Genomic DNA, 288,358 nt, shown 5'->3' on the forward strand with positions numbered 1-288,358 from the left:
AAGAGGGGGGTGGGAATTCCTTTGTGCATATGGAGCCCAATCATGTGAGATTCTGAGCACCCTCAACTCCTGCTGATGTCAATGGAAGTTGAGAATGCTCCGCACCTTTCAGGATTGAGCCTATTGTGTACAAAGCCCTTTGAGATGAAAAGTGCTATATAATCAATTAATACAAATGCCATCACTTTGACATGTGGTTTGACTGATGTCCAGGCTATGAGCCCTGTGCGTTTGTTAACCATTTATATTTAATGTAATAGCATTTTTAAAACTATTGTAAAGTTCAGCATGTTTCACCTCTTTCATTTAGGCTCTTTTATGCACAGAAAACAGTCTCTAGTTAATTTAAAATCAGCTGCATATCACTGACTGAGGAGCTGGAAACCAGCAAGAGGAGAGAATCTGTCAGTTCACATCAGAATCCCAGTGTATACGAACGGGCATAGCCATTGATCTCCACTCAAGAGAAAGGTTCTAGGGAAATATTAGCTCTTCATCTCCCAGATGAACAGAAACTTAGGTTTGATTTCCTGCCTTTTATTCTCTTTAGAAATTTTTCTATCACTTTTGGAGACCTCCTGTTCCCAGCTTCCCCAAGCAATGAAGTAGTTTCTGTGCACAGGGCAGCTGTGCTGTCAAGATCACTTCTGAATTCAAATCCTGTATTGGGTCATTCACAGCACACCTCATGAATACAGCCAGCACTGGAGAATGGGAGGAAGAGGGGCATTTGTAATAGAGGGGGAAATGCCATAGCGAGATGTGGAGTAATTTTTTCCTATACAACTGACCTTAAGTGGAAGCATGGTTTAAATCGCTTCTCACCCCTACAGGGATCAGATTTCTGGGTCACAATGGACTCGCTTGTTAGCTAGCTGGTCTAACTGCTGCGAAATGGTCATTAACTTCTAAACCATGGTTGATTTAGATATGTATACATATTTATATTCTAAAACAAGGACACCTCAAGAAACTGGCCTATGAAGTTTTATCAGTTCATATATTCCATGAAGATTAAATTAGTCATGAAATATTATTTTATTTTAATTGGTTATTGCAGAAAGGTGCCGGACTGGCAACCCTGGAGGCTAGGCTGAAGTCTGTTCAAGCTAAGGTGACTCTGGGATACCAAGAAAGATATGTTCTTTAATCTTAGATTGCCTTTACTGCAGTGAATATCAGAAGACCAACACAGTCATGCTCTACCAAAAGGTAGGAATATAGCACACACAAAGACACGTTGCAAATGACCATAAAACAACAGAAATGTTAAATCCCAGATGAATCTCATTCACCTGGCTCCTCCAGCTTATAAATGGAATGACTTCCTCCCTGTATTATAGAATTATCTGCGGGAAGATGGGACAAGTGAAATGAACTGATTGAAAAAATGACCATATGGAAAACTTCTGTAATAGCAATGCAGCAAAAATTGAGCAATTGTTGAACTGCAGGAGTCACTTGTTCAAATAAATGGGATCTGGCCAGGCTCTGACCTTTAATCCTTCTCTTCCCCTTCCTAGCTTGTTGTGTCTGCTCTCCCCTATTGTCTATGTCTGTCCTCCCATCCCTTCTCTGCTCTGTCCACTGCCTTTCCTTTTACTCTCTCACTCCATCCCACAGGGCCTGTGCTCTTCTTTGGTCACTCTGGCTGAAATTTTCAATGCAGCCAGCGTTTCACTCTCTCTTTTCCTATCCACTTTCCCCACCCCCTTCTCTCCCTTTCTCATAGGGCTTGGGGAGATGCCATCCCTTGCCACCTTGCTCCTCCTATCTCTTTTCCACACACACCTCTTCCTCTCCTTCCTAAGGTGTTTGAGAGATCCCAGCCTCCTCCCCCCTGGCAGTGAGTACCTCTCTATCCCCTTTAAAAATAAATGGATAGACACTATTTAAAAGTGAATTGATTTCTCAGGTTTGTATACTCCATTATTTATCAAACCCAAGACACTGGTGGGAAAGGATCAGACATTCATATTTACCGAGTCATGTGCATTTCTATGTGACTAAGATTGTTATATACTTTCCTTGAGTTCAAATTAAAATAGAGTCTTTTCTGCCCCTCTGCCCATCCACCCCTTCTCTCATTCTGATCTTATACACATATTAACTGAGAACAACAGAGCTTGAAGTGAACATGAAATCAAGCATAAACTACTGCTCCATCTCCCAAGTCTTATTAGAGGGCGATAACAGGTGCCGTTGCAATAGCAGTCTGAGTCTGGGTTATGGTTAAATGGTAACTCTGAAGGAGGCAGAAGTCTCCACAAACCACTGGCTTCACAGTGAGCTATTTCAATGTGGTGCAATGCAGAACACATCTGTACCCTTTCCTCCTGTTGTGTACTGACAGGTGTCTAGAGAAGCGCAGAGAATGATGCGTCCTGGCCTCACTGAATCTCTGGGGCGTCTAGGTAATGAAAAATGTTGGGAATGGGGAATATGGCCAATCATCCCTAGAATGTTTTCCTCTCTCTTACATTTCACTTTTATCTTTATAGTTCCTGGAAGGAAAATACATTAGAAAGTGGAAAGATGATGAACTGAGCAGACAAATGCATGTACAGATCAAATATATTTACAGCTGCCACTGGTTTGTCGTTAAGCATTGATTGATTCGCAGTGGTATTAAGAAGGCCCAGGCTCACATGTTGTCATGGTGTAGCCAGCATTATTTAGCTTTCACCCCACGGGACTTGCTTCTAGAAATTGGTTTGAGCCATCTTTGCTAATGGCAATTCCTTCCAAACTGTAGCAGCCACAACAAAGTGCAGACACTGTTTGCCTGTCACTTTATGGTATAGGGGAAGAGTCAGGATTTGCTCTGGGTGGAAGAGAGATGAAGGCATGCAAATATACAGGATGAGATCTACAGGAGTTTGATGAGAGAGATCTAATATCTCGGGGAAAATTCTGTCTTTTGGTTACCCTGTCCTCCCAAACAACCCCCTACCCCCTATTCTATCCACTTGTTGTATCCTATCTGACTGACACCTAGACTGTGAGCTCTCGGGGAGGGGCAGGGGGGAACTACTTTCTTTATTCCATGTCTGTACAGCATCTAGCACAATGGGGCCCTGATCCCTGGCTGCAGTTCTTGGATGTTACTATCATAAATAATAATGACAGGGCAGCGCCTCTCAACTGGGTGAGGTGGACAGGGGTCTTTATTTCTTTCTGGGGAGCAATAAAATGTGGGAAGACCACTCCATGCATGGTTCCCTCATTCTTCCTTTACTCTGCAGACACACCCACTGGAATTCCAGGAGGAGGCTCCCAGGGAGGAAATCTCAATGAGGATGGTGCTACAGAGATATTCCCTGATTGGACATGGGGCAAATCCTCAGAGATCTGTACCCAGCCCAAGGGGATCTGCAGAAGGCCAGAGCAGTGTTGCCAACTCTCATGATATCTACTGTTTTTTCTAAGGCTCCAGCTCCTGGAGTCATGTGAACTCAAATTTCATTTTTTAAAAGGTAAATTTCTGGCCCTCCTGGTTGCAGAGAAGAGCTTGAATAGTGACTCCTAGAGGCTCAGAAACCAGGAGGCATATATAAGAACCCCAATGTTGTTATTTAAAAAAACTCAGTATTTTAAAGCCAATTTCATCAGTTTTGGGGGCCTGACTCATGATTTTTGAACACTTGGGGTTGGCTGTTCTACTGGAGCCAACCAGATTGGGCCCTGCACCTTTGAACTGGTTCTAGTCTGAGCCCCACTGAAGACACAACACTGGAGACAGCCCCTCACCACAGCTGCAGCTAGGAGCACCAGGATGGGTATGAGCGGGAGTGAAGTAGAGGCGAGGGCTCAATGGGGGTCCTGGGATGGAATGTCTTTTCTGACCAAGTGCCCCAGGACCAGAGGGGACTGGCATCATACGGCCACATGGCCTGGTGAGGCTTCTCCCCATCCTCCCCAAGCACATTCCCCCTTGGGACTGGAGGATCTTGGGGGACAATACCATGGATCTCAGGGAGGAAGGGGAGAGACAGGGCCCTGTTGCTAAATAGATATTTCATCTCTGTAGGGCACCTTGATCTGTGAGTCTCTCATGATTAACCTGGTGCTTTAGGACTGGCTGTGGATTGCATCTGCTGGAGTATTCTAAGAGGGGGAAGTTGCTTTTCTAGTGTTCTGCTTGTCTTATAACCCTCTGGGAGAGCTATGTTCCTTCAATATTGGCCCCAAGAGTAAATCATATTAAAACATCAATTGAATAGAAAACGAAAGCACTCTGGCAGTATGAGTACTGGGGGAATAGATTGAGATAGGGAGCATTGAAACCTTGTCTAAGTGTATGTTACTGGCCCATTCAAATGTATCACAACGCAACAATGGGCCCTATTGCTTGCAGGTGGAGAAAGTCATATTATTTGGAGCCAAAATGCCAGCAAAACCTTTCACGTTCCCATTGTCTTCAGGAGAGTATTTGCTGATGATCTGAAAGGAAAACAAAACTGTCACCATATTTAGAGCTGTGTAAACCCAATAGATAAATATATACATTTGCCAGTTTGTAATGAGACAAACTAAAGAGACAGAGCAGTCCATTTGGTATAAAGATATTCAGTTATTTCAGCTAAAATTACTTAGGGACAGCAGCACATAAATGAGATACCAACATTTGATTTTAATGACTTTCCACCTTGCTGCAGGCTAAAATTCAGTTAAAATTCAGATTTGCTATGTTAAAGTGCAATTCTCCCCTCCCCATCCCGCAGGAGCTGCATAATAAAGAGAAAATGGCATCCACAACACCTGCCTAGAATTCTGAAAGTCAACAACAACCTCAAAGTGTGGGAGTTGCAGTTGTGCAACAGGAGTAATTTATCTTTTCAGGCCTCCTTGCCAATAATATGGGACATCAACGCAACATTTTTGCAGAGTCAGAAATTTGTGTTTTTAAACCCTAGGCTTCTTGATGAAAAAACATTGGAAATTTCCCAATTATTTTTCTCCCTCCTAAAAGGACAATTGATTATTTTAAACGTGAGCTGTGAACCACCAAGTGCGGTGGGTCGAAACAGGCTCAGCAATCCTTTGCATTCATAGAACACAGAGGGGTGTGAAAACGACAACAAAAATGGATAATGATAGATACATGTTTGACAAGCTGCAGCCAAGTCTAACAATTCTGTTGCCAGCAGGATCATCATGTCATGTAAAAATCAACACCCAAAACCACAGCTTGCTTACCCCTATAGATTTTACTAGTTTAATTTATGAAGTCACGAGTTACAGCAATTGCATCTGAATTTAGTAATACACAGTACTACCAACCCCAAACATCCAAAAATCATGAGTCAGACCTGCCACCCCCAAATCATGAGATTGGCTCGAATATCATGAGATTAAAAAAACATGGGACTTTTTATTTGCCTTCTGGTTTTTGAGTCTTTAGGTTTCACATTTTCAAACTTTTGTCTGCAACCCTGAGGGCTAGTAACTGATCTTTTCTTTTTAATGAAAGCAGAGATTTTCACAATCATATGATTCCAGGAGTTGGGGCTTTAAGAAAAACACCAAGTATTATGACACTTGTGATAAAATGTCAACAACAGCTGGCAACACTGCATAGCAAACATGGCAAAGAAAAATAAGGTACAATATGCAAGTGATTCCTTAAAATGGTAGCTTTGGTACTACAACTAAGGTGTCTGCCACAGAAATTCAGTGTGTTTGAATGCACTCTGTATAGGTTCAATTCAAATTTGAATACAAACTGCTATAGAAATGACTTGAAAAAATAAGATGAGTCACCCTAACATCAGATCAATAATAACAAGACAAAAATGTAGAGTGCGGTTTGTGCTGGGCAAGCCACAGTTATTAACATGGTGAATTTTTCTTTGCTTTTCTTATAAACAGGTTTATGCTGAGAAGAATAAACGCCGGAGTTCAGATGTCACCATGCATAAGTCTGTGCTGAAAACCCCTCCCCTAGGATTTCCTCCCACCCGTCTGAGCTTTCAGCGCACTTATTACAATGAGAGGGTACCTTCCATCCAGCCTTGTGTGGGCCTATGGGGGAAATGGAGCTAAGAGTTAGGTCAAAGAGGATCCTTCACACTGCTGAGAGCCCCTCTCCTGGGACTAGCTTTCCCGAAGTGGGCAAGAAGGGGACGGGTTCAGGTCCTCTCTGCAGGCTAGAGCAGGTCTAAGGGTCACTCTGACTTGTACCCTGTTGCAAAAGCTACAGAATGGCTGGGGCCTAAGACTGTCCTGGCCACATCTTCCTCCTCTGCCACTGGGCTGCTGTGGAGGTGGCAGAGAGAACACAGCTGCGGGAGGGCTGCATGTGGAGTCTGCAGAGCAGTGCTGCACTGGGCCCAATGTCTTAGTTCCTGCTAGGGCAGTGCATGTGAATGGTTAATTTAAGTCCATGGTAGGACACTGGGCACGGGTCTGGAGAAGGATCTAAGCAGAAGGTGAGCCATGAAGGCCAAGCTCTATGGGTAGAACTGAGTCTCTTTCACTGATAAAGTTCTCCATTTGGTGTTAGCAGAAAGCTGCTCTGTCATGTGACAATCATTTGGAAACACAGAGTAATGTGGGTCTGTAGCTACCTTCAAGGCAATAGGGCTGGGCAAAAAACAGGATGGAATTTCCCTCCAAATGAATTCCTATTTTTTCCCATTGAAATTCAAAAAATGTTACCTACAGCGTCTCTTTTTCTTTCTCTGTCCTACTACTGAGATTAGATTTGTTTCTAAGGTTATATCTACACTATGAGCTAGGGGAGTGATTCCCCTGCTTGTGTACATGTATTTGTGCTATTTCTCATTGAGCTAGTGCTAATATAAATAGCAGTATTGCCATGGTAGCATGGCTAACGGCCGCACAGCTGAGCCACACCAAGTACATTCCCACTACACAACATTGCCTCTGCTAATTCTTATAATTGTGAAGTCTGCTCAGTTCTTTTGAAAAACTAATACAGCTGCAGCACAGCTAGTTGGGCTTTCTCGGCCCCCGTTTCTATTAGTTCTCAAAGGGATTTTAGAAACATTTGTTCCATATTTGAAAACTGCTGTTGTCCAGACAAACTGAAGAACAATCTAATAGGCTCTGGCATACTACCCATTTTACCGCTAATTGCAAATGTCAGGTATTTCTGCATTTCATGTGCCGTAACAACAGGATTTCACTGTGCCACACATCTCATTATTTAAAAACAATATTTTAAAAAGACACCAGGGCACTGCAGCTGCAATCAGTTCTAAGTAATGAGCTTCTAAAGTGATTGACCTGTTCCACCTCAGTGTTTAATGTGTTGTGTATCACTTATAATTACTGTGCTAACAGCGATGGCCAATGCTTTACAACCCTCACCCTGTGCTAATTCATTTTCTCTCTTTCATAGGAGTGTCACAGAGAGCTGGGATTTTCAGCCAAAACTCATAGTATTGTGAATCTTAAAATTCAAGTGTAAATTCATATCTAGAAATGAGACAAGCAAGGATTTTTAGAGGCAAGCTTATACACGGCCATTCCTTGTACCTTCAGACATAGCTAACAAAGTGGTATTCCCAAGAATAACATCTTAATAGTTTTACACATACTGATGCGCATTGGGCACTGCTGTAGTGAAATCCTCAGGGATACAATGCCACCAGCCTTGTCCCCTAAAACTAACATATAGACAAACTGCAAGGCTCACCAGTTTGGGGGCTCCCTGGTAGGTAGGGTATTCAGTGATGGTGTATAGACTTGTCACGTAAGAGTATCTCCCATTTGGAAATTGATCTCCATTACCATATATCCATGTACAGGGCCAGATTGTGATGCCTTTACCTACGTTGAGCAGCATTTTTCCTGACTTCAGTGGAAATGCTTGTGGGGAAAGGTGCTATTCAACATGAGTACAGATTGCACAGCCTAGCCCACAGAAATTTTATATTCAGACATGTTATAATGCAAATCGACATGTCTTATTGGTTTGTGTTACTGTCTTTGTTACAATATATGAACATCTGATGCATTGCTTCAATGACCAGCCATCCCTAACTAAAATATTCCTGGGCTGGTGGGAGCGGGGAGAAAGTAGCATTTTCCTTGCATTGGCTGGTACAACAAGGATGATTTTTTATCATGTTACAGTTTTAAAAATTAGGTGACAGAAGAAAACAAGCACGTAGGATGTCGTGAGAGAGACCATTCAACAAGACACTTGTTTAGAGGGGTGTGTCTTTTTGGTGACTCTTTTATGGTTGCTTCAGTTCACACCATGCTGAGTCTAAGGATTTTAATTATCTTACAAGTGATCACTCTCATTACAGTGTGTATGGTAACACCCATTGTTTCATGTTCTCTGTGTATATAAATCTCCCCACTGTATTTTCCACTGAATGCATCCGATGAAGTGAGCTGTAGCTTATGAAAGCTTATGCTCAAATAAATTTGTTAGTCTCTAAGGTGCCAAAAGTACTCCTTTTCTTTTTTGCAAATACAGACTAACATGGCTGCTACTCTGAAAATTATCTTACTGTAACTTCAGGGAATTTTTGACTGGCTTCCTCATTTTAAAAAAAATCCTTCTTTTAAAAGTTTAGGGGTTTGGTTTTTTTGGTATATCTAATTCTGTCCCTACGGATATTCAATTCAATTCAATTGTTTGTAATTACTGTTACTCAGTGGCTCAAGTATAGTTATTTCTTGAACAAATTCCTGTGTGTTAGGACTATCTCTAGAATATTCCCTCTCCTTTGTGGCTTGGAACAGGGAATCAACATCGAAGGGGTGTATTTCTAATGGGGTCCTGCAGGGATCGGTTCTTGGCCCTATAATATTTAACATTTTTATTAGCAACCTGGAAAAAACATAAAATCATCACTGTTAAAGTTTACAGGGGACACAAAAACTGGAGGAGTGGTACACAGTGAAGAGGACAGGTGACTGATACATAGCAATCTGGTTCACTTGCTAAGCTGGGTGCAAGCAAACAATATGCATTTTAATATTGCTAAATGTAAATGTATACATCTAGGAGCAGAGAATGTAGGCTATGCTTACAGGATGGGGTACTCTATCCTGGGAAGCAGTGATTCTGAACAAGATTTGGGGAGTGTGGGGGGGATCATCAGCTGAACAGGAGATCTCAGTATGGGATCAGCTAATTCTCTGTAACAGGTGCGAATCTGTGAGCTTAATATGTGCTATATTGCTCTTAGGACGATCATGATGAGGTACTGCTTAGTGTCCTGCAGGATGTGCAGATCTTCATACTTTCTGCTAAAGCTTTGCCCTTAGAGCACGCATAATAAATATTCTCATTTTGTCCCCATGATCAGCTGTAAGATTAATTCAATCTAAGGATGCATAAACAGGGGAATCTTGCATAGAAGGAGAGAGATTATTTTACCTCTGTATTTGGCATTAGGGCAATCACTAATGGAATCTATTTAGTTTAACAAAAAGGTTAATGGGCAACTTGATTGCAGTCTGTAAGTACCTATGTGGGGAACAAAAATTTGATAGTGGACTCTTCAATCTAGCAGACAAAGTAATAACAAGATCTAATGGCTGGTAATTGAAGGTAGACAAATTCAGACTGAAAATAAGGTTTAATTTTTTAAGTGAGAATAATTAACCATTGGAATGGCTTAACAAGGGTCTTGATGGATTCTCAATCACTGACAATTTTTAAATCATGATTGGATGTATTTCTAAAAGATTTGCTTTAGGAATTATTTTGGGGGGGGAAGTTCTGTGGCCTGTAGTATACAGGAGGTCAGACTAGATGATCACAGTGGTTCTTTCTGGCCTTGGAATCTATAATGTATTTATAGTCTTATAACTTGGAATTTGTATCCATACAGATTCTACTGTAATGCGCAACTCATTATATTCTACTGATGCAATGTATATATTGCAGTAGCTCAGTGATGACTAAAGCAGGTTTTAGGATAGCTTGTTTATTTATCTCTCAACAAGAAATGACTTACCAAGTAAACACTATACTGATGCTACTGCAATCTAGCCTGACTGTACTCACTGTCTCATTCTCTGTAATGGGTTCCTGCCTCTGACTGTGAGAGAGTCTGTGAGTTTAATATGTGCTATATTGTTCTTAGGATGATCATGATGAAGCACTGCTTAGTATCCTGCAGGAAGTGTGGAACTTCATACCTCCTGCTAAAGCTTTGCCCAGAGCACACATAATGAATATTCTCTTATTGTCCCCATGATCAGGTTTATGAGCGGTATGGGGCATATTAAGGTTCTTCATTATTGGATCAGCCAGAACTGATGGATGGGAAACTCCTAAAGCATTGATATTTACTATATTTGGTTCACTTGGAGCCATCGATCTGTTCTTGTTTGGAGCTGGATTTGGTAACGTATTTCCTGGCAGTAATCAATTATTTTATATTCAGTATGATACTTAATTGTGAGTAAACCAAAAGACAGATTGCTTGGATATAAGAACTATTGATTGCCAGCAGAAGGCACACTTATCAGCTAACTTTCTGAAGAACAGGAATATGAAGCTACTCTTCCGTATTGCTCTGATGACACTGGGAAAATGACAAATAGCTCTTCTACTCAAGCATGAATGGATGGTATTGAAGCAAACTTGCCACATCTTGAGTCAAATTCTACTTGCCTCATTCACATGAGCAGGGACATAGAAATCAATGGGAATACTTGAATAAGGCAAGCAGGGTCTGGTTCTTTATCAGTGCTTTATGATTTTAAAAGTCATAGGTAGCAATATTTTTATCCTGCTTAGATACTATGGTGATAGATGATTTACTAATACTGATAAATAATCTGTTTCCAGTACTCTTAGTGCACAAGGGAAAACAAGAGACCATGCATCACCTCCTTCTGTATGGAAAGAAATGTCCACAAAGAGCTACCAGTGATGCCCAAACTATTCCTGTTACGCCTCCCCACTTACCAGTACTGGAATCTGTCTGTGCCCCCCCTCCATTATGGCACAGTTGGCTCAGCAGAAGAATTTGGGCCGAAGGTGAAGCTGGGGTTGGAACTGGGGATGGAGGAGGAGCTCAGGCTAGAGGTGGAACTGGCCTGGGGGTGGAGAGAGAAGGAGGGCAGAGCTGGGCTGGGGCCAGAGAGAGCTTTGGATGGGGTGGGAGCGGTGTAAGGGCCGGAATGGCGCTGCTACTGGGATCAGAGCTGGACTGGGGGTGGAGTGGAGTGTGGCTGGGAGCAGAGTTGGGAGGTGCTCCCTCCCTGCTCCCCGTGGGGACTGGCTCTGGCTCCCCTCCCCCGAACATTTCTCCATGACACTCTAGGGGGCATGCCCCATAATTTGGGGACCACTGAGCTAGATTGTGGCTTTGCTAAAAGCCCTGAGTAAAGGGCAGTGCAGAACCAGATTTTTGCCTCACTGAGCATTCCTAGTGTCCCCTTACACCAAGGGGAAATTATCTGCACCAGCCCTGTACCTGGCACAGATTCCTCCCTTTCCACTCTAGCTCAGCTGTATTGGTGGGTGCATTGGGGGAGAGGCTCTGCCCTCTTCTTGCCCATCTCTACTCACCTGCACAGAAAGGGCAACAGCAGCCCTATGGAAGGTTCTCCCCCACCCTACACTGCTACTGGCATTATGGATATGCCAAGGAGGTAAGGGATGCACCTTGTGCCCCTGCTCCCCTGAGCAAGTGTCTAGGCAGCATCATGCCTATGCCTATAATACCAGTTTTGTGCTTCAACAGGAAAAAGCCTTTTCAGGCATTTGAGCAACAGGATTAAAAAAAAATTAAATTATATTCCACATTCTCAAAGCTGACCAACAGTGATATGTGAAGGAGGAATATCATTTGTCACAGGGGAACAAAGGCATATAAGCGTGCAAGGCAGCATTGTCTAGCCAGTTGAACACAGAGTTTAGTGAGATGAAAATAGTTTTCTACCAGTGAAAGTAATTTTTTACAGAAGGCATTATAACCAGTCAACTAGAACAATAAGGTCTTCCTCTGAAGATAGCAATTAACTTATTATTTTAGCTGACTATTTGAACTTGTGCTCTGTGATCGAGAATGTGATCAGTTAATGAATCACACAACAGCCAAAACTTTCATTGCCATCAAACCAAAGCTCCGTTCATTCTGAATCTTGCTGTATGGACATTTTAGTAAAAGAGCCATTGATGGGACTGATGTTAAAAGAGCTATTGTAGTAGGATGCATATTTGAAACTGAGTACAGCAGTTAGCTGTTTGCATTGACATTTGTTGGAAGCATTGCCATGCTGTTTGCCATTTGAATAACAAAAACAATTTTTTTGATAATTTTTTGCCTAAGCGGAAAAAGACAGAGAAGGAGAAAAACATAGGGAAAGGGAGGATGAAGCAGCAAAGTTGACTTATAGTATCACATACAAAAATAAGATTTCCCATCTTCTTAAAATGTTCTTTTGGGAAAGTCTAAGTCTGGATACAAATTGATGCTCTATTAGTTAGTAACATTGCTAATACAGTGTATGGATGGATGCAATAAAGCAGGCTATAACTGAAATTTGTTGTAGGCGGGTAGTGGGGGTGGAGGAAGTGTTTCTAGGATCAGAAATACTTAAAATTAGTAACCTTTTATCAGAAAATATTTTTTTCGGTTTTTACCTGTTGACAAATAAGCAGCTGATTTCTTCCTTTAGAATGGTCTTCCTTTAGTTCAGTTGTTACTATGCCACGAATGTGTCCATCTATTCAACACAGAAGAGGGAGCATTAAGGTCCTGATCTTGTAGGCACTTATTTATATGCTTAACTTTAAACATCTGAGTACTCCCACTGACTGTAGCCATGTCAGTGCTTGTAAGATCAGCAATTTAAATTGTAGTATTCTTAATGAACCCTAAACATAATTATAGGTATCTGAGCTTTAATAAAGCATAGCTTCTCATTTAACAAAGCTTCTCGTTGCGCTTTGTAACAAGTAATATTGTAGTTTGACTTAAATCTGTTAAATTAAACCAGGTTCAGTTTACATCATGTATTGCTTAGGGCCTGGGGTGGTAGCTATGCTTTAATTTTGTTTTCTTGACTAAGTACTTAAATAGGAAATACTGTTATATTGAGAACATCATTGAATGGACCTGGTTCTCTCTCCAGCCCTTTGCATGGTCAATAATACCAGTGCATAGCATGTAATCCATTACCATTCTGATTAGGTCATGTTTTGTGCTCTGTATTCACTTAGCACTGCAGTAAAGGACTACAAAAGCTACAGAGCCACAGAGAATCATGTCCATATGGTAAACAGAGTCTCCTTTGCTGAAAATACACTGATGAGTCTAAAGGTGAAAAAGCAGGTAGAGGGAATGAGCAGTCTTTTGCATCCCTGAGATTGGAATTAAGACATGTAACAAAATGTCTAATTTTGTAGCCATTATGACAGCTGAATTGGTGGGGAAAATGTTAGCATTAAACTAGGTAAGGGACATACAGACTACCTCAGCTGTTATCTTTTCAGATTAATAATCAGGTATACCGGCAATTAAAAGGGGTAGCTCAGAAAGCAGGAGTATATTAGGGTGTGAATATAGTACTAGTGTGGATTCCAGCACATGCTGAAAATATCACATCTTATAATTTACTGGTTTGTGTATTGCAGAAGAACCTTATTGAGGATCCTGGCGTCATTATAATAGGCATTGTATAAACACATGCTTTCTTGTAAAGCATCACAGGTATGCATGGCACTTTACAGGACAGTAAAATACAAATGCTTGCACAGACTAGCTTGCACTATAAAGCCTGCCACATGGCCACAAAGAACTTGCTGCAGGATCAAGACTTACAGTTAGAAGTAACATGAGAGATAGAAGATAAGACAGTGAGAGGCCTGAGGAGGGTTGCCACAGGTTGAGGTTGTGGTACTCCTTGTAGAATGTGCATCGTAGCGGGCCCTTTTGTGTCACGGAGCGATTTCATTTCCCAACTCTTGGTACCTCACGTGGCTCGGCCCTGCTGCCCCTGGATGTTACTTGGGCACTACGTGCTGCAACAAGCAGATCTGCTGATGCAGACGGTAGGGCAGATGAAAATCCAGGGTGCAGTTAGGCCACATGCATGACCCTACATCCCTCTTCCTCCTTATACAGCCCTCATGTGAGGAAGCAAGTGACTCCCAGACAGGATGAGTCCGTATCACTGTCCCGTTACGAGGTGAACTCTGAGGCCCAGAGTGATCAAGGGCGATTACCTCAACATGGTGACACCAGCATGGGTTTCCCTAGTCTACCAAGGCCTATGTGAGTCATCCCATGGAGTCTGTGACTGAGCTGGGGACCAGCAGTACCAACGCTCTGGGGAGCGGATGCCCCCCCATAGCCCCAAGTCTTGGGAGTCCCACCATGAGGAGACAGAGATGTTGGTACCAGCATGACTGGGGAGGAGGGAGTCGCAAGTGTGACCCCTCTGCCCGGCCAACCCCAGCACTGCACCCATTGTCTCACCATGCATGAGTGCCTAAGGGCCAGCCGGAGGATACATGGCTTTTGGATATTTAGGGTTGGCCAAACAGGTGGGGAATTGCACCTGCCCGCCCCCTCCAGAGCCCCAGGGGCCCCGGCTCAGGCTCGCCCCCCCCACCCCCCGAGCTCCAGCCCAGGGGCCCCGCCTCAGGCTCGCCCCCCCCACCCCCCGAGCTCCAGCCCAGGGGCCCCGCCTCAGGCTCGCCCCCCCCCACCCCCCGAGCTCCAGCCCAGGGGCCCCGCCTCAGGCTCGCCCCCCCCCACCCCCCGAGCTCCAGCCCAGGGGCCCCGCCTCAGGCTCGCCCCCCCGAGCTCCAGCCCAGGGGCCCCGCCTCAGGCTCGCCCCCCCGAGCTCCAGCCCAGGGGCCCCGCCTCAGGCTCGCCCCCCCGAGCTCCAGCCCAGGGGCCCCGCCTCAGGCTCGCCCCCCCGAGCTCCAGCCCAGGGGCCCCGCCTCAGGCTCGCCCCCCCGAGCTCCAGCCCAGGGGCCCCGCCTCAGGCTCGCCCCCCCGAGCTCCAGCCCAGGGGCCCCGCCTCAGGCTCGCCCCCCCGAGCTCCAGCCCAGGGGCCCCGCCTCAGGCTCGCCCCCCCGAGCTCCAGCCCAGGGGCCCCGCCTCAGGCTCGCCCCCCCGAGCTCCAGCCCAGGGGCCCCGCCTCAGGCTCGCCCCCCCGAGCTCCAGCCCAGGGGCCCCGCCTCAGGCTCGCCCCCCCGAGCTCCAGCCCAGGGGCCCCGCCTCAGGCTCGCCCCCCCGAGCTCCAGCCCAGGGGCCCCGCCTCAGGCTCGCCCCCCCCGAGCTCCAGCCCAGGGGCCCCGCCTCAGGCTCGCCCCCCCGAGCTCCAGCCCAGGGGCCCCGCCTCAGGCTCGCCCCCCCGAGCTCCAGCCCAGGGGCCCCGCCTCAGGCTCGCCCCCCCGAGCTCCAGCCCAGGGGCCCCGCCTCAGGCTCGCCCCCCCCCCACCCCCCCGAGCTCCAGCCCAGGGGCCCCGCCTCAGGCTCGCCCCCCCCCCACCCCCCGAGCTCCAGCCCAGGGGCCCCGCCTCAGGCTCGCCCCCCCCCACCCCCCGAGCTCCAGCCCAGGGGCCCCGCCTCAGGCTCGCCCCCCCCCCCACCCCCCGAGCTCCAGCCCAGGGGCCCCGCCTCAGGCTCGCCCCCCCCCCACCCCCCGAGCTCCAGCCCAGGGGCCCCGCCTCAGGCTCGCCCCCCCCCCACCCCCCGAGCTCCAGCCCAGGGGCCCCGCCTCAGGCTCGCCCCCCCCCCACCCCCCGAGCTCCAGCCCAGGGGCCCCGCCTCAGGCTCGCCCCCCCCCCACCCCCCGAGCTCCAGCCCAGGGGCCCCGCCTCAGGCTCGCCCCCCCCCCACCCCCCGAGCTCCAGCCCAGGGGCCCCGCCTCAGGCTCGCCCCCCCCCACCCCCCGAGCTCCAGCCCAGGGGCCCCGCCTCAGGCTCGCCCCCCCCCACCCCCCGAGCTCCAGCCCAGGGGCCCCGCCTCAGGCTCGCCCCCCCCCCGAGCTCCAGCCCAGGCTCGCTCCATCCTAGTATCTCTCGCCCCCCCCCTTGCCCGTAACTGAAGCCCGGCGCCACGCGCAGGCGCAATAGCGCGCGCGGCCGCCATCTTGGCGGCGCGCCGTCGGCGGGGGGCGGGGCGAGCGGGTCCGGGCGGGGGGAGCCTCCCAGTCCGGACTCGGGACTTTTGAAAAGCTCCGGAGCCGCGGCGGGGGGGGGGCTGCGGGCTCCGGGGCTGAGCTGCTACCGCCGCCTGCGACCGGGACCGAGCCCGAGCCCACCGGCGCCTGCAGCTCTCCGGCGGCGCGGCTCCGGGGCGTCGGCGTCCAGCGGGTTGGTGCCGGGGGGAGCGGGCGCCCCTCGCCGGGCTTGGGGGCGCTGCGTGCCCCGCCCGCGGTGAGCGGGAGCGGGGGGGGGGGCAGGGCCGCTGCGCGCGCGCGGGGGTGTGGAGACGAGGGGCTGCCTGAGGGGGGAAATGGGGGGGGGTCGCTGCGCGCGCGGGGAGATAGTGGGGGGGTCATTGTGTGTGTGGGGGGGTGCAGAGGGGAGGGGGGACTGGCGGGGTTCAGTTTGAGCGCGCGGGGGGGTGGGGAGAAGAGGGGGTGCCTGAGGGGGGAAATGGGGGGGGTCGCTGCGCGCGCGGGGAGATAGTGGGGGGGTCATTGTGTGTGGGGGGGGTGCAGAGGGGAGGGGGGACTGGCGGGGTTCAGTTTGAGCGCGCGGGGGGGTGGGGAGAAGAGGGGCTGCCTGAGGGGGGAAATGGGGGGGGTCGCTGCGCGCGCGGGGAGATAGTGGGGGGGTCATTGTGTGTGTGTGGGGGGGGACTAACGGGGTTCAGTTTGAGCGCGCGGGGGGGTGGAGGGGGTGAATGGGGGGTCGTCACCGGGAGGGGGTGACTGTGGGCGAGGGGGGTCACTGTGTCTCTCCCTTCTCCCTCGGCTCAGGGAGCTGGGTCCCTCTCCCCACTTGGAAGAAGTGCCATGCTGCTCCCCCCCCCCATCCCACCCCACCAGACACTTCAGGGGCCCAGGCCCCCCCGTGGCCCCCCCGCTGCTCTCCGGTCCCGGGTGCTGGGCGCGGGGAGCCTGCCCGGGAGGGACCCGCTGCCGGGGGCGTGGAGGGCAAGAGGTGCCCGCGGCAGGGCTGGGCTTGGCTGCTCTCCCTCGCCGCTCCGCAGTTAGGCCCCGCTCTCTTCCTCCCCGGGCGCTCTTCAGGGCTGTCGATGGCTTTATGAAAATGTGCAGTGCTGACTTGTGGAACCCTCCGAGCTCTTCGCACAGGTCCTTTGCACAACTTCAGAGGCGCACACCTGCGTGTAGTTTACCTTGTTTGCATGGTAAAGGAGAGGGATTTTTTTTTAGAGTAAGCGTGCTGAGTGCTAGCAAGATATTGATACCGGCTTTCTGAGCTGCTGCAGTCCGCCTCGGAAGTATTCGCAAAAAGAAAAGGAGGACTTTTGTGGCACCTTAGAGACTAACCAATTTATTTGAGCATGAGCTTTTGTGAGCTACAGCTCGCTTCTTCGGATGCATGCAGTGAGCTGTAGCTCACCAGAGCTTATGCTCAAATAAATTGGTTAGTCTCTAAGGTGCCACAAGTACTCCTTTTCTTTTTGCGAATACAGACTAACAGGGCTGTTACTCTGAAAACTATCAGAACTATTGTGCTTCAAGTAATCTAGAGGTGTGATTTATGTCTAAATATTGTACAGACTGTTACAGAGAAGTCTCAGTAATTCTCACTTTGTTAGTCTATACATTTAGTAATCCTCATCAGAAACCTTGAGGAACTCTCCCCATTTCTCAACAGAGATTTCATAACAAAGTCAGTTCTGTAATCCTGTTTAATATTACTAAAATGTACTACAGAATATTTTAACACATTAAGTTTGGGTGATAATTAAGACTAATTCACACATTTCAAAATAACTGTCTTTACAAAAAAAAAGTTCTTTTATTCTCTAATATGCAAAATTCAGCAATCTGCAGTGGATCTCTAGCACAAATTAGCACGCTGCTGTGCATTCAAAGCAAGAACACTTACAGGGACGCTGTCAGATTGAACCCACTTTCCAATAATAAGCCCACTGGTTTTTCCTGGAGTTCCAGCCAGTTTTGCTTTTACATTTCCTTATTTAAAAAAGTTTCCCCTACAGTTCTGTAATCAAAGGGGGAAAATAGTAGTGAGTAAGGCCCCAATCATGCAGAAAGATCCATGAATTTGAAACCCTGTACCCTCAAAAAGTGGGTGCAAAGAGCAGCCACTGGAGATCTCCTCTGTAGGAATGAGTGACTACATTGTAGCAACAATGATATTGGTTATACAGGGAGTGCTGTTGCATGTACAAAGTAAAAGTAATTTTCCCATAATCTCTTTAAATAGTAGTAACCAGAGATGTTGCTTGTTACAATAGCAGGTGAAAAAAAAAAAGGTACAAAAGTGATTTAAGTTGGTGGTATCCCATTTGCAAAATCTAAGATTCTCTGCTGTATCTTTCTGAGCGCTTGTACAGCCATCTAAGTCACCTAAGTCAGTATAACATATTTTGCTCAGGGGTGTGAATAAGCCACCGACCTAAGTGCTGGTGTGGACAGCGCTGTCTGCTGGAGAGTCTTCTCCAGATGCGCTATGCCACCACTGTAGTGCTTCTAGTGTAGACTAGCCCTAATGTAACACAAAACCCCTAGGAGGTATTAGGCAGTGGAGGTCAAACCCAGGACCTCTGGTTTTAAAAGCATGAGCCTCTGCTAGCTGAGCTAAAAGTCCCTGTTATGTTACATCAAAGGTTGTATAGATTTGAACCTCTGTGTGGGACAGCCATATTGTTCACGTGTTCTATAAACGAACTGAGAAACTAGAAGTTTTTGTTTTAAGAACTAGCTATGTAAAAGAGGTGATGTCATTAAGTTTTAAGTATCAATGTGTGTCAGTAGTAATATTACATAATTTTTTCACGGCACTTCAATAGCTTAGGGGAATTGACTCAGTTGGGCTCCCTCAGTCTAGGATCCACTGAATAGGTGTCCACTTAATCTCTCATCACCATGTCTGACATCCTCATGAGTCTCAGCAGAGGCACCAAGGATTGAACAGATGTGGTCAATGAGCCCCTTCTACCTCACGATGGCATCTCATCTTGAGAATTTTTAAAAATGATCTCACTGTGCTGTACTGGCGGAAGACTGGTTGCAGATGTTTTTATCATTGAATGTTTTTATTCTAGTATTTGTGACAAAGGATTACTACATCTGAAAGATGGAGTATGGATAAATCTCAGAAGATTTGAGTGTCTCTGCTAAGTATGCTTCTTCTGTCTCTTCATGGGCTATATCTTCACTGAGAAAAGGTGTTTACACTAGCTCTGTCAAACAATTAAATAAATTAATTGTCCTACTATTCACATTGTTAAATATTAGAATACCATTTTGTTAAATATTTTTGGACGTTTTCTACGTCTTCAAATATATTGATTTCAATTACAACACAATACAAATTGTACAGTGCTCACTTCATTTTTTATTACAAATATTTGCACTGTACAAAACAAAAGAAATAGTATTTCAATTCACCTCATACAGGTACTGTAGTACAATCTCTTTATAATGAAAGTTGAACTTACAAATGTAGAATTATGTACAAAAAATAACTGCATTCAAAAATAAAACAATGTAGAACTTTAGAACCTACAAGTCCACTCAGTCCTACTTCTTGTTCAGCCAGTCCCTCAGACAACAAGTTTGTTTACAATTAGCAGGAGATAATGCTGCCCATGTCTTGTTTACAGTGTCACCTGAGTCAGATGCCACCAGCAGAAGGTTTTCTTTTTTGGTTGTTCAGGTTCTGTAGTAATATATTGGAGTGTTGCTCTTTTAAGATATCTGAAAGCATGCTCCACACCCCATCCCTCTCAGATTTTGGAAGGCACTTCAGATTCTTAAACCTTGGGTCGAGTGCTGTATCTATCCTTAAAATCTCACATTTGTACCTTCTTTGCGTTTTGTCAAGTCTGCTGTGAAAGTGTCCTTAAAACGAACATGTGCTGGATCATCCGACACTGCTATAACATGAAATATATGGCAGAATGTGGGTAAAACAGAACTGGAGACATACAATTCTTCCCAAGGAGTTCAGTCACAAATTTAATTAATGCATTAATTTTTAACGAGAGCATCATCAGCATGGAAGCATTTCCTCTGGAATGGTGGCTGAAGCATGAAGGGGCCTATGAATGTTTAGCGTATCTGGCATGTAAATACCTTGCAACGCCGGCTACAAAAGTGCCATGCAAATGCCTGTTCTCACTTTCAGCTGACATTGTAAATAAGCAAAAAGAAAAGGAGTACTTGTGGCACCTTAGAGACTAACCAATTTATTTGAGCATAAGCTTTCGTGAGCTACAGCTCACTTCATCGGATGCGTAACCACTTTTAAACCTGTCATTGTAAATAAGAAGTAGTCAGCAGTATCTCCCGTAAATGTAAACAAACTTGTTTGTCTTAGCGATTGGCTGAACAAGAAGTAGGACTGAGTGGACTTGTAGGCTCTAAAGTTTTGCATTTTTTTTGCGTGCAGTCATGTAGCAAAAAAAACATTTATGTTTGTAAGTTACACTTTCATGATAGAGATTGCACTACAGTACTTGGTATGAGGTGAATTGAAAAATACAATCTTTTGTTATTTTTACAGTGCAAATATTTATAATAAAAATATAAAGTGAGCACTGTACACTTTGTATTATATGTTGTAATAGAAATCAATATATTTGAAAATTGTAGAAAAACATACAAAAATATTTAATAAACTTCAGTTGGTAATCTATTGTTTAACAGTGTGATTAATCACAATTAATTTTTTTGTTAATCGTGTGAGTTAACTGCGATTAGAGCTGTCAATTAGTTTACACATCAAGATAGCTATTTTGATAGAACATCTTAGTGGAGAGAAGGCACAACAGCTTTTACGTATATATAGTTATTCAAGGTGCATGTCAACTGGGATATGTAGATTTGACCATGACTAGCTACAGATAGGTTTAAAAACAACCTGTGCCTTGTCTCATCTAGGACATTGCATTGAGGTACATTGATGTAAAACCACACCTATTTCTTGCAGTGAAGACATAGCTTAAAATACCTTCCTGAAGTTGGACTTGTAGCTGAATTCAGATTTCATGTATCCTGAGGCTATTTACTCCAGTGTGTGAGACTTGATATTGGCAGTGACAAAAGGGCTCTACTGACTTTCAAAGAGCTTTACATAGATGGGCTTATTGGGGAACCATAGAGAGGAAGTAACTGCCCTGTTACTAAGTGGGAGTGTGTTTGGGGTGGTGGGAAGGTCACATTTGAATTTCAGTGGGAAAAGTTTGCAAGATGGACCAAAATTTAGATCTGTGCTATGGTCCAAATTGATTTTCCTATATCTGATGAAAACAAGGTGGAATGGCATCTCAGATAAGGCTTTCCATGCCCATTTCAAGGTGTTGAAATGTCCTACCCTATGGTTATTTATTTGTATTATCTTAGTTCCTAGGAGCCCTAGTCATGGACCAAGGCCCCACTGCGTTAGGCATTCTATGAACAGAACAGAGGCAGTTCTACCCCAAAGAACTTACAATCGAAGTAGAAGACCCGAGACAATAGATGAATACAGATTGGGGAAGTACAAGGAAACCATGAGATAATATTAATCAGCATGATAGGTTGTGATCTAAGCACATCTGCAGCCTCCCTGCCCATTTAGAGAAGCTTACGCCTTTTAAAAAAGCAGATCATGTGCATGAGGTCTCTGGAGGGAGTATAGCAATTGAGTTATGTTCTTAGAGCTTAAGCTTTTTTGCTATAAGCTCAGCTGTAGTTTAGTTTAAACTCAGTTGTAGGAAACAGCACATTTTATTTCCTTTCTCGGAAACAGCAGTGCTTTGTTGTAGATACTAATGACACAGTACAGTCATATGATTTCTTGTGGCTTTTGTTTTAAGTTCTTCTTTGTGAATTATGCAGCAATTATTGGTGTATGCTCTGGTTGTGAAAATCTTTGATGAAAAGTTGAGACTTGTAGGGGAGACTGGATTGGAATTGCATGAGCTGAAATTGTTCAGTTTTGGGCTTTATGGGGAAAGTTGGAACTTTAAAGATACCTAGTCTTTTTTTGGGAAAAGGGGTGAAGAGTCAAAATTAACAGAGTATTTTGTTCTTTCCGTATTCTTGGTGTGAAAAATGAACTGACACTAAAACCAATTTTACCAGCGTACACGATTTAAAGATTGCATCCCAAGGCTAGGACTTGATGATCTGACAGAACAATGAAAAGTTAAAGTTTGGTGAATGCTTCTCCATTTGACCAGCTGCAAATTGGCTTTACAAGAATTGGGGAAAAGTGGATGGGATTTTCTGAATGGTGGGAGGTGGAGGGGAAAGAGTAATATGTAACTTTCACAGACCAGCAAGCCAAGCTGCTATGACTTCAAGCAGGGGTTCTCAAACTTCATTGCACCACGACCCCTTTCTGACGACAAAAATTACTACACAACCCCAAGAGTGGGGACCAAAGCTTGAGCCTGCCTGAGCTCCATTGCCCTCAGTGGAGGGGCCAAAGCCCAAGCCCCACCACCCTGGGGTGGGGGGAGGGGCGGGGGCAGAGCCCAAGGGCTTCAGCCCCAGGCAGGGGGCTTGTAACCTGAGCCCCGCTGCCCTGGGCTGAAGCTCTTGGTCTTCAGCTTCAGCCCTGCTTGGTGGGGCTCAGGCTTCTCAACCAGTTCCTCGTTGTTTGTCAAAATCAAATCTAGAAAAGCCTCTCCCCTAGTAGCTTTCTCCACCTTCTGAAATAAAATATTGTCTCCAATACATTCCAAGAACTTACTGGATAATCTGTGCTCTGCTGTGTTGTTTTCCCAACAGATGTCTGAGTAGCTGAAGTCCCTCGTCACCACCAAGTCCTGTGCTTTGGATGATTTTGTTAGTTTTTTTTTTTTAAAAAAAAACCTCATCCACCTCTTCTTCCTGCTTAGGTGGCCTGCAGTTAGGGTGACCAGAGGTCAAGTGTGAAAAATCGGGATGGGGGTGGGGGGTAATAAGTGCCTATATAAGAAAAAGCCCCCACAATTGGGACTGTCCCTATAAAATTGGGACATCTGGTCACTCTATCTGTAGTAGACCCTACCATGACATCACCCTTGTTTTTTACCCCTTTTATGCTTACCTAGAGACTTTCAACAAGTCTGTCTCCTATTTCCATCTAAACCTCAGTCCAAGTGTATACACTTTTTAATATATAAGGCAACCAACTCCTCGCTTTTTTCCGTGCCTGTCCTTCCTGAGCAAGCTGTACCCTTCTGTACCAAATATTCCAGTCATGTGTATTATCCTACCAAGTCTCTGATACCAATTATGTCATAATTGTGTTTATTTACTAGCATTTTGAGTTCTTCCTGCTTATTCCCCATACTTCTTGCATCAATATACAGACATCTAAGATACTGATTTGATTTCCCCGCCTCCCAGTTCTGTCTTGTCTTTCCTTTATCCCTGCTATAACAGCCAGTGCTCCCCCCAATTCCAACCCTTTTCCCAGGTCTCCATGCCTTTGACTTACTTGCGGACTTTGGTCACCTGCCCCCTTCAAACCTAGTTTAAAGCCCTCCTTACTAGGTTAGCCAGTCTGTATCCAAATATGCTCTTCCCCTTCCTTGATAGGTGCCTCACAGCATTCACCTCCAGGATGCATCTGTTTTTGCCTGGGCCCCTATCCTTGACCATGTCTTGTACCTATTCAGAAAAATGGGAGAGGAGAAGAATGTTTTAAGTAGCAGCAACTGAAGCAAGAACTAGGGAAAATCAGAGCTCACCATGTGTGAATTCAGTGATTTTAACTTTGTATCCGTTTTAGTTCACGAAGACTTTGTATCTGCAGCCTAGCTACCATGGAAAGGTGTGCATTAGAAATGCCTGGAATGAGTGGGACAGTCTTGTCCCACCCTTGCAGCGAGTAAACTGACTTTCCCTCAGGGCTAAGAAGGAGGTTCCACTTTTCCACTCAGAGTGGAGATCAGGCTTAAATAACTGCAGGAGTCCGTAGTTAACTCTGATGGAAACGCTGTACCCTGGAAGTCTTTAAATAACATCTACAGTGAATAATAGCTTACGAGTCTGTGGTGGTATTTTTTTCCTTTCTTCCCTGAGTTTTGTTCTGTGTCAAAATTAACCTGGACTTCTGGGACTGATGAAGCGGAGCTCTGTATCACAGAGGTAGTCCTGGTTGCTGGCATAAGTGCAGCGAGACGGGTGTGAAGTTATGGCCACATACATTTATTTTAGAAAGAGAGTAATGAAGGCACAATGAAATAGTTGATGCTGCATTCTTAACTACTCAGTTTGTTGGCCAGTTACATTAATACAGGTGTACTGTTATCTTTTTACTTAACACTGAGGGATGATGTTGAAAGTTAATAATTCCCAACATGCTTGTTAAGTTAGTGTATGTTAGGAATACTCAAAATGTCTAATGCATTGCACAAGGATTAATTTGTTGGCTGCTAAAGCTATTTTTGTAATCCTCCACAGTTCTCATAAGAAATTTACATGAAGGAGCTAGTGGGCATTTTTAGATGAGGAAATGAAAAATATGCTTATACAGGTGTTTAATTCAGGTAGCATGAGCATGGTGTTCTTATCTTTTTCTGGAATTTATTGACATTTTATACATGACAATTTCTTCCTGGTTTATTGAGTCCGTAGAACTAGCACTTTTGAAGGCATACTGTACTCTTGACAGACTTATGGAACTAAGTGGCAAACTTTCATAAACGGGCTTTGACTATTCTGTTTATGTTGCTGTTGGTGCTGCGATATTCTCAACTTTTGGGCCTTACCGTATGTGTAAAGTATGTAAGAAAATATCTCACCGTGAAATAGAAATTTTTTTCTACAATAGGTATGCACACTGCGTTCCTTGTACATAGTTTTCCTATATATACGGATGTGGAAGTAGGATTCTTCTACTATAGTCATAAACCTCCAATCGCTTAATTTATATTTAAATTAACACTTCCATTTTAGTTTCACCGGCACTGGAAGCAGATATCTCAAGGAATGATTTTTCTTTTTATGATGTATGGGATACTGCATGTGCACCTAGTGATGGACTGAATCTGGGGAAAAAATAAGAATGGAATTTCGGGTTGTTGACACTAAGTGCCAACATTCATGGGGATAGAAGCTAGAATACTTTTTTTTTTTTTTTTTTGTATTCCAGGAAATATTCAGTTGGAAAAAGATAGGTATTGGAAATTTGCATTAGTACACAGATGTTGGAATGATTTGAAAAACGCTTTCTGCCGTGTTACAAAACTGATACATGGTGTTTAAATAACTTCTCCTTCAGGGGTTAAATGCTATTCCTAAAAGGCTTGCCCCATCTACAGCAATTGAGAGAATTGAGTTTGTGTGCAACCTTCAAAAATGTCTTAGTGATTTAGGAGCACAAATCCCACTGAAAGTCAATGGGACTTAGTACTCCTAAATCACTTAACTACTTTTGAAAATTGCACCTTTTCATCTGTAGTTTGTTGCAAAATCTGCTTACTACTCTGAAGTTGTACTGTTAATTGGGAAACGTTGCTTATAGATTGGTTTCTCATGGATTCTTAAATACTTGAGATGAGTTGAAACTTGATGCGGTTAAAGGGGCCTGATTTTCTTCAGAAAGTGCTGAGAACCTGCTTTCTGAAAATCAGATCCTTTAAAGTGTCTTAAATTGGCTAGCCAAAAGTGGAAGCACCCCAATTGCTAATCATGGTCAGTGTGTGGAAATTGTCATGAAAGATCGTTACTTTAGAAGCTATATTAGTGATAGTATCCGTGTGAAAAATGCTAATTCACGGACCAAATGTCTCTCTGGTTAGTAGTGGTGGTGGTCCGCTGTTGGAGTAACAGGGCGGAAAAATAGTTCTTGTACTGTTTCTGTAACTTGTGCCCACATACATATGTGGTGGGGGTGTTAAAGATGTCTCAGTCTCTCTCGTGTATGTATATACAGGTGCGTGCGCGTGCACACACGCAGATTTAGTGTGATTCCCTGAAAAGCATCTCTTAGAAATGAAGTAGTTTAGTAAAATTTAGATTTGCTTTCATAAGGTACAGTAAAAGTAGGCAACCTTTAATCCATTTAACAAAGAGCCTTCAGTTTCTACCACAAGGGAATGTGGAATAATACTTCATAAAGTAACTTAATCTCTAGCCAACTATTTTAAGAAGTTTGCTCTTGTAAGGAGTAGGCCAGGTGAAATGTTTACTTAAGCAGCCTTGTTCCTTTATTCAAGAAAGGTAACTCTACTACTATTTCCAGAAGCACAACCTAGTGTTACTTAACCACTTCAGTTATCCATTTCAGTGCTGGCTAATATACTTGAGATGTTGGACAAACCAACTTTTACCTCTTCTTTATGCTTTTGTAGTGTAGGATTGCAACAGAATGTTGATGAATGTTCCAGGGACATCTTCAGTCTTCTCTTCAGTGAGTTTTAATTTTCATTATTATGGTAAGTACAGCACTGAAAAAGCTCTGACTGGTGGATTTTGATAGGGTATTGATCCAAAAAATGTGTAGTAATCTTCGGTAACTTTCATGTCAGAAAAACTTGGGCTGTGCTATTTCTGTGTTTAGGCAACAAGCATCTAGGTTATCTTGTGGTGTCTCATGGGTCCAGTTCTTACACTGAAATATTTTTGAATAGTATTGAGATAAATCTAATTTTCACCTGTTTACAAATGTATGGGGAATGTAACTCTAGATTCATGGCAAAATATAAATTGGTACACTATAAATAGAAGGTAGCAATGAAATGGCTGATTGTGGTTTCTCTGTGCTTTAGAAAACTGGATCTGTGGTCCTTGAGCCTAGATTTATCAAAGCTAGGGACTTGTTCAGTTGTGCTGCCTTGAGGAAAGTATTCATGCAGTTTAAATGAGGAGCTAAACTCTGGAATCTGGAGTACATACACCTTACTGCTCTTTGTAATCCTCCACTCAAGTGAGCATATCCCACATGATCAATTTTTCTTCAGGTGGACTTGCATTGATAGGCTCTGGCCATTGCCATTATTTAAGCTTGCATATATAGTGAGACTTGTTTTTGATTACTACTGGGTTCCCTTTCTTGACCGTTACAATAACTGTTGGACTACTGTTAACCAAATAACCTTTCAGAGAACAAAAAGAAAAGGAGTACTTGTGGCACCTTAGAGACTAACCAATTTATTAGAGAACAGTCATTAATTTCAAGTCCTGTCCTTTTTTCTTGTGTAGCAGTGAACAAAACCACATTTTTAGGGCATAATTCTCAGCTGTTCCTTGTCCTGAGACTTGGGGTATATCAACACTTAAGATAGTACAGCAGTGCAGCTGTAATGCTCAGTGTAGACACTACCTATGTCAATGGGTGGGGTTCTCCTGTTGGTGTAGGTAATCTACCTCCCTAAGAGGTGGTAGCTAGTTTGATGGAAGAAGTCTTCTGTTGACCTAGAGTTGTCTGCACTGAGGGTTTGGTCGGTATAGCTACTTCTAACAGGGGTGTGGATTTTTCACAAAATCTAACCTGCATATTCAGCATTGATTATTCATTTGCATTTTTCTGATTAAATTCTTCCTCCCAGCTGATTTGGCTCATAATTGTTTTCAGCTTTGTGAAATTGGCTCTTTTTCATATATGTATATATCAACTGTCTGGACTGTATTCTGTTTGCACATTATAAATATGATCAAGTCACGATCACTTGTGTGTAAGCGACCATTAATTTTTAGTTTTGTGATGAGTTCCTTTCTATCTGTGGAAACAAGGTCCAATATAGAATTCCCCTATGTTGGCTGCAGTACTTCTTGAGTTACAAAATTGTTGTCTATAATGTAGAAATTCTATGGCTGTTTTAGTATTAGTAGCATGAGACCTCCAGCATATGTCACTCAATTTTAAGTCACATGTAATCACGCAGCTTTTTCTGCCTAAACGTCATAGATGTGTAAGGAACCAGTCCTACTGTTTCCTAGTGTGATTTATTTGGTGTCTGCTACAGACAATCAACAGCATCTTTTATTTTATCTGTTAAGATATTGATCCATAAGCATTCAAGATGATTTTCTTCCGAGTTTTCAGTTACTTGGAAACAGGTAATGCCAGAGGGCCACACTCCCTTACCTGTTTTGCCCATTCAGTCCTTCCCAAATAGGTTGTAACCATTGATTTTTAGTAGAGCCGCAAACATGGTCTGCAGATATCTGCAGATTTTTAGCATTCCAGTCATAGGAATCTCCATTTGTACCTTGATCCAAAGCTAAGCCAACCTCTGTTTCTCTCCATAATGCCTTGTCAGGCAGCTACTTTTGGGAAGCCTTAGATGTTCAGGTTTAGGAGGGTTCACTATCTCGTTCAGCCACGGATTACAAAACTCAGTCGAGGGTTTTTGCCCTGCCAGATATATTTGGAAACAGCTCTGTGTAGGCCCATAAATGCTACTGGAACAACTAGGGGAATGCATTAGGATGAATAAAGCTGTCAAGCAAAAAACTCCATTCAAATTAGATTAACCTTTCTTGTCCATTATGCAGACAGGACTTCACATCCAGGTTTGTTTTAGGGTTTTAATTGGGAGAGCGGCATTCTGTTGAGTATCTTGCTTTTGGAAAGTGAATTAATGGTTTTGTTTTAGTGGTCAAGATCGATAGAATGTGATCTGTGGCAAGCAACATTTTGCGTGTTCGTTTTTTTTTTTTAAATTTATTTATTTATTTAGTGGACGTCTCCTCTTTGACCTAGGAAACCCTGAAGTTCAGTTAAACTGATAGTATGTCCTGAGGTGCAGAAGCAGAGCACAATTTTGTTCGACTAGCAGCGGCAACAGAAGCGACAGCAGGCAAGTAAGAGGTGGTTAAAGGGTTTCTTTTATATGGTGCCATTTTTGGTAATGCCAGGTTCTAGGTGTTGCTTAGAACACAGTGAATTAGTAAGTAATGCTTTCACTTTATTCATCTGCATGACTTTTAATAAATGTGTATGATTTGACCGTTTCATTTAGCTAAGATTCTGGGTTAGCATTTATCGTGACTTCTCCTCCTGAACAGAAGGGTGCCCCTTAAAGTTTTTCTAGGTGTGTTTTTTAAATTGCTATATGCCAGGGGTGGCCAACCTGTGGCTCCTGGAGCCAAATTCGGCTCTTCCTATACAAGGAGCCGCATGTTAACTTCGGCACTGACTCTGGGGCTGGAGCTCCAGGCGCCAACTTTCCAATGTGCTGGGGGGTGCTCACTGCTCAACCCCTGGCCCTGCACAGACCCTGCACCCACTCCACCCCTTTCCGCCCCCTTCCCTGAGCCTGCAGTGCCCTTGCTCCTCTGCCATCCCCACAGAGCCTCCTGCACACCACGGAACAACTGATCGGGAGGGACAGGGAGGCGCTGATTGGCAGGGCTGCTGGTGGGTGGGAGGTGCTGGGAGCAGGGTGGGGAGCTGATGGGGGGGGTGTGCTGCTGACCTATTACTGTGGTTCTTTGATAATGTACACTAGTAAATTCTGGCTCCTTCTCAGGCTCAGGTTGGTCACCCTGGTATAGGCCCTTATTTGCATGGTGGTATTGATATAGAGAGCTTTATTTGCTGCTGAGGGATTTGCAGAAATTCCTAAATTTATTTATTTATTTTATTTATTTTTTTGTAGGACTGACTTATGAGCTTTGTGGTGTATTTAAAACATTATGCCATTTTATAAACTTTTTATGTGAAATTATTTTCCACTTCCTGCACAGGAATAATACAACTCATTTAACACCTATAAATGCAAACAAGAGAACAACCTGTTCAAAAAGTGTTTTAGGACTATAAAGCTCAGTGTACCATCTTTCATAAAAGTAACCAATATAAAATCCATACAGTAGCTAATATTTGTTGCAATTTCTTTCTTCGTAACACAAAATAGGAAGTTCAGAACTAAAAATAAGAGTAGTTCAACGGTATTACATACTTTGCAGCATGAGTTAGTTCTGTGTTAGTTGCAAATGAAAATAGTGTGCTTTACTAAGTAAAATTGCAGCAGTGTGCCCTTTAGCAAAATCTGTAAATTTTAAATTGAGTTATGATTGAACACTAGAATCAATCTCTAATTATTGTAAAGGTATTTTAAGATTAAACCTTTGAGAATGAAGAATGGGGGGATGGCACTGTAAATATGTGGTAAATGATTGTGGTACATTTAAAAAATATGCCTCATAAAAATTGAGGCCACCTTTTAATGTGCGTATTTTAACACACACTGGTAATTTATGCTGGTTCTCTCCTTCACTCCTAAAATAGAGTCACAGCTTCCATTTTAGTAAACTATTCATGGGATAGATAGGCAGGGTCAGGCACAGCTAGGTTAAACCATGAGATTAATTTGAGAAATCTAGGGCCTGTAGTTTTTCTGCTCACTTGATTAGTTTTCATAATTCATTCTCATTCCCACAGCAGGAGCAGTAGTCCTAGGTGTTGGAAGTAGAGGTGCTAGGGCTGCGGCAGCACTCTCTGGCTTGAAGTGGTTTCTATCATGTACAGGGTTTACAGTTTGGTTCAGTGGCTCTCAGCACCGCCTCCTATACAAATTGTTCCAGCACCCCAGCAATAGTAATGTAATATTTGCCTACAGAAAAACATTTTTTGGTTTCTCTTTCATTCTTTTATCCCTTAGTGTCAGTGGGAACAGTTGGTGGAACGAGGAAGGAGAGAATCAGTTGAGTATGAATGATTTGGACAGATCTTGCCCTGCTTTGCTAAAATCTTTGGGATCTGGGAATCTACATTCTATTTCTTGATGTCAGTCTTACTTTCTGCTCCACTTTTTTTTGTGTTCAACTGCAGGTGCATGAACAGCACAGGAGATAATTTTGCTTTTGAGGGATGATGTGGAGAGACACTTTGTGAGTAATTCTGTGTGTTTAAAAACAAAACTTTACTGTGTAGGAACAGAAATGAAATTGAATGTGAATTTATTTTCCTTATTCCATGTTACATTAAATATGCTTCAAGTCCTCATTAAGCTCAGAAAAAACATGAATTTGGGGTGCATCCCTTGAAAAACAAACAATTTAAGGTGAAGTTTGGATGGTGTCTTAAAATTGTAGAACTGAAAAATAGATTCTCTCTACTGTTTCATACACAGCCATTGATGGCAGCAACCTTTCTATGGTGACTGATGAACTTTAGTGTTAACCATGCAACATAATTTGCTTTATAGATATGAATAATATATAACCTGTGAAGCTTGTTCTGTGGATGATCTTTGGCAGGATTAACAGGATGCTTTTAAGAGTCCCTTCAAATAATCTTCAGTGGCAGTGCTCCACGGTAGAAGGGTTGAATTAGCCACCAAAGGATGAGCTTTCTTCACTTTTGCTAATAGGTCCATGTGAATTTACGAATTAAATCTCCCTAATTCTTGTTGAGGACTGACTTGTACAATGCAAAGCTGGTAGAGTAAAGTTCTATATTACCATTCATTCTGAAAACCAGCTTTTCACCCACCCCCTGAAATGCAGTAGCAGTATGACAGGACACAGACACTACACCACAGTTCAGCACAGGAAGTGAAGCAAAACTGCCAATCTTTTCACCTCTTAGGCAAAAGGAACTAGCCATAAATGTAGCTCCAGTGCTTTGCTCACTTTTCTAAAACATTTATTTTTGTGAAAATTTGATTAATCTTTAATTACCTCATGTGTTCAAAGCCTTGGTCTGGTGCCTTATTTGACACAGTAACTCTCTCAGGATGTTACTTCCTAATGCCACATTGGAATACTGAGTCATCAAGCAACTCTTTCCTTCGAACCAACAATTTCTGCTCGAGACCCTTAGTAGTAATATTACTGTAGCCTAGCGTAATAACTTAAACCTGTATTGTCACGTTACGCTCGGGCTTTGTAGTAGAAGTACTATAAATTTGCTTAATTTTACTTTCAAATAGTATAAACCTAGTGTGTTCCTTAAGGTGGCTTCTGAATATTCCCACTTGGGATGTGAGTTAATCTTTCTTTCTCTCTCCCCCCAACCCCCACTGTGGTGTGGGAAAATGCTGTTGAGTTCTGGGAACGTTCTAGAAAAGCAGTGCCTGTTGAGACTGCTTGAGTGCCCCTTCATGGCACTAAGCATCTAGAGCTGAAGTAATGAGGCCTTGTTAACCCCTGTCACCTCAGTTCCTTCCTTTTTCATGGACTAAGTGCAGTCACAGGAGCCTGGACTTCACACTCAGAATATTACTTTTATCAAAAATTCTTTTGTTATAATTATTCTAAACTTGTATAGCGATTACTGACCCAGTTTTTAATTCGTTTGGATCCCATTTCATGTGATTTTTGAATTCCCATACTGGTTCTGCCTTTTCTAGAATCCAGACTTAAGATTAAAAATAGACTTAAGCAGTGTATTTTGTGCCAAAGTGTTATGGGTCAAGATGCATGAGGGTAAAATAAATGTGGGGCAACTGTGGGTTGGGCTGATTAGACCTGGGAGGTGGGAGCCAGCATATTGGAGCTGTTTTTCCCAATTCTGCTACTGACTTACCAGGTAACCTTGAGTTTAATCTCCGTTGTAGTATCTTTGTAAAATAGTGGTGCTGCTTATGTGGTTTTACAAAGTGCTTGATCTGTGAAAGTGAATGTTATCTGAGTGTTAGTATTACCATTATTTTATTTTGAGAAAATAAAGTTTTTGGTAATATCTAAATTGCAGAAAGCTGGAGACCTCAAAATATTTAGCAGGCATAAGCTTCAAAGACTTACTGAATGTCTGAAGAAATAAAAATGGGTTTATAAATGAATATGTTCACTTTGCAACGTGTACTTGCTACAGTTTGGAATCAATTTTTTAAAAAAATATATAGTTTAAAAATAAAAATCTCGTGGTGATAAATGTCCCATTCAGCAGTCTTATTCAGTTCTTAAATTCACAGCCTTTTTTAATGCTAGATCAAGAGTGAACTAGATGGATGGCGTTGCACAACTTTAGGTTCAAAGAAGACATTTGACATTAAAAAATGCATTAAATTGCATTCTGTTCTTATGGCTCTGGCTCACTCATTGAGCTTGACATCTGAATTAGGGTTCCTCATTCTCCTCCTTAATATCTGCCCATGTCTAATTAGGAGACTCATTTGTGCAATACTATTTGAAGCTTTACTTCAGCTGTGGCTAACAGTAATCAGTAGATAAGGGAGTTTGACAAGTTGGACAGTAAAACTCATAAACTTGTGTTTCTCACAACAGAAGTTGGTCCAATAAAAGATATTATCTCATACTCCTTGTCTCTCCAATATCTCTCTAATTATGCTATGCATAATATAAGCTATTCAATTTGATGACTGGAATAATCGGGTCCTTTGGCTGTTCCTAATATTAGTAACTACCTAAAGAAGAAAAAGTGGGTTTTTTACCCATGAAAGCTTATGCCCAAATAAATCCTAGTCTTTAAAGTGCCCCTGGACTCCTTGTTGCTTTTACCTAAAGATGTATTCTCTTAAAGTAAATTACAGCACCTGGCTCATCAATATTGGTTTGTCTGGCACTCTGGGGAATAAGATAACCCAACTCTGTTACCTTGAATTAGCAGAGATGATTTTTTTTTTCTTTTCTTTTAGCCTTTTACCATTTCTGTGGTTTTGCTGCAGTGTATTTTTTCTAAAAGGGACTATTCAGTTAATCATGTCTTTGTCAGTGGGATCCATTTTAGTGTGGTCTTTGCCTAATATACCTTTATAATTACTTCATCAGATGAAACTACATTCATAAGCATATAGCTGTTGACTTAGATTCATAGATATTAAGGTCAGAAGGGACCATCATGATCATCTAGTCCGACCTCCTGCACAATGCAGGCCACAGAATCTCACCCACCCACTCCTGTGATAAACCTCTCACTGATGTCTGAGCTATTGAAGTCCTCAAATCATTGCTTAAAGACTTCAGGGTGCAGAGAATCCTCCAGCAAGTGACCTGTGGATTCTCTTGCTATAGCTCCTTGACTGATCTAAGCCTATGGTGGGTGAAAAGCAAAGACTCTCTGTAGAGCATTTAAGATGTATGTGTATGTAAGTACCTCATATTCTGTAGCATATTTCCTGTTAAATTTTTTAAAAACATTGTTTCAAATTTATTAGCAGCAGGGCCAACAAAAAAAATCTGCGGGAAAATATTGAGTTTAAGATTTTCATACATCTTGCCACATAAACTTGCTCTACTTTACGAATCAAAAATGTGTAATATTGCTGACCAAAGAATTCATTAATAAGTCATAAGGATCATACTTAATTTTATAAATACACATATGCTCTCGGGAGATTACATCAGATAAAGACAGACAACTAAATATTGACAAATTTTATAAGTACTTGCATACAGATACAAAAAGTTTACATACTAAGGTGGGTGAACTTGAGTGCCTGGTGTTAAATGAGAATATTGATATAATAGGCACCACAGAAACTTGGTGGAATGATGATAATCGGTGAATATGGTAATACCAGGGTACAAAATGTATAGTAGTGACAGAGTAGGTTACACTGATCGGGAAGTGCCACTATATGTGACAGTGTAGAGTCAAATACAGTAAAAATCTTAACTGGATAAAGCAGTACCATAGAGAGACTATGGACAGCAATTCCAATAATAAGAGTATAGGAGTAGGACTGTACTACTGACCACCTGACCAGGATGGTGGTAGTGATTGTGAAATGCTTGGAGCATAGAGAAGATACAAAAACAGAAAACCCAGTAACAGGGGATTACAACTATCTCCATTTTGACTGGGTACATGTCACGTCAGGCTGGGATGCAGACATAAATTTTCTAGGCACCATTAATGACCGCTTCTTAGAAAAGCTAGTCCTGGAACCCACAAGGGAGAGGCACTTCTTAATTTAGGGGGGGAAATGCTGAAGAAACCCCCCAAAGTAGCATTTAAATTAAAAAAGGGAACTAGACAATGAGGAAGCTAGTTCAACAGAAAATAAAATAAACAGTCACAGGAGTGAAATGCCTGCAAGCTGCATGGAAACTTTTAAAAAAAACATCATTAGAGGCTCAAACAATATGTATACTCCCCTTCCCCCAACCAAAAATATGCCACCATGACTAACCTGAATAGAAGAAGCTATTAGAGTCAAAAGGCATCCTTTTAAAAATTGGAAGACAAATCCTTTTGAGGAAAATAGAAAGGAATATAAATTCTGGCCAGTCAGGTATAATTAGGAAGGCCAAAAAGAATTGAAGAGCAACTAGCAAAAGAGACAAAAAAGTAACAGCCAATTTTAAGAACCTCAGAAGCAGAAAGTCTGCCAAAGAATCAGGGCGGCCACTGGAAGATTAAGGTGCTAAAGGAGCACTCAGAGAAGACAAGGCTGTTACGGAGAAGGTAAATGTATTTTTTTGCATCAGCCTTCACTGCAGAGGATGAGGGAGATTCCTGAGCCATTCTTTTTAGGTGACGAATTTGAGGAACTCTCCGAGATTGAGATGTGAATAGAGGAGGCTTTGTAACAAATTGATAAATTACACAGTAGTAAGTCCCCAGGACCAGATGGTATTTACTCAAGAGTTCTGGAGGAACTCATATGAAATTGCAGAACTACTTACTGTGGTATGTAACCTATTCCTTAAATCAGCCTCTCTGGTAGATAATTGGCAGCCCCTGTAATGCTGAGTTAAAAAAAAAAAAAAAAAAAGCACACCTGAAGAGATGATCCTGGCAATTACATGGCCATTAGTCTAACTTCAGTATTAGGTAAATTAGTTAAAACTATAGTGTAAAAAAAAAAAAAAAAGCCAGAATGATCAGACACAGAGATGAACATGATCTGTTGGGGAAGAGTCAACAAGGCTTTTGTAAAGGGAAAGAATGCTTCACCAATATCGGAATTCTTTGAGGGAGTCAACAAACGTGAGCCAAGGTGATCCAGTGGATATTAGTGTACTTGGACTTTCAGAAAGCCTTTGACAGGCTTTTATCCCAAAAGGCTTTTTAGCAGTCCTAGGATAAGGGGGTAGGTCCTCCTATGGATCAGTAATTGGTTAAAAGACAGGAAACAAAGGGTGGGAATAAATGGTCTGTTTTCAGAATGGAGAGAGGTAAATAGTGAGGCCACCAAGGATGTGTATTGGGACTAGTGCTGTTCAATGTATTCTTAAATGATCTGGAAAAAGGGGTAAACAGTGAAGTGGCAAAGTTTGCAGATATACAAAATTACTTAAGGGAGCTAAATCCAAAGCTTACTGTGAAGAGCTACAAAAGAATCTCTCAAAACTGGGTGACTGGGCACCAAAATGGCAGATGAAATTCAGTTTTGATAAATGCAAAGTAATGCACATTGGAAAACATAATCCCAAATATACATATAAAATGATGGGGTCTAAATTAGCAGTTACCACTCAAGAATGAGATCTTGGAGTCCTTGGGGATAGTTATCTAAAAACATCCAGTCAATGTGCAGCAGCAGTCAAAAAGGTGAACAGAATGTTGGAAATCACTAAGAAAGGGACAGCTAATAAGACACAAAATATCGTATTGCCTCTATATAAATCCATGGTACACCCACATCTTGAATACTGTATGCAGATGTGGTTGCCCAATCTCAAAAAATATATATTGGAATTAGAAAAGGTTCAGAAAAGGGCAAGAAAAATTATTTGGGGTATGGAAAGGCTGCCATGTGAGGAGAGATTAATAAGACTGGGACTTTTCAGCTTGGAAAAGAGACGACTAAGGGGGGATATGATAGAGGTCTATAAAATCATGACTGGTGTGGAGAAAAGAAGTGTTGTTTACTCCTTCTCATAATACAAGAACTAGGGGTCACCAAATGAAATTAATAGGCAGCAGGTTTAAAATGAACAATAGGAAGTATTTCTTCACACAATGCACAGTCAACCTGTGGAACTCCTTGCCCAAGGATGTTGTGAAGGCCAAGACTATACCAGGGTTCAAAAAAGAACTAGATAAATTCATGGAGAATAGGTCTGTCAGTAGGAGGCTATTAGCCAAGATGGGAAGGGATGGTGTCCCTAGCCTCTGTTTGCCAGAATTTGGGAATGGGCGACGGGATGGATCCTTGGTGATTACCTGTTCTGTTCATTCCCGCTGGGGCACCTGGCATTGGCCACTGTCAGAGGACAAGATACTGGGCTAGATGTACCTTTGGTCTGACCCAGTATGACTGTCCTTATGTTCAAAGAGTTACAAAGGGATCTCATAAAACTGGGTGATGGCAACAAAATGGTAGATGAAATTCAATTTTGTTAAATGTGAAGTAATGCACATTGGAAAACATAATCCCAACTACATGCAAAATGATGGGATCTAAATTAGTTGTAACCAACCAGAAAGAGATCTTGGAGTTGTTGTGGATATTTTTCTAAAACCATCCACTTAATGGGCAGTGGCAGTCAATAAAGCTAACAATGTTAAGAACCATTGGGAAAGGGACCAGTAATAAGACAAACTATCATGGCCCTATATAAATCCATAGTATGCTCCCACCTTGAAAGTGGGTGCATTTCTGGTCCCCCCCGTGTCAAAAAAGATATATGGGAAATGGAAAAAGTACAGAGAAGGCCAACAATTACTAAGGGTGTGGAACGGGTTCCATGTGAAGAGTGTTTAAAAAGACTCTTCAACTTAGAAGAGAGACAACTACGGGGGATGTGATAGATCTATAAAAACATGAATGATGGGGAGAAAGTGAATGGGGAAGTGTTGTTTACTCCTCATAACATAAGAACTAGAGGTCACTCAATTACATTACTAGGCAGCAGATTTAAAACAAACTGAAGGAATTACTACTTCACACAATGCACAGTCAACCTGTTGAACTTGTTGCCAGGGGACGCTGTGAAGGCCAAACATATCTAATTCTTTTTTTGAACTGATTTAAGCTCATGGAGAGTAGGTTGATCAATGGCTATTAGCTAAGATGGTCAGGGACCCAACACCGTTCTTGGAGTCCCTAAATTGCCAGTTGCCAGAAGCTGGGACTGGATGGATCACTTGATAACTGACCTGTTCCATTCATTCCCTCCAAAGCATCTGGCTCTGGTCACTGTCAGACAGGCTGCGGGGCTAGATGGACCATTGGTCTGACTCAGAATGGCTGTTCTTATGTTCTTACACCACCACACCCAATTGAAAAGTTCATCATACAGTAAAGACTCTGCCTTTTATTACTGCATGGTCCAAGAAGTAGGAGTCCAGGGTTTGTCCCTGCCAGGCAACATATGCAGTAGCTTATAGCAGTAGATATTTCAGTACCATTTCCCCCTATTATAGAAGGGTAGGTGCCAGATTACAAATTTGAAAATTGCCGGGGAGGAAAGGGAGAGGTAAAATGGGATAGGGATGGTCTAGATCAGTGGCTGTGAAACTTTTTACCTGCAAAGGACCCCTTTGGCACCTGATTAAATTTCTCAAACCCCTTTCATTTAATATTTATAAACTTTAATGTTTTTCTTCTATTAGTTAGGTTACTTTATTATTTAAAAAAAAATATAGTTAAAATAAGACTCTCGAACCAAAAGAAAAATGTAGTGCAAAATCATGTTCTGCAAGCGGTAAGTTACAGATTACCATTCTGGTGTGCCCTACTGCAGTACTCCAAACCCCCGCATAACCTTATGAAAACATCCGCTCAGCATGGAGCAGTTGTCGTCAAAGCTAACAGTGTTAGGAATCGTTAGGAAAGGGACAGATAATAGAGTAAATATCACAATGCCACTGTATAGGGTGCAGCCACACCTTGAATATGTGTGCAGTTCTGGTCAGCCCCTCCCCCCAAAAATATATAAGAAATGGAAAAGGTACAGAGAAGGGCAACAAAATTAAGGGAATGAAACGACTTCTGTATGAGGAGAGATTAAAAGGGCTGGGTGTTTTCATCTTAGAAAATAGATGACTAATGGGGGCTGTGATAGAGGTCTTATAAAATCATGAATAGGGAAGTGTTATTTATCCCTTCACATGACACAACAACCAGGGGTCTCAAAGAAATGAATAGGCAGCAGGTATTAAATAAACATGAGGAAGTGCTGCTTCATATAATGCACAGTGAACCTGTGGAACTCATTGCCAGGGGATGTTGTCAAGGCCAAAAATATAATGGGATTAAAAAAAGAACTAGATAAGTTCATGAAGGATAAGTCCATCAATGGGTATTAACCAAGATGGTCAGGGATGCAACCCTGTTCTATGGGTGTACCTAGCCTCTGACTCCCAGAAGCTGGGACTGGATGACAAGGGATGGATAATTGTCCTGTTCGTTCCCTCTGAAACATTTGGCGCTGTCCACTGTTGGAAGACAGGATACCGGGCTAGACGGACCATTGGTCTGACCCAGTATGTCTATTCTTATGTTCATGGTGGACCCCTGGGAGTCTAGGTACCTCACTTTGGGAACCACTAGTTTAGGTATACTTAATCTTGTTCCAGCAGAGGGTGGAAGGACTAGATACCCTCTCAAGTCTCTTCCAGATCCACATTTGTATGATTTTATGACAGCTCAAAGTTTTGTGGCCCAAACAAGGATGACAGAAAAATTGGTGGGCAAAGAAGCTAGGAAAGGGTAAGTTTGTCAGGGATTAATATGGGGTTATGGGTAAATATAAATTCAACTCTAAATCTTGAGAAGCAAGGCCCATATATGTCTTCCAGCGTGTTTCTAGAGGGCCTAGTGCAGCAGTCCCCGCTTTTGATTTGGGCTTCTTGGCAATACTGCTCATAAGGGAAAGCATTACTTAATAAAACCCTTCCTCCGCCCACCCCTTACATCTGCATAAAGTGAATCCGTCTGGTTTGCCTTGGTTTAAAAGGTTAGTAGAATAATGGTCCCAAAAATACTGTCAAGATAATCTCTCCATTTAAAGGGGGATGTTTCATGACTGCTAGTTTTCTGCACTGCCAGTTGAAAACGCTAGTATATTCGGAAAGCAATCTATGTAGTAAAACTGAGTTTAAACTTCACTTCGTACATAAGTACCTGATTTCTTTGCAAGCAATGAGGTATTTTAAAAAAAAGTTGATAAAATCAGGTTCCGAGTATTTCCCACTGGCCCTGATTATATGCCTGAAGCTTATTGATTTATCTGAGTGAAATAGCGCAGTCTGAAACAAAATTCTACTTTTTGTATGGAGTCTGTCTACAGCTCAGTACTTAGTTGTTGTGTGAATAAGCAGGCAGTTTTCATTTTAAATGTCTATTTTGCATAAATCTTTGTTTAAAATTTGTCCAGAGGAGCAGAATTATTTGGTTTGTCTGATGTTTCTTGTTGCCAGACTGTGGCTGTTGTAGAGTTCAAGTTATGCAGTCTGATTCTCAGACACGGTTTGACTTGAAAGCCAAGATCCTTTAGGGTACAGACGCCTACGTACTTAGACAATGAAATAATCCAATTTTTAGCTCGGCAGCCCAGGAGCATGTTGTGTTAGACCAAATGCAAATACTGCATAGCAGCTGGATTTGTCAAGAGCAATATCAAGCTTTTAGTGTTCCATGGCAGCACAAAGTGTGCATTGTTTTTTATTTATTAAACAGTTTTTGAGGCTTATTTTGTTATATGTAAGATGTCTTATTTTGTTTAAATATAAGACTGCTACGTCTACCATGAAATAAAGATTTTTGGGTTACAGAATGTTCATGATACTGTACTGGATGATTTCAAGGCATACAATGAGGAGAGGGGCAGGCAACGGGGGTTACAAAGGTCTGTTATTCACATTGCTATCTTTTGTTTTCAGTGCCAACTTTTGTCCTTGGTATTAATAATTCAACTTTGAACTAAATGAATCGGATGCTTAAATTTGCTTTAACAAAAATGTCTCGCTGTAAAAGCTAGCTTTTAGTGTAATGGCTTATGTAAAACTTTATTTAAAATTATACGTACCATCTAAAAAAAAAGTTTTAGATAACATAGTTCAGTTCAGTGGACTACTCTAGTAGAGTAAAACAAAATTTTAGGTGTTTATTTCCTGAAATATCACTTGTGATCAACAGAATATCTGTTAAGCGTTATATGTTAAGAGGAAATGTGAATTGACTGTACATACGTTGAATGCACTTTAGTGTGGACTGTGAGGTCTGTTGATGATTTTTAGTGAACACCAGACGCTTCCTTAAATTGTAGACCCTGGCTTATCACAGCACAGATGGAAGCGCTCTTCAGTGTTTTGAATCTTGAGGAGAGAAATCCTGAGAAAACGGTTTCAAAAAATCATATCTCTTAATTTCACACACTCCTCTTACTGAAGGAGAAAGTGGTAGTGAAAAACCTCCAAAGATTATAGTAAAATTGGTAAATATAGTAAAACTTGGTAAAATTGTTCTGAAAATGCTTGCTTCTCGTGTCTCCATATTAGTCCTCGATAAGTGACCTGACACAGTAAGTATCATAATACGATGTAGGATTTACATTTGACTTCAGAACAGAATACCCTCTGTAAGAGAAAAGGGTCTAAATCTTTATATACTACTATCATGCTGTCAGAGTGCTCAGCCATCAACTTACAGCTCTTGTCATGTTTTCAATTATTTGTACAGGGTTTTGGAAATATAAAGTGCTGCATTAATAGTTACCAATTGCCCGCGTTTGTGATTCTTGCCTGTGATATGTTAACATGGCTTTCCTGGTTCTGATATAAGAATGAGAAGCTAAAAACAATCTTTTTTGTAAAAGTACTTTGGCTTTACTCTATTTCTGATTTTTAAATCACTGTTACTAATTAAATGACCATTGTAATTGAAGAAGAAAGAGACTTTGAGTTCATCTACTTTTTTAAAGGCAGACTATATAGCAGCTTGAAAAATCTACTAGCTCTGGCAAGTGGGACTCTTGAATCTTCAAACTCTGCAGAATCAAACCTTTCATTAAAAAATAAAAAAATCTAGCCCTTAAATATGAAAAGTGGACGCCAATGCAGCTCAGTATTCTTCAACCTGCAGGGAGCCCCATTGTTCAGTTATTACAGTAGTGTTTGGAGATTTCAGCTGCTGTTTGATCTCACTCTCATGGGCATTGTACAAACAAAATGAAAAGACGGTTTCTGCCTCCAGGAGTTTACAAACCAAGTATAAGATAAGAGAGAACAGGTGGAGGTGGGGGAGGAGGCCATTATAACTATAATAAGCAGCGATAACAGCACACCAGCTGCCAATCCGTTAAGTGTCTTGTAAGCAGGCACCACAGCCTAGGTGACTTATGGTGGGATGTGAAGAAGAATAATGTAATGCATTTATGGAGTTTTAAAGGGAGCTCCTCCCATATATAAGGGGTTGTATGGGTGAAAGCATGACAATGCTTGTTGGACAGTTTGACTAATGGAAAATAAAGGCTGACATCACTGGTGTGGCAGAAGAGGGCGTAGATGACTCCATACCATGTAAGAAATAGGGCAGAGCTAAGCCCTAAGAGACTAAATACAGACTACAAATAGTTCATTCTTCATGTGGTGGAAGAGGAGGCGCCAGTGGAGGGATACACAGAATGAGGCTTATAGTGCATGAGATGACAATCCAGGAAGATGTTTGCACCAGTGTTTAAATGAATTTAAGGGCAGAGCGGCAATGTGACATTTGTCCAGACCAGAAAGGAGTTTTCAGTAGTCAACTGAAATAGATCAAATTTAGCTGTGTGGAAGTCAAAGAAACATGGCTTTTAGGGTTGCCAACTTTCTAATTTCTGAAAACTGGAACCTTGTGCCGCCACTTCCCCCAACACTCCACCGCTGCTTTGCCATCCCCCTCCAAGGCCCTGTCCCTGCTTGCTCCTCTCCCCTCAAGGCCCTGCACTCTGCCCTCTCCTTCCTGGTCACTGCTCTCCCCTATTCTCCTTCCTCATTGCTCAAGAGAGTATGTGACTTAAAAAATGCAAGTTATTTATGATCCAACATGGCTTATGTGAAAGTCGCAATTATTTTTCAGTGACACATGAAGAATTTTGGCATTCGCCAAAACTCAAGAATATCTTAGAGTTGAGAATTAGATACAGGGTTGATATAAGTTTATTTATCTGATTTATCTCATGGTAGCTAAGACACTGATCTTTGAGACTAACTCCTAACAGGTAAGGATGATGGAGAAAATATTCACAGTTCCTTTTGAATACTTTATGGTAAAAAAAGGCTTTGGTGTATTGTTGGCCTCCATTTGAACAGAAGTAGCAGTCTCCTGCGTGCCAGTTGAAATTTTTCTTACAGCCCGAAGGGTATGCCTGCATAGAAGTCCTGGTGTGTAGACCTATCCAAATTAGCTGTATCTAACTAGCTGGGTACCACAATGTGGACTTCAACTCGGGCTGTACAAGTGTGCCTGGACCCCTGGATAATTACATAAGGTAGATGTCTACAGTGCATATTATTGGCAGTGTATAGGGTACATGTAGCTATGTGTTACAGTGAAAAGCAAGTTATGCCCACACTGCGGGGTATAACTACACACATGAATGAAAGGCTTCAGCAGTGAGTAGCTGCTGGAGCCTTTCTTCTGCTAGAGCCTTTCCCTGCATTGGGGAAGGACTGTGGCAGCAGGACGCTACACTGCTAAAAATAGCTGTGTGGACAGAGGAGACATTGCTTGTGCTTGTAGAGAGATGTGTAGGGCACATAACCACAGGGTTCAGGCATGTCTTTACTTGCCTAAACAGTGCCTCACTGTGATGGGTTGGATCACAGAAACCCTCTTGAGAACTGCCAACTGATGTTCCGAGACTACTTCTGCCCCTGCTTTTGCGCCCCGGCAACTTGGGACTTCAGTGCCCTGCCTGGTTTGAGCCAGACCCGCTAGCCTGCTGCAAACCCAGACCCAGGTCTGAACCACATCCCCTTACAGCTGTAGGCTTAATTGAAAGCAGCTTAAGAAGTGTTTCTGTCTTTAACACTCAGATGCCCAACTCCCAATGGGGTCCAAACCCCAAATAAATCCTGTTTATTTTGTGTAAAGCTTATACAGGGTAAACTCATAAACTGTTGGCCCTCTATAACACTGATAGAGAGGTATGCACAGGGTTAATTAATAAGTAAAAAGTGATTTTATTAAGTACAGAAAGTAGGTTTTAAGTGGTTCCAAGTAATAGCAGACAGAACAAAGTGAATTACCAAGTAAAATAAAATAAAACATGCAAGTCTATGCCTAATACAGTAAGAAAACTGAATACAAATAAAACCTCATCCTCAGAGGAGTTCCAGTAAGCTTCCTTTTACAGACTGCTCTCCTTCTATTCTGGGTTCAGCAATCACTCACACCCCCTGTAGTTACTGTCCTTTGTTCCAGTTTCTTTCAGGTATCCTTGGGAGTGGAGAGGCTATCTCTTGAGCCAGCTGAAGACAAAATGGAGGGGTCTCCCATGGCCTTAAATAGACTTTCTCTTGTGGGTGGAGACCCCTCTCTTCCCCTGTGTAGAATTCCAGCTACAAGATGGAGTTTGAGTCACATGGGCAAGTCACATGACTCAGAACTTACAGGTAGCAGCCATGGTTCACATGCTATCTTGAACAGCCACATGTAGACTTCTTATGTGGGTTGGAGCCTTACAAGATCCATTGTCCATTAAGTGCTTCTTGATTGGGCACTTAATTTGCACATTCCTTTCTCAAGAAGCTGATGAAATGCTTTATTAAGGCTACTTAAAAATCAAGCAAGTAAACAGCCAATATTCATAACTTCGAATACAAAAAGGGTACATGCATACAAATAGGATGAATAGATTCAGTAGATCATAACCTTTACAGAGATGTGTTACATGGCATATGTAGCCTCAAACATATTCCAGTTATGTCATATACATTCATTAGCATATTTCCATTAGGCTTTATGGAGTGCACTGTCACGCTCACCATATACACTGCTATTTGTACCTGTGCTAGGCGGACATGGTTTGTATGTAGTCTGCGTGCTGCCGTAAGAGGCTTGCAGTATAGACGTGTAGGCAGCTGGGTTGTGCTGAAGCCCTGGCTTACAACTAGGTGGGATGTGTGTACACGAGCCACAGTCGCATCACGAGGTGCAGGCATACCCTAAGAGTTGGGGAGGGGGAGAAATTAATGCTCTTGTAGTACTAATCACAGAATTGTCCCATCAAGAATTCAGAATAAAGCCTGAACTAATCCCTCCCTCCCCTGCCACCTGGGATTCTCTCATCTCTGCAGCATTTAAGTGTTATCACAAGTTATCTCACTTTAATAAATTGAGCTAACTGGTATTTAAACCTTTCCAAAAATTGAGTTTTTTGCCTCTTGCCAGTAGGGAATTTCACCCAGTTAGCCTTGCACATTAGTAAACATTGATTATTAGTTTAAAGACACAGATTTTTGCCCTATTTATTAGGTCACTTAAATTTTGAGGCATCATTTATTCAATCTAGAGAGTATAAACCATGTTTAATGTTTCACTTACAACATTTTCAACAGAATGCAAAGTGTTTCACAAGCATACATTGAAATATAAGTTTCTCTGAAGTATATAAGCATCTGGATTAAAATTTACAACTTGGGTGTTAGTAAAAGTCAACCATTTATTTAGTTACCTAATTTTCAGAAGTTCTGAGTGTCCAGAATTGCCACTGAAGTTGCAGGGAGGTGACTTTGGGCGCTGACAACCTCTGAACGTTTTTGGTGTTTTACACAATTGCACTCAAGTTTAAAACAAATTTGGCCTATAAACATTTAATATCGGAAAACTGAGGGTACGTTCCTGAAGGCCACACAGTGACTCAATGATAGAGGCAGTTGTAGACCAACTGAGTTGACTTTTAGTCTCCTGCTGTAACCAGTACTATTATTCCTCTGTGGTAAATTGTATTAGGGCTTACTTAGAAAGAAGTTGGTTGTTGGAAAAGTGGCAAAACTAGGTATCTCCATCAATTTTTGGAGGCTTTTTAGCCAGCTGAATTACTTACCTAATGGTATCACATGCATGATTAAATGTAAATTCTGCTGGTTGTTGCAAGAGAGCTAGATACATTTGGGAGGAGAGTGAAGAAAGGCTTTCATTCTGCTGTTTTTACTCATAGCTTGTAGGTTTAAAATGTTATGAATTGAATACTAAAAATCACATTTACATACTAAAATTTTTATTTCCTCTACCCTTAAACCATACAATATCCTGGACTACATGAATTTGTCTAAAAAAAAAAAAAATCCAGTCAACTTTTAATTAGCTGCCAGTTTACTGGCAAATACTTTTTTTTCTAATTTCTGGTCTTCTGCCGTACAGTTGTGCATGCAGTATTTCAAGTTAGTATGGGGAGGTGGTAGATGCTGATTGCATCATACTTCTTATTGCACTGGGAGTAAAGTAACTGGGGGGGAAAATGTGTGGGTTTTTAACAAGTGTATTCAATCTCGGGTATTTTTTAAAAGGTGCAGAGATAAAGGATTTGGCTAAAATCCATACTCTGACACTTTGTTTGGAAATAGACCTCTGCTAACAACCAGATTAAAAATCAGTATTCCTTTTGATATTAAATCTTTAGAAAATTATCTAAACTTTGAGAAATTCTCAATCTTTGATGAAGTGAGCTGTAGCTCACGAAAGCTTATGCTCAAATAAATTTGTTCGTCTCTAAGGTGCCACAAGTATTCCTTTTCTTTCAGTCGTCTACAGTTTATTTGCTTGTCTTGCAAAAAAACAAATCACACAGGTGTCTGATTTATTTGTTAACTTTATATGCTGCTAATTGATTCTGCAAACACCATGTGAGTAGTCCTGGTGAGTTCAGTGGTACTCCTCACATTGTTACTCACATGCATGAGAATCTGTAAGGTCATGGAGTAAGATTAAATTTAGCTCTTCCATTATAAACTTGCATTTCCAAAGTTTAGTTAGTTTTTTGTTTTGAAATAAGCAGTGCAAGATATTAGCTGAAGAGTGATATTTCTTGGCTTGGATAAAAATGTTTGTCCTTTATTGATAAAGTTACCAACTTGTATTCTAAAAAAAGGTATTTAAAATCTACAAGGGGTTGGGTCTTCATTTGTATTCTTGCATTGAAACTTGATGCGGTGAGCTGTATCCCACCCAGGATATTGTACATAATGTGCACGAGAAAGGCACAAATTGTATTGTAAATACAAATAAAGTTAGCACTTGATGATCTGATGTTAAAGTTGCCCAGTAACTTTTTTAGGAACACATTAATATTTAAAGGAGTACTTGTGGCACCTTAGAGACTAACAAATTTATTTGAGCATAAGCTTTCGTGAGCTACAGCTCACTTCATCGGATGCATTCAGTGAATGCATCTGAAAGCTTATGCTCAAATAAATTTGTTAGTCTCTAAGGTGCCACAAGTACTCCTTTTCTTTTTGCGAATACAGACTAACATGGCTGCTACTCTAAAACCTGTCATTAATATTTAAGTATTATGTTCTAGAGATCAGTGTAATTTTAAATACCAAACATATATTTTTGTACATAAAATTCTATACTTTTTTTGTATCCCACAGATCAAGGAAGCTCTAATAATTGAAAAAGTTAGGTAAATATTTAAATGGTACAAAAATAATTGTGGATCTGATTACCAAAACCCTGACTTCAAAGTTACAGCTGACTCACAGCTTAAACTGAAAACATTTTTAAAGTTCCATAACAGTAATAAAGGAGTGACATGGCTCTTTTTTTCTGTTTTGCACAATTTTAATGAAAGCCCTTTCTGCAGCTCAAAGATTCTGTTAGGAGAGAATTCTTAAATGGATATTTAAAAACAATTTCATATAACGTGACTTTGTGCCCCAATTGCAATTTGTACAATGTGGTTTCAATTTTTGTCTTGTTTTTTAAATATTAAGATGAGGCAGTATATCCTTAATGACTTCCAAAAACATTTTTGCTACTTCATAGTTGACAGGGTGGAATGTGACCAAACAGGTTAACTGGTTTCTTAGCAGTCCTTTCTTGTTGCACACACAGGATCTAAATGCAGTACCTTGTAAAAAGTTGTTTGACTTCAGGTTTGCCAGAATGACAGTTATGCAGGCAGAATAGGTGAGGATTTGTGCTAAACTTGCTTAAATATCTTCTATACATTCAAATTTTGTGAATGAGATGAGGAGAACACAGTTCTAAGAAATGTGTCATGGGGGGATGACTATCTCTACTCTGGATTGGCAATTTATTTTTATAGTGTTTAGATATTTATACTTGAGACATTTTAGTTCATGAATAGTAATTTTATAGTTGTTTTGAGATATAGATAAATGGCTTTTTCAACAAGGTACTGAAAATAGTTTGTCAAAGACTGACAATTTCAAAAATATGTTCAAAAATAAAAAGGGAGGGGCAGTATGATGGCAATCAGCAATAAATTAATTATATAATGGACCTATTGTTCAGTCTGTCATTCTATTGTGCTTTTTCTTTCCATTTAAAACAAAAGCCACCTTTTCAAAATAAAACAATAGGTAGGCTTCATGAATTTTCAACAGTGACTGCATTTTTAATTCCCTCATGTTAAATACACTTTAGGGTAGCTGCTCTTTTTTAAAATTGCATGTTATATTTTATCTCATTTGGTCAACAGGGCAGTTACTAACCTTGACGGCATGGATCATTCTGTGCTCAGAGGGGAGATGTCAGCAGTGCTTCATGACAGGTATGTTTTTTATAAGTAGCTAAAATCAGGCAGTGCCTTCAGTGCATATTGTCAGGGTGGCTGCAATTTTTCTTAACCTTGAAAATCTATTCCTTTTTTCTTTCTGGAAAACTTCGAAGAAATCTGAAAAAAAAACCCCAAAACAGAACAACCCCCCCCCACAAAAATCAAATGTTTTGAGAAATAAAACATGCAACACATACTATGCTGCTCACTTCATTAGCTTATTTGTTCTTCAGAAATAGAGCACGTGATTTTTCCAAAATGAAACGCTTGCAGGTCTATAAGTAAAATGCAAGGAAACAGTTTGCCATCCCTCCCCAGTCTATCTAGTTAAGTGTACTGGTCTTTGTGTTCCTGACAAAGAGCAAGAGCAGATCCAAATCAGAATATGCTAAAGACACTTGATTGCTGGGCTGGCTGAAGAGGAATTCTGGTGTTTTTAAACAAAATTCGGGAAGTTAACTGTTACCCAACCTTTCTAGAGAAACCGATTCAGGGTAGGACTTCTGTTTATATACTAGGTTTCAGAGTAGCAGCCGTGTTAGTCTGTATTTGCAAAAAGAAAAGGAGTACTAGTGGCACCTTAGAGACTAACCAATTTATTTGAGCATAAGTTTTCGTGAGCTACAGCTCACTTCATTGGATGCATTCAGTGGAAAATACAGGGAGGAGATGTATATACACACAGAACACGAAAAAATGGGTACACACTGTAAGGAGAGTGATCACTTAAGATGAGCTACCAGCAGGAGAGCGGGGTGCGGAGGGGAAGGAGGAAACCTTTTGTAGTGATAATCAAGGTGGGCCATTTCTAGCAGTTGACAGGAATGTCCGAGAAGCAGTGGGGGGTGGGGGAAATAGTTTTACTTTGTGTAACGACACATCCACTCCCAGTCTCTATTCAAGCCTAAGTTAATTGTATCCAGTTTGCAAATTAATTCCAATTCAGCAGTCTCTCCTTGGATTCTGTTTTTGAAGTTTTTTTATTCTAATATTGCGACCTTCAGGTCTGAAATCGAGTGACCAGAGAGATTGAAGTGTTCTCCGACTGGTTTATGAATGTTACCATAGAATCATAGAATATCAGGGTTGGAAGGGACCCCAGAAGGTCATCTAGTCCAACCCCCTGCTCGAAGCAGGACCAATTCCCAGTTAAATCATCCCAGCCAGGGCTTTGTCAAGCCTGACCTTAAAAACCTCTAAGGAAGGAGATTCTACCACCTCCCTAGGTAACGCATTCCAGTGTTTCACCACCCTCTTAGTGAAAAAGTTTTTCCTAATATCCAATCTAAACCTCCCCCACTGCAACTTGAGACCATTACTCCTCGTTCTGTCATCTGCTACCATTGAGAACAGTCTAGAGCCATCCTCTTTGGAACCCCCTTTCAGGTAGTTGAAAGCAGCTATCAAATCCCCCCTCATTCTTCTCTTCTGCAGGCTAAACAATCCCAGCTCCCTCAGCCTCTCCTCATAACTCATGTGTTCCAGTCCCCTAATCATTTTTGTTGCCCTTCGCTGGACTCTCTCCAATTTATCCACATCCTTCTTGAAGTGTGGGGCCCAAAACTGGACACAGTACTCCAGATGAGGCCTCACCAGTGTCAAATAGAGGGGAACGATCACGTCCCTCGATGTGCAGGCAATGCCCCTACTTATAGATCCCAAAATGCCATTGGCCTTCTTGGCAACAAGGGCACATTGTTGACTCATATCCAGCTTCTCGTCCACTGTAACCCCTAGGTCCTTTTCTGCAGAACTGCTGCCTAGCCATTCGGTCCCTAGTCTACCACTCCTCCCCGTTTAGTATCATCTGCAAATTTTCTGAGAGTGCAATCCACACCATCCTCCAGATCATTTATGAAGATATTGAACAAAACCGGCCCCAGGACCGACCCTTGGGGCACTCCACTTGATACCGGCTGCCAACTAGACATGGAGCCATTGATCACTACCCGTTGAGCCCGACAATCTAGCCAGCTTTCTACCCACCTTATAGTGCATTCATCCAGCCCATACTTCCTTAACTTACTGACAAGAATACTGTGGGAGACCGTGTCAAAAGCTTTGCTAAAGTCAAGAAACAATACATCCACTGCTTTCCCTTCATCCACAGAACCAGTAATCTCATCATAAAAGGCGATTAGATTAGTCAGGCATGACCTTCCCTTGGTGAATCCATGCTGGCTGTTCCTGATCACTTTCCTCTCATGCAAGTGCTTCAGGATTGATTCTTTGAGGACCTGCTCCATGATTTTTCCAGGGACTGAGGTGAGGCTGACTGGCCTGTAGTTCCCAGGATCCTCCTTCTTCCCTTTTTTAAAGATTGGCACTACATTAGCCTTTTTCCAGTCATCCGGGACTTCCCCGGTTCGCCACGAGTTTTCAAAGATAATGGCCAATGGCTCTGCAATCACAGCCGCCAATTCCTTCAGCACTCTGGGATGCAACTCGTCCGGCCCCATTGGATTGGATGCAATTCATTGGATGCATTGGATTGAATGCATCCAATGAAGTGAGCTGTAGCTCACGAAAGCTTATGCTCAAATAAATTGGTTAGTCTCTAAGGTGCCACTAGTACTCCTTTTCTTTTTGCTTTATATACTAGAAGATGATAAACTCCAGATTGTTTTAGTAGCTGCATTTCAGCCTTTTCTTTCTGTTTTGAACTCTATCATAAACTCTGTTTGGGATCAGTCATGTTTTATATAATTGGAATGGTTCTAGAGTCCCTTATATAAAATCATAGAAATGTAGGCCTGGGAAGGGACTTCGAGAGGTCATCAAGACCATCCTCCTGCACTGAAGCAGAACGAAGTAAACCTTAAAGCATTCCTTAAAAGTGTTTATCCAACCTGTTCTTAATATCTCCAATGATGGGGATTCCACAGCCTCCTTTGGAAGCCTGTTCCAGAACAACTATCCTTGTGATAAGAGTTTTCTCTAATATTTAACCTACATCTCCCTTGGTGCAGATTAAGCACATTACTCCACCTAAGTTCAGTAGACATGGAGAACAACTTTATCATCCTCGTTATAACAGCTCTTAACATATTAAAAGACTTATCAGATTCTACCGCAGTCGTCTTTTCTCAAGACTAAACATACCAAGGTTTTTTTTTTAAAAACCTGATCTACAAGGAAAGGTTTTCTAAACCTTTCATCATTTTTGTTGCTCTCCTCTGGACTCTCTCCAGTTTGTCCACATCTTTCTTAAAGCATGGCACCTGGAATTGGACATAGTGCTCCTGCTTAAGGCCTCACTAGTGCCGAGTAGAGCGGGACAGCTACCTCCTGTGTCTTACATTTGACATTCCTGTTAATACATCACAGAATATTAGCCTTTTTCACAACTGCATCAAATTATTGACTCATATTCAACTTGTGATCCACTATAAACCCCAGATCCTTTTCAGCAGTATTACTGCCTACCAGTTATTCCCCATTTTGTAGTTGTCAGTTTTCCTTCCTAAGTGAAGTACTTCGCACTTGTCTTTATAGAATTTTATCTTGTTGATTTCAGACCAATTCTCAAATTTGCCAAGATAATTTTGAATACTAATCCTGTCCTCCAAAATGCTTGCAACACCTCCCCCAGCATGGTGTCATTCACAGAGTCTTATAAGCATACTCTCTGCTCCATTATCCAAGTCATTAGAAAAAATATTGAATAGTAATGAACCAAGGACAGACATACACCCTCTGAGTTTGACAGCCAGCCATTGATAATTACTCTTTGAGTATGGTCTTTTTACCAGTTGTGTGCCCACCTTATAGTAATTTCATATAGACCACATTTGCCTAATTTGCAGGACTGTGTCAAAGCCCTTACTAAAACCTTACTAAGAGATCTCGCTCCTACTGTTTCCCCCTATCCATTAGGCCAGTAACCCTGTTGGCTATTCCTTATAACCCTGTTATCCTCCATGTGCTTACAAATTGATTGTTTAATAATTTGCTCCAGTATCTTTCCACTTTTGGCTGACTGGTCTGTAATTTTCCAGATTCTCTTTGTTCCCCTTTTTAAAGATAGGTACAATGTTTGCCATTCTCCAGTCCTCTGAAACGTCATTCATCCTCCATGAGTTCTTCAAGATAATTACTAACGGTTTTGATATTGCTTCAGCTAGTTCCTTAAAATGTATGCTGTGTTTTGATCAGTTCTCCACATTGATTAGAAATGTCAATATACTTATTGCAAGTTGGATGCAGTGTAGAGAGAAATCTTCCACTGAGTGTTATTAAGAAGCTAGGACGTGAGTATACCTTTAATTAATCTTACCATGAAGCTGCTGGTAGCTGAAGAAGAAATTTCAAATTTAAGTGTTACTAATTCATCAGCACATTATAAATAGAGTGCAAAATACTCATACGTCAGTGTTCAATTATCAGGTTATGAAACATATACCTGTAAGAAAGGACATGAATAGACTGTTCAGAATGTAATAGTGGCTTCATCCCATTCCAGTATTACTTGGAAATAATCAAATAGATGTTTGTAAGTGACACTTTGTCTGCTTTGTTCTGTCGCTTAATCCTGACTTTTGGACTCTGGAGAAACCACAGTAAGTCAGGAAGTGCAAGCCTGTGCACTAGAGCAGTGCTACTCAAAGTGGTGGTCTGTGGACCGAGCCATCGGCTGCCGGTCTGTGCGCACGTTGGAAAAAAAAAATTGCCGGTCCCCCACATCAGATAGCTTGAGAAGCGCTGCGCTAGAGGGATACTTAACTGAAGAGTGGATGTACCAACCATACAACTGCAACTTTAGACTTGTTGTTAATTTTTTTTCATAACTCATTCTACTTTTTCTAAAAACAACTCATTATGGTGTTTTCAAATATTGACTATTTAGAATTGCATTATCCTTCCTATATTAATGCTTCATTTACCTCACATACTGAACTGTAATTAATCTATGCTTTCAATTTCCTACAGAGATACCTGTGAGGAGTTTTTTTAGTTGTTTCTAAATGTTCCAGTCTTCTTTGTATATCAGCATAACAATATTTCCTTTCAGTTTTCCTAGACTTGAAGTAATTGAGACAACTTGCCAGTCAGAGAGAATTTAGTATGCTTACAGGAATTATAGGTGCACTCTGTTTATATACAAACAAAATTCTCTGTCTTAGAAATATCAGCATGGAGGGATTATTCTAATAGACTGCAACTGTCACCCTTCAAAAAGTGGGATAAGCAGTATTTAAACTAGTTGTGGTTCTGGGAGCCACTACAGGGATCCTCCTATCATTTGTCTTCCATTGGAGGGGAAAAGGATGAGATCTGTTAGATATACTTGGAAAGCTTTACTTTGAAACATCCATTAAAAGGCAATGTATCATATACATGTATGTGGTATTCTAAATGATTTCTAAATGTGGTCTTCCAAGATTTGTAGCTTATAACAGGTACAATCCATTATCAGAAATGCTTAAAATTATTTATATGAGGTACACAACTAGAACAAGGGCATTTATTACATAATAGCCAGGTGAACTGTACCTTCGCGTGTGTGTGTGTGTGTATGTATGTATGTATATGTATAATGTGTGTATGTGTATATATATATAGAGCTGTGTTTTTTTCCTGATATTGGTGTTTCACAACCTGTCTGGAAAGAAAACTTCTATCACAATAACTATTGTGCCTCTTTCCACAGACTTCTTAATAGCAATATGTACAGCTCATTTGTTCAAACTGAAGTCAACTCAAAAAGTAAAGCAAAAAAAAGTCAATATAGTGATCTGATTTTCAATTTGTCGTCTTTTATATTCCAAATTAGGGGGCAAAACTTCTTTAACTAAATTGAAAGAATCAACTCCTTCAGCCAAAAACCTGTCAAAGAGGTGATGTCTTTGTTACAGGTTCCCCCCGGGCTGATGCCTGGAATTGGGGTACCACTGAGCCCTCTGACTCACCAGCCTGGGCTCCCTTTCACACTGTGCTGCTGTGACAAGCTGCAGACACGCTCCCGGTCTTACAGGGCCAACCTTACACTCACTGGGGCCCAGGAAAGAAAGCCGAAGCCCCACTGCATAGGATTGAAGCCCAGGTACCTGCATCCTGCCACCTGGGGCTGAAGCCTGACCAATGTAGCTTCGTGGTGGCCTGTGGCATGGGGCCACAGGCAATTGCCCTACTAATTTATAAAAAGTAGGTGACTGATAAAGGAAGCCAAAGGAATCAACGAAATATCAATGGCCAATAGAGTTAAAGATAAGGCATTTTTAAATAGGAACAAGAAAAATGCCAGATCAGGTATAGGCTCATTGTAAAGAGTGATGTAGGAAAAACAATGTTCAATAAGTGTGTGTTCTGTTGGAACAAAGGAGATTATATCCATCCCATATGAAGTGGATGTAATAAAAAGGTTACCATCTGTAACAAGGGAGGAAGTGGGGCAGCATCTGCTAAAATTAAACCTTTTTAAATGAACAGGCCTGGATAACGAACACCCAAGAGTCCTAAAGAAACTAGGTTAGGAGCCCTCTGATCACTAGTGTTAGTTTGTAACAAATCTTGAGGGAATTCAGAAGGATTGGCAGTCTGCCAGCAGAGTTCCAATAATTAAAAAAAGGTAAAAAATGATGCAGAAGCTACAGACCTGTTAGCTTGAAGTTGGTTGTAGGCAAAGCAATCGAGTGGTTAATCCAGGACTGAACAGAGAATTAGAGGCTAAAATAGATAGGTAATATGAGTCAGTGCAAGTTCATGGAAGGTAGATTTTGTGAAACAAACCTGTTAGTCTTTCTGGACAGAATTACAGATCTGGTAGACAACTACGTTGATTTTAATATACTTAGCACAGAGTCAAATACCTTGGAGAAACCTATGTGGCATTTTGATTAGCTAACTTGCATTATAAGGAATTAATAGGGCACAGATTGGATGGATTAAAAACTGTCTCACTGATCTCAAAATATAGTTGTTAATGGGGAGATAGCAATGACTAGGGCTGCTTTGAGCAGTGTCCTCAGTTCTTGGTCTAACACTATTTAAAATTTTTATCTCTGATCTAGGTGGTGAAATGAACTCTGTGCTGGTGAAGTTTGCAGATGACAAAAGATCGGTGGGGTAGTAAATAATGAGGAGGGCAGTAACCTGAAGTACTTGGTTAGATCTCAATCCAACAAAATGTTTTTTTTAAATATAGCCAAACCCAAGAGAGTATATCTGGGAACCAAGAACGCAGTTTAGATCTACAGAATTGGGAAACTGTCTTGGAAAACAGTGACTCAGAAGGATTTCGGGCCATTGTAGATGGCCCATGAACTGTCTGTACAATTCTGTGGCAAAAAAGGCTGATGTGACCCTTGGATGTATAAAAAGGGGAATATCAAATAGCAGAAATAGGGGAGTGATCTTGGCTCTGTACACAGCACTGGTAAGACTGCTACTAAAATTCTGCATCCACTTCTAGTCTCCATGCTTCAAGAAGGATGTGAAAATACCGGGGGGAGTTCAAAGGAGGGCAACAAAAATGATCCCCAGGGCTGGAAAACAAACCTTTATTATGTGAGACTTAAGAAGATCAATTTATTCATAGGCTTGGAAGGATTAGATTTTTATAGTACAACTTGATAAATGTCATTTTCACCATACACAGACAAAAATATTTTCCTGGATGATTTACAGATGGGCAAGGTAAGAAATGCTGCTTGAGAACATAAGAGTTTGATTTAAGGTTACTTACTTTGTCAACACCACATGTCAAAATATACAATTTGTGTTTTGTTGGGTTGTAAAACTTTTTTGAATCTCAACAGGTACTGTCATAAAACAATTGTCTGACCCTCTTCTGTAATTTTCTGCAACTGAAAATTTAAATAGATAAAATTGAAAAATGCTTAAACATAAACATCAATATTATTTGTCAAAATTATACAAAAAATTGAAATTTTGCCAAGCCTACTTATTCAGTTTATTGAAGATTGAGAGGTAATTTAACTATTGTGTCTAGATACTTACACATGGAAAAGAGATCTGATAGGGATGTACTCTTGGTGTTGGAGGGGTTCCAACCTTACTGACAAAGGCACGAGAAGACCCAATGGCTGGAAGTGATATAAATTTAGGTTTGAAATAAGATGCAACTTTCCTGCAGTCAGTGTGGTTAAACATTGGAACAGCTTAACCAGGAGTCACTGGGCTCACTGTTGCTTGGAGCGTTAAGAAGAGATTAGATAGCTTTCTGAAATATATGATTTAATTCACTTCCTGGGAAAAATTCTATGGCCTGTGTGTGCAAGGGGTCCTCCCCAGTTGACTGAAAGTATTCTGGGCTTTTTGCCTTCCACTGAAGCTTCAAAGATTGGCTATAGCTGGAGATGGGACACCAGACGCGGTGGACTAGTGCTCTCTGGTGTATAGAGAATCTTTTCTAGATGCCTACTTGGTGTGTCTTGCTCACATTCTCAGAGTCTAGGAATGGGATACCAGATTTGGAGTTGGGAAGGAATTTTGCCCCAGGTCAAATTGGCAGAGATCTTACGGGCTTTTCCCCTTCCTCTGTAGCATGTGTGGTTTGCCTGCTGGGATCATTTCCTTGCCATTGTACAGGCCTTGGGCATTGATGGCACTGTTTTCTGCTATAGCTTGGTTTTGGACTGAAATGTTTTGGTCTGATAAAGTTTTTAGGCTTAATATAGGGGAATCTGGGTGGAATTTAATGGCCTGATATACAAGTATCAGAGGGGTAGCCGTGTTAGTCTGAATCCACAGAAACAAGGAGGAGTCCGGTGGCATCTTAATGATTAACAGATTTATTTGGGCATAAGCTTTCATGGGTAAAAAACTCAGTTTTTCAGATGCATGATATACAGGAGGTCATCCTAGATGATATCATGGTCCCTTCTGGCCTTAAACTCTATGAAACTCTGTTTTTTCAGTGAAGATTAGTGCACATCCTAATTTCTCAAACAATAATTTTGGCCATTTGGAAAGATCCTTCTATTTTGAGGGACTGTATTGTTTTGGTCAGTGTTGCTCATATTTACATATTAGACCCACATTTTCTGTTTCAAAAACAGAAATATGACTGCATGTAATTGAACCTGGAAATTGCTCTAACTGGTTTGGTCCAGTAATGGTATTGTAATCTAATCACATGCAGTTTGTCCTTAGTTTTTCCTTTTGTTCTCCTATCCCGACTATTTTGTCAAACACACATGAATTTGCCTTACCTGTAATTGTTTATATGTGAACTCATATCCATGTATTTACCAGCTAAAATCACTTAATGTTGCAGATAAAAATGTACATTTCAGTTATGTAGACTATGTCTCTTCTGCTTGTTCTGGTATCTGCTGAACATACTGCAGCTTTAATCAATATAGTAGTGATCATTTTTAATTTATATTTTAGTCTTTTTATTTATTTATTTATTTATTGCAAAATAAAATCAGTTACCTTTGTTCAAAATGTCAATGCTTTTTGACTGAAAAAACTTCTTGAGATCTGAAATTTAAGTTGAACTTTTTTCACAGAAAACATATACATCTTTAAGTTTGTTTTATCCACATAAATCCCTCAACCCTTATCTCCTAACACTCAATTTGTTCAATAACTAATTTCTCTTAAACCTTATTTTTGAGTACAGGCCGGATTAGTTCTTGTAGAATATAAGCTCAGAAAAATACAGCGCACTCACAATCTTTGTGCCTGCCTTTAAGATGCTTCCTATTATGCCAAAAAAGAATAGTTTTAATGTGCAGCTTAGTCCGCAGTGCATTTAGGCGTTCTCCACATTTTATGAGCTGCAGTTAGAACGCTGCTTTAGCCAGCAGTTGATTTTTCTAAATGAGCACTTCTGAAATACATGCTATTTCTCTTTGACACAGTGTAAAAAGGAAAGGAGGACTTGTGGCACCTTAGAGACTAACAAATTTATTTGAGCATAAGCTTTCGTGAGCTACATGGTATCCTTACTATTCTCAGACAGATTACAGGAAGATTTATCTGTTGATAAATAAGCATTTGTACTCAGGTTTATTATGCCCCCAAAATAGTCTTTTGGTGCTAGCTTTTAATCATGACTTACAGTTCGACATGAAGTTGAGAATGGAACAGTTAAATTGATGCTGATCCATTTGGAATACCCTCTTCTGTAAATGGATCTGTTGCATTTTTTTCCCATTCCTGGCTAGAATCCAATGAACTACTTTTCAAACGCAAGATAACGTTCTGTGTGGTGTTGTTTAAACTACAGACTTTCTCTAAAAGCTAATGAGGGATTTCAATTTAAGTTGCTCCTTTAATAATAATAATAATAATAATAAATAATTTAATAATAATAAAAAAGTACTTGCACCATATGGAATACATTGAGGAATATTTTTCTTCCTGTATGCCTGTATTGTTCTAAGAATATTGAATCCTTTGTTTTTAGACACTTAGGAGATGTCTAGGATTCAGTTTGTAGTTCACTTGAATGCATAGTGCGGCACACTTTAGGATTAGAAGACAACTGTTCAGAGTGGCAGAGACTACAGAATCTAAAATATATGAATCCGTGCTGAAAATGTAGGACAGCGTGTTTCTAAAGTAAGAAATTCTCCTTCGTTGTGCAAATGGACTATTAGGCTTTGCCAATATGGTGTCTATCAGATTAACTCTGACTTGTAGTGAGCTACAGTGCAAACCATAGAGGAAAGGTTTTACATATTTTTGTATTGGTAATTAGTGTAGGTATCTTTCCGGAAGTGTGCTACCCTGGACAGCCTGAACTGTGGCTGTTACAAATAATAATGCTCCGCATTTAGAAACTTAATTTCTTCTTGACTGTAATGTTGCCACCAAAGCATATCTTCAGGTGTTATTTATACTATTCTAATTGTTTTAGTTCCAATCTTTTATGTATTTTTGTCCCTGGCCTGGTGAGACTGCTCCTCAATGGGTATACTGTCAATTTCACTCCATCTTCATATCTAATTTTAAAAGAAAAATTTTAGCTTCCATCTCCATCCCTTTGGACCACTGTTTCCACGTTTCCAAGGCCTACTATTTCATTGTCCTGCTTCAGGATGCCTATTGCAACCTGAGGTCTGTTAGCAGGGGGCCTGGAAAAGAAGTGCATATGAGACGAGTGTATTAAACCTCATATGTTCTCCTTGCCTCTCCTGTATTAACTTTCATCTCAAAGATAGCCTCCTAGAGGTAATATAAAAACAGATTGACAGGTGCCTCAGCACCCCTTTTGGACAAAGATGGCAGAATAGCAACCCTGTTTTAAACCTTATCAATGTCCTCCTTAAATTTGCCAATAAGGACAGAGATGTGGATGGAGTGAAATAGACAACAAGGGAAATGAAGTGGAGAGGAGTTGGGCTGGCTTTATAAAGCTCCACTTCTCTGGCTGTCCTGTCATACTGTGGCTCCTGGCTTGGTTCCTCTTCACCCTCATAGCTTCAGTACATTCATGCCTTGGTTTCCTTCATCTGATAGGACCAGTATAACTGGTCAGCAATAAGACCCAGTCCTGTTGCAGGGCATTAATAAGAACTCGGCCCAGCTAGTAGATTTGGGTAACTTCCTCTGACTTCACTTGGCTTTGCCTTGGTACAGTAGCACAGTCGTTACAGTGTACTGAAAATTCTCTTCAGTGCAACTGTGTTAGGGGCGAGTTCCGAAGTGTGGACTAGTGAGGTTCTCCTGTTCGGTTACTTGCATATGCCATCACCTATATTGGTTTAACTTGAAGCTAGACTAGACCTCCATCTGTTGTGGATGGCTTAGGGGTAATGATATTCATGCTGGATGGAAAAAGCAAAAACCTCATCCTTTCTATCAGTCTAGGAGAACTGTCAGGTTAGATAGAATATGATGGGATGGAGAACTTTGTGAGGGGGAGTTTATTGAACCACTTTGATTTAGTGCTGTTAAAAGAACCAAACATGTAGCTGTGAACATTAAAAAAACAAACAAAAACACCACAAAAACCTAACAAGAAAACCCCCACAATCCTCCCCCCAAAAAACTGGAGAGTAATACTCAGATTTAAAATTACAAATGCACTTTGAAACCTATTCCTGTCCATAGAAGTTCAAGCTGTTTGGGTTCTGTGTTCCTCCTACATTAGATTATATATCGGGGTGGCCAAACCATGCGGCTCTTTTACCGTTAAAGTGTTGCTTGCGGAGTCCCTCCTCATTCTCCACCTACCAGACTGGGGGTAAGAAGAGATTGGGACCTCTGCCTTGCAGCTGGGTGGTGAGGTAGGGGCTTCTGCTCCGTGGAGAGGGAAGTCTCAGGGCTTCTACCTGTGGGGCGCACCCGCCGGGGTTCGGGGCTTCAGCAGGAGCAGGGCTGAAACCCCGAGCCCCGTCAGGTGCCTCCCATGGGACTGAAGCCCAGAGACCGACCTCCCCCCCCTTCCCACAGGGCTGAAGCCCTGAGCCCTGGCAGGCATGCTCTGGCTCTCGATTGTCTGAAGATTGTCGTATGCGGCTTGGAGGGTTTGGCCATCCCTGTTCTATATCATTGTAACCTAAAAGACTATTTGATAAGTTTTTGTGCAGCTTTGTGATGGTGGTGTAGTCTGATATAGAAGAAACAAACTAGAGTAGCTACATTCCAGTTTTTGGAGCTTCTGTTTACTTGATGTTAAAGTATCTGATCTGGTGGTTGTGGTCCTTGAACAATGCATTAATTACTTATGATAGCTAAACAATTATTTTAGCAGTTTGTTTCAGCTCACGTTTAAGTGAGGCTTTGAAGAATTCTTTTTCCTCAGTGAATTAGATTTTTCTGCTTGAATCAGTTACTGCCACTATTCATATATGCAAAAAAGCTCATTCTAGGATCCAGCTTTTTGCCAGCAGTTGTTTTCTATGCCGAATGGTCTTGATAATCTAACTGAATTAGAATATAAACACCTCTCTCTCTCTCTCTCTCTCTCTGAGCTTTGCCTCCACTCATTATATTCTTTGTATTCCCTCTTGTGCCATGATTCGCTAAACAAACCCACATATATTGATTGTAGAAATGCTGATGTAATGTTAGCTCTTTCTCTAATAATGCTTACGTTTAAACCAGTATAGTCCAGTAACCTATCTTATTTATCTAGTTTAGGAATTCATTTTTTCCCCCCACTCATCTTGCAGTCAGATTCCTGAGACCATACCTACGTCTGATTAAATAAGGATTATAATCTTGGCTAGAAAATAGCTTTAATTTCTACTTCCTTTTGTGTGCTCTCATCTCCACATTCAGTTCCCTAGTGCTCTGTATAGGATTCTATACCTCCTTCTTAATAACTAGTACAAGACATACATTTATCTCAGACTGGTGACTGAATGTTGATGACTAAGTAGTTTCAGAGCCTCTTGCCCTGGGATACAAAGTTGGCTGTTGCTTTATTCTCAAGAGTGGTTCTTCACTGAAAAGTGACTGTAAAGCTGCCATTATTGTTGTATTACATATTTCTCAATTTTTGTATCTGTGATCAGATTACAAGTAAGATTTTTTTTTAAATAAACTGATAGCCCTTCTGATTCAAGCTGACAGTTCCGCTGGACTCTCTTTTTGCCTTGTATCAGTAATAAAAGTTTTGCAGGTCTAATTCTGTCCTCAGTTACACCAGTCCGACTGCACAGGTTCCGGTGGGAGCAGCACAGGTACATCTGTAACAACAAATCTGATGCATAGTGGCAAAGAGCACACTTATGAAGCTTGTGGATGATACCAAGCTGGGAGGGGTTGCAAGTGCTTTGGAGGACAGGATTAAAATTCAGAATGATTTGGACAAACTGGAGAAATGGTCTGAAGTAAACAGGATGAAATTTAAATAAGGACAAATACGAATTACTTCATTTAGGAAGGAACAGTCAGTTGCACACATACAATATGGGAAATGACTGCCTAGGAGGGAGTACTGCGGAGGGATCTGGGGGTCAGAGAGGACCACAAGCTAAATGAGAGTCAACAGTGTAGCGCTGTTGTAAAAAACTGAACATCACTCTGGGCTATGTTAGCAGGAGTGTTGTAAGCAAGACCCAAGAAGTAATTCTTCCACTCTACTCTGTGCTGATTAGGCCTCCTTGTATCATTTGCAAATTTTGCCACCTCACTGTTTACCCTTTTTTCCAGATCATTTATGAATATATTGAATAGGACTGGGCCCAGTACAGATCCCTGGGGGATACCCCTATTTACCTCTCTCCAGTCTGAAATCTGACCATTTATTCCGACCCTTTGTTTTCTATCTTTTAACCAGTTACCAATCCATAAGGACCTTCCCTCTTATCCCATGACAGCTTACTTTGCTTAAGATTAGCCTTCGGTGAGCGACCTTGTCAAAGGCTTTCTGAAAATCTAAGTACACTATATCCACTGGATCCCCTTTGTCCACATGTTTGTTGACCCCCTCAAAGAATTTTAGTATATTGGTGAGGCATGATTTCCCTTTACAAAAAACATATTGACTCTTCCCCAACAAATTATGTTAATCTGTTTGACCATTTTGTTCTTATAGTTTAAAACCAGTTTGCCCGGTACAGAAGCCAGGCTTACAGGCCTGTGATTGCTGGGATCACCTCTGGAGACCTTTTTAAAAATTGGCATCATATTAGCTGTCCTCCAGTCATTTTGGTACAGAAGCTGATTTAAATGATAGGTAACAGACTACAGTTAGTAGTTCTGCAATTTCACATTTGAGTTCCTTGAGAACTCTTGGGTGAAAAGCATCTGGTTCTGATGACTTCTTATTGTTTAGTTTATCAGTTTAACTTCCGCTTTTTAAAGGATGCTTTTTTTGCCTCTCACTGCTTCTCAGGCACACACCATCAAACGTGGACTGATGTGACCAGCCAACTTTAAACTAAAGGCACCCTCTTCTGCATGTTTGTCCTGTTCAGACTGTCTCTCTACTTACTGTGTTTCTTTTTGTACTGGTTTCCCTCCGTTCCTGTCTGCCTTCTTTCCCTGTTTGTTTACATAGACTCTGTTTCTCTCTCTCAGGCTCCCCTCTGCCCCTCAACTGTGTCCCCCCCCACACCCCCCTTTCTCCTCCAGCTGTCAGTCCCCCTCCTTCTGAGGGCAGGGCCATCTCCTCTCACGTTCTCAGAGGGAGGGGCTACCTTCTCTCCATAGAAGAATGACAGCACATTTACTCTGAACACACCCTAAATCATTTATCCCCATACAGGGTAAAATCCCTTTACCATATTTAGATTAGGCAGAAAAGAGTAAATACAGGAGATTTCTTAATGCATTCTAGAAGAACTTCTCAGGTTTGTTTCTTTGCTTACCATTGATGTATATTCACCATAGTTTTGTATTAAATCTATATCTAAAGTTTTAGAGGCCGTGGGCGTGGAGGGTTATATTACCAGTGCTTGCAGTGTCTCAGGGCAAACATTCTTTTATTCTACATCATGAAGGAGTAGGGACTGACCATTTGTTTTCAATGTACAGTACCAAACATATGTTAACAAATGCTGCTTAACAAATGTGTGTGTAACTGGCAATGGCCCTCACAGAGAAGTGTGACGGCTATATCCTGTAGCTTGGAATAGAGTATGTCTGGCTCAGCTGTAAGATTTCATGGATGTCTTCACCACCAACCAGATCCTAGATATAACACCAAATAGCACTTCTGCCATCCTTTCATGCTTACTGTGAATGCCATGTGAAGATGGGCTGGAAGGCTTCAAAGGCTTCAGCCTTCAAGCGATCGCAGAACCTAGACTCATGGAAGTGCTGCATATATCTGAATTTAAGCTTGTCTCTACTGAGTCATTCATTGCCTGAAATTTAGCAGGGCAGTCCCTAATGAATAGCAGATCCTTTGCTAAACTGCAGAAAATCAATTATCAAATCTGAAAACACATAGCTGTACATGCACAATGCAGTGACTTTACAATGGCAACAGATGATTTGTGTCACAAAGCTTGATTATTGTAACACTTTCTAAACAGGATTTACAACAGAACATAGAATCATAGAATATCAGGGTTGGAAGGGACCTCAGGAGGTCATCTAGTCCAACCCCCTGCTCAAAAGCAGGACCCATCCCCAATTAAATCATCCCAGCCAGGGCTTTGTCAAGCCTGACCTTCAAAACTTCTAAGGAAGGAGATTCCACCACCTCCCTAGGTAACGCATTCCAGTGTTTCACCACCCTCCTAGTGAAAAAGTTTTTCCTAATATCCAACTTAAACCTCCCCCACTGCAACTTGAGACCAACATTTCTGCTGACTATAGCTTATTCTGTATGCGACAATGTTTGCTCCCTGATCATGAGTGACAATGGTCATATGATGCCTACCTGTACCTGGCATGGAGCAGGAAAATATATAAACTTGTTCAGATCTACAAAAGAAAAAACTAATTTGGTTACATTAATCTCTTATTTTAAAATCTGATCTGACTTTGTATTGTAGTTTCCCCATTGACATAGGGACTTGTTAAAATGAGTGTTAGGTATGCTGAGACAGGGTGAGAGAGGTAATTTTTATGGGACTAACTTCTTATGCTGGTTAGTTCACATTGTCACCAGAGGGCGGCATAACTGATTTTTGTAAAGACTTTTAAAGAGTGAACAAGAGTTACAGGACAGAAAATACAGTGGATACTAACTAGCATTCAAATATTTGGCATAGCTAAGCATATTCAAATATTTAAAGTTTAGAACTGAAGGAAGTCGTACCAGTTTAGCCTTTATATTTAAGGGACAGATTATAAAGATACATGCCTTCTGCTCAATTCTGAAATGTGATTACTCCATAATAGGACACAGCTTTATTTTTATAACTTATTTGCATTTCTGTTGGAATCTTAAGATGGAAGGAAGGGCATTATTGTCACAAGAACAGGGAATCGGGAGACCTAGATTCTCTCCTGGCTTCTTCTACGTCTTCCCCTCTTACTTTGAGCAAGTCATTTAAACACTTACTATTTTCCAGTCTATAAAATGAAACCAAAATACTTGCCTACAGGCTGTTCTAGTGCCTCTGCTGCTGTCTACGGCTTCCCCAGGAGCTTGTGAAAACCAACCATTTTGTCAGTTTTCAGTGGTGTTCCTGGGAATATGGGAGTGGTGAAATTGATGAAAATTAGGTTAGCTCCACTTTGCTGCAGTTTGGGAACATTACAAGCAATGTAGAGGTTATCACTGGAGCAGCTCACTGAGGAGGGTGAAGCAGAATAGAAGGATAGATTAGTGGATTACCTTCCCATTATTGTCTTCATAGCAAGGAAGAGACTTTTGGGTGGGAGAACAAAATGCTCCTACTTTCTAGCAACCACAGGGACCTGAGGGTTGTGTATGTGCGCGCATGCAGGGATGCCCTCAGGTTTTTCAGATATCAACACACAGACAGAGTTGGAGTGAAGGAGCAATCTGAGATTATATTTGGATTTTCATTCACTTACATCTCACTTTCACACATGTATAATGTTCTTCTTCTCCCTGTCTCCAGACAACTCAGACTACTACTTCAGTTTTGGTAGTAACATTATCTGCTCCTCATCACTATCAGGTGGAGGGGGGTGGTGCCTTTGAACTGGGGCTCCCTGAATGGTATTGTTGGAGGACGGGGTTTGCTTTATTAAACCTGTGTTGATTACCGGGCTTTTCTGGGGACTCGGCAGGATTCCTCTCAGCCTATCTTTGTCAGACATTAAGAGCTGGTTATCCATTCATAAATTGATGACCACGACTGTAGATCTGGTCTGGATTCCTAATAATTTATGCCTAAAATTGGCCCTCAATAGTGTAATGAACATCCTTGTAGACCTCTTAATCCTTCTCAACTGCAAAATCTGTTGGGTACTTAGCAGAAACTATGGATTGGCTACTGCCCTGTTTTGAAGCAGTCTGCCTGTTAGATATCTACAGTGTAACTGTAGCGGTGTCGGTCCCAGAATATTAGCGAGACAAGGTGGGTGAGGTAATACCTTTTATTGGACTAACTTCTGTTGATGAGAGAGACGGGCTCAAGAGCTTGTAAAAGATATTCTCTCATCCACATTGTTTCTCTGTTAAATATTTGTCAATCATAGAATGGACTGCCATAATCCAGGCAGATGCGGCTTCTTCAATCATCTGTAGAAAGTCGCAGAAAGTGCTGTGTGGTGTTATGTTACCATTAGTATCCTAAATGATATAGCCCAGGATGTTATCACATTGGCTGCAGCCACTCTGGCTTGTCTAATTAGACGAGATCAAGATTAGGTTGTGGTTAGTTAATGCATATTTTCCCCAGGATGACCTTGACTAGCTAAATTGAGGTCTTGGGTCTGGTCTGCAGTTAAAACATAGGTTGATATAGCTACAGCACTCAGGGTGAAAAATCCACACCCTTGAGCAATGTAGCTATTCCAAGCTAAGACCTGGTGCAGATTCTTCTGTTGACCTGGCTGCTCTAATTCATATCTAATTTTTGTTTAAGATTGGCCAAAAGCAAATAAGATTTAAGAGGAAAATTTATCATCAATTATAATTTGAGTTCCATTTTAAAAAATAAGGTAAACATAGAAAAGATCCAGAAAAAGAGAATGAAAACTAACAGGTGCAGTACACTATCCCATTTCTAACTGATCAACACTCACCTCTGTCTCCCTCTTAATTATTAAGCTGTTTAATATTTTGGGAATCATTCTGGTATACTGAGTGAATGTGTTTCGGCAAGCTTTAGTTAATACAATTGTTTGGCCAATAGACTATAAAAGCTACAGAGAAGTTGTAACTTTCATAAAATCCTTTGTAGTTCATAGCTAGATCTAATAAAACGAACTGTGCTTTGGACCAATTAGTTGCAGCACTGTCAGTCTGGCTGCCATGCATGTGTATTGAGTGCTCGGAGTTCTTTGGAAACTGTTAAATATATGCATGCTGTTGCTTTGGAAAATGAGCATAGTACTCTGAACATTTAATGCTAATTGAAAGCAAGAGCATTTCTTATTGAGCTGAGGTTCACCAACATATTTGCTAGACTGAGATTAAAAGAGGGTGATTCAAAGAAAGTGATTTATGAAGAAATTATTTTACCTATTGCTCTTCTGTAAGAAGCATTGTGACTAAGTAAAACTGAATTTTGTTTGTACCAGTGATATAAATAGATAAAAATAGCCAGACTGGGTCAAACCAATGGTCCATCTAACCCAGTATCCTGTCTTTTGACAGTGGCTAATGCCAGATGCTTCTGAGGGAATGAATAGAACAGGCAGTCATTGAGTGATCCATCCCCTGTCGCCCATTTCCAGCTTCTGACCCCAAAGTATGGGGTTGCATCCTTGACTGTTGTGGCTAATAGCCACTGATGGATCTATCTTCCATGAACTTACCTAATTCCTTTTTGTGCCCCATTATAGTTTTGCCCTTTACAACATCCCCTGAGTTACACAGGTTGGCTGTGTGTTGTGTGAAGAAGTACTTCCTTTTGTTTATTTAAACCTGCTGCCTATTAATTTCTTTGGGTGACTCCTGGTTTTTGTGTTACTTGAAGGAGTAAATAATGCTTCCTTAATCACTTTGTCCACACCATACGTGTTTTTATAGACGTCGATCATATCCCCCTTTAGTCATCTCTTTTCTAAACTGAAAAGTTCCAGTCTTTTTAATGTGTTCCATTCATGTGCCATTTCCTTAATCATTTTTGTTGGCCTTCTCTGTACCTTTTCTGTTGCCAGGATTGCCTCTGGAGCCTTTTTTTTTTTTTTTTTTTTAATAAAAAGCTGGTGTTGCATTAGCTATCCTCCACTGATCTGGTACAGAGGCTGATTTAAATCTTAAATTACATACCAGTTAGTAGTTCTGCAATTTCATATATGCGTTCCTTCAGAACACTTGGGTGAATATCATCTGGTCCTGGGGACTTACTACTGTGTAACTTATTAATTTGTTCTAAAGCTGCTTCTATTGACACCTCAGTCTGGGACAGTTTTTCAGATTTGTCATCTAAAAAGAATGGCTCAGGTGTGAGAATTTCCCTCACATCCTCTGCATCGGTCTTCACTGCAAAGAATTCATTTAGCTTTTCCACAGTGGCCTTGTCTTCCTTGAGTGCTTTTTTTAACACCTTGATTGTTCAATGGCCCCACTGGTTGTTTGTCAGGCTTCCTGCTTCTGATGGACTTCAAAATTTTTTTTACTGTTAGTTTTTGTGTCTCTTTCTAGCTGTTCAAGTTCTTTTTTGGCCTTCATAATTATACTTTTACACTTGACTTGTCAGAGTTTATGCTCCTTTCAGTTTTCTGCAGTAGGATTTAACGTCCAATTTTTAAAGGATGCCTTTTTGTATCTAAGTGCTTTTTACTTTGTTGTTTAGCTATAGTGGCACTTTTTTAGTCCTCTTATTATGTTTTTAATTTGGGATATACATTTAATTTTAGCCTCTCATCATGTTTTTAAAAAGTTTCCATGTAGCTTGCAGGCATTTCACTTTTGGGACTGTACTTTTTAATATCCATTTAACTAGCTTTCTCATTTTTGTGTAGTTCCCATTTCTGAAGTTAAATGCTTCTGGTGGGCTCTTTGGTATCCCCCCCCCCCCCGGAAGGATGTTACAATTAATTATATTATGCTGTTCATCTAGATTGACCAGATCTTATGCTTCACTTAAGACTAAATCAAAAATTGCTTCTCCCCTTGCGAGTTCCAGGACTGGCTGCTCCAAAAAAGTCATTAATGGTGTCTAGAAACTTTACCTTTGTATCCCATTCTCAGGTGACACATAACAAATCAATATAGGGATAGTTGAAATTCCCCCATTATTACTGACTTTTCTATTTTTATAGGGTCTCTAATCTTTTGGCGCATTTCACAATCACCATCCCGGTCAGATGATTGGTAGTCTATCCCTACTGCTATATTCTTATTATTCAAGCATGGAATTGCTATCCATAGAGATTCTATGGTACAGTTTAATTCATTTAAGATTTTTACTATATTTGACTTTGTGTTCTTTCAGATATAGTGCCACTTTCCCACCAGCATGACCTACTCTATCATGCCTATATATTTTGTACCCTATTACTGTGGCCCATTGATTATCATTGTTCCACCAAGTTTCTGAGATGCCTATTATATCCGTATCCTCATTTAATACCAGGCACTCAAGTTCAATCATCTTAGTATTTAGACTTCTAGCATTTGCATACAAGCACTTATGGTATTTATCACTTTTTAGCTGTCATTATGTGATGTAATTGAATAGGACACTTTTTCATTTGACTGTTTCTATTCAATTCCTACCTTTGCTTCTATCCTCTTCTCCTAACTAGAATATAGAAAATCCCTGTTCATAGATTCTTCCCTAAGGGATCATAGAATATCAGGGTTGGAAGGGACCTCAGGAGGTCATCTAGTCCAACCCCCTGCTCAAAGCAGGACCACTCCCCAACTAAATCATCTCTGTCTGAATCGTGTGCTCTCTGTCTCTGTTGGATTTCCCCCAAGTTTAGTTTAAAAACTCCTCTACAGCCTTTTTAATTTTACAAGCCAACCATCTAGTTCTGTTTTGGTTTAGGTGGAGCCCGTCCTTCCTCTATAAGCTCCTTCTTTCCCAAAAGGTTCCCCAGTTCGTAATAAACCTAAAACTGTACCATCGTCTCATCCATTCATTGAGAAGCTGCAATTCTGCCTGTCTAACTGGCCCTGGATGTGGAACTGGAAGCATTTTAGAGAGTGCTGCCATGGAGGTCCTGGACTTCAATCTCTTACCTAGTAACCTAAATTGGGCCTCCAGAACCTTTCTCCTCCACGTACCACAACCACCGGCTCCTCATTTTAGAGAGAAGTGTGTTAAGTTTTTGAAGTTTAAGTTAAAGCTTGCTATAAACTTTCCTTAAAATCTCGGTCATAATTGTGGAAAGATTTTTCTTTTAACCTGATTAAAATTAGATGTGAAAATGGAGAGTCCAAAATCAGATTGTCCTGCTTTTGAACGTTATGTCAAAACAAAACTCAAGTAATAGCAAGAGATTTAAGAAAATAAGGCAGACTTTGACGGTTCAGTAAAATGCTCTCTCAACTGGAAATACTTGTTGGGGGAACATTTACAAAAATAACTTCTCTAATCATTATGCATAGTTATTAAATATCACTGTATTAATACATTTAGAATGCTTGTTCAAATAATTCTTCCAAATGCTGACTGTCTTCTAGAATAACAAACATGCAGTGCTATTTTTTTCACCATTTCTGGTGTCTGGTTACATGACTTGAAAAAATTATTTCGCTTGTTTCTAAAGGTTATATCTCTGACTGTCTTGTATTAAAGGATTTTTACAATCAAGGTGTTGCCGCCTGCAGTGTATTCAGAAATTCCTGGAGCTATCAAAGTGTAAAATGGCCTTATTAACATGCCATTACAATTGAAAGATGTTTTTATTTTGTTTTGTTTTTTGAAAAACACATGTAATCCACATAATACTTACACTGGTAATGCTTCAGCTTATTAGTTAACTTGCAAAAAGAAAAGGAGTACTTGTGGCACCTTAGAGACTAACCAATTTATTTGAGCATAAGCTTTCGTGAGCTACAGCTCACTTCACAGTATGCATCCGATGAATGCTGTAGCTCACGAAAGCTCATGCTCAAATAAATTTAAGAAGTGAGCTGTAGCTCACGAAAGCTCATGCTCAAATAAATTTAACACTTTGGATGGGCTAGCACCAGCAGGAGAGTGAATTTGTGTGGGGGGGTGGAGGGTGAGAGAACCTGGATTTGTGCTGGAAATGGCCCACCTGTTGATCACTTTAGATAAGCTATTACCAGCAGGACAGTGGGGTGGGAGGAGGTATTGTTTCATGATTTCTGTGTGTATATAAAGTCTGCTGCAGTTTCCACGGTAAACATCTGATGAAGTGAGCTGTAGCTCACGAAAGCTCATGCTCAAATAAATTGGTTAGTCTCTAAGGTGCCACAAGTACTCCTTTTCTTTTTGCGAATACAGACTAACACGGCTGTTCCTCTGAAACCTGTCAAATAAATATTCTTTTCCAGTGTGGGGTGTGTTTGTGTTGGGGTGAAGGAGAATGACTTTTTATTCTTTGAAGTAAAATTTCCTTGTCAGATAAAGGGGATCCACTGTATATAAGTGGCTGCAAAGTTGCTTTCTCTAACATGGTGCATTCTAGGCAGGCAAGGTGGGTGAGATAATACCTTCTATTGGATCAACTTCTGTTGGTGAGGGAGACACGGTCCAATGAAAAATATTACCTTACCCACATTGTCTCTCTAATCCTGGGACCAACACGGCCACGACAACAGTGCATAGTGCATCCTAAACTGTTACTGCAGCAAATTCTTCAGCAAGTTTGTAGTTTATGTGGGAAAACTGTTGAAAATGTGGGTGAAATCTGCAGTATTTCATGTTTAAACATGTGATGCATACCCTGAATGGAAGTCTGACTGATACTTCACTTTTAATATTTAAGGATTTGTTTTTTCCTTTTTTTTTTTACCAGTAGCTCTGCTTACATTGCTATAGAGACCGAAGCTTGTCCCATAATAGAATTTTGACAGCACTAAGAGTAGACTACAAATCACTTTTGTATTACTCTCCCCGCTTTCAGCCTACTCTTCTCCACTCTCGATTGTTCTTCATGTTTTTGTTTTTATTTAGGGCAGCCAAGCATATCTGAAAATATTAGTCATCTGTCACAGTAACTTTTGTAGACTTACACTCTTCAGGAAGTGAACAGAAATATGTCATAGTGATCTCTGGACACATTACTGCTTTAATATATTGGCACCTACATTCGGTGTCTTTGAGGGATTATTTATTTATTTTGTAAAAGGTTTTTTTCTGGATAACTTGTGATCTTTTCAGTTCAAAATACAATCAAAATAGCCTTGCTTAATTCTCAGTAATGAACTAAGGCTCCTTTTGCTTTTTATTTCTTCTCTCATTCAGTTTTTAAAACAAAAACACCCTGTTAAATGAAAGATTCTTAGTTCCTAAGGCAGAGCAGAGGCATGTTGATTCACTGACATTTTAAGAGAAGAACTGCCTAGTTCACATACCCACTCTTTCTATAATATTTTAAATGTGTTTTTGCATGTTATTAGCATCATTGCAGTGAAAATACACACATTTCCATTGGCTTCAACAGGACTCGAGTTCATGCTTTAATACCCAGGCAAAACAGTGGGAGTTAATTTGCCTTACTTAGAATTGAACATTATTAACTCTTTCAGCTGTATAGCCTAAAAAAAATGTTTATCAGCTGACCGTAATATAATAAAATATTGTCAAGGTAGTGGGCCAGTTCTTCAAAAAACAAAGATACGTACAGGTAGATGGATTGTAGGAAGGAAGAGGGAGAGGCCTGTGGGAAAGTCTGTGTGTGGGGTGGGGAGATGATGGGTAAGGAAAATGGTATGCTAACTTTTTGTTAAGCTTTTAGGGATCCTGACTAAAAGTGTTATGTAACATTGGTTGGTCTCTTTCAGTGTCTAGGCTTGTGTCTTGAGACCTCAATTTAAAATGCTGGTTGTGAAGTGAAGATCACATTTGAGTTTCATGTCTTTGATGGAAATGCCTTTTGAGCTTTAGTTCTACTTCTTTTTTTTGTTGATTAAAATAGCTTTTCATGATAGTTCATGTCAGTTCAGCATTTTAATAGCTCTAAAACACACAATCCCAATTTTTGTAAAATTTGAAATTGGATTTCTAAATTTAGTTTAAAGCAAAGTGTGTTTTTTTTTCTTCCCATCCTTTTGACTCTGATGGTCTAACGGGTTTAAAATGAAAAATGGGGTTTGAAGTGCACAGTTTTCTTTAGAACAGAGAAAGTGGGTGGAAAAAACAGAAAAACAAGTACAGTAAAAGCTGTTTTATCTGGCACTTCACCAACCTGAAAGCTCTATAAACCGGCATTTCTGATCTTCATTGAAATTCCAGTTTATAGTCTGGTTGGCACAGGGCTGGTTGGGGAGCGGGAAGGGGTGTGGAGTGTGGGCTCTAGGAGGGAGTTTAGGTGTGGGAGGGAGCTTGGGGCAGGGGTTGGGGCGCAGGGTGCTGGATCCAGGGGCTACTCGCCTCAGGCGGCTCCCCACAAGTGGCAACCTGTCCCGGCTGCTCCTAGGTGGAGGCGCGGCAGGCAGCTCTGTGCACGACCCCTACCCTGCCCCGAGCACTGCCTCCGCAGCTCCCATTGGCTGGGAACCGCGGCCAATGGGAGCTGCAAGGGCGGCGCCTGCAGGCAGAGGCAGTGCACAAAGCTGCCTAGAAGCAGCCGGCACAGGTCGCCTCTTCCGGGAAGTTGCCTGAGGTGAGCGCCCACTGGGTCCGGCACCTCCTTCTGCACCCCAGCACACTGCCCCGAGGCTCCCCCCACCCAACTCCCTCCCAGAGCCCATGATCCACATGCCCCAACCCCCAGCCTGCACTCCTCCCCTCGCCCGCACCCACACTCCCTCCCTCTTAATTAACCGGCATTTTTCACTTACCAGCACCCCCATTCCCTCAACATGACTGGATAAAACAGCTTTTATGTAATTCTGGAGTTAGCTTCTCACATGTAATTCTAGCACTGACTGATATTTCCTTGTTCTCATTTGGTTTTTGCTGCAGTACCTGGGACTTTTTATTAGAGATGCATTCTCCTTCTCTCCCCACTTCCCCTTCCCCCCCTTTGAGGAGTAGCTCAATGCTATAGGTCTTTATTTTCATGATTTAAAATATTTAATCTTTGATTGTTATCCAAGTCTCTAGATTATTATAATAGTAGGCATACATCACACAACCAGCATAAAATTAGACACTGATAGTGCCCTGTAGTCAATTGAGGCCCAGGACTAGAATTGCAGGGCTTTTGCAGGTCATGTTGAAAGTGGTTAGGAGAGTTGTTGGGAAGTTCTCAAACTGCATACCTACACTATGCCTATTTCTAGCTAATGCATTGGTAGACTCTTACTGTCTCAAACACGAGATAAGGCACACACGAGCAGGGCGTTAGCACACTTGTTTGAATAGAACAGCAACACCAACTGTGTGGTGAACATTAAGAGAAGATGAGTTCAAATAGAGGATGGAATTGATATGTTTTTAAAAATGCTAATGGCAGTGTATTATAAAACTATTACTAATCGGCACTATTATAATCATATTACCTTTTCATGTACAATAATGGATTAGTCTAAAATACTTCCAAATTAAAGAAACAAAACCCCCCAGTGTAGTTAATCAGGTTCTTAGGTGGTTCTGTTCATTGGCTTACCTTAGGGGTCAGAGCTGATCAGTGACTAATGAATTCTTGCTCTTTGGCAATAGGTTGGTTTCATCACAGAGACTGTAATTTCAAATATTAGTTCAGATACAAGGGACTGGCTGAATTGCTTATGTGTACATTTACACTGGCTGAGCCAGAGTGTGACACAGATGACCTCTTGAGGCCGTTGTTTTTTTAAAATTAGTCTGTTTATTGGCTTTTAGTATGTTCTGTTAATCCATAAACAGAAACTCTTTAGTCCCCTTGCTTTTAGATTTCGCAGGAACAGCCAAACCTTTCTATATTCAGACAGGAAATCCATAATATACATTAAGCGTAAGGTGGGGCTTAAGAAAATTGTATTGTTGTGCTTTAAGCCTGTATACGTTAATTTACATTATTCTTGCTATACAGTTTGTTTTTTTAAAAGTCCCTAGTTTCTTCCATGTGGTTGTGTTAGCAAATATCCAATGACTTTTTTTTTAATTTAAAAGAATGCTAAAACATGGATTCAGGTAGGGCAAGATCTAATCTGTCTAGTTGTATGTATGCAAATCAGTCTTTTCTGTGCATTGCTGGTAAGTGTGTCTGTGTGCATACAAATACATAACTATAGTCTTTAAAAAAAAGTCTTATTTTGACAGACTCCCATCAGCTAAAAATGGATGCTTGCAGTTAGCAAGATTTTAGTTTTTTCCGTAGGATTAAAGAACGTAAATCTCATTCTTCCATATTCAGCAAGTACATCTGGATAACTTTTTTGCCAGTTTCAAACTGTTGCCAGTGTAATTTTTTTCAAAGTACTAAGAGATTAGCCCCTTAATTGCTTGCGGAGTAAGTGCAAACTGTTTTTGAGTAGAATAATGAAATGAACTCCCAAAACCACTTTAGTTTGTCCTGTGTTTATGTTACTGTAACTTTAAACTGCCCAGTGCCATTTTGGGGAAAACTTGTGAAGACATGCAATGCTAAGTTTTAGTTTAGAACAGATTCTTAGAGTAGTTATAAATTTGAAAATAAAGATTTGTAATGGATGTGTTAACAGCCCCCTTATAGTAGTGCTTCCAGACACTGCTAGAATGCGTGTGAAGTGGTGGTGTTGTGTTTTGTGTTTTTAAAGAAATTTACAGAAAAGCCTGTCAGGAATACTAGTGGTAAATGTAAACACTAGCACTGTTTCTGTCTTTTCCCAGTATATCTGAAGAGGCTATTACTGTGCTGGGACAGAATAAAGCCATGCTGGTAACCAGAATAACTAGCTTGGCTTAATAGCATGATGCCACATGTAAAAGAGACTACTTTGAAGTCTGTACTGTCAGTATTCTAAACATATTGGTTTAGCCTACCCTGCCAATATACTAACATTGGTTTAAATAAGGTGTTATGTGGTAGTATCTTTAAAAACAAATATTAAACAATGATTTCAGTGAAATAAGATTTTTTGCTTTTGTGCTTTTTCTAGGTACATAAACTTCTTATGCAAAATAATTTTCATACAGTGCCTAAATGTCTGTTTTTAGCAGCTCACCTTTTAAGCATCCCTGTCAGTCATCAGCCCCTGGAGGGCACCAAACAGACCACAGAGCTGCAGAGTGGTCCCTGATGGACACCTGCATGACCGGCTGCTTCGTCAGTATTTCAGGCAATTTGTGAGCTGTTGGGGGGGGAGGAAGCAAAGGGAGGGGGGCAATGAATTAGACTGTTGATAGCGTCCCTACAAAGACTGCTATTAACAGCATGCTATTCTGTGCTTCTCTACTGCAGAAGACAGAGTGATATTCATGTTCCCACAGCATGTTGTAAAATGCATGAGATTTTGCTCATCCTTCTTGGAAATAAGAATAGAAAAATGAGAGCAACCTGAACCAGAAGCTGTTAGAAGAGCGTGCAGAAATCTGCAGCAATTTATACTTATTCTTACATTTTTGCCTCCCTAACTATGGATTAGAAGGACTGGCATTTTTGCATTGGGCTTTTTCTATAATGGCATTTTTGTATTGTCTGGCCAGAGCTTGCACAAGAGGAAAACAGGCTGCTGAATTTAGTCACTGATCTCTATTAGCCGTGGCCTAAGGCTATGCTGAGGTTCATATCCCATTTGTATTGTTGCAGCTCAAAAGAAGAATGTTCAGAGGATGACAAGTGTATTCTGAGTAGGTAGGTTGTTTCCTTTTCATATGAAACCCATTTTTTTTCCTGCTACCATTGGTCAGAAATCAGGTTAATAGGAACAGAATGAAGCACAGTGCTGCAAGCACAGTACTGCAGTGTCCCTGTTAAGGTAGAACAATAGCATTACAATAGCTTTAAAAAAATCTTCGCTGGTTTAATTAAATAAAGCTGCATTGTGCTGGTTTGCACAGTGCAGTCTTTTCTTTCTTTTTTTTTTTTTTAAAACATATACTGCAGTCAACGCTTCCCTAACGAGGTGGCACTATTGTTGAGTTAGAGCGATAGAATCATCATACTGCTTTAGGGGACAGCAGGATTTAAAAGGAGATGCCTCACAGCCCTATTTTACAGATTGGAAGCATCGGTTTAAGGGCATTGGCAGAATCGCTTGCTTGTTCTTAGCAGCAGCCACTGCTGTGTCAGTAGTGTGTGGAATGGAAGTCCTAGTTGGTAGTCTGTTATGGAAACGCTGTTTACTGTTGTTGTAGTACCGTGGTGACAACATGCCATTGAAATGGAAAACGAGCTCTCCTGCTATCTGGAAATTCCCAGTTCCTGTGCTTAAAACATCCAGGTCATCGCCACTTTCTCCAGCATACATGTAAGTGAGAGAAATGAGGATAAATAAGGTGGGATTTCTTTCATGAGACTACCATTTGGCAAAATACCCTGTTATATATTTAATGACATTGGCACTCAGAATTTTACCTTATTTTTTCTTTCTATATATACCGTCTCAAATGTTACCTTCTTATTGTTTTCATGGTAGGTGTTGTCAAGTCTTCCCTTTGTTGAAATGCAGAGAAATTGTGCAGATTTAATCATATTTACAAATATTTTTAACTTTTCATTTGAAAAGTTCAAGTTATCATAGATTTGTAATACAGATCTCGGATCAATAAGTCTAAGCATCTAGGCAGGCTTTTATTTGTGGCATGTATTCTAAAGATAAATAGCTCTCTGATTGTTAGACATTGAATATAGAATCACCTGCTATATTGTGCGCTTTTGTGTGTGTTTAGTTTTGGGATGGTACATCTTGACTTAAGTCTTGCTTTTATCCTTTACAGTCATACTCTTTAAGAATTCAACATCTCACACTTTTAAAAAAATACTTGAAATAAAAGCATGAGGGTTAAAACATTTTTTTATTGTGTGTGATACTTACATGTAAAATGTGTATGCATTTGTTTATGCAGTTTGTTCACTGACAGTAAGTTCTAGATACATGTGCATGCATTTTAATAGATACATAAAATGTATATGCCTGAGTTTCTTGGCAACTCTTAGTAAAGCTTATACTTCAGCTTCTGATTATGGTTGTAAATTTTGTATTGGTGTATACAGGTGGCTTGTTTTGCTTTAGCAATCTGAAATAAAGCTTAATCTTGATTAAGTACACAGTTTTTCCTCTTTAAGTGCTGTTATGGCATTTTTCTTTAAATCAGGAAGATTATTAAAAACAAACAGCTTAAGTACATTTGATATTGCACACAACATATGCTATGAAGAAAATTAATGGAATAAAAAGTTACTTTTAGTAGTATTCCTTAGTATAATAGCTACATTATTAATGCTTTGTGACTTATACTTGTGTAAAATAGGAGATGTCATTACTCAACCTTGTATTACCTAGGTTTTGCTTTCTCTCTTATGAGGACACAGTGTGACATGTAGATGTTTACGGGTTCCATAAATATTTTTCTGTTGAGGGGTCAGTAATTTGTCAGTAAGATTAAAGCAAGATAAGGCACCTCATATGCATAGTCCCTATTTTTGTTGTGAAAAAGCTAATGTTTAAGAAGCTAAAATTCTCAGATCCAATCTACAATATATATGCCCTTCATTTAAATTTAGTTTTCGTAAATGCAATTCAGATCATTTTCTTAGCTAAGCAAGTTCTTAGCTACCAGAAAGTATCAAGGTATTTCTACTAAATGGGAGATATGAACTTATGTAGTAAAATATAAGACAAGGTCAAATATAAAAACAGTAGTATGTCACAGAAGAGTTTGAGGCCTTTGAACCTATTGGGGGAAAAAATGACTAGATATTGTCTGATAAACATTTTTGTGGATTTTAAAAATCACAAGATTTAATGAAGTCAAGATTTAAAAAAAGCTCCATTCCATTCTTGTCTGTCTACAGACATCCCGAGAGATGTAATTTATTTTATGCATCTTCTCTAAATTGTTACCTTTGTTTTCTGTGTGCTCCAGCATCTTTGTTTTGGATGTGGTGTTGACTTATATTGATGTATTCAATGTATGTGGAGCAGTTCAGTGATCACATATTAACTATCTTCTGTTAGGTACGTCTGCAGCATGTGAAATCGTTGAACAGCTGCTTTAATTAAAAAAAAATTAGTGCTACAGTCGGCACTGATTAGTGTCTAAGCAGACATATTTCTTCAGTGATACACACAATCCTGGCATTAGCTGGAATATTATATCTTAAATATCATACTGAAATTATACATGCATTATACATATTAAATGAGAAGAATTACAAAATGGATCCAGTTTTATTAGGCAAAATATATTAAATGCTAAAAATAGCCTTCTGAGCTAGTTTTAAGAGCAAAATAGATGATAGACACTCACTACTTCATTGTTAAGTATGTAATATAGTATATGTTGGTTTTGATCTCCATACATGCATTTTTTTCTTCTACATGAAGTACTTGTGTGTATGTGTTTAATAAAACAAACCACAAATGACCTAAGAACTGACTATTTTTATTGTGTTGCTACAATTTCTTAATACTTTGGAGAATCTGGAATATTTGCACCAGTATCTAGTATTAGAAAATGAATGACAGGAATTAAGGTTAATTCTGACATCTAAATAGTGAATAATAGTAGTTTATACTAACTTCATACATATATTGGCTATACTAGTAAGGTTTTTTTTTTTTTTAATTTCTCTACTTGGTAAAATGCTGTTCCTCATATTTCAGTTGTTCTAATCAGTTAACCTTGACTTTAAATATTGAATCCTGTTTGCTGTTCTAACCACTAGATAGTCATTCAGAAACAAGAGTAGGCGTCAGGATACCTAGGTTTTATTCTTGGCCCATCTACTTACTTGTGGTGTTATGAGAGACACACTGCCTCAGTTTCCATATATGTAAAATGGGTTTACTACACCTTACCCATCTTGTAGCTGAATATTGAGTCTAATGTGTGGGCATTCTGAGCTTCTTTGATGAAAGTTGCCATGTTAAGTGCAAAGTATCATTGTTAAATATTTCTTGCTTCCCAGAATGGACCTGGAAGCTCTTCCGTAAACTGATTCAGTTTACAGAAGATGTTCTTACATAAAGTTTGCTACTAATTGAAAGGCTACAGAAGTATTGTGTAGAGATCAATTTAAAAGAGAGCCCTCTGCTGGAAGAGATCTGTATACATTTGCAAAAAGAAAAGGAGTACTTGTGGCACCTTAGAGACTAACCAATTTATTTGAGCATAAGCTTTTGTGAGCTACGTTCTTGTTAAACCCTGGATTTGTGCTGGAAATGGCCCACCTTGATTATCATACACAATGTAAGGAGAGTTATCATTTTAGATAAGCTATTACCAGCAGGAGAGTGGGGTGGGAGGAGGTATTTTTTCACGCTTTGTGTGTATATAAGATCTTCTAAACTTTCCACAGTATGCATCCGATGAAGTGAGCTGTAGCTCACAAAAGCTTATGCTCAAATAAATTGGTTAGTCTCTAAGGTGCCACAAGTACTCCTTTTCTTTTTGCGAATACAGACTAACACAGCTGTTACTCTGCAACCTGTATACATTTGGTGTGTGAAACAACTTATTTGTTTCACCTGAGCTGATATCATTGTAGACTGTAGAACTCTGGGCTTTTCAGGGAGACTGGTGTTCTAAACTGGCCCTCAGACTGTTTCAGAGGTGAGATTACACTTCCTTGGTAGTGGGAAGGCGAGAGAGCACCATTTTTTCAAACCTCCTACCTGCTGATTAGTGGTAACTGTGACCTTAAAGGAAGCTTCTTGCCCTACTAGTTAAAGCAAAATTGAGTGCAATGATTTACGTAAAAACTTCCAGATCATACTGGAACAGGAAGAGGTAACTGTTTAAAACGGTAGAGAGCAGGGCAAAATTCCCTTGGGTGAAGAGATGAGTGAAACCTATGAACTTTGTTTGAATTGGTCCAAAATAATTTCAGCTTTTTACCTGGTCTGGTGAGAGATCATTTGGCATATCCTAGTTGTGGTTGGGTAAGATGAAAACTGTGGTGTTGGCCCATGAGACATATTTTTTAAGTATCATGCAGCTTTTCTTCATAAATACACAAATTATAAATATATAGGGAATCTGTGTGTGCGCATTTTCAAAAACTATCTTTCACTGCCATCCCTTTAATCTTCCTGTGTTAGCACCAAAGCTGATATTTTAGATTTTTTGTTCTAAAATTTGAGGGTTAGAGCTATTGAAACAAGTAAGTAATCTCACTGGCAAGAATGTACATTCATATTTCAATGATTAGTTGCTGACTGCTGTTGGCAGCACTCATCAGTTAATGTTAGTGTGGCAATGTGTGCCGTTTACCAGTAGGAGTATCCTAGAAAAAGGACAGGCAAAGTTAGACCATTATATGCCTTGCAAAAAGTGCATTTGTTGTAGATATGCATTGAGAAGCACAATAAAAATATTTAAATGAAAGTGGATAAAGGACATCTAAAAATTAATACTTCAGTATGGAAACACCATCCTGGAGGAAGGGTAGGAACAATTCATTTCCAGTTTGGTCATACAAGACACTGCTTTTGGGGTAGTAAGAGGAGATGCACTGTGTCAGTGTTTGCTAACTAAATGGTTTGGTTTGCTGAATGTTTCTTGGGTTCTGCATCATTTATCTGAAGTGGAGAAAAATTCTTCTCTCAGGTCTGTACAGTAGAAACTTGACTTTTATATTCTGCTCTCCCAACATGTGCAGGTCTCCTATTTACATTTATGGATATCTACGCATGTACAATACAAGAGCAAAGTCCTACAATGCCTATCTGAAAGAATGTATTTTTGCATTAAATAAACGCTTTTAGCAGATTTTTTTTTTTTTTTTTTTTTAATGAGAACACCTATATCTTGATTTCTTACTGGAAGAATTTCTCTGAAAATGAACACACTGCTAACTGAATAAATAAGTCTTCAGTATGGCTTTTTTTGAAAAAATTACTAAGATGCAAAATACCCAATTTCTAAATGTTGTGCCGTCTAATTTTTTATGTTGTACAATTATTTGGTTTTATAATTAAAGGAATAAATTTTTAATGACATTGATAGCAGAGTGGCTAATGTTAAGAGAAATAAGCTACTTTAAGTGATTCTACAAATACTTTGTCATCAAATGGTGTATAAAATAGTAGTTATTGTGAGTCACCCTTTTTGTTTGATGGGGTCAAAAAATTGCTGTGTAGTAATGAAAATAATTTACCATGTAGAAAAGTAGAACCAGTGCTAATACCCAAGAGCACTTCAGTGTTAGTTTTCAGCTGGTGATGTGGCATATGTTTTTCTGTTTTCTCCTATTAGGTCTCCTATTGCCCTTTTGTGGACACTGAGGTTAACTGATACTACAAAATATGTGTATATCTTTAGAAGTTATGAGTGGAAATACACTTGTCCTGCTTGCCATTTTGCATGGGTCTGGCATTTCCTTGAAATCAATAAAAGCAGTAATATTCTGTTATGTGGAGTGACTATTTCTTTGCCTCAGCCTTGGAGATCCCACCCAAACAGGTCTGCAGTATTGTCTGTGAAGGAAACGGCACATGCTGTGTTGGACATTCCCTCTTTTGTTGCTACTGCTGAGTCCATGGAAGCTGTTTTTGTGCTGGTTTTGGTCACAGTGTAGAGTGGTCAGATGCTGAAGAACACAAGAGGGAGTGCATGCAGTGTTATGCAGGGACCATCTTGCTCCTCGGTGGCCTCCATCCTCACAAACATTTCTGTTTGAAGCTACAGAAAATCAGATCCTCTTAGTATCCCCCTCCTTTCTCATTTTCTCCATTTCAGCCTAAATCACATGTTGTGCATGACTTCTTGACTACAGATTTTTATACTAGGGCTTTGTTGGTGAGGCCCCACTGGGGATCTAAGCAGACTCAACTTTTCCCCCAGTATGTTAAAGAAACAAATAACCCCTCCCACAATTCTGAATGGCTAGACTCATATTATTTTTAATGGGTTAGTCCCTGAAACTTGTTCCTCTGTTTCTAGGGTAATCTGCCCTGACCCTGACCCTGCTGGCAACAAGGCACCAAACCTGAATCATTCAAATTACTGTCTGAGCATATCATTATTCCTAAACTATCTCTGATTGGTGGGTAGCCTTGAGTATCCCACTGGTAGCCTAGAGATGGTTCCCCAGCTTCCCAAGGCAGCTTGCTTCATTGCTCAACAGTTTCTATTTTGAATCTACTTAAAATATGGCCAAAATGTTGTTAAAATGAGGATAACAATTTTTTTAAAACTACATACGTGTCTTCCCCCAGTGATTCTTCTGTCTTCTAGGGCCAGGTAAATCACTCTTCTCTGAAGAGCTGGCTGTCTCCATTCCTATGTGCCAGCTGTCTTCTCTGTGTGTAGACATTCTCTCTAGCTCCCTCGTCACCTTCTTCCACCATCTGACCTGGCTTGCCGCTGTCAGTTGCTCTCCTACTACCATTTGTGGCAGCAGAGGGGTGTCTGTGTTCAGCTCTGTATAGAGATGCTTGCTGCAAGATGGCTGGGGCAGAGAGGAAGAATGATCTCAAGTTTAATCAATGTTCTTCTTTCTGTACCTGAAACCAGGTTAAGAGAACAGAGTAGTGATCAGTCTACACTATCAGCATTCGATGCTATAATTATTTCTAGGATTTAGGACAGGTAGCGTTTCCTCGCTGGGACAATGGGTTTCATTCTTTCAGTGAGAGAGGGCAGCAAATGCCTGATTAAGCAGATTTTTTTTTAGTCTCTTCAGTATGTCATTTTATATAGATCCATATAAGGTTAGTTTCATAACATTTAGAGTAAAATGCCACCACTGTAACTTAAACCTACTTCTGCTTGTTTTGTCCTCTTTGGGTGAAATAATTGATACAATTCTTCTTTATAGAGACAGCTTTGTCATAAATTTAAAATTATCTTTTTTACTATACTGAATATAGCTATTTTTCTTGAGATTTTCTTGTATAATATAGGCATCAGTTTTTTTTTACCTTTATTGCTTTCCCATGGAAGTGCCAAGAAGAGTGGAATAATTACCTGGTATGTTTTACACAGCGTATGACTATTACTGTAGTTCAATACAGTGTTACCATTGGTATCCCATATTTGGCTTATTCAGTTTAGCATCCACTGTATAAACTAGAGAGCCTTCTCTGTGGTACTAATGCTTAACTACTATTTCTTCTTTGTATATCTCTTCACTTCCTTTCTTTGTAAGCCATTTAAAAAAAAATCTAATTCTGTTTTGTTAAATTATAAAGATTACACTGCACTTATTTTTCCACAATTAGTTGTGGGTTTTCTTAGCATACGAACAATTCAATTATTTGAGTCACTTATGAAAACTTCAGTAAAATTGGATGTCTTCCCTTTTCCTCCCATAAGTATCCTGGGGGTCAGAAAAGAGAAGAGGAACCATGGAAGTGAGCATGCAGCTGAGTTTTTCATGGTGTGAAAAGCAAAGTCTGCATGCACCTACAGTTGGGGCATTTAAAGTTCATTCCAGTTCTACAGTTATTACCCACTTAAAGGGTTCTGTGACATATTTGCTATCTTTAGTGTCTCTATCTCTGTATTAACTGGACAAAACTCAGTGAATTCATAGTTTTATGGAAGTGGTAGCAGTGTTTGGAACAATTCTCTGGTTCTCATTATCTCTAAAAACAAAAAGGCATTATTTTAGTCTAATTGCTGTACCAGTGGTGGATAGCCGGCAGAGGCGAAGTTGGGCCACTTGGGAAGAAAGACTTCTTCCCTGCTTTCTATGGTAGGTTTTGAGAGGTAACCAGAGTTGGCAGCCCGACTGCCAGTGCTGCCTTCATTTCCTTCATCACTCTGTGGCTTGTGGTTGGCCACCCTTCTATGGCAGTTTAGGGATTTTGGAACTCCAGCCCTCTGTTATCTTTCATGTCAGCCTTTTCTATAGCCTTAGGAGAGAGAGAGAGACCCTTTCCCCACAGTAGAATTAGCAGAAAGTGGTACTCCGCTTTTATGCTGCCTGATTACCTCTTTGCTTTTGCTCTGACATCAAAGAGCAATACTCCTTGCCTCTGTTAGGAGGTAGAGTCTGGGAATAGAAAAATTGGTCTCAGTTTAAATTACTTAATTTAACTCACAACTGGATTTTATTTTTGTCCTTTTCCATTTGTGTGGGTTTTTATGTGAACTACACTCAAGGATGCAGTAGTAGCACGCCCAGACAAGTACAGCATTTCTACATTGCTCTTTTGTGACCCTAACACATTCCACAAGCAATTTCTAGTTTAAAAATAAAAATGGGGATCTTCAAAAGTGGTTAAGCACCCAAATCCTATTAAAAAATCAATGGGATTTCTGCACCTAACGCTTCGATAGCTTTGAAAACTCCAGCCAAAGAAGTTAAGCTATAGAGTTCATCTTTTTGTGACTTTGGGATAACTAAAAACTATTCAGAATGCTGCTGATCACTGAGACCCAGCTTAAGAGAACAGCAAGGCTATAATGAGGGAGGAGGTAGAAATTGGACTTCAGTAACTTGGTGAATAAAGGGTCCAGATTATTTCTCCACAAAACTTGCAACTTCTGTTGAAGTCAATGGAACTTGTGTGTGCAGCTGTCAGGATTATTAAGCCCTTATATTTGATAATAGAAGTTAATGTTTCCTTTTAATTTTTCAGCCAGAACTGTGTGTCTGACAAATACAAATGAATAGCTTGTGATTGGACACCTCATCAGAAAAGCATTCCAAGTAGAAATGTATGGTTTAGTTATTTAAAGTGTCAGAGGTCACCTCACTGATCTTTCCTAGTGTGATGCTTTCATGCATCTTGACTCTGGATATTTCATAGCAAAAGAGGACACAGAGCAGAGTACCCTATTATATTGTGAGTCAGCACCTGTGTGCTCTAAGAGAGAAGATGAAAGTTTCAAGTGCTTGTTTGCTAAATATTGCAGTTTAAAGATGAGTTAGACTTGCTGTCAGTGCTCTTCCATGCCATAAAATTAGTTCCCCCCCTCCCCATCTCAGATGAAATCACTCATACATTTGTAGCAGCAAAACTTTTGTTCCTTGTACTAGTGGATAAGAAATTTTCATTATAAATAGGCATTGGCAAATCACACAGCTGACTACTTTACCCTGTAGTTTAAATGCTACAGGAGTTGTTGTTACAAAACTGTAGCTGAGTAATATTAATTAAAGGACAAGACTTCACTATTTAGGAGGAGGACAAGAAGAACAATAACTAATGCATTTAATCTAGTAATTCTTTGCCCAATTAAAGTGTTTCGTTAAATTACACAGATTTACAATGCAGAAGTGTGTATTTAAAAAAAAAAAGTGAAGAACCATGCATTATGTAACTAGATTCATCTGTGTTGCTTATTATAATGTTAAATTCCCTAACAGAATGATAAAATATTCACTTTACAGTGCTGCCCTATCACTGTTCAGCTTACTCAGCTCTTACATGGCCATTTAATTTATTAGAGAATTCCTAAATTCGCTAGTCAAGAAATTAGAACATCTATTCTTAATGAGAAGACATTAAGCGTACTTAATATTTAAAAATAATTTTTGGCAGGCTAAGGACAAGCATTACTGTATTTTCTAATAATACATGAAAGTTTCATTATATTTAAATCAGCCTTTTCGTTAAGTTAATAGTTTAATTAGCTAAACGTATGCTTGGCCACAAACATATATACCAGAGTTTTGGTTAGATCATAGAATAGTAAAAATCTGTCGTGAGATAGGATAATCTTAATATGAAATGGAAATTTAGCTCCTTGCTTGCTGATAAATACCATGGTGCTGGCACATGACAAAGAGTAATTTCAGAAGATGCCACTTACCAGTGACCGGAACACTTGCAGTCATGGTTCATTGGAGAATAATTTGACAAAGAAAATAAGGTTATAATCCTTTAAAAAACAAGCTGCTGAGCTACACAAAGTTATCAATATACTATCTGGACTATGTTGCTTTGGTAGATTTTTAATGTATTCTGTCATGTCATATTTTTAAAAATAACCCATGAAAATATGTACTCTAGTGTGAAGAAAATTATGCTAGAGAAAATTTAGGCCAATTCGGTATTTTGTGTCAAAAGAAGCATACATTATAAAACATTTTAAAACAACTTGGATTTATTTACCTAAATTCATAGATTCACAAAATTATTCATTCTTGTAGCTGTCTTGCTGATATGGGTTTAGAATAAATCCAATTTCATAATGAGAGCAATGCAAAACAAAATAATTGTTTTATTGTTATTTTGACAATAAGTGATAAATATTATAGCCAACAAGACAAAACTCTCAGTACTTCCTACTAAATTTTTAATGGTATACTGTGCGTTGCACGTGCTCACTCAACAGGCCAAGATCTAAAGGGAAGGCAGAGTTTCAGTTCCAAATATTCTACATACTGTTTTTAAAAACTGTTAAAGGAACATTAAAGTTGCAAAGTCAAACACTCAGGTTAAGAAATTCCAGAATTAAGTTTGCTCATGTAACCTTAATTTTGCCCCCTTGTGCATATGCATTATGGTATAGTATTTAATTACATCATCACATACAGTCTTCTCCACCAGAGCCCTACCTCATTCAGGGCATAGGATGGACGATACACTAGGAATAATGAATCAGGATTGGGTAACAAATGAGGCAGTTATCTCTAATACCCCTGATAGTCAGACAGTCTCCAGTCTTCCTGCTTTCAGTTCTGGTGTCCAGCGCCATAGTGGCCATAGGGTCTGCAATTCCAGGAAAGCCTTGCTCAGCCTTGGGATGATCCAGGCTTGGTTGCTCTCCAAAGGTGGTGCATGCACAGTCTGATTGGCAGGTAAGTAGGGCCCTACCAAATTCACAGTCCATTTTGGTCAATTTCATGGTCATAAGATATTAAAAATAGTAAATTTCATTATTTCATCTGTTTAAATATGAAGTTTTACAGTGTTGTAACTGTGGGGGTCCTGACCTAAAAAGGAGTTGTGGGAGGGTCGCAAGGTAATTGTAGAGGGGTTGCGGTACTGCTATCCTTACTTCTGCGCTGCTGCGGGCGCTGGCACTGCCTTCAGAGCTGGGCCGCTGGAGAGCGGCGGCTGCTGGCTGGGAGCCCAGCTCTGAAGGCAGCATCCTGCCAGCAGCAGCGCAGAAGCGCGGGTGGCCCGGTGTGGTGTTGCCACCCTCACTTCTGCGCTGCTGCCTGCAGAGCTGGGCCCTCGGTCAGCAGCCGCCGCTCTCCGGCCGTCCCGCTCTAAAGGCAGCCATGCAGAAATAAGAGTGCAAATACCACAACACTCCTAAAATAACCTTATGACCCCCCTGAAACTCTTTTTGGGTCAGGACATACAATTTGAGAAATGCTGGTCTCACCCGTGAAAACTGTATGATGTAGTATAGGGTAAAAGCACACAAAAGACCGGATTTCACGGCGGGAGACCAGATTTCACAGTCTGTGACATGTTTTTCATGGCCATTAATTTGGTAGGACCCTACACATAAAAGAGCTGTGTGGAATGGACTTTGCTCACTAGAGATGAAATCTTTAGAGCTTTTAGCTTTCAAATTCTAACAAGTCTCTGAGCATGTGCAAACAGATCTTCAGAGGCTTTATAATTTGAACAAATTTGGGCATATGTTCACAGGGATGGCAAGACACAGCCCTAACACTAATCAGCTGTTAAACAACATGCTCTACTCTGGGGCGGGGGAACACATACATTCATCATTGACCATGCACACTTCCATATATATATATATATATATATATACACACATACACACACACACAGTTAGGAATACAGTAGCAAAGAATATCTTTGCTATTTAGGGTGTAGGGTCTGTTGATGATTTTAAGGAAACTGGAGATAGGAAGCTAATTTGCATTTTGATTCTTAAATCTGATGCTCTGATCAGTCAATACACAGGATTAACTAGTTTAGCAGGATGTGCAGCAGGCAATACATAGCTGAGTTGTTTTTTTTCAGACCAGATATTTGGTTGTCATGGATGCCAGACAATGAGATATTTTTAGTCTGATATATTCTGTGTTACCAAAGGAAGGTATGTTGAAACTTCCTGAAGCAATTTAATAAGAATTGTTAGCATTTAGTAAGCATTTCATGAACAATCTGTGTTTGCCTTTGTGTACTCCATGCCTGTAACTAAAACTTCTGCTGTATTTAGCCCTATCAGGTTTGTTCATGAAATGAGGTAAAAATACTGTTGATACACATATATTACCTTGGATATTGAAGTTAGCTGGTTTAGTGCAAGGTTATCCTATATTGTACAAAGTTATTGTACAAAACTTGCAAATCAAAACAATTTGCTTCCTGTTCCAGTCTTAAGTAACTGGTGTATGGAGAAAAGGGTAACATAGTTGTATCAGTTAGACTGTTGTATACTAGTAAAGACAGAGAAAATGCAAGCAGGAAAGAAACATGATGCAAGGATCGGATGATGAGAAATATGAGTAAAAGGCTATATAGTACAGAACAGAGAACTCAGGGAAGGGTGATGGGATACACGATGTATCTACAAACATTTTCTAGGAAACAATATAAACAAAGATTATGTTCAGTCTCAGATGATTGAGATAAGAGCAAGGCCCTGAATATTTTGGGAGGGGGGGGAGCTTAAAATACACATTAGGAGAGTTCTCTACTAGTAAGAGCTGTTGGATAATGGAATTGATAAAGGACAATAGCAAAGATACCTTCACTGCAAATATTCCAGAACAGGTTATGTACAGTGTTAGTGTAAATAATGTAGCTAGCAGTCATGTAAAGCAGTTGGGTCACCCCACTAACTGTTGAGTATTAGGAAGAAATTTCCCTAGTGGGCTGGATAATTTATAGTTGTCCGCTAAATAGCTTTCTGCACCTTTTGCCGAAGCCATGGTACTAACCTCTGAGAGGGATTACTGAAATATGTAGACCATTGGTCTGATCTGGTATGGCAGTTCCTGTGTTCATTTCATGTTTAACTCAGCATTCATTTGACCATAAAGCTATTATAGAAAGCTGGGCTCAGTGTTTCCCCAGACTAACTATTTTTGATTAAAGTAGGGTTAACATTCATGTTTATGTCAACTTGTTGTGAATTCTCATTGTCCATTATAGTCGCTGCTGTAGCTCTTCCTTTGTCAGCCTTTTAAAATTCTGATTAAAAATGCTTGTGCTGCACTTTTTACTTAATGCCTTATTGATCAGAACAATAGAACTAATTAGAAAATGAATTAACTTTCTTCTTTGCAAGTCTGCCTAATTGTGATATACTGTACTTATTATAAAGCACCAATCAATATATTTACATTCATTATTACCCAATTAATTATAGTGCTTGTCAAACCACATTAATAAATGTAAGTAAAATGACTTTGGTAACAGTGCCTATTCTACTTATTTTGTACTACTTTTGTATTCATTAGGAATTAGATATTTGGTTACCTTTTATTCAGTACTGAAAGTCCATTCACCTGCAAAAAACCCCCCAATTAACTAGTACACCCATCCTTTTTTAAAAATGATAAGTTGATAGATGTGCCTGGTCTGTTAAATATGTGTAATGAGAGATTTCACTCCATTTAATAAAATCACTAGAAATGAGATGTCATAAGTGTAAAGGCGTTCGCTCTGTAATATAACCACCTGTTAAATAGAGGGCACTGGCTGTGTTCTGTAATCTCTTTTTAAACAACAGTCAGCTGTTGTAATGATTTTGTTTCTGATCTGTACATGGCAAAGATTTGTAACCCTGTTAATACTTCGTAAAAAAAAACAAAAACAAAAAAAAATTAATCAGATAGAAGATTGAATTAGTCATGTGTTCCCAGAAATGAATAGTAAAGAATCACTTTTATGAAAGTTTGGTTTACAGGCCTAAAAGTGCAAGTTAAATTAAATTTTGAATAAATCTGAATTCTGTTTGCAGGCTTAGGTATTTTTTAAATTAGTCACAAGTATTTCAGGCCTTATATCTGTCTGTTTGCCATTATCTTGCATATTGATAGGGTAACTGAAAATATATAGGGAATACTGCATTTTCCCTTTGTCTTGCAGAGATGAGTTTTTAATGCTATGATAGCATACATGTAGTTTACACAATGTCAGTAACAAAATCAGAACTCTATCATTTTGGGAGGCTCTATCATTTTGTAGTGGCTATGTCAAAAGATTGGGAGTCAGGAGACCAGAACCATACTTCTAGCTCCTACCGCTGACTTGCTATGTGACCTTGGGCAAGTTGCTTAAACTCCTTCTGAACATCACTTTCATTGCCTGAATAATGGAGAGAAAACTTACCCTTTCTAAAGCATTTTGAGATCATGAAAGATGCTGAGTGCCCACTATCTTTTTTTTTCCTTTCTTTTTCTTTTTCTTGTATTGATGGTGATCTTAAATAGAAGTTGAGAGTCCTACTTCTTAAACTTGACTGTCTGGGAGATAGGGCAATCTTGTTATTTTTAATGTGAACATACAAATTGTTGAATGGGTTACAGGTTTGGTACAATGAACTTGACTTGCTTGGCAAGCAGTAAAATCATATCTTATGCTTGCTTGCTTTTGTTTCCTTTAAACTAGATCTAGATATTCAAGAGCTTACTCAGTTACTGCTAGTAGGTCACTAAATTTTATAGTGTAAATGCCAAGGGTACTGTAGCGCTTGCTGAACTATAGTGTAAAGGGTAATACCTATAAATCCATTCTGCACCATACATTTTTAAATGTGCAAATATAGCCAGTTGCAATTAAATGGTTCTAGTTTACAAACGTTGCCATGAGGTGTTATCTTCTAAATACATAAATAGTTCTAATTTTATTGTAAAATGAGAAAACTCTGTACAAACTTACTGTTATTTGTTACATCTGTGTCAGTGACCAGTAAGAACCCATACTTTCCCCCAACTGTTCAGAGATCCATAAGCAGTAACACTCCAGACGAGAATCTTTGCCCCTCTTGGTTGAAGTTACTGGGACAAGATTTGCTTTTCTAATGTCCCAGTGGTACAGCTCCACGAGCAGTGATCGAAGTACTCCTAGAGACATCCACTGGCATTTTAACTACCCTCTTATCAAACCTGCTCAAGAGATCTGGGTGTCCTGGTGCTTAAAATGGTGATGCTCACCAGTAGTCTGACTACAATTGTACTTCCATTATTCTTTCTACCCGATCTAGTGTAGACAAGGCCTTCAGCTTCAGTTCAAATCTTTAAGGCTCATGCTAAGTATATATGAATAGTGTATGGAATTGTCATATATTATGGCTGAAACCTTAAAAGCCCACTGAAAATTTTGGCAAGTAAGTGGGTTTGCCTGTTTTCTAGTTGTTGCATATTAACTATGTGGCAAGTTTTCCTTGGAGTTGAAGAAAGCCTTTTGAAAATTTCTGCTTCGTTGGTTATCTGAGCTGATACTTTTATTAAGTATTCTTTCAGAGAAGTAACCTGTCGATGTAATTTTAAAAGGATCTTTGTAATTCTTTCTCTTGCAACAATACAATTCTTTCCTCCACATCAACACATTTGTTTCAAAAGAAGGACACGTGACATGTAAACGTAAGGAGCAAATATCCCTCAAAATCACATGAGACAATATACTTGATATGAGTACATTCAGATTTTAAAAAAAGAGAGAGCCAGAGCAAACTGACCAAAAACATTCAGGTCATGCACTAGAAACTGCTTTATCTAACCTCTTGTTGAATGTTGTTTTGGCTGTTGTTTTCCAAAGACAAAAGTATGGAGAGTAACTTTCTGATTACAAAATACAGTGTAAAATATTGATTTGTATGTTAAAGAAGAGTTCCAGTGAGATTTAAAACAAACTATTTTAATTGTAAACAAACAGTACCATAGTGCATGCTAAAATATATTCACATTTATTACAGCTTATTCAAATTTGTGTATTAGGTTTTTACATGTGAATTTAAATCTCTGAAGCATACCCTTGTTCCTTTACTGTGTGTTACTGTTATGTCTGTGTACATAAAATCTTACTGTTTCAAACCCATGTGTATTGAGAATTTTTGTTATAGCTGGCATTTAAAAAAAAACAACATGGGTTTGAACATACAAAATATATTAACCCTATCAGAAAAATTCTTAAGTTTCAGAAACTGCTTTTACTAGAAAACTTCAAATGTGTATATTGAGAAAAAATTATTTGTTAAAAGGCAATTCACATTTTAAACTGGGCTTCCTCAATAAAAGAGCAGTGTGAAAAGTTGGAGATCAACGTTGAATTATCTTTTCGCAATTATCTTTAAAGTGATTTCTGAAACTAGTTTGGAGGCCAATGTTTATACCTGCATGTTACAATGTGGATGAGATTTTTTTATTTCTATGTGAGATGTGCAGTAGTTGTATCAACTTGGTTATGTGTTATGAATGCTTTACTCAAATACAGTTTCTCTTATAGATAATTTCAATTCCATATTTGGGTTTATAACATTTGCTAATGCCTTCTATTGAACCATGCCGATATGCATATTGATAACTTACAACATTCAGTAAATCATAAAATACTGTAACTGGTTAATATTGATCATTTTCTGAAGACCTAACACAGATTAAAATCTAATTATTTGTAAAATCTCTATTATTAATTTAATGTTAGCGTACCAAAGCCTAGTATACATGTCTTTTTATTATTTAAATAGACATAAAATAAGTAACATTTACATAAGTATAAGCTCTAGGCATCCCATAAAGTTTAAATGCATTTTACATCACAGGATGAAAGTAGTGAGCCAGCAACATTGTAGCAATTGAAAACATTAGCATTTTGTAAAGTTGCTCTACCATTAGATTTGGGTAATAATTATTTGGAATTAAAAACCCATGTGCAAAGATATCTTTTGTGTTAGCAAACTGTGGCACCTTTTCAGTATTCTTTTCATACTGGAGCAAGACTGCAGTAACCAATACAAATTAAATTATTAAACGTTAAGAACACATTTTGCACTAATAACCTTCAAATGTCACGTGCCAGTCTGAGGTAGTAAGACACTTAATTGTGAAATTAAAAAATGAGAAAATGAAGGCATCTTAAATTGTAAACACAATACAAATATGTTTTAGGGAAGTATCTGTTTTTTTTTAAAAATAAATTTAAAGAAAATGGAATTGACTGACTTTTTTTTTAAGACCACTTATATCAAAACCCTTGCTGGTCTTCTTAATCAAAAATCTAAAATGAAATGATGAATTTTTAAAGTCATGAAATGTTACATGCATAACCTGCATGAACACATAGATGAGCAATAAGGACCCCGTACAACTCCCACTGTTATCAATAAAACAAGCTCACGTTGATGTTGGCTTGGAGCTTAAATCACTATGGGTTGAATGTTTATCAGCAATTAATTTAAACTGTGTGCTTAAGCTTGCTTTTTTTGTTTTTGTTTTCCCCATTTTCTTAGATCTCTAGTGGAAGAGGAAGATCCTCACATGAAAGTATCTCTTGGTAGCAGCGATATGGGCGTGTCTGCCCATCTACAGTCTTCAAAGACAGGGACCACACGATTTTTCACCAGCAACACTCATAGTTCTGTGGTATTACAGGTAATCTAATACAACATATTGTAATATTTATACCAGTCTTTCCTGAAGATTTTCAAGGCTTTGAACTGTATCTGCACCTAAGAAAGTTCTCAAACTTGGAAAAGTGCCTTAGAGACCTTTTATTAAACATTTGTTTGTGTCATGTCAACAATGCCTTTGTTGAATAGGCAGCATGGTTTTGTGTTCTTTATTTTCTCTTTGAGAGCTTATGTTATCTATGAAAATCAGATTTTTTTTTTCAAGTTAAATGTTCAGGTCACATCAACAATTTGAAAAACATGACCTTTCCCTGTAATTATAGACGTGTTCACTATTAACTTCAAATAGGTAAATAAGGCTTGCTAAAGTGAGGGACCGCTGTCTCAGAGAAACTCACCTCTTTAATATAGTCAAGCAACTTTTTCAGGTGAATTTCCTCTTCTCGCCTTTTCTGTGTGAACGCTGTGTTAAAGATGTCATGAGTCTTAACTATTCCTCTTTGTGCCCCTAAAACATGTATCCGTTGGCAATTTCATAATCTGATCTATCCACATACTGTGCTGGAGTCTGAATACTTCCCACAAACAATCTTAGCAGCCATCTGCAGTTTCTACATGGTTTGCGAGCCATAATATGTGACTTACATATGAAATCATTATTAAGAAGCTTGCACTTTCTGCACGTAGAAAAACTGTTACGTTATCCTCTGAAGCTCATAAATATGCCAGCTTTCACTTATTTTTTAATAAACATGCCACCTGTCTTTTACAGACCAACCATGAAATAGCCTTCAGTTTATCTTATCTGTCCCTGTTCAGCTAGGGAAAGATTACCTTTGTTTAATTCATAGCTATCTAATCAAGCAAGTTTCATGTTTTTACAGTGATAGTATACACTATACAAAAAAAAAAGAAAAAAGAGGACGACTTGTGGCACCTTAGAGACTAACAAATTTGTTACACAAACCCCGTCGATAACCTCCTCACCATATATTAGCAGTATGCTTGCCCCTTTGAGTTACTTCTTCCAAACTCAAGAATCAAAATTCAAGTTACATGAAAGTGGGTATACAAACTGAAGAGGAAGAAAATGTTGGAGGGTGGCTCTACTCTGAAAAGTGACTGTAAAAATGACACTTCCATCCCCTATGTTTATTCAGGATCATATCCGTAGACTTCAGTGACAAGAATAAAATTTTAGCACTTCTTACTTCCATGAGCTCTTAAGAGCTAAGGGGAGTTAGACTGTGTTTCATCCTGTACATGCCAGATTTGGTTAGTGTATCTTAACCTATTAATCTGGGCAATCACTTTGAAGGAAATAAGTAAATGTGTAAATGAAGGTGCATAGGGGAGACCGAATATGAAGTACAGAACCTTTATCATTAGTGATGATGCACAAAATGGAGAGAACTCACCTGCGGGGCCTAGCAGGCAGGGGAAAACATATTTTTACTTATAAATTGGGCACATGTGAAATGGAAAGAAATGACAAACTTGGAATTCCATAGTGCTGTTTTTGAAGCATAATTTTTCAAAGCAGAACTGCACTTTAAACATTCACCCATGTGGTTTTCTCATCCTATTGTACTCAGGTGTTAGTCTTATTTTTGATCTGAAACCCTCCACTTGCCCAGCAAAACAGCATCATTGAGCTTTAGCATTCACTTCCAATTTTATTATTTGTCTTTTCCATTTTAATTAAAGTGAACTAAAGTGTGGCCTCACCTTGTCAGTTTCCTATACTTTCTATCTAAAGCAAACAGACTTTGAAAGGTAAGATTATTTTATTGCAAATATTTGTTTGCTTATGTAAACCAATTGGCACATTTACCCTTAAATTTGCTAATTGCTTTATAGAACTATATAAGTACTTGTAATAAGATAACCTCACATCGCTGTTCCAAGACTTTATTTAAAAAATCCCCGAGATTAATAAATCCAAAGAAGAAGAGAGTAGATTAGATATATACTTTATTGGTTTCAAAGGCCTGTTGATAACTATAGCTCAATATGTATAACTTGAAAAATGTTCTTATTACCAGCAGATTTCTGTTTATACCCCTGCAGCACAGAGACATAGCTACAGATAAGAGAATCACACCCCAGTTGTTCCAGCCATTGGAATGGGGGGCCTTGAATACTAGAACCAGCTGGGGTCAGTGAGACTGGGAGTTCCAAGTTTCTGCATGAGAGAGCTAGCAGTGACGGGGTGTGGGGGTGTGTGTGTGTGTGAGTGAATGAGTCAGATGCGATCATTGAGAGAACTGAGGTATTCTAAACCTGACTAAAGAAGGGGTAAAATGTGCTCTGAGTTGCCACTAGCCCCATCTGGGAGATGGTCCTTCCCCTCTGCCCTACCCCACAAAGGTTGATGAAAGACCCATTCCATCCAAAACCCTATTTTTTCCCTTGTTGTTACTATAGCTGTGACATTGCTCACCAGAGAAACTAGGAAGCCTGTAGCTCTCACTTTTTAGGATCTGAGTACGGTGTTTTCATATAGTTCTCTAACAACATTTTGAAACATTTCTTTGTTGTTCAGAATATTAAAAGTTTGTGATATATACCAAACCTGTGCAGATAACTAATTTTTAAGCAGAGGAACATTTTTTAATTTGATCAATTTTTCTCTACAGTCACTATCAGTCCGAAGTAAAGTTTATAGATCTACTAAAAGGTGCAAATGGATTAAACAAAATGTATCTGTTGAGCAACTTCTGGTATATTCTCTGTTGCATCTATTTCTATGAGGGGAAATTGTCTGGTGGGAGCTCTGTATTCTGCTGGTGATAATTTTCTAAAAATGGTCTTCTGGCCCACGCTGAACTAAATTCTCTTTTTCTGTTGGAGCAACCAAACTAAGGCACTGTGGGACGGTGTCACATGGTGTTGCTCTCCTCTGGCAGATAAAAATGTAAGCATCTCGTAGAAGCTTACAAAGCTTTAAAATGTTATAAACTTCAGAAAGTAGTTCCTCTATGTTCTAGTTTCTGCTTGAATTGTGTAGGCATCACTAGAATTCTTCCATATCCTATGGATTCAAGCCTACAACCCATACAATCCCTTGCTTTCTCCAACTAGAACTTTACGCAGAAGTGCTGTGTGTTTCCTTGTATAGGATGAGGATTCCCTAAAGAATTATGACTTATTTTAGGACTTGCTGCCAACATAGCTTAAGTGGATCACAATGGGTTTTCAGACAAAAACAAGCCAGAGCCTTTTCTCTTATTTTAATTTTGGGTTGAAAGCACTAGTAGTGTCTCAGTTTCTAACTCCTGGGCCTCTACTTGGTATTCTTTCATCTTCAAATCTTAGGACAGGTCAAACTTCTCTAATTTTTTCCTACCTCTTACCTTGCTGGGAACTATCACTGAGTCTCTTTTTCTGTATGATTGGAAATGGCCTTTCTCTGGAGCCTTTACAAAGCTGGAGTTAACCTTATGGAAAGATTTACCTCAAGGCCGAACCCAGGTTACTGCATGGGTAAATTGATTACCATCCCACAGGAGAGTATATACTCAAGCTACAAGGATCCCCATGTATATACAGTAGATTCTGTTCTTAAAGGGGCTTTCACAGAAGCAAAAAAATTGGTGGCAGGTTGCTGTTTGTTCAGTTCATAGTTTATTAGAAAGTGACTCCAATCATTAGTACTGCAGCAGAGATATTTTTGCTTCATCTTTCAGTAGAATAGCTAGTCTAGCAACAAATAGCACTGTTTGGAGACCTGGCAACTAGACATATTGAACGCAGCTCATTGCCTTCAGATTCCAATTGTAAAAGAATAATTTTTCTCCAAAGTCTTAATACCTATTCTTGCAATATAAATTGGAGAACTAGTAGGGTGCCTCCTTTTTTGCAAGGACTAGTTTCAGAAGGCCTGGTAAAAATGCGCCAGTTGAGGGTCATTGGATTACTGAAATGCTTCGTTTTGGTACTTGGCTAAAAATTAATAGATGGATTAGTTTATATAATTGTATTAGATCATTGTCAAAATGTTGTTATATCATTGTCAAAAAATTAAACTCCAGTTGGGTGCAAAATATTTTGTGCTGCCCTTAGATCACAGTCTGGTTTGCTTGGATATGATGGGAAGGACAGCAGAGAAGGTGGGAAGACTCTCATATTTCCATGCAGCCCAAAGGCTCAACATAGAGAAATTCACTGCTCTCTTAGGGTCTGTCTACACTACAATTAAAACTCTGTGGCTGGCCGATGCCTGCTGGCACGGGCTGCAGGGCTGTTTAATTGCAGTGTAGACGTCCGGGCTTGGGCTGGAGCCCAAGCTTTAGGGCTGTGCAAGGTGGGATGGTCCCAGAGCTCGGGCTGCAGCCTCAGCCAGAATGTCTACACTGCAATTAAACAGCCCCACAACCAGAGTCCCACGAGCGGAGTCATTTGGCACAGATCAACTGTGGGTGTCTTACAGCAGTGGTCATCAGGTTTGCAGGACACTGACTAGCCACTTTGGTTATGATTGTAGCTGTAAATTTTGGTTCAAAGCAGGAGGTTGTCTTCATATCTTGGGTTATCGTATTGCTGAACTGGGTTCAGAATAGGGCTCTGTCAGTATGTTGAATGTTAGAAGAATGTTATGAAGGATTACACTGAATTTAACTATGCCCATATTTATGCCTTTCCTCTGGTTCTTTTCTGTTTTCCCATTGTGTTCTTTCTTTAGGACAAATCTGAGTTTTCATCTCTGTATTTATGTTCACCACAGCTTTAAAGTCCAGGCTTCTTTTTTAATAAAAATAATAAACAAATTCTGGAATTTGGAGCTGAGACTCTCAAGTGTTATCTGTAAGGCTATTTGCCTCCTTTCCTTCCCCTCACCCCCATCAACCTTATCAATATTGTTGGGTTAGGCGACATATATGACTAAACAAAATTGATCTAAGTCCTTCCCACGTTCTTGTAATGCATGAAAGGGGCCATTATTTCTATTGATCTTTAAGTATTCCCGAAGTAGGTTTTCCCCCTATATGCAAACCTTTCTTTTAAGGTGCCATTGTTATCTGAGACCCAGGTAGTTGTAGTTTGCCCCTCAGACTTGTCTGGAGAAGGAAACAACATGAGAAATACTAATACAACATGAGCCTTCTGGGTGGTTTTACAAAGTTAAAATTGGTAATAAAATTGACAAAAGTTGTAGTTAAGTGACACACTTCCTGTAAGTCCCAATATCATTCAACCTTCCAGGTTGCAGAGTACGTTGAAGGAGTAGTATGGAACATAAATGTATCCTGCACATGTTATATTTTTCTGAGAAGTGATGCTGATCCAAATGGGCAAATGTCAGTTCCTACCTGAAACCATTTACATCTGGAGAATAAGTGGACAAAAACCATGCCCTTTCTGAACAAATCTATCTTTGTTTTATGATTAAGAACACTTACTCAGTCATACTGTACTGTGCACTCCGTAGTCACTCATGGAGACTAATTGAATTGTTCTGTTTGATTTAAGTTTTTGAATGATTTGATTATACTTTAAAGTCTGAGCACATGATGGTTATAGTATGGAAGACCACTAGTCAGACTTCAGTTTCCAGCACTTGTCAAGGAGCGTAGACAATCTTAAAGTAAATAAATAACTTCCCTTAAAGAAATCCAAACAAACTTTTACTTTCCGCTTCAAGATGACTGAATAGTTCAGGTTGTGATCTTGTTTTAGGGTTTTGACCAGCTGCGAGTAGAAGGTTTACTTTGCGATGTGACGCTAGTACCAGGCGATGGTGATGAAGTATTTCCCGTTCACCGAGCTATGATGGCATCAGCTAGTGATTACTTCAAGGCTATGTTCACAGGTAGTGCTTTTGTTTCTGTAATAGATTTGGACTCTGAGCTGTTTTAAACATGTCTTTGGTGTCAGATATTCTAATATGTGTAACATAATACTAGGTCAAACACTTCCTTCCACATAATATTACTATCATAATCATAAAAAAATAAAAATCTTTTCATTTAATTGAAATTAAAGTTCAAATGAATTAAATCAGCTTTTTAATTGTGTAAGAATACGTATATTATTAGAGTGAACTCTTTCAAATGTAATTGAAGAACCCATTTTAATGTATCTAATTTCTTTCTTAGGTGGAATGAAGGAACAAGATTTAATGTGCATAAAGCTTCATGGTGTGAACAAAATAGGTCTAAAGAAGATTATTGATTTCATTTACACTGCAAAACTTTCTCTTAATATGGACAACCTTCAGGACACTCTAGAAGCGGCCAGTTTTTTGCAGATTTTACCTGTTTTGGACTTCTGTAAAGTGTTTCTGATCTCTGGGGTAAGGTATTTTGATTGGACATTAGTTTCAAGTTCTGACTCTTCTTTTTTTTTTTTTTTTTTTTTTTTAAAGCACATTGATTGTGTAATATCCATAGGCGAGGATTTAAGCATGACACTGGATAACTTGGGTTCACATACAGTAAGTTCCTCTAGCTTCAAAGGAACCATAAAATTGAATCTTATTTACTGTACCTAACGCTAATCACACTAAGCTTGTGATTTAAATATCCTGGCACATTAAAAATTGTAAGAACTTGTTGCAATTTCTAATTTTACTGCATGAACTGGAAAATTATATTCCAGTAAACCATAGTCATACTTCATTAGTTGGTTACTGGATTTCTCTCACTGATGCTCATTTTTTATAACATACCATAAGAAAGTAACTTTGTGAATTTATAGTAACGTAGTCATTATTGTACAGTGAATTATTTGTCATATTATCTTTATACGCACGTGTTTTGTATATAACATTTTCTTATGTTGGATATGAAGCACATAATTACAGTGGTTGTCACTGAAATCTTTACGGTGTTATCTTTGAGTTGATGAGGTTACAATAATGTTCTTTAAACAAAGTGCATTGTAGCCGATTACAGGGAATATGTAGGGGATGCTACAGTAATGTTAGTTACGTGAGAAGGTAATTATAAGGATTTTAGTGGTGACCATTGTATATTTCTACAATACACTAAAAGAAAAAACTTTTACCTTGAATATATACTTAAGTGTTTAATCACAGTGACCTCAATAATAGGTTTTGTAAGGGGCAGAACTAGGTGAGTTAATAGTCTCTGTTCTCTCCCCATTAACTAAAGCTTACCTAAAAGAGGAGAGTTTGAATTAGAGGATCATTTGTATAGTTTTTTTAGTATAAAATGTAGATCATATATCTGTATATGCTCTGTAGATGTAGTGCTTAGCAAAGTTATCCCACTGCTCTTATTTGGTTGAACAGTTTTTTAAAATAAAATCACAGCATCGCAAGATGGGGGAGATGTGTGCAAGTATACACAATCATAGATCTGGAGAGACTCAACTTCTGAATCTCTGGAGCTTTTCCCATCACTTAGCTGTGACCTGAAAGAGAGCATAAAAGGGTTTGTCTGCAGTAGGAGTATGGGTGGTGCTTTTACAATCATTGAAAAACTCACGCATTTTACAGCACTACTTAGCACCCAGTGTATGTAGACAAACAATAGCATTTAAAACCCAAGGAGTGGGAAGGATACTAGCATTGACCATGACACGTGACCACAGTTTTAAACACTTTTCTTCTGTGTAGCAATATGTCTACAGGTGGAAAAATGAGGTGTCCTGGAAAATCCATTGGCCATGTCGTCACTAGGAGAAAGTTTGTTTTTAAGCTCACTTGTTAGCTCACACATTAATGTGTGTAAAAACTCCAATGTGGATAAGACAAGTTGTACCTTTTACACACAGCTGGTCAAGGTAGATCCTGTGTTCCCTACTAGGGATTTACCTCAACTAAGGTGTTAAAACTGTAACTTGTCTATGCTAGGATTTTACCGTGTTACCTAACGTGTTAAGAGCAAATTTCTTTTCCTTGTAAATACAAGACTATTGAAAACAAAGGGACTGAAGCTGACATTTCTTTGCGATTAAAGTGATCTCAGCAGACAATCGGCAAGTTCCTCAGGCTGACAACCTTCTGGTTTATAAGAAAGGAGGCTGCAGGAAAAATGTTCTCTGTGAGGGATTCTCACCTCTGGAGCTTACTTCCCCATCCTTACTCAACAGTGTACGGACTTTTTATTTAAATTATTTGTTAAATAATTCTGTCAGAACTCTGAGGACATCGCTTATACAGGAGTTGAGTGAGGGAGTTGGGTTGATAGATTGGGAGTCTTTTTTTTGTACGGTGGACAAGATTTTCTGAGTATATTATTTTGCGTTTTACTACATTTAGATAGGTAATACCTACAAAGCCAAAGGCTGACTTCCACAGGTTCCTTCAGAGTGCTTCTCAATAGTTGCCAACTTCTGAAACGTTAGCTCTTCACAAGACTCTGACAGAAATAGGGTCTAGGGAAATCTAGCTAGAATATTTGATCATATAATTAGATAGTAATAAATTCAGTAAAATAAGCAAGCAATTTAAATGAACATCCTTTTTTTGTGCAGCTGTAGGGTATGGTAGTGCAAATTTTTACTGCATATTAGACAAAGTGGTAATATAGATAAATTCATCAGAATTAGATTTAATTCTCTCTTATAAGGCTTGTGATGGTGTCAGTGTTGCAAATATGATTTTCTCAAGTGACTGGTCACCAAAGGAAAGTGGATGTTTTTGGAGATCAGCAGTCAGTGGATTTGTGAACAAGAGTCCATTATTATTGTTTTACGAAAGGGTTAAGTATGTGCACTTGAGTTTTAACCATATATTTGAGAGTTGTCTGATTAATTTGATTTTTTTCATATTTAAGGAAAGCCCCGAGCAGAACTACCAATATAGGGTTCCGCAAAAGTGTATTGAAATAGTAGAGGCCTCTCATCTATGATGTCTGTTAGTGAGGACTGGGGAAAACATTTTGTTACTCAGGAATCTTGAAAATCTAATGCTCATTTGGAATCCAATCCCCACCTGTTTCATAGATGTTCGTTGCCTATCTTCAGGATTTATAAGCATATACTCTGTATCATGCATCAGATACTGCTTTCAGCTACTTGCTAAGTATTCAATCTTGCTGAAAGACACTAGTATCTCAATCTATCCTTTTGCTTGTGACAACAGACATATTTTTGACACACATTTGCTAGTGGAATTTGTACACGAGAAACTGATTAACTCTGACTTTAGAGTATGTGTTTTCTTCTATATGAATATGAGAACATACATGTTCTGTTAAGGCCCCATCTACCTGGAGCTTGTAAATGTGTTTGAAGCCATTTTCAAGAACTGTTATAGCATAAGTCTTTGTCAGGATTGAATGTGGTACCAATCATGCTACTGATTGCAATATAGCCTATGGTAGTTCATGGTTGTTCCTTAGTGTGGACTGGAAATCAGTTAGTATATGAACCTGGATCTCTGAAGCTGTGGAGGAGATCCGGTGGGGAGAAGGGGTGGGGGTTCGGGTCAGTCCTCCTTTCTGTCCTTTCCCTCTCTCCCAGGGAAGCCAGCCTTGGTAGAGGACTCTCATTTCTGCCTTCAGGCAAGAAGGGAGGACTCACCCATCCCTTCAAATGAAGGAGACATTGCAAAAGCGGGGAGATTTCTTTCACCCTTCCCCTCACCCTGGCTTTGACCGCCTCTTTCTGTCGTAAGGACAGTGACAGCCTGGTGGCCTTTTCCCTTTTCTTCCCGTCCTCCCCTGCTTTGTCTTTAGGAATGGCTGGCTGGCCTGCTCTATCTGTTCAAAAAAAGATTGAACTGTTTTGGCCAAATAAATTGGGGCAACTGATAATTCCTGCAAATACAGTTAAATAAGAAGAATACTGTTCTGTGAAAGGGAGATTTGATGTCTCCTCTGGGAGGACAGGCTACTGCATAATCTACTCTTACTAGGAACCTTTTCTTGCAAAAACTTCCCTTTCTCAGCTTCTTTCCATTGCTTTTGGAATGATTTCTTCTTGAACCATTTACAGCGTTTTTTGATCTCCGTGTGAATTGCCTGTTTGCATTTCTAGAAAGTTATTCTAAAAGTAGTAAGATAGGAGCGTGTTATGTAGGATGTTGAGCACCTTATACTCTTATCTCTGAATTACTAAGATCGGAGGCTGGAGAAATAAAAATCAGATAAAAAGTTGTTTCTTGAGTTGAGGGGTGTAACTATGTATTACACAGAGTCTTACTATGACTTAAGCAAGCAAAAAACTCAGTGTTGTGAGTAATGAAGTATTTATTCTGCAAAGAAAATACTAAAGAAAAGCAGGCAATTAAACAATCTTAGTTCACTTACAATCTTGGCATGTCTTCTAATTTACCAACTTGCTTAAAGAATTTGAGCTAGGCAGATTAATGAAACATCTTAAGTTAAATCCACATAAATTGGTTGAGGTAAATAGATTCTCCTCTCCAAGAATATGCTGTCCAACTCATCATGCTTGAACAAAGAAGCAGTTAATAAACCTTAAGTTGCAATAAGATTTCAATATACAGTTAAATCAATGTCAGAAATAAAGTTAGCCTAATTCTTGGCAATGCTTATGCAGAGTTTCTCTCTAACAGAAACTTGAGTTTTAGTGGTGGCATGTTCTTCCAGTGCAAAGCCAATGAGCTTTTGTACTCATCTGGTCCTTGCTTTGTGTGTGTTTCACTGTGTTCTGTACACTCTCCTTTTGAATACTGCATTGGGCTGTTCATCATACTTTTAGGGAAACAGCTGTTTGTTTATTCTAAATAGGATCAATTTAAAGGAATTTTTTATCCACTTTCTCACAGATTTCATTGAAGGTGGAGATCGCATCTCATAGGTTTGATTAGATGCTGGTATCAGTGTTTCAAGTTTTTCTGTGGGTTCCTCCTGTTTTTGGATGGGCTCAATACTGTGCTAAAGCATTTGTAGTAAAAGTTTAACACTATTGTCTTTTATGGTGTGCTATTCTGGCTGAGAGGGGTCTGAAAAACTTTTGAAGTTTTGCTTTTATTCGCTCCATTTTCAGAAATATTTTTATTCCAAAAATGTCTTGGGGTAGTTTCATAAATTCTAAGGCCAGAAGGGGACCATAGTGATCATCTAGTCTGACCTCCTGTATAGCACAGGGCATAGGATTGCCCCCAAATAATTCCTACAGCATATAGTATCCACCACAACCCTTGATAAATAGTTCCAATGATTAATTACCCTCACTGTAAAAAATATACACCTTATTTTCAGTCTGAATTTTTCTCTCTTTAACTTACAGCCATTGGATCATGTTATGCCTTTCTCTGCTAGATTGAAGAGCTCCTTATCAAATATTTGTTTTTCATGCAGGAGCTTACAGATTGTAATCAAGTGACACCTTAACCGTAGACTCATAAACTTTAAGGCCAGAAGGGACCATCATGATCATCTGGTCTGACCTCCTGCACATCACAGGCCACAGAACCTTACCCACTCATTCCTGTAATAGGCACATAACCTCTGGCTGAGTTATGGAAGTCCTCAAATCTTGTTTTGAAGACTTCAAGTTACAGAGAATCCACCACTTACTCTATTTCAAGCCAGCAAATGACCCAGGCCCCATGCTGCAGAGGAAAGTGAGAACTCCTCAGGGTCCCTGCCAATCTGACCCAGGGAGAAATTCCTGCCTGACCCCAAATAGGCTGATGAGTTAGACCCTGCTCATATGGGCAAGACGCACCAAAAAGACCTGGGAAACAATTCTGTGTAGTAACTCAGAGCCCTCCCCATTTAGTATCTCATCTCTGGCCATTGGGAATATTTGCTAATAGCAGGCATGGATTGGTCATATGTCATTGTAGGCAATCCCATCATAGAATCATAGAATATCAGGGTTGGAAGGGACCTCAGGAGGTCATCTAGTCCAACCCCCTGCTCAAAAGCAGGACCCATCCCCAATTAAATCATCCCAGCCAGGGCTTTGTCAAGCCTGACCTTAAAAACTTCTAAGGAAGGAGATTCCACCACCTCCCTAGGCAATGCATTCCAGTGTTTCACCACCCTCCTAGTGAAAAAGTTTTTCCTAATATCCAACCTAAACCTCCCCCACTGCAACTTGAGACCATTACTCCTTGTCCTGTCCTCTTCCACCACTGAGAATAGTCTAGAACCATTCTCTCTGGAACCACCTCTCAGGTAGTTGAAAGCAGCTATCAAATCCCCCCTCATTCTTCTCTTCCGCAGACTAAACAATCCCAGTTCCCTCAGCCTCTCCTCATAAGTCATGTGTTCCAGACCCCTAATCATTTTTGTTGCCCTTCGCTGGACTCTCTCCAATTTATCCACATCCTTCTTGTAGTGTGGGGCCCAAAACTGGACACAGTACTCCAGATGAGGCCTCACTAATGTCGAATAGAGGGGGACGATCACGTCCCTCGATCTGCTCGCTATGCCCCTACTTATACATCCCAAAATGCCATTGGCCTTCTTGGCAACAAGGGCACACTGCTGACTCATATCCAGCTTTTCATCCACTGTCACCCCTAGGTCCTTTTCCGCAGAACTGCTGCCTAGCCATTCAGTCCCTAGTCTGTAGCTGTGCATTGGGTTCTTCCGTTGTAAGTGCAGGACCCTGCACTTATCTTTATTGAACCTCATCAGATTTCTTTTGGCCCAATCCTCCAATTTGTCTAGGTCCCTCTGTATCCTATCCCTTCCCTCCAGCGTATCTACCACTCCTCCCAGTTTAGTATCATCCGCAAGTTTGCTGAGAGTGCAATCCACACCATCCTCCAGATCATTTATGAAGATATTGAACAAAACTGGCCACAGGACCGACCCCTGACACCGGCTGCCAACTAGACATGGAGCCATTGATCACTACCCGTTGAGCCCGACAATCTAGCCAACTTTCTACCCACCTTATAGTGCATTCATCCAGCCCGTACTTCTTTAACTTGCTGACAAGAATACTTCCATCATACCATCCCCTCCATAAACATATCAAGTTGAGTCTTAAAACAAGTTAGGTTTTTTACTCCCCGTGGAAGGCTGTTCCAGAACTTCACTTCCTCCTGTGGTTAGAAACCTTTATGTAATTTCAAATCTAAACTTATTAATGGCCAGTTTATAGCCATTTGTTCTTGTTCCAACGTTGGCCCTTAATTTAAATAACTCCTCTTCTTCCATGGTGTTTATCCCTCTGATGTATTTATAGAGAGCAATCATATTTCCCCTCAGCCTTCATTGTGTTAGGGTAAACATACCAAGCTTCCCAGGTTAGAGTCCCCCATTGAGTAAATGTGTGGCCTGCTTTCTTTGTAAATGTTTACATTTAGCTATATTAAAATGAATATTGTTTGCTTTCACACAACTTACTTAGCAATCCAGAATGCTTTGTATTAGTGACATATCTTCATTATTTACTACTCCCCCAATTTATTTGTCATATGCAAACTTTATCAGTGATAATTTTATGTTGTCCTTCAAGTGGGTTCTCCCTTTGTATATTACACTGAGCGTATGCATGTGCTCCATGCACCTGGAGCCGGAGAATCCTGGAAGAAGCATCCATTGCTCCACGCATGTGCCCTCACTCTCCTCATGCCTCCAACCAAGGCAGTAAAGAGTGGGGCATTCCAATCACTCTCCAGTTCCTTCTTACTGCCTCATGGCTGGGGTCAGAACCTTCAGTGTCCAAACTTTGTGAGGATTTGCAGGGAGGGGATAAGGAGATTCTCTAGCTTGTGGTTTTCTGTCATGTTAGATTGCGATTCCTACAGAGGACAGCTCATTTACTTACCAGCTCAGTGGTCGTGGGTCACCAGTGTGGTTAGATGTTCAGCTCTGTGTCTGTGTGTTTGTTTCTGGGTGCTGCCTCAGCTCTGTGCCCACAGCAGACCTCGAGCGAACTGCCCAACGACCACAAGATCTGTTAAGGTATGAACACCTGGCCAGGTTTATTGTTAACAAAATATTGTTTATAGCACCTGGTAAACTCTACAAGGATATTAAGACATGTATGCCCCTGACACTGGATGCAGCTCAGTGAGTGGCCAGACTTTCCACTGCTTCCTAGGTTGGCCAAAAATACTCCCTCTGAGATACATCTTTATACCCCAATACAAACATGTTGTTACTGCCCCTTTGACATAGTTAGTTACTGCCCTCTGATGTGCCACAAGTTCTCCTTTTCATTTTGTACATGTTAGTTCAATTAAAACATTTCTATTATGTACTGTCATCCTGACCTTATCTTTTAGGAGGGGTCAATGTGTTCCTGTTATCCTTGGGGAATGTTTTTGTACCATCCTTAATATTGGGATGTTCTGGTACCACTTGATACTGGGATGAATTTGTGTGAGCACTCTGTGACTAGCACTACTTAGGAATGTGTATTTTTGCAGCATTAGCCCTGTTCTGGCCAAATTCTGTATGCAGGTCCTGCCTCATACCAGGCCTTTAATACAAAGGCTTATGTCTCAGGCTCTCTTTCTGCTACAGAGCCCGAGGATGTTGCTGTCAGGGTGATGCTCTACTTCTTCCACGATCAAACCATCTGAATGTATTCCTTCTTTTCCTTACCAGTCCTACCTTGGGTCTTCTGGAAGATTCATTAGAACAGGGCACAAGTTGTCCTCACCGCCCCCATTGGCCCAGACAGTTTTGGTTCCTGAGTAGTCTTCTCATGTTGCCTCAGTCACTGATGACCAGTCAGCCTTTTTCCGATCTCCTGACCCAGGAAAAGGGCAAAATCAAACATTCCAATCACTCCATCTCAGACGGTGGTTTTAGGATGGGTGTTGACTCTAGAATGTTCATACTCTGAAGATGTACAAAACATCCTTACTTACAGTAGAAAGGATTCCACTAGAAAATGCTGCATAGCCAAGAGGAGGCATTTATCTAGGAACAATAAAAATGTATATCCCCTAAGATGTGGATATTCCATTTATTCTGGACTATCTTCTTTCCTTCAGAACAGCAGGTCTTTTTATCAATTCTTTATGGGTCCACTTGGCAGAAGTCAGTGTATACAACCCACCTTCGCAGGGTTACTCAATTTTCACTTACCTACTGGCCAACAGATTCTGGGAAGGTCTAATCAGAACCTTTCCTGCTCTGAGAGAACCTACTTCTCAATGGGATCTGAACCTTGTTCTTTCAGTGCTCACTAAGCCTCCCTTCGAGCGACTGACTTCATGTTACATGTTTCTCCTATCCATGAAGGTTGCATTCCTGGTAGCCATCACCTCATCCAGGAGGCTGGGTGAGTTTGGAGCTCTGATGGTGGATCTGCCTTACACTATATTCCATAGAGACAAGGTCTCATTATGCTTATATCCTAAATTCACCCTCCCAGTAGTTTGAGTTTCATCTGAACTAGTCAATTCACTTACCTGTGTTCTTTCTAAAGCCACGTGCATCTACAGATTAGAGCAGGCTTCATTTCTCGACGTGCAGTGCGCATTAGCCGTATATCTGCAAAGAACAAAAGCATTCAAAAAATCTCCCAGACTGATCATAGCGGAAAGAGTTTGAGGTCAAGCTGTGTCCTTTCAAAGAATGTCCATGTTGTGGATTTTTGTAATGACTTTCAAATGATGGAGGTCTCAGGAAGCTACTTAAGAGCATACCTTCCCATGACAACTAGAAGGCTTGGTGAGGAAGGCCAAAGCTATACAAAGCATGACAAGCATGTTGGGTGGTTTGGTGGGAGTGAGGGATCCAGTTATTGTGCAATTGCTTAAGAAGCTTCACACTAAAAATCCTGGGTTCCTGAGGCTGGTAGCTCAGCGAGAAGTGCCCCTCTAACTTGCCTTCTGGATCTACCCAGCCATAAGTTCTGTGCGGGTGAAGGTGAATCAGTCCAATTCCTGAGCTGGCCTGAACCCCTATTTTGTGAAAAAGGCATTTAAGTTCTGAACTTCTCTATGTGGGAAACCAGGCAAAAAACTGGGAGGAAAAGAGATTTCAAGATTTTGCTCCCAAGTTCAGCAGTGAGGAATTAAGGTTTTCTGTGCAAGTTGCGGCTGCAGAGTCATTATCGTATGATCTCCTCAGAACCCTCAAACTTGTGTTCTGTTGCTCCTTTTCCAATTTCCTATAGTCAGCTAAGTTTTCCATTGGGTTTTGGGGATTGCCATCATCAGTTACTTATTTCTTTGACTCTCTTGTTTTACTTGCAATAATTTTCTCTGGAGCTCTCTACCATCCATTCACTTTCCAAGCCATGAAACTTAGAAAAGAAGAGAGTCCTGTTACTTTAGCGGGGAAAAAGGTGTTTTTTACCACTTTTCTCAATAATACGTTTCAGCTCTCTAGGTCAGGGGTTCTCAACTTTATCTCTGAGGCCCCCCCCAACATACTATAAAAACTCCATGGCCCACCTCTGACACAGCTGTTTTTCTGCATGTAAAACCTAGGGCCGTGATTAAGGGGTGGCAAGCAGGGCAAGTGCCTGGGCCCCATGCCATCAGGGACCCCACAAAGCTCAGTTGCTCAGGCTTCGGCTTCAGTTCCAGGGCCTGCAGCCCCATGCGGTGGCTTCAGCTTTCTGCCTTGGGCCCCAGGAAATCTAATGCTGGCCCTGCTTGGTGGTCCCCCTGAAACCTGCTTGTGGCCCCCCAGGGGACCCCAGACCCGTGGTTGAGAACCACTGCTCTAGCTGGTTGCTCCCTTGATGTGCACCTTCTTAACTAAAAGTTTTAGCTTTTGGGGGTTAGTTTGATGAGCAAATTAACTTGAACTGTTTTGCTATGTAGGCAAAAACATCCAAAGTGTAAAGAATGCTCACTTGGAATGAACTCTCCCTCAGCTCCTTCTGGTAGAGTTATTAGTGTTTGTCCAATTATAGCCCCTCTCTGTCTGTGTATAAAATGTCTTTGCTGTCCAAATATTTCATAATCTTTTTTGTAAGAGAAATCTTACCTTTTGCCTTAGGCTGTTCCTTTAAGTCATTAAGCTTTGCCATTCATTTCATTGGGAGCACTGTTGGGGCCAGTAATAGTGGTTGAGATATTCCAGTGCCTGTTAATGAGCCCTTTTATTCTTGGGTTCCATACAATAGAAGCAGCTTCTGTGTCTACCATTGCTGTTATAAGCCATAAAAGTTAAAAGGAACTTAAATTATCATGTAAATGAAATTCTATAAAGTACGTTGCTCTGTATCTAAGCAGTATTTTGGAGAAGATAGTATCTGCGTACTGTATCTTGTCCAATTTTTCAATATTTCAGTGTGAGTAATTATTAGACACCCTGCTGTTTGTCAGGGTTTTTTCCAGATGAAAACAAAGTATATTTTATATATTGTAAAAAAAGGAATACTGTAAATCAAGCTAGGATTAGTCTATACAATATAATGTAGCCTGGTAGCTGTCAATGCTCGGGGAAAAAAAAATTCTATAAAAAATTACTAATTGGGCTAGTGGAAAGGTAGCTTTCAAGAAAATATTTAACATTTTAATCAAAATTGAAGTTAAAGGAAATTTATTTATTAATCAAGACAAGCACAGAACAGGGCACAACCCCATTAATGCACCTTGGGAATAACTGATCATAATGCTTAAAAGGATTATGCACAATAAAGTTGTAATAGATCAGATTTAGACCAAGTAATCAATTAAACCATTAAAACTATTTAAATTTAAAGAGTAAATATTTTGCAGAATAGATTTGAGATGGTCTGTTTTGAGACCTGCAGATAGTGTTTAGCAGAGTAGCATACAAACAGTAGCAACATACAGAATGGATGATGGAGGAGTCAAACAGGAATTGTAAAGTTCACAACTAAAGGTTACAAGTGCATTATGGATATTAATTAGATCAAACACAAAAACAAGATTTAAATGTTCTAGTTTAAAAACAAATTTATCTTAAAAATCTACATGTTAAAACTTTCTAACAGGTATGCACTCTACTCTGTCTGCATGTTCCAGTGCAACATAAACTTCCAGGATACCTACCTGTACCTCTTTTGCCCTGCATTTGATTTAAAGCAGGGATCTCAAACTCAAATCACCACGAGGGCCACATGAGGGCTAGTACATTGGCCCGAGGGCCACATCACTGAAACCTTTTCAGACAATGATACAAAAGTATAGTCAAAAATGAAAAAAAAAGAATATAGTATGCTATTAAAAGTCAATGTATTCACTTTTTTAAAAACCATAATGCAAAGAGGGATTTTAATAAAATATAAACACTCAGTAGTGCACCTCACTCAAACGACAAAACACGCATGTACTTTTAGAATTATGTCCGTTAAAGCTCCCCCTCTGTCCCCGTCCCTGCCCCCATTCCAACCCCTACCCCAACTCCACCACCTTCCTGCCCCTATTCCAACCCCTTCAACAAATCCCCAGCCCTGCCTCTTCTTCGCCTCCTCCCCTGAGCATGCTGCATCCCCACTCCGATGAAGTGGGCTGTAGCTCACGAAAGCTTATGCTCAAATAAATTGGTTAGTCTCTAAGGTGCCACAAGTACTCCTTTTCTTTTTATATATCAAGGTACATGCTAAAACACAGCTATCCAATGAGAGAACTTGCATGCAAATAGAAAGATGCAGGATTATTTCCAAAGGAGGGCAGGACAGACAGAAAATGGTGTTATGACAGACTGCAGTGCCATTGAGTTGTGGGACACCATGAATTGGCTGCTTTATTAGTATGGTTCTCCCATTTGTTTTTGTTTCATTTTTATTATATAACTTGAAACTTCTCCCAATTACACTAGTGTTAAATTAATGTAGTGTGTTGTGGCAAGGTAGCCAATTTTAGTTTGGTGGGTCCTGCGCTTTTCTTGGTGGGGAGCCAAGATGCTACCTTTTGCTCCTCGCTCTGAGTCCCAGCCCCTCTCAACCCCTGTGGGTTTCTTACCTTCATCCCCCTTAGGTGGGGTTACCCTCAGCCCTTAGATGCTAGGGGGAAGGGAGTCTCCCTGTTCTGCTGGGCAGGGTCCCCCTTATTCCAATTCTCAGGTCTTCCAAATCTCTCAACACACCTCCAAGCTCCAGTCTGTTCTTCTTCCTCCTTCTCCTCTGTCTGCCTGATGCAGGGGGTTTTATTAGGTTCCTAACAGGGCCTTAATTGACTGCAGGTGCTCCAGTTAACCTGCAGCCACCTTCCCTAGTTTACAGGGAACCACACCTTAATAGCCTTGAGCTTATATATCTAGCACTCTCCCACTACTCCCTGGCCCTCCTGTATCACAGTGTATAGTTCCCCTCAATTTGCCACTAATTTAAGTAATTATGAAGCCTATGAGGAAAACGTATAGAAATTGGCTTGATACTGACAAACTTTAAAGGAAAAATAAAATAAAAATGTTTGTCAAGTTTCATAGAATACTCTGTAGGTGATTATTAGTTTATATCAAAAGCTAGATAATGAATTAACAGTTTTGTACTTCTTTCCTAACAACTATAAAGCAAGTTTAATTCAAGTATATAATGTATCAGCATTTTACTGTATAAATCTTGTTAGCCTGCCACCCAGTTAATGTTCTAGTTTAAAAAACAAACAAACCAGAAAACAGTTATAGGGCTTGGTTTTACAGAATATTAACAATGGAATATGGAACCTTTTACCTCTCACTTGTTAGAGGGCATTGCAGGCCATCTGTGAATGAAGATTATCATTTGGTAGCTCTCCAGTGGCCTATGTAAAATGAGTTCTTAGGCCCGGTTTCTGGTGAGGAAAAAACGTCATCACCACTACAGTTTGCTGATTTGTAAATTGGTCAAATGTTGAAGGGGCAGTGCCACACTCAAGAATGACATGCACATGATATTGATAAGATCGTATGTGATGAACCTAAACAAATGGGCCACTTATGTTTCTGACTTCAAACCTTCTGCTATTTCCCTGGACAAAATCTCTGAAAAAACCCAAGTATCCTGGGGTTCTAATGGGCCTTGCAGTACTGCTAATCCCAAGCATTCAACAATCATGAGTCAGGCTCCAAAATATCAAACATGTATGGATTCTTTTTCTGTGTTTTCTGGTCTCTGAGTCTTTAGGCTACGCTCAGGTGATGTTGTCCAGCTTTTTCCCCTGACCATAAAGGTAAAAACTTATTTTAAAAAATACCGACATTCTCATGACTCTGAGCTGGGGCTTTAAGAAAAAAACAAATATAGTGAGATTCCCCTCACCGGGTCCTGGAGCCTGGGCTCCAGCCTGAGCCCAGAAATTTTCACAGCAATGAAACCGCTCCGCAGCCTGTCAGCTGGCATAGTCCAGCCGTAGTCTAATTGCTGTGTAGGTGTATACTAAGTCTTTCAGTACACCACATACTCATTATTGAAACTAAGCTTTAAAATTAACAGTTTTTTATACATTATAATTAGGCTTGGCAGAATTCAATTTTTAGTTTTTGATAATTTTGACAGATATCAGTTTATTTTGAAGAATTTTTTTTTTAGATTTTTATCTTTTTAAATATTCACAGTTGTACAAAATTATGAGGAGTCCTGCAGTGGAGGTCAGACAATTATTTAATGACAGCCGACAGCAGAGATTCAAAAAGCTGAAGCTTTATAACTGTTAAAACACACATTGTCTACATCACGCTTCAAAATATACACAATAAATATCCTTAAATCAAACCCTAATAATTTTTCAAGCAGCATTTTCTTACTTTGCCTCTTTGTAAATTTTGATTGACAAAAATATTTCCCTATACAGTTTTTGTGTGTACGGTAAAATCAACATTTATCAATATGTACCCATAAAAACTGAATCCTTCAGAGCCTGGTTATGGTGCACAAGTAATCTTTTATAAAGAACATACCTAAGGAATTAAAAATTCAGAGTAAAGGCTGACTGAATGAAATGTGTAGCATTGGAGAAACAGGCTGTGTTTCTTTCAAACACTTTCTGGTTTTGTTACTATTAACTTTGATCAGGAGATTTTGAACTGTAGACATTTCTGTGCTTTGGGGCATGTTAACCTGTCTAATCACTAAATTCTTAACTATTATTTTCCTGCTATTGCTTTGTATAGGGTTACCATCGTGTGCAAATGAATGTTTCTTAGGGAACATCTTGCATAGTAAAAATATATGTACTGTGGGTACTGTTTATGGAGGGTGGCTTAGGTGTGGAGGAGAGTAGTCACAAAATAGTACGTCTTATTTTGTGGTAAACAAAAATTAATGAGGGGGGGTGATGGAGTAATTGAATGAGCATGGGCATGTGTTAGGAATTTGAGGCCAAACCCCAGTTCACATGATGATTCACTCTGACAGAGCTATGCATCCCTACTCTTACCACACTTTCCCCATTCCAAACATATAAGGATGTTTGCAGAGCACTTTGAAGATAAAGTGCCTTTATAATTGCTATGTATCATCATTTTATTATATTAGATCTGACGTATAATTAATATATGCCATCTGTTCTCCAGTAGTCTTATTTCTTTCTTCAAAACAACAAATACCTTACTGGATCAATTCTCGCAATCATGAATATACACATCTGACTGAATATTTATTTGCTCATATGCATAAATCACCTTGAGCATTGCAAAATGATGCAAATATTGCTGGCTCCACCGTATTCCTTAAATTGTGTATTATCCTAATATGGCTAAATGAACATCAAATTAGGAAAAAGTGTTTTGATTCCTCTTTCTACTCCCTTAATAGGTTTCTTTGGAAAATTGTGTCGAGGTTGGGCGGATTGCCAATACGTACAATCTTACAGAAGTGGATAAATACGTTAATAATTTCATCCTGAAGAACTTCCCCGCATTATTAAGTACTGGTGAGTTTGTGAAACTCCCCTTTGAACGTCTTGCCTTTGTGCTTTCAAGCAATAGCCTTAAGCACTGCACTGAGCTCGAACTCTTCAAGGCTGCTTGTCGCTGGCTACGGTATGAGGAGCCTCGAATGGAATATGCTGCAAAACTAATGAAGAACATCAGATTTCCACTGATGACACCACAGGATCTTATTAATTATGTACAAACAGTGGATTTCATGAGAACTGACAATACATGTGTGAATTTGCTTTTGGAAGCCAGCAATTACCAAATGATGCCGTACATGCAACCAGTCATGCAGTCAGAGAGAACTGCCATTCGATCAGACAATACTCACTTAGTAACATTGGGGGGAGTGTTAAGGCAGCAACTGGTTGTCAGCAAAGAATTACGGATGTATGATGAAAAGGCACATGAATGGAAATCATTAGCTCCCATGGATGCACCAAGATACCAGCATGGCATTGCTGTGATTGGAAACTTTCTATATGTAGTTGGTGGACAGAGCAATTACGACACAAAAGGAAAAACTGCGGTTGACACGGTCTTCAGATTTGATCCTCGCTATAATAAATGGATGCAAGTTGCATCTTTAAATGAAAAGCGTACCTTCTTCCACCTAAGTGCCCTCAAAGGACATTTGTATGCAGTTGGTGGTCGAAATGCAGCGGGTGAACTAGGTAAGTGTATTTTATCTTGAATGTATGAATTTTTGTCTTTCTTTTCAGGTCTTAAAATTATGCTGTTCTGTGGAAAAGGGAGAGAAAAACAAGTATCCTAATTTGAAAACAAATTAAGTTATTTCTTTCCAGCAGCATCTATAGAGATGCTAATTTGGACACGGTCAGTGAATTTCAGGTACACTTTTGTGAAGGAAGTTCAAAATAAATTTAACTTGTAGAATAAAGTGACATGTTGCTGACTGATTTAGATATGTAATATCCAGTGTTTTCATCTTTAGCATCAAACTATTTAAAAAAAATGCTCACTGCCATTTATTTAAATGTTTGTGTAAGCTTTTACTGAGTTTTGCAAAGTTTCTTTAGAAGGAGCTTTAAATATTTGACTGAAGAAATGTTTGCTTGCAAATAGATTAACCTTTTCTAGTTCTGCCTCTATATAAGTTGCTTTTCAAACACATCATGATTTAGTAACCTCATATATCATGTAAGCCAAAATAATTTAACACATTTTTATTTGGATAAGAATATCTCTTATACTTGAAGGAAATCTGTGCAGTTGCTCTCAAAAGATGTGACTTTTTCTTGCAGTAATTGCAATAGTGATTTTGGAATATCAGTGTTTTAAACATCTTTGTTGCTTAAAGACAAGCCAATAGCTTATCTGTGAGACTAAAAATGTTCTGACACACTCCACTTGTTTGTGACTAAAAATTACTTGTTCTTTTCCATAATCTCTGCACCTCATGGTTAAGTGTCTCACTTCCTATTAATCCTCCTTTCTTCACTCCCTCTTTGCCAAAAATTGTAATTCATTTTACTTGGAGAAAAAAAGGTCTAAATAAAAATTAGAAGGAATAAAAAATGATCAGGCAGTAGCTAGTTACTTTTAATTTAGCATAAACCATCAGAAATGTAAGATTAATCTTTCTCTCCAAAAGCTGGTGGTGTTCAGAGTTGATACATAGATTTGACTATATGTACCCATTTGTAAATTTTGTCTCTGTGCATTAGAAATACAATAATGAGATACAGTATTATACTTCACATTTCTGATTGCATAATAGAATTTCACTTAGTGTGATTTAAGTAAGTGTACACATACAGATGCTTTATTTAAGCTTGCAGTCTCTCTGTCTCATCCCCATTCACAGCAGGTACTTGGCAGCAGACCTGGCTTTGTGGTGAAATCTCCTGTTACAAAAACTTCATTACTTTTATGGATATACTGCAGTGTATTTTATAAATGTACTGTGAAGTATTGTCTTAATTTAAACTAATCAGAAATGTGATGTAGCATCTGATTCTCTCTCCCCTTCCCCCATTTTACTCATCTACAAATCTGCAAAATTCAGATAATCTGCAATGGATTTCCTAGTCATATAATAAACGTCCTGTTTGGGAAGCATGGAGTGCTAAAGTTGTAGACTTGTAATTCTTTCAGCAAAGTTTGAATAGCAGAATTGATTTTTGTGATTTTTTTGGTGTTATAATATGTTAAAAACTGTGTGTTTAACATAACTTGGTTATTTCTTGCAACCATTTCATGATTTATATCTAAATGCATTTCTAGCTAAAATGATCATGATTGGTAACTTTTCACTTCATCTGCCTGGTGGTGCAACATGCAGTAAAAGTTTAGTGTCTTGTGAGTGTACCTATTGTATAATTAATGAATATCTACCATCATTCACTTGTGTGAACTAGTGTCAGAGCACCTGGGCTTCAGTGGAGGACCCATGTTAATGGTTCACCCTAGGAGGATAATCCATTCTGCCTGTTACTTGGCATGGGTGGCACCTTAGTCTCTCCTTTTCTCTGCTTGTGGCGCACAACAGTTAAGTCTCCTGAGAACTGATATGCTTTGGTCTAACTGAAGTGATTGAGCCCAATATAGGGATATCTGGGTGAAACTTAATGGTCTGTGATATACAAGTCAGACTTGATGGTCTCTTCTGGCCTTAAACTCTAATTTTCAGTTCCAGCAGACACTTAAGGAGCTTTAATCAGACTTGCATACATAGATGTTCCTGCAGTACAATATTTTGCTGTCTGCCACCACAGATTAAATAGCTTGTAGATGTCCTTTTCCTTTGGTTTTGTACGATTTGAAAGTTGGTAACCCTAATGCAAACACCTTGCCCCATCCCTTGTCCAAGGCCCCGCCTCCTGTTCACTCCATTCTCCCTCCCTCTATCATTCGCTCACCCCCACCCTCACTCACTTTCACAGGGCTGGGGCAGGAGGTTGAGGTGTGGGAAGGGGTGAGGGCTCTGGCTGTGGGTGCGGACTCTGGTGTGGGGCCGGGGATGAGGGGTTTGGGGTGCAGGAGGGGGCTCCGGGTTGGGGCCAAGGGGTTCAGAGTGTGGGAAAGGGTTCAGGGTTTGGGTGTGGGGGGGTGGGGGGTTACAGGCACTGGCTGGTGGGGTGGGGTGCGGCCGGGGACGAGGGGTTTTGGGTGCAGGAGGGGTCTCAGGGCTGGGGGAGAGGGTTGGGGAGGGGCGGGAAGGTTGTGGGCTCTGGGAGGGAGTTAGGATGCAGGAGGGAGTTCCAACCTGGGGCAGGTGGTTGGAGTGCAGGAGGGGGTTCAGGCTGCGGCTCTGTCTATCCATCGCTTACCTCAAGTTGCTCCCAGAAGCGGACGGCATGTCCAGCTCCTAGGCAGAGGGGCCAGGGACCTCTGCACTCTGCCCACACCCTTAGTGCTGCCCTCACAGTTTCATTGACCACGGTTCCCAGCCAATGGGAGCTGCAGAGTCGGCGCTCAGGGCGGGGGCCACCTAGGAGGCGGACATGATGGCCGCATTGGGAGCCGCACAGAGCTTGGGCAGGCAGAGAGCGTGCCTTTACCCCCACCCCCACCTCCCGTACCATCAACTGGACTTTTAGCAGCCTGGTCAGCGAACCTTGGCGGTGTTGACCAGAGCCACCACGATCCCTTTCAACTGGGAGTTCTGGTCGAAAACCGGACACCTGGCAACCCTAATTTGTATCATCTCCACAGCTCTCTTTGATTTAATTGTGGGTTGTGGGAACTGATGCATTTACAGGTAAGACTTGCGTGCTCGTGGAGAACCCACTTGGAGGCTGATCATCTCCTCATGCATTATGCTAGAAGCCAAAAGTTTTTACCTCTTCCCTGAGCATGTAGGATTTATCCATTGGAACCATTTTGTGTTGGTGATTCCAGCTGACCTCGAGGAGAAATGTTCTTCATTTTTTTTTAAAGTACTTTTTACATGCCCAGGGCCATATCAAGATCTCGCATGTAAAGTGGTTATCTCTACCTAGAGTCTGCTGTATAAATAGCAAAGTCATAAAATCCCAGTCTCATACTTTCCCTGACTCCAATACAGTGGTTTGAGTTGATCTAAGACATTGATTAGATTGATATACATGAGACTGCTCATGTCAGTGTCCATACACAAAGTTGCAGCAATTTAACTAAATCAGTATCAAATCACATCTTCTGTTAAACTGCATGGAGACCAGACTTTGAAGTTATAGAGAGCACTGAACCGATCTCAAGCGATAACATTCTGACCTAAATTTCCTTTGCAGTCTCAGTTTAAGACCGGAAATGAAGAATATTCTGTTTAAACTTTTGTGTAGAAGTACTGTTAAACTGCTGCAGTGATTTACATGTACAGCTGGCAAAGCGATTTTGATCCTTTTGCATGAAAAGCTCTATATAAATGTTAGGTATTCTGGTTGCCTAGGAGTTTGATTTGGGGACTGAAATATTCTGTTTTTCTTCCCATGAATTGCTGTCCAACTCATGTTTCACTTTAATTTTTCCTTCCATAAAAACTGGCAGTCTAAAGATCTGAAATCCAGTTTAGCTCTCTCTTCACCCCAATAAAAAAAAATCCTAACTTTTCATAAATAAGCAGGTTAAATGTGCATTGGAAAACTATTATGGAATTTGCCCTCCTGGATTCAAACTGATTTCAACTTCTTAGTTATTATATGTGATATGAATTTCTGAAAACTTGAATTAAACTTTCCAAGGAGATCAGCTTTAAATATTGGCTCTCTAGATGTTAAACTCTCTCTAGTCAATTCTGTGGTACTGACTAATTTACCGTCCCTTTCAGGCACAGCAGGGTCTAAGGGTCAAAGTTATTAGAATATCTATCCTTTTCAAAAAGTCTCCTTTAATCAATAATAAAAGGGATACATCTATGGGGTCTTTCAGACATGGTACCCAAAACATTTCTCAAATATTTTAAGCTTATTAGAACTGTGTAGTATTACTTTTCACCATAGAAATGTCTGTTTTTCACTAGTAGTAAGATGATGATAATAGTAATTTAACAATGCATACTAGTACCCATTTGAAACCTTCAAAGGGAAGTTACCAGAATTGGAATTTGGCAAAGACCTCAAATACCTAAAATTGTAATGGGTTTCTTTAAGGCCTCATTTTCAAAACAGCAGAAGTGCAGGGCTATGGACAGCTCTACATCTGATTTGAGCATATAATTACCCCAATTGTGCATGGAAATTAGATATGGCTGGTTAAGTGGGGATGTTAATGGATAGAGAAGGGAAGCCAGAATCAAGGGAGAACACTCCAGGAAGTGTATCTGTCGGAACAAACAGAGGAGGTGACCGAGAAAAGGAAGACTCCAAAGGAAAGAAGGTGTGGAAGACAAATTGGGAGGTGTCTTACAGAAAAACCTGAGAGATCAGAGGGTATATAATCTCCAATCATGATAAATGCTGGTAGATTGATAATAGGCTCCCTTTCTTGAAGATAAATAGGGGTAGCCATATCTTGTTGGGAGAAAGAGTGGCTGTATTGTGAGAATCATGTGGCCTGGCTGGGGTGGTGGTACAGGTTTAGATAAGCATCCTGAAGTTTCGATGGTTAATCTCAACATATCCAAAACTCCAGAGATTCTGGGTTCTCCAATAACTAGTTTTATATGCCACCTTGTGAGTGGGATCTAGTGTACTTTCATATGTATTTTTAAGTATACTAATACAAAACATCACCTTGTATTGATATCAAGTCATAATACAATACACAGGGCGCAGAGAATATTGGATTTTCATGAGAGAACATAAAAGAGCAGCATGGAAATTTCAGTTGTGAGGCCTAGTTAATTGAAGAGATACGCAAACAAAACAATTCTCTGGAATGGGAATGGAACACCAGCTATGTGACAGCTGAGAGAGCAGTGGTTTTCAGATTTGTTTATTCAGAGAATTGTCCTTGTAAAATTTATAAATGGTGGTAACAACTGTAAAAACCCTCAGTAGTATCCCAGCTGGGTCACTCTGCGACAGTAACTCGAATCCCAAAGAGAATGCTGTATGAGAGATCCTTTCAGACTGCTAGTAGGAGTATGGTAGTAGGTATGCATCCGATGAAGTGAGCTGTAGCTCACGAAAACTTATGCTCAAATAAATTGGTTAGTCTCTAAGGTGCCACAAGTCCTCCTTTTCTTTTTTCTAGTAGGAGTAGTAACAGTATTTATAAGGGAACCATCACTATGCTATATTTGTGAAAAAGATGCAGCACTTTATAAGAACAGGTCCTACACTCTCCTCTCTGACAGGATGATCAAATGAAAATCCTACAAGTGGGAACAAAGTAGAGTTCAGTTTCCCAGTGCTGGAATACCCATGTACGGGGACAGTAGGCCTCTAAGAGGTATGTCTACAGTGTATCTGGGGGGTGAGCCTCCCAGCCCAGGTCCGCAGACTTGTGCTAGTAGATCAAGTGCTAAAAATGGCCATGTGGGTGTTCTCACTTGGGATGGAGCTTGGAATCTCAGGGTAGGTCTACACTACCCGCTGGATCAGCGGGTAGCAATCGATATATCGGGTCGATTTATCACTTCTAGTCTACACGCGATAAATCGATCCCTGAGCGCTCTCCTGTCGACTCTGGAACTCCAGCACTGCGAGAGGCGCAAGCAGAGTCGACGGGGGAGCTGCGGCAGTCGGCTCACCGCTGTGAAGACGCCACAGTAAATTAATCTAGGTACGTCAACTTCAGCTATGCTATTCTCATAGCTGAAGTTGCGTACCTTACATCGACTCCCTACCCACTAGTGTAGCCCAGGGCTTAGGCTCACCCCAGCCCCCTAGACCTGAGAGTAAGAGCTGTAGCCTGAGCTGCAATGTGTACACTCCCAGATGCTCTGTATACATGCTCTGGGTGCTCCTATAATACAAGTAAACAATGGTAATACATCTCAAGACTCATTAGAGGTTATTGGGACAAAATTGATAAATGTCTGCGTGCTCCACAAACAATAACACAGGTGGCCGTGTGAAAATACAAGCAGAGTTGCATAATTTGGGACTGCTCCAGGTGTGCCTTTCGAAGTATCATGAAAAATAGCTAACTTCTTTTAGTTGTGAGTGTAGCATCCACAAGATTTTCAGTCAGAATTATGATCTTCAGGTTGGTAGTGATCATCTAAAAAAATGAACACTGCAGCTACATAGCTGATGTTCAAAAAGTAAGGATTCTGGAACTGACAATAGTCCGTTCTCAAACGGGCAATTGTTTTATAACTTTGTATGAGCCATAATATTGTACACTAGCTTCTGCATGCTGTATCTGCTGTCCCCTGTCCTAACTTGTCTGTGTCCTCATCTGTAGATCCTCCCTCCAGTTGGTGTGGGATGAACAGCTGTCTGGTGTTTTGGAAATAGTGATGTTGAATTTTTGGTTGCTGCTAAGTCCTCTGTGGCTTTTTTGGGGGGGCTACTTAGTCCATAGTGTGCTTAGTATTTTACTAGAACTGGCTTTGTTTTTTGAAGATTTTTTTTCCCCAGATTCCTAAGAAGTGCCAGAAAAAAACTTTACATATTGTCCATATGTTCACATTGCTGGGCTAATGAAATTGGTGGTGTTGATCCACTACTAGGAAGTAAACAGTCAAACTACCAGGGTGGATTGATTTTAAATCGTTGATTTTAATTACAGTTTTGCATTTGTACTTAGTTATTTTCCTAAAGAAAGATAATTCTCATTGGTTGGTAGCCATTAAAACATGAAGACACGCTATATCTATACACTTTTATTTGAGCCTTTATGTAGCTTAACTCTCATTTAGTCAGATCCTTAATTTTTACATTTTTATTTTGCTAGAAAACCGTGAATAATGCATTTCTTATTTACTAGATGATTAATTTTTTACTTGTGCAATGTGTCAAATCTATTTGGATGGAAATTCGAACAATTTAAAAATGCAAAAAAGCAGCATTTTAAAGTTATTTATTTTTTAATTAGTTAAATAAAACTACCTTAAATGTCCTGGATACATAAGAAAAAAGTTGATCAAAAATTATCAAAACATGTTTTGCATTTAAAACTTATTTATGAAGTAAAGGAACTATTATCTACAGTTAGTGAGTGAATCAACATGATTGTTTCTTGTCATCATGTCCTTCCAGATTTTAGAACTAGTAGAAATCATAGATTGGAAGAAGAAAACAAGCTGTTTTGCTTTTTTCAACTTTAACTTTGAATGAACTAATAATTGAACTGAAATAATTAAATCAACTGAAATGGAAATAGAAAAGGAGTACTTGTGGCACCTTAGAGACTAACCAATTTATTTAGTCTCTAAAGTGCCACAAGTCCTCCTTTTCTTTTTGCGAATACAGACTAACACGGCTGTTACTCTGAAACCTGAAATGGAAATATTCTCCCTGAACCTGCAGACAAGGTTACTGCTCTCAAAAGTGGATTTAGCATATCAGGAAACACTGGATCCATGTGCTTAGCCAGTGGCTTCCACCAGTCCAGTACTTTGATTTTCTTTAAAACTCTGGTTGTAAAAATATACTGTTTTAATTTTTTTTAATGTAAATTAAATTATTTTAATAGGTTTGAGTAAGTTTAGGCCTTAATATATGTTGTCATAACTTCAAATTTAAATTTAAGTAAATCTGTTTTTAAAAATAATCCTGCATTTAATGTAAATAAAATCTGATTTAAATTAAAAAAAAAATTAAAAAAATGATTTTTATCCTCCCTGCAAGATAACTGTTCCTCCATTTGGAGAACAGGCAAAATTGGAACGGAAGGATGTTTATCTAGCAATTGGTAGGGGGTAGAGTTATCTACGTCCGAGCCAAGAAGTTTCAGTATTTCAGTTCCAGACTTGGAACTCCGTAGCAGAAAGTAAATGTAGACATTGAGAACCAAAAATGTTTTGGTTCCAGATATGAACAATTTTTTCACTGACCTCTTTTTAGTGTCATGCATATAAATTTTGTATTGCTGCATCCATTGATAATTGGTAAGTTTTGTTTTTCAAAGACTTGGCTTAACCTACATATTATTTAACCAACCCAAAAGTCACTTAATAATTCTATTGTTTATCACAACTTTAATAAGTTGTGATATGCTAGAGCATAATTGATAATATTTACCTTATTTACCTTAATTTTGTTCCATACTTTTGGTCCATTTAACAGACACAACTGGCAGCATCTACTCAAGAGATTGGTATTAAAACAGCAGATGCATTTCAGGGTCAAGACTATTGGTATTTCCTCAATTTCATAAACACTAAATTAGCTCACAAATTATACCTGTAAATCAAGTGTGCAGCTTGTTGTGAAAGAAATGGGATGGGTTTGGTCTTTTTTATGTCCTGCAGCAATGACTTCTTGTGCTGTGGCCTTGTCTGACCTCACAAAGTATACAGAGCTGACTTGGACAGTACTTGGATGAGAAATGTCCAAGGAAAATCCAGGATGCAACTGGAAACAGGGACTTGTGTGAGTAATTTAGTAGCTGGCACTTTCCTTCTGAGTTCCTGCTGAATCAGTTCAACACACTGTTCAGGGTATTGTCATTGGAAGTATCATTAGTCCTGAGGTAGTGATGAATTTTTGTTTAGGGAGTTACACTCTGTACTGAGCTTACTGGTGGGTAGGTGTATGTGTGTGTGTGTGAGAGATGCCCCTTTTTGCTAGATTCCCCTTGCTAAAGTGCACTTTGGAAGTACTCTCAAATTCAGAATTACTGCCACAGCTATATTTTGTCCTTAGAGATTGTCCCTAAGGATTTTTTCAGACAATTGAAAATATCCTGTGTGCTTGTTTTAAAAATAATAACCAAAAAAATTAAATAGTCCTTTTATAATCCTTGTATCATGGTAATGACGTACCGAGTCACACAATAGATTCCTGCCAGCACTGCAACTGTCATATCTTTAGAATGTCAAGATTCTCAGCCTTTCAATTTTATGTATTTGTGTGTCATGCTGATGGTTTGAGATGACAGACTTTAAAATTAACCCTGGCCCATCACACCAGTTTGGGAGTTTCAGTACTTGTCTAAGACTGAATAAAAGCAAGTCCTATGGTAATATTTAATCTCTGAAAACGGAAGACGTTTATAGTCAGTGTGTATGAAATGTGATTCAGTTCTCTGAAAACAGAGTTTGCTAACCTGACTTGATTATTTAAAATTAAGAGGTTTAATTTGCTTTCAAGACAACAGCAGCTTTAACGTTATGGGTTGCTACACCATGCATTGTAGTCAAACTATTATTGCTCCCTCTTAAGTCTCTGGCCACATCTCCTCTTAAGCTACTATTCTGAATACCTCATTCATATCCTTTTCCCAGGACCATGTCTGTGCCTTTCATAAGGCCCCTAAATCTGGAACTCCCTTTCTGACCCCATCCTGTTTCCAAGTACCTCCTCTAACCTCTCCACCAAGGAAACTTAAACTGTGATTTCTTTTTAAATTATTGACTGTTCTCAGTTGCCTGCATTATTTTCACGAGCAACCAAATGTTTGTATTTTCACCCTTGTTCTCTTACAGTTTGACTATTCCCTTAGTCCCCCACAAGGCAGATTGATTTATATCAGTGATTTAATTCAGCAGCAGGAAATCTTGATATCAGTAATCAATTTTAATCTTGTTTTTCATTTGTACTTCTTATTTGTCTAAAGAGAGGTTGATTCTCATTGTTTTTAATTTGGTACTACTTTTTGTTAACCAGGAGGATAAACTATAGCAGTTGTATAACTTGGCATATACTTATTCAGATCCTTAATTTTTGCTCTGTTAGAAAATAGTGAATGATGCATTTCTTATTTCCTAGATGATTAAGTATTTACTTGTGATTTGTGTCAAACTGCATTTGGATGGAAATTAAAATTCAATTAAAATGCACAAAAAGAATAAAGTAGTTTATTAGTTTTAAATAAAATTATCTTAAATATCGTGGATACATAAGGAGAAAAGTGAGTTTATGAAAACATGTTTTGCCTTTAAAACTGATTTATTAAACAAGGAAAGTATTAATAATTAGTGAATTGATGTGATTTGTTTCTGGTCACCATGTCATTAAATATTTTAGATCTAGTAGATCTCATCCTCTCTCACCTCATTTTTATTCATAGATAGTAACAGGAAAATAAGCTTTCATGCTTTTTCAGTTGGTTTCCCAACTCTGAACAAATAATTTAACTGAACTAGTTGAATAAACTGAGATGAGTGAAATATTTTCTCTGCAACTGCGGAAGCTATCAAAAGCTGATTTGTCGCTTCAACAGTCTCTGGTTCCAGGTGTTTGACCATTGACTTCCACCAGTTCAGTGGTTTGAAGTTTCTTTAAAACTTCAGCAGCAAGCATGTACTCCTTGAATATTATTTTTATTTAAATTATCTTACTATATTTTATTAAGTTTAGGCCTTAACACAGGTCATCATTTTAATTACATTTTATTTTTAAAAATAAACCTATTTAAATTTTTAAAAACATCTTAAATCATTGTTTATCTACCTCAGTCCTGCAAACAAAATTGCATGAACAGAGTCCTGTTCCCACACAGAGCTGCCTTTAAGCCAGTACGGCCCTACATAGTTTTCTTTGCAGGCTTGGATCCTGGAAGCAATTTGGGTTAGACCTGTATTCTTTTTTGTGAAGTGTCATGCACTTCTGTGGTGCTGTATAAGTAGTAAATAGCAGTCACTACAAAAGGTGGTATCACATTCCCAAATCAAGAATTCATATGCCAGGTGTCCTTTCAGGCAATCTTTGAGTGAGTGGCATAATGGGATTCTAATGCAGTAGATAGAGCACAAGCTGGGTCTGTATCCATATGTGCCTGGGTGGGACACTTTTAAAGAAATGTGACTAACACAGGTCCTTCTGATTCCCTAATGTTTTCATCCACTTAAACATGTTTAAAGTTTGCTCCATATCAGTTTCACCAGGCACTGGAAAGGTTGTATGAGAAGGAGGATTAGAAAAGCAGAATTACCTAATTTTATTTTCACTTTTTTTGAGCACACCATAGTGTGTGCAGAGCAAGATAAATGAAAGCTGTGGCAGGCTAAGCAGCAACTGTATTGAATGCAAACCAGGGGAAACAATTGGGCAAGAGTTTATTCTTCTGCACCTGTGGGACAAAAAACGTATAGGCTATTCAAGGATATCTTTAACTACACGGAGTAACTGAACATATCTCTGAAACTTTCTTATATTAATAACCTATTTTTCATGGATGTATTGTCTATTTATGAATGTATTAATTTCACTACTACTGCACTCAAAATCAAATTACCATGCTAAATTCAAGCACTCTTTTGTTTGTTTGTTAACAGCCACAGTGGAATGTTACAATCCAAGAATGAATGAATGGAGCTATGTTGCAAAAATGAATGAGCCCCACTATGGTCATGCTGGAACTGTGTATGGGGGATTAATGTATATTTCAGGTAAATCGTTCTTTTAAGTTTATGAACAAAACCCACCACACATGAGGCATATTGGCTACATACTTTTTCTTACTCCAGTGGGTGAAGGAAGAGTAAAAGAATTATTCTTACTTTAGATATAAAACATCTGCATGTTTCAAACAGTGATTCATAGCTTCATACAAAGTTAGTCAAATAACACACACTTACTAAATCTCTAAAAGAACCATTTTAGATAAAAATACCGCTGTTGGTAGATACTTATTTTAAACCTGTCTAATTTGCAATGCTCACTAGTACATCTTAACCTTCGGTGCTGCATTTTTATGAACACAAACACTCATAGTTGTCAAACAGAATTTGTCATTTTGCCCTTAGATAAGTAGTTACCTCACTAAGGATTGGAAAGGTTACATAACACTACAAATACTGAGATAAAAGTATCTACTTATGTAAGACAAAGTTGGAAGGATTTTAAGGTTAACCACAGTATGTGAGTGGTTTCAGAGTAGCAGTCATGTTAGTCTGTATCCGCAAAAAGAACAGGAGTACTTGTGGCACCTTAGAGACTAACAAATTTATTAGAGCATAAGCTTTCGTGAGGTTCAGCTCACTTCATCGGATGCACAGAATGGAACATATGGTAAGATAGATAGATTGTGTATATACACAATCTATATTACTATATGTTCCATTCTATGCATCCAATGAAGTGAGTTGTAGCTCACGAAAGCTTATGCTCTAATAAATTTGTTAGTCTCTAAGGTGCCACAAGTACTCCTGTTCTTTTTTGCAGTATGTGAGTGGTGTCTTTACTTTTCACTGCTTCTGTGTTGCTGTAACTTTTGATTGGTCCTGTGCCTCTGAAAGGCGATAATGTAATGCATGCTGTTCAAATCAGGATCCATAGTTATCCTGAGAAAGAAAGTTCTCTGATCTCCCATATAATTATTCTGCTTTGAGGGGAATTCCATGCCAAGTCAATAAATGGTCCCACCTGATGTACTCTGATTTCACATGCTTTCCCTGGGTAGTGGCATTTAGTAGGCTCCATGCCCACATTTTTGCCTCATGCTTGTTCTAAATAACACTTGGCTCAGAATTTCCACTGACCTCAGACAAGGACACTTCCTTTTTATAGCGATAGTGCAGCTGAAATGAGTGCATTGCACCCAGTGTATATTTTACAACCACTCTAAGAATTCTGTTTGCCCTCCTTTAAGAACTCAAATGCAAATATTCTATGACATTGGTTTATTAGATACAGTTTGAAGCCAGGCATGATAGGGTGGTTTTAGTAGATGGATTTCTCATCAGAAGGGATCTGTATTTTTTTACATGTTACATTTTAGATAAAATCAGGGATTTGTCATGTTGCAAAAGTTGTTTTAAAGTTAGATTCCTCCCTTTCTAATTTATTTTCTATCTACGTATCTTTAAATTATTAGTGAGCTTACAGTCCCTGCTGCAGCTTCTCACCTTGCTCTTTGTATTCCCCACAGGTTTTCTCTGTCTGTCCATATAGACACCCTTACGGGTGCTATTACCTTAGTGATGAAAACAATGTCAATACCTAGACAGTCTCTCAGTAGAATGTTCTCTTGTTCAGGTTTTTATCATCTGACAGACTGCCAAGCACTCATAGTGGTGGCTGCCATTAGGTGGCTTAAGCAGCTCATTAATCCTCTTTTTGTTTCTTTGCTTGCTTCCTTTCCAAAGAGCTCTTAAGGGCTTTTTTAAATGGCTTTTACAGAAGTCAAGGATTCTGCAAATCCTGTGATAATCAAAGCATTACAGTTTTTAGGTCAAATCACTTAGACTTATGCCTGTCTTCTGAAAAAGTCTTGTTTTATAGCGATCTCCTACAGTTAAACAGGTAGTTGTATAATTGTCAGAAACAATGCCATCTTGAACACATCTGTGATGGCTGAAATTAGTGTAGCTGCTTTCTCTAACCTCACCTGAAATCTGCATGCTGTAGGGAGCAACTTGATCTTGGGGTCAGAGTACACTGCTGGGAGACTTGGGCTCTCGTGTCTGCTCTGCCATTTTCTTAATATGGCCTTGGGAAAGCGTGAGAACTGAAGGCCAGTTAGGAGGAGCTGGTCAGGCTTGTAGGTTGACCAACTAGTCGGCACGCAGGCCTCAAAGGTTCTGGGCATATGTTGCTTGTTGAAAGAAATTTGACTTTTTATAAATTTTATTAAAACAAAAATTAAAAAAACCAGATCACCAAAGCTCAACCTACTATTAATATTAAACTTAACTAACAGTAAAGTACTACAACTGTCAAATAAAGGGCAAATCGAACATGTTAGACTCAATATTAAATCATCAAATTAATACGAAAAATAATCAGTCTTTTTACAGATTTTAAGAAGGTGCCTGTCCGTATTGTTATAATTCCCATCTAAGGAATTTTGACCAGAGGGAGTCAAATCTATAATTGCTTAATACTAAAGCCAAATTATTATCTAATGTCTGGACAACCTCAAAGCCAATTATAGAGCTTACTCCTTGGATTTCAGTGTGATGGCTAACCCTTCCTCCCCAGAGATGGTATAATACAGACTGTAACAGGAAGTTCTTGATAAACCATTGTTTAACAACTCTTATTTTCCTGAAAATGTCAGTGACAATCTCAATTCTTTCAGTTCTATTAAACATAGGACACACAACATACCCTAATGAGTGTCTCTGAGACATTTAGAGCTGATTATACCTGGGGAAATTTTCTTTCAGGCTCCGTCCCTGTCTGGCCTTCATGAGTGCAGCCCCGGTTTCACTTCCATGCCCTAAACATAAAAAGGTTAAAAACAAGACAAAAACCCAAAAAGAAAAAATTCTATTTAGAATAGCAAGGGCTATACAGACTCTTCAGCTCTCTGTCTCCTAGAGTTTGGAACTGCAGTCAAGGAGTCAGATGGTGGTGATCTGCTGGCACAGCACTTGTTGCTTGTGGGATTCCTTCAGGTACAGGTGAAGACTAGAGAAGGCTGTAATGGCTTTGTAGTTGATGTGACTTCCTCTCTTCAAGATTATCAATATTGGGGATTTTGGCAGGTCAGTCTTCTCTCAGATGACTTAGTGACCCAAAACGGCAAGGCTTCTTGGCCTTACCCTTGATTCTGAGTCTGTGACCTTAATTCTGAGTCTGTGACCTTAGCTACTCAGCCTTAACTACCTACATGGAGCCATGTAGCTTGGTCCAATCAGGAGCAAATTTGGTCAGGGAAAGCGTCAATATGGAAAAGTCCTACTTAAATCAGCCATTTAAGAACTAGTCAGTGTTTTGCATACCTGAGAAACTGAGTCTGTGATCTCCTCCCCCCACCCTCCAAGTATAAAAAATATCTCGTACATTAAATCTCTTTTTAGGAAGCTGGCATGATCTTATGTGGGTGAAAGGTCTTAAGGTGACATTAAATCCCCAGTTTACAGTAAGTTCAATATGAAATTCTATAAAAATAGCTTATTGGAAAAAATCCTAGTAATAAAACCAGTCCCTCCAAAATCATTCATCAGCAAAATTAAAAATAAATTCAAATTTATTATCAGTTTCATCATCTTTAATTTCTTCTTCCCTCATTCTTTTTGACCTTCCATTCCAGCACTAGGCTATTGGTCAAAGAGCTTACTTTCTGAACTCTTCGTTTTTACATAGAAAAATTACTTTATAGCTTATCAAGAAGAAGCCCATTTGAAATATAAACCCCTATTTTTTATATAAGGGTCTATATTCCCATATAAGCTGTCCCTCATTTAACTCCCTGTTGCTTATTTTCTTTATGGTGCATTTGTTGTTGGAGCCATTGATGGAGATTATCACTAAATAGAGGGAGGAAAAATCTTGCTATCAAGGCATGTTCCTGTAACTCTACAGACATTGATAGCCCTCTCTAATGCCGGTGGTTAAAGAAAAGGTACTATGTTAAAGAGCAGCTATGTCTAAGGAAGCATGAGGTTACGCACTCAGGGTCACTGGCCAACTACTAAAGTTTACAAACTTATGTGACTGTCCCATTTTATGCTTTCGTTTGTAGGAAGCGATCTGAGAAGTAGGTAAGTGGCCTCTGAAATTTGCGCTGTTTGAAGGGATGTCAAAGTTTGCTGTTCAGCATCAGCTGAAGTGGCAGTAGTGACGCGACTTGAAAGTGAGTAAGTGCTGCTTGGAAATGGGTCAAATGGAACAAAAATCCTTCCCCAGGCAGCACTGTTCATTTCACTCAAAGCCACCACTTCTGGTTCCTCAGCTGATGTCAGAGTCCCTCTGATATGCTCTTGACAGAGATGCTCTTCAGAAGTAGCTTACTCACACTTGGACAATTGCCTGTCACTAGAGAGCCGGTAAAAGGGATGCTAAATAGTAGTCTGATTTCATAGTAGCAGCCGTGTTAGTTGGTATCTGCAATAAGAAAAGGAGTTCTTGTGGCACCTTAGAGACTAACAAATTTATTAGAGCATAAGTTTTTGTGGGCTACAGCTCACTTCATCGGATGCATAAAATGGAACATATAATCTCTCTCTCTCTCTCTTACACTCTCTCTCTCTCACTCTCTCTCACACACTCTCTCTCTCTCTCTCTCACACACACACACTTGGAAGTTGCCATACAGACTGTGAGAGGCTAATTAGTTAAGATGAGCTATTATCAGCAGGAGAAAAACATTTGAAGAGGATTAAGAGGAAACTTTTTTTTTTCTCCTGCTGATAATAGCTCATCTTAACTAATTAGCCTCTCAGTTTGTATGGCAACTTCCAACTTATCTGTATGTGTATATATATATATCTTACTATATGTTCCATTCTATGCATCCGATGAGGTGGGCTGTAGCCCACGAAAGCTTATGGTCTAATAAATTTATTAGTCTCTAAGGTGCCACAAGTGTTCTTTTTAAACAGTAGTCTGTCAGATTGGGACCATGAGCAGGGACAGTGTGCTCACTTTTCTCAGAACTGTTGCTGGTTCTTTAATTTCAGGCTCTTGAGTTAAATGAAAGTGGGGAAAAGTTTGCCAAATCAGAAAGTTTCAAATGGGAAAGGAGTGCAACTATTTTCTCTTTTTTTAAAAGAGTCATATAAACAATGGAGAATTAGTCAGAGAGCAGAGTTGCCTCTCTCAAATCCACAACTAGAGGGGAACCTTTGCACAAGTATATCTCACCAGTTCAGTTCAGAGGGCGGGCTCAGCTGCTTTCTCAGGAACAGTACTCTCCCCTCTTCAGGACTCAGCAGAATCCTCTTCACATAGTCCAAGTTCTGTGTTGGCAAAGAGGTAGAAACTGGGTAATCTGTAATGAGGAATGGACAGGATGTAGATGGAGCCAAGGGAGATGCACCATCTATGGCTACATGGAGCTTACTCAGAAAAGAGAATACAGCCTGGGACTATGTTATCTTGTTGATTGAGCCATTCCCCAGAATTCCCAGGGGGGGCCACACTCCGAGTTTCCCTACTAATGCAGGTGCCATGGTGTGGAGATGCGTGTGCTCAACACAAACGGTTCTGGTCTCCCGTATCTATATCCTTGAGCAGTGGTTCTCAACCAGGAGTACGTGTACCCCTGGGGGTTCGCAGAGGTCTTCCAGGGGGTACATCAAGTCATCTAGATATTTTTACAACAGGTTACGTAAAAAGCACTAGCTAAGTCAGTACAAACTAAAATTTCATCCAGACAATGACTTGTTTATACTGCTGTATCTAGGATACACTGAAATGTAAGTACAGTATTTATATTCCAATTGATTTATTTTATAAATATATGGTAAAAATGAGAAAGTAAGCAATTTTTCAGTAACTGTGCTGTGACACTTCTGTATTTTTATGTCTGATTTTATAAGCATGTAGTTTGTAAGTGAAGTGAAACTTGGGGTATGCAAGACAAATCAGCCCCCTGAAAGAGGCACAGTAGTGTGGAAAGGTAGAGAGCCACTGTCCTTGGGGATCTTCTAGAATTTGTTGAAATACTGTTACATTTTTGCTATGACTTGTTTATTCCAGGGTCAATATTACTTTGATTTTCTTTCTTTCTATAGGCGGAATTACCCATGATACTTTCCAAAAAGAACTTATGTGCTTTGACCCCGACACAGACAAATGGACTCAGAAAGCTCCAATGACAACAGTTAGAGGTCTGCACTGCATGTGTACTGTTGGAGACAAGCTTTATGTTATTGGCGGAAATCACTTTAGAGGAACAAGTGATTACGATGATGTTCTAAGCTGTGAATATTATTCACCCACCCTAGACCAGTGGACTCCAATTGCTGCTATGTTACGTGGGCAAAGTGATGTTGGGGTTGCTGTCTTTGAAAATAAAATCTACGTTGTTGGAGGGTACTCTTGGAATAATCGTTGTATGGTGGAAATAGTCCAGAAATATGACCCGGAAAAGGATGAGTGGCATAAGGTCTTTGACCTCCCAGAATCACTTGGTGGCATTCGAGCCTGCACTCTTACAGTTTTCCCACCAGAAGACAACACAGGGTCACCTTCTAGAGAGTCACCTCTGTCGGCACCTTAAAAAAATCCTTTGACTTACGGTGTTGTGGTAATACCTTTGCACTGCATCATGGAGTGTCTCATTTTTCTTCAGTAGTATCTGTTAGGCTTAGCCTACAGCAATTGGTACAGTTACTGAGGGAGAAAAAAAAAAGACTTTGACATTACTTGTGCTGTTTGTTTGGCCTAGAATGTTTATCGAGTGGTTAGCAAAGATTATGGAAAAATGTACTCAACAGAGCCAAATCTTTAAAAGTGAGAAACAAGATATTGTCTATAAAATATATGAATTAGGTACGTTTTTAATGTTGTGTATTGGGTGTGAGGTACCTTACAACTTACATTAGGAAGCCCAATAAATCAAATTGGAAGGGGTCATAGTGAACGTGTAATTATGTTCACTAACCTTCATATTTGAAAGTCTTTCTTCCTTTCATCTTTGATTGCAGATTTTAAAGGGAGGCGGCCTGCACCCATGTGAACTATGACAAAAGGTTGCCAGCAGGCCTGAGCTACCTCCCTCTTTTCACAGAGTATTTTTGACACATCTCTTTACCTGCCCAACTGGGTGGGTGCTTTAAGAGCATATGGAGTTTCTTAGGCAGACAGGAGAAATCAAATAATAATTTAAAAAATATTAATATTATGCAACAGGTGGACCCTGTGTAGGCTGGGGTTTTTTTAATAGCATATATTGAGGGGGTTTTCCCTGACTCAATTAAGTGACACTTCAAACAGAAGACTTAAAATGTTTGGGCTTTTTAATTTTTGGTCTCTTTCCCCTCCCCCACACACCCAGTAATCAGCTTCCGTTTGTAAGGGAGCATAAGCTATTAATAAATTGGAATTCAGTACAGTTGTATGACCTGTTGTATGCCTGTATTGAGTTATGTAGATAAGGGCTAGGAATGTTAATTCAAGCCACTAAATTTGTCCAAATTGTTCCTTCAGATCAAATTTAATCTAATTTTTCTCCTTCGCTGTTGAGATAACTTACATATTACATGTCCTTTGTATAGTCTCAGTTAATAAGGTTATTTAGCACAAAGTGCAGCTTCAGCAGGAGAGCTGCTTTTTGCTCAGTGAACTCAGACTACCATGTTTTACCTTCTTTTGTTCAATAAAACTTTTAACTGCAATTATTCAGCCTAAGATACCTCATTAATGTTGCTTTGATTTTCTTCTTCTGCTCACTGTTACCAGGGATACACATTGCATATATATGTGTGGGTAGATTAACTTGCTAGGAAACCAATGCACAAGTGGTCTCAAATGGGTACTTTGACCTACTTTCAAGGCACTATTTTGGCCATACTTGTCTATTGTAATTTTAAGGACTGAAAATGTGGAAATGTCTGAACAGTTGTGCATAGAGTGAGCTAATATGTAAATGTTAAGCAGTACAAATGTACTACACAGTAATCTTTATCGGTTCCAACACAGTAATTTGCTTCTGAATATGTTTTTTTTTTTAAGTTCTGGTTTTAAATCAAATTAAATTTAAAATGCAGGGCAAATAATAACAAATGTTAGTCAGTTTTGATTATCTGAACGCAAAATCCTCATTATTTTTGGCTTTCCATCATAAAAAGCACAAAAATTTGTACTAATTGCTCGCAATCATGGTGGCTTTTGCAGACATCTGGAGATGGGTGTTTACATTATTTGTTATTTTATTATGGTATCTATTACCAGTTACAATATAAATCTTAGTAGCATGCTCTCAGCATAAGTATTCTTTTCCATGTTTTTCCACTATAACAATATTGGGTTTGAACCCCAAATCTTCTAACTGCTGGTGTTTGTTTTTCTCTGATGGAATTTAATTGGTCAAGTGTCCTTCACTCATTTTTCAAATGTACTTTTATCACAGGTTTCATATTTTAACATTATTTTGCTTAAAAGCAAAGTGGTTCTTCCTCAAAACATTTTCTAACTCTGGGCTACTTATGTTGAGTTACCACAAGTTATCCTGTATGGAAATGAAAGATGGAATGTTCTTGGGAAATATTTGACCTATTCAAGATCAAATGAGTATTCTAGGTAAAATATTTTGTTCCACTCATAGGAAACAGAAGATGAGCAAATATTGCTGTCACTAATGCAGGTATTTAACATACACTTTACCTATTTTTAGCTTAAATGCCACCTCTAGTGAACTATTGTGAACATAAAACCCAGAGGCCTGTATCATACTTACTTTATTTTTCAACTAGAAAAGAAATCCTCCTCCTAGAAAGAGAAACAGCAACTCATTTTGGATGATTCAAGTATGGTTTTGGTTTCTGAATCCTTAGGGTCCACTTCTTGAAAGTGGATCTTAGCCCTGATGGTCTGCACTCTGAAGATGCTGATGGTGGAAAGACCCTTTGGAGATACCTTTCTGAAGATTAGAAGAGGAAGTCTAGCAGCTTCCCTGTCGGAGAGCAGGTAACTGGAACATAGCAACTCTTTCAGCTTTAGGGATTCTTTTTAATGACAAACTGTTAGCTATAATCCTTAAATGCAACGTGCTTGTGTTGAATTTCTGCACCAACACTGGATGTATATGGGATAATGGATTAGATTTGTCCTTAAATAAAATGCTTCTCCTTTTGAATTTTTTTCCTGTTATTTTTATGGCTAAAGAATTCTACCACACAATGAAATTATTTCAGATCAGTTCACCAGGACTTAAGAGTAAATCTCAAAGACTCAATAGAGATGGCAAATTGTTTTTCTTTTGTGGTGCGCTGTTGAATAGCTTGACACTGACTGCATCTCTTTTCATGATAGCCTGAGAGAACCTCAGTCTGTGAATCTAGAAGGAATTATGGAAAGCTGCTTCCAGGAGAAGGATATTCACCCTCCACTTTTAACAAGATTGCTTTTGTGGCAAGATTGTGAGCTATCATGGCATTAAATGCTCGCAGTACACAGGTGATGGCCCAAGTCCTTTACATCAATTGTTGATAGTAACATCATCTAGTTGTCGCAGTACCAAAGAGGGAATGGTAATTGAATGCAAAGTTGATGCTTACCCTGAGTTGGATGCAAGGGATGTTAAGGGGACAGCTGGAAGAGCCATGGTAATCTCGAATACCCAAAGGCCAGAGGTGTCCGTCTTCCAACCGTTAAGGCAGTTTGTAATCTCAGGGTTGATCTGGACTCCTGTCTTGGTTCCCAAACAGCATTCCTAGCAGCTGCTGCTTTTGTCCATTTACAGCTGGTCGGGAGACTGTTGCAAGCCTCTCAGAAGCCACATGTTTGAGTTCCAGGCTTGACTGCTTCAATGCAGTATACATTGTCCCAAAGCCATTCCGGATTTCATTTGTTGCTTTGGATAAATTGTGGTGTTGCTGTACTGTCTTTACAGTTTAAAGTTCTTTTTGAAGATGTTTGCTCACTAGTTGTCTTATTGTAGCCCCTCCTTCCCATCTTATTCTAAATAGTCATCCCCTATTCCACTGATGTCTTCTTTGTTCTAGCCTAACGACTGGTTTCATGTGAGAAATGTCCTTTGCTTGGAGAGATTAATCTGTATCCAAACTACTGTCGACCTTGTTTCTGAGTTAAGACTGAACTCACGTATGTTTATAGTTCTCTTAACACTTCTGTTCTCTCGTTTCTGGAAGGTGCACCAAAATTTGTAAAAATGTAATGACTTGCCTAATTTAGGAAGGACTGAAGGGCAAAATGCACCATTACTGATAAATAACAACTCACTGTTTTCCTAGGAATAAACTTGGAAAGTTAATTAATCTGATCATAGCACAACTTTCAGACACTTGGAAGTTAGCTATGTAAGACAAGTCGTCTTGATTCAACATTGCTGAGAGTGTTTCTGGAAAAGTAGATATATGCTTATCTTACTGCAGGAAAAATACGGAGGCCTGGGCTACACTAGTGGGGGGTTCAAACTAAGATACGCAACTTAGTATCTTAGTTCGACTTACCTGGCCGTCTTCACGGCAGCGAGTCGACCGCAGCGGCTCCCCTGTCGACTCCGCTTATTCCTCCTGCCGAGGTGGAGTCAGGCGTTGATTCAGGGATCGATTTATCGTGTCTATCCCTGATAGATCGAAGACGTACCCTGAGTCTTGTACTCCACTGGCTTGCACCTTGCATAGTCAATCATGCCTATGCAAAGTGAATGTAGTATGCTACCCACTTTGCAGAGGTGTAGCATCCATGCTAGAATCAGACCCGCTGTGTATAGGGCTTTACATTTTCAGAGCACTTTACAGCTGTTCTTTTCTTTTTACTTAAGCACTGTGTAGTTAATCATAGTTTCCACTTAGCCGCAAGAGAATGAAAGTTCTTAAAGTCTACCTGTGGTCAGAAAGTCTATGTAAAAATACAACATTTTTATACTTAAGAGAAAATCTGTGGCGTGAACAGTTATATCCGCTTTGCTTGATGACAAAAATAAGTTTTTGTTTCCTCTTACTCATGTCAGTACTGCAGAACCAGATGGAAAAGTGAGCCTGGTCTGGGAATCAGACCTTTTCTGCTTGGCTGCCACTGACTCATCATGTGACTTTTGGCATTTACCTGGTACATCTTTACCCCTGCTGCAAGTTAGGGATCATGTCAGCCTACTCACTGGGGTCTGGTGAGGCCTAATGGTTGTAAGCTGCCTTGAGTCCTCCAGAGAAGGACACAAAGCAGGTGATTATTTATTGGGGTGATATTTTTGGTTTATTTCATCCATCAACAGGGTGAAGTGAACTTAGTACCTTATTTTGCAGTCCCCATCCTCAGTCTCTTCCCTTTGTCTTCCACTATACTCACTATTTCTGGTGTACCATGGAAAATACCACAGTAGCCTCAAGTTTCCATCTTCAACAAAATCTTTTGCCTAGTTTCTTCTGTTTGTAAAGATGCTCCCTGTTAGATATTAGGAAAGAATTAAGGCAACCAGTGGCACAAGTGCCCTTCTGAAGTGTTTAGATAACTAGGCTGTTTGCATGTTTTCAGGGGATGCAAGTTCATATAGCCTGGGAAAGGTGCTGCTGTAGAGGTTTATCGGTACTTCATCTGGGGGCATGCCTCTCAGCCCTGGAAGACAGACACAGGCTAGCTCTACTTGAGCTAGCATGCTAACAATAACAGTGTGAACTTTTGCAACACTGGGTGGTGACACAGGCTAGCCACCCAAGTATGGACTCTGGTGGGCTTATACTTTTGGATCCTAGCCCAGGCTGCAACATCAACACTGCTGTTTTAGCACGCTAGCTCAAACAGAGCTAGGACATGTCTTTGTACCCGAGCTGAGAGACTCGCTGTCAAACTGCAGTGCAGGTCTGAATGGAATTTGCCCGTTTATTAGAAGTAGGGCTGATCTTGGCTGCTATGGTTCTTGACCATGGGGGGCATATTGAACCTGTTGCTGCCTTTTTGTTTTTTGGATTTCAGCCATGAATTGGGTAATGCCTTTTTTCCATCTGTGGTTGGACTGGAAACTACAACTGGTCCTTCCTGATCCAGAGGTTGCCAGAGCATTCATGTATCTACAAACTCCAAAGACCGGTTTCTGCAGTGTATTCTAGTGATGGTTTCTTTGGTTAAGCACTCTGAAGCACTGAATTTAAACTGTGAAGCCAAGATTGTCTTTGGAAAAGAGTCCTTGCTGAATGTGTATTGTTGATAAAAGGAACGCTTAAGACACTCCAGAAGCATTCCTCTTCAGTTAACAGATGATGATGATGACCATCACGGCCAAGATATTCACAAGCATTAGTGATTTTGGATGCCCAACTTGAGACACCTTAGAGGTGCCTGACATCTCAGAGGGAGGTGTTCCCTTGGGCTTTGTAAACATCAGTCCCTCTTTGAGCTGTCTCAGGTGGGCCACCAAAATCATTAATTACTTCTGAAAAATCTTGGCCAATGAGTGTAGAGTGGGAAAGATGCCTCTTTAAGATGTGGTTATTTAAAATATCCTGTGGGCATGCCATAACCGAGCAGGTTTGATACCGAGTTTGAAGTAATGTTTAGCTAAGTTTAATGCTATGCTGTTTATTACATCAGTTCACATTTTAAAACTGATAACTCATAACTTTTTCTATCTTCAAAATCCCAGTGTGAAAGTTTACTACATATAGAGGCTTACATACATGATCTTATCTATCTAGATCTCTACTAATAGGACTATATTACTGTAGTGATGTATTTTTCCCCATGGCATGGGGAAAGGGAAGTAGTAGTATCCCCATTTGACAGATAGGAAATTCAGACTAGGTGACTTGCCCAAGGTCACCCAGGAAGTCTGTGGCAGAGCAGAGAATTGAACCCAGGTCTCCCAAGTCCCAGCTTGCATTCTTCCTACTTCCTGCTTTACAGTAGAACCTCAGAGTTACGAACATCTCGGGAATGGAGGTTGTTCGTAAATCTGAAAAACAATTACGGTTGTTCTTTCAAAAGTTTACAACTGTACATTGACTTAATATAGCTTTGAAACTTTACTATGCAGAAGAAAAATGCTGCTTTCCCATTTTTTAGTAGTGTCAGTTTAACGCAGTGCTGTATCTGCGTGTGTGTGCGTGCGTGCACGTACTGGTGCCTCCTTATCGTGTACTTCTGGTTCCAAATGAGGTGGGTGGTTGACTGGTCAGTTCATAATTCTGGTGCTCGTAACTCAGAGGTTCTCCTGTATATAGGACTGATAGGTTGTAGTCTGGTTAATAAATCAATGAAATAACTGAGTAACTGCAATGCAAGTCTAGTCAACTTACGTTTTCCATGTGTTATATAATACTAATCCCTCTTAATGGTTTTATTTTTAATTATCCCTCTAGTACACAAATGACACAAGAATCTAGAGCCCAAGACTTCTCTCAGTGTCTGTAACTCTCAAGGCGGTGGGGGGAACAATCTTTGTGGTGTTCTCCATGTGGTATGACATAGTACTGGAAACTGGAGTCCAAGTGGAAATCCAAGTTTTTTTGCATTACACGCACCTGTGGAAGTTTGCCTCTCAAATGTATACTGGCTTTGAAACCTTATCAAACCAGTGTGAGAAAGAAAGATGAGCACACACACACACACTATTTCTTGACCTGTATTTACAGCTGTGTTTCCAGTGGTGCTCAGTGCAGCTGCAGGAAGCTCATGTAACTCTCACTGCCCTCTCATCCTTCACAGTTCTTGCAGGATGGGCTGTGTTTACTGGCAGGGGCCGTTTCCTCTGGGCTCCTGTGAATTTCTACTGAATGAGGTTACACATCTCCTTGTTTCCAGTAATTATTCAAATACTGCATTTCATTTAGTTGTGGTTTTAAAGTGAAATATTTATCTTGTATTCTGCCATTTTAATTTCTATACCTAAGATGCATTTTTTTCTTTCTCGTCTTAGCAACTAGTTACTGTGGCAATGGGCACTATATAAATATCTAAGATTTGTATTTCTGATACAGTACTTTGCTCAGGTTTGGAGTCTGTTGTAGAAGGCGGCACCTTTCCAATTAGCTGTGGAATGTCAGAGGAGGCTGTGTCCCCCTGCTCCCAAATCATCTTGTAGGGAAGGGGCAAATGTTCTAAATCTCTTCAGAAGGCAGCACTTCTCACCTGGTTGCTGCCTCCTGGAATAGCATTGCTTCCTTCTCACAGCTATGCCTGCATGAAAACTTGGAGGAGGAAGCGTTGGTGTTTGGTTTTCCTGCCATTTTGGTTAATCAATCTTGTGTCAAAACATCAGAGGAAAACAAGCTTTTGCACTCTAATCCAGACGTGTGCCGCCTTACCAGATGTAGAGCTGCAGAAATGTTTCATTTATTAAAGCCTTGCTCCAACTTGCTGATCATAGCCATCCTTTTAAAAGCATTTAAAGCCAATCCCACTTCTGGTGCATCATCCCAGATGTAACATACTCGTTATCTGCTGATAAGGTCTTCCATCGTGCCATAGAGATTCCTTAGGCATTTAAACCATTACTAACATTATCCCAGCAAGTATCAAGAAAAAGACATGAAGTGCACTCTCTTCCAACCCCTAAGGTGAAGCCTCCTGTTCCTGAAAAGTCTGTTTCAGGGGCAGGGGGAGCTTAGCTTAACTTGGATGGAAAATCAAAGGGGCACCTTGGTAGCAGCAAAATCAAATCAAATCAACATCTTGATTTGCAGGATTGACCCTATAGAAAGGGTCGGGGGAGTTTGTTTCCCCTACTAGTCTTTGTCTTGAGTGAAGGCTATTCGTAAATTAAATTTGATCATTGCTGTAAATAAAAACATTTTAGCAAATATCTCAGTGCTGGCACAGAGCCTGTAGCTATAAGAGCCAAGGTAGATGACGTCAAGGTCAATACGCCAGACTATTAAATTCCTTGACAAGAATGTAGTCAGAAGCGTCTGACAAGTGCTTGCAGGCAGAAGCAACACCTGTTTTTCCAGTTATATGTTTTGTGTAATTTTATTTGTTCAAGAAGACTCAGCGTAACAAGGCATCATCAGTCAAAGCCATGTGCTCCCTTTGTGATTAAAACTACTGAGAGCCACATTTAAGAATACTTTCTGGACAGTATTTTTAAAGACATGGAGGTTTCTTTCTATTTTTTTCCTTGCCACAGTGAAGTGATGGGGCAGTTTTTAATGTAGCCTTTATCAGTGCATAAATTCTGTCAGCAGTTGGGAAGGTTGGGGCAATTTTATGATGTTTCTACAGCTGTTAAATGTATCTTCTTTAATAACTTAAAGGTCTCTGTTTGGCTGGCAGTAACATAGTGCTGAGAGTGCAAACGCCATCTTTGAATTCCTCCAAGAGCTGTGGCTTGCTGTTGCATGTTTTAGAATAACAGCATTTACCAATGAGGCAGGAAAACTGAAATTCCATCTCCGTACGCCTGCCTCTGGGACAATCTTCCTCTCCATCAGCAAGAAGAACATCCTAATGCCAATGACAGAGTCATGTAACTTTCTATTCCCCAGCTGAGACTCTGGCTGATAGCATCAGGAAGCTGAAGGTCAATGCAGTAAGCGTTTGTGCATTAAACCACACTGCCAGCTGAGGCTGTTTACATTTTCATCTTTGTGTAACTCAGTTCTAAAAGTGGTATGAACAAGGACCATAGTGTAGACACTAAGAAGAGGGAAGAGCTATTAACTTCCTATTACCAGTCAAAATAAAACAAGTTTATTTCATCTACCTGATCTCTCATAGACATAATTTGACTCCTTCCCCAGACAGAGAGTGCCAAATTTGAGCTAGGAATTTTCTTTAAATAAAGAGCAGAAAAGGCGCTTTCCTTGATGGGAGATAAATTCTGAATTTTGACATTTTCCTATCATCAATTTTTGTTTTATTCTTTACCATTCTCTATTACCTCCTTAAACATCTCACTCAAGTAGTTTATATGAATTACTCCAGACACTTCTCTCACACCCTCATTTTTTTTAACCAATTCCAAATTAAGACCAGTTGTTGGTCTTACCCAAGTACTGTATTCGATGAAAGGACATGCAGTCAATACACGTCTTGCATGAGACTACTACAACAGGAAACCCAGCTACCCTTATGGAAATGCATTTGTCTTTTCCCCCAAGTATGCTAGCTATTTGGAGTTTGTCTAACTAGACAAAACTTCCATGAAGCTCCATCACGGATCAGTGATGACACATGCCATATGGCAGCTCAGACAGGCTGCCACTTCATTAACACATGCAATACACCAGTATGGAAGCAGATGAAATGGCAGCTTCAGAGGACTGTAGACAGCCTACTCCATGTTCTCGGAGCCATTCTGCCATACTGACATCACTACCTTCCAACACCTAACCTGGGTGTTGGGGCTTTGCACAGCTGACCCTCATCCAGTGCCTCTTCTCACAGCGTGCTAAACCCAGCAAGGGAGCATCCACACTTAAGGAAAATGGCAATGAAGAGCTTCGATGTTGTTGTTGTAGCCGTGTTGGTTCCAGGATATTAGAGAGACAAAGTGGGTGAAGTAATGTGTTTTATTACTCTAGCCTCCTGCGCACCCACCCCAAAAAGGGCTGAGAGGTGCTATTTTGTACCAAAGGAGCTGAGTTCCTTTTTTCCACACTCAGCACCCAACTCCCTGGTGGAGCAAGCGGGCACTGAAAGGTCTAGATTACAGCATCCCAATGCTACATCGACAGGGAAGGGCTTGAAATGACTTGATCTTCTGGCAAGGAAGGTGTTTACCTCCCCCAAGTCTTCAGTTCTATATCACTAACTACCAAGCTGTGTTAGCAAAATACGATTTCTCTAAGTATTCAAGGATTTTGGGCTTCAAGGACAAACTCTCTTGAGGAAAGAGGCCAATTCCAGGCCCGCACTGAGGAAGGCAAACTAGCGGGCAAAATATTCCTTCAAGCTGTGGTGGATGCAGCTGACACTGCATCTAGATAGTTTGCCACAGGTATAGTCATGAGCTGAGCATCATGGTTGCATTCCTCAGGGTTCCCCAGGAAGATTCAAAATACCACAAGGACTTGCCTTTTGACAAGTCTGATTTATTCAGTGAGAAGAGTATTGAGTGCCTACTCACTGAAAGAAAACCCTCTGCTCCCTGGGAATTTACATCCCGGCCTGAAGAGATAGCAGTATAAACAGATGAATAAGTGAAGGCTGCCTCCTTAACCCTTTTACCACCAGGGCTCATTCGAACTACTGTGCAAATGCCAAAAGGTACAAAGACCCAAATATACAGGTCTTTCTGTATGGCAACTGCTATTACCCAGCCACATACAGGGGCTACTTTTGATGAGATGATCGAGAACCGCCTACCCTGTTGATACCATCCACTACTGCCCCCTACCTTTGGTGGCCTCCTCACCCTCTTCACCCACAATTGGGAGACCATCACAACAGACAAGTGGGTACAAGAAATCATCCATTGTGGCTACTCTATAGAGTTCCTCTCCCTTCCTGGGCACTCTTCCGGGACAACTCGCATGAGGAAATTTTGTCAGGACACAGATCCTCTCTTCCAATGAGGGGCAATAGAAGAAGTGCCATCTCAGTACCAAGGGAAAGGGTTCTACTCCCCGTATTTCATAGTCCTCAAGAAAAAGGGAGATTAGAGACCCATTCTCGACCTTTAATTCCCAAATGATTTTATTCACAAATCAAAATTCTGAATGGTTATGATGACATCAATAATTTCCTCCCTGTGGGAGGAAATATGGCTCGTGATTTTTGACGTGAAAGATGCATATTTTCATGTGAACATTTATCCATCCCACAGAAAGTTTCTAAGGTTTTTGGTAGACTAGGAATACTACTGGTTCAGAGTATTCTGAATTAATCTTTTAAGGATTAATCTCAAAAGAATTGAAGGAGTTTGACATTAAACATTAAAAGTGATTCTTAGGTTTTGGGGGGGTTTTCTACAGAGGCCTTGTTTTTCCTTGATTCTTTGGCAAATACCCAAAAGCATTTATTCTAAAGCTGAAAGTTTATTGATTAAACACCAGAAACAAGACATTACAACAAGCATTTATACTGAAACTGAAAGTGATTGTGCAAAACAAACTTAATCAAAACTTTTAAAGTCTCTCTCAGAGCCTCTTATTTTCAGAACATCTTTTCTTTGATGAAAAGGATGAGTTCTGCTGTGTAAAAGATATTCACTTCTCCTGTTTCTAACAGTCACAAGGCGGAGGAGAGAGAGCATAGAAAAGGCGGGGGAAATACGGCTTGTATTGATGTTTTTGGAACACTGGGTGGCTAGTCAGTCATGAATGGAAGCTTTGGCTGGCAAGTCGATCGTGGCACCTGTTGCTTGAACCCTGGTTCGCATTCCAGTCAGGGATGTGATCTGGTTGGGTCTTTTCACCTTAGACAGGGCAGGCTGTGGTCACCTCATCTCACTGAGCAGATTCCAGGATGTGATGAAAAGCTGAAAGAGTGGGAGACAGGATCTTACATGCCTCTGTGATGCTGGCAATTAGGAATTTGTGCTGAGGGGCTGAGGACTGGCTTTCATGATATGATTTTCAGGACTTGCCAATAAAAAACAAAGTTCCTAGGACAAGAGCAAGGCCAAGTGGCATTCCTCTGAGAAAGCAAGTTAGTCTGGTCTGCTCCTTCTATCTGGAGGTCAAGCAGGATGAGACAGGACGAGCCAGGATGCAAAGTGAGACGGGAGATGAAAGCTTTTTTCACTCTCTCTGTTTGAAAAAGAAGGGGCTGGGGGAGTGAGCAGCAAAGTTCATCCCCTCATTTTCCATCCACGAACCAGGCCCACCAGCTGCTACACCAGCCTTGGGGCACTAATCTCCAGTTCCGCATCCTCTGTTTCTACCAACCGTGATTTCCACAGTCCTTGAACCATATCAGTAGCCCCCCGCCTTGTTTGTACCAAACCTTTCATTCTGCCTGCTTCTGTTGCCCTTTTTAATATTTATATATTGAAAACAACTTGACCTGTTTTGGGTTATTTTCCAACTAGACAAAAAGGTACTGTGACATTTTATAAACTTGCACACAGCTTTTACATCAAAGCTCGCTATTAGGATAAGTTTTTAGGTCCAATAATCACAACTCCCCTTCAGGCTATCCACAGCACCAGGGTCTTCACGAAGATCTTTTCAGTGGTGGTGGCCCAAATGAGATGTCCCGGCTGTACAATCTTCTCATATCCGACTGGCTTCTAATAGTGGTTGCAGTCAGGAGGTCCAGTTAGCAACTCTGTTCTTGCTTCATCTTCTGGCAACCGTGAGAATCTGTGTAAATAAAGAAAAGTCCACTTAAATTCCCACAAATACTATAGACTTTATATGAGTGACCCTATATTCGATGGCAGCAAGGCTTGACCTCCTACAGAAAGACTCCAGACCATGAACAATTTGATAAGACAAATAACACTCAGTCCATAAACCCCTGTCAACATCTGCCTTTCCTTACTAGGCCATGTGGACTCATGTAGTTATGTAACACTGTTTGCCAGACTTCCTGTGCACGAAGCCTCGGGTGCAAGGACCCCGCAGGTCCAAGAGGGAGTAGGGGAGCAAGCCACTGGGCCGCCAATAGTTGTGGAGGACCCTACAGCTCCCACATCCTCCTCATCGTCGCCAGTTCCTCTGGATAATGCTAAAGTGCACCAGGAACTACTGAATCATAGAATATCAGGGTTGGAAGGGACCCCAGAAGGTCATCTAGTCCAAACCCCTACTCAAAGCAGGACCAACCCCAGCTAAATCATCCCAGCCAGGGCTTTGTCAAGCCTGACCTTAAAAACTTCTAAGGAAGGAGATTCCACCACCTCCCTAGGTAACGCATTCCAGTGTTTCACCATCCTCCTAGTGAAAAAGTTTTTCCTAATATCCAACTTAAACCTCCCCCACTGCAACTTGAGACCATTACTCCTCGTTGTGTCATCTGCTACCACTGAGAACAGTCTAGATCCATCCTCTTTGGAACCCCCTTTCAGGTAGTTGAAAGCAGCTATCAAATCCCCCCTCATTCTTCTCTTCCTCAGACTAAACAATCCCAGTTCCCTCAGCCTCTCCTCATAAGTCATGTGCTCCAGTCCCCTGATCATTTTTGTTGCCCTCCGCTGGATGCTTTCCAATTTTTCCACATCCTTCTTGTAGTGTGGGGCCCAAAACTAGACACAGTACTCCAGATGAGGCCTCACCAGTGTCAAATAGAGGGGAACGATCACATCCCTCGTTGTGCAGGCAATGCCCCTACTTATACATCCCAAAATGCCATTGGCCTTCTTGGCAACAAGGGCACACTGTTGACTCATATCCAGCTTCTCGTCCACTGTAACCCCTAGGTCCTTTTCTGCAGAACTGCTGCCTAGCCATTCGGTCCCTAGTCTGTAGCGGTGCATGGGATTCTTCCTTGCTAAGTGCAGGACTCTGCACTTGTCCTTGTTGAACCTCATCAGATTTCTTTTGGCCCAATCCTCTAATTTGTCTAGGTCCCTCTATATCCTATCCCTACCCTCCAGCGTATCTACCTCTCCTCCCAGTTTAGTGTCATCTGCAAACTTGCTGAGGGTGCAATCCACACCATCCTCCAGATCATTAATGAAGATATTGAACAAAACGAGCCCGAGGATCGACCCTTGGGGCACTCCACTTGATACCAGCTGCCAACTAGACATGGAGCCATTGATCAGTACCCGTTGAGCCCGACAATCTAGCCAGCTTTCTATCCACCTTATAGTCCATTCATCCAGCCCATACTTCTTTAACTTGCTGGCAAGAATACTGTGGGAGACCGTGTCAAAAGCTTTGCTAAAGTCAAGGAAGAACACGTCCATTGCTTTCCCCTCATCCACAGAGCCAGTTATCTCGTCATAGAAGGCAATTAGATTAGTCAGGCATGACTTGCCCTTGGTGAGTCCATGCTGACTGTTCCTGATCACTTTCCTCTCCTCAAAATGCTTCAGAATTGATTCCTTGAGGACCTGCTCCATGATTTTTCCAGGGATTGCGGTGAGGCTGACTGGCCTGTAGTTCCCAGGGTCATCCTCCTTCCCTTTTTTAAAGATGGGCACTACATTAGCCTTTTTCCAGTCGTCCAGGACCTCCCCCGATCACCATGAGTTTTCAAAGATAATGGCCAATGGCTCTGCAATCACATCCGCCAACTCCTTTAGCACTCTCGGATGCAGCGCATCTGGCCCCATGGACTTGTGCTTGTCCAGCTTTTCGAAATAATCCCAAACCACTTCTTTCTCCACCGAGGGCTGTTCGCCTCCTCCCCATGCTGTGCTGCCCAGTGCAGCAGTCTGGGAGCTGACCTTGTTCGTGAAGACAGAGGCTAAAAAAGCATTGAGTACATTAGCTTTTTCTACATCCTCTGTCACTAGGTTGCCACCCTCATTCAGTAAGGGGCCCACACGTTCCTTGACTGACTTCTTGTTGCTAACATACCTGAAGAAACCCTTCTTGTTACTCTTAATGTCTCTTGCTAGCTGCACCTCCAGGTGTGATTTGGCCTTCCTGATTTCACTCCTGCATACCCAAGCAATATTTTTATACTCTTCCCTGGTCATTTGTCCAATCTTCCACTTCTTGTAAGCTTCTTTTTTGTGTTTAAGATCAGCAAGGATTTCACTGTGAAGCCAAGCTGGTCGCCTGCCATATTTACTATTCTTTCGACACATCGGGATGCTTTGTCCCTGTAACCTCAATAAGGATTTTTTAAAAGCAGGACCAACTGGAGCAGGACTCCTTTCCCCCTCATGTTATTCTCCTAGGGGATCTTGCCCATCAGTTCCCTGAGGTTGTCAAAGTCTGCTTTTCTGAATTCCAGGGTCTGTATTCTGCTGCTCTCCTTTCGTACTTGAAGAGGGTCGACATGGCCAAGTTCGAGGACTCCCTTCCTGAGGCTTCTAGGAAGCAGTTCTGAGCTATTATAGAGGAGGGCACAATTGTGGCCAGGGCGAAGCTTCAAGCGGTGTCAGATATGGCGGACACTGCCGCCCGAACCATGGCCTCAGCCTTCGCCATGCACCGGACATCCTTGCTGCTCCTCTCTGGCTTGTCCACGGAGTCTCAGCAGTCGATGCAAGACCTTCCCTTCGATGGGCAAACCCTGGTTGCGGAACAGACAATCAGCTCCATGGCCTAAAGGACTCCCGCATGACTCTTAAAACGCTGGACTTGTGTGTTCACGGCCCTACCTGCAAGCGGTTCAAACCACAGCAGCCTCGGCCAGGGCAGCCCCTTCGCCAGGCACCTCCTCATAAGAAATCCAGAGGCTACCAGTGGCGTCCTGGCCAACAGCCTTTGCAGGCCTCTCAGTCCAGCTCGACCCGCAATAAGCAGGTGGGCAAATGCTCATTTTGAGGGTACGCCTGAGGGTGACCTACCGGACTGTTCCCAGGATCCTTCCTCCCCTATTTTTGCCTACTGCCTTTCTCCTTTCCTCCCTGCGTGGGCATCTGTAACGTTGGGCTGATGGGTCCTCAGTACAGTGGTACGGGGTTACACCCTTCAGTTACTTTCTACCCCTCCTTCCCACCCCCTCCCCGTCCCTCTTCAGGGACCCTTCTCACGAGTCTCCTCGCACAGGAGGTGTAGAGGAGTTACTGCAGCTGGGTGCGGTGGAGATGGTTCCTCCGGAGTACAGGAACAAGAGGTTCTTTCCCCATTACTTTTTAATCCCTAACACCAAGGGCAGTCTGCAACCTATCATAGAATACCAGGGTGGGAAGGGACCCCGGGAGGTCATCTAGTCCAACCCCCTGCTCGAAGCAGGACCCATCCCCAAATAAATCATCCCAGCCAGGGCTTTGTCAAGCCAGGCCTTTAAAACCTCTAAGGAAGGAGATTCCACCACCTCCCTAGGTAACGCATTCCAGCGTTTCACCACCCTCTTAGTGAAAAAGTTTTTCCTAATATCCAACCTAAACCTCCCTCACTGCAACTTGAGACCATTACTCCTCGTTCTGTCATCTGCTACCACTGAGAACAGTCTAGATCCATCCTCTGTCCTGGACCTGCGAGACTCTAACCCTTTCCTAGCGAAGCTGAAGTTCTGCGTGGTCTCCCTGGGCTCCATCATCCCCTCCCAGGATCTGGGAGACGGGTACGCCGCCCTTAATCTGAAAGATACATACTTCCACATCGCTATCTTTGAGGGACACAGACGCTTCCTCCGGCTTATGGTAGGTCCCAACCGCTATCCGTTTGCGGTCCTCCCATTTGGCCTAGTAACAGCACCACAGGTATTTACCAAGTGCATGTTGGTGGTGTCTGCCTACCTCAGACGTTGGGGTGTCCAGATCCAGCCGTACCTCAACGATCAGGACCCTGTTGCGGTAGGTGCTGTACTCACGCGCTTTTGCTCTTGTCCTGAAGAGCGTGATCTTTGAAAAGGAAAGACTGGTACATCTTGGTCTTCACTCAGTTCATTTCCCCCACGCTATCCTGAATGGTGGGAGGCAGGGGTGGGAAGGTGGAGCATGTCCGCATCTGGGCTGGTAAATGCTGTTGGCACTGCCGGCTATGCACACACTTGCAACACGTGCTGGCTGCCTCCTTTGTGGGTGTGCTGGTGGGTTTGAAAAGGTTTTCTGCTGTCTCTTCTCACTCAGTGTGCAAGAGATGCTGTGTTTGCGCCTTGCACATGAATGTTATAGTCAGTGCAAGTATGGTAATACATGAACGAAGTCCGAGAGCCTCCTACACAATAGTATTTTAAAATCAATGGTGTGAAAATCTAAAATTTCCTGAGTATCCCTGATGGTAAGTCTGTTATCATTTACTACCCTGGTGCAGCACCTAAAGGCCACAACCAGCTTGGGCCCCGTTGTGCGAGGAGTTGCACAGCTGTAATAAATGACCGTTTCTGCCCTAAGGAGCCGTGTATGGACAGTGTAATCTCTTCCCACCTGTAAGCACATTTCAGAGCTGCTGTTGTGATTGCAAAGCTCTGCTAGTGGATTTTGACACCAAGCTCTGCAGCCTTTCTCCCCTTTCCGCACTGGAATGCGGCTAACGTAAATATCGGTGCAACTATCTGATGACTTGATTAATTGGGACCTCCTGGGACACAGCCTAAAATATAAGGGAATGTAGGTCTCGGAGAGTGCAATCATAATCCATTATGGAGCACGGCAAGAGCAGATTTTGTGATACACACAGCTACTGAGGCTTCTGTGTCTAGCAAAATAGCTCCAGCAGGTGCTGGTTATGCCCGTTGCTGTTCCGCATTCATTGATTGCCGGGAGTTACTATTTTAAACTGTATAAAATCAGTCTGTTTGTTAGGGAACACGTCTAAGATGCAGCTGGTTAATTTAGATTGGCCTATGCTTTTATTCCCCTAACACAGAAATCTGCTGCCGTGCCATTAAAACAATATTCTAGCCCATTTATGGTATCTCTAGGGGGGTCTGTCACATTGGCATTTAAACTCCGGGTTTCATGGGAAGTGGCCAACTGGCCGAGTTTAGACCTGTTCAGTGCAATGGCAGCTGACTGTAGTATCGAGTAGCTGCCGGGGTTTAAACAATAGGATTTGTGTAGGGACAATAGGTAGGCGACAGTGCGGCTACAGAGTGTGTGTTTGCCGCTTACAGAAACGATGCTTGAAACAACACACGTGACCAGGCTGCATACCGGAGTGACTGGATGAAATTCTGGGGTGTCTCTTGCACAGAAGTTCACAGTAATGGATCCTGGTCTAAGTTCCCTGTAAGCTGCGCGGCTGCCTTCTTAGTGGGGCGCAGGTGCTCAGGGAACCTGGCTGGGGGAGGGGCACCCCGACCCCAACCTGCAGCCGGGGAAGCCTGGTCTGGACCTATCTGCAGTCCAGGCGCCCCTCTCCCGGCCCGAACCCAGCCCTGGCCTGGACCTGCTGGGGGAGGGGCTCCTATCCTGTTGCCCCAGCCTAGGTGCTGCTGGGGGGAGCCCTCTCTCCCCGCCATAGCCCTGGAGCACCCTCCTGCACCCCCAACCCATCATCCCCGGGCCCTCCACCCAATCCTCTGCGCCAGCCCTGAGCCCTCTCCCACACTCTGAGCCCCTCGGCCCCACCCCCACCACATGGATTTTATGTGCACCAATATGAAGGTCATGTGTCACACATTGCCTCCATATTGGTGGACATAACAAAATCCATTCCGCACATGGGTGGGCAAAATAGAGGGCATGCTGGTCCTGGCCCAACACTCTATGAATCTGGGTCCCAGTGCAGGGTGAAGGAGGCTGATTGCGTTTCGTGTTAGCACCGTGACTTGTCTGGGCCTTTTGTTTTCTGCTGTGTTTATGCCTCACAGCTGGGTGATGGAGTGACACTGCACGGTGGAGTGATGCATCTTAAGGAGCTGGTGGCATCTCAGCCAGCTGAATTCTCAGCCAAGAGACACTTTTCTTGGCCAGTTTATGCCTCAGCCAAGACTCTGCACATGTCCCTTCTGCATAACATGCACCATCAGCTAGCACGTTGGTCCTATCCAGGACCCTGCACATCTTGTCATTATGGAGTTCTTCGTATCCTCCAACCCCCGTTGCCTGGGGCTGAGGGTTTGCTCTGGAACTGGGGTCTTTGCCAGGTGATCTCATACCCCCCAGCATTTCTAGTGGCTAACGCAGGATGCAGCATTGTCACCTGCGAAGAGCAGGAATGGTTCCTGAGCACAGTGGCTGCTGAGCCCAACCCAAGGGGAGCTGGGATGTCCCTGGCCTCACCCCCAATCCCTGAGGAGCCAACCCGGAGCCTTGCCTGCCAAATCTGCACCACGCTCACCCCCCACCTTCCAGCCTGGCCTGCCCTGGTGCCGTGTCTCTCCCCATCCCCGAAGTAGCTGCTCTCTCTGGCCCTGCCTCTGCCAGTGATATGCACCATGTGTAACATGCATACAGCTGCAAGAGCCACTGAATGTGGGAAATGTTCTACTTCAATCAGGTGAGGAGGGGCTGGGGGTCAAAGCAGGACAGCCCCATAAAACCTGGGACTGCTGAGGGGGATGGATCTGCCTGGCTTCACGAAGAATAGATAATGGCACTGGTGGCGATACATTCGGGTAGAAACGTTTCAGTGACACCTCCATATATGACCTCGTTTGCCACTGGGCTTGAGGCAAAACATTCAATTGCTTCTTTAAATTCATGTTCGTTTTCACGTATATTAAAATAGCAAACCGTGGGAGCATCCTGCACCAGTGCCAACCCAGTAAAATAACTCTGGCTGCTGCCCCCCACTACGGGCTGTTAAGCTGCTTACCTGGAAATGGTGCTTTGTTTTCCGACTGTTCGATACTGAAGCGACAGGTTTGTAAGTTCTAAATGTCAAGGCCGAGAAGCGACTGCCAGCTAAAGGGAGCACAGGGGCCCTGACCGCCCGATGTCTCGGGAGCATGGAGACCACGCGGGCAATACAAACTCACGGTGAGGTCTCGCCCTTTCCGCAACTTGCTCCTGAATCCTGCCCTTTCGCTAGCAAAGAGATGTGAATTACCACCGAAAAGGTCACATGTCTCCTGCTTGCGTATTCTTCTGAGCCCCGAGCTCAGTGTGAGAGCACGTCAGCCTGGGTGCCTGCATTGGCTGTAGCCAGGCTTCTGCAGCTAACGGGTAATTGCAGCAACGCTTCGTTGGTACGCAGCAGGCCAAATTTTGATGATATAAATTATTTATCTCCACTACCTGGCTCCTAGGAGCCCCGGTGGTGGGCTAGGTGCTGCTTTGCGTCCGGCAGCTGTCTGTGGACAGAAACCAATTGTTGTCAAGGTGGAGTGGGACATCTGGTAACCAAACCGAACCCCCCCCCCCCCAAATAACTGAGCAGAATGCGTGTGAAGGGCTAGATGGAAGTGCGTGTCCCGCTCTCGGGGGAGCGCTGGCTCATCCTTCAGGGGAGGGATAATGGGTCAGAGGCCAATATTCCATTTGTAAAACGCGTGTGAAGATGGCAAATATACAATAGCTAGGGCCCTACCAAATTCACGGCCACGAGAAACACCTCACAAACCGTGAAATCTGGTCTCTTGTGCGCTTTTACCCTGTACTACACAGATTTCACAGGGGGAGACCAGAATTTCTCAAACTGCAGGTCCTGACTCCTGACCCAAAAGGGAGTTGCAGGGGGATCACAAGGTTATTTTAGGGGGATAGTGGTATTGCCACCCTTACTTCTGAGCTGCCTTCAGAGCCAGGTGGCTGGAGAGCAACAGCCGGTGGCCGGAACGTGGTGGCTGCTGGCCAGGCACTCGGCTCTGCAGGCAGCATCCCGCCAGCAGCAGCGCCGAAGTGAGCATGACGATACCATGGTCTGACACCCTGACTTCTGCGCCGCTGGCTTCAGAGCCGGGCAGCCGGAGCGCGGCGGCTGCTGCTGGCCGAGGGCCCAGCTCTGCAGGCAGCAGCGCAGAAGTCAGGGTGTCAGACCATGGTATCGTCATGCTCACTTCAGCGCTGCTGCTGGCGGGATGCTGCCTGCAGAGCCGAGTGCCTGGCCAGCAGCCGCCGCTCTCCAGCGGCCCAGCTCTGAAGGCAGAGCCGCGCCGGCAAGCAGTGCGCAAGTCAGGGTAGCAACACCGCAACCCCCCCTCCCCCTGACAATAGCCTTGCGACCCCCTCCCCCTTTTTGGGTCAGGATTTAAATAGCTGAAATCATGAAATGTACGATTTTTAAAATCCTATGACCGTGAAATTGACCAAAATGGACCGTGAATTTGAGAGGGCCTAACTATAGATTTCTGCTCTGACCTCTCCTATTGCTTCTATGACGGGCTTTACCCGGTGTCATGGACACATGTTCCCATCTTTGTTTTCTATCAGCATGATGCCAGAAAGAAGTACAGTGGTTTAACGTGACAAGTAAAATGATGAGTTTTTAGAATGTTGACAATAGCATGTATTCATCCCAGCACTCGAGTCTGCTTTTCCTCTTGAAATTGCCTGACATTTTATTTTATGTGCTTCATTTTCAGGGTTGGTACTGGAGTTCTCCACTGTGCAGTCGGCAATGTTGGCAGGCAACAAGATAGTAGCAAATACATTAAACAGGGAAACAACTTCTCTTAAGCTACCTTATGCTGATCTGTTACCAACCATAACAAGGTCTAGCCCTGTTTAAAATCTAAATGATAGAGGTAATGTACTATGGAAAGCCCCAACCCTGATGGAAATCATATTTCTCAGTTAATCAAAGTTCAGGTCAGATATTCAGATTCCACCCTTGGTGATTCTGTGTTGGGTTTGGTTTGGTTTTTAGCAGGAGGTGGGGAGGAGGGAGACAATATTTCTTTAATATGTGACCTCTCCTATCTTAGGTTGTTTCACACAATTACGGTGGTAAGTCTTCTCATGTCCTACAAACTACTTCAGATAATATGCTGTAGTGCTCTGGACGATCGAGGTCCTAAAGGAGCAGTCAATGTAATTGAGGAGAAGCTAAATGAATTCTTTGCATTGGTCTTCACTGCGGAGGATATGAGCAAGATTCCTACACCCAAGCCATTCTTTTTAGATGAGAAATCTGAGGAACTGTCCTAGACTGAGGAGTCTGTAGAAGAGGTTTTGGAACAAACCGATCATTTAAACAGTAATAAGTCGCCCTTAGCCATCCTCCAGCCAGCGTGTAGATGATGCTTTGGTGGCTTCTGGCATATTTAACACCATGTAATTAAACTGGCTTCAGAGACTAGTTGAGTTGCTGGTAACAATGGGGGAACTTCATTAAAAAGTCCCCGACTGTAGGGAACAGAACCCAGCACCTCTCCTCCATGCTTCTGTAAAGGGGTCTTCTGATACCAACAGGCCTATCTGCAAGGATCCTCAATAGCAGTTTTATCTTCTGCTAGTACAGGGGGTGGGTGAGGATGCCTGAGGCTGCTCCATCTAAGGAGCAGATGTGCCACCTGCATGTTGCCTGGTGCCAACCTAGCTCATCTGGAGTGCTTTTCATTAATAGACACATTGCTTGGAAGTGGAAGCTATCCCCTACTTCAGAAAACGTCTCTAAGCCTAGTGGGTGGTGCAGTTACTTTCTGCTCACCCAAAAGCTGTGGCTGAATCATCCGGTCCTCCCTACCCCCAGTCACAACAAGAACTTTGCAGAGTCCTTGGCTCCTTTTTACAATTTCCCTCTTGCCCATGGCTACGCTGGAAAAACTCTCACCTGCCAGTACACTGATTTTTCTTTTACTATGCCAGAGCTAATTAAAAGAGGATGTGGAAGGAAACAAAGGGGAGAAAAAGAAACATGCAGCTATTTTAGACACCACACAAAAGCAAGGCCTAGCCCTGGACAAGGAGACCCCCCCAGCAGCCCTCTCTGTGAAAGATGCATTTGGGGGGGTCTAAAAATGCCTAATTGCTGCTCCTAGTTAATACAACAGCTCTTCCGAACTCATGCTTTCCAAGATGAGCCCCTCATGTGGAAAGCTAAGCAAAATTTCAATTTCCACAGGCTACAGTAATTCTACCGGAGTGACACGCAGCTGGAAGAAAAAGAAATGTACAACTTGGAGAAATTCAACTAGCAATTGCTACGTGTTCCTTGAGTTGCATGCATCCAGTGGCCCTAAGGGGACATAGGGGAGGCGCAGGTTAAGAAGCCAAGGAGAACCTGACTGGTAATTAGACCTTAACCTTGGAAGTATCTAGGTTATTTCCAGCTGACACGTAATTGTGCCATCACCAGGCTCCTTAAGAGCTGCTTTGAGGAGTTCCAAGAGGCATTTTAAAGAAAAGGAGGAAATAATTGTCAGTATGATACGTGGTTTGAACATACACAATGCACATTATAATTTATACATGCATATTATTATCACTAGTTTGCAGAGCCAAGATTTTTTGGGGTTTTTTTTGGCTATTACATTGTCAAAGTAAACAATAAAACAGCACATTTTGGCTGTTCCTTCCAATCACTGAGCCATAAACTGATCCTCTAGTTCCTTTCGTTCATTTTCCAGTCACTGCTGCTCTTAGATCAGACTAATCATGATTTTCTAGAGAACTTTACAGTCTTCACAGAGACAAACTAGGAGTATTTAAGCAAGAGCTTAGAGTAACAGGAATGGCCGGACATACACATTTAGGGTACAGACAATGCAAACATAACTGATAGTCATCAATCCAGTAAAAAGAACATGAGTACTTGTGGCACCTTAGAGACTAACCAATTTATTTGAGCATAAGCTTTCGTGAGCTACAGCTCACTTCATTGGATGCATGCAGTGGAAAATACAGTGGGGAGATTTATATAGAGAGAGAACATGAAACAATGGGTGTTACCGTACACGCTGTAAGGAGAGTGGTCACTTAAGATGAGCTAATACTAGCAGGAGAGCAGGGGGTGGGGAGGAGAAAACCTTTTGTGGTGATAATCAAGGTGGGCTATTTCCAGCAGTTGACAAGAACATCTGAGGAACAGTGGGGGGAGGGGGGAAATAAACATGGGGAAATAGTTTTACTTTGTGTAATGACCCATCCACTCCCAGTCTCTATTCAAGCCTAAGTTAATTGTATCCAGTTTGCAAATTAATTCCAATTCAGCAGTCTCTCATTGGAGTCTGTTTCTGAAGTTTTTTTGTTGAAGAATTGCCACTTTTAAAGGTCTATAATCGAGTGACCAGAGAGATCACATTGGTAGATGTGCAGGTGAACGAGCCTCTGACAGTGTGGCTGATGCGATTAGGCCCTATGATGGTGTCCCCTGAATAGATATGTGGACACAGTTGGCAACGGGCTTTGTTGCAAGGATAGGTTCCTGGGTTAGTGGTTCTGTTGTGTGGTTACTGATGAGCATTTGCTTCAGGTTGGGGGACTGTCTGTAAGCAAGGACTGGCCTGTCTCCCAAGATCTGTGAGAGTGATGGGTCGTCCTTCAGGATAGGTTGTAGATCCTTGATGGTGCATTGGAGAGGTTTTAGTTGGGGGCTGAAGGTGACGGCTAGTGGCGTTCTGTTATTCTCTTTGTTAGGCCTGTCCTATAGTAGTGACTTCCGGGTACTCTTCTGGCTCTGTCAATCTGTTTCTTCACTTCCGCAGGTGGGTATTGTACTTGTAAGAACGCTTGACAGAGATCTTGTAGGTGTTTGTCTCTGTCTGAGGGGTTGGAGCAAATGCGGTTGTATCTTAGAGCTTGGCTGTAGACAATGGATCGTGTGGTGTGGTCAGGGTGAAAGCTGGAGGCACGTTGCCAACTGTGCCCACATATCTATTCAGGGGACACCATCATAGGGCCTAATCACATCAGCCACACTGTCAGAGGCTCGTTCACCTGCACATCCACCAATGTGATATATGCCATCATGTGCCAGCAATGCCCCTCTGCCATGTACATTGGCCAAACTGGACAGTCTCTACGTAAAAGAATAAATGGACACATCAGATGTCAAGAATTATAACATTCAGAAACCAGTCGGAGAACATTTCAATCTCTCTGGTCACGCGATTACAGACATGAAAGTCGCAATTCTTCAACAAAAAGACTTAAAAAACAGACTCCAAGGAGAGACGAATTGGAATTAATTTGCAAACTGGATACAATTAACTTAGGCTTGAATAGAGACTGGGAGTGGATGAGTCATTACACAAAGTAAAACTATCTCCCCATGTTTATTCCTACCCCCCCCCCAGTTCCTCAGACGTTTTTATCAACAGCTGGAAATGGCCCACCTTGATTATCACTACAAAAGGTTTTCTCCCCTGCTCTCCTGCTGGTAATAGCTCATCTTAAGTGATCACTCTCCTTACAGTGTGTATGGTAACACCCATTGTTTCATGTTCTCTGTGTGTATAAATCTCCCCACTGTATTTTCCACTGAATGCATCCGATGAAGTGAGCTGTAGCTCACGAAACCTTATGCTGAAATAAATTGGTTAGTCTCTAAGGTGCCACAAGTACTCCTTTTCTTTTTGTGAATACAGACTAACACGGCTGTTACTCTGAAATTCGCCAATCCAGCGTTCATTTTCCAAGCAGGATAAACAACACTTTCAGATTTTATTTGAGTGGGTGAATATATTTCATGTAATTGCATGTCCTAGACAGTATTAGTAACTGATGGATCATTCATGGAACACATGCTATGATCATACATTCTAGATACAGTATGTTGTCTCTGAGTCTCGGTAAGAGCTGAGAATGACTTTTAGTAAATTCTATTATTTAGTAGGATGAGTTAAGCATAAAGGGAAGTAAATTTACTTTTGCAGCACACATGGGAAAAGCCCATTTTCTGTTCAAATAAACAGACCCGGCTGAAATGTCTAGCAGTGTACACAAATACATTCCCTATTGCATGAGCCCAGCTTCATGTGTAGCTTCCAATGCATGTGAGTAAGCTGGGTTTGCACACCTGCCTAGGACTGTACCTGTGTAACATCAAATGCCGGCATGAGCATTAGAAGTTGGATGCACATGGAAACTGGGCGTGCATGGATGTGGATCGGCAATTTTGAAAATATGGCCTCGTTGCACTGTGGGGGGTGTTTTCTATAAGGAAGAATTGCATCTCCTAAAGCCTGTTAAAATGATTAATCTCTGGTGCCCCATTGACTGTATATTACAATGAAAAGGCCTCTTGCAGCTGATTATTTCATAAGGAGACATTGTGCACGCTCACAACACAAACAGCTAATGAAATAAAAGGACAACATGTAAAATAAAAAATGCACAATGTAATCTGTAACAAGTATGTCCATGCCATTAACTAGTGAATCCCACAGCAAGTGGATACAATTAGTGTTCAAATCTTCCAGCTCTGACTCAGGCAAAACTCCCCTGGAGGGCTTTTGAATGTCTGAGCTAGGTATCAAAAACCTTGTATTCCTTAAAAGCATGGGGGAAGAACCCCTACTTTAACAGGGAGGGGTGAAGTGAGACGGCCACAGATTGTCCGTCTCCTCGGCAGAGACAGTCAAAGCTCTCCAGGCCCTCCCCACGCACTCAGTGGCGATGCGAATGGTAGGACACAGAGAGGGCAGGATAGCTGGAGAGCCATTCTGCAACAGCTCCAGGCAGCTCCCCTGTAGCATGGGACCCAAGCAATGGCCCGCCTCTGTCTTCCTCCCTAACCACTGCGGGTTCTGTGCTGCGCTTCGTCCGGTAAGTGCAGCAAGGGTTTCGGTCCCAGCACGTGCAGCAGCAGGCTCCCGCGTCCCGAGAGGACTTGAGTCAGCCACCGCCGGAAAGTCTTGGGCTGAGCAGACAGGTCCGTCCCGCGGTGTTTCAGCCTCGTCGCTCTGAAGATGCTGGTGTGGACAGGGAGGCGCTACGGCAGACGCTGGGTGGGCGCTCGGTCACATCTGCCCACGCGTCGTCCTCTCCTCCCATCTACGCCCCACGTGCTGATCTCTGTCTCATCCTGCTGCCACCAGAATAGTGCACATCCTGGAACGTCCCCCCTTCCCCAGGGGTGGCGCGGTGGGCTCAGATCTAGACGGAGAGCTTTTAACGAGCTTTTAACGACTCAGAGGGGACAAAAATGTCTTAATTTATGATGCAGCATCTGGCATCTAATGAGCACCAGCTCCTCATTCTTGCTTCTTGTTGTCCAGCTGCTGCTGGGTTTTTTTTGTCCAGCCCAGTCCTATTAAGTGGCTTTCACTGCACAGCCCTACGTGCTAGCAGGGGGATGGAAACCTTTGGTGTCCCTTATTCCCAGCCAGTGAGCTTACTGGGGCCAGTTATAGCTGGGGTGCCCAGCACCAGGTCCTCCCTCCAGAGCTGGCCTTGTGCTAGGCTCTTTGATGAGACTGGATCATTGAGGGAAACTAAGCTATGGCACCTAACTGGATGCCTGAGGAAGAGCTGCCCATGCAGCACCGTAGCAAGAGAGACCGTGGTTAAGTGCCGCCCTTCCTGCAAAGACTCCGTGCGCGCTCCCGTCATACAGTGCCGGCAGAGCTGCCTTTGGCCCTTGCTGGTTTCTGGCATCCCATGTGGCTGCGTGTAGTGGTTCTTGTACGGGCTAACTGCTGAAAAGCACCGACATTTTCCCATCCGCTGACCCTCGTCCACGACCGCCGTCAAGCTGCTGTCGCATTGCTGAAGCCATCACTTGCGGGAGCTAAAAGTGAAATGAGGGGCTCGTGTTCCCTCCGTGTGGGGCGCTCTCTGTGCTGCCACGGGTGGCAAGGCTTCAGTCACAGTCTGGTTCCTGTAATTAGGCTGATGGAGTGAGGAGCTGGGATTGGTGTTCGGTTTTGAGGTAGCTGCTCATGGTTCTCCAGGAGCTTTGATAGACAGCTGCCCGCTCCTGCAGACAGCAAAATACCTCCTCAACACGCAGTTTGTCTGCAATGGGCAACTGTGAAAGAATGATGCAAAGTGCCTCTGAACTGCCTTTTCTTTCAGCCCAGAGCGCTTGGCTCAGTGCAGCGACGGGCGCTGCACCCACGGCTGGTTATGAATGCGGGAGGTGCGCGGTTTGGCTTAGGCTGCGGGGCCTGCATTTCCCAAAGCGCCTTCGTCCGGGGCATGGGCGCGAGCGGGGCTAGGGCTGCCTGACTTGAGACGCTTTGGAAGAACTAGATGACCCTGCGCTCCCAATCAGGCCTTTTTTAAAACATCTTCAGCAGGACTTGACTGCAGCTCCAATGGGAAGCCAGGGAGCTCCTGGTGCTCTGTACCTCTGGAGAGCGGGCCCCAGATGTCAGCCAGGCTCCAAGCTGAAGCTGTGATAACGGGAGAACCACTTTTCGCCTTTCCCCTTCCCTCTATTCACCAAGTGACCCCTTCTTTTGGGTGCCCCAGCTTTGGGTACAGACCGTGACTCTGGCTGGCGTTGAGGCTGATCAGCACCTTTGCAAAGCAGACATTGGCGGGGCTGGGCCGGGGGTAGGAGGGCTTGATTTGGGCTACCAAAACTAGCTGCCATTTTTGAAAATTGTCACCAAAGCGAATGCCTGTCTCCCCTTGTTGTGTCCCTTGCTCCCAGCCCTGGGGGTCACAAAGTGCTTCCCGCTCTATGGCGGAGCCGCTCTTTCTTTGTCCTGCAGCCCTTGGGTTCAACAGCAACGTCCCTCAGAACTCGAGCCCTCCACCCTGGGGCTGGAACCAGCACAGTGCATGGCCCTGCCTGGGTGCCCCAGGGGGGGAAGGACAAGGCACCGGCTGCCTCAGCCTCGCCCCATGCCAGGGCTTTGTGCTAGGTGAGCTCTTGCAGGAGAGAGACTGCTAGCACCACGGCCAGTGCCTGCCTCTCCTCGGGGAGCAGAGCAGCCCAGGGGCTGGAGGGTGCGGCTGCTCTCCTATGGCACGCCCCAGAGCTCCGGGAGGTGTTGGCCTGCTGCGGGACTGTTAGTGCCTCTGGAGCCTTGCTGGGGCGGCGCTCCTCTGACCTTCCCCCAGTGCGCTGCTGGGCCTTAACACGGCCACAGAGCCCTGCTATTCAATGGACACCCGGAAACGGCAGCTCGCTTCAAGTGCTCCACTGCTTGCTTCTCCGGCAGGCCTGAAGCTAGGCCACAGGAGGGATCAGAACCTGTATGTCCCCAAGCAGGAGCAGATCGTGCTCCAAATATCCTGAGGTGGAGACAGGTGGTGGTCAGGGATGGGCCTGTTGCTAACTGCGTGCTCAACTTTAACATGCATATTTTGCACTGGTGTGTTTTGTCAGATAAAGAAGACATCCATTCAGAGATCAGGAACTGTACCATCTGACCTATGTAACGAACCCGATGCAAACTGTGAATTTTACAATCCCGTGCAACTTGAAATTTCTGCTCTTTGTGAACAATCAAGGTTTATACTTTCAATGCATTTCCTGTGGGTATTTCCACTAGTAAAACTCAAGCGCTTGAAAGGTCAAGGAAGCAAACATCAAAGGGCTGTGGACAAAGTCGGGTCAAAATTAGCTTCCAAATCTCACAAGCATTCACAAATAGGAAGTTCCACTCAGACACAATGAATGGCTGTTTTTGACTTTCCAGTTTAAGGTCTCACTATCTAATCATCAGGCTGCTAGCTCAAAATGCTAATGCCGAGACAGCGACCGCAGGCTTGCACTTCCTCTCCACAATAGAGAATTTTGGATGCATTCATTATGCATGGAAGCAGAGGTCCTGGAGTCACTTTGGTTGGGGCTTTAAATAACTAATGGTTCCCCGAGGCAAAAGTTTGCTTTTATAATTGCTAATAAATTCCATCACTCAGTGATATTTACTAGCTATGAAAACAAACAGACCATTAGCTGGCATTTGACAGCATGGATTAAATCTGTGGTTTCACTGAAAAAATAACCAGAGAGGCTTTAAAGAACTCAGGACACTGGTGGGCTGGCCTGATACCTGTAAAAGACGTGTTCCCATCAAAGGTGCATCTAAGCAATGGCAGTGGATCATCCAGTGATGGACAACACCTCTCAGAGGTGCAAGTGCCATTCTGGGGCTCAGCCCCACAGACCCATCCTCTCCTGTGCTTATTTGCTGCAGAGCAGAAGGAAACAATCAAACATACAATGCTAGACAGACCTCCAAACCAGATTTCTCCCCTCTTTGTTTCTGAGCCTCTAGGAGAAATACGGTGGGTGCACCTGGGGAGCTAATGCCTGCTGTCACCCTGCTCCTTTTCCAGCCTCTCTCCTGCTTAGGCAAGGGGACTGCATGATGCCATGATCTCATTGGGAGCATTACCTCATGGGTCGGCAGCGCTTCGCACTGAGCTGTCTGAAATATTTTGGCTGGGCAGGGAGGGAAATTTTTCACTCTTAATGAGTGTGTCTGTGATGAGTGAACTTAGAAGGGCTGGTTTGCTAGACTGCGTGTGTAGGAGGCATGGAAGGGAATTATCAGAAGTCTTTTCCCCTTCCCCCAAACCTTTAATACAGCTTTGAAAGGTCACGGTAGGGAGACCGTATGGCCCATGGGACTGGGAGCCAGCTGATCTGGGCTCCCCTCCTGACACCGCTATCACTGTGTACTCTTAGGCAAATCGCTGAGCTATTTTGTGCCTCTGTTTCCCCATCTGCAAAAATGAACTAGTAAAACTTGCCCTCTGTCTGCCGGTGAACAGCCTGCCTAATGAGCCAGGAAAGAGGAAGAGCGGTGAGTTGGCAACACTTGCAGATGACCTCAAATAAAGTAGGTTCGTCAAGATCAGAGAAGACTGAAGAACCTTCAGAGGCTCGTTCACCTGCACATCTACCAGTGTGATATATGCCATCATGTGCCAGCAATGCCCCTCTGCCATGTACATTGGCCAAACCGGACAGTCTCTATGCAAAAGAATAAATGGACACACATCTGACATCAAGAATTATAACATTCAAAAACCAGTCGGAGAACAATTCAGTCTCTTTGGTCACTCGATTACAGACCTAAAAGTTGCAATTCTTCAACAAAAAACCTTCAAAAACAGAAACAGCAGAACTGAAATTAATCTGCAAACTGGACTCCATCAAATTAGACTTGAATAAAGACTGGGAGTGGATGAGTCATTTCACTAACTAAAAACTATTTTCCCATGCTAATTTTTCCCCTACTGTTACTCACACCTTCTTGTCAGCTGTTTGAAATGGGCTGTCCTGATTATCACTACAAACATTTTTTTTTCTCCTGCTGATGATAGCCCACCTTAATTCATTGGTCTCGTTAAGAGTTGGTATGGCAACCCCCATTTTTTCATGGTGTGTGTGTATCTTCCTACTGTATTTTCCACTGAATGCATCCGATGAAGTGAGCTTTAGCCCACAAAAGCTTATGCTCAAATACATTTATTAGCCTCTAAGGTGCCACAAGTACTCCTCATTCTTTCTGTGATTCTTTGGTTCCTGATACAACCTCACTGACATCAATGGACCCTTATAAATCACTTGCAGCTCTACATATGAAAAGTTTTAAGTTTAAATGTTATTTTATAGATAAAATTAGATGTTGGGGGCTTCTAACATTGCTCCATTAGCCCTTTGTGGTCTGAGTCCAGTGCTTGGCACAGGAAGGAAATAGATTATTTATAGTCCCGTTTAAAATATAACCTCTCCTAACAGAGGCCCCTCCTTGTACACCTGGCTCTCATCTGTTTTAGCTGATGCTTTTCTGGCACCACAAAGATGGGCACAGAGTTCCCAGCATTTCTTGGCGGCGCTGGGTCTCAGTCCTTGGATGCTTCCAGTTCTTTAGCATGAATCCAGCTCTGGGGTTCCATTATTCAAAGCTCTGATGGCTCGGACTGTCTACGCTCTGTCTGCGATGTGTGCGCAATGGGCCAAGCAGTGTTCTCCGTCTCACAGGTGTAACTCCATTGGACCAACAAAGCTACTGCACAGCCAGAGTGGTGTAACGGGGAGGAGAGCATAGCCCTGCGTCACGGGATTGTCTCTGCACTGAGCAGCACTTGTGGTCGTTGAGCCTCACAAAACAATTCTGTCATAATTAGCTCATCAGGCAGAGCACAGGGTCACCATTAAAGGAAATTAATGAACTTCCAAATCCATGTCTTAAAAGTGTTTCTCATTATCTTCTCAGAATACAGCACAACACCTGCAGAATTGTAATGTCCAATTTCAGCAAGTGTGACTGGCAGCAAATATGAATTCGTTCAATTATCAAGGCAGGAATTAAGCGTATGTTTAACAAAAATAAAAGGCTACCAAGGAATTGGTAAGAGGGTTACATTAAATGCCATCCTGTACTGGGGGAGAGGGGACACAGCTTCAGCTTGGGAAAACACCCCGCAGTCTAAGTGACTGATAGGTAAAACGCACTTCCACAGTAACTCTTAGAGTCATCAGTTAGCTCTGTTCCCCACCCACCAGTGCAAACAGCCAAGAGGCAAATGCCCCTTTACAGTGTCCTGTCCCCTTTGCCATCTGCTAAACCCCACTCTTGGTTTGGTATCAGTGGGCAGCCCAGCCCCAGAGGCCCAAGGTCACTCAGACAGGCCGGTCTCTTGGGAAGTGCTACCTGGTCATAGCCTGAGACTCCACCACCTAACCCGTGGTTCAAGTTCAGGGCAACTGCATCTGCATTCCCCCTCAGTGGACCAGCCAGGACACCCAACTGCAGCCTTCCTGCTTCCCAGCCATTGCCTTTCTTGGGTGGAGATCCACGTCTCTCTCTCCCTCCTGATGGGGTATTTCCAGCCCGCCCAGTTTTCACTGTTTTTCCCAGCGGAGACGAGCCATCCAAACACACCAGCTTGCTTTCTCTTCAGAGATGGCTAGCACAGGGATTGTCAACCATTAGAAGTCCATGCAGCATTTTCTGTGCAAGATTGCTGTATTCCTGGGGTGAAAAGCATTTCAGAGAAAACATTTAAAAAACAATAGAAGAAGCTACACCCATATGAATAAGCTTATCAGCACTCACCCTAACCCTGACATGGGCTCTGGCAGGAACAGTCCTTCAACACCCCACCCTAGGGGTTTCCTTGTGGTTACGAGTTCAAGCTTCACCTCAGAACAAGGACCCAGCCTTATGAGGCCTCAATAAAATAAGATTCATTTCTTGACTCACTCTGCTCAGGATGGTCGCAGAGAGGGGCTTAGGCCCTAAAGGTCTCAGCAGGATCCTGATAAGGATGCTCTTGTGGTTGGAGGGGGTTCTGGATTGCCTGTTGACTCTGGACCCATCCCGACTCAGAAAGTGTTTTGTAACAACTCCCTGCTCACCTCGCTGTCACTGTGCAACATGGCAGGGCTACCCCAAATGTTAGCATCAGGAGACATGGGACTCAGGTGAGGTCTGTTTGGGGACCTGGCAGCAGGCGGTCAGATCACTAGCTGATGTTCCCGTGAACGAAGGCAATTGGATTACATATACATGCCATATCCCAGTATTCAGACTGGGACAACCAGCCAGGTTTGGAGGGGGCTGGAACAGTGTTACTGGAACCATCATGGGTTGGGTTAGGCTTTACTAATGAGGGAGTCCCATTAGGATGTCCAGTTTCCCCCACAAAGGAAGTGGGACTTGATCCTGCAGGATGCCGACCACTCTGGCCTGGCCCAGCAAAGCGTCTAAGCAAGTACTTAACTGTAAGCACATGAATTAGTCCCATTGAGTTTTATGGGACTGCTTAAAATTAAGCATACGCTTAAGGGCTTTGCTGGATCATGCCCGTGTTCAGCACCTTGCCGCTTTGAGCCCCGGGGGCTGTGGGTGGCTAACAGGAACCACGGGTCAAAGGAATTCATGTTGTTAATAATAGTTGTAGCCAGAGGTCTTAACTCAGAGATGTGGGTGTCGTTGTAGCCTACCGTGGAGTGGCACTCAGGAAACCAACTTCTTGAGGCCCTGTCCCAGGGCTACGTCTGACCCCAATTTGGCTGTGAAAGCCCTAGTTATATCACAGGGAACTGAGTGTTAAGTGTGTGCAGCAAACTGAGAATAAAGCCCTATTCGTAGTAAGGAGATTTTTAAAAGACAATTATTTGAACAAAGCTCATTCCTATAGAGTCTGGTCCATTTCCGTCCATAATTACTGCTTACAATCTGGCAAGCCGTGTCGATAATAAAGGCCTTAAAAAGATGGAAGCAATTGTTATCCGCTGTGTGTGCAAATTCACTCCTTTCTCCAATGTCTTTATAGGGCTGGCATAGAAGACTTCATAGCTCTGGTGTTCAGGAGATAAGGAAGGCAGCAAATTAAAATCTTAGGAATTTCTTCTGGGAGTTTTCTAGGGCAGAAGCAGGTTTTAATTGAATTTTTACCTCCTTCTTTGCTATCATTTGTTGTTATTATTGTCAGTCCATTGTTGTTCTGAACTTCTTTAAACAAATACAAATTTGCCATTTGCTTTTTAGTGTGTGTGGGGGAGAAAATCAAATGACTATTCTGGAGATGCCAAACAACAGAAGGTAAGAAGAGAAGACAAATTGTTAAAAATGAAACCGATTTGATATGCAATATTTTAGTTTGATGGATTAACCACCATATTGTGTCATATATCAAATGAAGTATGAAAGGCTGCTAACTATATTCTTAATTATTAAACACTTCCCCGGTGTTCTGTAGCTGGTCTGGGTTTAAAATTTTCAATTAAAGCCTTTAATTTTTGCTTTAATTCCACATTTAAAAAAATCTTTAGTTCCAAATGTCTTGATTTATATAGATTTGATGTAGCATCAAAAGTTTACTCTGTTAATTGCAGTACATACAGAACTGCAGATGTCTTCCTTATTGATCTCTGAGCCTTTTCTTCTTGTCAGTCAAAGACAGAAGATTGCGTAGGCATGAATCACTCTGCAACCCACTCAGCAACAGGAGTACTGATCTTTAAGTGAACCACATCAAGACAGCAAGGTCTTGTGTGTAATTTAGACAAAAAAATTGGAACAAATCTTCATTTCTTTCAAATGTCACTCTAATTTTCTGCTTAGTGGGTGCACACAATCCACTCGTACGAAAAACCACATTCCAAACTCTTAAGAAGCAAACTAGTAGCTATATATTATTTTTAACAAAAAACATTTGTTTACCCAGCTTCCCCGCGAGAGATGAGATTTTTCAGATCAGCGGTTTCCAGCTTTGTTTCATCAATAACTTCTGCAGTTGATGTACGGGAAAATATGGAGCAATAGACTGGTTCTTTGTTCATTCTCCTTTACTCAGTATTAGTCTTTTCTACCACTTGAAACCAGTGTAGGGACCTGATCTAGACCCGCTGAAGTCAATGGAAAGGCTCCCAGAGGACTTGCATTAAGAATCTCCATGGTGAACTCTGTTTACCTCCACTCATTAGCACTCCAAACACTAGAGCTGTTAAAGCCAGATGGAAAAGTACAGTCAGAGTTGACTTAACAGAGTAACAATCCACTCACGTAAGGGACTAAATTATTTCCTGGACAATTCCTCTGAATTCAGCTGGCATTACACGAAGAATGAATCCAGCCCAATTATACTGAAGCTGATTTGGAAGAAAGAAACCACCAGCTCTCTTCAGGAAAACAACCCAAACCAAAAAATGTCTCGGTAGATATCGGAACACCACCAGAGAGAGTTGTCTGCATTGATTCTCTCTGCTGACTTGCTCTATCGCCAAAGCTGATTTTCTTCCCAAAGTCTGAATTATTTCCAAGCATTCCCATTCTCTCCTGGTGTTCACATTTGAATACTGCTGATGCACGTTGAGGAACAGTGACATGACTCGATAGTTCCCCTCAGCCAAATCGTTGTGAGACTGGGATATTTATTGTGCTGTAACAGAGGTGATTATATGGATAATGACTGTCTAGATTGAATTGCAGGGTACAAATAATCTTTTTATTAGCGTGACCTGCATTGCTACAATATAGCTAAAAAGCCTCATGTCTATGATTCTAGAGTCCGACTGTCCCAGCAGCTGTGGGGCTAAAGAGCTCTGATGGAGCCTCAAGCCAAAATGGAAACACATTTGCCTCAACTCTTTAAGCGTTTGCAGTTAGCATGACCAGGCTGCGCAGGGACCCTGCACTGCAGCTTGGTCCTGACTGGTAGTACGGTACGTGCCCCTCTTGTCTGGCAGACAGGGCCCAATCCTGCCAGGGGCTGAGTGCCCTCCATTCCGACCCCGGTCAGTGCAGGAAGAATGCAGTCCTTATACTGATTGGATTTACTTTGCCAAATGCTGGCAGGGCAGAATATAAAACCCTGTGGCACCAAATCCCCAGCGGGCACGAACTGGTTCCCTCCATTGTAAACAATGCAGCACTGCCAATTTACGCCCCTTGAGGAGCTGGCCCGAGGCTGCCACAAATCTTGTCAGACGTTATACAGAAAACTGTGAATTTACACAGTTAGCCTAAAACCGTGCAGCAGTGACCTGCCGTATATCTGTACAGCCCCAGTGAGATGCACGGCACTTGGCGGACGTGGATGCAGATGAAGCCCTGGGTCCTGAGAGCTTGCAGACTAAGGTCCTGATCCGGCAAATGCTTATGTAAGCACGTGTGTGTGTGTGTGAGTGTGTGAGAGAGAGATTCAGATAACACAAGAACTAGGGATCACACAATAAAATTACTAGGCATCAGATTTAAAACAAACATAAGGAAGTACTACTTCACAATCCATCTACCTGTACGTATCTTTGTTTTTTGAAGAACTGGCCCACTACCTTGACAATATTTTATTATATTACGGTCAGCTGATAAACATATTTTTTTTAGGCTATACAGCTGAAAGAGTTAATAATGGTCAATTCTAAGTAAGGCAAATTAACTCCCACTGTTTTGCCTGGGTATTAAAGCATGAACTCGAGTCCTGTTGACTCCCACTACGACATCACCCTTGTTGCTCACACTTCTAAACTTAATCCAGAGACCCTCAGGTTTTTCTGCAATTTCATACCGGAGCTCTGAGCAGTCATACTGCTCTCTTACATACAATGCAACTCCCCCACCTTTTCTGCCCTGCCTGTCCTTCCTGAACAGTTTATATCCATCCATGACAGTACTCCATTCATGTGAGTTATCCCACCAAGGCTCTGTTATTCCAATCACATCATAATTCCTTGACTGTGCCAGGACTTCCAGTTCTCTCTGCTTGTTTCCCAGCCTTCTTGCATTTGTGTATAGGCACTTGAGATAACTTGCTGTTTGTCCTGCTTTCTTAGTATGAGGCAGGAGCCCTTCCCTTTTGCATTCTCCTGCTCGTGCTTCCTCCCGGTATCCCACGTCCCCACTTACCTCAGGGCTTTGGTCTCCTTCTCCCAGTGAACCTAGTTTAAAGCCCTCCTCACTAGGTGAGCCAGCCTGATTGCGAAGATGCTCTTCCCTCTCTTCGTTAGGTGGAGCCCATCTCTGCCTAGCACTCCTCCTTCATGGAACACCATCCCATGGTCAAAGAATCCAAAGCCTTCTCTCCGACACCACCTGCGTAGCCATTCGCTGACTTCCACGATTCGATGGTCTCTACCCAGGCCTTTTCCTTCCACGGGGAGGATGGACGAGAACACCACTTGCGCCTCAAACTCCTTTATCCTTCTTCCCAGAGCCACGTAGTCCACAGTGATCTGCTCAAGTCATTCTTGGCAGTATCATTGGTGCCCACGTGGAGAAGCAGGAAGGGGTAGCGATCCGAGGGCTTGATGAGTCTCGGCAGTCTCTCCGTCACATCGTGAATCCTAGCCCCTGGCAAGCAGCAGACTTCTCGGTTTTCCCAGTTGGGGCGGCAGATAGATGACTCAGTCCCCCTGAGGAGAGAGTCCCCGACCACCACCACCCACCTCTTTCTGTTGGGAGCGGTGGTCGTGGAACCCCCATCCCTGGGACAGCACATCTCATGCCTTCCAATCGGTGGAGTCTCCTTCTGCTCCCTTCCCTCAGACGTAACATCTGGTCCACTCTCCGCATTGGTACCTGTGGAGAGAACATGAAAATGGTTACTTACCTGTATCTGCGCTGCTGGTACATACACGCTCCCCTTTCTTCTTCTGGAGGTCACATGCTGCCAAATTTCTTCACCGTCCTCCTGTCCCCACGGCGCAGCCTGCTCTGAATCTTCAGAACGTTGTGCCCGTAGAAGCATATCCTGACGTCTGTCCAGGAAATCTTCAGTTTCTCTTTTGCAATGCAGGGTCGATACTTGTTTCTCCAGACCTTGAACCTTCTCTTCCAATATGGAGACCAGCTTGCACTTTGTACAGACAAAGTCGCTTCTGTCCTGTGGAAGAAAGACTAACATGGCACATCCAGTGCAGGTCACAACAGCTGAACGCTCCCCATCCATATTACCTTCCTTCTATGAGCTTCCTCGGGAGTTGTAGTAACTACTCAGAGAAGCTGGCAAGATGTCAGCCTCAGTGGGCTCTCCCCAGGCAAACTCCCTCTGTTAGCCGCTCTGCTGTTCGCAGCTGACTGGCTTTTTATAACAGTCAGGCCCACTCAAGGCTCACCTGGAACTAAGCACTCCCAATTCACACGTTTCAAACAACCAATCAAGCATACAGTCAAACTGTCCCCACAACAGACACTCCGATACTCACCAACACAGCCTCCCTAATGCAGCCCTTAGCCTACCTCCTCTCAGACAGATCCCAGGCAAACTCCCTCTGTTAGCCACTCTGCTGTTTACCGCAGTCAGGGAGCACCCAGCAATGTCAAGTCTTGGTCCTCCTGCATGGGACCTAATATATTTCTATTCCCCAAGAAGCAGGGCTCCGGCAGTGCAAAGCAGGAAGCTAATCCTGACTACAATAAGTCTCTGTTAGTAGAAGGGCTTTATTTCGGGGAAATTCCTCTTGTGGTCAGATCACATTAATTCTGCTAGTTTTTATGCATGAAATAGTTACCAGTAGAATCAACAAGCTTGCTGTAAAAAAGCCTCATTCATATGGAAACATATACAGCAGTGTCCAGAGTGAGCTCTGCCTCGATGTGGCAGTATGAAAGGGGACAGTTACTGTATATTTAATTAAATACTAGTTGATTATTAAATAGGTAATAGCTGATAACCCTCAATCAACGTAGTAAATAACTGGTGTTTAATCTACTCTCGTGGCTGTGCAGATTTTCCTACTCTCTTTAGCCACTTGCCCCCAGTCCTCCCTGGTGCATTTCCTTTTGACGCCATAGCCTTCTTGAGCAATAGGCGTGGGATGAGGATGCTATATGCATATTAGGAGCCCTGCATGCTCAGCTGGGGATCCGGCAGTAAATGCTGGGTATGAAAATGGACATTACATTTTGTAGGCAAGCTGGATGGAAGAACAAACGCAAACCTGGAACGAGATCTGGCTGGTGCGCAAGGAGGAAAGCTGGACCGTGGCTTTGAATGGTTTTTCGACTTCCTCTGAAGCATCAGGGCATGGCCACAGCTGCAGAAGGGACACCGGATGGAATGGGCCAGCGTGCTGACGAGGTACCAAGAATCTTCTTTCCTAGATGCTTGGCTGGTGAGTTTTGCTCACAGGCTTTGGGTCTAACTGGTTGCCAGATTTGGGATCAGGAAGGAATTTTCCCCGGGTCAGGTGACAGGGACCTTGGGGGTTTTCACCTCCTTCTGCAGCATGGGGTGAGGTTCACCTGCTGGAATCATCTGGGCATCTCAGACCTAATCAATTCCCTGCCATTGCTGGGGCCTCGGGCATGGGTGTCACGTCCATCTCTCCTGTTCTCTGCCAGGGGCACACAACAGCTGAGTCTGAAATGCTTGGGTCTAACTACACTCACTGGGCTCAGCATGGGGGCATCTGGGGGAAATGTAATGGTCTGTGATATACGGGAGCTCAGGCTTAATGACCTAATGGTCCCTTCTGGCTGACCACTCTCTGAAATGTTTGTACAGCACCTGCCACAGTGGGGCTCTGTTCCTGACCAGGGCTTCTGGTCTCCAGGGAGACACAGAACTTCATTAACGAGAAGAGGGAGCAGGAGCGCCCCAATGTCCGTGTTTGTAAGTAGGCGTATGTCATAAATATAAAGGGAAGGGTAAACCCCTTTGAAATCCCTCCTGGCCAGGGGAAAGCTCCTCTCACCTGTAAAGGGTTAAGAAGCTAAAGGTAACCTCGCTGGCACCTGACCAAAATGACCAATGAGGAGACAAGATACTTTCAAAAGCTGGGAGGAGGGAGAGAAACAAAGGGTCTGTGTCTGTCTGTAGTCGTCTTGGCCAGGGACAGAACAGGAATGGAGTCTTAGAACTTTTAGTAAGTAATCTAGCTAGGTATGTGTTAGATTATGATTTCTTTAAATGGCTGAGAAAAGAATTGTGCTGAATAGAATAACTATTTCTGTCTGTGTATCTTTTTTGTAACTTAAGGTTTTGCCTAGAGGGGTTCTCTATGTTTTTGAATCTAATTACCCTGTAAGATATCTACCACCCTGATTTTACAGGGGGGATTTCTTTATTTCTATTTATTTCTATTTTTTATTAAAAGTCTTCTTGTAAAACACTGAATGCTTTTTCATTGTTCTCAGATCCAAGGGTTTGGGTCTGTGGTCACCTATGCAAATTGGTGAGGCTTTTTATCCAACATTTCCCAGGAAAGGGGGGGTGCAAGTGTTGGGAGGATTGTTCATTGTTCTTAAGATCCAAGGGTCTGGGTCTGTAGTCATGTCAAGGTTCCTCCCCCACTCTGAACTCTAGGGTACAGATGTGGGGACCTGCATGAAAAACCTCCTAAGCTTATCTTTACCAGCTTAGGTCAAAACTTCCCCAAGGTACAAAATATTACCCCCGTTATCCTTAGACTGGCCGCTACCACCACCAAACTAATACTGGTTACTGGGGAAGAGCTGTTTGGACGCGTCCTTCCCCCCAAAATACTTCCCAAAACCTTGCACCCCACTTCCTGGACAAGGTTTGGTAAAAAGCCTCACCAATTTGCCTAGGTGACCACAAACCCAAACCCTTGGATCTGAGAACAATGAAAAAGCATTCAGTGTTTTACAAGAAGACTTTTAATAAAAAAATAGAAGTAAATAGAAATAAAGAAATCCCCCCTGTAAAATCAGGATGGTATATATCTTACAGGGTAATTAGATTCAAAAACATAGAGAACCCCTCTAGGCAAAACCTTAAGTTACAAAAAAGATACACAGACAGAAATAGTTATTCTATTCAGCACAATTCTTTTCTCAGCCATTTAAAGAAATCATAATCTAACACATACCTAGCTAGATTACTTACTAAAAGTTCTAAGACTCCATTCCTGTTCTGTCCCCGGCCAAGACGACTACAGACAGACACAGACCCTTTGTTTCTCTCCCTCCTCCCAGCTTTTGAAAGTATCTTGTCTCCTCATTGGTCATTTTGGTCAGGTGCCAGCGAGGTTACCTTTAGCATCTTAACCCTTTACAGGTGAGAGGAGCTTTCCCCTGGCCAGGAGGGATTTCAAAGGGGTTTACCCTTCCCTTTATATTTATGACAAGTCACCTAGGCAAATTGGTGAGGCTTTTTACCAAACCTTGTCCAGGAAGTGGGGTGCAAGGTTTTGGGAAGTATTTTGGGGGGAAGGACGCGTCCAAACAGCTCTTCCCCAGTAACCAGTATTAGTTTGGTGGTGGTAGCGGCCAGTCCAAGGTGTAATATTTTGTACCTTGGGGAAGTTTTGACCTAAGCTGGTAAAGATAAGCTTAGGAGGTTTTTCATGCAGGTCCCCACATCTGTACCCTAGAGTTCAGAGTGGGGGAGGAACCGTGACATGGTGGCACAGTGGTGGGATTAACCTGAAATCATTTTGAGATCCAGTTGAGATTTTTTGAACTAGAAATACAGATTTTAAAAAGGAATTTTTAGGAAGTCCAGAAGCAGCTTTGAAACTGAAAGCAGCTTGGTTTCTCTCTGCTTTGTGGCCAAGCAGAGACAAAAGGGGATTATCTTGTGAATTGCAGGTTTTCTTTGCCTGGAGGCAGGGTACTTAACTCCTGCAGGGAAATTCACAGTCTTCCAACCCAGAGGTTTTTTTTTTCTTTTCTTCCTAAAAGTAAATAGGGGGTGTGTGCTCTACCCATTTGCCTGGAGACAAAAGTGGCAGGGTTTTTTTTTAGGATTTTGATTTTTTTTTGTTTTACAAGGAGCACAGGTTTGAAAAGAAATTTTTTTTTTCTTTGGGCTGGGTAAGCAGGTTTCCAAGTAGTTGGAGGTTTTTTGCTTTAATTTGGGCCCAGAGCAGAGACAAGGGAATTGTCTTTTTCTGTAGGCTGACAATCACTATCAGAGAATAGGTATTCTATTCCAGCACAGCAAAATTTTACAGCCAAGTTTTGTTTGTTTAGTTCTAAACCTCAGGTGTAAAGTTTGTTAAAAACAGAGAGGTTAGAATGGCCAAATCCTCGGCTCGACTACAGCTGGAATTAGCCAAATTTCAGGCTGAGGAAAAACAAAGGGAACATGAAAGACAGATAGAACTCATGCGGCTGGAGAAGGAGGTACAGGAGGCTGCCCACAAGAGGGAAATGGAGGCAAGGAAGCATGTGGAGGAGATGGAGAGGATAAAGGCCCAGCAGAATATACCAACAAACCCTAGCAATCCTTCTCCAGGTACCACTTCCCATCCCAGAAAGTTCCCCACCTACAAGGCAGGTGATGATACTGAGGCCTTCTTAGAAAACTTCGAAAGGGCCTGCCTTGGGTACAACATCTCTACTGACCAATACATGGTAGAGCTGAGGCCGCAGCTCAGTGGACCCTTAGCTGAGGTGGCAGCTGAAATGCCTAAAGAACATATGAACAAGTATGAACTGTTTAAATCCAAGGCGAGAGTCAGAATGGGGATAACACCCGAGCAGTCTCGTCGGAGGTTCCGAGCCCTAAGGTGGAAACCAGACATGTCATTTACCCGACATGCCTACCACATTGTGAAACATTGGGATGCCTGGATATCAGGAGCAAGTGTTGAATCTCCAGTAAATTTGCCCTTCCTAATGCAAATGGAACAATTCTTAGAGGGTGTTCCTGAGGAAATAGAAAGATACATCCTCGATGGGAAACCCAAAACTGTAATCGAGGCAGGAGAGATTGGAGCCAGATGGGTGGAGGTGGCAGAGAAGAAGAAAACTGGTCGCAGTTGGAGCGGAGACCAGAAGGGACCACCCCAGACCACACCCTATTACCGGGGGCCGCCCAAAGCCCCACCTACCTCCCAAAGAACCCTCCAGACCCCTTATCGTCCCACCACCCCGTTCTCCAGCAACCCACCTCGCCCCGGTGACCCGTCAGCTGGACGATGTTTTAAATGTAACGAGCTGGGGCATGTAAAGGCCAACTGCCCCAAGAACCCCAACAGATTACAGTTCATTGCACCGGAATCACACCAGAGGTCCACAGGCCCAGATACCTCCCAGATACCCTTGGAGCGGAGGGAAACTGTGAGTGTGGGCGGGAAGAAGGTCACCGCGTGGAGGGACACCGGAGCACAAGTGTCAGCTATCCATGCTTCCTTAGTGGACCCCAATTTAATCAACCCAGAGATCCAAGTGACGATTCAACCCTTCAAGTCCAACTCTTTCAATTTGCCTACAGCCAAGTTGCCTGTCCAGTACAAGGGCTGGTCAGGAATGTGGACTTTTGCAGTCTATGATGATTATCCCATCCCCATGCTGTTGGGGGAAGACTTGGCCAATCACGTGAAGCAGGCCAAGAGGGTGGGAACGGTCACCCGCAGCCAGGCTAAACAAGCCGTGGGGCCTAGCTCTGTTCCGGAAACTTCTATCAGGGCCTGGTCAGACGTGATGGACCCGGACCCCAGGCCAATGTCTGCAACAGCAGTAGTGGATCCAGTCCCAGAGACCCAGACGGAACCAGTCCCAGAACCGGAACCAGCCAAACAACCAACACCAGACCCCGTGCCAGCACTGAATCCAGTACTTGCAACCTCAACACCAGAGGGCCCCACCGAACCTGAACTGGCAGCAGCCGATAACCCTACACAAGAGGCTCAGCCGGAGCCTGAATCCCAACATAGTGCACCAGCGGAGAGCAGTTCACAGTCAACAGAAACAGCTCCATCCCCTATATCGCTTCCAGAGGGACCAAGCCTATGTCCCCAATCCAATGAGGAACTGATGTCTCCAGCATCAAGGGAACAGTTCCAGACCGAACAGGAAGCAGATGAAAGCCTCCAGAGAGCGTGGACGGCGGCACGGAGCAACCCACCGCCTCTCAGCTCTTCTAATCGATCCAGGTTTGTTGTAGAAAGAGGACTTTTATACAAGGAAACTCTTTCTGGGGGACACCAGGAAGACTGGCATCCTCAGAGACAGTTGGTAGTTCCAACTAAATACCGGGCCAAGCTCTTGAGCTTAGCCCATGATCACCCTAGTGGCCATGCTGGGGTGAACAGGACCAAAGACCGTTTGGGGGGGTCATTCCACTGGGAGGGAATGGGCAAGGATGTTTCTACCTATGTCCAGTCTTGTGAGGTGTGCCAAAGAGTGGGAAAACCCCAAGACCAGGTCAAAGCTCCTCTCCAGCCACTCCCCATCATTGAAGTTCCATTTCAGCGAGTAGCTGTGGATATTCTGGGTCCTTTTCCGAAAAAGACACCCAGAGGAAAGCAGTACATACTGACTTTCATGGATTTTGCCACCCGATGGCCGGAAGCAGTAGCTCTAAGCAACACCAGGGCTAAAAGTGTGTGCCAGGCACTAGCAGACATTTTTGCCAGGGTAGGTTGGCCCTCCGACATCCTCACAGATGCAGGGACTAATTTCCTGGCAGGAACTAGGAAAAACCTTTGGGAAGCTCATGGGGGTAAATCACTTGGTTGCCACTCCTTACCATCATCAAACAAATGGCATGGTGGAGAAGTTTAATGGAACTTTGGGGGCCATGATACGTAAATTCGTAAATGAGCACTCCAATGATTGGGACCTAGTATTGCAGCAGTTGCTCTTTGCCTACAGAGCTGTACCACATCCCAGTTTAGGGTTTTCCCCATTTGAACTTGTATATGGCCGTGCGGTTAAGGGGCCATTGCAGTTGGTGAAGCAGCAATGGGAGGGATTTACACCTTCTCCAGGAACTAACATTCTGGACTTTGTAACCAACCTACAAAACACCCTCCGAACCTCTTTAGCCCTTGCTAGAGAAAACTTACAGGATGCTCAAAAAGAGCAAAAAGCCTGGTATGATAAACATGCCAGAGAGCGTTCCTTCAAAGTAGGAGACCAGGTCATGGTCTTAAAGGCGCTCCAGGCCCATAAAATGGAAGCATCGTGGGAAGGGCCATTCGTGGTCCAGGAGCGCCTGGGAGCTGTTAATTATCTCATAGCATTCCCCACCTCCAACCGAAAGCCTAAGGTGTACCATATTAATTCTCTAAAGCCCTTTTATTCCAGAGAATTAAAGGTTTGTCAGTTTACAGCCCAGGGAGGAGACGACGCTGAGTGGCCTGAAGGTGTCTATTACGAAGGGAAATGTGCTGGTGGTGTGGAAGAGGTGAACCTCTCCATGACCCTTGGGCGTATGCAGCGACAGCAGATCCAGGAGCTGTGCACTAGCTACGCGCCAACGTTCTCAGCCACCCCAGGACTGACTGAACGGGCATACCACTCCATTGACACAGGTAATGCTCACCCAATTAGGGTCCACCCTTACCGGGTGTCTCCTCAAGCTAAAACTGCTATAGAACGGGAGATCCAGGATATGTTACAGATGGGTGTAATCCGCCCCTCTGAAAGTGCATGGGCATCTCCAGTGGTTCTAGTTCCCAAACCAGATGGGGAAATACGTTTTTGCGTGGACTACCGTAAGCTAAATGCTGTAACTCGCCCAGACAACTATCCAATGCCACGCACTGATGAACTATTAGAGAAACTGGGACGGGCCCAGTTCATCTCTACCTTGGACTTAACCAAGGGGTACTGGCAGGTACTGCTAGATGAATCTGCCAAGGAAAGGTCAGCCTTCATCACACATCTCGGGCTGTATGAATTTAATGTACTCCCTTTCGGGCTGCGAAATGCACCCGCCACTTTCCAAAGACTTGTAGATGGTCTCCTAGCGGGATTAGGAGAATATGCAGTCGCCTACCTTGACGATGTGGCCATATTTTCGGATTCCTGGGCAGACCACCTGGAACATCTACAAAAAGTCCTTGAGCGCATAAGGGAGGCAGGACTAACTGTTAAGGCTAAGAAGTGTCAAATAGGCCTAAACAGAGTGACTTACCTTGGACACCAGGTGGGTCAAGGAACTATCAGCCCCCTACAGGCCAAAGTGGATGCTATCCAAAAGTGGCCTGTCCCAAAGTCAAAGAAACAGGTTCAATCCTTCTTAGGCTTGGCCGGTTATTACAGACGATTTGTACCGCACTACAGCCAAATCGCTGCCCCACTGACAGACCTAACCAAAAAGAAACAGCCAAATGCTGTTCAGTGGACCGGAAAGTGTCAGAAGGCCTTTAACAAGCTTAAAGCGACCCTCATGTCTGACCCTGTACTAAGGGCCCCAGACTTTGACAAACCGTTCCTAGTAACCACAGATGCATCCGAGCGTGGTGTGGGAGCAGTTTTAATGCAGAAAGGACCTGATCAAGAATTCCACCCTGTAGTGTTTCTCAGCAAAAAACTGTCGGAGAGGGAAAGCAACTGGTCAGTCACTGAAAAAGAATGTTATGCCATTGTCTACGCTCTGGAAAAGCTACACCCATATGTTTGGGGACGGCGTTTCCACCTGCAAACCGACCATGCTGCACTAAAGTGGCTTCACACCGTCAAAGAAACTAACAAAAAACTTCTTCGGTGGAGTTTAGCTCTCCAAGATTTTGATTTCGACATCCAACACATCTCAGGAGCTTCTAACAAAGTGGCTGATGCACTCTCCCGTGAAAGTTTCCCAGAATCAACTGGTTAAAATCGTCCTTGAGATGTGGAAAATATTGTTAGTCTTTATGTACTTGGTAGTATATTTAGAGATGCATGTGTCTTATTAACTCTGTTTTCCTCGAGCTCCAGGAAGAAATCCCAGCCAGTGTTTCACCCTAGCTGAGATTTGGGGGGCGTGTCATAAATATAAAGGGAAGGGTAAACCCCTTTGAAATCCCTCCTGGCCAGGGGAAAGCTCCTCTCACCTGTAAAGGGTTAAGAAGCTAAAGGTAACCTCGCTGGCACCTGACCAAAATGACCAATGAGGAGACAAGATACTTTCAAAAGCTGGGAGGAGGGAGAGAAACAAAGGGTCTGTGTCTGTCTGTAGTCGTCTTGGCCAGGGACAGAACAGGAATGGAGTCTTAGAACTTTTAGTAAGTAATCTAGCTAGGTATGTGTTAGATTATGATTTCTTTAAATGGCTGAGAAAAGAATTGTGCTGAATAGAATAACTATTTCTGTCTGTGTATCTTTTTTGTAACTTAAGGTTTTGCCTAGAGGGGTTCTCTATGTTTTGAATCTAATTACCCTGTAAGATATCTACCACCCTGATTTTACAGGGGGGATTTCTTTATTTCTATTTACTTCTATTTTTTATTAAAAGTCTTCTTGTAAAACACTGAATGCTTTTTCATTGTTCTCAGATCCAAGGGTTTGGGTCTGTGGTCACCTATGCAAATTGGTGAGGCTTTTTATCCAACATTTCCCAGGAAAGGGGGGGTGCAAGTGTTGGGAGGATTGTTCATTGTTCTTAAGATCCAAGGGTCTGGGTCTGTAGTCACCTAGGCAAATTGGTGAGGCTTTTTACCAAACCTTGTCCAGGAAGTGGGGTGCAAGGTTTTGGGAAGTATTTTGGGGGGAAGGATGCGTCCAAACAGCTCTTCCCCAGTAACCAGTATTAGTTTGGTGGTGGTAGCGGCCAGTCTAAGGATAACGGGGGTAATATTTTGTACCTTGGGGAAGTTTTGACCTAAGCTGGTAAAGATAAGCTTAGGAGGTTTTTCATGCAGGTCCCCACATCTGTACCCTAGAGTTCAGAGTGGGGGAGGAACCGTGACACGTAGGACTCGTGACAGTGCGTCAGGACTCCCACCGTGCCAAGCTCGGCACAAGGACGGCAAAGTTACAATCCCTGCCCTGAGCCCTGCAGCACCTCCGATGGGACTTTTGATGGAGCTGCCAGGGTCCCTTTTCGACCAGGTGTTCCGGTGGAAAACCGGACACCTGGTCACCCTAGTGTGAGGCTATGTCCTGATCTCCCTTCCTTTTCATATTTAAAACACCAATCAAACCTAACCTAGAAGAGCCGCCAAGACCAGGGTACAGTAAGCAGTGCTCATGATTTTATACCGCTGTTCTTCCTAGCCCCACTCGCTCCTTATCATTTGTCACCCTCTCCCGAGTCACTTCTAAAATGTAGGCCCTGGTCTAATGGGACTACTCATTAGAATAGAATTACTCGGGTTCCTAAGTGTTCATATTAGAGAGAGAAGGTGGGGGAGGTTATATCTTTCATTGGACCAGCTTCTGGCGGTGAGAGAGACAAGCTTTCGAGCCACACACCGCTTGTCTTCAGGTCTGGGAAAGGTACTGCTGGCATCAGAGCAAAGTGTTCAGATGGCCGAGCTCTTAGATTGTAAATTCTTTGGGACAGGTTCTGTTTTCTTTGTGTTCTGTGAAGCACTTAACATGCTTTGGGGTGCCATTAAATAATAATAATAATGACGGAAGGCCTGATGCAATTAAAAAAGAAAGTTGACAGAATCCATCACAGATTGTACCTGGCAAAAGAGCAATGTTTTGTGAAGGAAACGATGACGGTTTATCGAACAACCTTCTCTCCCTTTGTTTGAAGGTGACCTCATTGCACGTCAAAGCCAGCACACCCTAGTAAGGATCTCAGACCACTCACGCTTCAGAGCAGCGTGCTGAATTCACGGTGCTGCCTGCAGCTTGCTTTGTAGCTAGGATAAATTAGTCCCTCTCTCTGGGCTCGAGTTTAGTTTTACAAATCAGGATTTATGGTGGGTGCCGGAACATCTCTGCTTTTAATAAATGCACTGTTTGTCTGAATAAATTTTGTTAGGTAAATGGAGCGAAAAATCATAATGACTCCAACATAAATTGGAGAGCATTACATCAACAAACCACATTCATTTTAATCAGAGGCTAATTAAGGTGAGCGCTCTGCTGGTGCAGCTCACCGCCCTTCCCCCTCACCCCATAACGAGAGTTCACCGGCCCTGCCTGCGCTTTTGAGAGCCAGGCATGGAACCGCCATTGCTGAGTGGAAAGTCAATAGTGCCCCTTTCTCGAAAGGGGAGAGATCTTGCTGCCGGGGAATCCAGTGGGACTTTCCTGTGGGAGCAGGACTGGAACGTAGAGGAACCAGGACTCAGTGCTTTATAGAAACAAGCCTGGAGAAGGACACGATGCGCTGGAGTCTCTCATTCATGAGCCTTCATGCCCCAGAATCCCTGGATGTGATTTCTCAGGTGCCTTTGTTGGGTCGCCCTCAAAGTTATATAAGTACGATAGAATTATAATTATGTAGTAGTAGAAATAAAGATAGACAAAAGAATATATAGGTATTGTAAAAGGGTATGAACATTAGTTCCAGGCTGTTGAATTTCACTCTGTAACAAATGCAAGGCCAAAGTCCTAATTATTTCAGGCCGGTACGGATAAAGAGTCTGTGCTGGAAAGTGATAAGAACTTTGAGAAAACAATGCTGTTCTTTAAAACAACACCCTGATGCTCTTCCCCCGTGGTGGCCCCTTGTCATGCCTATGTAAATCTTTGTATCCAAAGAGGGAAAAATAGATAGTGGGATAAAACTTGTTAAATGAATCAAGAGTCATAGATTGTGTTAAGTAAAAGAATGAATGACGAGTGCATGGAATTGAGAGCCTGAAGCAGGGAAATAATTGGTTAGTAAATGGTGCCAGCCTAATCCCAAGTATTTCAACCTTGGTATCAATGGGCCGAAGAATATGCAAAGTGGAGATAACTGGATGACCCCCCACAAAGGGCGAACCGGAATCCAGCCAAAACGCATCAAGGAAGAACAAGAAGGTAACACCTAGTCATCATGGAGCCATCATGAATGTACCAGCTGCTGATTGATGGTCATCTCAATTGTAAATTCAGCATGATGAAGCAACTTCCATAGACTTGTACTGAACCGGAGACCTATAAAAATTGGATTCAGGGACTGTGTTCTTTGAGTCTGGTTCTACGACCACCTTCCAGGAGCACTGGATGCGCATCTGACAACGACTTGGCTCCACTCTCGTGTCCAGGCCACCTGGCCAGTGACTTGTTACCAGCCTAGATGTTGCTCGTGCCTATAACAACCTTTTTGCAGAACCTGTGTGGATGTCTGTGTGCGTGAATGGATTTCTATAGAAATTGCATATAGTAATATTTTGTTGTATTTACAATAAATGTGGCATTTTGCCTTGTCCCTCTTACAAGATCCTGGTGGTATCATTTTTATTAGTGTAACACCTTGACATGTGCAAAAATCACTGGGCGTGGGGCCTTGGGCAGCGTTTGACTGAGTAGCTATTTCAAACAAGCCGCTTACCCGCAAGTAGTGTTGGAGTCACCGTGCTGTGGTAGGGGAAGGAAGTCTCCACGGCCATCCCTGCACTTAGCTGCTGCTGCTGCTACTTATCTGATTTACAGTCATGCTCTGAGGCCCCGTCCAGACAGGGCTCGACTGAGCACAGTGCAGTCCCCGCCCTGAAAAGCTGGCAATAGAATTCTCTTTCCTGGCTGCGCGGTAGCCTTTGGGGTCTGTGGGAAGACCGACTGTCCACTATGCACTCACGTGGGTCTCCTCCAGCACATCAGGGGTGCATGGGGGGGAAATAGGTGACTTTTGTGACACTCTTCCAGAAAGAACACATGCTTGTCTTTCAGAGAGATCAGCTCATCGGCTTCTGGGGTTTTGAAGTCACTTTTTACTTTTTAATTTAAAAAAAAAATGTAAACACTGGTGTGGGCAGAGAGATGTGATTCCTAGTTTGTTTAGAGATCAGTTTATCACACCCCAGCTGCTCTTACCTCCAGAGTGGTCGGAAGTTCCTCAGGCATACAACAGAATGGCCAAAGAATGGTACCATCCTGAGCAGGGCCTAACCAAAACCAAAACCAAAACACTTTGCCAATCTGTGAATAGCTTGTCAGGCCAATAAGTCTCAGTGAATTGAACTGCTGGGACTAAAGGGATCAGATGAAAAATGGCTTCCAAGAATCCAGTGTGAGATTCCATTGAGGATGACTTAGTCTGGGATCTGTTTAGATTGTCGACATGAACTATCTACTGTCACTTCAGGGCATGACTTAGTAAAGCCTTTTCTGTACTCTGTGGCCACAGTCTAAATCAGTAGTAATGGTTTCACTGTATTGTCTCTAGCTCCTGGCTTTATCATTTCTGCTCTATGCTCTTTAGCTCAGTGGTGCGTGTACAGAGGAATGACTAACTCGATCTATTCTCTTTTTCTAAATATTCAGTTTTCTAGAGTAGCCGGGTCCCAAAGTGCAGTGACATGACACAGCGAAACACAGAACGGCACCAGAGAGGAGGTTTATATAAGTGTGGTGGCTCTTAGAAAAGGCAGCATAGTGCGCTAATGGCAGAATGCACAGACCTCGTCTGGGGAGTGTAGGAACCCAGCCCTGACTATGTAAAGACTGGGTTCTGGAGATGCTTAATCTTGGGTAAGGAGGCCGGGGAATGCATAGCCCTCAGTCCAGGGGTGGGTAGTAAGGGAAGGGTACTGTCGGGACAACTTGGATTCATAGATTCTAAAAAACGGAAGGGACCATTGTAATCATTGACCTCCTGTATAACTCAGGCCATAACTTCCCCCAAATAATTCCTAGAGCAGATCGCTTAGAAAAAAATCTTTTTAAATCTTGACTTTAAAATTGTCAGAAATGGAGAATTCATCACCCTGGGCTAATTACTCTCTGTTAAAAATGTATAACTTGTTTCCAGTCTGAATTTGTCAAGCTTCAATTTCCAGCCAGTGGATCCTGTTAGACCTTCCTCTGCTAGACTGAAGAGCCCGTTATTAAATCTTTGTGCTTTGCATAGGTACTTATAGACTGTAATCAAGTCATGCTGTAGCTGTCTCTTCGTTAAGTTGAATAGACAGAGCTCTTTGAATCTATTGCTATAAGGCATGTTTTCTAATCTTTTAATTGTTTTTGTGGCTTCTCTGAACCTGCTCCAGTTTATCAACATCCTTGTTGTATTGTGGGCACCAGAACTGGATACACTATTCCAGCAGTGGTCACACCAGTGTCAAATTTAGAGGTGAAATAACCACTCTACTCCTATTTGAGATTCTCCTGTTTGTGCATCCCAGGATCACATTAGCTTTTTTGGCCACAGCATAATACTACAACTCATGTTTAGCACCAAATCTTTTTCAGAGTCACTGCTTCCCAGGAGAGAGTCCCCCCATCCTGTAAGGATGGCAGACATTCTTCACTCCTAGATTTATACATTTACATTGTATTAAAATGCATATTGTTCCTCGTGCCCTAGTCACCAAGTGATCTAGAGAGCACTCTGAATCAGCGACCTGTTCTCTTCTTTATTTACCACTTCCCCAGTGTTGGGGTCATGCTCTTATACACAACTGCACATGAGCATTTGGAAAAGTGTGGGGGAAAATGACCAAGGAAATTCTGACATCTTCAAATCAGGATGCCTTTCTGGAAAGTATGCATTAGTCATGCCAATTACTGGGCTCAATCCAGCAGTAACTTGGTGAAATGTAATGGCCTGACATATACAGGAGGTCAGACTTGGTGATCTAGTGGTTCCTTCTGGTGTTAAAATCCACAAATAAACAGGAAAGACAAATGTTGGGAGAAAGGAAGCGTTAGCCTCATGTTACATCAGGGGAGCAGAGAGGGGAAGTGACGTGCCTGGGGCATCTTCCATGTGCCTCCCACAGACTGCATCACAAGACCATTCTCCTGCTTTCTTTGGACCATATCATTAAAGGAGCAGCACAAGTCATGACACGGACAGGACAACTTTAACACTGTTCTGCAGCAAAGAAATAGCCACTGTAGAAGTGATCCATGGAAATGCATCCCTCTTCTCTGCTCTGGGACAGAATTCCTGATTAGATCTGGACAAATGCTGCCAAAACCACTTTCTGGAACATTCTTCTGAATTGTTACATGGCACTGCCCTCTAATGATGCAAGGTGGGATTTTTCAAAGCACCTTGGAGGCGGGAATGCCCATGTGAAATCAGTGCTCAGCTCCTCTTAGGAGCTTGGGGGAAATCTCACCCACTGTTCCAGAAGAGGAGCGTGCAAGCTCACGTTGTCCCTCAATGGCTTAAGCTCTCCATACAGGGTGAGGATGAGACGTAACCCACTCCCCAGTGATCACATTGCACTACTCTTACTGTCTCATCAGTGAGGGCTTTATCACAATGGCTCCCCTGGTACGTTACACTCTGTAGTTACACTTCCCTGTATTGGAATTCCTGCCATGACTACAAGTTGTCCTGCATGACATAAATACTTCCCTTGTCTTTAGATTTTGTTAAATTCATGCTCCCATTTAATGCTTCTTATAAAATAACTAGTCCTGTTTTCACAGTCACACGTTCCCCAGTCTTCATATTTTATTAAAATTATAGCCTCTAGTTGTTGTTTCACATAACATGATTGCTTTTCGCTGATTTTCTGTTAGACAGTAAATCTTCTGGGTCTCTTAAATGGCTAGCTGTTAGGTGTGTGTGCGGGCATGTATGTTACTGATTTCCATAAATGAACATTAGCATATATCTAGGGTTGACTTAAAAAAACATCGTGGCTTTTCGCTGAAAACTGAATTTTAAACATGCTTGAAAAGCCATTTTCCTCAAACAAAAATTCCCCCCGCCCCAGCTCTCAGCATACATTTAGAGCGTTACATTTGTGCTGCGGGGAAAATGACAAAGGTTTGGGATTGTCAGGCTTCTCTGCTCTCTGAGTTATTTCTCCTCTTCGGGACTGAGACTGATTCTTCTTCATCTCCCGTCTTCTTGACCCGTCACCAAGAGCAGCTGCAGCTTTTGTTAATGGAGCCTTTATAGCAGAGGCCTTTTAGACATCATCTGGAGCGGACGAGATGCAACTTCTTTTCTCCCACCCTTTGCCGGTCTTGTCTGTTTAGATGCGCTCTTCAGGGAAGTGACTGTTTCTATGTGCTTGTACGGCTCCTAGCACAATGGGGTCCAAATATTGGTTGGAACCTCCAGGTGCTACTGTGAAACAAATATTTATCTCAGTGGGGTGCTGAGCTGGGCTGGTGACGTTAGGCAAATACTTAAGAACAGTCACATATTTTGAGCATTCTTAAATTGCTGTCTTAGAGCAGCTTAAAGAAGGGTTATATTGCTGGCTTAGCTTTTGAATTCGTCCTGGGACATATGCTTTCCTGCCAATGCTCACCCTTCTGACCTGGAATAAAAGTGGTTACACGTGGCACTGTTTCCAAGCAGTAGAATTTAGAAAGTCTAGCTCTAGATCTAAACTTAAAAATGTCTTTTGCCACCTCTTTGATTACATTTTTCTGGTCACTGTTCTAAAGAGATATGAAAGGTGCTTATGTTTTCTTTATCATGGGTCTGCTCCAGTGAGGAGGGTGATTACTGCCAGAGAGGCGGAGGGACACGGGCATTATCAGGTACATTGGATACATGGAAGACTTCAGATAATTTGTCATTAATGTCTCCATCTCTTCATAGGCTCAGATAGTGATCATTTCAAGACAGACAATGCTCCCATCTACAAGCACTCATCCAAGCATGGGCTGGATGCTACATGTTATCAACATAAGGCAGCTGTTTCTTTGAACATAAAAGACTCGCTGTCTTCAGTGTTGCAAAGGATTTTTGTAATCAGCACAGATTTATGACCTGGATATGTCCGAACATTTCTAATCTCTCGTGCAGGAGTGATATCCTCCCTAACATGGTCAGAGCAGAAAGATTAGCTTGTTGTTTTGATACTTGGTTCTATAGGAAACAATAGTGCAAAGAATTATTTGCTCCTAGCAAGTGGAGCAATAAACGTGGCTCATCCCCTGAATCTGTAATGCCTTCCATATTGCTGAACCGCATGGCGGGTAGGTAACAGAGACCACGTTTTTCACTGAGCTCATTTAGAAAGAAATTTACTGTTCTGTTCCACTGCCATCATATGGAGCTGACAGCGTACCCCAGAATAGAGTTAGCAATGATGACATGGAAGAAAACACCCTTAGGTTTCCGTGACTGAAGAAGGGAGAGCATGGCTTTATAATGTGAAAGGAGTAAGTCTTTAACATTTAATGTGTGTGGTGGAAGCGGTCTGGTCTCATACTACATTGGCTACTCTGTTTTAATGATCAGTTAGGCTGACGAATAATATATGCTCCTTGAAGGTTTATGACTGGAAAAGGCTGACGTTAGGTCATGAAAAAGTGTCATTTTGAAACAAACAGCCCCTCTAGATATGTCAGGGGTGCCAAATGGTCAGTTTCGAATTTGGACGTTTCCTCTATTAGAAGTTTAGGATTTGGTTGCAAACTACATGTTAAACCCACTGGAAACAATAGTAATTTCCAGGTAGCCTGCTGCAGTAAAATTACTGCATTTACTCATGGTAACAGGGTAAAGCCTTGACCCTGCCAGGTGCGGAGCGCTCTGTTCCCAGTGCAATGAAACTCTCCGCACCTGGTTTACTTTTAAGCTGTATAAGCGTGTAAAGTCCCTGGAACTACTCAGTTTAGCACTTGAGTCACCACTTGGTTGGTTCAGGGCCCACGTGCTCCGCACCTGGCGCTGGGTGACGTGGTTCAGCAAAAAAAGGCAGATTCAGTGACTCTGACACGTTTTATAAACTCATGCCACTTTCTCTGAATTGTTCATGTCAGGGAAAAATCCCCCCAAAAGTCAACGTTTTGGTTTTTCAATTTGAAATGACTCTTCGTTGAGAAATGACCTTCAGTTGCATTTATTTTTTTAAATGCTCAAAATCAAACATTTTTGTTCAACCCAAAACAACTTTTTCCAACTTTTTGATTTGCTGAAAATTTGAAAAAAATTGTGTTCAGGTCAACATGAAACTATCCCCCCTCCACCCCAGAATGACCAGGGAACTGAAAAATCAGTGTGAATGCATGCGCCTCTCCCTACTGGGAATGTGGCCCTGTGTCTGTGGTGTGTTCAGTTCCCTTGCTTTGGTCTGTGTGATTTGTACATACACCTGATAATCAGCATTAAAAGGAATATTGTCGATCAAAAGGTATTTGGATTAGCTAGCCAGCTATGCCCCAAATCAATCAATAGCACAGATGGATGGCTCACCACAGAGACAATTAAGGCACATGCTAGGCAATACATGCACGTACAGGACTCCTTGCTGAATACTAGATCTCTCATTGCCTGGCTGCAGTGGTCCCTCGCCCTCGAGTGCGGAGGGAAGCCACGCTGCCTCACCATGGCAGGCAAAAATAGTCAGGCTGGGGACACTCTGGGGAGGGGGGGTAGAGCAACAAGCAGCCTAAAATTAACAAAAAGAAAAGGAGGACTTGTGGCACCTTAGAGACTAACCAATTTATTTGAGCATAAGCTTTCGTGAGCTACAGCTCACTTCATCGGATGCATGTAGTGGAAAGTACAGAAGATCTTTTATACACACAAAGCATGAAAAAATGGGTGTTTACCACTACAAAAGGTTTTCTCTCCCCCCACCCCACTCTCCTGCTGGTAATAGCTTATCTAAAGTGATCACTCTCCTTACAATAAGAAAAGGAGGACTTGTGGCACCTTAGAGACTAACCAATTTATTTGAGCATAAGCTTTCGTGAGCTACAGCTCACTTCATCGGATGCATACCGTGGAAACTGCAGCAGACTTTATATACACACAGAGAATATGAAACAATACCTATTCCCACCCCACTGTCCTGCTGGTAATAGCTATTCTCTGTGTGTGGTAATTCATATTCTCTGTGTGTATATAAAGTCTGCTGCAGTTTCCACGGTATGCATCCGATGAAGTGAGCTGTAGCTCACGAAAGCTCATGCTCAAATAAATTGGTTAGTCTCTAAGGTGCCACAAGTACTCCTTTTCTTTTTGCGAGTACAGACTAACACGGCTGTTACTCTGAAACCTCTCCTTACAGTGTGTGTGATAATCAAGGTGGGCCATTTCCAGCACAAATCCAAGGTTTAACAAGAACGTCTGAGAAGGGAGGGGGTAGGAAAAAACAAGGGGAAATAGGTTACCTTGCATAATGACTTAGCCACTCCCAGTCTCTATTCAAGCCTAAGTTAATTGTATCCAGTTTGCAAATTAATTCCAATTCAGCAGTCTCTCGTTGGAGTCTGGTTTTGAAGTTTTTTTGTTGTAATATTGCAACTTTCATATCTGTAATCGCGTGACCAGAGAGATTGAAGTGTTCCTGGGATATTCTATCTACTACCCAAGATCCATAAACCTGGAAATCCTGGGTGCCCCATCATCTCAGGCATTGGCACCCTGACAGCAGGATTGTCTGGCTATGTAGACTCCCTCCTCAGGTCCTACGCCACCAGTACTCCCAGCTACTGACTTCCTGAGGAAACTACAATCCATCAGTGATCTTCCTGATAACACCATCCTGGCCACTATGGATGTAGAAGCCCTCTACACCAACATTCCACACAAAGATGGACTACAAGCCGTCAAGAACACTATCCCCGATAATGTCATGGCTAACCTGGTGGCTGAACTTTGTGACTTTGTCCTTACCCATAACTATTTCACATTTGGGGACAATGTATACCTTCAAGTCAGCGGCACTGCTATGGGTACCCGCATGGCCCCACAGTATGCCAACATTTTTATGGCTGACTTAGAACAATGCTTCCTCAGCTCTCGTCCCCTAACGCCCCTACTCTACTTGCGCTACATCGATGACATCTTCATCATCTGGACCCATGGAAAAGAAGCCCTTGAGGAATTCCACGATGATTTCAACAATTTCCATCCCACCATCAACCTCAGCCTGGTCCAGTCCACACAAGAGATCCACTTCCTGGACACTACAGTGCTAATAAGCGATGGTCACATAAACACCACCCTATACCGGAAACCTACTGACCGCTATTCCTACCTACAAGCCTCCAGCTTTCACCCTGACCACACCACACGATCCATCGTCTACAGCCAAGCTCTGCGATACAACCGCATTTGCTCCAACCCCTCAGACAGAGACAAACACCTACAAGATCTCTATCAAGCATTCTTACAACTACAATACCCACCTGCGGAAGTGAAGAAACAGATTGATAGAGCCAGAAGAGTTCCCAGAAGTCACCTACTACAGGACAGGCCTAACAAAGAAAATAACAGAACGCCACTAGCCATCAGCTTCAGCCCCCAGCTAAAACCTCTCCAACGCATCATCAAGGATCTACAACCTATCCTGAAGGATGACCCAACACTCTCACAAATCTTGGGAGACAGGCCAGTCCTTGCCTACTGACAGCCCCCCAACCTGAAGCAAATACTCACCAGCAACCACATACCACGCAACAGAACCACTAACCCAGGAACCTATCCTTGCAACAAAGCCCGTTGCCAACTGTGTCCACATATCTCTTCAGGGGACACCATCACAGGGCCTAATAACATCAGCCACACTATCAGAGGCTCGTTCACCTGCACATCCACCAATGTGATAGATGCCATCATGTGCCACCAATGCTCCTCTGCCATGTACATTGGTCAAACTGGACAGTCTCTACGTAAAAGAATAAATGGACACAAATCAGATGTCAAGAATTATAACATTCATAAACCAGTCGGAGAACACTTCAATCTCTGGTCACACGATTACAGACATGAAAGTTGTAATATTAGAATAAAAAAACTTCAAATCCAGACTCCCGCGAGAGACTGTTGAATTGGAATTAATTTGCAAACTGGATACAATTAACTTAGGCTTGAATAGAGACTGGGAGTGGCTAAGTCATTATGCAAGGTAACCTATTTCCCCTTGTTTTTTCCTACCCCCCCCACCCCTCAGACGTTCTTGTTAAACCTTGGATTTGTGCTGGAAATGGCCCACCTTGATTATCATACATATTGTAAGGAGGGTGATCACTTTAGATAAGCTATTACCAGCAGGAGAGTGGGGTGGGGGGAGAGAAAACCTTTTGTAGTGGTAAACACCCATTTTTTCATGCTTTGCGTGTATAAAAGATCTTCTATACTTTCCACAGTATGCATCCGATGAAGTGAGCTGTAGCTCACGAAAGCTTATGCTCAAATAAATTGGTTAGTCTCTAAGGTGCCACAAGTCCTCCTTTTCTTTTTGCGAATACAGACTAACATGGCTGTTACTCTGAAACCTAAAATTAACAGTCTGTGGGAAGCTCTGGCCCTCTGGTTGAGCAGAGCAGTCTGGAGTGTTTAGCCCTGAGCCTCCTGGCTGGGGCAGACAGCGATTTAACTGTCTGTGGCAAGGCCTTCTGGTGAGTAGGCAGCCAGCCCACATGTGTGGGGGAGTGGCGGCAGGTAGGGGTAGGGGGGCCCAGGCCCTCCCTACTCCACCGGGTCCCAGCCCAGGGTCCAACGGTGATGGGTGGGCCTGCCTCTGGGTCAGCAGGGAATCCACTGGAACATGCTGCCTCACTTCCCAACAGCACAACCAGATCAAGGACTGGTTCCCTGTGGCTACTTCTTACCCCACTCAGGCAGCGTTGCTCCATTGACACCAAGCTCAGTTTGGCTGCTTCAGAGTCAGGCAGCATCCACTCTGCTGCCTTCTTGTGGCCTTCCACCTCCTTGGTCAGCAGGACGCTGCTCTGCTCAGGGCTGGCCCGGTATCCTGCAGAGGGCTCAGCTCCCTGGAAGAGACGTCCACTCCGTCCCTTGGTCCAGCACCAACTGAGCTCCAGGGCTCTCCTTTTATACTTCTTGTTCTGCCCTGGTACTTCGGTGAGGAGGGGTGGGGCGGGTTTGGCTCCACACACGGGGAGAATGGCGTGGTTCCTCACTCTCGAGCCCGGAGGGAGGCCACTCCGCCTCCCTATGCTGACTCATGATCGGCCCAGTGGAAGTTGGGCAAATACTCCCAGGGTTAGAAACAATTTAGGGATGAAATCCTGACCCACTGAAATCATAAGAGTTTTGCCATTGACTTCAGTGAGTACAAGACTCACACCTCCTCCAGTACCTGTTTTTCTTTACCTTGTAAATCTAAAATGGTCATTGGACTCCCCCTTCCCCCCCCCAAGTTTAACCTTATTTGTCCTGAGTTTGCTAGTAATAGACTCTTTATGAATGCGACACCGTAAGGGAGTTTCTATTAGATTAAAGCAACAGTGTATCTTCTTGATGCTTTTTACAATGGGCTATTTTGCTCTGAGAGAACAACATGGCTTCTCTCCTGCAGTGAGATTTACCACAAATGTCCAGTCTCAAGTACTGATGATCAGAAAATGTGTGTTTGAGAAGTTTTTTGCCCAATAAAATAAATTTTAAAAAAAGTAATAGTGATTAACAAAACTGCAACAATTTATGGATAAATCCGAACCTGTCAAATATGGGATTTCTCACAGTAAACAGACTAATGAAATCTGGGTTAGTCTGAGTACAGATTCATGATCATCGTGACAACAAATCACTTTTTACAAGATTGTGCAGCTGAAAACCAAGTCTTTTGCTAGAAGGCTGATATGACCAAATGCCAGGGAGAAATAATTGAACCAAGTATTTAAGAGCCCGCTGCTCTCTCATGGTAGTGCACAATAATTACCTTCAGTGGGGCAGACCTGTCAATACCTGCATACATATTTTGTTTATATTGCCTGGCATTTATCTAATTTTATATGTGCCTCTTTAAAGTGCATTTGTTGGTTCTTTGCACTGTAGTTGGGAACAATAAAAATAGTCTTTATTAGCAGTTTTTATTGATTCTTGCATCAGGCAGTAACCAGGTTGATGGCATGGCATATTCGTCAGCCATTACTATCAATGAGAAGCCAATAAAAGCTTTTACATGAAGAGTTATGGACTAATATTAGAAAAGGAGATGCATTGGGGACAACTAACATAAAGGGATGGGTTAACACTTCTTTTCTGAACACACACAGAATTGGCTTTTTCTGAATACTAGATCCAAAGACCACAACCACTAGGATGTTTCAGAACCAGACCTGGAGTCATGCTTTTGGCTGGTTTTCCCCTCTTCCCTAATGGACTAACCCAGACCCCCAGCTCCAATCATCCCTGAACTTTAAAAAGAAAAAAAAAAAAGTTGGTCTGAGCCCATCTTTAGGTAGAATTTGCTGCTATTATGCATTTCTTCTTCTTAAATGTGTTTGTGGGTCACACCACTGGTCTTCTGATCGCTTAGGGCATTTCAGAGTGAACGATTTCCTCAGTCATTTACTAATATAGTAAGCTTAGAGAATCCATACATGTTGCAAATGTTCTTGTTTGGGCAAAGGCTAAGAAGGTTATTTCTGATTTCAGCTAATCCTTAATAGTTTTTTTTTGCCTTGTTTCATTCTCTAACAGTTGGTAAGAAACTGGGTTATTATTGTTTTAGGCTCATGTTAGAAACTATCAGTTCCATTACTAATTATGTATAAAGCAAGACTGTTTTTTTAAACCACTTTGAAGTTTTTATAACCATGTCTTAGAGTGAGAATAATAATAGCCTAATATTTCCCCTTACTTTGAAGTTATTAAAACCACATCTAATTATGAAACGATTAAGACTATGAGTCACCATTTTGTCTCCCTTCACAATGTATCTTTCAAGCAATATAAATATGTAGAAAATATGTAAATTATAAAGTTAGACATTTGGTGTAGTCTGACCTTTGTGAGGAACTATAGGTTGTTTTTCAGTGAGTGATCCAGTCATGTGAAACATCCGAACCAAATGCTGTGCAATGTAGAGAGCAAAGGTCTGTCTGCTTACAAGGAAAAATCAGTGACGAAAGGGCCTCAGTTTAATTGTTTTTATCTAAAACTTTTCCTTTCCATGTTATTAGTCATTAATTTATATTTTGTAGGCTTAATAGATATGCTGGTTTTAAAATATGCTTCCAGGGACTGACCAAAGTCAATAATTCCATTTTTATTTTCATAATGATTCTTCAGTTATTAAAAGTCATAGCAGTTAATGACTACTCAGAATGATAGATAATGTAATAGATTTAATGAAGACTTGATTTTAAAATGCTTGCTTTGAATGACAATTGCTCATCCTTACCATATAAACATTGATAAATAAACAATAGATGGATTATGTGAAATTAAACATAACTCTAATCTGCTTTATATAATATAAACTACTTTAGTATAATTCTAAAAATGTCTGAGTGTTATAGACCAGGAGCAAATGAAGACCAGTTTGGAGTTTTGTTTCCATCTATTAGAGCTCAGTCTGTGTTCCAGCTAGAGTAGGTGCCACTGTGCAAGGTGAAGTCAAGTCTTCAGTGCCTGATGGTAACTGGAGGGGAGAATGTACTTGTTCTTGCCATCTGGTAATGGCCCCTTACTGCACTAAGGTAGCTCGTAAGAATCTGGATTAACAGACAGCTCTCAGCTTGAGTTGGATTTTAGAGTGTAGCCGAAGCTCTTATATTGCAGCATTTGTGTTTCTTTGTAATGACCATGAAGGAAACTGCTGGGCAAAACTTTTGTAGGAATCCTCGACGTTCCAACCCGCTTGCTGAGGCAGCCCCAGGAGATGGGCTGTTAAGTCCCTGCTGGGGGAGGGGGAGGGCTAGGACCCAGGAGTCGGGTACTTATGGCAGGAGACACCACTCAATAAGCCAGTCACATATGCCGCACCAGCTTCAGTTTCCGTACTGGTTTAAGACACACCCTATGTACAGCACGCGGCAGTAACTGAGTCTTGACGTAGCAACGATGTGGATCACAGCAGCACCCAGAAGGAAGGACCACAGTTTCTAAACCAGGCAAAGATGAGAAAGGCCATCCCGGATAGTACCACTATATTATAATCCAGTAGCATCTGGGGATCCAGCAAAGCCTTGGACTGCAGACTCGATTAACAAATGGTGGGAATTCAGCCCCAACAAGGCTGTGGCTACGCTCGGGAGGGCTGATGGGTGTTCCTATCCCAGCGCACTCTACCAGCTGTAGCCTTTCGGAGGATGGGAGTGACTCCACCACAAAGCGCCCCTCGTGCGGAGGACTCAGCTGAACTGCCGGCTCCGCTAGGTCAGCCACACGTCACGCCTCTTCGGCTGCCTGACCCTGCTGTGGTGGCAGAAGTCTGTGGTGTAGACCTGGCCCAAGGATGACCAATGTAAACCAGGCCACATTTTCTGATGGCTGCCCCCAGTCTAGCAGCTTGGTGTCACCCGAGTCTTGTTCGGAATCCGCTTCAGCCAGCACACCCAATCTCCCCTTGGGGTGGGGTATACGAACCTGCACGAGCTCTGCCCCGCTGCACCTGCGAACCATGCTGGGCTCGGAGGAGGAGTATTAATAGAGAGAAGCCCAGCTCAGTGAGCGCCGGAGCGGAGGGGGGACAGACCTCTCCTTGTCAGCTCCCCGAGAGCCAAGCTGCCTGAGGTTGCCTGGGGACGTGGAGCAGTCGGGTGGATGGCTGAAGGACCCTTGTGTGATAACAGGGCTGGTGCTGCTCTTTATTTCTGGTCGCTTCATTTTCTTTCCTCTGTTCCGGTGGGAACTGGGATGTGGGGTGTGACCCTAGGGCAGACCCCTGCCGACAGTGTGAGTCCCCTGAGGAGAAGGCTGTGTTAGAAGACTAAGGGGACCACCAGTGCGTCTATATGGCAGGTCAACAAGGCTATGGAGAGTGAGAATCCGGCAATGCTGCATCCAGCCACAAGACGGCAAATTGGCTGGTGAGATATCTTGTCACACACCCTGTATTAGACCAGGGGTTTGACTGCATTGGCTGTGTCAGATAAGAGTGTGTGTGTGTGTGTGTGGGGGGGGTGTCATCAGCCCGATGAGAGTGCAGCAGGCTGGCTAAGTGTCATGTCTCCATTTTCTGGCAAGTCCAGAGAAAGTGAATCAGAGTCCAGGGTGGGTCTCTGTCGTTGGCATTTCCTGGCTTAGGGCAGTGGTCCAGGGATGATGCAGGAGGCAAGGGAAGCGTTTGACTTCTATTTGGAGGAAAATATCATGTTAATTACAATAGTTAAATGCCATCTCGATACTGAGGTGATGGTGCCCTATAGAGAAATTATCCTTCTTTACGGGAGTTAGGCATAAAACCAGGCTCTCATACTGAACTTCTGACCTCTAGAGTTTTTCCAATCTAGTTGCTGATGCCTCTCTCTCTCGCTCTGTAAATGTGGGTGGCTTCTGGCTGCCAGCACACAGTTGTATGCGGTGTATGTGTAATACAGAGCATATGCCAGATTTATTTATTATACGATTCTTCAAGATGCAGTGTCCTTTTTTTGTTCTTTCTTTTCTTTTTGATGGTCACCTTCCCCCCACCCCCAAAAAAATCTGCAAACTCTAATAGGTCAATTTTGAAGCTTAAATGCTGTTTCAATATTTGCCTTTTCAAAAATCTCTTAATTTCTGGGGAAGGCAAATCCTCCAACCAAGGGAAAACACCCCATTTTCCCCTCTGTTCGGTAGTTTTCCTGTTCAGTAAAACAGGGATGATCATACATTACTTTCATAGCAAGTGTATTTTTTCTGTTTTTTTCTGATCCCCTTGTTATGAATTCTGTTCAGAGCCATGTTGCTTCTGCACAGAATCATCAAGATCAAGAAAAGAGCTGTTTTCAGCCGCCAGACAGGAATGATAAACAAGTCTCATCAGTTGCTTTTCAGGGTCATGGGTTAATAGGATCATAAATCTAGGAGTTATTTCTCAGAAAGCCACAGCCTTCAGTTTAATATGTCAGCTTTATGGTGAATCTACTGCCTGTCTGAGAAACAGAGTTGTAGGTAATTTGTGAATTGTGCAGAAATGTTAGGTCATGCATAATCGCATGTATTAAGCTTGTGTATGTCTTTTTTGCATAATTACTAAAGCATATGATCCAAGTTATTCTCAGATACAGCTCTGTTTTGGCTGATTGACATTGCTTCAATGACACTGCCAAGAACTATATTGGGTAATGTCTTCTGATAGATTTAGTGCACGATATCTCAGCATGGTAGTAGGATCCTTACATTTATGACAAAAAGATGGAGGCAATCATAAACAGTAATATCTGTTGGAAACTAAGGATGTGATTCCAACACTGGCATTTACTCAGTGTTATACACATGTAAGTGTTGTCGTCTGTGCCAGTTACATAACGGCTGACACTGAATGATTGATTTTATGACAGCCATTAGGCTGTGTCCTCTAATTCTATGTGTAAACTACATAATTTTATTGAAATTAAATACTGTTGGCTGGACAACCAGTAGCAGTATGCACTCCTAGACTGAATAGTATTAAAATCTTTCATATCCATTTCTGACACTTTCTTACTGAAAAAACAGTTTTATTGGGTTTTTGTTCATTTACTTTGACTTGACTTTACAATATTTAGCTACATTAAAAATAGAAGTAAACCTCATTTAACATCTTGCTATACAATTTATTGTTCCATATAGAAAAGCCAAAATTGTTTATTTAATGCAAATATTACGGCTGATAAAAGGACTTACTAATTAGTAATGGGTGAACGTTGGCATTCTTCAGTTTTCACAGTCTCACAGGCCAGCTGGCGAAGGGATCACTGTTCTGTATCAGCAACGCCTCTCTGGCTTGACAAAGCTCCTACACCTAACCTGCCACTTTCATGGTATTTATCCATAAATAGTGCCTTGCAAGGTATCAAATGAAAGCTGGTGTCATGCTGGTCATAAATATCATTGTAAAATGCATGTGCTGATGGTGTGTAAAATTTGCGTATATACAGAAAATATATCTTGAGAGTCTGTATCAAGTTCTGAGGCACCAGCATAGACCAGCTTTCTCTCAGAGAAGGTATGTGTATTCACCCATCCCAGTCTCTGACGTAAATTAAGTAGCGTAAAGCCAACACAATGGAAGCCCTATTTACATGTGGACCCAGCCCTCCAGGAAGGGAACTGGAGAGTCACCCTGTCTTTGTGGACAAAACAATGCGTTTTGGAAAATATAAGGAGGAACCAAAAGATGCTGTAGCAGCCATGACTGGGGAAGTAAAAAGGATGATGATTTTTATATTCATGAAAGTTGGATCCTGGCCACTGGGGCTAATGACTCTGGGGAGGACGAGGTTGCTTTGGGTGAGATACTCCCAAAGATTTTACCTGTTAAAGTTAAATTTAGACTCTAAGAAGCACATGATAGCTTTTTGTTTTATTTGTAACCGGTTATCAGCCTTGCTCACTATCTCGTAAATCTTAACCTTTGTTAATAAACTTACATTTGTTTTTGCTATAAATAGATTGCAGTGCTGGAGTGCTATTCTGCACCTTATCCTGCGCTGTACAGTCAAGCTGTGTGACACTGGTCCTTTGGGGACAGCTCCCCTGCTAATTACTCTGTGTCCACTGACAGGGGCTGGATACTACAGGGGGACACTTCTGAGGAGTTCAGGGATTGGGGTGCACCAAGAGTCAGCCTGCAAGGCAAAGTGGGGGATGGCAGAGCTCTGCAGATAGTGGCTGAAGGGCTGGCAGGGCCAGGGAGCTGGCAGCCAACGACCACAGGAAAGACTTCCTCTAGCTGGAGGCAGGGGGGTTACAAAGTGATTTACAATCCTGGGCACCCCAAGTCAGCATTACATGCACGCACACCCCAGTAATGATTTCTGCAGATGCACTCATCAATATCGGAGGAATAGTTTGTGAACCGATTTCAGCATATGGATTATTTGTAAACTGTTCATCTCAGCTGTTCTCACTTCATTAATTGTGATGTGTAATTTATCCCCTAATGAGGTTGTTTCTACTCCCTGATTGGATTTATGAAACTTTGAAACAGGAGAATAAGTAGTGTGTGTGGATGGAATGAATAACATGGATGAATAACATACTCTCTGTTATAACTTTTCAGATGAATAATCATTTCTGTTCACAGAGTCCATCTCCCATGATGCATCACATCAGTTCAGCCAGAAGGGAGACCAAAGTGCATCATGAGAGATGGAGCCTGGCCCGTAGAGGAGAATGGGGGCCTGAGGCACCCAAACTTCATCTCCTCTGAGGCACTGTGCTGAACATAGATTAATGCCTCACTGATCTGAAATAAAACATTTCCATTTGGGATGACAAACTGAAATGTTTCTACTCAGAACAACCCAACCCCAAACAAGATCTGTAGTTTCAATTTTCCTGATTGAAATTTTTCAGGGAAAGCTAATTTTCCTTTGGAAAATTGTTGGAAGGAAAATTCGCAACATCCACAGCTAGTGACAAGGGAAAGCGAAGCAGCAAAACTGATTCAAAATGACTAGCCAGTAACAGAGAGATTCAGTGACAATGTGTAATTGCTAGACTAATGCGTCTGATGAAGTGGGTTCTAGCCCATGAAAGCTTATGCCCAAATACTTTTGTTAGTCTCTAAGGTGCCACAAGGAATCCTTGTTTTAACCTGTAATGACATTTCAAAGGAGCACACAAGCATGCTTATGGTCTGCTAGTTCACATTCCCTTTTGTTGTTGATTTAATGTCATGCATTTAAAAACATCAAACCAGCATGATGGATTTCTTTGGGAATGTATCCCTGGCCTGCTTTTCTTATTTAAAATAAGGGGGGAGGGAAAGACCTGGACACCTCTGCTTTTAACTACCCATTATGGTTTGTGGAGGGAGGACATTCCTTCACTCCATACACCTTATTAGCAAGCTGAGGAGCCTGCTTAGACAATGTCTTTGTAGATACACCCCTCTTCCATCCACCTCCTCTCTCTTTGATGCTCTGCACTCACCCTGAGTGAGGGCTGGGTTAACAAGCAGCTGAGAAATATTTCCACCCAGTTAGAGGACTGTGCCTGGTGTTCCACTGTACCAGGGTCAATGCAAAGCTTCCGACCACACTTCCACTGGAGAGCTCACCACAAACAGGCTAGAGGGTCAAGGACAAAATGTAAGCTTGCTTATCGTGTGTGTGGCTGTAGATATGTATTTAGACACAGGTGCGTTAGTATAAAACCTGACTTCATTATGTACATAGAAAATGTTTCCATGAGGCGTCTGAGAATAGTGGAGTAATCTGGTCTAAACGAGCGCACGTATGGAAAACAAACGGAGGCTCACAGAGCCCTGCGGGTCTTTCCCCTTGAAAAACTCCCTGTTGTCTTATCACTACAAATGGAAAGGCATAAAGCAAAAAAGAAAAGAAAAAAAGAAAAGAAAAAAAACCCCTGCTGCTTGCAGTTTTCTCCAGACAGCTAAGTTCATATCTCAGCCTGACAAGAAGACTAGCTCTGCGGATGTGAAAATAATTTTATTTATTTATTTAAGTATATTTTTTCTCCTCCCTTGGAGATGTGTTCCTCCATCATCACTGTAACCTGTGAATCCGACTCTTTTAGCTTTTTTAGCCATAGTTGCTTGTGTTTACGTAGCACACACAAAACACAACAACAAATCGTTGGTTCCTTCATTTTAAGGGACTCTGGTTTTAATCCTTATACATATTGTGTAAGGAGCTCTCCGGTGCCATAGTCTCCTCACGTGTGCTTCTCAGTTCCACTAAGTACCCAATTCTACAGTGGGAATGCTGGCAAAGGGCCCGGGGCATCCTAGATAAAGGCCCAGGCCTGTTCCACCTCCTCTGTATTCCTGCCCTTTCTGTACATTCTTTTTTCCATTTATTCTCTCCCTAGTTGATCTCCCTTAATCTGAAGCTCTAACTTTAAAGCCCATACTGTAATTTAAGGCACAACCTCTATTACTCCTAACTTGGCATCATAGCTATTCTGCAAATCCTTCAAAGTCTCCCAGTTCAGTTACCCATAAATCTCAATTCCTTTCTCTTCTTGCTTATCCCTATGGCCATATAAGGACCCAGATCTGCTTGCCTTAATCACCCCTGTTGTCCCATTGACGTCAATGGAACTGCTTGAATAAGGCGAGTAGGATTTGATCCCAGATCTTGACCTGTTTAGCCCTCCTTCCCTTTATCTTCCCAGGCATGTTTTGTTGGAGTCACAGTGTTCTGACCATCTCCTGTGTGGATAACTTTCTATTTCCGCTATTACCTTCATACTGGTTCTTCATATACTGTTTGACACCTTGATTCTTCCATCTTTACCTTGCTCTACTAAACTGAGCCGTGCCTCCAGCATCTGTTACCTGACCACTCCCTTGAAAGTGAGGTTCTTTAGCACCTGTGTGACGGATGCATTCGTCCTCTTCCTCCTCTTATGCAGCCACCCAGCTCCTACATCCATCCCAACAAAACTCGCCTGCTCTTGTGTCACCTTCATCCTTCTCATTCTTGAACGTTGACGCTTCGCTCAGATGGAAGCCAAAATACTTATTTACCCCCTAAGTAGTCCATGGCTCTGGCTGAGGATCTGAGCTGGGTTTCGGCTCAGTCAGTGGTTGAAGGATAGTTATTTCCCTTGTAATCTCTCCGGGGAGAGGATGAGAGAGAATGAACCGACTTCATGTGACAGGTCTTAGTGGAAGGATCTCAGAGACCATGATGATGAGGAGTAATGGTCTAGGAGTAATGGTCTCAAGTTGCAGTGGGGGAGGTTTAGATTGGATATTAGGAAAAACTTTTTCACTAAGAGGGTGGTGAAACAGTGGAATGGGTTACCTAGGGAGGTGGTAGAATCTCCTTCCTTAGAGGTTTTTAAGGTCAGGCTTGACAAAGCCCTGGCTGGGATGATTTAACTGGGAATTGGTCCTGCTTCGAGCAGGGGGTTGGACTCGATGACCTTCTGGGGTCCCTTCCAACCCTGAGATTCTATGATTCTATGAGGTGGTATTGGAACCTGTATCGATAGAACAAAATTCTCCTCTGCTTGGCATGGGTCACAGCAACTCCAACGGAGTTTAAATAAACCAAACTTTAGTCACTACAGAAAAACAGAGACCCAAAGTAAACTAAAGTAATTTGCCAAGTTTGGTTAAGCGCCATGGGGTTCCCTCACCACTTGCTGGCTGGAAGACAGCAGGTAAAGCTTAAGCAGAAAATCCCAGAGTCAGCCATTTTCCTGATTGTCTATTTTGCTTGTCTACCTAACTCCCAGCTCAGATATTTGCTTGTTATCATCTGTTACATTCTCCTTTTGTTAATGCCAGTCAGACCCCTTTCTTTCTTATTAGGTGCCTTCTAGGCTATCTCAAATTGACCTTTGAATAAAGCAACACCCTCTTTCCAAATTGGAGGGTAACTGTATTTCTCTTCCAATCCCCCTCTCATATGGTTGTATCGTAATTCAATAGTTCTTTGTATATCTGTTCCTTGACACTGCCCTGGCATTTTCAATAATGATTGTTCATTAGCACAGTTGGACTAGTTTTTTATGCTGTAATAAAAAGCCCATTACATAGTTAACAAATGACTTCTGTGCAGACACTGTATCAACTTTAACCAGGCTGTGCGTGTGTTTAAAAAAACCAAAAAAACCCCACAAAACCAAAAGTATCTCAAATACATAAATATGGAGAAATCCTGTCTCTCCAGTAAATATAATTCTTTGCTGGCAGTAACTCAGCCCTTTGCATCTTGGCACATAAATAATTCATAAAGAAGTAGGAACCTTTCACCTCTGCAGTTTTCTGATCCCACTGAATAATATTGGTATCATGATGGAATATCTGCAGAACAAAACCACTCTTGGCCAAATCCTGCAATTATGTTTCATACCGTGCTCTTGCTCAGTGAAGATATATTAAACCCACGATGGACATTCCCTGGCATTTCTGCTTAATCTGTACTGTCAATGTCTTATTAGTTCTATACAATGCTGTGTCTGGTGTTTCAGAAGGATAGTGTTAGAAGCCTGTAACTTCTAAAAGTCTCAGGAAAGTAAGTGTAACAGCAGCTATTTTCAAGATTTCCCTGGATGCTCAAATGGCAAAGCAAAAGAACTGAGGAACAAGCCATTCTTTAAACTGGGAAAATGACAACCTCAGAACCCATACATACTTAATCAGCCGTCAGTCCACAGACGTTTTCCCCTACAGCTGTGCCATTTATCAAGCTAATGAGGTCATAATAGGTAATGGATTATTGTGGATGGCAAATCTTCCTGTACCTTACTTGGCCACAACACGATCCAAATGGGAATTAAGCACCTTGTACCAAATTAATGTCAATGCCAACATAGTCTGTCATTTTCAGAATCTGATTAGCATCTTCTGTATCTTTTTAAAGTGGCTTTACATTATAATATACTCTGTGTATGAGTGTGTATGCACCTTGTATCTGTAGTATATGCTGGGTATTGCCTTGTTTCATTTAATGATTTTATGTTTATTAGATTAAATGTAAATGAACTGGCTAAAACTATTCTATTGTGATAATTTATTATTTTTCCTCTATCAAAAAATGAAACTATTGGGGTTGAGAGAATATTGGGGAGAAAACGTTCCACGCACATTCATTAAAATTCAAAAATCTGCTCTGACTTGACAGTGTTAATGGACCTTTTTGAATTCACTTTCAATCAGCATTTGTGTGTTAGGCTTAGCATGTGTTTGTGTGAGTATTCAGGGTAGCAGAGCCCAAACTGTTTACCAAAAATGACTTTGGAATTGTGTATTTCTTTGTAAAATTGAGTTGTTGAGTTACATAAGACATCCAGAGAACAGAAATAATACCCCGTGACTTCTGTAACATCCAAAGCACAACATGAAAACATTTGTAGTTCACCATATGTGGACGCTCAGAATACCAAGAAATATTTTTCAAAATTTGTTGCTGGGCAATTTAGGGATTTGTAAACAGGAAACATATTAGACAGTAAAAACAGAGAAAATTGTCAAATAATTTCTTTTTGTTGCAAGTTATTTTTCTCAGCTCTTAAAAATACCACTGCCACCAAAGTGCTGAGATATTACCTTGAACAATAGCATTAGGAGGATCATTGTGTCATTCATATTTATACACGAAAGGTAGCTATTCAGTTAGCAACTGGATGGAAGAATGTACCTCATGCAGATGCAGCATGGAGTCTTTGGCTGTTTAACACTCGGGGCAAGATTTTGTCATTAAGATGCAGTTCAATTAGGGATGTTGCATTACTATTGTTCATCGATTGAGAATTGCATTATTTTCTTTATTTACATGTAGTAGGAAGACACAAGATCATGCCCTGAACAATTTACAATCTATATTGTAACTGATCTTCAGATATCTCTGGGAGAAGGTTTTGGAGCAGGGCAGGTTCCTCGTGCACCCCATGAAGAACATGTGTAGCAACAGTTGATCCTTTATTAGTTTCTCATTCTTGTGTACACCTTTGGAACAGACGGGATCTCACTTGGTCACAAAAATTGATCTCTGCTGTTCCTTTTTTTTTAACCGTCACTTTATTCCTTGCAAAATCTGCATTGCTTCTCCGCAGCTCAGTATTTCAGCCAGGAGACACTAAGCCATTCCTTTGTGGCTGTTTATTGCCTCAGATGTTTTTCTTTTATTGCACAATTCAGATTCAATCAAAGAAAAATGAAGGCTATAATACACAACCTTGGCGCACAGCTGTACAAGTTTGGTTGATAAAGAAAGCTGTGTTGACATAACAGACTTCTGAAAGGCATTTAATTTAGTCCCACGTGGCATTCTGATTTAAAAAAAAAAAACCCTGCAAAATCAGTGTGACCCATGTTAATTGGATTAAAAACTGATTAATAGATTGCAAAATGAGAAATTGTCATCTAGTAGAGGTGTTTCTAGTGTTCGGTGATGTCCACAGGGATCTGTTCTTGGCCAAATGCTGTTTAATATCTTTACTAATGATATGGAAGAAAATATAAAATCATTACTGGTGAAGTGTGCAGATAACTACAAACCTGATGGAGCTGTGAATAATGGCAAGGATAGGTTATTTATACAGATTTACCTAGTAGGATGAGCTTCTTTGAACAAAATGTGGGTTTTTTAATACAGCCAAATGTTAGGTCCTACATCTACCTGTAGGTCACACGAGAGGGGAGACTGATTTCTACAGTGCAGTGACTCTTGAAAGGCCTTGCAGGTCACGGCACCCAACTGGTTTAGCCACAGCATCACATGGGCTCAGAGGTTGAATGCAATCCTTGAATCTATGGACAGAGAAATACCAAGTCGGAGCAGGGTGGTGGTATTACCTCTGTACACGGCTTTAGTGAAACCATTATGGAAATTCAGTGTTCAGTTCAAAAGGACACATGCTGCGTGGGGCTCAGGATCGGGGTTATAATGAGCATGGTAGTTCCCTCTCCCAGAAGGCTACCCATACAATAATGCTAACACGGGCTTTATGTGAGTAGCTTGGCCACATCCCTTTCCCAAAGGTCAATGTGCCCATGTATTATTTTTTATCAAGCACAGCCCTATATAGCATTAAGCTCCTTCACGGACACATCTCTGTATTGGTGCTTAGAAGGGTCAATGGAGACTTAATTTATCTTTTAACTCGAACAGATCATTGGTGTCCTGGAGCTTCAGGTTTGCCCCAATCCAAATAATAATTAATGTATTCGGTAGATAGAAGGAAAGATAAAATCCTTCAAGCTTATTTTGATCTATCCCTGGAATAGGGAGGTGTCTGCAAATGCTAAAGAATTTTCTGTGTGATAATCTATATAGCAGCCCTCCAGGAAAAAACACATGCAGCTTTCAAGCACATTATGGCCATTCCAGTGTAATATTGCTGTATGAGAACAGTCGATAGAAACAAAGTTTTAGTTCATTAAAAGCTGAGGGTTGCTGTGTAGGAAATATTTATGCAGACCTTGCCTTGTGTATCTGATCTACTGTGTATAAGAAAGACCAGGGCATGGGAGAAGTCATGTCCATTGCTATTCCTGTTCTCCTTTGCTCCACATGGTACCCCCAGCTTGTCTATAGGTTATAGTTTTTTTTCTAAAAGTCAAGGAAAATACGATGTACTGATTTTCAGCTGTGTTTGTCTACAGGAGGTTGCAGCCTCTTGTTGACTTTTTAGTGTTCTGTGAAGTCAGCTAGAAATGGTATTTTTTTTCCAAATCTATATTTTGTTGTGAGGACCAGTGGCATAGGCAGTCCCCATTGCCTGTGTATGGACCCACTGCCTTGTAGAGCCTGTAGGTCAATGATGCGATCGATAATATATCAAAATATATTTGTAGAACACAACTATGCTGTTCACTTCATAAAATGCCCCAGGGAATGGTCTAGAGACTTTAGGGAACTCAAAACACTGCAGGCTCTCTCTCGGATGCACTGTGATGGTTGATGGAGAAATTAAAAGGAATAAGTGAATATTGAGGAATGATAAAACTATGGGAGGTGCAGCTTGCTCTGCTAGCTGCTATATAGAATCACAGAACTGGATGGGACCTCGAGAGGTCGTCTAGTCCAGTCCCCTGCACTCATGGCAGGACTGAGTATTATCTAGACCATCCCTGACAGGCGTTTGTCTAACCTGCTCTTAAAAACCTCCAGTGACAGAGATTCCACAACCTCCCTAGGCAATTTATTCCAGTGCTTAACCACCCTGACAGTTAGGAAGTTTTTCCTAATGTCCAACCTAAACTGCCCTTGCTGCAATTTAAGCCCACTGCTTCTTGTCCTATTCTCAGAGGTAAAGGAGAGAATTTTTTCCTCCCTCTTTCTTGTAACAATCTTTTATGTACTTGAAAACTGTTATCACGTACCCTCTCAGTCTTCTCTTCCCAAAACTAAACAAACTCAATTTTTTCAATCTTCTGTCATGGGTCATGTTTTCTAGACTTTTGTTGCTCTTCTCTGGACTTCCTCTAATTTGTCCACATCTTTCCTGAAATGTGGTGCCCTAAACGGGACACGATACTCCAGTTAAGGCCTAATCAGGGTGGCGTAGAGCAGAAGAATGACTTCTCATGTCTTTCTTACAACACTCCTGCTAATACAGCCCAGAATGACGTTTGCTTCTTTTGCAACAGTGTTACTCTGTTGACTCTTATTTAACTTGTGATCCACTGTGATCCCCAGATTCCTTTCTGCAGTCCTCCTTCATAGGTAGTCATTTCCCATTTTGTAGGTGTGCAACTGATTGTTCCTTCCTAAGTGGAGCACTTTGCATTGGTCCTTATTGAATTTCATCTTATTTTCTTCAGACCATTTCTCCATATCATTTTGAATTCCATGAAAGATATTAAAAGTTGGTGTGACACAATTGTTATCCAATTATGAAGCACCATGTGACCAGGTTTATTTATGAAAGTGCTGAGTAGGTGTATTCAGAGGCCTCTGGCTGCATGCTCCCTGCTGACCACTATGGTCTCCTGAGGGCTGTGGTAGTCATCAGGAAGCCACCAGCCTCCCCTCAGTATAGAAAAATAAAACAATGGGCAGCAAGAGGCTGGTCCTGTGGCTAAAATACACCACTGGGACTCAAGAAATCTGAGTTCTAATCCCAGCTCTGCCACATACTTCCTGTGGGACCTTGGACAAGTCCCTTTTCCTCTCACTTCCGGCATTGTAAAATGGGGACAATACGTCTCCTGCGGTTGGAGATGTGAATTCAGGGGGTAAGCCCCTGAAGGCCAAGTTTCTCACTAGGGGGCCTTAGAACACTGCCCACCCTGGGTCCCTGATGGCAGTTGGGGCCTGTGGGTGCTACTATCATACAGACAATAATAAGAAAGGAAGAAAGGCCAGGTGCTGCCTGGCCCCTGCAGATGTCCTGGCAACATCCTATGGGTTGCAGCAAAGCTGATTTCTACAACTCAAGATGCTTTTATTTCCAAAAATTGAAGAGAATAATTTCTGGAAGAGAGAAGCCATCTAACCCCATGGTCCACACATGTTTCTCCACAATCTTTAATCTTTGATATTTCTCTCAGCTCTTTATTGTTTTATTATTTATTTTTGTGATTTGCTAGAAATCTAATTTCATCCCAACACATCTTGCTGGGTGATTCCAAAATCATTAGATGCTCATTAAAATGGAGTCTGAGTTTACAGGCAAAAAATCAATCTTAATGTCATCCCTCTTGCAACTGATGTGAGGCATAGTAAAATATCTACACACTTTAAATAGAGATTTCCTATTGATGATAAAAGAAGCACTCTCCTAGAGCATCTTTTGAATGCTCAACAACATAAATAAATAAATGAGCATCTACCGTATACAGTGGGAGAAGTTTCAGTTTAGCTTCCTATTGATAGGTCTCATTTGTTTTCCTTTAAACATCTTAAAAATTTAAAACACTTTTTATTACTCCAGTGACCATCACCATCGTACCCAGGTGCTTCATAATGCTTAAGGTGATAGTCATGATCTTAATAAGAAACACCAAATATGCTGCTTTAAGAAAAACAGAAAAAAACCCCAAGGAAACCAAAACTTTAGGAAGACATGTTTTTTAAAAACATGCCATAATGGTTTACTAGTTATGTAATTGGATAAAACTCAGCCTCCGGATCTGAGATCTACCTGAGCTAGACCCAGGAAGAAGGCGTACCCTGGGAGGTTTTAAAGAAACCCCTGGTTTCTGTCCTGATTTCATTAGTCAGTGAAAGCTTGGCTACCGAGTTCAGTAGAAACTGGATCAAGTATCATGACTATGGCAAAACAAGTCTTACTTTGCTCAATTCCTTTTATGATTTAAGTGCCCTTTGTCAGGGAGGTCTGTCAGATCGTAGAGAACGGGATAGCGGCACTGCGATCCTTAGTACTATGGACATACTAAGCCACTTTCCTTTTCCTGCTTTTCAGTGCAGTTTTCCCTCACACCTCTCCATGGTTCATACATTTTTAATGCTTAGTTGTCATGCATTTTCTAATGAGCTGAGTTATGAGACAATCCAGTGGCATGTCATGTGCCATGTCTGTCCTATGGGTTTGCTTCATCTCTGACTTGAGGTGGCAGCCAGGTTCACACGGAAATATTGTGGAGAAACATGTACCCTCAGGGGCTGCCAGGGCTTTTAAAGGCAGCTGAGCATTTTAGTGTGTGGGTGTGTTTGGTCAAAGGTACTTGGATTAAATGGAGGGAGGAGGGGACTGCTCACTTCAGCACAGTCCTTAGAATAGTAACAAATTCTCACATGGGGGCCTTCCACTGCTCCCCCTGACATCAGGGCTAAAACTATCACGGACTTCAATGGGGGCAAGATAGGGTGTCAGTTTGTTTTTAGTGTTTTCCATGAATCAGAATTACAGCCATCCTCCTTTTTTCCCTTCTAGAAAGGTTAATATTTTCTTCTTCTCCTTAACTTAGTGTAGTTCTTGAAGCCACCTACATTCTATACAATTATCTTGAAATTATGCATTTTAAAATGTTGTTCGTTCATTCTGACAAGCTTAAATCTTTTCCAATGGCATTAAGTGCTCCTACATCTTCCTTTCACAGATTGTTTCTTCTCTTTTTCTTTGGCACTGCCCTTATAAAAGTTTCTGATAGGTGATGTTCACCATAAAAGAACCTATTTGTTATGTGTAGGATAGCATGAAACAGAAATATGCATAAATCTTCTGCTCTTACAAGTAACTGCAGCCTAAGGATTTATCTCCAAATCTCTGCTCCTCACTGGCAGTCTATTAATGGACCAAAAAAATGCAAGATTGAAGCCTTGATTGTAAATAATATTGCCACTTCATAAAAAGCATTTGTGTGGTGGTGGTGTGTTTTGTTTTTTTTAAACCACCACCTCCCTCTTTTCTTCTCTCCAGAATGGAGCCTGGCTGCTTCTAAAAGCAGCCAAGCTGCAGTACTATTAAAAAAAAAAAAAGAGGTAATGACTGTTTTGGCACCTTTACTTAGCGGCAACACAGGCTGTGCCCCTCTGTTAATAAACAGTATATTGTCGGCTCAGTGGAAGAGTAATAAAACCCACAGCAAGGCAGAGCTGATACCACAGGCTTCCGCTCAATAGAGGTTGATAGTAAGCTTGATGGAAAGGCAATTCTTTTGTGATTCCTAATGAACCCACCAACTAATGAATAGATATTAAAAATGACACATCTGCATGCAGATTCTGATAGCCCCTTCTGCATCACGTATGTATGAAATACTGTCTATTTAGATGATACTGTCTGTACCTAATGTGGGGGTCCAATACAGGAAATCATTACTACCAGGGGTAGTGCTTTCTAGAGGGAGCACTTCCATTCCTTTCAAGGAGAATTTTTATCTAAGTAAAATGACATGCTTATTTGCAGAATCTTAAACTATACAGTTATTCGCACAATAGTGCATATTCTAATAAGTTTTCGCAGCACCAAACACTATTGATTTTCCATAAATAATTATAATAAAACTAGTCAAATTGTTTTGAACCCCCTCCCCTTTTTTTTAAAGCCAATAATTCACAGAAAATAGGGGACATTATTGAAAGGTTTCATGAAAGTTTTTGGTTGAAATGGTTATTTGAATTATTTGTTTACCAAGAACCCAGTTTTCAGTAAATGACATTTTTTACAACCATTTGGCTAAAAATAGATTTAAAATAATCACGTTGTGAAAAATGAAAGGTTCCATTTTGAACCCTACACAATGAAAACTTCAATTTTTTTCAGAAATTCTCTCTTCATTTTTGACCAATTCTAAATGAAAATCCTCTCTCTGCTCATTTAAAAATACACCATACAGAATAAATTAATTTAAATCAAATTGGGATTGCACAAGAATCTCCGTTCCATAATATGCTGTCAAGAGGAGTCGGATGCTTCCCGCAGTCCCAGTGATCATTCGGAAAGGGTGGTAACAAATTCAACATAGTGATCAGGGTCACATGCTCCCTCACTTCCACCGTGTAATTTCTTGATAACAAGGCCTCTAATACACAGGGGTCCTTTCAGTGTTCCTAGAAGCAGAACTTTGGCTCTTTCCTAGGGCTGACTGAAGAAGCAGCTTGAATACAAGTAGAATGTGTTTGCTCACAATGAAATCATCATACCCCATCTCATCATGTTACAAACTCACTAATGTACATACTGATAAGAATACTTGAGAGCACGGGGCCCCTCCTGAGAGGCCCAAAGACTCCTTGAATAAAATGCTTTACCTTGGATAACTAAGTGTCTTTTGAATGACTGAGTCTCAGAAAACGGATTTCTGGTTGGATTGAAAAGCTCAGTTTTCTACTCAAGCAAAATAGGAGCTCCTTGGAGCTCATTAGTCGTACCACTGACTCCTTGCCCTTCTTATGCAGGTTCAAGCACCAGGTGTTGTAGGCCATGACATGCTCTGGGGTGTTGGGGTCTAGAAGATGGCCCCAGTGCTAACAGCAGGATATCTCACCCAGGCATGGCCTTACTGAGATGGCTGGCCAGGCACCAGTTGCTGCTGCAGCCACCGAGTGCGTCTTTACAATCAGGTCACTGGCGCCTTCTGTTGGTGGTTTTTTGTGGGTTTTGTTACTTTGCTTGTGTGAGTATGGCGGCGGCAGGAGCAGTGAGTCTTGTACCTTCCATCAGGCTCCCGGGTCTTCCCCAGTACACCCGTCCTGTCTGCTTATATAGGTCTGCTGTGAGTCCCAGCTGCTGGGGTTGCTGCCCCCTCCCTTAGCCCCTCAGCTGCAGCTCTGTTCAATTAATTCACACCCTGGGTCAACTCCCTGGCTTCCAATGAGGTACCAAATACTACAGCCTGGTGGGGGTTTGAGTGGCAGGGTGCAAAGTTAGCTCTGGATTCGACACACCCCATTACACAAGCCCAGAGCAGTTTCCATACACACTGGATCTCCATGATGGGGATGCATAGAGCAGCCAAGCAGCCTGCCTGTACACAGCTGGGTCAGGTGCCACCTCATTGGGCTGTCTTGCAGTGAGCTGACTTAACTGAATGATAGTGAATGGCAATGATTGCTGGCTTACTTGGGACAACATTAATGATGGTTCTACCTAACAAGGATTCATTCAGCCAAGGCCAAATCATTAAGGAGTATTTAACCATGTGTTAAATAGGCCTGAAATTCTAAGCTTCCACCACTTAGCACGGATGTTGCTAAACACTGTAAAGATGTCAAGACGGGATAAAGATCAAGGAGAGATGAAATATGGTGAGTATCATTATCAAGGTTCCTTCCCCACTCTGAACTCTAGGGTACAGATGTGGGGACTTGCATGAAAAACCCCCTAAGCTTATTCTTACCAGCTTAGGTTAAAACTTCCCCAAGGTACAAACTATTTTACGTTTTGCCCTTCGACTTTATTGCTGCCACCACCAAGAGCCTAATAAATATATAACAGGGAAAGAGCCTGCTTGGAAATGTCTTTCCCCCCACAAAATCCTCCCAAACCCTACACCCCCTTTCCTGGGGAAGGCTTGATAAAAATCCTCACCAATTTGCATAGGTGACCACAGACCCAAACCCTTGGATCTTAAGAACAATGAAAAAGTAATCAGGTTCTTAAAAGAAGAATTTTAATTGAAGAAAAAAAGTAAAAGAATCACCTCTGTAAAATCAGGATGGTAAATACCTTACAGGGTAATCAGATTCAAAACATAGAGATTCCCTCTAGGCTAAACCTTAAGTTACAAAAAGACACAAACACAGGAATATACGTTCCATTCAGCACAGCTTATTTTATCAGCCATTTAAACAAAACAGAATCTAACACATATCTAGCTAGATTACTTACTAAGTTCTAAGACTCCATTCCTTTCTGTTCCCAGCAAAAGCATCACACAGACAGGGAGAGCCTCTTTGTTTTCCCCCCGCCCCCCAGCTTTGAAAGTATCTTGTCTCCTCATTGGTCATTTTGGTCAGATGCCAGCGAGGTTATCTTAGCTTCTTAACCCTTTACAGGTGAAAGGGTTTTTCCTCTGGCCAGGAGGGATTTTAAAGGTGTTTACCCCTCCCTTTATATTTATGACAATCATTTTCATGCTGGTGTCTTTATTTGAGGCTGTGTGTTATTGTAAAGACTTAGCAGGACAGTCTTTGTTTTCCAATGACTCCTCGTCTCAATTAGGCAGCTAGTGAGCTGTTCTTGGGTGTGCCAGGTGATGCCTTTTTCCGTCTGTTAGGCAACTGTTTGAGGAGAGCACAAGCCCTCCTGAAGGCAGAGGCATTGTGCTCTCAGGAGCTATGCTGGAGAATACTCCATTGCAGTAATGGAGCAATAATCTTTAGAAGAGCTGGATGAAGCACCGTAGCTGGGTCCAGACTGCCCTCCCAGGGAGAAACCTGCTGGAGGGACACAAGTAAGTGGAAAACTCCAAGGGTTTGATGTCACAGATATTCTACTGCATTGCATGTGAAAACCACAGCATGGGCAACCTAATCTGTCTCGAGATCCACTGGGAAACTTGTAGCTCCTAGACATCTGCACACAGCCCCAGCCCTGGATTTCCTCCTCTGCCCCCAGGGCTTCATCTAGCCAGCCATTTATGTCCACCAGCGAAAAGTCATCTCCATGCAAGTAACTTTAGCATAGTGCAGAGCATTAGGTGAATGCCACCAGAGGCAGGAAATTCACCACAACTTCCCTGTATTTGGTGGCAGATTTTTAACATGGTAGTGCTTATCACCTGCCACCCAGCACAGCAGTGGGGTGGGGGAGTGCCGGCCTGGTCAGTCACGATTTGTGTGTGTCTCTGAGAAGGTTCAGTAGGTGAAAACACACTGGCCAATGATCGTTTTCAGAGTGACAGAAAGGGAGGGACTCAAACAAAATGCTTTTGGCAGTTCTATTCCAGCTTCCTGTGCAGATGGCTGTGCTGTCCAGGGAGACAAGTTACATTCCCTACTCATTGATTGAGTTTGTGCCATTTAAACTCAGGGTCATGAATGTTTTGTTCACTAACCCTCCCCCAACCTGTTCATCTCTTGTAAGGGGATAGACTCTCAGTGCTGCACTCTCTTTCCTGGTCTTGCTATCTGTTCCCCTTGTCTGTTCTTTCGTTAGCACATTATATCATCTGACACTTCATCAGAATGAGGGCCTGTTTACTGTATGCAAATAATACCTGAGTCATGCATGAATAATTATGAATTTGCACATCAGATTCCTGAGCTGGCATATTGCCGTGTAGAATTAGCTTCACTTGAATGGGAGCGCACAGAAACAAGCAGGCGCAGTCAAAGACTAAAGCCAAGGAAGTCTGAGATGTACAAAGGCATCAAACCGCCACTAGGAACAGGGGGAGTGCAGTGGAAGTGGTCTGACAGGCTAAGATCAGCACAGGATAAGTGTCATGGAAGAGTTTAGGGATCTCTACACAAGGACATTTCTGTCTCTCTCCCTCACCCCCTTCCAGGCACTATTCTTCATATGTTCTATCGACACACACAAATAGATGGTGGGCCAGATCTTGCTGGCATCTCTGTAACTTAAGGTGACTGTGCGTTAACTACATGATAAACCATGGGCTGGATAATTGCAGAACCAAAGGATGGTGCTGCTTTAGTGGACAGAGGCTTTTCAAAATTGAAATTTAAGTATTTAAATTCTGCTTCTCTGCCATTACACTGGTCTGCAAAATCTAATTCTAAAGAACCAATCTCTCCTTGAACAGATAAATCAACAGGTATAAAATATTTCAAAAGCAGAAAGCTTCAGGTTTTTTTCTATAAGTAGCTGGAAAATACTTCATACAGAGACACCAAACTTCAGTTCTGACATTACTGTGTAAGAAACATCACTGCTGAGAAACCTTTACCAGACTCGCTTACCGTAAAGAGACAAGGAGGGAAGGGTATATTTTTGCAGACCCTGCACATGATAGAGTACAAGAACTGAAGTTTTTCTTTACATTTCTCCCAATACATCATAGAATATGTTTTGACGGAGTTTGAAGACACTGATATTCAGTCTTTCTGGCTGTTGCTCATGCAACCCTTTGGAGAAAACAAGCAGTTCTCCACTGGCAATATGTGCTAATTTAGGTCTGAACATCCGCTGTCCCTTCTGGTAAACTCTTAGCTAGTTCTGCATTTAGTAGTTTCAGGCTCATGTGTCACTGTATAAATGTTCCAGTTACCGTTTTCTCTCTGAGTTTCCTTCAAGGCCAAAGCTATTGATGGAAAATGCACATAAGCAAATGTTTAAACATCTTTTGACTCTGCTGTGTCATATTGACTTCTCCTGTTCTGTAGCTGAGTTACTGGATAAAAAGATTGAATGTGGTTGTAATACTTTGCATATATTGAAATCCCAGTACAGTACTTCAGTGGATCTGGATATGCTTTCATCCTTCATTATAAAACTCTTTGGCCACTGTCTGAGCTTTGTTGTTCATCACCAAACCAGAATGAGCTTTATCGTGGGGAGTCACTTTAGGATGTAGATCCTCAACGTAGTGATCAAAAGGATGATGTTTTCACGAGTTTCAGTTGGTAAACAAATGACATATCCCTTTTCTTTAAAATCAATTCAATCTTGTCATCACACACACATTATTATCCTAATGAGCTTGTCAGTCATTGAGAATAGACTTCAGTATAGTCAGCTTCATTAAAAAAGAGAGAGACCAATAGTAAATTGATGATATAGTTTTATTACTTTTGATGTGAATCCAGTTTCTCAGCAAACGGAGATGTTATGTTTGCTTCATCTCCCTTGCATACTGAAACACCATTTCATCAAGAGCAATAAAGTCAATGATATCTGTAAAAGAGTTATTGTTCATTGCTGTACCCAGCAAGTAGCAAAGATAACTTTAAAAGGATCTGAATTAATCCAAATCAATGGTGAAAGTGACAGGGAAGTTTATCCATGAAACTTGCAGGATCAGCCCAGATATACCTCATATATGGCCTTTCCTTTTCCTACATTAATTAAAACTGGTGGGAGAATAATCAGGATATTTTGGATGGATGGCTACTTTTTCCTTTATTCATAATCTTCTCCTCCCATCAGACTCCCTCTACTTAGAGTGCAAGTACCTTGGCCCAGGGACCATCTTTTTGTTCAGTGTTTGCACAGTGCCAAGAACAATGGGGTCCTTGTCTAGGACCAGGGCTCCTTGGTGCTGCTGCAATACAAATAATACGTGATAAAGTCAGTGATGCCATCGTCCACATGACCTCAAAACCACACACCTACTGTGCTTCAAGTGAACCTACTTGATGTGTATAAAAAAAATCCCTGTTGATTCCTGCTTTTTCTTAACCTCTGTCTACTTCTCTGTCTGTCCCTCTTTAGACTGTGAGCACCTCTGGGTGCAGGCCACCTCCCTTCTCTGAAGTGTTTAGCACATCAAGGGTGCTACAATCAACAGTTTGACTCCACAGTTACCTTCAGGAGGTACCTTCATGATGGTAACTATAGTTACCTTCATAAGGATAAACCGCTGTGAGTCTCTCATGCTATATTTTGACCCCGCTTAATGAGTCGGGTAGAAATAATGGGCTGGTTGGGAAGGATGAAATAGAACTGAAGGCAGTATTTTGGCTCACAGAGCACAGCCCCAGAGATGGAAAGAGCCAGTGATTGCAAGGAAGAAAAGGAAAACATGACATTGAATTGGATGACTCTGGCAAACAGCAATGGGACGGGGAGTCTTTTGCAGTTAGGTCACCGGTTTGAATCTCACTCAGGTCAATGGTGACCAAAGGTTCTTTGACTCCCATTTGATAGCTAATTGGTATCTGTGTAGAAAGAGTTGGCTGCCTCCGTTGTTCCCCAAGTATCTACACCCGTTAGCAGCATGTGGTACTCAGAGGGGCAAGCTCAGCTAAGAGACCGGTGGTTGAATGGGCTTGCATTCCTGGACACATGGCCAGAGGCTGATCTCTATCGCACTGGTGGTGTTCTGCAATAACTCCACTGAAGACCAAGATGGCAGCATTACATTAGATTTACAGCAGTGTAGCTGTAAATCCAAACTGGCACCTCAACCCTTCACTGCAGAGTATAAGCGGGCTGGTGCGACATGTAGGGATGTACAGCTGCCTATGTTGCATTTCTGCTGTGCATGGCTAGAGGGATCCCTTCGTCTTTGGGGACCTCACTCTGGCATCCTTCTCCAGCACGACATTCACCAAACAGAAAAAAACCCCAGAGTAGTACAGAGCGCTTGTGATCAAACGGATGTTTGAAGTTTACCACCATAGAGTGGTGGCTGCTTTTTAAAATTGTTCAGGACTACAGTACTGCCTCATTAGCAAAGGGGGACATTAATAGAGAAACTAAAGGGCACATTTGCATAAAGTCTCAATCTGCCTTTATTATGATGCATTCAGTGATTTCTTGGTTCAGGTGCAGGACATGATTATGGTGCACTGCACAGTTTGCATCTCCAGCCTGTCTTTTCTCATGTGCAATTTACTGACTCTGAACAAAGTCTGTGACATGGACTCCGAAGGAATTGGAGATACCCAACACCCTCAAGTAGATTCCCATCTGGTCTCTAGTCAGACAAGTGATCAAACAATTCCCATCCTTCTCCGTTCTTAATTCCTCTTCAATAATGCTCTGCCTTTGCTGGAACCAGTTTTGTCTTTTGTCTGTAAAAGTTTGTAAAGATTCCATTAAGAGATCTATGACAATTGCCTGGAACATGGACGTGCACACGCTTTGTTCTAGGAAGCTCAGATGTAGAAGCAGAAGCCTCTGGCAATAAATTGAACAGCAAAGTCTAGTAGGATGGAGGATAGACAGATAAAAGGAGGAGGGAAGTTTTTTTTTTTTTTGGCTCCCCAGGCTTCTGTATCGTGCTCTGGTTTGAACTCTTTCAAGGATAATCCTGAGCAGTGACTCTAGGCCAGGGGTCCCCAATGCGGTGCCGTTTCTTGGCGGCATTTCGGCGGCGGGGTGTGTGGTGCCCGCAACAGCCTTCTGGGAATAGGAATATGCTATTCCCGCAGAAAGGTTGGGGATCACTGCTCCAGGCTATGTCTTCACTGACAAAAAAGGTGTGTTTGTATGTCCTTTCCTATGGAATAACCCTCTCACGCTAGCTGTCCTGTTGTAAGAACATAGTGGAGACAAAGCACCTGAATTTTACCACAAGACCAAACACAGACAGGTGGGCTGACCCTGCCTGGCTACTTAAGGGTTAACACTACAAGTGCCTTGTCTCCACTGGGGACTTTGTTCCAAGATCACTACCGTGCCTTTGTTTCCTGGCTGTAAAAACCCTCCAGCACCTTCAACTGGAGAAGGCAAGGCCCAGGAAGTCTCAGATCTGATTCTGAGAGGTTGGTGAGGTTTAACACTGTTGCAGCTTCATGGATTTCAGTGGCGTTACCCCTGACTCTCGGTGGCGTAAGTGACATCTTAATTACACTATCGCCTTCTAGGGCCTGCTGGGTTTGTGATGCTGACTCTGACGCAGTCCATTTGACTGCTCCTGTGTTGGCAGGAAGGTGGGTCCAGTGGCTACAGCACTAGGCCAGGAGCTGGGTTCAGGTCCCTGCTCTATCACTGACGGCCTGTGTCTCCTTTGGCAAGTCATTTGGGTGCCTTAGTCCCCGTTGTAGGCACTACTAGCATCCACAAACTCCCGCTTGGCGGCCGCCTAACCCTGTAGAGCCCTAAACTCCCTCAGCACCTAGGATTTTTCAGTAGAAGTTCCCTAGGGGTCTGCGTTTCTGCCTCTGGGCATGCAGGCAGCCGCCTCCCTCAAGGCATCTAGCTCCTGTCTGAGCCCCAGAGCAACCTGCAAACCAGGCTGACAGGGGTTTGTCTGCCTGACTCACGGGCAGGGCCTGATTTGGGAGCGGTGCTCAGAGGCCACCTACTGGATCAGGTCCCCGGCCAGCGAGAGACCTGGGGTCCAGTCCCCACACCTCCAATGACTGTTCCTTTGTTTATCCAAAGTGGAACAGCTTCCCCAGGAAAGACTGAGAGTGCCCCACATCACACTGTCCTAGAGCTCAGCGCTTACCGCACTCACCTGGGAGGTGGAAGGATTTGAACGGGGCTTTCTCCCCTGCAGGCAGAGGGGGGAATTGAACCCAGGTCGCTCATGTCCCAGGTGTGTGCACTAACCCCTGGGCTAAAAGGGAGAAGGTGGGCCGCTGCCTCTCTTCCCCTCCCATCACCCGTTGTGCAGAGTGCAGCAGGATCTAACTCATTCTCACAAGAAACACCTTAGTCACCTCAGCCATCTGACTCCAGCCGAGGGTTCTCAGCTGTGGATTGCCAGCGAAGCTAGGCAGCTGTCTCTGCAAGAGGGGTGGGATTTACCAGATCTCGCCCCTCGCCATCTCCCACTGGCTAGCTTAGGCAGCTCCCTGCCTATCGGGCTGGCTTTGTGGCTTGCATTGGGAGGTGCCTCATGCATTGTCCAGGGAGCCCATGGGCCTAACCCAGGCTTGGAGGATTGCAGTTCTTTCTGTGCATTGCAGCAATGAAGTGTATTGTAATGAAAATTAGCACACAAGATGCTACATCTTTTTCTTTTCTTTTCCTGAAAGCAAGCGGTAATTTGAGCTTTGCCGAAAGCCGAAATGGTTTTTCAAAACAAAAATATTCAGCCTATTCTGCTACTTCTTCATCTCTCTCCATTTTCTAGAATTTTTTCATAGACTGTCTGTTCGTCTCATTGTGACAATAAAAGCATGGCAGCCATGGAGCTGCAGATAAAATCGCAAAGCGCATGCAAATGAAATACCATAATCATTTAGGAGCCACCACTTCCATTGAATATAAGTACTTTCCACCGCAGCTTTAAAATGTGGAGGGATTCTGTGAAATTTAATTATATTCCCAGGAGGATTGCAAAGCGAAGGCACATGGTAAATGTGCAGTTTATAAATGAGGGTAGCTTCTTAAAATTGCTAGGAAGAAGTGCAGTTGCTGACTGTATGTATGAGAAAGGCACACTGCTGGTATTGCCTTAGTCTTTTATTTCCTCTTTGAACATGTGCTTCTCTGAAACTGGCTTTTCTCCAGTTTCCAGGTCCTCCCAGTTGCCAAAAAATGTTTCAGAAATAATGGTAGGGGTTATATTAAGGTCATTTGCTAATTCATGCTCTTCACACCCCAGGGAACATCTGTACCTCCCGCCTGTTGGCCCAATCCAGATCTCACTGAAATTGAGCATTCCCATTGATTTCAGTGGGAGTTTGATCAGGCACTAGGTGAACATTTCCTAAGTCCACTTCTCCAAGCATCTCAACCACTTCTGAGTCACTAATTTCCTCTCCTCCTCCTCACCTGTTAGAGGTTTTATTTCCTAGGCTGCTTTCCCTGGGAATGTCTATAAAAGCCCTGCTTCTTCTCCTGACCTTTTTAGTTAGCATTAACTCATTCTTCTCTAGTTCCTTCCCCTTCCTCCCGCTCACCATCTGCAAGCCTCAGCTAACTCCCTGTTCTTGTTTGGCTACCTGACCCTCTTCGTTGCCAGTAGATCTCCTCTTTATGTCCATATTGACCAAGCACTGGTCTCTGCATTTTTGTTTTTCAGATGGATTACAAGAGCCTGGGCCATTATGGTATCTTGAAGGGTTGCTAGTCGTCTTATGCATGACTGGGTTTAACTCTCGTCACTAAACTTAATAATTTCTCAGCATACTGGATTGCAGAAAAACATGTTTCTACCGAGGTGTATGTGATTGTGAACCCATTCTACACTAGGGTGAATTCAACTCGCTCGCAGAGTTAAACTCTTGGGCAGATTTCAACATAAAATAATATCCATACACAGTTGTAATTGCTACCAGTCGGGCTGAATTTTATAATCCGATTGAGCACACTATAAAGAGTTACATGTATAGTGACCTAGCCAGATCCAGTAGTTATTAACTCAGTTTTCAGAGTAGCAGCCGTGTTAGTCTGTATTCGCAAAAAGAAAAGGAGGACTTGTGGCACCTTAGAGACTAACCAGTTTTGTGTCAGTCAAGCTGGTTGCCATTTTTATGGGGAAGCCATTGTAAACGTAACCTCATTCACTGGTGCATATAATAAAACCAGGATAACATTCACTCTGTGACTCGGTATACACTGCGCTCTTAATGGAAAGATGTGCTCTAGAAGACACAGATATGAAATAATTGGAAAAATCTCTGTCCGCCATGGTTACCATCAAACTATGTCCTACCGGTCAAAATATCAAAGCTAAAACTTATTTTTAGCCTTAGTTTTAGGTTATTTGTTAGCAATTCAAGCCACATTTTGTATGGGTTTTAAAATATGACTCAGACACCAGGGTTACTGGAATAGTAGAGCGAATTCTCAGCGCTTCCCAGCACACACCACAGCGCTAGGGCTGGTTCAAGCATTTCAGAGGAACATGGGTGTGGCAGAAGGTCCCAGAGAGAGCAGCAATCGTGCTAGGTTGTTTAGGGCTGTGTAGATGGTGACAGACACTGTGAGCATCATCTGTAATGGTGCTGACCGCTGGTGCTGTGTGGAGAGGAGGTGCCGTATCCTGCTGCTAGCCTTCAGCTACATTTAGGACATGCAGCAAAAGGCAGCGTTGCACAGTCTTCCCATTTGCTGTGGGCCCTGGACTCCCTGGCCATTAGCCACCTGGCTGTGCTGCTATCCAGTTGTGTTGGGGGTTCTTGTATCACACCCATCACCCTGGCATCTGAATGCTTTTCTCCTCCTCTCTGGTCCCTCATAACTCACTGCGCTGCAGGGGTGGTATGTGGTGGCTATGTCTGGAAAATACTAAATTCTTCTCAGCGAGGCAAAGTCTTGGGCCACAATAATCTAAAATGGCTAGTGATTTTGAGTGCTCAACTTGAGACACCCTAAAGAGGCCTGGTTTTTGGTGGGAGTGTGCTAAGCACTTTGTGTGAAGATCCAGCCCCTGGCAGGCATCTCACATTGGGCACCTAACATCACTAGTCACTGCTGAAAATCTTGGACCTTTTTCTCATGGTCACGAGTACGGGCATGGGTGAGCGGAGACTCAGTCCCTCTTACCTTACAAAGCACTTGTAAAGCACTTAAGAGAACTGAAGGAATTTCCACTGTTTGATGGTGAAAACAGAGTGGGGAACCATGGATTTTCAAGGCACGATAACGGGCATCCATCTGTGTATATGAAGACTTGAGAATAGCTCGGTGGTTCTTTCAAGGTTAACATAACTGATCTTATTTTGCTGCGTGAATAAGTGATTATTTCTAAGGGCATTAGTTCTAATCTAGAAAGTAACACTTCATCTTATCCTTGATGGTGTCTGCACATATGTCTTTTTTTTTGGCAGTTTGTCGTGCTAGCTCAATGCATTTTACTGGGGGATTTGCTGCAATTTAAACTGTTGTCTATATAGTCTTCGTATTAAGCAAAACCAAGGCAAACCAGAATGATTTCAGAAGAAGTTTGTAAACTGTTTTGCCCAAACAGTAGTACCTGGTTGTTTCCTAGAAGACCGCACCATACAAATGAACTTTTACTCACTGGTTTGCCCCAGTAATGACTGCAAGATGATTTTGCCTTTACAAGGAAAGGGTACGAGCTAACCCCTATGGGGATAATTAAACTGGGTTAGTCAGTGCCTCACACAGGGCCATCCCGAGGGGCATGCAGGGCCCGGGACCAATCAGCCTCCCCACTAGTCTCCTCGCCGGTGCGCTGGCCCACCCAGTCGCCGCTCGCCTCCTCCGCCCCCTTGCCCCCTGCTGCTCTCCTCCTCGTTGTCTGTTCGGCATGCTCCCCGCCCCCCCACCCTCCGCCTCTCTCCTCCTTGCCATCCGCCTGCCTCCTCACCCCCCTCCCGCCTGCCGCTCGCCTTCCTGATCGCCGCCTCGCCTCGCCTCCCTTCCCTGCCCGCCACCTCACCTGAATATTGGGTCAAATGATGTCTTGATCGTACATCAGTTGGGATGCGGGACAAAGGGCTAAACAGCGGGACAGTCCCGATTTTATCAAAATGCGGGGCCTGGGGCAGTTGCTCCTATTCGCCCTACCCCAGGGACGGCTCTGGCCTCGTGTACTAACTGTTCTTGATCTCCAACATGGTACTCCATGTATCAAAAGATAATTCATGGCAGAAATACCCATTTCAGTAGCTTTTAATTTTCAGCATTGACAAAACCTTTCTTCTGGGATGCGGCTCAGTAAATGTAACAGTGCAGCCCTTTGAAATACGTGCCGTACATATTAAAGGGTTAATTCTGCACCCCTTACACTGAGTGATACTTATGCAAGTGTATTGAGTTCAATGGGACTACATGCATAAGTGCTACTTAATGGGTAGAATTGCAGAACTGGGGCTAAGGCAAAAGAAGAGTAAAAGAAAAGCATTTTGGTACAAGAAGGCTATGTAAGAGGTATCCTGTTGTATTAGCAGCTTAATCTACAATACTGTTCGGGCTTTGGATCAACTGCAGCTATGCTTAGGTGGGCCCGGAGAACCCGCTCTGAGTACAGCACAATGTCTTTCTGAGTATAATCAGCCCAAGTATTTTGTTAATGTCCAGCTGTCAAGCTTGCTCAGCCTTGTCAGCTTAATTGGCACTGTTAAGCTTCCAAGGATGAGGAGGCCTACACAGTAATGCAGATATCGAGATATAAACATCCTCCAAATATTTAGAAGTACATCAATTTGCCTGTGAATGAGATGTGTTAGTAAAGCATATGGCCCACATAATGTAAGCTCTCATTACTTTCGATAGATAGCGCCGGAGGAATTGCGTGCATTAGAGATATGAATTGCTTTTGCTTAATGGTATTGCTTTTTTTGTCTCTAGAAACATCACAATGTTTTAATTTTAAATATATAAAGGTAACCTTACTTTAAAGCTAGTGATCTCTTTGTTTAGGCATTGCAATGAGCGTACCAGATATTTATAGCTGTTCTGTGTTCCTCTGGCTCTTACAGCTATGTTGACAAATGTGAGAGCATATCATTTTGCCTGCATAATAAGAACAATCAGAGCTGTGTCTATGTGTAAGATACTTTTCTATCAGCAGTTGTATTAGCATAGCTATATATAACCATGCAGCAGGTCAAAGAGTGTTCACATGTACCTTCCTGCATGAACTCTCACCTCTTCTATGACACACTTCGCTCATACTGGGACCTGAAGACCACAACACATGTATGGCTGACTGGAGTAATAAAGACAGGTTTCAGAGGAACAGCCGTGTTAGTCTGTATTCGCAAAAAGAAAAGGAGTACTTGTGGCACCTTAGAGACTAACCAATTTATTTGAGCATGAGCTTTCGTGAGCTACAGCTCACTTCATCAGATGTTTACCGTGGAAACTGCAGCAGACTTTATATACACACAGAAATCATGAAACAATACCTCCTCCCACCCCACTGTCCTGCTGGTTACCAGCAGGACAGTGGGGTGGGAGGAGGTATTGTTTCATGATTTCTGTGTGTATATAAAGTCTGCTGCAGTTTCCACGGTAAACATCTGATGAAGTGAGCTGTAGCTCACGAAAGCTCATGCTCAAATAAATTGGTTAGTCTCTAAGGTGCCACAAGTACTCCTTTTCTTTTTGGAGTAATAAAGCAAGGGAGGGTGGAGAGTGGTTACACAACACTCACGGCTATTATTAAAACAAACACTGAGAACGCTGATGCTTGGCAAATATTCTCAGCTTTTTTTTCTGGTGAGCTACAATATTTTCTATTGGAAATTGGGCGGCCATGTCCCCTTGGTGCCTTTGAAAAATCTCAGCCTGTGTGACTAAAATATTGTATGACCAGGAGAAGAAGCCAAAAGTGGAACCAAGATGCCCTCAGGGAAGATGGTGAAACTTGTGCTGTCAAGAGATAGAGTAGCATTGTGAAGACCAGTTGAATAGAGGAGGTTGCCATCTTTGATAAAGGCAGCCTGGGCTTCCATCTCATTGAGTACAAGAGGAGATGCAACCATTTTGAAAGAGGGCAATTCTTTGTGAGGCTTTCTAAAGGAAAACATTCTTCAGTTTCTGCTTTATAGATCAACTTTCAGTTAGAGGGGAATTATAGAAGAAACAACTATTAATCCTAACATTTCTTTTGACAATTTATTCATTCCAGCAGATCTCCTCAATATTCACCGGTCTACCAATTATTATGTTCATAGGCACAGGAGATTCATCTGGGACCAAAATGCTAAATTGCTTAATAGATCCGTTTTAAATTAATTTTTTTATATCAGAAACTAATAGATTTACTTGTAAATTCCCAGACAATTAATTCAGCCCTAATGAGTAAGTGCTGCAATTTTGAGAGAGAATATGCTCTGTTTCGTGAATGAGTTTAAATCGTAGGTGCTGGAACTAGAGGTGCTGGGGGGGCTGCCGCACCCCCTGGGTTGAAGTGGTTTCCATCATACCCAGGGTTTACAGTTTGGTTCAATCGCTCTCAGCACCGCCCCCCATACACATTGTTTCAGCCCCCCCTGGATTGAATCCAATCTTTAAGTACAAATCTTGACTCTCACACAGCTATGTAGTCATGACTGGAACCTCCATAAAAACAGCATCATAATATTTTCATTATTATTCACCATCTCCTTCCTACGCATCCGAAACTTTTTTTTTGCTTTTTTTTTTTAAACTACTGCTTCGCTTTGCTCCGAAATTTCATGAGAAAACAAAATGTCAGGGACATCACATTACCAAAAATAATTTATCGTTTCATGTAATGTAAATAGTCCTTGCTTATGTAAATCTAGATATGCAAAAGTATCTACATTTTCAGAAGATTATTAATATAGTTAATAATATGCATTCATATGTTTCCTCATTTGGCTTATATATTATTATGCAGTTTTTCCTACAGTAAAAACCATTCTAACTCCACACTGTAATAAATTAACTTTTTTGTTTTTCCTTGTGCTTCAATAAGGACGCAGAACTGTTCTTGATCTGGGTCTGTGAGTTCACCTAACTATACATCTAAACCTTTCAGAGAGTTGATAAACAAGAGTGACATCTATAATTTCCTTAAGGAAATTTACTACTTTACAAAGAACAAACCACGTGCAGGGATATGTCCTTTGTGCAGAATTAAGGGATCTAACTTTAATGCCATTGTATTCCCAGAATTAAGCTGAGTAGGAAAATTGCTACTTGTGAGATAATACTCATCACGATGTCTGTACAATTAATGCACTGCAGACAGATTTCAGGTCCATCTTGCTCTGCTTTGGAGTGGTGGTTTAATTTTAATGTGAGCACTATCTTGCAATGTATTTACTAAGGATGAAATAAGCTCAGGCTTGACAAAGCCCTGGCTGGGATGCTTTAGTTGGGGATTGGTCCTGCTTTGAGCACGGTTTTGGACTAGATGACCTCCTAAGGTCCCTTCCAACCCTAACAGTCTATGATTCTATGATTCTACAATTAAAGGCAGAAATATTTAGGCCAAATTGATTGTAGAATCCATAACACAAGGCTCCAGCTATTGCAAATGAGTATTTTTTAAATAAGTGTCTTAGCATATGAATAATAAAACTATAACACATACCATACTATACACTACATTATAATATAATTTGTATATTAATTTTTAACCTTTATCTTTAGACATTTGTTTTTTTTGCTACACCAGGCCTCTGGGCAACATATAGAAGTGGTGTGAGAGTATTTACTGAATACAAAACTAAGAAATTTTGGCTTTTGGGTTTTTTGTTTTTGTTTGTTTCTCTGTGTTTTTAAATGAGATCCGTTATTCATTACTGTACTGGCTGTTTGAAAACATTCTAAGGACAGTGGGAGTGAGCCCATGCTATATGACAGATTATTTACAAGACATTCAGTGTTGGTATTTTGTATTCAAATTTCAAAATGGGACACCCAAGAAATGTAGTGGGCCACATACAGGAATGCTAAATCTGATGTGTGCATTAACATCTGAATAATGACTTTGGCTTCAGATATATTTTGTCAACAAAACCATGCCGACCAGTTTTGAAGCATCATGAATTCACAATTGCTAACAGGCTTCAATATGATCCCATCAAACAGAAGCTTTTAATAGTCACAAAATGGTCTTGATACCCAGTATTCCACTGGCTAGAGTAGCTGGTGGTTTGAATTAATTTCCCATATTCAGTATCTCATACAAAGTATGATCAGTATCAGTCTACAAATGTGGGGACTTTTCTGACCCATTTTTCTCCCTTGGTCTGCTCATAGTGGAGGGAGCATGCAGCCCCTACAGATTTGGTGCCAGACTGGAGAGGTCACTTTATGCTGCTCTAATTTGTGTCTGGCTTTCCACAGCCCCGAGAGACTGTTCCAGCAGCTAGGCTACAGAAGTGCACTGATCATATCTTTTTCCTGGGAACATGCTGTATGCCAGGGCTGGGAGGGAGATGGGATGGAGCCACTAATGTGCAGGCAAACAATGCTTCCCACCCGGCCCCAGCATAGGGGATTCTACTGGCATAGGGAAGATCCAGAGGTGACCCGTTAAGTCATCTTGGCATCCCTTTTGTGTTAGAATGGTACAGGGTTGATGGAGGCACACTGGGGACTGAATCGGTAACCTCCCGAGATGAAAGCATGAGTCTCTACTGCTTGAGCTAGGCTCTGGAACTGGGGGCTGTAACATACTTGCATCCTCAGTGGTTTGGGTACAAAAGGGAATATGTAACACTCACATCAGTAGGTTACACAAGGGGTCTATCTTCCCTCCAGTCTCCTCATGCTGTTAGTTTGGCAACATCAGTGCTGCTTCTCTAATCTCATTCTATTGAATGCACTTTTTTTAAAAACATAACAGGAGGATTTTGCAGTGGGTCTAAAAGAGCAATACAAAGAGCACTGCCATTTGTTAACGATGAAATGCAGTGAACAAAGAAATGTGGCTTTAGGCTTCTCTGACTATTCTGGTGGGAAAGGAATTACCTATGTGTAAATGACAGAACAATGTGAGCTAATTTTATAGGCTATTGTATGTCTAGGAAAGCTGTGAAATTCGTATGGTATCTCTTACTTTGCTACTCGAGCTAGGAGTAAATGTAAGTCTTGTGAAATGAGGTACAGTGGCATTCTCCAATACCCTGTTAACCCATTTACAAGAAGATACAGTATGTAAGACACTGTGTATGTGCAGGGAATTAAAATTCTGCCTAAATGTGGCTCAGTAGGTATTTGTTTAGTCTTTAATCATGGTTAAATTGCTTAGTTGGATAATTGTTCTGTCATCTGATAATATGAACTGTATTGAAGAACAATGAGCTAAAACAACTTCTGCAAAAAGCATCAATAGAAATCCATTTTGAATCCCCTTGGGTACACCACCTATGCTTCCATGCACCAGCTTGTATATTTCATTAATGAGTTTTAGACTATTGCGTTAATTTCTTCTAAACCCCCCCCAACACATATTTTTGAGACTTTACTTCAGTTGCTTGTGACAGTTAATCCTCAGAAGCCAAAAATCATTATAACCAAACGCCTTGAGAGAGTCCAGTGAATAAGCCATTCCCAACATTCCCAGAGAGTCCAGTGAATAAGCCCTACCATCGTTTCACGACATGATCTTAAACAAACCTGTTAATATTGTTGCGCCTTGATTTCCCGTCTCTTAAATGGGTGTTAGTTCTTACATTGTTATAAAAGTGCTTTAAGATCTAAGCTGAGTAGCACTAGGTATTATAACATCATGAATATTCCTTTACTATGATTTTAAAAATACCAGCATATCTTGGTTGTAGTGTGTTAGTAATATATATATTAGCTGGCTATAATGCCAAAACATTCAAGCAATGTCATTATACTGTAGCCCCTTTAATTTATTGCATTATTTATTTTGATTAATGCAGTCTGCCCTGCCAACTCCTTTAGAGCACATGGTCCCTTTGTATTAGGATGGATGTCATTCTTTATGACATATTCTGTTATATTGCATTGTTAGCATCCAAACTTCAGGTGGCTAGTGAGAGGCAAATGGTACTATTGTTACATGGTACAGTATTTAGGATTCATAAAGGTGCATATACAGGTGGCCTGTGTTAAAGCGTGCAGAGAATCATACTGAAAACACTAACCAGTTTGTGACCAAATGGAGAAATTCTTGTTTCAATCTGTTTCCATGCAAGGCCACGTGCAAAATGCTAACGCGAGGAGAAATCCGTGTGCAAAGATTAGGACAAGATTGCTTTAAGCGCTTTGTGTTGCTAGGGAAACCTTCATTTTTATCCATATGTCTCATGTGCCTTCCTTATTTTGAGCCTGGCTTTCAGAGCGGGGGGAAGTCTTGGGAAAAGAGTCTTGGATTATTTAAAACCTTTGCCCAGCACCCCTACCTGTCGGGGACCAGTACTCTCCCCAGGCCTGCTCTTCCATGGAACTTGGATTGTCCACTGAATCTGGGAGAGAGACTTGACCTTAGGACAGATGCAGCAGGGAGAAGGAAAATGCAATAAAAGGAAAATGGGGAAATTAAGGAGGTGATTAAAGTTCTTTTTTTTCTTTTTTTCTTTTACATGCCTCTGTGAGGAAATATGGAGACTCCAGATTCATTCTGTGGCGTTGATGGTGGTGGCAAAGAGCATTGTGTCCTCAGAATATCGGCGGTTGGTTAAGAGGTGTCCACCAATAGAAATTCCAGCTCCTTCCACTTTATCAAAACCTTCCAGGGCTTGTCTCAGAATAAATTCTGCACACATGTTGAAAAGACGTGGGGACAAACTGTACCCTTGGCTCACATCTTACCCAGTGCAAAAACCACTTGCTATCACGCTCTGCTGTTTGAACTGTGATCTGTTGTTGACCGTTTAGGCCTGCGATGAGCTCCATGAAATGCTCTGGAATCCCTGTGTCTGCCAGTCCCCTCTAGAGATGGTCGTGTCACGCAGTATCAAATGCTCTGAAACGTCACTGAAACCACCCCACCAATGGGGGGTGATGATGCTTCCTGCATTTTTCAACGATATGCTCAGTATTGGCAGTTTGACGGCACGTGCCTCATGCCTCTCGGGAATGAGCTTGTGGTTTTGGTAGTTATGCTTCTGTCGTTCACTCTGTGTGACCCTGAGTTACGCAGACCAGCACTTTACTTGGGGGCGATCTCGGGGAGATGGTATGATAGTTAACAAACCCTGTTTTACCCCCTTTCTTTTGTCAGATAAAAGTGTGCAGTGCTTGTTTTGGGGGTTAATGCCTGCTCCCCTCCCCCAAAACTCTGAAAGGGAACCAACTAACCTGGGTCAAGCAGGAGGCAAGTAGGGTGGTCTCCAGTACATGGCTTGGGATTTGGGACCTATTTAACAAACCTGGGGGGTCCCTGACTCCGTGGGATTGCATGGGACAAGCACGCCTGTCAACAGGACAGGAAGCCACAAAAGTAAGCCTCTGAGAACCCCTCCTCACCCATTAACATCCTTAATGATGAGATACCCCCCTTTTCTTTTTCACTGTGAGCGCCATATCCTCTGCGAGGGACCCCATTAGCTTCCACTGTGGATCCAGCTCCGCTGCATTAAGGGCCTCGGTGGCCGGAATAGCGAGAGCAGCACAAGCTCCTTTGTTCGGACGCTGTGACCTAGTCAGGTAAATGGTGGCACTTGGGCCCAAAGTTGTTTAGGCATCTACATTTCTAAATGTGATTTCAATGAGAGATGGGCACCGAGCGACCTTTGAAGATCTGAGAGACACAAGATGAGCTAGGGAATATCTTTTATTGGACCAGCGTCTGTTGGTGAGGGAGACGAGCTTTTGAACCACACACAGATCTTCTTCAGGTCTTGGGAAGGCACTCTGAGCACCACAGCTAAGTGCCAGGTGGAGCAGAGTGTTGAGCATAAGTAGTTAACATACACTACAAGGGACCATTCAAGGTGAAGTGACCTATTAACACATCTCCAGTCACAGGCTGGAAAGGAATGGAGAGAAGAAAAACAAAAGGCAGCTCAGGGGGGTGGGTCTGGGCTTTTTTGCTTTGTTGAAGAGGTCAGTTTCACAGCAAAAAGTCCAGTCCTGCTGTCCATGAAATCAACCCACTGACTTCAAGAGATGCAGAATCTAGTCCAAAGTTTACTATTAGGTCACATCTTAAACAAATTTGAAAATGTAAACACTTATTTATATCTCCTGGTTCATGTATCTTTATAGAGACCAAACTCCAAGTCCGGTTCCCCTTTTCACAAGAACTTCTTCTGGCCTGGCTTTCAAAGGGGCCTAGTAGCTGCAGCTCTCATCAATTTGTGAGTACTCCACACGTTTCAAAATTAGCACATGCATTTGTTTTGTTTTGCCTATAGGCTACCTAACTGGACACAAAATGTCTCAAAGCCTTGTGACAATCATGCATTTCCCCCTGCTTTATCACCCAGTAATGTCAAAACCCATTTAAAAACACAGCTTGGAAGGTAAAAATCCAATTGGGCTGGTAGTGTGTTTGCCAGTCTGAATTTTCATTCCAGTCTGACTTCAAATGGCTGCGATAATACTGCCCCAGATGGAACTGCTAATGGAAATGTCTGAATTGAGCTAATGCAGTGCTGCACTAGTAAAATAATAATAATAAAAACATATACATGAATTCCAGATCATCTTAAAGTCAAATATCCTCAAAACCCTGGCGTTTGAATTCCATCTCTCCTGTGCAAAGCAAGCTGTTGTGAATACATACGCAGAGTGTTTATCAGGATGGATTGGCAGTCTGAAGCGAGGTATAATTATAGGTCAACCATGAGATACCTGAGTGCACCTATATATTCTTCTCTGTGATCATGATGTAGCCTTTATTGCATTTTTGATCTGCACTCAAGGCAGCCAAGAGAGAGAGAATTTTAAAAAGGAGTATGGAGCAAATCATGAGTCTGGTAATGAACATAAGATTACTAATTGCCTATGCTTGTGTAAGCTAATTTCAAGCTGTCTGCAGTTGTGATTCTTCAACAAAACTTTTTTTTTTTACCACCCTGGCAAATAAAACTGTGTGATGCATGACTTTACGATAAAATGAAGTGCTCTCATTAGGTAAGCAGTTAATTTTCCATGTTGGCTCTTACAGTACAGCACATTCAATTAAACACAGAATTCATTAGGTTTTGAGTGGATTCAGTAGGCCTTACAGAGAAAGGAGCCTAAGCAGGTATAACTTACACTTTCTTCTGGCTCTCTGCAACAGGCTGATAGGAATAGTGAACCCTCTAAAGGATGCTTGTGCATCATTGACACACCCCAGTTAGCAGAAGTCAGAGATGTACCTAAAACGGCTGAGTTTCGGCAACTGACCTCCATTGGGCACGCTCCTGGCTCCACTGAAGTTGATGGGAATGTTGCTGTTGACTTTATTAGGGTCAGGATTTCACCTACAAGGGAAGACCCAGCTTGTCTCCACCAAGGTAGTAGAGAAAAGTGGGAGTGACTGTTCTCTGGTCAGAAGAACTAGGGGAAGAGGTAGGTGGGGTTGTGCAGGGAACCTTAAGAACATCCAACCATAAGGAAACTGCTAAGACTGAGGTTCATGTTTTCTTGCTATTGAAAGCCACACCACATAAAGGGGATAGAATCATAGGACTGGAAGGGACCTCAAGAAGTCACCTAGTCCAGTCCCCTGCACTCATGGCAGGACTAAGTATTATCTAGATCAGTGGTGGGCCACCTGTGGGCTGCACATGGCCCATCAGGGTAATCTGCTGGTGGGCCATGAGACAATTTATTTACATTGACTACCCACAGGCATGGCCACCCGCAGCTCCCAGTGGCCGCAGTTCTCCATTCCCAGACAATGGGAGCGGTGGGAAACGGTGGCCAGCATGTCCCTGCCGCCCATGCCACTTCCTGAACCATGGCCACTGGGACCTGCGGGCAGCGGTGACTGCAGATGTTCAATGTAAACAAATTGTCTCGTGGCCCACCAGAAGATTACCCTGATGGGCCGCTTGTGGGCTGTAGGTTGCCTGCCACTGATCTAGACCATTCCTGACAGGTGTTTGTCCAACCTGCTCTTAAAAATCTCCAATGATGGAGATTCCACAACCTCCCTAGGCAATTTATTCCAGTGCTTAACTACCCTGACAGTTAAGAAGTTTTTCCTAATGTCGAACCTCAACCTCCCTTTCTGCAATTTAAGCCCACTGCTTCTTGTTAGGGTGACCAGATGTCCCGCCTATTAACCCCCATCCCGTTTTTTCACAGTTGCTATCTGGTCACCCTTCTTCTTGTCCTATCCTCCGAGGTTAAGACGAACAATTCTTCTCCCTCATCCTTGTAACAACCTTCATGTACTTGAAAACTGTTATCACGTCCCCTCTGTCTTCTCTTTTCCAGACTAAACAAACCCAATTTTTTCAATCTTCCCTCATAGGTCATGTTTCTAGACCCTTAATCATTTTTGTTGCTCTTCTCTGGACTTTCTCCAACTTGTCCACATCTTTCCTGAAATGTGGCGCCCAGAAATGGACACCATACTCCAGCTGAGGCCTAATCAGCATGGAGTAGAGCGGAAGAATTACTTCTCATGTCTTGCTTACAACACTCCTGCTAATACAGCCCAGAATGATGTCTGCTTTTTTTGCAACAGTGTTACACTGTTGACTCCTATTTAGCTTGTGATCCACTAAAATGCCCAGATCCCTTTCTGCAGTACTCCTTCCTAGACAGTCATTTCCCATTTTGCTTTCCCCTTAAGCAGTACATATAGATTTTGGAACAGAGTGGGAATGCTTGGCTGCTCACACACCCTTACTGTGTATGGGAGAACCAGGTAAAACTCCTTTGACACTAACTTAGACTCTCTTGCCCTTATTCTGGTCTCTCTTCAGCCAGTGTAAAGGAGGAGTACCGTGATTCCACTGCAGTCAGAGGAAGTAGTTACGTGTAAGTGACGCAGAATCTGACCTCTTAGATCAAGGCCCTGCCCACGCTATCACTTTTAACTAAGTTTGTAATCATGACTTTTGTCCATTCAGAACATGGTTAATAGTTGGTTACTAATTAAGTTGGGTGATTTTTTTTCCCCAGTAAATTGCATTTTCACCAAAAAATGCATTTTTCACAGTTCAAAACTATTCCTGTTTTTTATCAAGGAAAAATTTTATCTCGGGCCCTTCCAAATTCATGGCCATGAAAAACGTGTCACGGACCGTGAAATCTGGTAAGCTGACCTCAAAAAGGATTTTGGTGAATTAGAGGGGATTTAAGAAAGTGATGAAAGAGTTAGGGGCCTGGAAAATCTTGGACCCAAAGAGAGCTTGAAGAAAGGGAGTTTCCCCAAAAAAGAAATAAGAGGGGACATTATAAAAGTGTGTAAAATAATCAATTCTGCACAGAATCTAGATTGGGAGTTTCTCTTCTTCCTCTCTCCTAACACAAGAATGAGGGGCCATTCAATGAAATTCAACAGAACCAGACTACCATTGACCTGTGGGAGCTGACTTCACTGAAACAGGACCTCTATCAGTAGCAGGCCTGGTAGAGTCCACTTCATTGTACCAGGTCCTGGCAGCTGCAGATCCAGTAGAGCTGCTCTCCGGGAACCCAACCTGGCAGCTTCAAATCAGAACCGGATTTGGTGACATGGATTTCATGGGACAAGAGCAGGCAGACTGACCAGAGCTGCCTTCTGGTATCCACGTGGTCTTGCAAATAATTACACACATACTTAAATTTCTGCATGTGAGTAAACTCATCAATTACGTGTGTGTGTAAAGTTAAGTAAGTGTGGTCTGGGTCTTAGTCTAGGAGGGAAATAGGCCTGAGAAATACCTGTCTCTGTACTAGGGGTAAATGAATGTCAAATCCAGCATGATCTATGTCTGCACAGCATGTTTTTGAAAAATTTTCTTTTCAGCCTTTCCCTTGATTTTCCTGTGTTGCATTTTTAACCCATTCCCCCCCCCCCTTTTTTTCTTTTTCTCTTTGTGAATTTTAAACACTTTCCATTTCCAGGTTTTTAAAAATTTAAATGATTTTTTTTTTCAAAACACAAAGTGAGAGCTGGCTTTTAACTATTAAATAAAACAGACTGGTACATCAGACAGCAAGTATGTATCACACCCGTGAGGCCCTGAAAGGGAAAATTACTTCTGTTGCATATGATGACTGACTTGATTAAAATATTTAGTAGCTTTTTCATTTGTGTTGTATGAATATTTACATAATCATCAAGGTAAGGAGAAGGAAGTTCAGATTTCTTTCGTTTGTTTTGTTGTTGCAGCAGAAAGTTTGAATTAGCCCCATTAAAAGCTTAGCTATTTTTGCTTTTGAGAAGTAGCATGTGCCACCCTGGCAGACTGGAAATTTGTACAGCTGCTGGAACACAGGTGTGATCTGCTTCATGCAAAAAATATTGTTAATACAGCTGCCTCTGGCTGTCTGCTTCAGCTCTAGCAGCAGTTTCTGAGTATTCCTTGGAGAGTAACAGGTTTCAGAGGGGCAGCCATGTTAGTCTGTATCAACAAAAACAACGAGGAGTCCTTGTGGCACCTTAGAGACGAACACATTTATTTGGGCATAAGCTTTAATTGGGCATAAGCGACCCATGGGTCACTACAAAAACTGATTTTCCTCTGCTGATACTCACACCTTCTTGTCAACTGTTTGAAATGGGCCACCTTGATTCCATTGGCCTCATTAGCACTACAAAAGTGATTTCCACCCCTTCTTGTCAACTGTTGAGAATAGCCCATTTCCACCTTAATTGAATTGGCTCGTTAGCACTGATCCCCGGCTTGGTAAGGCAACTCCCATCTTTTCATATGCTGTGTATTTATACCTCCCTACTGTATTTTCCACTCCATGCATCTGATGAAGTGGGCTCTAGCCCACAAGAGCTGATGCCCAAAATAAATCTGTTAGCCTCTAAGGCGCCACAAGAGCTCCTTGTTTTTTCTCTGAGAGTAAGTCGCCTTTTGGAATAATGTAATCTAGAGAGGAGCTCCATCTAAAAGCAAATGAGCAAATGGTAAGTATGTGTCCAACCAGTTTCATGCAAGGTGCAAGAGTTCTGCTAAGAACTCTACCTGCTGCAGTCTAGTTTGTATTGTGTAGCCCTATCTACGCCTAGTATTATGGGTGAGGCTGTTTGCCAGAAGCTGGGAATGGGTGATGGGATGGATCACTTGATGATTACCTGTTCTGTTCATTCCCTCTGGGGCGCCTGGCATTGGCCACTGCTGGCAGACAGGATACTGGGCTAGATGGACCTTTGGTCTGACCCAGTCTGGCCGTTCTTATATTCTTATGACCTTGATCTCTGTGCAGAGGACCAACACAAGTGCTATGCACTACCTGGGCCGTGTTTATTTAGTCTGAGTTTATTAATTACAAGCCAGTTCTTTCACGGTTGGCATGAGGGTCTGGAAGCACAGCTGTCAAGGTTCCTTCCCCACTCTGAACTCTAGGGTACAGATGTGGGGACCTGCATGAAAACCCCCCAAGCTTACTTTTACCAGCTTAGGTTAAAACTTCCCCAAGGTACAAACTATTTTACCCTTTGCCCTTGGACTTCCACTGCCACCACCAAATATTTATCTGGGTTTATTGGAAAAACGTTGTTTGGAAACGTCTTTCCCCCCAAAATCCTCCCAACCCTTGCACCCCACTTCCTGGGGAAGGTTTGGTAAAAATCCTCACCAATTTGCATAGGTGACCACAGACCCAAACCCTTGGATCTTAGAACAATGAAAAAAGCATTCAGTTCTTGAAAAGAAACATTTTAATAGAAGAAACAGTAAAAAGAATCACCTCAGTAAAATCAGGATGGTGAATACCTTACAGAGTAATTAGATTCAAAACATAGAGAATCCCTCTAGGCAAAACCTTAAGTTACAAAAAAGACACACGGACAGGAATATTCATTCTATTCAGCAAAGCTTATTTTCTCAGCCATTTAAAGAAATCATAATCTCTAGCATATCTAGCTAGATTACTTACTAAGTTCTCAAAAAGAAAAGGAGTACTTGTGGCACCTTAGAGACTAACCAATTTATTTGAGCATAAGCTTTCGTGAGCTACAGCTCACTTCAATCTGAAACCTGTTACTAAGTTCTAAGACTCCATTCCTGTTCTGTCCCTGGCAAAAGCATCACACAGACAGACACAGAGCCTTTGTTTTTCTCCCTCCTCCCAGCTTTTGAAAGTATCTTGTCTCCCCATTGGTCATTTTGGTCAGGTTCCAGCGAGGTTATCCTAGCTTCTTAACCCTTTACCGGTGAAAGGATTTTTCCTCTGGCCAGGAGGGATTTTAAAGGTATTTACCCTTCCTTTTATATTTATGACAGCAGCCAAGGGTGGAGGGAGAAGTGCCATGTCTGTATCTGAGAGAGTGTACGAAGGGCCAGACGTGTGGCTGGTAAGACGAAGGCAGCTTGGAGGCTAAGGGAGTTAGCTAGCAGAGTTCGCCAGTGAGGTGGGCCCCCCTTAACTTGCAGGTACTCTACAAGGAAGAATTTGCAACAGGAGGAAAAGGAGTGTTGCCAACATCACTGCTCGCTCTCCCTTGGCCTGCACCTATAGGCCTCTCACCAGGCAGGCATCCTGACCCTGGAGGCTTTCACCCAGGCCCTTGTTTTGTCTTGGCCTGCATGTCCCTGCTGAAGAAATCAGGCAGAGGGAACCAACCAGTGTGAGAGGTGGCTGTGAAGAAGTCCCTCAGGAAGCAGGTGAGAGAGCTGGAGGAGGAAGTGGCTCATCTGCGTAGCTTCTGGGAGCGTAAAGACGTTGGCAGGCTGCACAGGGAGATATCCAGGATGGGGGATGGTAGCCAACGAAAGGAGGCAGGAGAACTGGCCGCTCTATGCGGAGGAGACTGGCTGCTGGCCACTTCAGGCAGTGCTGCACCCCACCTTCCCCAAGTCCCCTGGTCCACTGCAGTCAAGACCTGCTATGCTGTATTGGCAACAGCAGGTGAGGAGCAGACCCCTATGGCTGAGGAGTAGGAACCTGAAGGCTGGGAGGTTCATGGCCACAGCACCCAAGAGGAAGAGATGTAGGGTGCTGGTGGTTGGGGACCCCTTCTGAGAGGGATGGAGGCATCGCTCAGCCGACCTGACATGATGTCCTGGAAGATGTGCTGGCCCGCATCTGAGACATTACAGAAAAGTGGTTGAGGCTCGTCCATTCCTCTGACCCTGGCCCGTACCACTCATCCACATGGGCATTAATGATACTGAGAGGTATGGCCCTGAGCAGATTCGTGACTATGGGCTCTGGGAGTGAGGGTGAAGGGGTTGGGGGTGCAGATTGTTTTCTTTCGTCCTCCCGGTTGAGCGTAAGGGTCCAGACAGGGACATGCGCATCCTGCAGATGAATGCAGGGCTGAGCAGATGGTGTTGATGGGAGGGCTTTGGCTTCCTTGGCCATGGGATGCTGGTCTGGGAAGAAAGTGTCCTGGGAAGAGAGGGGTTTGATTGACCCCAGGAAGGGGCAGAACATCTTTGCACACCGATTCACCAAACTAGTGAGGAGGGTTTAAACTAGGTTCAAAGGGGGCAGATGACAAAATCCCACAGGTGAGCATAAAAAAGGGTGACCTTAACAGAAGACTAGATGTTGTGGAGTGCGGGGGCAGGGGACGTGAAAAATTACAATAGGCACCACCAGAGTGAAATCAGTGGGGGATTCTGCTCAACATCTTGTGTCTATACACAATGCAAGGAGTATGGGAAATAGAACTGGAAGTGTTAGTGTATGAGCTAAATTACGACTTAATTGGCATCGCTGAGACATGGAGGGATAAATCTCAGAACAGGAATATTGGTATAGAGGGGCATGGCCGATTCAGTAGAAACAGGCTTGGAAAAAAGGGAGGAGGTGTTTCATAATACTTCAAGGGACATGCCTAGTTTGAAAGGTTAATGGTGACCAGATACTAAACATAATTAGTATTAACAAAAAGGGGGAAGGAACACAAGCCAAAATGGGGTAAGAATATTAAAGAATAAAGGTTAAGAATACTTAGATAAGTTATTCAAGTTGCAGAGCCTGATGAAATTTATCCTCGGATACTTAAGGAACTAGCTAAAGCACTGACACAATCATTGGTAATTATCTTAGAGAACTCATGGAGGATGGGTGAGGTCTCAGAATACTGGAGAAGGCCAAAGTACCTACCTATCTTTTAAAAAAGGGGACAAAGAGGACCTAGGGAATTACAGTCCAGTCAATCTAACTTTCATGTGCAGAAAGATTCTGGAACAAATATTATATAATCAAATTGTCAGCACCTAGAGGATAATAGTGATAAGAAATAGCCTGCATGGATTTGTCAAGAACAAATCATACCAAACCAACCCAATTTCCTCCTATGACAGGGTTACTGGTCTAGTGGCTAGGGAAGAAGCAGTAGATATGATATATTTTAAATTTAGTAAGACTTTTGATAGTCTCTCATGACATTCTCATAAACAAATTAAGGATATGTGGTCTTGATTCAATTACTATAAGTATCAGCAAGCACACACCACACAACAGAACCACTAACCCAGGAACTTATCCTTGCAACAAAGCCCGTTGCCAACTGTGTCCACATATCTATTCAGGGGACACCATCATAGGGCCTAATCGCATCAACCACACTATCAGAGGCTCGTTCACCTGCACATCTACCAATGTGATAGATGCCAGCGATGCCCCTCTGCCATGTACATTGGTCAAACTGGACAGTCTCTACGTAAAAGAATAAATGGACACAAATCAGATGTCAAGAATTATAACATTCAAAAACCAGTTGGAGAACACTTTAATCTCTCTGGTCACTCGATTACAGACCTAAAAGTCACAATATTACAACAAAAAGACTTCAAAAACAGACTCCAAGGAGAGACTGCTGAATTGGAATTAATTTGCAAACTGGATACAATTAACTTTAGGCTTGAATAAAGACTGGGAGTGGATGGTCATTACACAAAGTAAAACTATTTCCCCATGTTTATTCCCCCCGCCCCGTTCCTCAGACATTCTTGTCAACTGCTGGAAATGGCCCACCTTGATTATCACTACAAAAGGTCCCCTCCCACCCCCGCTCTCCTGCTGATAATAGCTCACCTTACCTGATCACTCTCGTTACAGTGTGTACAGTAACACCCATTGTTTCATGTTCTCTGTGTATATAAATCTCCCCACTGTATTTTCCACTGAATGCATCTGATGAAGTGAGCTGTAGCTCATGAAAGCTTATGCTCAAATAAATTTGTTAGTCTCTAAGGTGCCACAAGTACTCCTTTTCATTCTGGGGTGTATTAACAGGAGTGTCGTACATAAGACATGGGAGGTAACTGTCCCGCTCTATTCATAAGCCTCAGCTGGAGTACTGTGCCCAGTTCTGGGCACTACACTTAGGAAAGATGTGGCTGAATTGGAGAAAGTCCAGAGGAGAGCAACAAAAATGATTAAAGATCTAAAAAAACCTGACCTATGAGGAGACAGTGAAAAAATTGGGTTTGTTTAGTCTGGAGAAGGGGACATAGCAGCCTTCAGGTATGTGAAAGGTTGTTAGAAAGAGGAGGGTGATAAATTGTTCTTTTTATTCACTGAGGATAGGACAAGAAGCAATGGGCTTAAATTGCAGCAAGGGAGATTTAGATTGGACATTAGGAAAAATTTCCTAACTGATAGTTAAGCCCTGGAATAAATTGCCTACGGAGGTTGTGGAATCTCTATCATTGCAGGTTTTTAAGAGCAGGATAGACACATACCTGTCAGGGACGGTCTGATAATACTTAGTCCTGCCTTAGTGAAGGAGAGTGCACCTACTGAGATCCCTTCCAGTCCTACATTTCTATAATTTTCTTTGTTGGGCTTCATGAGGACTGTCATAAATATAAAGGGAAGGGTAAACCCCTTTGAAATCCCTCCTGGCCAGGGGAAAGCTCCTCTCACCTGTAAAGGGTTAAGAAGCTAAAGGTAACCTCGCTGGCACCTGACCAAAATGACCAATGAGGAGACAAGATACTTTCAAAAGCTGGGAGGAGGGAGAGAAACAAAGGGTCTGTGCCTGTCTGTATGCTGGGTCTTTGCCGGGGATAGACCAGGAATGGAGTCTTAGAACTTTTAGTAAGTAATCTAGCTAGGTATGTGTTAGATTATGATTTCTTTAAATGGCTGAGAAAAGAATTGTGCTGAATAGAATAACTATTTCTGTCTGTGTATCTTTTTTGTAACTTAAGGTTTTGCCTAGAGGGGTTCTCTATGTTTTTGAATCTAATTACCCTGTAAGATATCTACCATCCTGATTTTACAGGGGGGATTTCTTTATTTCTATTTACTTCTATTTTTTATTAAAAGTCTTCTTGTAAAAAACTGAATGCTTTTTCATTGTTCTCAGATCCAAGGGTTTGGGTCGGTGGTCACCTATGCAAATTGGTGAGGCTTTTTATCCAACATTTCCCAGGAAAGGGGGGTGCAAGTGTTGGGAGGATTGTTCATTGTTCTTAAGATCCAAGGGTCTGGGTCTGTAGTCACCTAGGCAAATTGGTGAGGCTTTTTACCAAACCTTGTCCAGGAAGTGGGGTGCAAGGTTTTGGGAAGTATTTTGGGGGGAAGGACGCGTCCAAACAGCTCTTCCCCAGTAACCAGTATTAGTTTGGTGGTGGTAGCGGCCAGTCCAAGGACAACGGGGGGAATATTTTGTACCTTGGGGAAGTTTTGACCTAAGCTGGTAAAGATAAGCTTAGGAGGTTTTTCATGCAGGTCCCCACATCTGTACCCTAGAGTTCAGAGTGGGGGAGGAACCTTGACAAGGACAAATAGCTTTAAGTATCACCTGGGATGCTCTGCTTTTAGAGTGATTAGCTCTGAAAATGTGAACTTCTCAGAAGTCAATCGGTGACGTGAAAAGTTTAAATGCCCTTACGAATTTTTGCTGCAGATGCTTCGTTACAAAACTTCACCAGGAGATGCACTGGCTTTGGCAGAGTTTTCGGCCAGCACTGCACAGACCTGAGTTATGCTGAACTATGGATTTTATTAACTAGGCTAGTTACGTGGGTTTTCACCAGCCACTCTGATGGACTCCCTCCCCCCGCCCCCTTTTACCTTCCTGGGAAGATAATAGACAAATCAGAGATGTCAGAATACATAGAATCATAGAATATCAAGGTTGGAAGGGACCTCAGGAGGTCATCTAGTCCAACCCCCTGCTCAAAGCGGGACCAATCCCCAATTTTTGCCCCAGATCCCTAAATGGCCCCCTCAAGGATTGAACTCGCAACCCTGGGTTTAGCAGGCAAATACTCAAACCACTGAGCTATCCCTCCCCCCCGAACAAGTGGAAGGTGCGATTCCCAGCTCTCTTAACCCTGCATAGACTAGTTTGGCTGGAGCTAACACTGACTATAATGACCTGGGTGGCAGCCTGGGATGGCTTCGAGAGTCCGTACCCCGGGGATTGGGTGAGATTGTGCTTGGGTACCTAGCCTGAACCCCCGTCAATGCCACTGCAGCTACACTGCTACCTTTAGTATGCCAGTGTGAGCAGAGCTGGCCCATGTATGCCCACCCTGGCTGGGGATCACACTCCAGCTGCTGGGTATACTTACCCCGAAAGGGCTGGATTTGGAGAATGGGAAAGGGCTGCTTCACGGGTGCTGTATTCAAATCCAAATCTGACTTCTATTCCCCCCCTCCCCCGCATGTTTGTTCTTTTGGGGGACTCGTTTGGGGACCTCTGAAGCCTGAAGAGGGGAGACAGCAAAGCAAAGAGAAATGGCATGAGGATACGGAGTAGCTAAGTGCAGCCAGCCACTGGGGAGTAAAAGCCAGGTCTGGGCAGCGTTAGAAGTATCGTTGCCAGATTAACTCACATAAGGAAGAGCTGGTCGGGCATGAACAGAAGATGTCTGGAGCACAGGATGCAGAAATCGGCCGGCCAGCCAGCCAGCCTGCCCAATAGCAGGAGTCCAGAAGCAATGTATATAAGTGAAGGACAATATGGCAAGCAAGGTGGCTGGCCTGGCAAGGCGAAGTGGGAGAATCAGCCGTTTGGCACGCAGGCTGCAGCTAGCATTATTGCGTGGTAGGAGAGCGGAAGCAGTGCCGGTCCGACACACGCTCTGGAGAGCAGTGCTGCTGTTCGGCAATGCCATTGTTACAGCATGCGGATTCCCCAGGGTTCGTCTGAGATGTTACATTCACATCTGTTCTGAGTGGGCGACTTTCCTTTCTAGCCCCTGTTTTCTTTCCTCCTTCAGGCAGATGTAGGGGCTAAAGAGGGATCTGTCGAGCTGTTTAAAGAAAATAGCAGCAGCACCAGCTTGATAAATCTTCTCGGAAAGTATAATGTTGTCACAAGCTCTGCAGCTGACGGGCGCGTCTACTGGGGGTTGGTCGTAAGGCTTGTTGCCCAGACATCGTTCACATGGAGCTGCGTGCTGGGTTGCTGCACACTAGGCTTAGGAGCATGGTCACTGATGAGGGATGGCTGTTGCTAGGTGATGCATGGGGCTAGATATGCACACACCACACTGCAACAAATCTGTGAACGCTTAGGACTTCAAGGCCAAGGCTGCTCTGGACTCTAAAACTCTGACCTGCTCTGAACTCTGAAACGGGAGGAATAGAGCACGGCTCCTCAAGCTCCCAAACTACGTGCTTTTGTTAGGTGAAGAGCTTCCAACTGTCCGTCTGCTCTGAGAGGGCGTCGTCTTGTGGTGGATAAGGCACTGGACTAGAACGCAGGAGATGTGGGTTCACATGCCCCCTCTCTGTTACCTTAGGTCAGTGTTTCCCAAACTTGGGACACCGCTTGTGCAGGGAAAGCCCCTGGCGGGCCGGGCCGGTTTGTTTACCTGCCACGTTCCCAGGTTTGGCTGATTGTGGCTCCCACTGGCCGTGGTTCGCTGTGCCCGGCCAATGGGGGCTGCGGGAAGCAGCGGCCAGCACATCCCTTGGCCCGCGCCGCTTCCCGCAGCCCCCATTGGCCTGGAGCAGCGAACGGCGGCCACTGGGAGCCGCGATCGGCCGAACCTGCGGACGCGGCGGGTAAACAAACATGGGCACGAAGTCGCTGCAGATAGTAGATCGCTGGAGCATGCACGTGCTTGGCTCCTTGCATCCGTGCTGTGCATCCTCGCCAGGAGTGCTTGGGTTGATGCACCGGGCGGTGCCCCTTGAGTTGGGATCCCAGTGTGCTGCCGGCCACCGTCCAGCACACTGTCTTTGTGGGAAGTTTTGGTGATGCATGGTCGGGTAGAGAAATGAGTCGCACACAGGTGATTGGGAGCCGGGGGTTGACTTCCCAGCATGCAACTCTCTCCATCCCATATGGTGTGCTGTGTCGTTCCCAGGATATTAGCGAGACAAGCTGGGGGAGGTAATATCTTTTATTGGACCAACTTCTGTGGTGAAAGATGCCAGCTTTTGAGCCACACACAGCTCTTCTTGAGGCCTGGGAAAGGAACGCCCAGATCACAACAAAATGGGAGGTGGAACAGAGTGTTTAGCATAAGCAGTTAGCACATATTGTAAGGGACCATTCAAGGTAGAGTGGCAGTCAGAGGGCAGAAAGAGGGGGTTAGTGGGTTGCAGATTGTTGTAATAGGTCGGAAATGCAGCGTTCCTGTTCAGTCCATGATTTCTGTGTCTAGCAGAGTAACCAATTTAAGCTCCCAGGCTAGTCTTTTGAAAGTGTTGTGCGGGTTTCCTGTGAGGATGAGGACTGATCACATCACTCTCTCTGACCTATCTGTCTGATACAGAAGGAAGAAATAAGGCTGCCGTCCCTAGACATGTGCCCGTGTGGCCCGTCGGGGCAAGACCCATCCACCGCAGGTCGCCTTTCGTAGATCCAGTGCTGGTGCCGTGGTGCCTCTGGCTATGGCCACACAGCTCTTACCCTTGCCGGGCTTTGTGGTCCCATCCACCAAATGGCCTGTCCATGTAGCAGGGCTGGAACCGGGCTCCCCTTCTCAAGGAAGCAGCATAACTTTGCTCTTCTCCTGGGTCACCCCCCTCTTTGCTCGTGTGGTGCCAATCTGCCTCGTCACCTTTCCATGTTCTCAACGCCCTGGCCCCTTTTTGATGTGCGTGTGTTTGAGAGCGAGTGTCCGAGGTTTTTATGAGCATTTGCTTAACTAAAATACTGAATGTGCTTTGACTGCGTTTTCCCCCTTTTGTGTTCATTTTCCATTCGGAAGCCAGCTTGCTGGCTGGATCAGTCCACCAGTACCTCGTCACTGAATGGTGGAGCTGATCTGCAGAAAGTGAATTCTGAAATCCTACACAGGCGTATTTGCCGCACAGACTGTGCTTTGCCGAGTGACATCCATGCAGCTAAGGAGCAGCAGCAGTGTCCTGTCACTGGTCACAGCTCATTTACACAACTCACATTTTCAGACTGGAATTCTTGAGGCAAAGAGCTGCTCACGCTCTCCAGGCCAGTGATTACTCCCGGAAAGCTGGGGTGACCGCTGTGAATAGTGTGAACAATCTAAGCTGCTCATGGACAATTCATGAACAGAAGGAGGTGAAACTCACCGCGATAATTGGCCGTGAATTATTCTCTCAACTTTAGCTTTTGCACATGACTTTGGTTCTGTTCTTTCTTCACTCCTCTTTTTTTTATCTTCTGAACAGAACTCTTCTGTTTCTGACTTGTTCTGTCTTTTGAACTCAAACCTAGTTCTTTTTGTGTCTACATTTGCCCCTCCGAGGCTGTCATCTCTTTCTCTTTCTCTCTCTCTCTCCTGCTACATGCTCTTTACTTTGCAGAAGCACTTGAGACTGGACCAAGCTGCAAAATTCTGGTTCATGGATTCAGGCCCAGAGTTCAGTCCCCACAATCCCCACCAAATGCAGGAGTGTCTGAATTCTGCTTTTCAGTTTGATCCATCCCACAGAGAGGGGCTAATAATGAAATTCACTCCTGGGCTCCAACCCTGATTTCAAACCCCATCGACAGGCAGGTGTGTTTCAGTTCTACTGCCGGTAGCTGTGGTAAGGGTGCCAGGGGAGATGGGGGCCTTGGAGGCCATGGGCAAATTAACTCTAGCCCCTCTATGAGCATGTGCATTGGCAATGCCAGCTTAACACACACGGTGTATAGGTCCAGGCCTAGTGCTCCACACTGAGGTGAGGCAAATGTCAGAAAACAAAGACAAACAACAGTGATCTTTTCCTTCCCGTTTGAGGGGGCACCTCCCCCAGTCTAAATACAGAGGCTGTATTTTTCTTTCGGCTGAATGAGACAGATTATTCCTCTTGTTTGAATTAATTAACTATCTGAAAAAATGACCCTGTGAATCACCCTCCTGTCTATCCATGATCAAAACAACCCAGCCTCTGTTTCAGTGTAGCGCATCCTTGCTCGGTATCTGGGGCCCATCTTCTCATGGGGGCTGGGAGTCCTAAGATGACTCCTGAGTAGTGTGGTCAGAAGTTGTTCTGATCAGGATTAGTTTGGTTTTTTTTTTATTAACTCAGCAGCTGGTTGCTAAGAAGAACGAAGGTCTACTCCAGCCAGCTCATGACACAGTATTCCTGAGGGAGTACAATATTTTAAAATTTTGCAAATTTTATTTGTCAAAATAACATTACATAATCACACCAGTTTCAATTATTTTGGTAATGTATTTCAAAATACCTGTCAGCAAGTGTGTCTGTAACAATACAGACCCACACAAAAATTCCCCCAGGAGTAGAGTGTTAAAGAAACCCCTGTGACAACCTTTTTGGTGCAGAATGCCCCCAGGAGCAACATGGTGCTGACCAGAAAGCAACTCCCTTTCCCCGTGAAAGGAGAAGGGGAAAAAAAGTTGTCTTTGCTGGAGAGTGCCTGCTCTCATACAAAGGGAAGGAAGGCAAGCGTTCCAGCTGAACCATCCGCGTCTGAGTTTGGCTGCTAATCTCATCCTCAGACTAGCTCCCTGATGAGTCAGTCGATTGGCTGGAATCCTCTTCTACACTGCAAAGTGCCAAATAACCATTGCATTAAAAGGAAGCAGATCTGCTGTGGCAGTGCAATGGAAGACCTAGATCTTGAGCAGCACCGAGTCATCTTGTGACTTGGGTACGAGTTTTATCGTCGGGATTGTTCTACAAATTCCAGTTTAGTCCCAGGATGCTCAGTCTCTAGTTTGTTGAAGTGTGTCAGGAATTTTGCAGTCCCATCAGCATTTCATCACTTTCTGCAATGGGTTTGGTGCAGAGCTAGGACACCCATTTCAGCAGTGGTCAGAACAAACTGATGTACGTTTGATTGCACAGGATCATTCTCCCTGTTTTTGTTTTCTATATACATCTGCAAAAGTTGCTTGGAGTCAGAGTGGCAGCTTCTTCAGGGGCCAACACTGTGCAAATGTAACCTACACACCTCCTGGGTGTGGCGTTCTGTCCCCTCTAGTGGCACCGAGACCGCTTAGAGACTAATGAGTCTGCTCTACAGCCTTAGCTAAGAGGCAGTTGGTTTTTAGCTCATGCAGTAGAGGCTCATGCTTTAAGCTCCAGAGGTCTCTGGTTTGATCCTGCCCGCCGACAATGGGGTCTGTTAGCATTACACAAACACTAGAAGGAAAGACCGGAATAGTAAATGACCCTTTCTGATCTCAGGGAGATAACCTTTAAGGGCCTACTTTTGTAGGTGCTCAGGTTCTTGAGCCTTGCAGGAGCAGGGCCTTGCAGGCCTTGCAGGAGCAGGGCCTAAGGAAGCAAAAGGAAATGTCACTGTTAAGGGGGTGGAGGAAGGTGTTTCTTTTCTTTGGCTGCCACATGAAGGCAAGAGGATGAGAATAGAGCAGCTGGAAAAAGATGAAAGTTTTGGCAGAGGGACAGCAGTCTCTCTGCTGTACTCTGCTAGCATGAGGCTTTGGCACCAAAGCAAAATATTAGAGGGCACAAACTTTTCAACAGTCTGATGTGGGGGAGAGAAGAAAATAGGCAGCATAAATGTCTCTGAAGGAGTAAATTCTGGTTAGCTTTGTGCAGCAGGCTTTGAAAATCAGTGCTGACAGTTGCAAGGCAATGCGCCTGGGAAGGAGTCCTTTGAACTGCACATACACATTGGACTCTACATTAATTGTACAGATCTGGGCATCCTTTCAGGCCGCTCACTGAAAACCTTGACTCAAGGTGCAGCCGCTGACACAATGATACAAGATACGTACCGAGGGACAGAAACTTTTGAAAACTGTATAATAATGTAATTATATATGCAGAGCCTGTGGCCTGAAGCTCCAGAGCTTCAGGAGCTCTCTGCTCCCATCTGTTGGTGAACAGGGGTAAGGATGGCCACAGAGCTGATTCATCTGCATAAGCTATTTACCCAGAAGCCCAGATGGACAGACACTCCAGAGGGGAAGGAACTCTCTGTCTCCATCTACTGGGGGTTGGGGGATGTATGGCTAAAGGGGGAGCTTCCTCTGCATCAGCCTCCCATCCAGAGTTCCTCCACTCATGCTTTGGGAGTCGCCATAACTGTTCACAAACTCAGAATTGACTGGGGAAATGAGCTCCCAGCTTGTAGCAAGGAGTGCTTATATGGTGGGAGGAAGTTTGCCCAAGGGCTCCAGATTCTACTGGATCCCCTATGGAGGATCCTGTGCTGTTGAAAGGTCTCTTCTCTGAACCTGTAGAGAACAGAAGAAGACCTGAGTGAACTTGGGGAGGTACCTCCTAACCAGCTCCTTAATGAAGCTGCAATCACTATAGCCGTGTTAGGTCAGGGCTCGTTTTAGGAATGGGCAAGAAGGGATTGTGCCACACGACTCTGCTGCTTGGCTGGTATTTTTTTTAAGGGGGGGGGATAGTGGTTATTTTGTTTGTTTTTTGGCTCTGCTGGTTGGTTGGTCTTTTTATTTTATTGCTCAGGAGAAGGGGGCACTGAAAACATTTTCTGCCCTCACCGGCCAAACACCTAGGGCTGGCACTGGGTTAGCTGGCAGAACCCCAGGACAGGATCAGGTAGCACTTCCCAAGGGACAGGAGACAGGCCTGTCTGAGTGACTTCCAGACTCTGGAACTGTGCTACCCACTGACGCCAAACCGTGAGTGAGGTTCAGTGAATGGGGGAGGGGAACTGACCCATTAGACAGACATTCCCCTATTGGATGTTCACACAGGTGGGACTTGAGCTGAAGGACTTCGGCCAAAGTGACCATGCGGGAGCGTTTCACGTATCGTTCCTACCGGTCGACTGTTGCTGTGTTTTCCCAGCTAGGTGCTGTATTCCTGTCCTTTGTAATAAAGACGTCCATGTTTGTATAATTATGGAGTTCTTGTGAGAAGGGGAGCTCTGCCTGTTCAGGCTACCCAGGGAGGGTACATTCAGTTTTCCCAGGTTTCGGGGTGAGGGGAGCTTGAGCAGTTTAGTTATTTGTCAAGAAGGACAGAGGTTTATTGAACAGAACCCTTCTTGCTGCTGTTTACTACCTGGCAGAAGGGTTATGGATAATTTGATGGTAGTGATGGCTGAATCTCTCCTTCCAAACACAGCCTGAGAGCGTAGACCATATGCTAGGGAGCCCTACTGGTGTGTGTGGGGGGGGTGAGAAATCTTCTGCCCAAGCCACAGAATGGGGCACAGCTGCTCTGTTACTGCTACACGCTCACTGAGGTTGGTAAAGCTTGCCCTAGCCGCGTAATTCTTCAGTTTGCAAATAATCCCAGCAGTGGTTCCTGGTGCCTCTCGTTCACTGAGTGCAAGGATGTGTGGCGTGTTCGTTTGCACTGGTAATGTCACGACATGTTAACAGGGATTGCAAACATTGGGTGTCATAACCTATAACACAAAGACTTTGAGACTGGCAGATGGAAAAGCATCACATAAGTGCAAAGTATTGGTAGAGAGTTTTCCAAAACAATTGGCAATAAAATACCAATGTAGTGTGAAACCTGGTAATTGTGAACTCTGATCTACTATAATTCAGTTATTGGATTGTGTCTGGATTGAGAAATGGCTTCTGTAGAAGAGAAGCTTATACAGGAGCCTGTTTAGAATAAAATAGAAGATCCGAATTAGAAGGATGAGTTCATACTAACACTGCTCACTGGAAGGAGAAAATGTCAGTGCAGAGGAGGCCTGATTTTTGTACAGCTGCCTTGTACAACTGAACTGGAGAGCATGTCTATCCAATCAGCAATAGAGAAAATGATTCCTTACATCTCCATTGATTTGGTGTTTGGTTTTTATATGATATTATGGGAACATAACAGTACTTATATTCAATAGTTCACAAAAATTGCTGATGTCTCTTGCACTTATAACTCCCATGAAATCAGGAGCATTTTTCATTTAATCCCCCCTCCCCCGCACATGGCATTTTTGTAGAAAAGTTCCAGTTTTTAATTGCATATTTGGAAGCTCTTGTATAGCCATTCACAGAATCACAGGGTTGGAAGGGACCTCAGGAGGTAAAAAGTAAAAACTGAATCTTTTTGGTGTCTGGTTTCCACCACTTTCTCTCTTTCTTTCCTCTTTCTAGTAGAAAATGGGGGCACAATGGGCACAAGGGAGAGAAAGTGAGAGAAGCTTTTGGGCTAAAACTAAAACATTCAATGACGAAATTGAAACAAAACAAACAAAAATGCAGAGTGTTGTCCAGTTCTAGTCAGAACCCATTGAGTTAGGTAGGGCTGGGATTTCAGCCCTTGTATTTAGACTGTTGTACAAGCAAGTGATGTCTTGAAGTGTTTAATTAACCCATTCAAGCTGCCCTAATGCCTATCTTGGAGGGTGTTGCTGGGGTTCTGCTGGCTTTGCCTCTGATTTCTGTGTTGCAATGTTCAGAGAAGTGAAGTTGTTGGCTGGACTGTGGGAAGAACAGGCTCTACAAGAAGTAAACACAAGAACAAAATTGCTTACGGCCACTGGAACCAACTATTCTATGCGCCTCCTGACTGTTCTGAGCTGGCCCTGCCTGGTGGATGACAGAGGCTGTGCATTAATAGCCAGAGACCAGAAAAGGATCAGTGGTGACAGCTTTGTGGTTATCAATCAACAGAGGGACTGATTTTAAGTGGCAGCCTGCTGGGAAGAGCAGGTGTCGACCCTGTGGGAGGGACCCAAATGGGGAGGTGAGGCCTTCATGTTCTGTGCACAGTGAAGGAATGAGTTATTCTCACCAACAGAAGTCTCTGGCCCAGCTGAGAAGAGTCAAAGCAGCACAAAGAGCAGGGTTGCTGTATGTTGCTGTTACCTGTGAACTGGGTGGGGAGGCTGCAGGTTGTTTGGAACTGGTTGGCTACTGGGGATTTGGCAAGGAAGGAAAGCTTGAGCTCTGGGCTGGGGCTGACCCATTTCCAGCAGTGTTATAGCTGTCAGTCCCAGGATACCAGAGACACAAGATGGGTGAGGTAATATCTTTTATTCGACAAACTTCTGTTGGTGAGAGAGACACGTTTTTGAGCCACACAGAGTTTTTCTTCATTTCCAGCATCTTTCTAAATAGAGCTGGGTGAAAAATGCAATTTTCGGCAGCCGAAACTATTCATGAATACTGGTTTAATTTGACCAAGAGTTTTGGCAGGGAAAAATGACTTCCGCCACTCCCAGAAGAGTTGGGATGGTTTGAAATGGTTTGTTTTGACATTTTTGAAACTGTTTCAATGTTTTGTCTTAAATCAATATTCGTTTTTTTTTCTGTTTTGGTGAGAAAAATCAAAAGAATTCAGTTTCAGTTAGAAAGTAACTGAATTTTGTTTGGATGTTTCATTGTGGCCTGTAAACTGAAAAATCAATTATTTGCTCAGCTCTGTTCCTAAATACACAACCCAAGGCCACATGCCAAAATAGGTGTGCAATTGGATGCCTAATTTTTGCTTAAACAAATGCCATATTTACAAGTACAAATTGCTAGTTCGAATCCTAACTCGCTGTTTGTGACTGCTGCCACTCAATTTACACATAAAGCTCTGATGACTGCAAGCGTATTAAGTATGCAAATGCACGTTTGTATTTACCCAGAGTGTTGCACTTCTGAGACTTTGAAAACAAAGGCCATCAGGGGCTGACATTTCCCCTTGAAACTTCCTGTAAGGCCCAGTAGGTCTCAAACCCATGTCCCACTGTGGGCACAGATCACAGGAAGTCCCACCTCAAGGGGTTCAATAGACAGCAGCTTCATGGCACCTGATTGGCTCCCTGCCCAATGTAAACCCAAGGGGTGGTCCAGCAACATGGATCATTAGCTAGCTGCCCCAACCATCCTGCATTCTCTGTTCCTGACCTCCTGGTATTGACCTTGGCTCTGAATTGGACCTTGAGTCTTGCTCAAACCCCGGAACACCCACACAGGCCCTGATACAGCTACAGCTCTCACGAAAGCTCATGCTCAAATAAATTGGTTAGTCTCTAAGGTGCCACAAGTACTCCTTTTCTTTTTTAGAGGATTTTTTGTCATGGAAATATTCCCAGTAGCACCATGAAAGATCCAATGTGAAGGCAGTCAACCAATCATTTTCATTTACACAGGGCTTTTAATGCCAACCCCCTCAGACTGCTTTAAAATAATAAAAATGAAATGTCAAGCAAATAAAAAGCTAATTAAAAGCACAATCAAAGACACTTAATTTGGTCCTTACAACAGCCAAGGATTCTGCAGCATACATTCAGCAGGGCAAAGAATTCCCCTAACTTACAGCATAAAACACTGGTTTCAGAGTAGCAGCCGTGTTAGTCTGTATCCGCAAAAAGAACAGGCGTACTTGTGGCGCCTTAGAGACTAACAAATTTATTAGAGCATAAGCTTTTGTGGGCTACAGCTCACTTCATCGGATGCATAGAATGGAACATATAGTAAGAATATATATATATATATATATACACATACAGATAAGTTGGAAGTTGCCATACAAACTGTGAGAGGCTAATTAGTTAAGATGAGCTATTATCGGCAGGAGAAAAAAACTTTTGTCGTGATAATCATAAAACACTAACCACCAAGTGCCCAAAAGTTAATGCCTGCACCTGAGGTGTATTCAGCACCCCAGCCAAAGCCAAACGTAGAGGATATTGTATGCCAAGAATTTGGGGAAATAGCAAGGCAGTGAACATAGAAAGAGGCTCTGAAATGTTGTAAAGTTAAGACACTTTAAAATCAGCATGTCTTTGTATAGAGAGAGAGAGAACTGAGCTATTCCAAGGTTAATGTAATATGGGAATTAAAGGCCAGATCCCATGCCTACAGAAGTGGATGGAAAGACTTTCATTTGCTTTAATGGGAGTTGTTCCCATTTTCACATAAGCTGTAGAAGAGGCTGAAGGCAATGTGGAGAGCTAGCAGAGTGACCGGGCGAAACCAAACGACAAATAATCTAGTGCAGAAGAGGCCGAAGCATAGAACAGTGCCTACATTACCCTACTGCATAAGTATTTGTTCTGGCTTTGGAACAACAGTTTTCCATAGGAATTCCTGTTTCTTCCACTGAGTTTCTTACTGAGGATAATAAAATGCTTCTCAATTATCATAACCAAATCAAAGAGGAGGAACAGGATGATCTTATAATGCAAGAACTTATACTTTCACTGCTGGGGATAAGGGACAAGAAGGAAAGTGAAGGATCCAAGTGAAACTGTAGGCCAACCAAAACTAATACTATCTGTTAGGATATAGATATTCAGGCCTATCTGTAAAGGCCTGTACTTTAAGAATTTAGGAGTATTCTTATCACTTGGCTAGTTAGAGGTATAAAAGAAAGAATCAAAATCACTGTCTGCCGGTGTAAGGTCCTTCTCTTACTGTGTCAGTCTGAGGCCCTGTTCTTACGCTAAGGCCTTTGGCTAAGCGACAGAGGCAGTCATAAGCTGGGAAGCGACCGGTCACATCCTCGCATTCCAAAGTAGTCACATTGAAAGAAGGTGCTATTGGGCTGTTAGGTTACAATCCTGTCCTGATAATGCCTGTCACCTCCAGAGAAAGGGAAGTGCCTAGAAGATGTAAAAGGAAATTGAGGTTGATAGTTTTCTGTCTGGTAAGAACTCACTTATCAATAGACACAGCTGGGAAACTCTTATGTCTTTATAGATGTAGTTGTGAAATCCTCACTTCTGTATTGTTTTGTCATTATAGTTCCCACTTTGCTGTTGTTTATTGGCATGGTCTCTGTCTGGTTCTGTGATTGTTTCTGTCTGCTGTATAATTAAGTTTGCTGGGTGTAAACTAATTAAGGTGGCGGGATATAATTGGTTAGCTAATCATGTTACAATATGTTAGGATTAGTTAGTTAAATTTCAGTAGAATGATTGGTTAAGGTATAGCTAAGAATATTACTATATAAATTAGGGGCAAACAGGAAGTAAGTTGGGATTCGAAAATAAGGAAAAAGGAACTTGTACTTAAGCTTGCTGGAAGTTCACCCCAATAAACATCAAAATGTTTGCACCTTCAGACTTCGGGTATTGTTGCTCTCTGTTCATGCGAGAAGGACCAGGGAAGTGGGAGAGTGAAGGAATAAGCTCTCTTACACTATCCTATGGGAATTCAATTTTAAGAAGACAGCAGTCATCCAAAGGGAGTGCTCAGTGAGATAGGAAGTTGATAGACTGCCTCAGTGGGATCCACTGGAAGCAACATATCAATGAAAAGATCAAATCTCAATCTGTGAATGATACTGCTGAGAGGGAATAGTTCTGGTTAAAAGAGCTGCACGAGGAGTTGTTCTGAGGCAGGTCTCTGGCCTGTGCTGTGCAGGGGGAAGGTCATGTTAGATGATCACAATGGTCCTTTCTGGCCTTGGAATCTAGGAATGTGATGTCCACCCTCTGTGCTGAGAAGACCTGGGGCCAAGTAGAACCCAGAAAGATGCAGCAATTTACAGAACCATAGTTTCTGCTGAGCAAATACCAAAGAACTCATTCCCAAAGTGCCCCTTCACACCAGTGCTGTGGATGGATTTATGTCCATGATCAGCTGCAGAGAGAGATGCTTAGGGGATAGGATGCACAAAAGCACCATATGGAAGAGTGGACGCTATGTGGTAGCTATGTGGTAGCTCTAAACTGAGGCCCACCTTTTTGGAGGAGATAGGGAAACAGGAGAGAAAAAGAGGGGAACTAAGTGAGGTAAGACATGGAGCGTGGAACTATGAGCAGATCTTCCACTCCCCGGGCTCCCACAGCTCCTTATGAAGTCAAATACAAGAAAATTTAATAAGAAAACATTAAGTACAAATGGATGCCAGTCTGAAGTGTGACAAGACAATGACCTTCATATTTACTGGTAGAATTTCGTCCTTCTGTCATTTAATAGCTGGTCTACACATAGGCACCGACTCTGTGGGTGCTCTAGCAGGTGCTTAGCACCTACTGACAGCCAGCTCTTTCCATCCCCTCACCGCCTCCTGCCCACCAGCGGCCCTGCCCAATCAACTCCTCTCCCTCCCTCTCAGTGCCTCCCACCCACTGCAATCAGCTGTTCTGCGGCGTGTAGGAGGTGCTGGACGGGAGGAGGAAGAGTGGGGACGGGGCATGCTCGGGGAGGGGCAGAACTGGGTTGGAGGAGGTGGGGCGGGTGCTTGGGAGAAGGGGTGTGGTGAGGGTGGGGGCAGGGCCTTGGGCGGAGTGGATGTGGGAAGAGTTTGGGGGAAGGGGGTGGAGTAGGGGGTCGAGCACCCCCGGTGCCCAGAGGAAGCCAGCACCTGTAGGTCTACATACAAGTCGCACAAGTTTAACTTAAGTTGGGTTGAAAATCAAATTAGTTAAACTGGCACGAATCCCTGTGTGGCCACTCTCCGTTAGTATACAGTGTGACAGGGTCAGGCCAGGTGGCTACAGGAGAGTGATAGAAGGCAGATATATTAGCCCCAGGTTAAGTGGGTCCCTTTTCCCTGGGTAAGGTAACAGGGAAGGTTCCAGAACAATCAGGAACTTTCTGGAAACAATTAAGGCAGACAGGCTGATTAGAACACCTACAGCCAATCAAGAAGCTGCCAGAATCAATTAAGGCAGGCTAATCAGGGCACCTGGATTTAAAAAGGAGCTCACTTCAGTTTGTGGTGCATGTGAGGAGCTGAGAGCGAGAGGCGAACGCAGCTGAGAGTGAGAAGGCGTATGCCTGGAAGACTGAGAAGTACAAGCATTATCAGACATCAGGAGGGAGGTCCTGTCGTGAGAATAAAGAAGGTGTTGGGAGGAGGCCATGGGGAAGTAGCCCAGGGAGTTGTAGCTGTCGCACAGCTGATTGTAGACAGCTGCAATCCACAGGGCCCTGGGCTGGAACCCGGAATAGAGGATGGGCCCTCCCCATCCCTCCATCCCCAGATCTCCCTACTTGATACTGGAGGAGTTGACCTGGACTGTGAGTTCCTCCAGAAGGGAAGGTCTCTAGCCTGTTCCCCGATCCACTAGGTGGATCAGCAGAGACTGTGGGGATTGTTCTTCTTCCTTTCCCCATGCTGGCCAGTGATGAGGTTATCTGAGTGAACGGCAGATTTGAGCCACAAAAGTGGCCAAACTGAGGGCTGCTGTGAACCTGTGAGACAAGAAAATCCGCTAATAAGCGCAGGACCCACCAAGGCAGAGGAGGAACTTTGTCACAACAGCTATCTTATATCAGTTTAGCTTCGTGCCTGGAAACTGCAAGTAAGAAGCTAAACTGCTATAATCTAGGTTTACAATCTGCTTAGATTCTCATTTCCTCCCTGGTTGGCAGCCCCCTGTTCAATGTATGTGCCATGGCAATTCTCTTCCCATCTGGGCATGTTGTCGATTCCAGACAAAATTATCCTGACGTCTTTGGAGTGACAGTACCTCTAGGTGTGCAAAGCTGGAATGCCTGGATGACATTTCCTTTTGACTTGACTGAGTTTCTCAGAACTGATGTAAGTACGATCTCATATACACACGTTCACTTTGATGTTTGTTGTTTGTGTGCAGACTTTGCATGGAGTACAGAGTGGGACAGCTTATGGGTGTATCCGTGTATTTCATTGAAACTGATAGAAATCAGGTGGTCATGCTTCTTCCATTCCATCTGAGCCTATCAGGATTGGTTCTGGAGCGAGTCTTCTGTAATCCTGATTAAAACAATGGCGAAGGTACAATATGATGAATAGGGAGTGGGGCATTCTCATGTCTCTGCCTGGGACTCTTCGAAAGGCAGATGGAAGAGTGGGTGTTCCTCTTTTCAATACAACTGCAGGAAAAAGAACAAGTGCTACAAAAATTGGACAGACAATCTTATACTAAAGCAAAATTATACTAGTCTGAGCCTCGCAATGACAAGGACCTTCAGAAGCTCACTGTGCCTAGATAGCTTGGGGTCTCCAGTGAGTTACAAACCATCTTCCCTTACTTTTAGAATTAAATATCTTCCATTGTTGTTTGCAGTGGTGTTGTAGCCATATTGGTCCCAGGGTATGAGCAAGATGTAAGCGCATGAGGTAAGATCTTTTATGTCAGACACTTACAAATATCTCAGTGCTGCTTTGGGTAATATAATATAAGTTTGCTTAGAAGCTTTGGTTGGCAGTCTCATGCTTGTGGTTTTATTCATCTTACAAATGATATTAACAAGTACACGACTTAATGCGACTGCTGCTTATTATGTAAAATGTGTTTTGTTTTCTGTTCTTTTGTCCTTCCCCTCTCCCATATTAATCTATTCTAGCCTCTATTGTGTCCTGTCACAAAACTAGCTTGCGGGGCAGGTGTTGGTGTTTGCGACTTGTTGTCCAAAACCTACCACAATGGCAACACAATCCATGATCTGTCCCCCTAGGTCTGACTGTGACAAAAATAAATAATAATAATAATGAAGATGATTTACATTCCAGTTATTTTATGCTAAATGAGTGAATCTAACATCTTTAAAAAGAGATGAATTAATAGCGGAAGCCATAAAATCCAGCTACATTTTAATTTGATGTACATAAGCTCTTCTTCATCTTTGACCTATTAAAGTTGGAGTGCATCAATATTACACTTTTTGTGTGTTTACTGGATTTCCGAGTGTCTGGAATAAGGTCAGTTCACACCATCAACAGCAGTAAAATGTCAGTGTTTTCCAAGGTGACAGAAATCTCTCTGGCTTGTTCTTTACAGTCCTGCATCTCTAGCTGTTTCTGATTAGAACTGGCTACGACCAGGACATGTCCTGAGGTTGGCATTGCTAGAAACCTTCTAATTTTAGGCTTTGATAATATAACGGCTGTGTTAAAAGCTGTAACAGATTAAATTAAATGCTCCATCTCTGAGGTGACCTACTTTGGGGGTTCAAATGATGCAGCAGAGGCTGAAGGAAACCCTGCCTCTGCCACACTCAGAGGCACGAAAGAAAGGAAATCAGTATTGCCAAGAAAGGAGACTCCATCTTGTCAGGAGACTTTGTTTTCAGAAGTAATTACACGACCAAAATAGCGGCATGGAAGATCCTTAAGGAAAACCAATTGTAGCTAAATTGAGCCCACAGAATGTGTCACTGCGGGAAGCATTGTTTTCCAATTTGTGACTGGTGGTGGCATCACCTTTCACTCAGATAAAAATGGGACAAAGGCTGAAATTAGGGGTAGGCCAGAAAACATGCTGCATAATCCCATATTTGATTGACCTGAGTGCTTTGCCCTTGCATTTCCCCTGGTCTGAAAGTTAACTGTCAATGGTGAATCACAAGTGTGCTGATAACACCAAGGACATGGTGCTAATGAGCACACCAGGGAGTCTCACCACAGGAAGTGAGCTTTTCCTGTCCCACAGAAAGAAAAGGCACATGCTTCACCCTGCAGGGGCCTCTTTCATTCTGCGTATATGCTTGGGGAAAGGGAATTCTGATTCCTCCTAAGATAATGGATTCTCTGAGACCTTCCATTCATTGCGGGTTTCTCTGCTGGCCTGTCAGCCTGTGGAAGGAACAAGGTCAATTTGCAGAGTAGTTTATTTTTGTGCAGTATGATCTGAAGTGTTGAAATGTCCCCTTCTCTTTGAGTCTGGCTTGGCAATGCTGCACCAATGTGAATATTTACAGGGGTTGGGGGGCTGTTTAGCAGTGAGTGTGGCAACTCACTCCCATCCAGTTCCTTTCTGGTTTCCCAAATACCAGTGGAGCAGAGACCCGGGGGAATGGAGAAGACCTAACTGTCCATTGTGATGAGGAAGCATCTTTGACCAACAGCAAGCCTGTAGTCAAACGTCTACCACAAGGTCAAATTCTGCACTGATGTACACCCTGTGAACCCCAGTGAAGAAGACAGAGTGTGTGAATCAAGGCAGACTTTCACCTGTCTTGTCTGTGCCATTCACTGGGGGTTTCTGATGATGCTTTTACTAGGGAAACCAGACGTTACTTTGTGAGTTTTCCAGTAAGCAAAAAGGAACACTGAGGTCTAAGCAGGAATCTGGGAGGCAGGAGCTTCTGAGTTCTGTTGGTGTTCAGTGTTTGTTACATGCAGACAGGGTGCTTTCCAACCTGGTCCCTAACACTGATTCCCTCTCTGGCCTTGAGCAAGTCTCTTGACTTCTCTGGCTCAGAGTCTGCATCTGTAAAATGGAGATAATCATGAAACCCTGCTTCGCCATAGTGTGCAAGGGCTAATTAGTTATTATTTATAAAGCCCTTTGAGAAGAGAAGAGGTCCTAAACTCATAGACTTTTTAAGGCCCGAAGGGACCACTGGGGTCATCTAGTCTGACTTCCTGTATATCACAGGTCATGGAATTTCACCCACTTACCCCAACATAAGTGGTAAGAATTATCAGGCCAATTGTACCTGATGCCTCTGTGGAATGACCCAAGAGATTCCACAGCCCAAACCTACAAGCCCACCAACACCTCTGAAGAGTCCCCTCACTGCCACAGTGCTGTGTACCTCTCTATCTTCCTAGCTACTTCTGCCCGGGGCCTCCTGGGTCCCACGGCTATTGTCCCTTATGAAGGATCTTCATCTGATGGGAGCCATGTTCTAGGGAATCCCCTCAGCCGTAGCTTCCCTTTAAGCTCTCCCATTTCATAAGGGAAGGGGGAGAGATCCACAGTGAAACTGGTCACAACAATTTTAGAAAAAAAAATAATTTTCTTAGTTTTTGTCTAAGGGCTTGTCTACACTTACCTGGGGATTGACGCATGGCGATCGATGCATCAGCTGTCAATTTAGCGGGTCTAGTGAAGACCCGTTAAATTGACCACAGATCGCTCTCCCGTCAACTCCTGTACTCCACTGGATCGAGAAGAGTAAGGGGAGTCAATGGGAGACCGTCTCCTGTCGACATAGTGAAGTGTGGACCCCGCAGTAAGTAGATCTAAGCTATGTCAGTTTGAGTTACGCTATTCATGTAACTCAAATTGTGTAGCTTAGATCAAATTTCCCCTGTAGTGTAGACAAGGCCTTAGTCTCCAGCAAAAAGATTGGGGGTTTCCCCTAGACAAGTGATGTATTAAACGTGTGATGATGTATGAATAGCCCAAAGGGGAATGTTTCCAAATGCAGAATTGTTATGTGGGACACTTCTGCCAGTTGCACATTTCTCAGGTACCCTGGAAATGAATAATTTGTTTTTAGGAACTCGTTACGAGACAGAATATGGCAAAACATACTAAACTGCCGGCTGGCAAAATTGGCATCTGTTCTCGTCTCTGTTCTAATTATCTCTCTTCTGTCTCCCTTGACTGATCAAGAGCATTGCGTCATCCCGCTTCGGGGCAGGATGGCTGTGTCATCCGAAGGATGTGCACGGTGGTACTCACTCAGCCAGGGGGCATCTTTCCTGGCTACTGAACAATCATAAAAAGGGCATTTTGAAGTAGTGTCTGATTCCACTGTATTTTTATAGGGGTCAATTAAGTTGTTTGTTTTGATCTTTCCCACCTGGAGTACTCTCATCTACCCAGCCTTTACTCTTTTCAGGACTTGTCACTAGTACCTTTGTCAATGCTGTCTCTTGTCCTGGGCTCCCAGGTGAACATCAAAAGCTCTGGATGCTGACTGCGATTTGTGCTGCTTCCAGATTTATCAGTGCAATTTGCATATGGTTAATATTTGTTCCTCACTGATGTTATATTTCAATTATGACTGGCCTTTATTAGCATTTTTGTGGAGGCCATTAGATTGCTTTATGGAGGTCTTTAAAATTTGCAGAACTTGATGTGGATGCTTTCATTGCATGCATAAAACTTGTAGGAGATACCGCAGTAAAGCGTATTGAGTAGATAGTAAATATCCTCCTGCTCTAAGGATACTTGATGTGTGGTGCATTTGCTGATGGGCTTCATGTTTTAAGGAGCAATTTTGGACTAATCACCATGTGGCTCAATTGCGAGCCAGCCTACATGCCTGTGCGGTGGAGTTACTCATCTTGCTGGGGTGCCATGACATGCTGGTGGACATGAAGCCGGCAGGCCAGCATGTGGCGTGAGTGGAGTCATGCACAGCTGATCCGGCATGGATGGGGGAAGTAAACTGAGCCAGGAAAAGGGCTAATGTAGGTTACTTGCCTCCTGCTAGCACTCCGAGTCAAGATTCAGCCCCCGCTCTGCTTCTTCAATAGAACAGTTACCTGCTGCTCCTTACTCAGGGCTGATTGCAAAGTGCCAGGCTAGTCTCATAAAAGTAGGGGTATAACTAAATAAATTCCAACAGTGTTCCCCTCCCTGCAACTTTCTGCCCACCCCTGGTCTAGCTTCAACTTCAGCCATTCGATCCCATTATAAATTTTTTGTTCCCCATGTAGGCACTTATAAACTGTGATCAAGTCACCTCTTAACCTTCTCTTTGGTAAACTAAATAGGTCGAGCTCCTGGAGTCTGTCATTATCAGGTGTGTTTTCCTGACCATATTTCTTATACTAGATGTATAAGACCTTAGTTCTTAGGGACCTAATTTTCAGTTTCCATGATCTGAATGAATGAGGGGAATGAATAGCACACAATAAATGAACGTATTGATCATTTACTAAATTATTGATATCTGATTTGAGTTATATAGAGAAAAATGAAGCAGATTACTGTTATGTATTTTCTCAACTGAGCTAAAAGTGATGATTTACAGCAGGCTGAATAATACAGAAAGAATTTCCAATATTTTTGTGAATAAATGTAGTGACTTCAGTTTGCTACTGTTGGGGGGGGGGGGTGGTGTCACATTATTCATTATTCATGGGCATTCAGACATGCACCAGGTAATCAAGAGTGTTCACAAATCTGGAAAGTTTCATGAATTTTAACATTGGTTATGGTTCATGTCAGACTTGCAACATGCATTATTTGTTAATCATAATTCATCATGCTGAAAAATCATTTTTTAATTCATGTAATTTAAAAACCTGCCAACCAACCAGGGAGCTGAAACAATGCCATGTAACTTAGCCCTGGCACCTAAAGTTCCACTAGGGTGGCCGCTCTCTGTCGGACAGGTGAAAACTTTAGAACTGCAGGTCTATGGAGGAGAATCACACAAATTATCCCGTAGGCTGAAATTTGTTGGGAAAATAGATACATACTCATTACTAGAAATCAGGATCCCTTGCAATCAATTTGGAAATAGCCCAAAAGCGAAACTGACACTGACTGTTAGTGACAATGAATAACTGGGCTATCTCTAATAAGGTTAGACAAGTTAAGATCCATTTGCAACTGATTTTGTCCACTGGAAATCTGTATGAAGATTTCTAAAAGAAAATGGTCTGACTTTTAAATTCAGGAATTTTTTTGTTTTTAGTCTTGAAATTGATGATCTAAATTAGCAATACTTCTTTCTCTTCCAAGTGTTGATTACAGGTTCAGAGCAGTGTTAGAACAATTCAAAGAAAAAGACTACTGCCTTGAAATCCAATAGAGTAAGTTGCCTTGCAGATCTGCTTCTGTCCTTCATTTGGGCTGAATACAGCACTCCTCTGATCTGGTGTGACAATCCCCATGTTTATCAGTAAATCTCAATGTATTTTACAATGGAAGGTCAGAACCATTATCTCCATTTTACAGGTGGAGAAACTGAGGCACACTGAGGGGAAGTGACATGTCCAAGATTGCACAGCAAGTCAGCAGCAGAGCCAGGAACAGACCCTTTGCTCTCCAGATTACAGTATCCTACCACTGGACAGTACTGCCATCATTCCCAGTGTCATGTTCCTGTGTATCCGTTGACTCATGCTCCCTTCCTGTTTCAATGACCACCCAATGGGGAAGAAATCTGGAGATCTCTGTAGGGTTAGTGGAACTGTTCGCACTACTGCAGTACTTAAGAGCTGCAAAAGAAAGAACTCAGGTCCTGCCTTATCAAGTCCCATCCTATCTCCTCATTCCTCTAGGCTTTCAAGATGGACCCTGTCAGCTATTCATCTGCCTTTGCATGGAGCCTGTGGACCTGATGCAAAGCCCAACTGAGATTAATGGAAAGACTTCCATTGACTTGAATAGGTTTCGAAGCAGCCTCTAAATGCATGTCTGATCTGTGTGGAGTAAAGCCGTGCTTATTAGTGAAAAGTAAAACCAGTGGGGAAAGTAAAGACTGGAGTGGAAGGAGTCAGCAGCTTTGCTGACATGAAAGATAAAATTCAAGAGCCACTCCTCTTGGGAACGCGGCTGAGGGGACGAGTATTACGGAGCTGGCTAATGGGCTGTTGTTTCTACTTTATTCCTGAGTGATTTTGCTGCATTCACCGCTCCTGAAAGTGAAACACTGACGAGAGCCAGGCAGATTGTGGGAAAGCTTCCCCGTAGGCACCAGCCAGCACACCGCCATCCTGCAATGGCTCTGGTATTCCATCCCCGAGTTTCTCCTCAGAAGAGGCTGCCAACTGGGCTAAGCCTTGTGCCAAGTTCTGTAGCGTGTCTGTGCGAGCGAGTTACCCACTGAGAATACGCAATGGCATAGCTAATACGTGTTCGGAATGTATTTTCAGCAAATTATTTGTAAAACCTACCATGCAGATGTTCCACATTAGTCTGTTCTTCCTTGCGAAGCTGGCTCAACACAAGGCCATTCCTCACTTTTGTGGAGCTGGGTACAGAAGAACGGTGAAAGATCTCAGCCACTGGAGAGGGGAGGGAGTGTAGGCAGCTACTCTGCATCCCCTAGCACTATGAAAAGTTTGGGGATAGATGGAGGGCAATCTACTGATCGTGCCCTGCCAGCCTGTCTAGGGGAAGTACAACAGTAGGGCGCCATAACCTGGGGGAGAGGATTCTTTCCTGCTTGATTCACACAGAGCACAGGAATGAAGATTTAGCCCTTAATCTGTATGTGTCTGGCTATCCTGTGAAGTCCTTTTTTAATAAATCAGGATGGGAACAATCATAAACACAATGGGCCAATCCCATTTGATTTTCAGTGGCCTGCGCCGTAACTCACAACAAGAAAGCAATGGAATATTCTGACTGTTTCATGTTTCCTTAAAGCTTGATTACTGCTATGTAATTCAGCACCAGGGGAATGGGTATCTTGCTTTCATGTTTTAATCATTGAAATGTGAAGCATTTACAGTTAATGTTCATTGATTCCAAGGCGAGTAGGGACCACTGTAATCATCTAGTCTGACGTTCTGTAGAACAGGCCAGAGAACATCCCAAAAATAATTCCTAGAGCAGAGCTTTTAGAAAAACATCCAGTCTTGATTTAAACATGGTCAGTGATGGAAAAGCCACCACGGCCCTTGGTAAATTGTTCCAATGGTTACTTACTTTCAAGATAAAAAATGTGTACATTATTTTAAAATCCTCTTTAGGCAAGTAAAGAATAGCACACACATTTACTGTCCATGTATCTGGCGTGTCATGGAGTCAAGTAATCCAGGGCATCTTTGCCACCCAAAAAAATGATCAGTCACTTTAACCCGAGCATACACATTGTTAATGGGTAATATTTTTCTGATCTCAATGTAATTGCCTTCTTGAGAATAGTGTAACAGTAATGGGATGTCTCATGTGTGCTGTTATATTCTTGAGTGTGTTCTCACTACACTGGTCCATTAAAATATTAACTATTTTACTTGAATTCACTATTAACACAAGAGAAACTGATGCAAATGTATGAACATCAAGCCTAATTTTTGATGCAAAATGACTTTGGGCATAAAAGATGCACTTTCTTTTCCCTTTTTAAGTCCAGTTACTCTGAATCACATCAGAACCTGTGCTACAGTGACATTTTTCAGAGCATCATTTGCTTTGTCAGCCAGCTCTATTTTCCCTTGTTAACAGGTTTGGAAACAACTGAAAGCTGAGGGAGAATGGGCAGTCACGCAAAGCACGGACTCTAGTAAATGTCAAGAGTACAGTTTGGTATATGTCGACAATTTCATGATGAAGAGTTTAATAAGAATGGGTATTTGCCAAATATCTATAGTATTATTCTTACTACAATTTTAAAACTGAGTTCTTGTGATCCCTCTTTCACGGGTTCTACACTAATAAATGTAGCGACATGTTGGTAGCATCGGCACTGAGGTTTGGGTATGTTACCTATTAGAAAATGGTTTGGATCACTAGTTTTTTACAACTAGTCCTAAAAATTCAATTTACATTTACTCCACTCTGTAGCCTTAATGCTGTCATGTATTCCAAAAGGGATATTTTCCTCTTCATTGAACCTTGTTGGTGTCTAAGATGAGGTGCCCTTGTGACATTTAGCCAGAAATATGTTACAATGATATTTAAAGTCTAGACAAGCAGTTTTCAGGCTGAAATGCTCTGGGAGCCACGTATAGTCAATAAAAATACATTAGGACTGGGGAGGGGACAATATGCCTGAGCCAACCTCAGATCTATGGGTTCAAATGTGCTTGCAGAACTGAAGCATTTCAGTTGGGAAGAGTGTTTAACATAGTCTTACATCATGTATTTAGCTGTGAAAACACTGCACAATAAAGGCTAATTTTCACTGGTACAAGCTCTCCAGAAACAGAGAGGCAGGTGTGGTGCAGAAAGAGAGGAAACATGAGGAGAATTGAAAAGAAGGTCGAGATGGAGCTAGAAATGTACAGAGAGAATGGTGTAGGCTGCACAGACAGACATTAAGTGAGAGAGAGAGAGTTGATGGAGGCAGGAAAACCTAGAGCCATGACAAGTGAGTGAGGCAGGGACAGAGAAACACCTGGCATTGGAAGTATAATAAAATGTGACTATAGGAAGGTCAAAGTATCTCTATGGGATCTAGTTCTTGGGCTGAAATCCTAGCTGCAATGGGAGTTTTGCCATTGACTTCAATTTCAGATCTGTCTTCTAAGTTGTCCTATGTTTTAATTGTAAGTGAGACACTTTTCTTCTACCTCAGCACAGCTCAAAGTAGTTAGCTGTAGGTAGCATATTATTCATCAGTGTTTTTCCTCTCGGTGATGGGATGTACTAGGCTTGGAGGTCCCCTGCTAGAGGCCTAGCGGTCCTACCCTACCCCACCCCAGAAAAAGTGCCGTACAGGTGACTCCTCCAGACTGGCTGCTCCCTGAAGCCTCTCTCTGATTGGCTGCATCCTTGCAGCCAACCTAGTCAATCAGAATCCAGCAGGCTCATATAAAAAGAGTTGGACAGAGCAGAGTCAGTTGCTGGCTGGAGCTAGAGGAACAAGGCTGGTGTTCCTGGCTGGTTGCAGTACCTTGACAGAACAGTTGCTGGCAGGGACCAGTGGAGCAAGGAAGGTGCTCCTGGCTGACTGCAGAGACTCAAGCAAGACTTCAGCACTGAGCTCAGGGTGAAGGTGAAGGGGCTGCGGGGAAGTGGCCCAGGGAACAGTACCTGCAGATTTAAAAGGGATGCTGCAAGTGGCTTCTATTTGTAGGGTCCCTGGGTTAGGACCTGGAGTAGTGGGCGGGCCTGGGTCCCCCTCTGGCCTCAGGTGGAGTGACCAAAAGCCCCAAAAAAGGGGAGCTTAATCAGGCCCAAGGAGTGCGCTGAAGACCCTGAGGAGGGTCAGCATTTGTGGACTTTGATACCACCCCCCAGCAGGTACTGAACTGAACCAGTGGCCCAGCTGGAGAGCTGGGGCCAGGGAGGCTTGCGACTGAGCAAAGAGTCTCCAGGGAGGAAGCCATGGGGGCACTGCTCCATTCCAGAGCAGGGATCATTTGAGAGGGAGCCCAGAAAGGGCTGAGAGACCGTTTGAACCAGGGTACTGTGATATGCCCTTTGGACCAGGGCCAGGGCTACAGATCAAGAGACTGTACTGAGGGCCCTGAGACCAGCCCAGTCGAACTAGTACCCTGGAAGGGGTCTGTTTTGTTTCACACACACAGACAGTGTGTGACTGGCTGGAGGGCTGAGTCACTGAAAACCCACCAGAGAAGTTAACTGCCAGCAGGGATCACCGCAAGCAGTGCAACGCAGGGAGAGTGCAAGTGCAGACATGCCCGACGGGTTGGCGGGCTCACATGAGGTCTGCCACCCTCCCTCATCCTTAAAAACAAAGGGCTAATGTCTGCTCTAATCTGTTACAGGACATTCCGATTTATGCCGAAGTTACGAATGGAATTCCACAGTATCTACATGGAATACGCTTGGATACCTTGGGACCAGCTACTCACTGGGTGTTAATCATCTGATCCCGTGTTTTATAAGCATTAGATAAATACGATGGTTAAACACGGTGCTTGAATGGTGACATGTGTTGGGCAAGTGCCTAGGATAGATCTAGAGCATTTGCTTGTTTAGAATGTTGTATTTTTCTTCTAGAGCTGAGCTATGTTTTGCAAAGGGCTTTTAATCAGAAAATGGCCTTTTTTAGAATAAACTGTTGCTATTGACATCTACAATTGTTCATGAAAATTGTAGATATCAAAGTTTTATGTTTGTTTAATATATCATGCTATTTCCATTGAAAATCTTAGTGAAATAATATGAAAGTTTTCTATAACAAATTTAGAAAAAATCGTGGAAAATATCAATGACAAATTGGCCTATATTGAGCTATTCAAAACAACTTTGGAAATTCAAAATGTTTCATTTTTCAACCAGCTCTAGTTACTGCTAAACAACCAGTGGGGCCACTGGACGATCAAGATGCTAAAGGAGCACTCAAGGGTGATAAGGCCATTGCAGAGAAACTAAATGAATTCTTTGCATTGGTCTTCACGGCTTTAGCATGAGAGGGAGATTCTCAAACCTAAGCCATTCTTTTTAGGTGACAAATCTGAGGAACTCTCCCAGATTGAGGTGTCATTAGATGAGGTTTTGGAACAAATTGATAAACTAAACAGTAATAAGTCACCAGGACCAGATGGTATCCACCCAAGAGTTCTGAAGGAACTCAAATGTGAAATTGCAGAACTACTAACTGTAGTCTGTAACCTATCATTTAAATCAGTTTCTGTACCAGATGGCTGGAGCATAGCTAATGTGACGCCAATTTTTAAGAAGGGCTCCAGAGGTGATCCCAGCAATTACAGGTCTGTAAACCTGACTTCAGTACCAGGCAAACTAGTTGAAGCTATAATAAAGAACAATATTGTCAGACATATAGATGAACATAATTGGTTGGGGAAGAGTCAACACTGTTTTTCTAAAGGGAATCATGCCTCACCGATCTACTAGAATTCTTTGAGGGGGTCAACAAGCATGTGGACAAGGGGGATCCAGTGGACACAGTGTACTTAGATTTTCAGAAAGCCTTTGACAAGGTCCCTCACCAAAGGCTCTTAAGCAAAGTAAGCTGTCATGGGATAAGAGGGAAGATCCTCTCATGGATTGGTAACTGGTTAAAAGATAGGAAACAAAGGGTAGGAATAAATGGTCAATTTTCAGAATGGAGAGGGGTAAATAGTGGTGTCCCCCAGCAGTCTGTGCTGGGCTCAGTCCTATCCAACATATTTATAAATGGTCTGGAAAAAGGGGTAAACAGTGAGGTGACAAAATTTGCAGATGATACGAAGTTGCTCAATATAGTTAAGTCTGAGACAGACTGCAAAGAGCTACAAAAGGATCTCTTGAAATTGGGTGACTGGGCAACCAAATGGTAGATGAAATTCAGTGTTGATAAACGCAAAGTAGTGCACATTGGAAAACATCATCCCAACTATACGTATAAAATGATGGGATCTAAATGAGCTGTTACCACTCAAGAAAGAGCTCTTAGAGTCGTTGAGGGTGGTTCTCTGAAAACATCCACTCAATGTGCAGCGGCAGTCAAAAAAGTGAACAGAATGTTGGGAATCATTAAGACAGGGATAAATAATATGACAGAAAATATCACATTGCCTCTATATAAATCCATGGTACTTCCACATCTTGAATACTGCATGCAGATGTGGTTGCCCCATCTCAAAAAAGATATATTGGAATTGGAAAAGGGTCAGAAAAGGGCAACAAAAATGATTAGGGGTATAGAACGGCTTCTGTATGAGGAGAGATTATTAAGACTGGGACTTTTCAGCTTGGAAAAGAGACGACTAAGGGGTGATATGATAGAGGTCTATAAAATCATGACTGGTGTGGAGAAAGTAAATAAGGAAGTGTTATTTACTCCTTCTCATAATGCAAGAACTAGGGTCACCAAATGAAATTAATAGGCAGCAGGTTTAAAACAAACAAAAGGAAGTATTTTTTCACACAACGCACAGTCAACCTGTGGAACTCCTTGCCAGAGGATGTTGTGAAGGCCATGACTATAACAGCGTTCAAAAAAAGAACTAGAAAAGTTAATGGAGGATAGGTCCATGAATGGCTATTAGCCAGGATGGACAGTGATGGTGTCCCTAGCCTCTGTTTGCCAGAACCTGGGAATGGGCGACAAGGAATGGACCACTTGGTGATTACCTGTTCTGTTCATTCCCTCTGGGGCACTTGGCATTGGCCACTGTTGGAAGACAGGATACTGGGCTAGATGGACCTTTGGTCTGACCCAGTATGGCTGTTCTTATGTTCTTATGTTTTCACTCTTTCTGAATATATTTTTCTCTATGAAACATTTGCACAATATGGGGTTGGGCCTGAACGTTGTTGAAAAAAGAAGACAGGAATAGCTAGAAATAAAGGAGGGGTGTCTCTCTCTGCTTTGATCATGAAATATAGAACGTGCCTAGGCAGATGGCTTTTGGTGACCCTAATTGGGCTTACTAGCTCACCGTGGAGATCTGGTTTCATTTGCAAAATTAACCTTTAGGCTACATTTCTTTCCAAAGAAGAGCAATGTATCTGTGCACCAATAGGTCCTACTGAAATCAATGGCAGGTTTGGGAGTATAAGATTGACAAGTATTTAGGAATAGTGAGTGTGTATTAGGTATATAAGTAAAGCATGATTGTAATGCAAGGCCTACAGGTGGAGACTTGTAAGATTTCAGCTTAGTCACACTAGGTTTAAGGAAGCTTGACATAAGTGGGTGAACTAAGAATAACCCTATGCCAGTCAAGTCAAAAGATTACTGGAAAGAGTGTGTCAATAGGTGATGTGCCAGAAATACGTTGTAATGTACCCACCTATATTGTCTAGGCCGCAAGACCCCTGATTGTAACATCATAGGAAGTTCTGCTTTTACTGCAGGTTACCATGGGAACATGTGTATGTAAATGTTAATAAGGCGCTAATAAGAAAAAGGGGAATAAGAGAACAACCTATTAAAAGTGGGGTGCCCTGAAACTTAAGGGGTGTAGAAGTACAGATAAGGAAAAGGAGGTTAGAAACCTCATGCATATGTATAGGGCATTAGGTGTGGTCAGAAGAAGAAGACGGAAGAGGTGCTCTGGTTGGGTTCAAGTGGGAAGACTCTGAGGTAAGACCTCACTGGGAAGACCCCCACAGGAACCACCCTTTTCTCGCTGACCACCTGTTGAGAGATTCCCCAGGCTCTGTACTATCTTTGGGTAGGTGAGGATGAATACAGCGTTGACTGTTGCTTGGCCTCTCTCAAGGTGTGTAGATGGGTGTGGGAGTATAACTTGTAATACAAGATTTTTTTACTTGTAACTGTGTTTGTGGTCACTGTATTCGTACTTTGCATGCTCCTAGAAGTCTGCCAATCTAAGAGATTCTTAAAGGGTAACTTTCACCCTATTGATCTAAAACTATGTCCACATAGGAGTCAAGCTCACTCCCTGGGGACACTGTAGGTTCACAAAGGGCTATCAATCAATTCAAATTTTAAAAAAGGCTACCAGGGGTTAGGGATTCCCAATATGTGCTCCTGGCAAATCTGACCAGATGTAAATCCGTGCCCATAAGTTAGTTTGGGTTTCCCTTTGAAAAAAATGAGCTCCCATGAGCGTTGTTCACCTGTCCTGCAGGTGACAAGCTCCCTAGCGGAGCTGCATTGGTTGTCCACCTGTTCAAGAAAAAAAAATTGGGGATTGGAAAAGCTTTTGAAATTTTTAGTGAGCCAAGAAGTCAAATAAAAAATCCATCTTTGGTTCAATAAAACGTTAGGGTTCATTCTGAGCTTTATTTAAAACATAATTGTTTTGAATTGAAAAATCAAAATCTTTTATTAAAAAAATAGGGTTTTTCCCCCAACCAAAACAATCTGGCAAATTTGACATGCACTTGCAAAATGTTTTAGTTGAACTGAACCTGCATTCTTCAGCCCCTCCCTTCCCCCCACCCAAAAAAAAAAAGTTCTGGTGAAATATTTCAGCCAGATCTACTTCCTATTCATTTCTTTCCTGGAGACACTGGCAGAGTTAGCAAGATTAGAATTATGTGAAAAATTCAAAATCTTTTGCTGAAATTACAAGCCCCAAAGCCACCACAGACATAGAATGAGCAAAAAATATATGATACCTTTTAGAAACTTCACATATGCTACATATCTTATTTAAAGCTCTTTTAATTACAAATGGCGTATAGCTCAGCAGTACTATATAGCCAGTCAACATGGATTGCACCATTTCATAGTCAGGCCTGAATCATTTAGAGGCATGTGGTGTGCCTTGCTGTTAAACTAAGGACATTTCCCAGGCTGGGTTTTTGGCTGTGACATTCTACTGGGGCTGCAGCATGCCTCACTGGACAAACCAGAATGTGAAATGCTTTTAATTTCGGTTAGAGAGGTCACAGAATGCTGCAACTTCCACTCAGTGAGGTTCCCTCATATCTATCCCTCAATAGGTCAATAAAAAGGAATAATTTATTTAACCTGTATTAGTAATTTGCATGAATTATACTGGGTTTATTTATCAAACTATCAAACGACCATAATTCCTTCATGGCCTCTGTCCCAGCTGTAAAATCTCTTGGAAGGAGAGTAACCCATTCTTTGCTTTGTACAATGTGACGGGCGTGACAAAACCAGACGGGAGCCCTGTGTGCTGCACCTGGCAAACAGAGCGCTGAGTCAGATGAAATCTGTGACGAATTGGAAGCAGTCAGAGCTCTTACCCAGCGGATGGTCTCAAGAGCTAGTTAGGTGCTGTTTATTCTAGAAAGTGAATGCAACAGCTGGCACTCCTGAAAAGGGTGTCAACTTCCCTTGTATTTGGTGGGGGTACCCCCAAAATTGATGGTTAGAGCCAAAACTTCCATCCTTCTCTTTGGACAAAGATGCATCGGGCACATGTAGGTGCTTTAACACTACGGCTGCGGAAAGCCAGCACGTATTTGTCTGTATGCCTTTAGCAAACTCTCTTTGCCTGCTATGTCAGTGATTAATAGCTGCATACATGGCCAGAGCTAGTTACTAGATCAGGTGCCAGTGTACAAGAACATGCAGCGTTGTCCTGGGTTTTGCAGGACAATAAGCTTGCTGTCCACATCATCTCATCATAACCCACTGGCGCAGCATGGGACTGACTCCTCCCATCCCTTTGCAACTCCTCGCAAAGGGCTGGCCACAGCTGCAGGCCTTGGGCAAGTTTGTGTGCAAAGATTGCTCCTAGCTAGTGCAGCTATCAGAGCTACTAACCCCAAAAGGGGATCGGAGAGGGCCGGGAAGGGAACCCATCGTCAATGGGACTTGCTTAAGTACTTTAAAGTTAAGCACATGCCGAAGTGTTGTCCTGCACAGGGGCCCAGTTCTGAAGCAGCAAAAGCAGAAGAGAGTCTCACGGCAGGTACCTTTTGTTCAAACGCACGGGTTGTTTCATTGTGCGGGAGTGCAAGTCTTAGTTTGTGGTTGAATTTTTCATGTGAGCCAATTATCCTGATTATATAGTCACGAATATTTCTCTTTCTGAAGGAGAGATTGGAATTGTCTCCGCAGATTTTTTCTAAGCTACACCTTTCTCGAAGTTCAAGCAGAGCAATATTTCTTTACACAACATGGAAGTAATTTCTCTTTGACACAAGTTTATCCTAACATAAAGGCTAATAGATAGCTCACAGGGCACTTGTGTTTTCCAGGCTGTTGTTTTTGCTCCGAGCAAAAATTTACTCCGCTGATGAGAATATTTTGACAAGTCTTCCTTTGTGTGTTCAGGAACTGCAGTTTGGTGTGAATTTTCTGGGTGCACTGACCCACTTTTAAAACCTAAATGGACATGCTCCAAATTAATATGACAATAGTGTACTCGGTAAAATAAAACAGAGATAAGGTAAATAAACAAATATACATTACAGAAACAGGTAGCAGAGTTTGCTAATCAGGTGCTAAATTATGTTTGTCCTCATACTTTTATCCTCTCATTATTCCAGGAACTACAATTGGTTTTCTTTTTTGTAAGGTTCAGTTTGGGTTGCAGAAATTAATATTTTGACCCAGTTGAATCTGCCTCAATCCTATAGTTTTTCAGCAAATTACCTTAGTTGTAAACAAACACACACAAAAATGAATGTGCCAAATCAAATAGAATTACTTTTCAAGAGAGGAAATATGCTGCTTCATTTTTCCTTTGTGTTCTTGGAAGTAATAAATGCCTCATTTAGAATTCTCTCTCATTCATATTTACAGTTTGTGGTGTTTATTGGTGTATGCTTTTCTAGGCTTATTTGTCAGTAAATCAGTGACTGTATTTTAGGAGTAAAAAATTGCTGTTTCTTGGTGTTAAAATATTACTTTCCTTAGGTTTATAACATAAATTAGCTTTTTCCAAAGTCTCATGCTCCTGCGATTGAGCTCCCAGAAAGCACAGGAGAGCTCTAAAATTTGTTACCAGAGTTCTGTACAACACAGTGTCTGTACAGGTGATATGTCTGTAGCTAGGGTTTGCTGGTTAAACTGTGCTACATAGGACTCTCCTCACAGTCTTCCACGTTGTCCAAAACCACTCTCTAACACTACAAACGTTGTTCCTGTTGGTGTCTATTTTTTTACATTACACACACAGGGAACTGGTGAAGGGATTCAAAGAGGTCCGTGACACTGGTCATATCAATGGGCATGGGAGAATTTATTACTGTTACCCATAACAACATAGTGAAGTGCTCTCTGTCTCTGTTTCATATTCGTGCTCCACTATTTGACTGTAAATAAAAGTGCTCTTGCCTAATTGGAAACCTATTCTTCAGCCCTGCCATTTACCCTGGAAGTAAAACCAGCTGGGCTGGTAAGCCATGAAAACCTAGCTACAAAGGAAAACAAGCAAAACCACAGTGGAGTGCTGTGCTCCCCCAGGAAAGCTTGCTTCACAGCCTCCTCTGTCGCACTGCCTTGATTGGATGTTATGTTGGGGGCGCCTGTACCCTAGTATTGTCACTGAATGCGAATTGATCCTAATAATTCTTTACTCAATATCTGGAGAGGGAGAAAACGAATGTGAGCCTCTATTTATTAGAGCCTGAGTATTGCACAACTCTACTAAATGCATAATCTCTAAGAAAAATTCTCGTTCTCAGAGCAATGAGCTAAAGCTAGAAGCCTGGCTGTTGTATTGGCTTCGGGATGACCATGCTGTATATAGATAAGCTGCTATTGGTTGGAACAGACACTTCTAATGGTGAATAACACTGAGAAAGTTGCTTTCTTACCTACTAGTTAATCGTTACAGCGTGTACTGTATTACAATGCTGTAAATAGTAACCCCTGTATTACTCCGACACTATTCCGTCTGCGTTAGAAATGGCTGTGCTCAAGCCATAAGCCTCAAATCTGCATGGGACTTCCCCTAGCATAAACTCTGGGGTTCCGGATCTGGCCTGTCTGTCAGTGTTTATTTCTGGTGAGGCACAGGTCCTATATTGACATGCTGAACGGCGCTCACACAAACTGCTTGCCAGACTTTTCCATTCCAGTGAATAACCCTCTTATGATTTAAATTTGGCCTGACAGGTTGGCTGTTAATCCCATTATTTTTCACAATGGAGAGGAAAGGCAAAGGGAAAAAAGAATCCCATTGGCAGCTGCAAGCTGCATGATCATGCAAACTGCACCAAGTGTGGGCCTCAGCAGCGCTCCTGAAAATAACAGGAATATTCAGAAGCCGATTACTGAGTCACGAGCATGTTTCCAATGTGATTACAAGGAGAAAGACAGAGTTAGTCTTTGGTTTCCATAAGAGTTTAATGAAGGAGATGGACAGGGACAGACAAATTGAGGAGCTCACTTGGTAAATGTTCTAGCCAGAAGCTATTGTAAACATTCCTCTTGTTTAGCAAAGAGAGATACTAAATCTATACTGGTTATGCTGGCCAGGAAAAACTATTAGTGTGCTATAGGTGTACCTGGGGGTGGACTGTGTCAGGAAAATAAAGTAACAACATGCTCATTTTGGGCCATTTTGATGCATCTCCAGTAGCAGAGTCAATTAAACACGCCGTTAGAGAAACGTGGTTTTCATCTGGTGCGTTGCCAGGGCAGCAGCCCTTCCTGACAGTGGATGCGAAGAGCGGACTGATTTCCGCTCTTGTAAGTTATCAGTCCGGTTTTGTTTTTAAAGTACGGTAATCAAGCTATTCTCCATTATCGGCAAGTCAGGTGTCTTCAGCATTCACTGCAACATATGTGGTGACCACAAAACTCCATTAGATCTTGGCACCTCTTCTCTTCATAGCAGCAGTTCTGTGTGGTAATGAAAGCAGATCTAGAACTGTGACCCCAGATCTCTTGGGATTTCAAGGCAGGAGATGTTTGGGTTTGGGCTCCAGATTCTGTTCCTATCTCCCTAGTTTCCCTTTAAGGTATAAGTCAAAACTAGCAGGGCCTAATTTACTGGTTCTGGTTCATATTCAGCCAATATCTTGTGTGAACCATGCCCATAGAATTTCAAACCTAAGACCATACAAATGTCCTGAAAGCAGATGCTCTTGGGAAATTTCCACCATTCACACTGGCAGAACTTTTATTTTAGTCTGAAATCTCATGAGAATTGCTGGAGAGATTTCAACACTGTCATACTCCAATCTGAATCTGACTCTAATTTGGTCTCACACTCCTCAACTCAAATCTTACGCTAAATGAATATGCTGCTGGACATGCATGTGATCCAGCCCTGATCTCAAACGTTCCCTATTTCAGTTTGGATCCAAATTGTCATCAGTAATTGACTCTGGGTGGAAAAGTAAAACTTCTTAAAATATGATCAGGACTGAAATATCTACTTTGTAGATGGCAGAATTTCCAGTATGTAGACTATTTGGAATTGTATTAAACAATAACACTGAGTCATATTCTGCCGTCTGTATTCAAGCACAACTCCCATCAAACAAACAGAAGTTGTACTACCATACCTCTCCGCCCCCAGCAGTAGAGCTAGTCAGAAAGTGCTTTTTCCACAGAAAATTATTATGAAAATGACGTTTGTTTGTTTGTTTGTTACGTACACTTTTATTGAAAGTTTTGACTTTTTGTTGAAAAACCAAAATCTGAAAATATTTGTCTAATTACCAAAATTTTCAGGTTTTGGTTAGAAACTTTTCAACAAAAATGGCATTTTCTACAGGAAGCAGACACTCTGCAAAACATTTAGTCTGCCAGAAACCCATTTCCTATTGAAAACCAGTTTGGACAGAGTCACAGGGGTGGACTGAGCCCTGCGAACCCGAGTCAGCTGGCAGGGCCAGCTCCGGGTGTCTAATTTCAGTGCAGACAGACCTGTTGGGGCGGACAGAGGGCAGCTAGTCTCTACAAAGAGCAAGAAGGGAACAGTAAATGGGGAGAGGAAGCTGGAGCAGAGACTGCAGAAGAGCTGCAGTGAGCAGGAACCTCTGGCAGGAGACCCTTGATTTGAGACAGGGTTTGGGTCTGGGTACAGAGCACTGTTCCCTCTAAGCTGTGCGTGTGCACACACATCCTAAACCCTGCGCACATGGCGAAACATGCGTGCACAAAAATTTGCACAGAAGCACAGCAATTTGCACAGAAGACATTTTTTGAGCACATGGCTTGTCAAAAATTAGAGGCAACATTGGTACAGAGGGCTGAGGGCCAAGGAGAGCAGCCTCTAGGGTAGAAGAAAAGAACATTCCAGCTAGGAAGGGCTGGGCTGGACTTGCTAAAAGCAGGGAAATGAGTTGAACTTTGTAGACTTTGAGTTTTGTGTTCAACTTTGATGTTAATTAGCCCAGACCCAAAGGGGGAGTGTTCAACCAGAGAGAAGGCTGCGTGTGGAGTTTATTGAGGAGATCTGAAGAGGGGAAACTGGACCAAGGTGACACAGAGCCACGCCTGAGCATGAGGCAGTACTTGGGGGGTGACTGACTTCCTGTAAAGTTTTTCATCTTACCTTATTCATTAGATTAATCCTTAAATTTACTCAACTAACCAGTGGCTCAAAGTCGGTGCTGAAAATATTTAGGATGCTGGACGTTATGTATCCTAATCAATCACTTGACGTTAGCATAGAAAAAGTCATGCTAACTGGAAAAAAAACTAGTTTATTGTACTAAACAAGGGAAATATTTCTTTAGACTTGTTACAGAACTGTTGACATTTAAGCCACATTTAGATTTTGCTTTTGTTTTCTATTCTGAGTAGTCTTTACGTCAGTACCTCTGTACTAGAGCCCACCCATAAATAATTCATGTATAATTTAAATAAATGCAGATTGCTTTCCAGTTGGCATAGAAGCAGCTGTTCTTTTCTATATCACTGTGTACAGTTGTAGTAGCTTCTTGTTTCAGATGTGTTTATGATTCATTCAGAACACACCAGTAAATCAAATTACAATAAATGTAACAGCCGGAAGTTTAATTAGATGATAAACAATGATAGTTCTGCATTTTGCTAAACCAAAGTATCTTATTTGTATCTGCATCTGATTCCAATGTGCTTGAGAGAAAGTGACATCATAAAAATAGTTATAGATTGGCCTTATTGACTGTAATTACTCCATGGGAACCATCCTGAGCCAGCTAGACCACTGGGTAACTCAGCTTTAACGTGGCAGCAGTGAAGAACTAGAAAGGTAACCGTTCAGATTCATGTTCACAGATTCCAGAGATGTTAAGACCAGAAGGGTTCATTGTGATGTGTGACCTCACAGTATCAATGGTTACTCCCGCTGCTCCATCCTGCATAGGAGAGGCTCTGGAACTTCTTTCGGCCACTCCAGCGTTCAGCCCCACAAATGGTGGATGCACAAAGACATCCAGTCTTGATTTAAAGACTCCGAGTTATGGAGTGTTTACCTTATCCCTTGGTAATCCATTTCAATGGTTCGTTACCCTCATTTTTTAAAAACCATCTCCTTTCCTGTTTGAACTTTGCTGACTTCAACTTCTCTTATTTCCATGAATACAGTTTAACCTGCTTTCCTGTTGTTGATTTTCTAGTATTTTTAACATTATAATAAACGTGGCAGAGACAGCTCATCCTTCTCCTTCTCTCTATTCACAGAGAGACACCATCCTTCCAGCAAGCACAGGTTGAGCTGTGGAGCAGTGGAAAATCAGTGTAATCCCATTGAACCCTCATGGAACCGTACCCTAGAAAGGGGAAGAAGCCAAAAATCAGAACCTCTTGTAAAATCTCATGCAGTTGAGGAGCACGAGGGAGGGTGAAAAGATTTATAATGTCATAGACTTGAGTCTGCCTAGAGCTCAGTGTGGCCAACTCTCTAATGTTGGTCTGAATGTACAAGGGGATGTGACTAGAAGAAACACAATGTCCGAGCCAAGTGTGAGGAAATACCGTAGGGAAAGCTTGGTTTGAAATCTTCAACTCCTTCTGGCTGCTCTGAAGCGCTCTGAATGAGGCAACATTCTGGTTTTCGTTCACTTCAACTTTATATTTAGTGGAGCTGGTTGAAATATTTTAATGAAAAGTGTGTGTGGTGGGGGGGTGAGGGGCGGGGGGAGCAGGGGAGGGGTTGTCCAAAACTTCCTCTTTCGTGTTAGGGACAAGGACTGTGTTTGTTTGTAGGACACCTAGCACCGTAGGGGCCTGTCCCAGGACTGGGGCTGCTGCAATACAAACAACGATTTTCAAAAATGACACATTTTGTGGAAAAACTCTTGACTTTGTTTTGCTTTTAGTGACGTTTTTCAAAGTTAGTCATTGACGTTTGCATGGAAAAAGTTATCAGAGCGGTTACTGAAATATTTTGTTGATAGGAAACGTCCTTGCCTCTGTCTGCCAATGACACCGCCTCTCCTTCGTGAGGCACTTTGTGATCCGTGGATGAGAAATGTGATGTAAAAGCTAAGTATTGGTTTGGCTTTGTGTGGCTCTGCTGTCATCAGAATCTCCCACAAACAAATTTCCTAGCTCAAGAGGCAGAGGGGAAATGCGGAGAAAGACGAAGGTGTTCGCAAAACAGTCTTTGAGCTGTGAAGATGGACGTGGTATTTCAGTTATGAAGTCATGCACCAACACTCCTCCTTCGAGTGACTTCAGAATCTATTCAGATAGTTCCTCTGTTACTCTCCATCCCCATTTCCTTCCCAGGACAGAGTACGGGTAACGAGAGAGGAAGTGGCACAGTTCCCAAAGGGGAAGAAGGCCCAAGAGGTTCTCTGCACTACAACCCTGGGCATATTTGGGGTTGCAGCCATTTCCTCCAGCACCTAGGACTTAGTGTTTCCAGGCTGCATTCTTCCCCCCTCACATGAGGTTAGAGATTCCTCTCTCTTGAGAAGGGAATGGGAAAGAAACTCTCTGAGGGGAAGAGTGAGGAGATTCCAGTGTGTGCTTTCCCTGCAAGCTGGACCTGCTATTGTTTGTATTTGGCCAATACAGGGCACACCCTGCACTCTGGAGAAATCACACCACTTCTGTGCAGCACCGTGGGACGTGACTCACCCCTCTCTAACTTACATGGGGCACCAGTTCGCTCTCCCTGTTTCAGAGCTTTCAGGCATCCAAGGGATAAAGTAGCTTGCATAGTTTTGCAAAAGGAAAATGAAAATTGTTTCTGAGGCAAAAACACTGTGTTGGCACCGGGAAGAAGTGGGAAGAATTTAGTAGAACATGAACCAGTTGCTAGAATGCCACATGAGAGAATACGCTTCAAGGTCAGCAAGTACAGTCTGGAGGAAGGAGCAGCCTAGCCAGATGAAGACTCCTCGGGGATGCATGAAGACAAACAGTAATTGCAAGTGAATGCAATTTGGGATGGAAGCAGGTAACCTGAATGCTGCAATTTAGGATCAGTGGTTGGTTGGCTCTTGTTCACACTGACTTGGAAAAAGGAGTGTGCAGCAAGGTTAAAAATGTGCAGATGATGCAAAACTGAGGGTAATAATACTCAGAACAATAGGCACATCGGCAGATAAAAGGATCAGACAACTCCGATTTGAGAAACGTGCGGTGGTAAGGACACACAGTAAAAAATGAGAGGAACATGTACTCCAAGCTCATACTGCAAAGCACACATCCCATAAGAACATAAGAACGGCCCTACCGGGTCAGACCAAAGGTCCATCTAGCCCAGTATCCTGTCTTCCGACAGTGGCCAGTGCCCGGTGCCCCAGAGGGAATGAACAGAACAGATAGTCAAGTGATCCATCCCCTAGCACCCTTCCCAGCTTCCGACAAACAGAGGCTAGGTTTTGTCTTGTCTAGGCGCCTGTTACCCCTCGCCTCCATCCTGATTTTTCACACTTGCTTCCTGGTCACCCTACTGCCTCCTGACCACTAGGCAGTGCTATGGGCCTGGCACAAACGAGAGATGCTGCTCCCTACCCCAGGCAGCTTTCCAGCAAGGTCTCTCCATACAAAAGGGGAATGAAGTCTTCTGAGCCAGTATGCAACTGTTCACTTCCAGAAGTTTATCAGAGAGTTTAAGGCCGGAAAGGAGCACCGTTTAGTCTGGCCTCCTGTCATTCACAGGCCACCTCTGCACCAAGCCCATAAAGGAGGACAGCCTGCAGGCAAAGGACAGGAGGGACCTAGGCGTCACCAGTGCACCAAAATTTTCTACATGGGGCCCAGTCCTGCATTCCGTGTGGTCCCCAGACACCCACTGAGGTCATTCAGTTACACGTACACAATGCAGATTTGGGACTGAGCAGAGGTGAATTCAAACCATCTCATTTGAAAATGGACTTTAAGCACCCCAAGCCGAGAGGGGGTAGGACCTGGGATTTGGGTCGAGTCCAATATAAAGATGGAGACATTTGCAAAATCTGAACTGATGGCTGGGCTTGGCTGTTGAATCCCCTCATTATACCAGGCGGGATGCTTTGATGGGGCCAGCCACACACTACACGTTGTGTTACCCATGTGCTAAACCCTTGTCTTAGGGGACTGAAAGCATAATGACGAAGTTCAAAGAGAGAAACGTATTGTGTCATCTGGGACCAGGGCTTTTCTGCAGTTTGATTTGTTTGGTAGAGAATGTGCAGTCTGCTGACAGAAGGATTCCGTCCGTCTCTGGCTTTGGGAAGCTAACAGTGATTTATTTTTTATGTATTTTTAAATTATTTTTGAGGGAGTTGTAACGTTTGCTTTCATTTTAAACAGTTATTTCACTTGATTCATTTCAGCGGGGGAAACACTATGGCTTTTGACTGTCTCATCTCTGCCAGGACATCGCTGCTGACAGAGTGTTTTTGCAATGCTGGGCTTGTTTTTCGGACTGTGAGCTCAGCAGTTGCTCTCTTGCTAAGTGCCCCAGATTTGCCTGTCCGGGGGTTGGTGACAGGCAGTTCTCAGTGGAGGGCCCCAAATCCGGAGCTCACAGCTGTGGTGTAAGTAGCTGTACCGCTGTCTTGTGGGGTTTTGTGTACTACACCTTTACATTCCTAGCTGTTGGCGAGAGGCAGTTGCCATTTTGTGTTCTGTCCAGAAAGGGCCCATTTTGCGAGTGCCCCATGGCCACTACATGCCAGCTCAGAGGTAAAGCCAGCACAGGCCGAGAGATGGCATAGCCACCCTTCCACTGGGCCCTACTGCAAAAGCTGCTGCCAATGGAGGAGTTGCACGGGCATTCCCTGCCGGATGAAGGCATGGAAAGGTGTTCCCATGTGCTAGCTATTCCTGGGGGTCAGAATGGCCCATATTGGCAGCTGGGCACCAGCTGGGACAAGGGGTGAATTTGTCCCTGCAGGTCTGGATTCCAGCTCCTTTGATTTACAGGGCAGAATCCTTCTGCTTCTCCTCTCCTGGAGATGGGGGAGCCTTTCCTACTTTGTTGCACTCCTCAATTTAAAATATGTCGTTTAGTCTGCACCTCTGTGCCCTTCGTGTATGGAAAAAATAACAGTTTCCCTCACTTGTGTGACACAGCCTGAGTTTAACCTTTGGGGCACAGCACACAGATCATCTGTTTATTCCTGATTTGCCTCAGGGCTGAGATGTATATTTCTGTTTCTGGGAGTCCATCTCATTTAGCTGACAATTTGTTAACTTTTTTTGTACATGTTTTTACGTATGTTCATGCATCAAAAATAGTTTACAAGTAAAGAAATGCCCAGACCCTCCTTTCCCCACCTCACCATCATCACTGCCAGATCATTACTGGGCAAAAAATTTTGGAGACCTTAAAATCACCAGAGGTTTCAAAGCAAGTGCTGCGGAGCTGGAAGCCTTTTAATTCAGTAATGTTTGCAGATGGCATAATTAGAGAGGTGAAAAATAGAAACCTGGTTGTTCTTAAGCAGCCATTTACTGACTGTGGAGAAGCTGCTGTCATTATGGAGGGCTGGACGGTGCGGCTTCTGTGTTGGAAGACCAGGGGCAGCACAATGCATGGCCGGGTGCTGTGTACATAGGGCCAGCTCTCACTGCTGTGTGATATTATCTTTCACTGAAGGGCTAATGTAATTGTTAAATAAAAGATTTCTTTGCAGCACAGTGACCAAGAACAACACAGTGGCAAGGTGGATGAAACTACAAGGGGAAAGGAGCTGCAGGGAAATGGCCAGATTAAAAAGCATAGACCGAACAAATGCATCAACAGTGAGCTCTGTGGGTCCCCCACGTGGATCAGCATGCTAGTACTAGACCAAAACTAGCATCTCGGTCGTAACTTTCTTTACCTGTGGAAGAACACCTCTTAAGTTACTAATCGGGAGAGGGTTTTAGAAATTGTATTCCCCTTTTTGTTTCCTGGCCTTGGATTTCTGAGTTTGGATCATGTAAATGGACCAGTCTATTTCTCATCCCTTTTGTTTGCTTGTTCTCATACGCTGCAACACTTGAGTTACAGAGTCTTCAGAGACATGTTTTCTAAAAAAACCTGTTTCCTATGGAATTTGCTTTCAAAATTAATGGAAACGTTTGTGTTGTGGTAAGCGGTTTTTAAAAGACTTTATTGCATTCAAAGTCTTCTTTAAATAAAACTTAAATTAGCAGCTAAACTTGAACTGACAGCATTTCATTAAATCCTCCTAAATAAAAATTCAAATAAGTGTCTTTCTCTAAGCATTCACCTAGCAGCGGGAGCCTATTATCTCGTGTGACAATGTTCTCTTTCAGTGACTTTATTTCTGGATTGAATTAAAGGTGGGTCAACTCAAATCTAAAGGATGCTGAGGAGTTAGTGAACCTCCTGAAAGCTAACAACCTGCTGAAAAGAGTGCCGCTGTTCACAAAATAATGTAAACTATTCAAATGTTCCTGTTCATTGTTAAGTATTTGTATTACAGAAATGAAATCGAGGCCTCAGTGTGCAAGGTGCTGTACATACAAATAGCGAGAGAATGTCCCTCTTCCTGAAGAGCTTACAATTTAAATAAAAAGAGGAAAGGTATGAGAGAGGAAATATTATCATGCCTTTTTTTTTACAGCTAGGAAACTGAGTCATAGAGAGATTAGGTGTCTTGCCCGAGATCACACAGGCGGTCTGAGTAGAGTTGGGAATTGAATCCAGATCTCCTGAGTCCCAGCCAAGTGCTTGAAGCACAAATCCTCTTTTCTCTTGTAGACCATCTTTCCTGTAGCCATCCAGCAGCTGTCCCTGCTAAAGTCTCATTGGCTGAATTGTGGTGAGTGTGGCTGCTTAGCTGGTTGGGAGTTTGTTATTCTTTCCCCTTAAAAAAAAAATAGTCACATACTGAAAACAAGCTTGTGGCTAAATGTTCCGCTCCCTTGGTGGGGATGTTGAGGAGAAAGGCTAAGGTTCAGAAGAAGCCCATGCGCTCAGCTAAATATGCCCTGCCCCACCCATGGAAACCATGAGTGGCATGATCTGCTCTGACAGCTTCCTTCCAAATGAATCCCATTGCCTGGGAACCTGTTCATGCTTTCCTATTGAAAGAGAGCTTTTTCTGAAAATCCCAAAGCAATCTGCAGAATAAATTCCATTTCCTTTCCTTTCATGCATATGATCTGCAGGGTGACATTGTCAGGGGTCTACTTCCGTGTTGCTGAGGGGTGGTGTCTTTGAGCTGGGTAGATTTTTCTCCTAGGGTGACAAGTGAGTGTGTGTGTGTGGGGGCGGTCTGGCAAGGTATCCTCTGAGCCTTTTACCACTGCTCTCAAACCCCCCACCCCTTGTCTCCTGATGTTGACCAGAGAATGATGTATGGTTTGACCCCAGCCTGCTGCCTCCGTAACACTCCCAGCCCTGGCTGGCCTGGGAACAGGGGACGCAGCTTGGGTCCTTAATGCGGATGCTGTTTGTCAGTTCAGCGCACTGCCAGGCGCTGGGCTGCGTGGCTGGCCTGCACAGCTTACAGTGAATTATCACAGGAGGGGGCTTAATGGGAGCTGCTGCTGCTACGGCACCTAAAAAGCACCAAGAATCAGGAAAAGCACCCAGAGGAGAAGTGCCCTTGCTGGCAAGGCCCCAAGAATGTTTGCAAGTGGATTTTGTGGGGTGCATTTTCTCCTTTAGCGACTGAGTGTGGTTATGCTGCGGCTGGTGCTGGCCATGTGAGCCTTCAGGGCGGTGTTCTCTTGCTGCCCTCCCACAGCTTGCACCCAGGCCTCGCTCACTCCGAGGCCCCGCTTCCTTCCAGGGCAGCAGCTCTGGGACACATTTCTCAGGCTTGCTGGAGACTTCCACTTACGGAACAAGCTGTAGCCCCTCAGCCATAGCCAAACAGGAGTTAAAGCCTCCTAAATCCTCGTATGCTGGGGGATTAACATCTCCTGGAAACAGGGCCCTGCTACGTGTGCAGCTCATTGGGGAGCCTGAGGGGTGTTCACCCCTGAAGGGATTAAAATGGCTCCGAAGGGGCTACCAGACAGGACGGGCTGCACCTGAGTGAGGAGGGCTGGATAGACAGCCCTAACTGAAGCTGAAGCCTGGCTCGGCTTGTATAAAGCCAGGGAGAGGAGAGCAGAAACCGGCTGCCACAGAGGGAGGGAATTGACCGTTGCTGTCAGCACTGAGAGAAAGGAGTAGCAAGGAGACTCTGGAAAACAGCAGCCAGGGAGAGCCTGCATGGACCTCAGCTGCTGAATGTAGGGTCCCTAGCTGGAACCCAGAGTAGGGGAAGCAGGCCTGGGGGCTGGAAGGTGGGCAGGGGTGGTCACATATAGTGCAGTGGACTTTGAAGACTGCCTGAGGTAGTTTGGCTACAGAGACTTTTTTACCCGGAGGTGGGGAAACCTGGCCGGAGGGCCCAGCCACGAAGAGGAAGTGCTGCAGTTCGTGGAACGTAAGAGAGGCAGCGGAGCGAGAGATCGGGACAAGGGGCAGAGAAACCGCAAGAGGAGGTGTCACACCAGTGGTGCGCTAATCCCCAGATGAGCCACAAGGAGGCACCACAGCGGTGCATGGAGCAAAGCCCCTGACAGGGAGAAA

General features: G+C 42.5%; 2 protein-coding genes across 17 annotated transcripts; one reads left to right on the forward strand and one right to left on the reverse strand.

The window, feature by feature from the left end:
* Positions 1 to 1,142: 1,142 nt before the first annotated feature.
* On the reverse strand, positions 1,143 to 14,533 carry LOC140916766 (uncharacterized). Its single transcript, XM_078854292.1, has 4 exons — positions 14,174 to 14,533; positions 13,770 to 13,984; positions 12,590 to 12,672; positions 1,143 to 4,443 (listed from the first exon to the last, which is right to left on the reverse strand). The coding sequence occupies exons 2-4, from the start codon at positions 13,900 to 13,902 to the stop codon at positions 4,345 to 4,347; spliced, it is 315 nt and encodes a 104-aa protein (XP_078710418.1). The 5' UTR covers positions 13,903 to 13,984; positions 14,174 to 14,533; the 3' UTR covers positions 1,143 to 4,344.
* Positions 14,534 to 16,092: 1,559 nt separating this feature from the next.
* KLHL13 (kelch like family member 13) lies at positions 16,093 to 136,301 on the forward strand. 16 transcript variants are annotated; one of them, XM_078854296.1, is made up of 13 exons: positions 16,094 to 16,339; positions 26,397 to 26,480; positions 28,751 to 28,847; positions 30,654 to 30,695; positions 30,824 to 30,882; positions 47,432 to 47,463; positions 48,505 to 48,576; positions 94,539 to 94,680; positions 100,338 to 100,470; positions 100,757 to 100,953; positions 116,172 to 116,967; positions 128,568 to 128,681; positions 134,697 to 136,301. In XM_078854296.1, exons 7-13 carry the CDS (start codon positions 48,527 to 48,529, stop codon positions 135,182 to 135,184), a joined length of 1,920 nt encoding a protein of 639 aa, XP_078710422.1. In that variant the 5' UTR covers positions 16,094 to 16,339; positions 26,397 to 26,480; positions 28,751 to 28,847; positions 30,654 to 30,695; positions 30,824 to 30,882; positions 47,432 to 47,463; positions 48,505 to 48,526; the 3' UTR covers positions 135,185 to 136,301. The 16 variants fall into 16 exon arrangements, with proteins under 16 accessions (XP_078710425.1, XP_078710422.1, XP_078710419.1 ...); XM_078854293.1 differs by lacking the exon at positions 47,432 to 47,463; XM_078854295.1 differs by lacking the exons at positions 30,654 to 30,695; positions 47,432 to 47,463 and having other exon boundaries at positions 28,751 to 28,851.
* The last annotated feature ends 152,057 nt before the right edge of the window (positions 136,302 to 288,358 follow it).

This window comes from Lepidochelys kempii, chromosome 9, assembly GCF_965140285.1.
Source record: "Lepidochelys kempii isolate rLepKem1 chromosome 9, rLepKem1.hap1, whole genome shotgun sequence".
In the NCBI taxonomy this organism is placed as follows: Eukaryota; Metazoa; Chordata; order Testudines; family Cheloniidae; genus Lepidochelys; species Lepidochelys kempii.

Excerpts from the sequence above, each read along its gene's own strand:
- KLHL13 (XM_073358538.2), top strand. The coding sequence starts at position 77,406 with ATGCCATTGAAATGGAAAACGAGCTCTCCTGCTATCTGGAAATTCCCA. Across the intron at positions 100,471-100,756 it reads CTTCAAGGCTATGTTCACAG|GTGGAATGAAGGAACAAGAT; the intron begins GTAGTGCTTTTG and ends TTTCTTTCTTAG. Across the intron at positions 116,968-128,567 it reads AAATGCAGCGGGTGAACTAG|CCACAGTGGAATGTTACAAT; the intron begins GTAAGTGTATTT and ends GTTTGTTAACAG.
- LOC140916766 (XM_078854292.1), bottom strand. The coding sequence starts at position 13,902 with ATGAAATCGCTCCGTGACACAAAAGGGCCCGCTACGATGCACATTCTA. Across the intron at positions 12,673-13,769 it reads CTCTCATGTTACTTCTAACT|ATGGACACATTCGTGGCATA; the intron begins GTAAGTCTTGAT and ends TGTGTTGAATAG. Across the intron at positions 4,444-12,589 it reads AGCTGCTTATTTGTCAACAG|ATCATCAGCAAATACTCTCC; the intron begins GTAAAAACCGAA and ends TTTTCCTTTCAG.